The 288,358-nt window shown below is 45.0% G+C and overlaps 1 protein-coding gene across 2 annotated transcripts; it reads right to left on the reverse strand.

Annotated features, from left to right (window-relative positions):
* Window positions 1-1,873: 1,873 nt before the first annotated feature.
* GATA4 (GATA binding protein 4) lies at window positions 1,874-127,523 on the reverse strand. Of its 2 annotated transcripts, none has more exons than XM_069236156.1 (7): window positions 127,448-127,523; window positions 109,685-111,138; window positions 33,192-33,358; window positions 10,829-10,954; window positions 10,055-10,142; window positions 6,604-6,737; window positions 1,874-6,449 (listed from the first exon to the last, which is right to left on the reverse strand). In XM_069236156.1, the coding sequence occupies exons 2-7, from the start codon at window positions 110,187-110,189 to the stop codon at window positions 6,297-6,299; spliced, it is 1,173 nt and encodes a 390-aa protein (XP_069092257.1). In that variant the 5' UTR covers window positions 110,190-111,138; window positions 127,448-127,523; the 3' UTR covers window positions 1,874-6,296. The 2 variants fall into 2 exon arrangements, with proteins under 2 accessions (XP_069092257.1, XP_069092256.1); XM_069236155.1 differs by lacking the exon at window positions 127,448-127,523 and adding an exon at window positions 115,614-115,740.
* Window positions 127,524-288,358: the final 160,835 nt, after the last annotated feature.

A 288,358-nucleotide genomic window follows, 5' to 3' on the forward strand; every position in this document is an offset into this window, starting at 1 on the left:
ATGAGGAGGGAGGCAAACCTCCTTAATGTAACAGTGGTTTATTAGATGGTTGTGTATAAGTGTTCTAGAAAAGGTTATCCCAAATGTGGGTTTTCTCCCAATTCCACTGCTAAAGGTCATCAATCCTGTCCTGCAGTTACCCTCCAGTTGACTTCGGCTTTAAAGATTACTCACATCACTGCATCTTCTCTCAGACACCACAATAACTACCACAGATTAACAAGACCACGTGGCCAGGAACATATCAGCGTTAGTCGTCAAACGTATACCCTGCCAGAAGACACGCTTTCATAGCCCCGGACCAACCTCTTCGGAAGGTAAGCTATCTACTGCTACGGATGATAAAGGAATCTGTAGACTCAATACCACCCACAACACTTCCTTACACCTATGTTGTCTACCACCCCTCCCAACATGGCACCAAATAGTAATGAGAACCAATGGGTCCAACTCTTGCAGAAACGTGCATCTAGACATCTCTTCTGCGGAAACTGAAGATATCTAACTAACTAATCCAGCCTCAAGATTCAACTGGGAAGCTTGAGGTTATACTCTGTGAATTGATCACACAAAGATCCGTGGGCCCTCCCTGAATGCCGTACTAAGAGATTCGATTGCATGTTGAAGCTCACTCCAAGACATTGGGAGCTGCCAAGAAGAAGCAACCTATTTCCACCGCAGCATTGTGGTTCTTTTTACCACTACAACCACTGAAGCAATGTAACCAGCAACTCCAGTAGTGATTTATTGGAACGAGGACCGTCCATTTGCTCTGATCACCCATAGACCCCCTCAAACTGTCTGAAAGATATACCTTGAAAATCCCAGTCTAAACAATAGCTGGGTTGTTGATCAAAGCATTATCCTGTAGTAGTCTCAGGCCAGATTCACTAGGCTCCATTCCTTCTCTGCTGTTGCAAGGAGCTGAAACCCCATCTCTGTGAGCAACATCTTGTCACACACTCGAATGTTGACCTCAAAAAGCTCTGTCCCTCCCCTCGTGCTCAGTCCTCTTTGTAAGCCTTGCTTGAACGTGATTCCTCTCACCACAGTAACTACAACTCCTTTAAAACCCATAATGCACTGTACTCTTTGTAGCATACATGCATGCATACATATATACATACATGCTCAGCAAGCCTATCCTTTGGAACTAAAGTGCTGTAAGGTGCATACACACATACATGCATACGTTTCCAAATGTATACAGATTCAGTAGGCTCCTCTATTGGATCTAGATTCGGAACATCTTAGTTCTCACTTGTTTATAGCACTTTGACATTATAACTGCAAATGGAAAAAGGCTGCATTATCAACAGGTTAAAACAGGGGTTTGCTAATTATTTCTAAACCTAGTGAAGGGCTCCAAGACTGGCACATAATTTCATGGAACATCCACTGTTAAATTTGAAAGCAAGAGTCCCAAGATAAGTAGTGAATAAACAGTGAATCCCTCTGTAAATATGCCATGATGCTTCCCCTGAAACATGGCCAAGGGAGCCCCTTTACACTGACACAGAAAGAGCCCCCTCTCGAAACCTTTGCCCTGCTCTTTGGTAGCTCTTTGTTTCTGCATGCTAGCCATCTTCCCCTGAAGACCTCTGGTGGAGTAAAGGACCACAGCCAGTAGTAGCTAGTGATTTTTTTAAGTTATGATGTTTTTTTAATTGTACACCAAACCATATTGGCGTTCATAAGCAATCCCCTACTTGCTTCTTTGGCCCTGTACCTCGGAACTCTGCTTCTTCTACTCTAGCTTGCCAGCGATGCTTGAGGTGTGGGTGGCAACACAGACCTGGAGTTGGCCCATATTTGATAATTTGATATTTCCATGACACACCACTAGCCAATCAAAAGCCATGAGCCATTAGAGTTTAGGTTTGAGCATGAAGGTTTCTTTATTTTGGGAAAGTTTCCCTCTTAAAGGTTTAGTAAGGCCTTGTGGTGCAATTCAACCTTGCATTCTATACCAAGAGCTGCATGCAAGGCGTTTGTAAGCCTCCATCCATGACATCTCACGACTTAGGTGAAATACTTGCATTTATATTGTGTGTAAAGTCTTTGGAGATAATAGAAATGTTTCTAAACCATCCCACATCACGGCATGAGGCGTGGGCACATTGCAGTGTACCCCCGCACATCCCTATCACCATCCCACAGTTCAAGATATATTCCAGTCTTGACAAACCAATTGCACAGCATGTGCAATCATCACCTCTACATATCAGTATCAGTACAAGTGTCATGTCTTTCATCGAGAGGATTCATGAATACCCTTTGATAGCTTTTCCATGGACCCCATACTTTGTCAAAATTATGGGCACTGCCCTGACCCTTGTATACTGATTTGTGGGCTCCCACACACCAGTCTGTATCTTTTCTCCAGTGCAGAGCGGTTAGGGAAAGGGGAGGCCAGAGCAGACCCCGACAGCTTTTCTATGTTATGGCGGTCCAGTGCTATGCTTTCATTGCAGAACAGAAACTGGTATCTTGTTCCAATTTCTTGCCCCCAGATTCCCAAAATGCACAATTTGGTTTCCAGAGCTAACTGGAGCAATGAGACCCGCCACCCATCCCATAACCTTCCCCAATAGGCCTTAATCCCTAGGCCGCCTGAAATAGTATTTGACAGCGTGCCCATCAGACCACATCCTCTGAGGCATTTGTTAGTTTCAGCTGGTCCTATAATTCCCTTGTGTAATAGACTCAGTGCAGCACCTTAAACTGTGTAAATCTAAATCCAGCCTTGATCACTACTACTTCTGGCACCTGCAGCGATTCATTCCATCCCTCGTCTGAGAGGTCCTCTAGGTCCCGGTCCCACCTTTATCTTAGTTGATTATTTTTATTTTTTTATATATAATCGAGATTGCTTTTTGCAGAAGAGGGTTTGACAGTATTCTATTCTCTACAGGATTAATGTTCTCCACCTGCGTATCATTAGGGACATCTACCCTCAGTGCATGTGTGAGGCGCAAATAATCAAAAACCTGCTCCTGTGGCATCTCGTATTCTTCCCTGGCCATCTGAAAAGCCCCAAACGTCACAAACCTTACCGATCCCCATTATGTCCCAGCTAAAACCTTTATTTTATAAATCACATAATCTCTGTGAGTCTCTCTTGTAAAAGTTGTTGACCATCCCATCTGTTTCAATGCTTTGTCGCAAGACAGTAGAACCACTACCATATAGGACAGCCATCCTAGTCTTTGGCCCTCGTCATAAATGGCAGCGGGGTATCCTCGAGGCCCACCCAGCGTCTGTCATGCCTGATCGATGGCTCTGTTTGTAATAGGAGTGCTATCTTGTGCAATGCAAGCTAGTCATTGCAGTAGATCTGTAGCTCTGTTTACATATTAGGAGGACTTATACATTAGAAAGAAAAAATAAATTCCTTTCAATATGTATGAGCATGTGTGCGCTCGCCTGGTTTTGACTGGTTTTGGGGCCTTTGACGCATGAGAGGGTTAATGTTGTGAAATAAAGCTGCCCCCTCCCCAGAAGGTAAATATGTTCTTTCTTAAAGTGACCTTGGCTTGAAAGAGCTCTCCTGAATGTTCAAGGGATTTGGTAGGTCCCTCTGTATATTCATGGGGCGAACTTATTTTGGGGCTATTCGTGGGTCACCCAAAATTGGAGAGGGTTACACAAGAGCATTTGTAGGTCTCACTTTTGCTTCATGTCTGCTTCTGGGGGCTTCATATCTCATGTTCATGATAACTACCATTCACATGTTCCTTCATAACATCTCATTTGTGCCCAAACTGCTGAATTTTTTATCCATTGACATTGCTTTGAAGAGAATGAGCTGGTAACCATAAAAACAAATTATATTTTGCACATTCAGATGAAGAATGTTTTAAAATACCAGCACATTTTAAAGTGGTTTCATTACCTTTGAAACATCAGACAAAAAAATATAAAAAAAATCCCACCATCAGATTTTTACTTAGCAATAATAAGAAGAGAAAATCAGCATTGAATCCCTCGTTGCAATCAATTTTACTTTTCCAATTAGCGGTATTGCAATAAGTCAATCAATTGTAAAGTTAATAAAAGCTTCATTTTAATTACAGCTAATAGTGAGTACTGGAATTGCACGTTAACAAACAAGAGAACAATCACAAATGCCTTAAATCTTCAGGTGAACATGAGGGCCTGCTTCGAAATTCCCTCAAAAGTTCATATACAAACTTTTGGGATTATATCACATTTCTGGACTGGATCATTGCCCCCTCCTAGAGTGACTCAATATCCTGTGATTTTCTCTGTTGAATAACTATTTGTAGTCTTCGAGGAAATTCTGCAAATGGCTGAGAGGCTCCAACAGATATTAAAGGACTTGCCATTCTTGTGATCTGATGCCACACGACTGTGACTGTCTTTAGCTGAATATCAAAATAAAGACCCAGTAACAAAGACAAAAATGTAGCTTGAAAACATAAAGGCTAATGACACATATCAATGAAGAATCCTGACCTGCACCTTATCCAGTTATCAAGCTTGTCCCAACATGCATGGAATTAGGATTTTAATTTAACCTAGTCTAGCAGGTTTAAAGTGTGTTTGAGTGGATTTGGAAAATTTCAACTGGTCAACATGTCTGGAGATATATTAGCCTGGTCTTTATTATGCAGTCTGCATTTCTGATTCCTTATTTTTGTAGCCTTTATTTTTTAGATTTATACTTTTACAATGAACTCTGCATTTTTTTGCTGCCACGTTCACCAATATCACGCTGAATATATATTAGTGAATTTATCTTCTGGCTCTGGCTCTCCCTGCAGGTTAAAGAAGTGTTGATTAAAGTCCTTTAACACACAGCAGGAATCCGATGCCCAGTTGTCAGTGCATTGAATATAGGGCCTTTTGTACAAACACTTTTTCCCATAGACACAGAATGGGTAAAAACCTTTGCTACATCTAGCCCATAGGGTTTTAAGCTCTTGACGTGCTTCCTTTGTCTCAGTAGATACTATAGACGCCTCTTTCAAATTTTTCATTCAATTTACAAATGAATCTCTGTTAGTGGATGTCTGCAGCTTCTAGAACAAATTTGAAAAAAATGCCACCGCCTAAAATGCACTTCTTTTGTCCTGTTGAAACTTCCTCTATCATTCATTTTCTCTAGGACTTTCTCGCAGGAGTGGAATACATATTTGCTACTTACTGAGTGATATTCTAAAAGCTGCCCTTTCTTCGTGTGAAGAATTCTCAAAAAAGGCAAAAATGGTCAATAGGACTGTCTGTTCTTTCTGAAGGAGTCATTAATTATCCATCATTGATGGAGCACACAACGCCCTGTCCTGGATGCGGTCACCTGAGCAAAATGTGTCTTGTATGTACAACATCCTAGAGTTAATAATGATAGTGAACTGATGATTTTTTAGGCAACTACAGAGACCCACCAATATGAAGCAATACATTATGGATGACATACATTTAATTTATAGTCTGAACGATTTGGTGATGAAACCACCCCTGTTTATATAAAAGGATCTAGCCAAGATGTTTTAGGTGTTACAAAAGCAGACCTAGTAACAAAAGCTAGAAAACTTCTTAAAAGTACTTTATACCTCCAGTGAATTTCAAGAGTCTTTTAAAACACACCTTCCACTGTCTTGTCTTGTCTTGTCCTGTACATCAGTGTTCTTAATTTCAAGCCCAACCTTGGTTACATGTGCTCATTTGATGAAGCTGTTAAATGTATTATTAAATTAAATGGATTTTCAGATCTGCTCATAAGGGAACCATTGAACCAAAGTAGCTTTTTACTGGTGCCTCAGACATAGCTTTTTGTGTGACTGAATAAAAGGCCCGATCCTGGCTTGTCGCACTTGATTTTTTTCCAGCCATTTTCTGGAGCCGTTCCATGAGATGCAATGTTATTCCAACAAAACATAACCACTTCTGTACAGCATATATAATGACTCCAACAAATTTACTAATGAGAAGAGAATATTCCCAGCCTGTCAATAACTGGCCACTTGCACACCTTTCTTGGAAGCACCAAGTTCTTGGGTAGTGACACTGATTATGAAACCACTTTTTGGAACTTGCTTTAAATTGGAGACTTTTGTTTTGAAACTCTTTTTCCTTTCTTATACTATTATTAGAACTCAAAACTCGGCATCCATGAGAAGTCCTCATAAAAGGGTGGTTGTGTGTCTCTTTTGCAGAACTGCAGCGCACCCCTCAATAAGGCAGGATGAACAGTGGCGAGCACGGTGTGTTATCAAGGCGCAGGCAGATGAACCTGGAGTCTGAGAGGGATGGAGTACTTTACACAACTAGGTTCAGGCTAGGACCATGTTGTTCCAGGAGTCATGCTTGGAGCTGGTTTGTGGGGATGTGCTGGCAGTTGAGTGGTGCCCCTGTGGCGAGAGCTTCAGGCTTGATAGAGAAGGGTGTAGAGAACCCACATGCCCTGAGATTGAAGAAATAGAATTCTGGAAAACAAAATGCAGGACAGGCTGTTAAGCTATATGATCATGGTCACCAAACAGAATGACAAAACAAGGGATTACAAATGCCTCTATGAATAAACCTAGTTCTACACATGCACGTTCTGCTTAGTTCAGGCTACTTTGGGATCGCTTATACCTGAGTAATAGGGTGTCCGTAATGAGATGAGATTTCTGGTTCTGTCTTTATTGGGCGCAGGTCTTCTGTGGTGACGTTGGAGGTGGTGTAGCTCGTGGTGGGCGTAGATGTGAGACTTTCACTGCTGGTTGATCCTAAATGGAAATAACACCTTAATTCACCTACTAATTCAAAACTTGTTCGGCAGTGAGACAAGATCAAGGCTTGACAATTGAGATAGGATATCATACAGGAGTTATAACATATTCTCAATTATCAGTGCCTGGTCACACCGAAATACAGCAGGGTATATTTTTAGGAAGGGTGTGGGGGATGGGGAGCTGAGCCATGAATAGGGTTGTATCATTTCAACTAGGCACCTGTGCGTAAGCATTTCGTTTGCATCCTTCATGGGAAAACTAAGGTAAACATTCGAATGATTATTCTTTATTACCTTGTAAAGAACACCAAGGGCCTCATTATGATCTTGGCGGACGGGGTTACTCCATCACTAACGTGACGGATATCCCGTCTTCTGTATTATGATCCCATTATATCCTATGGAGACCGTAATACGGTGAATGGAATATCAGTCACATTTGTGATTGAGTATTCCAGCCGCCAAGATCATAATCCGACCCTAGATCTTTGAAGTTTCTACTTTTGATTTTAGCAGGTGAGCTTTGAGTAACACCCTAAATTTTGTAACAGAAAAGCTGCTTTTGCCTACAGGTCTTTTGGCAGAATGCCTTGGTCACAAGGTCTATATATAATAATATTAGTGCTTGGGGTAGTTGAAGTAGTATCAGCATGTTTTTTAAATAAAATGACCTATACATAGATTCTATGAAACCCAAAACAGAGTAACTGGAACCTAATTCTGCCCTACATTTTCCACCAATGAAGGCCCTCGGCTCTCGCAATCCAGGCCCATGTGATCTTTGAAAGTATCTCTGAGACCAACCATATGTTACAAGAGTGTTTCAAAATATGTGTTTTGAATATGTGTCACTGAATAGTAGAACCCAGGAACTTTGGGAGCTAGACAGCGGTGTGCAATGTTAATGGCCAGCATTCTAGTGTTTGTCATTCCTTGTATAATTAAAAACAGGATACCTTCAGTTGGTGGCATGCTCTAAAAGCATTATAGCCCTTCTTCTTTAGACTATAACCATTGTTAAAGTCCCTCTCACTCATTATAGACTGAGGGGGGGGGGGCGCTTTAAATGTTCTCACCCTCAACAAAGGGGTTGTACTACTCTCTTGTTCAAATATGCCCTAAAGGTCCTAGATAGGTTTTGCATGCTTGTCTCTTCTGCTTGCTGAGATGGTTGCACTGAGCCCTTCTGGAATCTTGTAATTGCCAGTACAGCACTCAATGGGGGTTCACAGTCCCAGACAGTGGGGTACCTCTTCAGACAGCTTGTAATTTAACCAATTTGTGATTTGTCAATTTTGCTTGTAAATTTAGTATCTGTTTCTCATCACCACCTCTGCCCAGTAACAATCTACACAATAGCTGGCCACAGCTTTACATACCATTGTGGTTCTTGTAGTCTTGACTCAACTACTTTCGTCAACAAGCATTGGAAATTCCAATAGGTCTTGTTTTAAAGGAATGTTGTATGATAATGTGAAGCATTAGAAGTAGCTAGCATGGAAATGAATATATATTTGGAAGCAAAGAACTGTAGGGTAATATTGGTGTAGGTTAAATGGTCAGATGACAGTTGCATAGTTAAACGACCTAAAAATCCATGCAGGTAGCGGACTGTCATCCTCCTGTCTGTGCTGCTGCCAAAGAAAAACACCTTAAATTATTTAGTTATCTAAGACACTGTAATAGCTTTTCAATAGCATGTGTGTACTGCTGAAAGTTCTAGCTCAGGCAGCTGGTTAAATAAACAAAATGATCACAGCTGTGGGGAGGGCAAGCACTTTTTGTGTGGAAGCCCACACGTTCTGCTAAATCAAAACATGTACTCCTGTCTCCCAATATGTTGGGCCAAAGCCCCTCTGTAGTGATGCTTATACATTTATCTGCCGACAGCTGCGCTGTCAAACCAGACCATAACAAGCATTGGCAAAACCAATGGGTCTCGCTTTAAAGGAATGTTGTATGGTAATGTGAAGCATTACAAATAAAAAGCATGGGAATGGATATGTATTTATGTGGAAGCAAAGAACTGTAGAATAATATTGGTGTAGGTTTTAAGGTCAGGTGACAGTTGCACTGTCAAGGTGGACCTAATCATTCATGTAGGTTAATGACTGCCTTCCTCCGTCTGTGCTGCTGGCAGAGAACAACACCATAATTTATCTAGTTATCGAAGACACTTTATTAGCATTGCACTGTCATGTGCGTGCCCCTGAAAGTTCAAGCTCAGGCTACTGGATACATAAAAAAAATCATCACATCTGTATGGACGGCAAGCACTTTTTTGTGGAAGCACACAACTTCTGCCCAATCAAAATATGTACTCCGGACTCCCAACATGTGGGCAGAGCCAAAGCCACTCTCTCAGTGATTCTCACATAATTGTCTTGCGACTGATGTGCTGTCAAGCCAGACCATAAAAACCAGAAAACACACTTTTATTGCATTGCTATTCTTGAATAAATTACCCAGTTTAATAAAACTTGAACTCTATTGTTGCAACATTTAAAAAATGTATATGTCTCAAATTTGAAAAAAAGTGATTCCCCCTTTTGGTGCGTGGCCAAGACTGAGGCCCTCATTAGGAGTCTGGCAGTGCTAGGACTGCCAGACTTGCGGTGCTGGTCGAACAGCCACATTATGACTGTGGCAAAAGCACCACGGTCCGACTGCCAGCGGTTCCTTTTTCGCTGTTCGATGGCCTGGCAGTGCTGTGGTCTTAATCCGCCAGGGCAGGGCTGCAAGCAGCTCTGACCAGGGGATTACAACTCCTGTGCCAGCTTCTGCATGGTGGTTCCACTTGGCACGGGCAGTGCAGGGGCTCCCATGGGCAGCCCCATCATGCTTTTCACTGCCTCAACTACAGGCAGAGAAAAGCGCAACAGTTGCTGTTGCACCCGATGCACCACAACATTGCTCCTGGCTCGATTACGAGCCAGCGTCAATGATGTGGGTAGTTTCCCGCTGGGCCAGGAAACTCTGTTTCCGCCCGCTGGCCCAGCGGGAAACTCATAATAGGGTCAGTGGGCGGAACACTGAACTGGCGTCTTCCGACCTAACGAGTTCGGTGGGCAGCAAGCGCCACCAGCCAAACTCGTAATGAGATGCTGATTGTCTTATTACTTGTGAGCAAACAATACAATGGAATGGAATGTGGCTGGATCAAATGCCAGTGGTTAAGATTAATTTAAGATGTCAATCCCCCAGTTTTTACCTTTCACAATAGTTTTTAAAAGTGGCAGCAAGTCTATTGTCAGGCACACCTTTTGCTTCTATTTAGTAAACTCTCACTCTTTCCTAATTAACCTCTCTTACCTGTTGATGTATTGGACTTGTTCAGATTCTTGGGTTTCCGTTTCCTGGTCTGAATTCCCTCCTTTTTCATTGCTAGTGGCCTTGGCACCTACAAGGCAAGTGCATGGCTGTCAGTGTACTGAATTCAGATGATACAAATCAAATTAAGTTGTGGACAATTTACAACTTGGACAGGTAAAACAAATTCTTCTCCCTTTTCCTCAGGAGGTCCATTTGTGCTGTTCACCAACAAAACCAATTTAGAGCAACTTTGCTCTTTCTATATCTTTTTCAAACCTGGTATCATAAAAGCATGGAAATTATTTTGCTGGTTTCTAATGCTGCTCATCCTCAGACTCTGGTCCACGTGGCTCCCCATCAGAGATGCACTGCCCGATAACCATCACTGCTATCGGCCTTGCCCTGCATTTATTAGGTTTATTGAAATCACCCCCTCAGTAGACCACCTCTGTAGTGACTTATTAGAAAAGATACACCACTCTTGGAAATTAACACTTTACCAATATTGCCTGGTGGTATTGGTGGCATTAGTGTTACATATTACTTTCTGCACCTGATCTGCCTTCTCTGTTTAAAGTTACATTAACAAATTCATAATCACGACTGATGCCTGTGCGAGCAGGAGCCCTAGGGACCTGGGTTAGGCTCTCTTTTTGTAGCTGGAAGTCTTGCAAATAGCAGAGATCAACCCGAGATGTACTGAAAAAGGGTGTACTCAGGAGATGGGAAACTATGCACTTGGTTCATGTGCATCACAAAAAGAACAGAACTTACCCCATGCAACTTCATATACAGGCCACAGGCGTTACAGACTGGCTCGCCCTCTGCGTTTCGGCGCCACAGAGTGGTGATGGTGGTATGGCAGTTGGCACAGGACAGCCCAACGCGTCGGGAGGCGGACTGCAACAAATGGACAGAAACATAAACTTGTCATTAGCTAAGAACTGATTAGGAAATCTCTCAGTAAAACTCTCACCTTAGCGCAGTGGTCTTCAAACCTGCTAATGCCGCGCCCCCCCAGTGGGAAAAAATAAATCATCAGGCCCCCCCTCAGAATTTTTCAAAACTATTCTATTAAGTTGGCAATGTTTAAATAAGTCTTGACTTATTTAACCATTGCAGTTAGGTTCTGTTACCTTTTTACAAGTGCAATAAACATGTTTCTTCTTTAAACAAAGCACTATTATCTGCATAATCGTTCTTTTGGCCAGAGCTTGGCACCCCCCTGGGATCATTTGAGGCCCCCCTAGGGGGGCCTGCCCCCCAGTTTGAAGACCCCTGCCTTAGCGTCAGTTGAGGGGCTGTTAAGAATTTATTATTGCTACCTTGAGTGCAGTAACAATTTATCTCTGCCTTCCCTGGAAATGGGGTTACCTTCGGCCGGCACCCAGATGCTCCTCTGCAGCCTGGGCAGGTGAATACATTTTTGATGCACCAGTGAATGGGGTTGTTTTTACGACTGGTAATGGGAATCTGGTGCCCTCTGCAGGTTACAGCTGCTTAGTTATACCTGGCCTTATCAACATAATATGTAGTTGTAAAGTGCACATTGACCCAGAAGGGCCTCTTGGTGCAGAATAACAGATGTTGATTGTGACCCAGCTCAATGGTACTCATTTTATTGACCTTGAAAGGATGAAAGGCTGAGTAGACCTATCGGGATTTGAAGCTGTGACCACGAGGTCAAACACAGTTCGCTGCAGTGAATGAATTAATCTACTGGAGCCCCAGACCCAGCTCACAATTCTTTTTTGTATGTCAAAACCTTTAGGTACAACTGGTTTACCTTATTGTATTTAAAAAGTACTATTTCCTCCTATCATTCAGGTTCTAGATGCTTGTCTTCGGATCCTACTCTCAAATGATGCCTTCACAAGGCTAGGCATCGCCTGTGTTGTCTTACTACTCAATAGAATTATTCACCCTGAACCCCCTCATCAAATAATTCTTAGTACAGACCTTTTCAACTATGACAGTACTCTTGGTTGCATATGTTTACAACCGAATTTACTTTTATTTTATTATTTTACACCTGCCAGCATGTCACAGAGGGAATCCTAGCAAACGTAAACCCATTTATGAGGGTGGAGTTCTATGACAGGAGTGCTGAGTTCTCTACAATCGTAAATCTAACTCTAGGGGTGGTAAATGGGCATTCTAAGACTTACTTTGACTTGGATGCTCATAACCATGTATACTTGTGGGCATTCCCAAACTTCTGTCTGACCTCTTCCCACCCTGGACATGGTTGGAGATTTGCTCCAGCATATGGCTGGAGTAGCTGCTCTTCCAGAGGAAGCAGAATAGATCACCCCCCAAATTTGGAGTGGGAGCAAGGGAAGAGTATTGCTCCATAAGGGACAATATTTTCCCTAAAAAGTGAAAACGTGCATTGTACACTGGATCCTGACTTCAGTGTGTGGCTTTCTCTGTTATGGGGAATTCCGCACAGGGAATAAGAAAGCTCTCCTGTCCTTCCCTGGAGTAGGACTGAAAACCTGTGCCATCTACTCCCGTGCAGCTTTCCAGGGGTACTCCTGGAAATATTGTTGAACAGCACAAACTAGGAAAACTAGCACAAACTAGGAAAGGCACTTCAAAGCAGAGATGGACACTCCGCCCGTAACTTTCTTAGGCCCAGCCCAGATTTAAGAGGGCTTAGCCCCACTTTAGCACCGTCTTTGCGTCATTTTTTTAATGCTATGGCGGCACTAAAATGGCCTTTTCCCCGTGCCAAATTTACAAAGTGGCGCGATGCATGCATTGCACCACTTTCTAACCCTTTGCACTACATTCTGCATGCGCCATGCATAAAGTATGCAAAGGAGGCATTCCCCCATTAAGGTTGGGGAGGGGAAGTGGCGCAAAGAAATCTAAGAGATATCTTTGCGTAATTTTTTTGCCACTTTTAACGCCTGCTCAGAGCATGAGTTAAAAGGGGGCATACCATTGGTTACAATGGGCCTCAATGTACTGTTCAGGGTTAGAACCAAAGTTTTGGTGCAGCGACACTTGTCTCAAATCTGCTGCTTACTTTTTTGTGAATCGGCCCCGGTTGTTTAATCTGCTGCACTGGCCCGGGTGAGGTACTTGACAAAAACACAGTCAGGCGCATCCACGTCATTTATTACGCAGGGGGACAGCCTAATGGGCAGATCCGACTCTGCCTTGGATCCATCCTCTCAGGCAGCTGAGATGCTTTTGGCACAAGGCAGGGTCCAGGAAGCGTTCTGTGTCTATGCGCGTGTAACAGTGTTTGTCGAACACTTAACGGGGAGCACAGGTCCCCGTAAGCACTCACCAGCCCCCTCGAGCGTCCACTTGTCTTCTGTAAACAGAGCACTCACTGCATGAACGTTTGGTGCCAAAGGGTGTATCTTAGCTATGTAAATAAGAGTGAAACATGTTTTTTGAAATATTGAATATTACAGGCTACAGAATATTAGCATTACAGACAGATGATAGTTCGTGGCCACCCAGCAGGGACTGCTGTTCGTTAGCAGTAAGTCTGTAACTTCTCAAAACTTTCTCAAGAATTAGGCCCGCCTTCTGAGCGGTAGTGACAAGCCGAATCACTGTTGCAAGTCATCCGCGCGGATTATCACTGCACTACATGATGTTCCCTAGATATACGTGCCAGGTACAACCTGGTGAAATATATCCCCCCACAGCAGCCCGGCCATCTGCGATTAATTGTGGAAATCTGTTTGAAACACAGATTTCAACTGTAATGTCTATTTCCTTAGAGGATTACTTCAAATAGTACAGTAATTTTGCATTCTGGATTTTCATAATGCTGCAATATTAAGAGGTGCAAAATTACTTATGAGTTATTACTGCAGAATTTAGAAGGACCTCGTAAGGCCTTTCTTCAGAGTGAAACAGAAATCCTGTACTGCCAGTAAAGGGAGTCACCAGCCAAGCTGGGTTTCTGCACTCTGTGCTAATACCACCAGCAGGATCAGTGCACCCACTGAGTTTCGGAGGGCACATCTGTCAGGTACATCCTAGCAGGATATGTCTTCAAACATGGCCCAAAGATTGAGAATTTCACATAGACCAGCAGACGACACTCAGGCCTGTCATTTAAGGACTACGGCGCAGTAACACAGCATGTTGTCAGTTGCGCCCTGCAAATAGCAGATCAAAGCGGCCCTTGGCTTCTGGACTTCCCCGATCTTGTCTGCCTGGGACAGTGTCATCACCAAGTCCTGCTTCATACCCTTCCTTTCTATAGGGACCTTCTTTCTAGGCAACAGTCAACAGTATCTTGAGTTGAGCCTTTCTAAATTCTTCATCTTGCCATTAAATATTGAGTTCCCAAAAGGCTCAGTTCTTGCCCAAGTTGCGTGTAATCTCTACATGGAACCTCTATGACTTCTTATGGCTGCAAAATGTGTCTCCCAACACCATCGTGCAAGGTACACATAACTCCCTCAGGATGTGGTCGGAATCTGGCATGCTGCGACCGAGACACTTCTTGGACACTAACCACTTGTGGATGTCTGTGGTCCGTCTCAAGCTAAATCCTACCATGAATGGGCTCATCTTCACCACTGGGGACAAGCATCAACAAAGACGCCACAAACCAACGCTGCCCACCATGCAATGCAACAGCTATTCCACCCGAAATTCCAACAAGTGCCAACTCCATGGGTTTCAGCTTAGAACTGTGCCTTGCAATCAAGCAGCAATTAAAAAGTCGCAGATGGCTTGGTAGAAAAAACAGTCTATGTGGGATCAAACATTCCCTTCCAGCCCACACATACCATATCACTATGCAAGCTCATACCAAAGGGACAAACTACCAGTTCTGTGAGTATGGTGGGGCATTAATGAAGGCATGCATGAAAACTATTTGGAATCAGGATTTATTGGATGTGTTTCGATTACCAAATTATCAAATTGAGATATTGTTGAATATTACCAATAATTAAATATAAAAACAATACTAACATGTGAAGCATGTATCAATATATTTAGACATTAGGCACATAATTTGCGGAACTCGCTGAAAGTGATGGTGCCCAGGGGAAATATGCAGCTTGTTTTCATGGATTCAGGTGTGTTCACGGACAGAACTCACCTCTTTGCATACGTGAAACTGATTACATGTAAAAAAAAAATAGTATTCATTTTCCATCTCAAACTAATACAAGTGTCACAAATGGATTTGTTTGTAAAGTATTTTCTTCCTCACATTTAGAAAATATCTCTAGACCATGCGCTTCATCCGCCAATACCCTCTCCACCTGAACTACCTATTTATTCATTTTATGGATTTGAGAATTGCTGGTTTGGGACAGAGAACAACGTTGTGGTGTTAAGTTTTTTTACACTGCAAAGTTGACAGTTTTGGTGATTCAAATGCGAATCCCATTCCAATATGGATGCCTTCTTTCGCATCAGCATTGCTGTCTTCCTTTACATTAACCTGCCTCTTTTGAGGAGACCAAGTGGGCATGTCAAGCAGCTTCCCGGAGGATTTACTCGGGCTTCTCTGCACTCAGACATATAATGGGCTAAGGACCTCCTGGTCCTAATAGCTGCTTTGCAGCAGAGCTGGGGCAAGTGCAGCTGAGGTCGCAATCTCTACCAGAAACATTCAACTAAAATCCCACTGCGCACACTGCTGGGAAGCCCAACTTCCAGGACCACAAGCTGGGAACATTATGGACTAGCAACTGGGGGGCAAAAGGGATTTCCTCTAAGGCAATGGCTGCCTGATGTCATATGAGGAGATATAGACACATATGGGGCACCCTCTGGCGTCTTCCTAGAACATGACAAGCTTGTGGGCACAATACATGACCTATGGGGCCTAACAGCAGATTCTGAACCTGACAATAGCTCTACTCGGACCAAGCTGCTTGCACTGGGAACTGGGCGTACAGGGCCCTACATGACGATGCTGATGGGGACCTCCCGTCACTGAAAGATAAGAGGTCCAGGGATATAGGTCGGGACATCATTGACAATGAAGGAATGTCACGGGAATGCCCCACCCAAGGCTCTAGAAATCCAAGATTCCAGCTACAATTCAACTTCGTACAGAGAGCTTATCTAGGACTAATTCACCACCATGCCATTCCAGCATGCCCTAAATGTGGCATTGACGACGGAGGCTTTCCTCAAATGGTCTGGTCCTGCCACATAGCACAGATCTTCTGGGTAGCAGCAGCATCTCACCTGAAAGAAACCACAGGTCAAACTAATTTGCTGAACCCTAAGAACTGATTCCTGGGACAATTCCCCAAGCCAAGATGGGAAAGACAGGTAACAGTATCATCAGACTCGTCCTCACTCTGGCGAAAAAGACCACATTAACCATCTGGAAATCACCCAGTGGACCTAGCCTCCCACAATGGACGGGCCTAGTGGAATATTAGGCACAGCTGGGAACACCCAAACACACACAGAGTACGCAGGCCTGCCTTATGTCCTTCCAAAGCCCCCCATACACAGATGCGGAGACTGGTCCCGGCTTGACCCAGCCGCAGTTTTGCTGAGCTCTAACAGGGGTAGTCCCAGAGTGGACCTAGACCTAGAAACTCTGTAACCTGCAACCCGGATAGGTGTACTTCTGCTACTCTCACGCCAGATGGCAAGACCCGTCTCACCACTGCACTCCACTCTACCATAGGATGGCTTGACATGGGATGAGACCAGAGCCGACTGTGCCCGCCCGCTCACTCTATCCCATCCAGGCCACCACCCAGTCTGCACCAACCTCCTTGCCCGAAGGAGAACCACATGCGACCTCTGCCGCCCTCGGTGGATCCCCACAAACTGCTCCGAGTAGGACTGAAACAACGAGTTGAATCATGTTTAATGCACGCTTTATTGTGTGCTTACAAGAATAAATACAATTAAAACACATTAAAAAATACTGCATCATTTGTGCTGAAGCATACAATCAAGCAGAAGCCATGCCCATGTGTGGACCACTCTAGCTCCCTGAAGCCTTGAGTCTTGGGATGCCCTCTGTACCTCATTCACGTCGCTTAGGAGCCTGGATAACAGACAGCAGAATCTAGTGGGAGGGTCAGAGGAGGACACAGGTACCTGGCAGTGGTCCACTTTTGGCTTTTTCTGTCGCAAGATGGAAGGTGTCATTGTGAAATCCCTCACCTGTGTTCAAATTTGCCTTAATAAACTCTGACATAACTTTTAATCACAACTTTGTTTCCAACCAATTGACTTTTACCAACCTTCCTTTCTGAGTACTGGCTCCTCCTGTCATTGAAGGGAGATGTGATCTAGTGGATAAGTTGTCCACCGTGAAGGGACCAAATTGGCATTTAAGTAAATATTGTCATCCTGGGCAACTCAATTTACATCCCTGTGCTTCGGTTCACGTACCCACAAAATCCTGGGCATAGATAGTCTAAATTACAGTATTTCCTGGTATTAAAATGCTTTCACAAAAAATCCAGTAAAAGTCACCAAGTGACACGTGTGAAGGCAGAGTTCTGTCCTGCAGTGTAGACGTGCTCCTCCTATGACTTGAAGGCACACTACTACAAGTGTTTGAACCGCGCTTAGGTCTACAGCTAAATTGAGGGTTTGGTTTGTAATGTGGGCGAGGGCTTTGATTAGGTTAATGAATCCATTTAGGATTAATGTGAACATTGCGGGTTAGACTAGAGTATTAAGGGTAGTGTTATAGTTAGGGCCAAGGTAAGCGTTTTCCCTAATTTTGATATTTGTCACTATGGTTTCTCCATGATTATCAGGGCAAAGTAAAAGACACTTTAGGTGATTATCATTCCTGGTTATTCATCATAATGTCTATTTTGCATATATTACCTCTTTGTCGTACTCATTATCTGAAACGTAAAAAATTGTTGAGACCAGGTGCAATGCTGCTACCTCCGTTTTTCTACCACTTAACACCGCTCACAAAAGCTTGAACAGTAAGTGCGTCTTCTATGTTGCTGAGCGCTGTCAATTAAATTGCAGCAGATTAGACGTGCAGAGCCTGAACCACTAGAGGGCAGCACTGCTCGCAGAACACGCCCCAGCGGTTCCGTGTCTTTCTCAAAAACAGAACGTCAAAGCAGTTTAAGAAGCGGTTAATATTAATGTGAGAAAATAAAAGGTGAAAACGAGTATCAATTTTTGTCGGCATTTCCTAGAAGGTGTAGAACCTCGCTAATAACCACCACCGCAAAAAGTCGCTTGTCTTTTTTCCCTCCAAATGCCTTATATACCAGCTTTCTTGTCCGTAAATTTTTTAAAAGAACGTAATTGTGAACTTTTTTTTCACAGCGCCTCATCTGTTCTCATTTGAAATGTTTCGCACCTTGCAATGTGAGTTCTACATAGGAGTATTTGGTGTGACATTTAAAAGCCCTGCGGAATGTTAGTTTACATTTCTTAGATGGGCCGCCTGAAGCCCCACTACAAACTTGTAGTTTGCTCACAGTTATTAACTTTTCACATAATAGTTGTGAGAAATGACTGTGTAATTTTGTTAAACCAAGACTCAATTCTTTTGCGCAAGGGGAAGGGGGTGGAGATAGTTACGTTTATAAAGGCCATAACCGTTTCTTTTTTTATTTTTCCTTATGAAAGTAGAAGAGGTTAAATAAAGGGCTGCAAAGTGAGTTGCGCTATAGAAATAGCGTTGTAAAGCACTTTATAAAATACATTTTTATCACCATCGTTATTTAGTGGATATTATAATAAAGGCTCTCTATGAGATCTGGGGGGTTATGCTTCACATTTTAGGTCTATTGGGAAAGGTTTCAGCAATTCCTTCTAGTGATGCAACGATCATTTGTAAATGGCTTGTACTGGATCCAGGTGAGACGTGTGTTTTCTGGTCATTGGTTTGTTTACATAATGAGTGGAAAAACAAAGAAAGTCTCCTGTATACGTAACAATACCATCTACAAGCAAAATATACTATGAACTAATAACTAGTGAACTGGTGAACTCTGTTCCGCTCGCGGAGTTTGCAGGGTTTTTCACACTCTGTGTGCCGCTTAGAGTGCGGAGTTCTGAAAAACTCCACATAGCAGAGCAGAGTTTTTTTCCATGTTTGCGCTCGTAAACGTTAAGTTGGTGAGCACGAGCGAGGAAAATCTTACTCCCGACCACCTCCCAGCGAGATTTCTCAACGCAGCTGCTCCCCTATCTAATTTATTCTGTTTTACAGCAAACATTATTGCATAATGCTAAGAAGAATGGTGTAAAAGTGAGATTCACTCCCTCTCCTGACATGGGCCACAAGTCTTGCTAAATCAGGCCTCGCAGCAGTGAGGGTGTTTTTATAACCAGCTGCTATAGCAGGGAAAGGGCGGTGCATGTTTTGCATAGTTCATCGGAATTTTATGCAAAATGTGAGTCTCTGTGCACACACCACATGCACAGGCCTGTGGCAAGTATTGAAATATGTCTGCTCCTGGTATGAACAGGAAAACTCACACAGCAAATGCATTTTTTAATTAAAAAAAAATCTTGAATTTATAAAGTACCTTAGCATTGTTATGTGTGTCCCGAGGGCACTTAAAAAATGTTCCCTTTTGTTGTGGTGTTTTTTGAGGTTGGATTCTTTGCCAAGGATTTACATTGCAGGATGTGGTGCTCATCACTCAGCAACATACAGGTGTATTTGGAAAAAGACTACGGGGCATTTTTATAAGAAAGTGGTGCATCATAAATGATGCACCACTTTCCTTGCACCCACCCTCCCCCACAGGCACCTAACGACACCATGGTTGTGCCGTATTTACAATACAGTGCACCGTGGTGGTCGTTAGCACAATAGTGTCAACACTTTTGATGCTATTGTGGTGCTTTGCTACACTAGCATCAACAATTTGACTCTAGAGACGCAAAGCACAGGGAGGCCCATTGAATATGATGGGTGCGTCAGTTTAACGCATGCTCTGAGCAGCCGTTAAAAATGATGGAAAAACTGGTGGAGTGAAATGTTGTAAATTTCACTGCGCCATTTTTGGGGATTCCCTGTGCCAGAACGCCCCCCCTGCATACATTATGGCTGATACAGGCATAATGTGGTGCAAGGGTTTACAAAGTAGCGCATATGGCGCTGTAGAAAAAAACAGAAAAGCCACCTTAGTGCCAACTTAGAGTAAAAAAAATGACGCTTAGGTGGCGCAAGGGACTTGTACATTTATTTTTAGAAAAGACACAAACGTTGTCTAGGGATAAATAGATTGGAGTGGTATCAGATCATAAAGTCTAGATATCATTAGATCAAACCGAAATTGGGCTTCAATAAATGGGGGCTAGGGAAATGGATGATAGGTGAAAGAAGACAAGGCAATTTGATGTAGCATGATTCTTTTTGTTTAGCTTTAGTGTATTTATTGTTGTATTTGAATAATGCTTTGTACCCCTGCCCAGGCTGAGTTTTGCTGCTGCTTGATCAGTGCGCTGTTGCAAAGGTGTCTGATGTAGCATTCCATGTCCTATTATGGGGCCTAATGTAAGCTAATGGACACTTATTTAAATAACTTGTTAAGAGCCAGCCCTTGACATGTGTTGTAGACATTTATTGATTACGCAATCACACTTCAAGCGCTGATTCAGCGTATTCAGTATGATTGTGAATGCCACTGAGAACTAGCGGTCTCTTCTCATTTGCACGGCAAGGTCCGCTCTAGAGGGAGTAGGGCTCATTGCACCAGGGATCTTCACCTCCATTTGTGGTGCCAATAGTTCAAGAAATACAAGATGCTTCAAGCTGACTGAGGAGGTCTGAATATTTAGCGTCATCATGTTGGTCTTTGTTAGGCGGATACTGGACATGGTTCTCGCGTGTCCCGGAACACACTGTATCTCCACACCTTTTGCCCCATTCCCTTGCTGGTAAAACCCCCTCTAACGCGTAATACATCAACTTATCTATTAACACACAACACCTCATAAAACTCTTTTCGGTCGCCATCGTTAATCCCCTGTATCTTCTCTTTTGCAAAGCAGCCCAAGCCTTGTATGTTTAATATATGGTTGGATGTTGGTAATCAGCGAGTGCAGTTTATCACAATGAGTGTGTTCTAAAGCCCCTAGGAAAGGCTTAGAGAAGATTAAAATCCAGAGAAAAGGAAAAATCACATAAGCTTAGGTTGTTTAGTTTGGGATTTCTAGGTTAGCCAAGACCCGCTGCTAGAGTGATCCAACTTTGTGAAACTCAGTCCAGGCATTCTCTTTGAAGAGTTTCAACATCCATATATGTTTTTAAAGGATAAAGATGAAATTCTTCACCAGGACAAACCCTTAGTTTATATCAGACTGCAAGCAATTAGAAGTTAGATGCAAGGAAGGGCTTTACGGAAGACCCTTAGAAACATAAAACATGCATCAGATCATGTTCATGAGGGCATCAGATCATCTGCGCACAGCGGTGTGAAGCGGTGAAGGATGGAGTCGGCGTATCAGTTTAGAGCCTGGGCTGCATTCACTTACTGTCCTGGCGAGTCCGCCACTAATCAACAGGAGGGAGACCCTGCTAACAATTTCAATCCTAAAACATGTACACACAATTAGTAAATGTGCAATATGATGATTTTGGTATTCTCACTAGGTATACTGTAAACATTTAGAGCATGCTGTGGCCCATGCTTATGGGCTTTTTATGCAGGGCAGTGCAGAAAGGTACTTTGCTGCGCTGCCCTACGTCAAAGGGAATAGGCAGAAATTCACCAAACCCATGCAATCAGGCGCATTCCTGTCCTTACCCACTACGCTGGTGGCATTGTTAACTCGTTTTATGTGTTTTGCAGAATGCAGCACAGATGGAAAGAGAAAAAAACCGAGGAAAAATTAAGATATTTCTTTTCATTGCGCCTCCCCTGGGGAGGCTCAAGGTTTTGGCGCATCCCCAGGTTTAACAAGGCCTTGAAAATATGAAAATCCATGGGTGTTGCATGGGAACGCCCACCGCCACGCCCATGGAACGCCTCCCTTGTGCAGTGTAAGGCAACACAGCCATTTGTGCTGGCTTGCCTTACTCCATATACTAGATGTGAGTTCAAGGTTTGGGCCGCCGTTGCATCACAAAAAGTGATGCAACAGCGTAATAAAGGGCACATTAATATGCCCCTGAATGCATACATTTATAGGTTCTTTACTGAGCTATTTTGCTGATCCATATATTTATAAAATGCTTCTTCTGCATTGCTATAACACTTTCGATTCTAAGGGGACGTACTCTGGGTGTGGTCATGTAAGAAAAAAAACGTAAAAACTCTTTAGTCAGACAATTTAAGCAGTGATGTAATACACACCAATAAGTGCCATATCTCTCGGTGTTGTTAAAGTTTTTTTTTTTTTTATCTGTGCCTCTGTTTGGCTCATTGATCCATGCTTTGGAAAAACCTTAACTGGTTTTCATAAATCAACTAATTTCAGGTTGAATGAAGATTAAGAAAAGTTATAAATTAACTGGGCCTGTCCATGTGTACGTCGTATGTTTTATGACACTGCATGTCTACATTACTGCTGTTAATAACTGATTGTGATTAGAGGAAGGCACGAGCTGGTTAAGTGAGATGCCAAAGGTCACACTTCTCTACTGGGGCGCTGTGAATGTTTTACACAGTTATGTACTGTAAAATCAATCCTAGGCAGATGAACAATTTACCACTACTACGACTTCTCTACAGACAGCCATTTATTGATAAATTAACTATTGCTGGGTTAGTGATCAGTGGTAGATAAAGGCAGAGGTTAGCGAATTTATGGTAACATTTTCCAAAAGTATCTTGTCAACTCTGGGGAGAAGGTGTGTTGGCTCTCCACCAGTTTTTATATGGTGGATAGTGGTGACTACAACCACGGGGCTGGGCTATTTCATAAATTCCAATGTCCTGTTCTAACAAAGTGTGTAAAATTTGCATGAATTTGTTTTAGCTACAATGACAACGTACCCAGGTTTTCAGTCAATTTTTACAATACGAGATGCACAACCTATAGAAAGCTATACCTGAAGCCAGCCCTAGCCAAGCCTGCTTGCTTGTTCTTTTATGATGTCATTATAATGCACCTCTACACTACTTTTCTCAACATAAAAAAGTAACAGGCTGGGTCGGGACTAGGATTATCTATTTGAAAACTGTAAGGAAAGGTTTTCCAAAAATGTGCTGTCATTGGTCGTGAAATCCAGGGTGAGGCTATCGAGAGACCGACCCCATAGCCAACTTCCTCATTGTACATTAACTATCCGGGCTCACTATGAGGCCGTGTAAAACCAACTCAGCGGAAAGAGTGGAACACTGCATACCTTGAGGCGTGTGCAAGCTCTCCACCAGTAGAACCACCAAACAATTAGAGAGCTGCAAGGAAATGCACACAAAATGGCGCTTGGCTGGGAAATCAGTAAAAAAGCTAAAAATGCAGTTCACCCGTAATTGTCCTAGTCAAATCCAACAGGAGGTAAACCGCTGCAGTGCCATGCTTTAGGTGGCATGAGACAGATGGGTGGGTGTCACCTTGTCGACGCAAGTCCTAGGGGCATGCATTCTGAAATCGCCGCTTTATTTTGTCGCAAGGGTCAAAGTGGATTTTCTTTGTTGTTCATTAATTACATGATAAATTTCTAAAGTGCATTGCATTTGTAACGTTTTAATCCAGTAATTGATGGAGGTGGGAGTAGCTTGTGAGCGGACTCCATCCTGATTCCTGAAGATTTAATTGTGGTCTGTTTGATGAGGGAATCCACTTTTAAAAGAAATTTTGGAAAACATACCATGGTTTGTGGTGTCAGACCTTTTATGCAAAACAGGATTGCTCGGCAACAAGATCCGATGCCGCTTGAATTAAAGATGTTTCGAAGATAGGTTTTGCACTCAGATAATAAAACTGGGCTGATGCATAATATATGCAGGACATCTTCTTGGAGATGTTGGCAAAGCCTGCACTAGTGTTCTCTATAGGTTGGTGGCATTTTAGAAGTGCTTTGAGTAGTGGCAGGAGCCCATATCTGGCTTGGAGCACTTTTATTTTTCTATAATTTTTAAAGGAGGCAGTCATGTATGACCACGCGGTCAATGCTTTGTATGTGTTGATGGTCATCCATGCGGATTGCACAGTCTGAATTTAGCTGTGTCTTTGCACTAGGACAGCTGCTTAATTTGTTAGTTCAATGCTGACTTGAATGACTAGTGTGGTCATCTTTTTTGCCAGAGTTGTTGCACCTTCAGATGTTTAAATGACATCACCATTTCCCCGGCCAGCAGCTTGCATTCGGGGGCATATTTGATGCAATTTCTTGCCATAGTGTGTTTGCTCTTAGTAGGTTTGGCGTTGCCTGCCTCAGTAGCGCTACATATTTAAGAAAGGACCCCTCTTGTACCAGTTCTTGGTCCTGGAGGCCAAATTCTAGTCTGGTTTGTGCCGGAGAGGTGCTTTGCGGCACTTGGAAAATCAAGCAGAAGACTTTGCTCTGTGCAATGTTCAAGAAATGTACACATTTTCCGGGAAAGATTTCCAGGGCGTATGTTAACGTTGGTAGGAATTTTGCCTTTATAACTGTAAGCAGTGGCCGCTAGGTTGGACTTTGCAATTTAGTTGCCAGGAACTGGAGTGCTGCAATTTGTGATGGCACCCTCGCTTTCAGTGTGTTCAAGTATAGTCAATGGCGCAAGCGGCCTTGGACCTATACACTTAGGTACTTGTAGTTTCCACTTCTGCCCACAGAGCTTCGCCCACAGTACTGTGTCTTTTTCTTGATTATGTTTTTGCCGAATACAACTACCTTTGTTTTCTCAAGGTTTATGGACAACTCCTTGGTCGAGCAGGATTGGTGTAGGGAGGTTAGCAGGTTTGCAAACCTGTGCCTGAAAGGTTCAATATAATAATGGCATCTGCGTATAATAATGCAGTTACTAGCTGGTGACCTAGCTTTGGGGGCTGGTAGCTAGTGGAATCCAGTTGGGGGCTCAAGTCTGCCAAATATAAGTTGAATAAGGTCCAGGCCAACACATATATTTGTCCTACAGCTCTGGCTATCTGGATACTGGATGTTAGATCCTTATTACACCCAAGTGTAACCCTGGCCCAGTCGTCCGAGTATAGAAGCTGGATTCCTTTTAGCAGGTTTCAGTTCAGTTTGGCAGGCTTAGCCTGTTCCATTCAGCCAGTTTACTCCACAGGCGGTTTCTACTGACCAAATCAAATGCTTTGATGAGGTCTACAAAGCGGGTGTATCAGGATAGTTTTCTCCTTGTATATTTTTCCATTAACATGGCCAAGGCTGTCAAATTGTCAATGGTGCTTGATGTTGGATGAAAACCTGTTTGGTTTGAAGGTATTACATTTGATTTTATTGCCTAGGATCCCAGTTCCTTGATTAACAGGCCTGCAAATAACTTTGCATCAGTATCAAGGAATGCGATCATACGGTAACTATCAGGACTCCCGCATGGCCCTGTCATGTAGATGGGTTCTATGATTGCCCCGCTCCATGAATTTGGAACCCTGTTTTCCCTTAGGCCGGTGTGGTATATTCTATCAAGTTGACTACGCCAGAATACTCAATCGTTTTTTAATGGTGCCGTGGGCAGGCCATTTGGGCCATGAGTCCCACTGCTTCTGCAGGTCTGTATTCTTGCTTTGATCTTTTGCTCTGTAAAATTTGAGTGTGGTACTCCACTGAATGTGCTTGATGCCTCCCTTTAGATTATGATATAGTTTAGAATGTGCTCTACCAACTTTTCTTTGGTCACCATGTTTCTGAGTGCTCAAGCGGGCCACCGTCCAAGTTGGTTAATAATGGACCATAGCGGCGTGCATTTTGTGCCATACAAGCCTCCACAATTCTTATTCACTCTTGGTTCATAGGCTTGCTAGGCTTCCTATACTGCCTTTTTGTACTCTTTTCTTATTTCATAGAAAGATTTGGAGTAGGCACCCGCAGTGTGTTGAGACTTCAGATTTCTGGCTGCTTTGTTAATTTGCCACTTCTTCTGCCTTAAGACCTGGGTGTACCATTTCTCTTCATGTGTCCCCTGCATGTGGATCTGCCAGGCTGTTTTTCAGTGATACGTGCATTGTGTCCCATTTAGAGTTCAAGTCTGGTTCTTCCCCTTGCTCTGTAGGAGAACTTGCCTTGTATTTCACATAATTTTTCATAGATAAATTGGTCAATTTTATTCACAGGCAGTGGCTCCCAGGAGCTTGTGCATCAAGATTTTTCATACGATCCGTGTACTTGTTGTCGTTTAATATTTTCATGATCTGGGGATTGTGGTCGCTTTCACATCTAGCCTCTAAATGAAAGCTCTAAATGTTGTGGAATATCGAGGAAGATGTGATGGTGTAGTCCAAGGTTGACTCAGAATTCCTTGACTTATGTCGCTGCCATTGGCGAGTCAGCTGGGTTCCGCCGTTGAGGGTCCTCAGCCCCACGGCCTCCAGGACTCGTAGCAGGATGTGATCACATTTGTTAAAAACAAAAATTGTGATGCCTACATTGGAATTCCCAGCCTCAGATCTATGACCCTTTCTCTCGTGCTTCTCTTGTAGTGGTCTGCCATGGTTAGCTTGAAGTCTCCAGTAATGATCCATGGTATCTCACTGTGGGTGATTTAATAATTTGTTTTCTTTAGATTTAATTAAATTGTGTTTCTGTGTAGTTTTAGGATTGATGTAGATATTTACTATTATGATTGAAGTTGCCTGTGATCCTGAATTCCAGTTTGTGATAAGTATTGCTAGCATGTGGTTGATCTTCAGATCTAATTGGCTTGCATTGAAAACTTTGCCAGTTGTTATGTTGGTTGATAAACTGCCTTTTGGGTGTCTTTTGGTCTTTCAATTCTCTGCTATATTTGAATATTCCACATATCCTGGTAGTGGATACTTGGTTTCACGCTAGGTTTCTTGGAGGTAGATGATGTTGAAATTCGCAAGAACAGTTCCAAGCTCAGGTCCTGGGCCAGTTTGCCGGCCCCTGATATATTCCACAAGATTAACTTAGTTGGATGCATAGGATCAATTATGTTTTGGGCTTTCTGAGTTTTCCCCCAATTTGGTGCTTGAAGTTCAGTCTCTGTTCTTCCGGCTTTGTCAGGAGTTTTGCTGGTGATCTTCTGCCTTGTTAGTCCTCTTGTTATGTGGATTAGAGATTCTGCAGTGTAGTGTAAACTGACCAGGGGCTACGGCAATGGTCAGGTCGTTTGGGAGCCTGGCAAAGTCCCTTAGTATGGTGCTGCACTGACCCCTTGTTTTCAGCACAGTTGTCTGTTGGAGACCCCCATTCATCCTTTTCATTTCCCCTTTTTGGGTTTAGGGAAGTTGCATACTTTCCAATCTCAATTTTCACCCGCTCGATACCCCAGTCTTCAAGCACTTTTGTCTTACTCACAAGTGACTGCACAATTTCTTGGTTGCAGAAGCACACCTCAGTGCTCTCATTTGGTTCACCATTCTTAGGTGCTAAAAAGGGCACATATTCCAGGTCCTTGCTCTTTATGTATTCTAAACTCTAAATTGAGTTGTATACCTTTACTCTGTTGCCCCTGTGGTGGCCATCCCAGGGGCCCTGCGAGGCGTATCTTTGATGGAAGATAAGACTTTGCGCTGTCTGGTCCTTTGTTGCAGTTAGTTGGGGGATCAGTTTTTTCTCCCTGATTAATATGTGCAGAATGGATGTAATCGGGGTACCTAAGAGATTCCTCCTTTCCACGCCGGTAGGCATTAGGTTGTTGGTTGCTATGTTTTCGCTCAGTGCACTCTAGGCTACTTTGCTGCAGTGTTCTGTTGTTACTGCCAGAGTTTTGGAGAGAACTAGAACTCTAGGTCCGCCTTGTGATTTCTCAGGTGGCCACCAGGGGTTTGAAACCGGAATGGTGAGATCAGGATATTCTGATGACTTGTCCCATCCTAGAGCTCCCCACCTTGGAGCCAGCCTCCAGCTTCAGTTGTCTGTGATGCTTGATCCGATGCCAGCCATTTCTCTCAGAGTAGAGATTTGACTTTTGCATTTTCTTGGTGCCCGCGGACTTGCCTGTAAACGTTTTCTTCTGTTGTTGCTGCAGATGGAGCTGCCATCTCTGGTGTGCGGTTGATGACTAATATTGAATGTTGTAGGACTTTCGCTAGCTTGCCCACCTTGTGGTTGTTGTTCGCTTGAAGTGCTCCTGCTTGGTGGAGCTTATTGAACAGTGAACCTTTGTTAGCTTGTCTCTAGCTTGCTTGTTACCCATTTTCCAGGCATTTTTTGTTCTTTCTTTATAAGACGGGTACGAATGGCCCACTTCCGTGCCGTCATGCAGATTTGAGCTTTCCATTGATGAGTGATTCTTGGTCTGGGCTCTCCTTGATGCGTGTTACTTCATCTAGTTTTTTAGCTGGTGGGTTGTCGCTATGTTTGTTGCTTTGGGGCCCATGAGTTGACTTCCTGCTATGTTTTAACTATTCTGTTTCCCGTTTTAGTTCTGCTACCATTGGAGACGTGATTCTTGGCATCTCCATGAATTTGTCCAGGATGGGGTTGCAGTAGCATGCCCGTATTTCCAACTCAGCCTCTGCCAGTGCACTCTTGATTAATTAATTCAAATTGTCCAGTTGATCTATTGCCATTGTGACAGATGCCAGTGTTTGCAAAATCGAAATTTGAATGTTAAGTTTATCCATGTTTAGATTGGTTATGGCTATTTGAGTTTTGTTTAAGGGTTCCCATCGTGTCACAGATGATGATTGTGCTGTGGTTACATGATTCATTATTTGAGTTTTGCCGGTAGTTGTTGTGGAGTTGGAGGAGTCTCATTAGATCTTTCCTCAGGTGAGTTGGATTGACCGTTTGCATTTTTCGAGGTTGTCACTTCGTCCCGGTTGAAAACTTCTTCCAAAACCTCTTGAGTGAGTGGGTCTTCCCGGCAGATCTTTTCCAGTTCTTTGGAGGGTGGCCTTGGCATTCCAGGCATTTAGTTGACTTGAGCGCCTTTGTCTGTTGTCCAGCTTGGGGACCCGTGCCTAGTTGCTTCTATAAGAATCTGTTTACAACCCTTTATAATGACAATCAGTGACAGTGGGTGGCCCACTATAGGTGAGCTTGTGTTCCCCTACATTTTACTTTTTTTTACTTGTTTGTGGTTTTTTAGGGAGAGGTCCGGCTTGCTACATTACATCTGGCATTGACTCTTCGGCGGATTGAGAGGAGGCAGTTTATCCCATACTATGCCGATGGTGTTTGCACTGTCACTGAGCGATCTCAAGTTTTGTTGTTCTCTGGGGGTATCCACTTTCTGATGTGCATTTTTCCCTAGTGGCGTGAAATAGTCTTTTATTGTCTTGCCACCCTCACCCCCCTTCCGGGATTCTCTGTGTGAGGACCTTGGCACTTCTGCTCCCTCCTGTTGACTTTGTTCTGTCTCTGGGCTTTGGAGGTGTCTCTTGCCCCTCTTCACACGCCCTACCTGTCTGTATGTGCCATGCTGCGCCGTCTCTGGCATTTGAGCTCCGCCCACAGAAAGCTTGTCCGCGGGAAGCTTGATCTCCGCTCTTCAAAAAATCTGTGAAACTTGGGGAACAGAGATCCTCTTGCCGCATGCATCTGACAGTGACAAAATAAATTGCTCACTGGGTAGGAGAACGTAAAGCTACTGAGAGGGGAGCAGACCAATGCTATATGAATAACAGTCTAAGATCTTCCACGTACCCTTGGGTATCCTGAGCTCGGCTACTTGTCCACTGATTTCACTGGTGGATGCTAGCCTATGGGGGACCGGTGTGTCATCTGTACTGTAGTCGAGATAGACTCTGTAGCCTCTGGGGTGTGCCCAAAGTGGCATAAAGTAGGGGTGGCAGAGAATCCTCACACTTTATTATAAATAAAGAGTTCTGCAGCAGGATGATAATTGTCTGTAATTTATTATTTGTGTGCAATAGGATTATTATGACCTTTAGGGAAGGAAATATAACTACTCTACCCAGAATTCCAAACCCATAAAACTGATTAAAAAAATAGCATAGCAAGATAGCATTTTGATGGATAAAAGAATCCCAGAAAACAGTGATGTACAACTCGATGGTCTACACGAGCCCAAATGATCTCTAGAACCATCAAACGAAATAAAAAAAAATGCAACTTATAAAACCTGTGGCTCAAAAAAACTCCCTCGGGCCATTACCGAGTGGAAGTTTAGGCCTTAATCCCCCAGGAGTTATCTCTTCCAGCCATTCTAGGAAACCTGGTGTTTCCAGGGCTGGGATCATGGGGTCAGAAAATACTGGACCCTGTAATCCTAGGCTGGAGACACTGGACCTGTAAATTTGTGTGGTGCTGCTGAGAACCACAGGCAGCTGCTGCTTCCAGCCACCGTCTGTGCTCCTCTCGATTCCACATCACCCACTGACACCCATAATGCAGAATGAAGCACACCTTCCTGTAGCATGGTGCAAGCAGGTGGTGGGTGCCACTGTCTTTATTGTGGGAAGATACACTGTTAGATATTCCCTTAGAATCCAAATCCCATCTTCTTTTTCAGAAGTTGGTATCCATATTGGCACACATCGAGCGCATTGCAGTCGATGAAATGTGGTGCAGAGAATCCCAGCTTCCAAACAGTCATCCTCTTCTGCTATTCCTTTGCCAGCCACATGGTCAGCCCACTCTCTTCCCACGCAGGGCTTCCCTAGGTTTGGACACATGCCACAATCTACATAACTGTGCGTGTACACTCATGATGAGGTGAGCACACAAGCCCCTCCTACCTCTTATTCCAAGAGGAAGTAAATGTAGCCCATGGGACTAATTAAAGCACCTATGGCCCTTTGGCGGATTAATACGCTATCACTCCTCTAGGAGCTCGAGTTCTCTGGGATGTAATATCAGAAAGAAGTCAAAATTTAGCAAGCAGGCTTGTGTACACATGTTCTCTGGGGGTTTTCTAGGGAGTGGTTTCATTTCGTGGTTGTGAAGTGTTGTTTTGAGCCCAGACTTGACTACATTTTGGTGATGACACTTCCCTTTGAGGCCCACAACTGGGCATTAAGTGGATATTAAGCCATGTTCAGGTAAATCATTAGTCCTAAGGTAGAAGAGGCATGAGCTATCATCCTTCATGTTTCGTTTGTCATCTTGTTTTCCAGTTCGTTATAATGGGCTGCCACCTCCTTAAGCACGACAGGTGAACTCAGTCCTTGAGATCACAGAAACTAAGTTTGTCCTATATCTTCCGTAATGCTCTTACATGGTGGCTGGTTGCACAGCATGTGAGCATCTGTCACTTACATGTTAGTGCCAGTCACAGTGTTAAACACCGGGCGAGGTTGTGATTCCCACATCCTGTCACAAGTGTGGGATCTCCATCAGCTGCTTCCAAATCCATCCTACCACAGACAACTGTGCTGTGCAGACCTCACAGTGGTGAAGTCTCACAACTGCAAGAAATAAGTGATGAGATGATCAGGGATGGCAACAACAAAACTCATGAGGAACTCTGATTTTATGGTTTAGATCAACTAAAAAAGTAAAATGAAACCGGACAGTAGAGGGGATGTATAGAAAATATGGTCATCCTGCTGGAAAGGGTCATCGTATTGTGAGGAGTTATACAACCATATGGCGCTATTAGGGGTCTTTGAGGAAGCCATAGGGTACCAATGTAGAGCTGCACAACTTGCAGTGAAGAAGGGGTTTAGGAGTCAGAAATAAAGGAGATCAGGAAGAAGTGAAGATAGGTGAAAAAGTAGTATTTGGCAGCATATGGCAGCACTCTCCAGATTGCCCATGGCAATCTAGGTGAAGAACAAGGCCAGAATAAAATGAAAATCGAACTAGACCCTGAAAACCGCATCCTCAGAGATGAGTGTCAGGGGCAATCATGCCCCTTACCTTATGTTGGAGACAATGGGTTAGGGTTCACAATAAGGAATGTCCATTGCACCCACATTCCACTAATGTTAATGGAGTGGAAACTCCCACTGCCCTACAGGCAGAGCCAGATGAACATGATTCTAGGTGAGCGTGGCAGTGGAGCAAAAAATAAATCATAGTTGTTGCTGCTGGGCAGAGAGATCATATAGGTTGAGGTACCCGGAGAGTCTAGTCAACATGGAAGAGCTGTCACTCCAATGTGCTGATGCATCCTGGGCGCATGGATCCCTAGAGAGGAAGAACAAGCCACTATGGAGTCAAGCCTGACACTTGGGCATCTACGGTGCAATTACGCTCTTTGGTTCTGGACAGGTACTTTTACCTGCTTCCATACTTATAAGTCCTATAATTGATATTCCTGAAGGGCGACCCGTTCTTGATTCCTAGACCTCTTATTACTTTCAACAACAATGAAATATAACCTTGAAGAATGCACAAGTGATACTCCTGTGTGTCTCTTTTACTGTTGTTCCAGTTAGCCAACCAACAATTTTTGCAGGCGACACCGACGTAGTGCGGATATACCGTGAGACGTAGGCAGATGAGGATAGAGGCAGAGCGGTAAAATTACAATAAACAAAAATGGAAAGAGATAGGCAGCATAGAGGAAGTGAATGAAGCGTAAACCAGAACCAGAGTTTTGTGCACCCAGGAAACAGCACAAGAACCAGGGGAGCGAAAGGAATGTGTGTCACACTGATCCAATAGATGGTTTGAGCCAGGACATGGTTTACCTCTAGGACCCGACCAAACTCCTCATCTGCCTTCGACTTAGTATTTTAAAGATGAAAGTAAGGATTCCACTTGGAAATAATTGAGGCTCCAGGGGCACTCAAAGGATTCTGCTCTCTTCTCTTTCCTGCTACCTCATCTGGTGCCTGGAATGTGTGGGTATTCCAAACTCTGCATTTCTAATTTGGGAAGCTCCCTCTAGCTTACCACTGTGATCTCACATAGCAATTGCCCTTGGTTTAACTCTCATGCACATTTATACAACTTTTATCTTCTGCCTCAATTCATTCCTCGGACCCTTCTAGAGGACATGCAGTTAGGGATTATAAAACAGGAGCATCTATGAATGCCTTACATTGCTTACTATGGAAAGGACTCCTATCTCTTTGTCATTACTACGTTCTGTCTCTCCACCTGCTATACTGATATCTGTATTAAATCAGTAAATGCAATGTTGCTATATTTTGACCTTTAAGTTGCAACTGAAGAGAGGAAACAGGAGCAGTGATTAACCCAAGAGCCCAGAGTAGTTGTGCAGCAGTTAAGTCTCACCAGCCTTCGTTGGGGCTTGATCAGTGGTCGGTTGATGCCGTTCATCTTGTGGTACAGTCCGCAGGCATTGCACAGGTAGTGGCCCGTGCCGTCTCTCCTCCATAGCGGGGTGGACATGGCACCGCAGTTGACGCATTCTCGTCCCTCTGCGAAATCATCATAAAACTCTGCAGAAAGGGAGAAAAATGAATTTACAGGAATTGAAGGCTATAGAATTTCAACATAGAAAGCATCTCTATGAGGCATGTTAAGTTGTAGTCGGTAACCTCTAAACATATTGATATTGGCAGTTATGGTGAGCTACACAACGTAACCCATGTCCAATGCAGTGCGTATAACCACAAAAATGACATCACCGATAACTTCCTTAAGGACATCAAAGGCCATGACCACCTATCAGTATATGCTGGACACAATAAAAGGCCCAGGAAATGGGTACTTGGAGCAGATGGGGTCCAGGGAATGGCCTAGGCCCAGGGACCGTTGTGCATGGCTGAAGGCCATCCTGTGTGCCCAGCGGATAAGGAGACAGCACTTGGGCACAGGTTATGGCCATACCCTGCACCCAGTACCACGGACTCATTGCCGACTGCATGTGGGGTGTTGGGTGAATGGCGTGGAGATGGCAGGTGTACTGCGCTCCACAAAGTATGTAACGGCAAAACCAAAAAACACAAAAATCCCAGGAAAGTATCTAGCTTATGAAATTTTAAGATTATGATCCAAAACATAAAAAACACTAACATTTACCTGTGATGGTGAGCCACACACCTATGGCTTCTTAACATACACATGACATCGCAAATGATATAAGAGCTGAAATAATTAGCAACATCACATAAAATGTAACCAATTGTATTGTACATAATGAATCCGATTCTTAAGATTCTCCTGTGACATACTCTTGAATTCTAACATATTCACAAGGGGAAGATGTACCACTGGTCATTACTAGGAGTCCTTGCTACAGTATTACATGTAGAACTTAGGGACATATTTACAAAGCGCAGCCAGGCCCTTTGCCATAATTGGCAGCGCCGTGCTGCGTCAGTTCTGAAACTCAGTGATGCGCCTTATTTACAAAAATACTGCACATCTGTGTGTTCCCCCCCTGCGCTAAATTAGCTGCCTAGCACCAACGCTGCCACCCTTGCGCCATGGTGCAAGGATGGCTGCGCTGTGGGGGAGATTGTTTTTGTGGAGGAAGTAATACCTTCCTGCACAAAAACAATTTTCAATGGCGTTTTGCTCTTTCTGTGTGTGCTGCAGAGTGCAGCACACAAAGAGCAAAAACCGAGGAGAAATAAAAGTGCTGCGTGTGAAGAGGTCATACTTACAAGGCAGCTTTAAGCCACAAAAAGGGGCTCAACGCCGCATTGTAAATAGGGCGCAGTACATAGCCCCACTGGAGCGTCACTAAAAGAGCAGCTCGGTGGCGCAAGGGGCATGTAAATATGCCCCCAAGTCTGCTGTATGGTTCACATTAGAGGTAATACTTCATAGTTATTACATGCTGGGAAAATGCTATCTATACCAGTATACCCATCACTCTGAATGATGAGACTGCTTGGTTAAAAGATTAAAATTTATAAAAGTTTAGTTAATTGTCTTGCACTAAGCTTATTCATGGCAATAAACGGAAGAAAAAAAACATGAAAAATTACTTTTACAATGAATAAGTATGGAATTAAAGAAAATAGTTTTAAAAATTCTTAAACGCATTTTAAAAACTCATCAGGTGTTCCAGGGTCACTGGTAAATTCAAGCCATTGCAGAAACTCAAAAATGCTAAGGAGAGTTGTCACGATTTTCACCTACCTGGGCAAAGTGTACAATTTTCAGTCATAACCTGGGACATCACTGACAACAGTTCTACAACGATAAGTGCTTTCTTTCTAATCGTTCAAACTGGCCAGATGAAAGAAGCCAGTGAGTTTTGGAGTGAGAGGGGACTACTTTTCTTACACAATTCTACTGCTTTGTATGCCTGTTTTCTTGCACAGTGGCACAAAAAGTGATTGATATTTTCCACCAGGTCCTTATTACATGTAGGTAATCCTAATTTGTCTGAACTTTGTCACCTTCAGGATCTATAGTTTTTAATGGGCAACACCGAGGGCCTCATTTTGAGTTTGGTGGGCGGCGGAGGCCCCATGCCAAACTCTTTCGGACGGAAAACCGCCACTCTGGTTTTCTGCCTGCTGGACCTATTACTAGTTTACTGCTGGGCCAGCGGGTGGAAACAGTGTTTCCGCCCACTGGCCCGGGGGAAACAGGCCACAACATTGATGCTGGCTCGTAATCGAGACGGCTGCAATGTTGCAGTGCGTCTGGTGTGACAGCACCCATCACGCTTTTCACTACCTGTAAATCAGGCAGTGAAAAGCAGGACAGGGCTGTCCATGGTGGCCCCTGCACTGCTCATGCCAAGTGCATGGGCAGTGCAGACGGCCCCGTCTCCGCCTGCCTTTGTATGGTAGTAGAACCGCCATGCAAAAGCCGGTGGAGAGGGGACTCGTAATCCCCAGGGCACCGATGCCCTGGTGGATTAAGACACCGGCACAGCCAGGCTGTCAATAGGCAGCAACCTGGCGGTGCCGGTAGTCGGACCGTGGTGGCTCTGACATGGTCATAATATGGAGGCCGGATCACTGCTTTGGCGGCGGTCCGACCGCCATCATGGGTCTGGCGGTTCCAGGACCGCCAGACTCGTAATGAGGGCCCTAATATCTAAGCTGGACCCAGGGTTCACTCTGAGCAGATACTTTTCCACCCCTGGTTCATCTGAATGGCCTACATTCAGCAATGGTTGGATGGTGCCTTGTGGTACTCACGGTTAAGGATCTACAGCCAATACTTTCTTTAAGAGCATGCACTGATTCTTTGGGCACATTACTTGGGCAGTCCCAATAGACTCACAGCCAGGTGCCCCAAGCAGTCCGCTTGTCTAAATGGAAGTCTTTGAGGGAATCTGACAAAAAGATCATACATTTTATTTTACAACTGGTCTCTTCAGAGTCCCTTAGGGGCATATTTACAAGAAATTGGCGCATCAGCATTGATGCGCCACTTTTCTAGCACCTCCTGTGCCCCCCGCCAACGACACCAAGGGTGCGCTGTATTTACAATACGGTGCACCATGGTGCACAATACCACAACAGTGTCAACAATTTTGCCATTTTGCTACACTAGCGCCAAATATTTTGACGGTAGTCCAGCAAAGCATACGGAGGCCCGTAGTAGATTATGGGTGCGTCATTTAATGCCTGCCCTGTGCCGACGTTAAAAATAACACCAAATGGTGCAGTGAATTCTGGTAAATTCCAGTGTGCCGCTTTTTTTTTTTGGGCCTCCCTGCATGGGAACACCTCCCACTCCTATCCATGTGAACATTATGCCTGATGCACGAATAACGCGGCCTTAGGGTTTACAAAGTGGTGCAATGCATCTAATGCACCACTTTGTAAATATGGCACAGGGAAATTGCCTGCTTAGCGCCACATTAGCGTAAAAAAATGGATGCTTGTGTGGCGCAAGGGGCTTGTAAATATGCCCCTTAGTTTCTTGTTCTCTGATACCCCCTTGAGGGCTCAGTGCATGGATACTTCTATTTGGGATCAGCAAGACTGCAAAATCTCCAAAGATTATTGGGGAAGAGACTGTGTTATTATTTAGGCTGTCTATTTAAATGATATCGACTACTGTTCAGTGTCGCTGAGAAACAAGCTGACTCCAGGACACTGCATGATTATCAGTCCTTTCACTCATTCCACCAGATTGGACACATGACTTAGCATTAGTTAGAAATCTTTGAAGTATTCTTGCAAGACCGAACCTCATGCCGTCCACACTTTGCCCTGTCTGTGAGATCAAAAGCTGATCTTAGGTCCAGTGCTGAATTTGTAAATAAAAACGTCCCGGTACCCAAAGCCCTCCTTTTTAACATGCGGCTGCAGCATTTAAATATTCGAGCACGGAATACCGGGGCACCGTAACCCTGAAGCCATCTCGGGCCACTTTAATCCATTTACAGCCACTCCCTGCCCCTTCACCTCACTCTTGCTGCTTTCTGCTTTCTCCCATTGTGACGCTTTTTCGTTTTCCTCTTCCTCCGTCTTTCCCATATGTGTCTTTTGCTCGCAGCAAATGCCTGAGGCAGAAGAATAAGTCCTGGCACTCAAAAATAAGTGCCGGTGCTCAGCACCGGAAACAACAAGCACAAATCAAGCACTGCTTAGGTCTATCAAGATAGGGAGTATTTGTATCCAGGCATAATCGACGCAACTTTGATTAAGCTGAAACCATCTGTTTTAAAGTAGCTGCTTCCACCATCCAGCGACCTCATCTGTAAAATGGGTTCTTCCGCTAACTTACAGAAAACTCACCAAACACACTCCAAAGAGAAACAGACATCTTTGGTTCATGGGATCCTCCTAACGAAACAGAGCTATGGCAATGTTCCTCAAAGAAGCAGAGAGTCTGCCCAGTAAACAATGTCACATTCATAACTGAACACAATGAGGGAACCCGGAATAAGATCTCCTCCTTGCGTATTATTTATTTTCTGAGATAGTATTGATAATCTATCTTCAAAGTGAACAATTCCATCTTTTTCTAGTTTGCTGGACATCAGCCCAGTGATGGCCAGTAACCTATCCTTGGCCAGACCTCATACCTCAGTTCAGTCCATGCTTCTGTTGGATTCATAGTTATACCAACGATCTGCAAAGATACCATTATCGATTTCTGCTGGCAACCCATTTACTCAAGGATACAGGTTGCAGATCTTTTTTTAACTCGTACTTGTTGCCGCTATTAAGAAATCCACAAGGTGGTTGCATAATGCGTTCTTTCCTTATATGCTACATAGTTTTTGATCTCCTATTTCACATGACTAATAGCTTCTGTTTTATACGATTCTCCTATTTGTGATATGGTTTAATCAGAGCCCTTGGGTACCTTTTTACTTAATATTCCGAATCATACCAGTGTTATGGAGTTACTGTGCAATACGCGGCAAAGATGTTGTAATTAGGATGTGATTGTAACTTTACAGTGAGACTTCAATAATTCTGTAGCATATCCTGATATGTCACCTAATGATGCTAGTATGAACACTTCTATCTCTTGAAACTTATTTTTCATTATTTTAGAAACCAGGGGAGATTGATGTTCAGAGGTCCATTTCAAGGGATGGTGACAGAAGGTTTTGGCCCCAAATCACTTACAAGTAGGAAGGCCCAACATTAATTATTAATTAGTTAATAAGACTTTACCTGCAGCTTTCTCTAAATGCAAACAGTGTTAGCTGCGCTCATAATTAGTGTGATTGACCTGGAAAACAGGCTCTTGCATTCCACCTGCAGCATCCCATAGCACCACCTCGTGGTTATGCAGGTGTGCATAGGTTAGTATGGCTGGCACATTATCTGTACAGGCTGGAATTGTTGGGATAGCTTCTAGCCGTATTTGAAGATATTTCCATCTTCACAGAATTTGAAAACATGATTTTGGTAAATAGATTATGTTTTATTAAATGCAGCAGCACACATGAGACTATTTAAAATATACACTTACCTTTCACTGCATAATAACTGAATGAGCATCCGATAATTGCTCTTGTTTACCTTTGTAAAACAACTTTGGGGCACCTAGTGGTGGTCAGATGTACTGCAGCCTTGTCTCAAAATGGCTGCAGGGACATCTAGTATTGGTCAGTGGTATAGCAGGCTTGCTTCTAAATATAATTCAACAGTGTGATAGTTCAACATTTTCACTCCACGCATTTTTTTAAAACACATCTTGCCGTTGCCATGTCAATGACTCTGTTTTGTGCAAAGACCACTAATAAAAGTCATTGTTACTACGGCCTTTTTCTCTAGGTTACCTTTGTAAAATTATATCTGCTGTCAGGAGTGAAATAACAAACTGTGCATAGGGTTATAGTTGCATAGCTAATCATAACTAGCTAATTTCTGTGGAATTTTAGATAGCAACACTAATGTCCTTTCAACTCAACTTAATTTGCTGGAATTTGTACATTGTTTGGGATCTTAGCAGAGGACCATAATATCCATTAACTGAAGTTTTGTCAGTGACAGACTTCCCTGTACTCATATCCAATTTTAGTTTTGAATATTTTAAGTGAGTTTTTGACTGATATTCACCCGGTCATTGGGGAAGATAAGGCTAAAGTGCCTGGAACAGAGTACAAATCATAATTTTACATGAAAAGTTTATTTCTGGTTTGTTCTCTTGTAAAACCCACGATGACATGTTGAAGGGCCTTGAGCACTGCGCCTCCTGTGCAGAGCCCGTCCCAGCCTTCCAGCGGGGAGCATAAACAGAGCCCAGCAGATGGAATGTGCTAGTGACAGGTCCCATTTCTCCACGCCATAACTTCATGTTGTACTAAAAATATATTCATAATAATGCCATGAATGAAGAGGCTCGGAGATATCCCCCATCTTCTGCTGGTCTCATTTGTTTCAACATTTTTGCAGCAGTCTTTGCTCATAGGTCACAGCCCTGCTTGCAAATTTCTTTGGCTAGTGTCCCCTGATATTATAAAAACATTTATTATAAAACAGTTCGTCTATCAGGAAAATGTTCTTCTCGTCGGGTAAACTTAAAGGGACAGTAACAAGAAACCTTGGACATAATCGGATGACATTCCCAGTAGCATCAGTGAAAAGCAAGCCCTCAAGGGTGAGGCAGAGAGACAGAAATGTGTAGTCGGTTGGTGGATGAAAGGGGCATGGGGTACAGAAATATACAGCCTTGGTATTCACAGCCTCCAAAGACAAACTTTGGCCCCTGCAGTAATTATTTGTTTTAATTAAGCACTGCCTCTCAGGGAATCTGGCCATTTAAGAAGAGGACAGACGGTGTAATGAAACTTGAGGGGCCACCATCCCCCCTTGTAAAGTACATGGAGAGAACCCCTCCCTCACCCAGTCAGGAGCTCTTAGGCCAGGGGCCTGTGCACAGTGCACTGTGCTGAGGGGTCCCCCTGGTGCTCACATCCCCCTTACCCCCCGCCACATACACACAACACGGGGCTATTGTTGGCCAGAGGGGAGAGACTAGACGCCTTTCTCTGCTTCACGGAGATTTATTTATTTAATGCGTTTTTATATAGCGCGGACTTTACCAGAAGGTGTCAGAGCGCTTCACAATAGGCAAAGTAAAGATACAAGAGGAGACAAATTACAAGTGAGCCTGTTACAAAAACAAGCGTTACATTACAAGAGGCAATCGTGATAATTGTGCACGTATCAAGAGCAAAAAATAAACGATGCGATTCGCTCTGCAAAAGTAAAACAATGAAAACAGTAACATTGAAATGAAATGGAAAAAAACTCCCCAAAATATCTATAGGGTCAGGAGAATATGCTGATTAAAGCCTTTGTCTATTGAACAGGACAGAAGGAGCAAAATAGCCCCTGCCAGCAGCAGCTGCAAACCTTTTCTAGAAAACGTGTTTATTATTGTTTTCTCAAAAGGTATGTGACTATTTTGTACATTCATCTATATTTGTATGTTTTGTTACTTTTTACATTTGTGCAGTGCGATGTATATGGTTGTATTCAATGTCTAAAGTTATAAAACCATTTTTTATCTTATTTCTTTTTTGGGTTTTTTATGTGTTGACCTTTGTACTATTGGTTTTAATCCCTGCCTCCATTGACTTCTATGTGGTTTCCTTGCAGAATCTGTGAGTGGCCATGTGTGGCATGTGATTTACTCCAAGACTTGGCTAAACTACTTCAAGTGACAGTGAACTAAACTAGGGATGGGCTTGTCTGGGCAGTAGGGCTACCTGAGTAGATGTGGGTTTATCTTTACTGAATTGCAAGTGACTTACCCTTTTGTGGGTGTGTTTTCATATCTGCAAGCGCACATCCCTAAATGTTCCCTTTCCTCTTCCCACTTTGTAGTAGTTATTTCCCATTTTCAAGCCACTCTTCCTTGCTACTCCCACATTTACATCCGAAAGGTAGACTTACATGTTTGTAGTTCTTTGCGCTTTTTGAACGGATCAGGATTAAAACACAATAGGAGGGTAAGTGACTATAGGATCTCCAAAAGTATATCATGATATAAACGTGATAATAGTAACAATTCAGAGGAAACGGGAAGGGATGCATTTTAAGGACTTCCTGGGAGGAAAATGATGTTGGCTTCACATCCTGTCAGTGCTGGCCCTTTCTGACAGTTCTGCCCCATTCCTTCTTTGAGAAAACAGGAATGGACGAAAACATTTGTTCAAGCAGTAACTCACTCAACAATGTTCTTCAGGAACCCAGAAGACAAAGGCCTGTGCACACTCTGGATTCCCCTAGAGGCCAACAGTTTCCTTTCCACTGATGTGAGCATGAGGCCTGATAGGCGAGAGGGTTAAGGTGGCGTGAGGCAGACTCCACCCTGCAGCCTTTGTGCTCCTCGTACGACATGTCTGCTCTGCGGATTGTTCTCCCTTTGGTTCTTCTTTCCTTACTCTCTACCTTTTGATATGTCTGAGTGCATATATTTGCATAGTGCCTGTGCCAAACTGATGACCTCTATGCACTAGCTTCCTCTGAAAATTGGGAAAACAAAAAGTACAGTTGTTAGTGTCAGATATACACAGAGAGATATTGCTGCAGCCCTTTGCATAAAATCAGGAGGGATGGAGCTTAGAGGAGACATTTTGGCCAATTTCTTTCCCTCAATTTCACGGTGGATACGGGATCACTGTTTCATAGAGTGGATAAAGCACTCAGGTGCTTCTTATGGCTTGCAATGAAAGATCAGGACCACTCCTTTGACAATCGTATAATCCTTCACCTGAAGGCTTTTCCTGGGTTCCTCTGTATGGTCACATTATTAAGATCCATTACAAGAGACTCGGCACCACTCTGCACCTTCCAGGCTTGCGCACCTGGCTCTCGGGTGGTTGTGGTGTATTGTGAGTTGGTGGTTGCGCGCACAGCCTTCAGAATTTTGGCGTGAGGAATGAAACGTGACTTAGCGGATATTAGAACAGAGTCTGACCGCTGTCCGAAGGGACAATAACTAGCCCACACAGACAAACCTAACCAGTTTCATCATTTCCAGCCAAACTTGGCTTTATGAAACGAGAGACACTTGTGAGCCCATTCTGGACTTGCCTTTTGTTAGCAAGTCACAAGCTGCCACCCTTTCACGACTGGTGTCAACTACATCTGTCAATGAACCTCTGCAATCTGAAGCTTGCAATGCTTCCCATTCAATGTGTGCGTGGACGTCAAGTCACCGAAATGCCAGCGGTAGCGGAAGTGACATCACGTGGCCTTTGACCTCCACTTTCACTCACACACGCATACACACAAATTCACACTTGCATACACTCGATCCCTCACATAAACACGCTCTCACCCACAAGCACCCACACAACATACATTTAAAAGCATTTGTAACTGCCTCAGCTGCCATGAAAGGGCAAATTCCATCCCATTGAATCCCATTTTGTTATTACACTGAATGAATACAAAATGATTATTCACTGTTAGTTTAATAGAAAAATTGACAGAATACAGAGTGAAGCCCCAACTGAGCTCCAGAATGAAGAGCTGTGACTGTGTTCCTGGCACTTAATTTGCCACCTCTGAGGCCAGGGGTCACAAAGGCAGTACCGGTGGTCGCAGCTGCGACCCCCAATTGACGTCCATGAATGTCTCTCTTTTCTACAGCAGATGGCGCATTTTGTGGCTACCGAAGCAACGAAGCAGGTTTAAGCAACAGTTCCCTGTCACTTGTGAGCAAACACCCAACAACCGGGTGAGGGGGGGGAGTGGGGCTCGAGGTCCAAGGTTACTGGGGTCAACGCCGGGGACTAGTCAGGCACAGGGGCCTGGAGGATGAAGAGATCTTCTCAAGGCAGGAGAGCGCGAGCAGTGATAACGGGTAACCCGTGAAACCTCATGAATTCTGCACCCTGTGGCAGATGTGGCCTTTTCTGGGGATGATGTCTTGATCGCACCAATCAGAACCCAGGGCTGAGCCTTGGCACGCAGGGAGTGTCCCCGACGACCTTGAGTTCCTACGGCGAATGTTTGTACTCTGATATCACACATGCCCGGGGAGCTGGGTAACCTTGACTTCTTTCTCATGTTCACAGTCTGTTCTACTTTTTGAACTGTTGCTTCCCTCGTTGATACCAGGAGAGTTTAGGCAGATTCTTAAGAGTTGTACTAAAAAAAAACTTTGAAAGGCACGTGTGTAATCAAGGTGGAACATTGAGGGGAACTGGGAGTTCATCAGTCCCCGTCGGTAATTTTCCTACATTCTTATCAGTTTATTTGCGAACAGTGTGCAAGCAGCATGCAAATAAATATTTTATTTTGAAATCTTATGAGATCTCGTTTTGAACAGTAGCATTTTGTCAACGGTGCACGCTATCGTTCTGCATTATGCAAATTAGTGTTTACGCACTCATTACCTCTTAATGGGCTTCAGTATAATGTGATGCCCTGGATGAGTGTGTGATAAATATTTTACAAAATGTTAATGTGATTTAAAACAAACACAGGGCTTGCATTAGAGAAGTCTCCTCTGTTAAAGGAAGCTGCAGAATCAAAATATTTTGGTTTCACTAATGCTGGTAATATTTCATTGGAAAAGGCTTTTATGTCAAGCCTAGTGATAGTTTAGCTGTTTCTGCAGCCTCGTGTTTTCCCAAAAACATAATAAAAATACATGCACTAAAATTATTGGGTTCCTTGCTGTGGTGATAACACTTTGCTTGTGCACTTGTGCAAAATCAGCTAAAAGTAGTGGCGTCCACCTTGACAGCAGCATTTTTACTTTTTCTCCCTTGTAACTTTTTAAAGCAAAATGTGAATAAAAAGCAATTGTAATCCGATTGGTCAGGAATTGGCTATCTCTTTTTGCCTTTGTTAGTGTTTGTGCCGTTTTACCACGGCCATTGCTGACCAGTAATGTTGGCAAACCTGCTGGGCCTTGTCAATCTGAAGAAAAAATCACAGGTGCGTGCGTGTGTGCGTGCGTTCATGCGCGCGCTTCTTTTGAATTGGCAGAATGCTGGTCACCCACACTGAAGTTGCCAATGGCTGAAGTGGGATGACCATTGCCCTTTGCTGCAGTGGGTGGAAGAAAAATGTGCATGACACAATAAGAGACCAACATTAAAATTATTAGATCTTGACAAGCTTCACATCTAAAGAAACAAATCTGTCAAGGCCAGACCTACTGGCTAAGCCAATGCTTGTTCATTTTAGCCTAACGCATTAATATACCTGGTATATGAAACATCAATGAGGAATGCAGATTGTGTATGTTACACCATGCTTACTCTGGAAAGAAAGATGATAGTGTTTTTGAGCAGGTTCATATAACCCACTTGTTTACTGAGTGACACTGAATTTCAATTCTTGAGAAGTATCTCGCAGGGGTGTAGCTTCAGGGTTTTTTTGTGGTGTTACATGGCCCTAATACATGCATTTTCTGATAAATAAATACAGGTGCTTTCACGGATATATGGTGAGGTGTCTGTTGGATTTCACCAGGATTTGTTTACACACACACACACACACACAAAGGCATACACACTCTCCATCTATCCCTATCAGCTTTTTGTAAAAAAAATAAAAATAAAAAGGTTTTTCCGAGCAACATTTCCTGCTTGAGCCGTCATGAAAATGTCACAAAATATCATAACTCTAAAATCAAAATTTGAAACTTCTCTAATGAGGAATAACTTAAATGTCGCAGAATTTGCTCCATGAAATAAACATTTTGCCTAGATGCAACCTCCGAGGATCCAGCGAAAATTGCCTGGATGCCAACTGTCAAATCACCAATAAGAAAAAGGGAAAGTAATGTTGTGCCTTCTAGCTGTTTCAGGACTGCAACATGCAAAAAATTCACTGCATGTTTTTTGTGAAGAACAAGTCAGTAGAAATAGTCTCTTACAACTTGACACATAAACGGCCTGAATTTCCAGCCCAAAAGTAGCACTAGCATTATAATTTAAAAATAATAACCTTCGAAGAGTGTGGCTTGCTGCTTTCACACTTAGGTTTCATCGAGAGAGCTGAAGTGAATAGAAGTATGAGGGTTTTACTCCACACAAGTGTGTATGAACGCATATGAAAAGTGGCAGCAATTGTGATGATGAAATATATAATTTCAGTTTTTCTATACATTCTCTGAGTTATAAAATAAAATGTGCAATCAAACTCCTTTTAAAGCCAATACATATGTTCTATTCTGTGACATTTGCTCGAGGAATATTTTTCAGCAATATCATTGCCGAATATGTCCCGGTTACCTGAAACTAGCATATATTCCGGTTCGCCATTTTGTCAAAACAACAAAAATAAAATATTATTAAAAAAGATTTTGTGATTATTTTTTTTATATAAAAAATTGTGGCCAGTTTGTGTTTTTTTAAGGCCATCATAGCATTTTCAATTTTCCTTTATATTGTAGAATTTCTGTGGTTCTTTTTGTCCCTCTTTTTGAGGTCTCCACGTGAGTGACCAGGTAGGAACCAATCTTCTGATGCATGGATGAGGAAGAGTGTTGTAGATTTTTCATGTTGTGTTTAGTGCCCAGAGAGTGTATTACAAACTTGGCTTGGCAGCTTGTAGCGGCGCTCTATGCAGAAAGTGGCAGGCTAGAGAACATGGAAGGGCTATCTTTGTCGGCAGTGTATCGTAATCACTTTCATTTGAGGATACCTGTGTTGCATTTTAGCGCATTTTAACAGCACTGCACAGGTGTGTTAATGACTTTTGGGCCAATTCACACAAAAAGTAGTATATTCACACCCGGAAGTTTATGACCTCAACTGGTATAGACTTATTTGTTTCAGGACTTCACATTTTTTTCTATTTTACTCCTAGAAATGTGCAGCTGTAGCACGTTTCCGGGCATACTACTGGCAGCCTTTTGGGAATTCAGCTTTCGCTTCTGGAGCGCAAGTGGAAATGCACCTGATAACTTTTTTCTTTTTTACCATGGAGAAAATATCCCCTCCCCCTTACAGAAACCCTTTTTCCTACACCCTCACCAGTTTCTTCCCTTCCCACCCTGGGAGGGGATTTACTCCTGCCCTTGTTAGCATCATACTTATTACCTTTTCTAGGGTGAGTTGGAGGGGAGGCATATTTGTGAATATCGATATCTGCAGGGCCGGCTTCAGAGCGGTGAGACTGATGCAGCCACACCCGGCGCAGACTTTGGTGGGGAGCAATGTGTTTAAAAATACATTTTGGTTTAAAATCTCCTATGTCCACTGATGCTTTCAAATGGCTTCCTACTGCTCTTTGGTTGGCTAAAATTAATATCTTACGTTTTTGGAGATCTAATGTTATTTCATCTCTTCAGTTTTGGCTTAATGATATGGCTAGTTTTTAGAAAATGATTAATAAATTGAACAATAATTTGGTCCAATTTAATCACATATGGGGTTCTTTCCTAAATTCATAAGGGTTATGATTAGATAATATTTTGTCGATGTTCATAGGTCCACATTAGGGATTTTAGTTTTGAATGTGTTGGACCTGGCTTTTTGACAGGGTCATCCCCAAACTTTTTGCCTTCCTCCTTCTCTTTTTCTGACCTCATTTTTGCTGGCCTTTAGACTCTGCGCACTTTACCACTGCTAACCACTGCTAAAGTGCATATGCTCTCTCCCTTTTTAAACATGTTAACTTTGGATCATACCTGATTGGACTATTTAATTTACTTATAAGTCCCTAGTAATGTGCACTATATGTGCCTAGGGCCTGTAGATTAAAGGCTACTGGTGGACCTGCAGCACTGGTTGTGCCACCCACTTAAGTAGCCCCTTAACCTTGTCTCAGGCTTGCCATTGCAAGGCCTGTGTGTGCAGTTTCACTGCCACTTCGACTTGGCATTTAAAAGTACTTGCCAAGCCTAGAACTCCCCTTTATCTACATAAGTCACCCCTAATGTTGCCCTAGGTAACCCCTAGAGCAGGGTGCTGTGTAGGTAAAAGGCAGGACATGTACCTGTGTAGTTTATATGTCCTGGTAGTGTAAAACTCCTAAATTCGTTTTTACACTACTGTGAGGCCTGCTCCCTTCATAGGCTAACATTGGGGCTGCCCTCATACATTGTTGAAGTGGCAGCTGCTGATCTGAAAGGAGCAGGAAGGTCATATTTAGTATGGCCAGAATGGTAATACAAAATCCTGCTGACTGGTGAAGTCGGATTTAATATTACTATTCTACAAATGCCACTTTTAGAAAGTGAGCATTTCTTTGCACTTAAATCTTTCTGTGCCTTACAATCCACGTCTGGCTGGGCTTGGTTGACAGCTCCTTGTGCATTCACTCAGACACACCCCAAACACAGGGTACTCAGCCTCACTTGCATACATCTACATTTTGAATGGGTCTTCCTGGGCTGGGAGGGTGGAGGGCCTGCTCTCACACAAAGGACTGCCACACCCCCTACTGGGACCCTGGCAGACAGGATTGAACTGAAAGGGGACCTGGTGCACTTCTTAGCCACTCTTTGAAGTCTCCCCCACTTCAAAGGCACATTTGGGTATAAAACAGGCCCTCCGCCCTACCTCATGAGACACTTGCTGGAGAAGAAACCTGAACCAGAAACTACATCCTGCCAAGAAGAACTGCCTGGCTGCTCAAAGGACTCACCTGTCTGCTTTCTACAAAGGACTGCTGCCTTGCTGTTGGCCTGCTGCCTTGCTGAACTCTTGTCTGGCTGTGGAAGTGCTCTCCAAGGGCTTAGATAGGGCTTGCCTCCTGTTCCCTGAAGTCTCAGGACCAAAAAGACTTCTCTTTTTCACTTGGACACTCCGTGCGCCGAAATTTTCGCGGCACAGCTTGTTCCGCGGTGAGAAAAACGCCGCACACCGACGCTGATCGACGCCACGCCTTCGGGACGACCGGAACTTCGATGCACGGCCTCGCAAGGACAACGCCGCCCGACTTCCAGAGAAGAAGTCGACGCAACGCCTGCCATGAGATCGAAACTTCGACGCGCAGCCCCTCAGAACGACGCGCAGCCGGAAAACAAGCAGGAAAATCCACGCACAGACCTGGGACATCTGGTAATCCCCGCGATCCACAGAAAGAGACTGTCCGCGTGCCGGAAAACGACGCACGACTTCCCCGCGTGAAAAATAACGACGCAAGTCCGTGTGTGCTGGGGAGAAATCGACGCACACACCATTTTTCAACGTATCTCTTCTTCTATTGCCCTCTGAGGAGGTTTTCCACTCCAAACCAGGTACTTTGTGCTTGAAAGAGACTTTGTTTGCTTTTTAAAGACTTAAGACACTTTATATCACTTTTCAGTGATATCTACAAATTTACATTGCAACTTTATTCGTTTTGACCTACAATTATCCTGATAAATATTATATATTTTTCTAAACACTGTGTGGTGTATTTTTGGGGTGCTATATGGTGGTATTATACGATTTATTGCACAAATACTTTACACATTGCCTTCTAAGTTAAGCCTGACTGCTCGTGCCAAGCTACCAGAGGGTGGGCACAGGCTAATTTTGGATTGTGTGTGACTTACCCTGACTAGAGTGAGGGTTCTTGCTTGGACAGAGGGTAACCTGACTGCCACCCAAAAACCCCATTTCTAACAGAATGTATATCTATCCCTAGTTGTCTTTCTTCATGAACATACTTTTCTTATTCTGCATTATATCATTTACTTTGCCAGTGTTTGTAACATTGATTATGGAATAAAGTCTTGGTTTTTATGGGCGAGCGCAAAGCGCTTCGTCCATAAAGTAATCTCTCTCTGGGCTTCAAACCACGCCCAGGTCACGTCAGTCTCTTTCATTGGTTCCTGGGCTTGATTTTTTAAATCTGCTTGCTTTCATTTGTGGAAGGCATGCATACGTCATGCCTTTTCCGGTGTTTGGCCCACCTACACAGCACCGGTAAACTACTAGAAACATACGAGGCTTGATGTTTTGAGCCTGGAGTCCGGACTACTTTATCTGTTAATTTTCCCCGCAGCTCAATCGCGCTGGGGTTCCCATAGCACGATCGCGCTGTGTTTTTTTAAATTTTAATTTGTGTGGCAAAAAAAGTTAGGTTAGGAGTTTACAACGCAAATAGCTCCAACTCGAGCAAATGCGAGCCCCGTTGCATTGAAAATGCTTGTTTTATTCTATGGTGCCTTATCCACACTCTTATTCGATTACATATTCTGGTTAATGATATAATGTTTCTTTAATATTGGATGGTTTGTGATAGTTTTTCATTGTTTGAATATTTTTGAAAACTTCAATAAAGAAATGTGATACAAAAGCATGTGAACTTCCTTGTGCGTACAGCGTTTTTTAGGCAACTATAAAAATGTCAAGATAACTCTGGTGATTAATGTTCCTACTGGTGAGAGATTGGAATTTTGTCTAGTGGCAGGTTTGTCTCGTCATAAAGTAGCGGGGAAGGTTAATGTGCCTGCTGCAAAGAACGTGTACCATGCAAATCACAGAACTGAGGGACTCATTTTGAGCTTGGCGGGTGGCGAGGCTGCCTACCAAACTCTTTAGGATGGAAAACCGCATTTCCGCCCGCTGGTCCAGGGGAAAACCTCACCACAACATTGGCACCGGCTCATAATCGTGCATGGGCAGTGCAGGGGCCCCAGGGGGCCCCTGGCACCCCGTCTCCACCAGCCTTTGCATGGCTGTGGGACTTTTGCATATCCACATTATTGGTCTACCATTAGCTTATTGAGTTTCCTGAGTCTATGCGTAGGTTTAGTTTTTTCATGCACCCTAGAAATATTTCCTTGTCAGTGCTACTCGGCGCTAAAAACGACATGTGTTGTTTCCTTGAAAGCTCACATTAAAACTATTTTTCTCACAACTTTAAAACTTGCAAGATTGCTTGCAAATTAATTTTTTCTCTCAACAATTCACTTTTTTCATCTGAAAAACATATGTGGAAAACTTTGCGACCTTCGGGTAGTACGGGTATTATTGGAAATAATTAGGGGAAGTTTCAATAAATAATCTTTGCAGCTTCGCACATTCCTGCATTTCCTCCTCTACATTATAACTAAAATATTCAATACAATATAAAACATATATACATATACACACACACGCATATATATATATTTATATACACACAGTTAGGGGTGGCTCCTCCTTTAGGGAGGAATAGCGTTGCCCCCCCCCCCCCCCCCATCCCCTCAGCCAGCAGCAGAAGCTGCAAAACTTTGACAACATAAACTAGGTTTATTATCCCCTCGTTGTGAAAGGGGCGGGGCATCTGGGATGAGGAGCAGTGAGGGGGAGTGCACAGCACAGTGCACTCACTGCACATGCATGTTTGGCTGGCCGTCTTCGGCTGTCACAGGGTATGTATCAACTCAAGTCTGTTCGTAAACATGTAAAATTTAAACAAGGCCTTCCCCTTGCAGCTCACTGTCTACTCTCCAAAAACCAACCACTCTTACTCTGAAGGAGCTGCATCCTTGAATCTTTGAGCGACTTTACTGTGGTATTCTCAGCTGCATTAAAACAAGATTTCACTTATTTGGTCCGTTTAACTTACATTTTCTGTATACTTTATACATTCAAGTTCAATTATATGCATATTCACTGAAAAAACAAAGTAACTATAATTTGTGTCCTAAAGTAACTATAACGCATGCCCCTGATATGCAGTGTTTGCATCAATTATGTCATTTCAGATGTCAAGGTGATGTTATGAAAGATATGATAGAAAATGCCATGAGTGATGTAATATGTGAGGTAATTAGCAGTGCTTGGCAAGGGCGTGAGATATAGTTCCTTTAGGGCAAGAGTTAGAGATGTTTGAGATTACTGTAACTGCTGAATTTCAGTGGTTTTGCTAGTTTAAAATGGTATGTTTTAACTGACATTTTCATCTAACTATAACGTTTCTTTAACCTTTGTTTTTTTCAGTGAATTACTATGGTTCTTTTTAAAATAAAGTGGGATGTCTATCTTCATAAGTGGCCTAAGGTTGGCTGCTCAACCCCATGCTGTGCACGGTCTTTGGCTGTGCGCCGCATGGTGTTGGGCGCAAGGGATGGCTAATGGCCAGACGCTGTGCCTTTGGCCATGTGCTGCGTGGGGTTGGGCCCTCAGAGCTATGTCATGGAACAACATAAACTGTCATTTTAAGTAAACAAGACCTATTGGCTTTGTTCAAAGGGTCAAACCACCAAAATATAAAAATAAAAAGCAGGGGACATACTGGCTTTATCAAGGGGCCAGAACATCAACATTTATAATGGAGACCTATTGGCTTTGTCAAAAAGTCGCACCAAACTATAAATTCACACAATGCCATGTTTAATAATAGTGATTGTCACATGCTTTTGATTTAATTAAGTGTTATTTATCTATATATATATATATATATATATATATATATATATATATATATATATATATATATATATATATATATATATCTATCTTAGTCTTTCAACATTTTTCAGGCCACAAAGTGCAGCCATAGAACCAACTACAAGGGTTCCCTGCGCTTCAGCTGAATTACACACAACTCCAGTTTAAAAAAAAAAAAGTATGGTAAGCTCTTGTGGGGGTCATGGATTCAATGACCCATGACACTTACTGTGTATTTTAACGTTGCTGAGGGGCTGCTGTACTCCCAGCAGCCCTACACAACATTAATAAAATGTTTGGGGGTGTCCCTGCCCCATCTAACGGTGCCATTACAAACCAAAAACCATCAGTAAAATGTCCTCGCAGGGCATTGTGGGCTGCTCCATGTTGGAGCAATGATTAATAAATGAGAGGCTACTGATGCTCACATATTCTTTTTCATTTTTTTTCAAAATTTTTGGGTGCCCACCCATGGCACCCACAAAATGTGTCTGAGTTGGGGAACCCCAAGGCACCCGCCTGCTCCGCAGCCACCACTGTTTTCAAGTGGGTGCCTCAGTGCCCACCTGGGACACCCACAACTTGTCTCTCTGTCAGTGGCCACAGGGGGGCTCAGTTGTAGCTACAGCCCCTGCCGTCTCCCCAGGGTCCACCGTGGCAGGAGCCGGATATTAAAAAAATATATTTTCAAGTGGGTGCCCAGGTGCTCACCTGGGGAACCTACAACATGTTGCTCTGCATTAACAAAATATTAGTAATAGGAATTTCCAACTGTGTGTGATTTATGACTCAAATAGCAGTTTTTGGAAATGTAACCACTTTTCCCCAAGCGTAACACTCTGATTTCTGCGCATACATAGTTAGATTTCTGAAAATACATACTTTTTAATGTTGGTATGCGTATAATAATTCAACCAAGCAAAAGCATATAATTTTGTCAGTTGGAGACCTACTTACAGGCAGCTGGAGAGCTCCTGTAGCTCACGGGCTACTCTTTGGAGAAGCCCGTTTTATCACTACCCAGTGGGATAAACTTGGATCTTTAGGTTAAAACTGGTATAACAGGGCTACTCTGGTAAAGACATTGTTAACAGTAAGTCAAACACGGGAAAAGGAAGTGAATGCAGAGTTTACCTCTTACCCTGTAGCAGGACCTCAGGATTTAATGGCGATGGAAAAGTTTGTGTTCATAATTTGGGATTACGGATTAGAAGCAGGTAGGGATATTGGAGGGTTGCTGGTGAACTTTACTCTAGATATGGGACATGACCATGGCATTTTTAAAACATTAGTAGCAACGAAAAATCAAAAGCATTTTTTATCGACAAATTCTAAGTCTCGAGTTCATTAACATCTGTGTACGTTGAAAAAGAGTTACATCCCGGGCTATAACTGCACACCCTCGGTGTTTTTGTCACCTGGTGAAATCGGTGCACATCACATGGTCTAATCGCACCATTCATGGCCTGAACACCTCAGATCAGGGAGATGCTCTGTGTAGCTCATTACCGGCCATGTCATGGTGCATTAAACAGAATGGGGCACACATGGCGAACCCAGTAACTATCAAACTCAGCGTTAATGGTATTGAGCAGGTGTATAATTATTGGTACTCCCAGTGACTCTCAAATCATAGGACACTCATGGGCTCAGATAGAGACCATCATATAATAAAGATTCCACAGCAATGCTGCACGGTCAATACAAATGTAATATTTTAGGCACAGTCCATAACATCTACTGGACAGTGCTCGGTCAGTATGCAGTAAAGAAACACTGAAAACAAAGAAAATGAAAAAATATCCAGAAACAATGAGTGTAGCATTAAACAACCACTGGCAAAGCCACTAGGTCTCACCTTTGCCGGCGCTATTGGCTTTGCCAATGTGTTTTACCCATGTTATACACCAGCCTACTCCTGCTCAGCATGGCTAAATGTTAGTGTCGTAGAGGAGAGTGGCGTGGAATGTTGTAGAGTGGAATGGCAAAGAGTGGAGTAGAGTGTTGTGGAGTGGAGTGTCAGAGTGTGGAGTCGCGTAGAGTGGCATACATTGGAGTGGCATAGAGGAGAGTGGATTAGTGTAGAGTGTACTGGCGTAGATTGTTACTGACTATAGAGGCACAGAGTGCAGTGGCATTACATTCAGCATCATAGAATGCAGTGGAGAATATTAGAGTGGTACATACTAGAGCGCAGTGGTACGGATTGGAGTGGCTCAGAGTAGAGTGGTGTGGAGTGATGCAGAGTGCAGTGGTGTACAGTTTAGTGATGCAGAGGGCAGTGGCACAGAGTAGAGTCAAGTGGCATAAACTGCATTGGTATAGAGTGCAGTGGCAGAGTGTTGCAGAGTAGAGTAGTATAGACTGGTGCAGAGTAGAGTATAGTCCTGTAGAGTGCAGTGGCATGGAGTGCAGTGGTGCAGAGTAGGGTTGCGTAAAGTGGAGTCGTGCAGAGCAGAATGGCATAGAGTTCAGTGGCAGACAGTGCATTGTTGCAGAGTAGGGTGCCAGAGTGCAGTGTAGAGTGACATAGAGCAGAGGTTCCCAACCGTTTGACTTCTGTGGACACCTACTTTAACAATACTGGAACCCAAGGACCCCCACTGAATCATTAGGAATCCAGGGACCCCTACTGAAAGCTGGGGACCTAATCTGTTAAAATGAGGGAATTTTCTAAACAGTCGCGGGCCCCCTGAGGAAGCTTTGCGGACCCACAGGGTTCCCCGCACCACAGGTTGGGAACCATTGGCATAGAGAGCACTGGCACAGAGTATAGTGATGCAGAAAGAGTACAGTAACATAGAGTGCAGTTGTGTAGAGTGCAGTGGTTAAGAATGGAGGAGTGGCACACAGTGGAGTGACGCAGAGTAGAATAGTGTAGAGTAGATTGTTTCAGAGTAGAGTGAAGTGGCATACAGTGGATTGGTTCAAGGTAGAGTGCAGTTGCATAGAATGGCATAGAGTAAATTGGTGTAGAGTGCAGTGGTGCAGAGTAGATTAGAGTGGTGTACAGTTGACTGGCATGAGTGCAGGGGCACAGAGTTGGGTGCTTCAGAGTAAAGGTCATTGGCGTAGAGCAGGGGTTTTCTAACTTTTTAATGCCGCGCCCCACCAGTGGGGAAAGAAAAATCTTCAAGCCCCCCTCAGAATTTTTTCACAATTATTCCTTTAAGTCAGCAATGTTTAAATATGTCGAGACTTATTTAAACATTGAAGTTATGTCCTGTTACCTTTTTAAAAATGCAATAAATGTTTTTCTGCTTAAAAAATGCAGTGTTATCTGCATAATGCCTCTTTTGGTCAGGACCTGGCGCTCCCCTGGGATCACTTGAGGCCTCCTTACGGGAGCCCGTACCCCAGTTTGAAGACCCTGACGTAGAGTGCATTGGCATAGAGTGCAGTGGCTTTAAGTGCAGTACTGCAGAGTGGTGTGGAGTGCATTGGCAAAGAGTACAGTGGTGTAGAGTAGAGTGATGAAGAGTGTATTATCATAGAGGAGAGTAGTACAGGGTAGAGTAGAGAAGTGTATCGTGAAGTGGGGTAGACTGCTTTGGTGTAGAGTGTAGTGGTGCAGAGTGCAGTGGCATGGAATGGTGTAAAGTGGAGTGGAGCAGAGTAGAGTGCAATAGTGTGGAGTGGTGCAGAGTAGAGTGGAATGGTGTAGAAGTGGACTATTCATGGTGAGGTAGCACACTGCCATTACAGACAACACATTTTTTATTGAAATCCACAGCGTGGAGGAATTTACCGCCCACCCCTATCAAACTACCCTATATGATTCAGATTCAGAGACACTTGTTTTTCCTGATCCTAACATGGATGTCATTCTGGCATTTGACCACGCCTTCTCTAGCGTCAGCCAGTGACGGTTGCATGTATCGTGAGAAGATGCAAGAGGTAGCTAGTAGCAGAAGAGCAACAACAGAAAGTGAGGGGTCGGGCAGGACCCCCCGGAGCCACTGCTGCCATGGCAGCTCTGCTGCTAGCGGACAAGACGGCCACGGCCATCCAGCTCAAAGGAGAGCTCACATGGGCCGAATTAGGCCCCGTTGTGCGGCGGCTTCAGGAGCTGCTAGACTCACTGCTGGTTGCCAGGAAGCCATCGGCTGCAGGACAGGAGGAGGTGTTGGAGTGGTGCTGATGCCTATTGGCTGGCGGAGACAGTTTTGAGGTGTTCTGCCAGAGCTTGAGAGCCCACGACAGTGCAGCGTTCTGTGGCCTGCTCTTGACTGGCAACTTTGTGGCGTTTAGCTTAAAAATTGTAGTAAATTTCGAATTTTGACTATAGAGTAAGCTCTACAAAAATGGAAACTTCAATCTCATGAGTTGGAGAGGACAGTTTTGTAGTGGACTTGTTCAAAGAGTGTATCTAATGCATGTGACCACTAGGGGCCAGTAATGGCGTCTGTGGCCGACGATGCAGGAAGCAATCTGCCTGCTGCTGCTTCAGCAGGAAATCAGACAGAAAACTCCTCCCATACCTTACCCCGCCTCCACGCCTGATGTGACCCAACATCTTTCCATAGATCTGAAGACAGACTGCCCTTTCTCTTGCCTCGTGACGCAAGCACAAGCCAACCCAATTTTGAAATAAAAACATTAGGCTTCTTCAATAAAAGTACAGAGGAGTGTCAGTGTACTGAAAAACTAACTAAAAGAGACAAATTACAACACATAACCATGATCTCCACCTGGCAGCTGAAACATCACTCTTTGGCAAATAATAACTAGAAACCAACGTTTTAAGTCTTACATGGGTGATTATCACAAGCAGACTTGCTCTTGCCAAGTTTTTGCTTGGCAGAAGGTCTCCCGTCTTCTTGAGCCATAGAGACAGTGATATCCCCTCAGACTGCGGGAAATGTCTGCTCAGAAGGATGCTGGGGCCTGTAAGACAAGCCATGAGTTGGAGCGAAAAACCAGATGTCTGAAGGAAGATTACAGCGGCTCCTGGTCCGGCTGGAAAGAGGCCAGGATAGCAGCAAGTTTCTGACATTGGCCCAGCAAAGCGAGCCTTTCCATGTGCTCACAAAGGAAGGGGCTCAGGGACTCGTGCTGTCAGCTTAACCCTCTACAGATGATATCATGCCACAGACGATTGCTTTTTCTTTACCATTATTAGTGGGAGTTTTAAATACACAAAACTGCATCTAAAAGTAGAAAACAGAAATGTGTCTGTGGCTTGTGTCAGGAAAATGGCAGTGAGAGGCTGCTGTCTCTTACTTTTAAGATATGAAAACGGATTTGTGCTACAGAAATAATTTTAAGCTCACCCTGAAGCAAAGACAGAAAGCCCATGTGGGGGTGACCTAAGGTCCTGGGACCCTGAGATATTAGAAGAGTCCTTGGCACCCCTGGGAGCAGAGAAACTGGCACTTTTGTGAACAACCCTCCAGCAGGAACCAGCACATATGAGCATGGATGTATGTGTCCTCTCCCCAGAAGGATCCAGCACCGATGGGAGCTGAGATGTGGTCACTTTTGTGAGAAGCAGACAGACCAGTACAGTAGTAGGTGCCCTCTCACTATCACAAAACAGCATCCATGGTAGCTGAGGACCCCCCTCACCCAATGGAATATGCAGCCCATCAGCATGAACCAGCACTGATCGCAGCTGGAATACTGGCACTTTTGTGAACTTCCCTGTCTGGCAGACGTAAGCACCCATAGAAGCCATCCCCCCCATCCTAAGCAGATAACGGCACACATTGAGGCACAGCCACTAGTGTTTTATCAGCCATCCTGCTTCAATATGCACTGATTCTTTTGTGAACCGTATCCCTCTCCCAGCAGGAACCAGCACCCTTGGGGGGCTGAAATACTCACTCAAGCCACTAGAAGAAATTAGCACCCATGGAAACGGAGAAATGAAACCATCGGAGACCTGAAACCCCATCAAGTAGGAAGCGCCACCTATCGGAGTGAGCTATGATCCCTCAAGTGGGAAGCAGTACCCATGTGAGTGAGCTATGATCCCTCTAGCGAGGAGCGACACCCATGGCAGTGAGCTATGATCCCTCAAGCGGAGAGCGACACCCATGGGAGTGAGCTATGATACCTCTAACGGGAAGCAGTGCCCATGCGAGTGAGCTATGACCATTCTAGCAGGAAGCTTTGCCCATGGGAGTAAGTTATTACTCCTCTAGCAGAATGTGCCCATGGGAGGGAGCTATGACCCCTCTAGCGGGAAGCAGCACCCATGGACGTGAGCTATGACCCCTCTAGCAGGAAGTGGCACCCATGGGAGTAAGCTAAAACATCTCTAGCGGGAAGCAGTACCCATGGGAGTGAGCTGTGACCCCTCTAGCAGGAAGCAGCACTCATGGGAGTGAGCTAAAACCTCTCTAGCTGGATGTGTCCACGGAAGTGAGATATTACTTCTCTAGCAGGAAGTGGCACCCACAGGAGTGAGCTATGATCCCTCTAGTAGGAAGCGGCACCCATGGGAGTGAGCTATGATACCTCTAACAGGATGTGCCTATGGGAGTGAGCTATGACCTCTCTAGCAAGAAGTGGCATTTATGGGAGTGAGGTGTGACCCCTCTAGCGAGGAGTACCCATGAGAGTAAGCTGTGACCCCCTCTCACGGGAAACATTACCCATGAAAGCTAAAATATGAATCCCTCCTCCAGCAGTAAGTAACTCCGATGGGTGCTAAGATACTGACTCTTTTGTGAACCATCCTTCTGCAGCAGGAAACGCCACCAATGTGAGCACAAACCGTGTCAGTTTTTTTAACCACCCCCTCCAACAGAAAACAGTAAGGATTTGTAAGCCAGGCTTTCTGTTGAGGTGTAACTAATACTTACACTGAGGGATTATCTCTCGTGACTCAATAGAAGATTCATTGACTATGTGCAACATGTCCGACAAATTCACAGATATGCCTAGTTGCAAGATGAATTAACCACACAAAACAAAAACAGTTATTGAGAATGTGGTAATACGAATCGCTGAGACGCATAACAATTGCTGCTGACATTAAATTAATTATCACCATCGACTAACTTGACAGGAGAGAATTCTAGAGGCTTTGTGTAAGGACAATCTGGGTTGAGGCCGGAGAGTCATAACTGCATTGGGAGAAAAAGTTTGAAAGTGTTGAGGGAGGCACAGTCTGGCACATAATGTGAGTACCAGATTAGGCCCCCCTCCACTCTTCAAACTTTTTCACTAAAACGCAAGGACACAAACCAGGAGATTGATTAGTGTGAGTACTGACTCAAAATGACTCATGGCCACAAACGCACAAGCCAAATGGTGAACTGGAAACTGACACGCAATATTCTAAAGACTGCTTTGTCAAGGTTAGGGCCACATTTGATGCAGTGACTCAAGGAATCTGATGGAGTGACTCGAGGACTGATGGAGTGACTTGAGGACTGATGCAGTAGCTCAAGAAGCCGTCCTTGCTTACTCATTACTCTGAGCGGATGTCAGTAGTAATTAGTGAAAGTGCTAGAGCATTGAGCAAAAAACTAAAGTGAAAACATCTGCTTTCTCAGCCAAGGGATCTGAATTGAACAGAGTAGGGAGATGAAAGCTACGGAAAGAAATGCAAATCTCCTGTGCTATTTTATAAAGCAGGTGCTGAATTAACCAGTGAGTACAAATGGGTGAACTGGCCTGCAGATGTGAAAACGTGATTCTATGTCAGTAAAATAGTTGTAGTGAATTCGGAGGTAAACAGTACATCTCAGAAAGTAACACAAATGATAACCAGAGCAATGTGGCCATGACTAGGAGATGCAGCAATGAAGGGAACAACAGGATACAGTCATGCGCTCTGTTCAGAACGGATATGGTATATAAAAATGGTTGAGTAGCGACTGATGAAACAGAAGGTGTGTACATGTGCGTGTGCGCGCATGTGTTTGTGTGGTGCATAAAATTGCAACCAGGGAGATCAGATTGATAGGGTCTCCAATTTAGCTAATACTGACTCAGTCATCATATCTGCTTTTGCAGCAAGCATCAGGGATATCCGATGCCCCTTACATGGGAGCTGTACATGGGGCCCATTCTACAGCAAGACAGCTTGGGTTGACCATCTTGGGTGCTGCCATCTTGGGTGCTATAGCTCCTGGAAGCATCAGCTATCAAATATGCAAGGTGAAGGGCTGGAAAATGTTACTTTGCGTAGGACACCAGACAATCCTGCTATTAACAGCAGCTAATAACAGAATCCACATAGAAAGAGGCTTCTTTAAACCTGATTCATGTAAATGGGATGGTTTTATAGAAACTGGGGTAGGGGGAATTCTGAGCTAAAGTAAAATTCAAAGGTGGGACTCAAACCAAGAACAGCATCTGAGTTTGCACAAACTTAATGAAGCTTCAAAGGGTCAGATTTACAAAGGTAAATTTATACAAGTAGTTCTACTCACTTGTAAATCAACTTTTTTGCTATTCACCATTTCTACATGGAGATTTCCAAAAGGCGTAGACATACTTGTCTCTGCCCTCTCCTCTCGGGGTAATATCCTCCTAAATAGAAATGTATGAGTGTAAAGTTACTACAAGTAACTTTTTACCTGTTTATAGGGATCTCCCTTTGGAAAAGTATAGGTAAACGTAATAACGTTTATTTGTTAAAATATTTAAATCCATATTTCAATGTATCTCATTGACATGATGAATATGGGTTTTAAAATATAAAATCATTCAAATATATATTTGTTTATAAATATGCTTTTTAAGCAATAATTTAAAGAATATTACAGATCCTTACCAACATTTTTATTTTTATTTAATTTGCAGTAAAACTAGTTACAAGTTGCAAAGTTAATTACTTTGAATGTTTCAGATTTTTTTAAATGAGATAAGTGCTTTAATTTATTGTTTGCTAAACTTAAATGAATGGTTACACTTAAAAACAAAATTAAATAATAATTATACTTTATTACACTTTTTAATTTCTAGTGGATTTTAGTTTAATTTCCTATGTCCATTGGTTTCCATGGGAGTGTATTGCAGTACGAGTGACTGGTCATGTTTGGTACTTGACTTACACCAAGGTTGGGTGGAGTAAATTTAAACCTGTATGATACCATTAGGTTTGTAATAATTTTAGAAGTGTATTTTGTGAATTTTGACAGTCTTACTATTTTGTGGGTGTTTTGGTATTGGCATATTTCTCTCAAACTACTCCCTAATGTTCCCTTACCCCACCCATTTGTTAGGAATTATGCTCCATTTTTCAACCAGTCCCCCTGCTCCCACTCATGTTTACCACAAAATAATACACCTTCATGTGTGGAGATTTCCACCAACGAGGCGGAGATGTCTGCACGGAAAAGATGAAAGAGGTGGGGACCTTCACCAGCAGGTGTGTGAACTGCATTTTGTAGTAGGTGAATGGTACTAGTGGAGTAATGCTTTATGTACTACAAAATGCAGTTTGTGTGTCTGGCCCATATGCTTCAGAAGTTTCAGCTTTGTAAAAATTGGTTATTTTCTCAAGGGGACCTCCCATCCACATCAAATTCTACAGTATAGCTCACATTAAACCAGAATTTTCGCAGAAAATTCAAATTCTAAATTAACTTATGCCATTTATTACATAGGAGTGGGCAAAAGTCACCCAAAATACATATTTTTACCCCCAAGCAGTAACTTATGAATACAAAAGTAGAACACAAATGATTACGAGCTGAAGGTAAAGCTTGGCATCAACTGGGGAACTGCATATGGGAATGAATGGATCAATTAAACGTTATAAGCGACCTGCCCCCTGGAAAAAGAAACAGCAGCAAGCGTTATCTGTAAACCACGGTTACGCAAGAAAACAAGCAAGAGTGTAGGGAAGAGCGAAAGGGACAACCAATAAAAGCATGACTCATAAATACGCATCCAGGAGTATCACTGCCTAAACCCAGATGAAATGGTCAATGGAATTTAAAAAAAACACTTGTTATTCTAACCTTGAAATAATACAGACTTGTTGATTTCTTGTTGCCATCGACTTGTCTTGTTGTACCAAGTTTCATATCCTCTATTTGAACTACTGGTCAAATGGGGGAAGGGGGTGGAGGAGGCAAACCAAGTTTATACAAATAGCCAGGGATTCAGTGGCCACCTGATACATCATCATGGCTTTATTTGGACCGGGTCCCCCTGGGTCTCAGACCCAGAAGTAATGGACATTGACGGGTCGACATGGGGCCCTATATTCATGTCCTTAACTGCAATGTCAAAAAACACTGATCTATTTTCAAGCAACAGATGTAAAAATCGTTTAGGTAATCCATGTCAGAAATTTGGTTTCAGTTTATATTTCACGTGTTTTAATTAATATTGCATTGTCAAAGAGTGCTAGTTCCATGAGGTTGTGTTTCTGTATTTTTGTTTTGTTTAGCATATTACATTTGTATAGTGCATACTTTCAACCGAGTCTCCTCCATGTATTTATTATGGGTCAGGACTGAGCGCTCTGGAGTTGAGGCTGAAGGCAGCCCGAGTTTCTCACAGTGGGCCAGAAAGGTGTTCACAACAGATGGTCATCCAGTCCTCCACCTCTCTGCAGAGTACACTGGGCAGTAGTTATGTATATCAGTTGCAATTATGAGTCTATGCAGATGTGTGTGTGAAGGAGGTACACAGTTGTCAAAATACTGTTACTCATTTATCTTAAGCAGCTGACAACCATTGACAAAGCCAGTAGTCCTGGCTGGTTTTAAGTGTATGTCAGTTGTTGCATCATGTAACTGGATGCAATAACAGAAAGTACAGCAGGGACCCAAAAGACTGGTTACCTGCTGTGCTGTAATGTAGTGTACTGGGAATCGTGGAAATGTAATTTACAAGTTCAAGACATGCCTTTAATTACATAGGGCACGCCCCTCTTAGAGAACTCCACCCAACATGTTTTTTCATCCCACTTAAAGAAAGCCCTGTGCATCATGCTTCATGGCCTTGTTCAGTGACTTAGGGCCTCATTATGAGTTTGGCGGCATCACAAACGTGACGCATATCCCGTATAACTTTTAATACGGCGGTCGAGTAATCCCCTCCTCCAAACTCATAATGAGGCCCAAAGGGTGGTGTGGCCATGTCAACTGAGATTATACTTCAGAGTCAAAGACAAGGCTCTCCTGTTTCCAATCAGATGTAAACTAAACCTAATAGCTAAAAGCATAATGCGCGTTTGAACAAAAACATGATGTAATGTCATGTTACGGGCATTTGTATAGCGTGCAGTCTATCGTTAGCATGACCTCAGTGCGCTTGTCACTGTCTGTGTAAGTTTGTTTTTGTATTTCACCACTTTCTAAATCATCATTTATTGGTGATAGGGCTGGCCTCATCTGCTCACCAATTGGTAAAGTCCAATCAAGCGTTCAGGGTATTCATAATAGATAAGTATGGGACAAATGTATGCACAATTAATTTATGGACATTAGTTGCATATTTCTTCTTGGTCATTCTGAAAACCTGACAGAATTGTACTGTTTAGTGGGTCAACAAACCCTTGTGGATGGTGCCTGCTCTTTCTGCGTGTGTGATTGTCCACGTGTTAACACAATACACTCGAAAATGACCCTCTTCCAAATATTACTACCCAGAGCTGAAACGAACTGGGTAGAGGCTGCATGGCTGCCTCCCGCATTGAAAGTTGCTACTGCTGAGTTACTACTGAGGTCTTTACACAGAGCCTACATTTGTACACAACTTATGGTATGGAATTCTATATGCATAAATATGCTGAGCCTGCTGCCTCTGGCATCGCCTCACAGCACCAGTGCGGTTCGGGACCTTCTCATCCTGGTTTCGAGGACTCCACTGCAGACAGGGGACGGGTCCTAGTGAGTTCAGTGTGAATATAGTTGATGTTTTATTGTTGATAGATATGTTGTAAGCAATGGTAGACTGGGAACTCATAGCAGATCTTGGAAATGTGTTCATACCAACCCCCTGGTTTATAAAGTGAGTCCAGAGAGTGACCCTGACTGTCTCCAGGAGGATTTAGGGAACGGGGGCAAATGATATGGTGCCCGTAAGAAAACTGTGTGTGTCCCTTCGGCATTCGTTGTCAGACTTCAGAGATGCCCCTATCTATTCACACTAAAAGGCGCCCCGTGGACCTCATCAAACTGGGTGTTTTTGTTGTGTCCCATATGATCACTCCAGCGCTGGTTGGGTGTTTGCTGGGTGTGTACTGATATCTTGCCAAGAAGCCCATATGTTATCTAGGGAATTGGCTTGTGTGGGAATCCTCTTCAGGTGTCCATTTATGGGCGATATCTGGGTGTTTTGCTTGAAGTTGTGAATTTTTCACCTTTACAGCATGGAGGACGCCAAAGGAGCCACAGAGGTGTGAGTGGAATTTCCCTTCCCTTGCAGCCTCAGTCTCCCATCACTCTTTACTTACTCAACAGCTCAACACACCCCAAGCCTTTCATGTAGCAGCGAAAGTGGTTTCCATTAAGGCACTACTGCACCTCTGTTTATAGAGACAGTGAAATATAATCTCATCAGCACAGGCTAAGCTCAAGAGTTTGAGCTCCCAGAGGCCTGGGATGCCCTCGAAGCATGGCGAAAGGCGCTACATTCTTTTCAACAGAGCTCCGGAGCAGCGCCTCTGACAGAGGAATTGCGTTTCATGACACAATTGATGATAAGGAGAGAGACGAATGTTTAGAATTCCTTGCGGAGCCCCCTCATTGGCTCATTCCATGCGCCTAGTGAGGCTCTCCCTTCACACTGTCCTGTCAGACCTTCAAGTTATCAGGCACTGAGTGCTCTCGCCTGGCCCAACTTGTGTACAAATGGAGTTTTGTTCCAACCATCGTGTGCCCCCTAAAATGGCTCATTCCACCCAGATTCGTAAAAGAGTCTAGGCAACCTTGCAATGTAAGGGGGGATCACCACTATTCAGGGGGGCCAGGCTAATTCCGACACCGCTGAACATCTACAAGGTGGTTTTGCTTAATTCTCAGTTTGCTACGTGGGCAGGAACACACAGCGGGATCTCAAGCTACTCACTATATGGAGACCAGGGTGAATCATTCATTCATTGACTTACCTAACTCAGAACTAAGAGCACCAGCGGACATCCAGAAATAACTTATTGAGCTAGAAATTCCAAATTTCCTAAATAGAAATCACTCTGCCCATCCTTAGCTAGGGCAGTGCCAAGGATGTGCAACGCAATCCCTCCAGAACTCAGACCAGCTCCTTCAAATAGTATTTAAAGAGAGCTTTTAAAGAATTCTTACCGACACCCTGATCGTGTCAATTGCTTAAGTGCGGCCTCCGACAAAGCTTCCAGACCCGTAACACAGCTCTGTGCTTGTTCTTAGGCAGCAGATATCTTCAAAATGATTACATTCTACAAACTCGAATTGCCACCTGGCCAGTTCTTTACAACCTCAACCGGTAATTTTTATGTCAAGGCTTGTTACAAAGTTGGGAACATTTGCAACATCTGGTATTTTTCTACATTTTGAACTACAAATTGGCTGTAAATACACAAAGAAATCATTCCAAGATTGTTTCAGAACTCTCTAAACTATTCCAAAATGATCGTTAAAGCAAACGCAGGCAGAATCGCCATGCTAGAAATAAATAATTAGAGCTTACACAAAGTATTATTCATGGATCAACTCCTGGCCCTGTTATAATCTGGAAATATGAATAAACTTCCTCTTAGAAGGGGGCAACCCTTTGACCAGGCTTTACATCTTAATTATATTCAGTGGAATAAGATAGCCACTCACTTTTCCCTACAGAGGCTATCTTTCAGACTACAGAAGTTTATAATGTTGTGTGACAAAGTTTTGGAATTGTAAAACTTTGCTATACCAATCTATTTAATCTCTTGACCTTGAAAAAAATGACCGTGTTTTCCAAAGTAACTGGTGCTCGTGTAAAGCGCACCAATTTCTTCGGGTCAAGTTCGCGCTATATAAAGCTTTAAAGAAAATGTATAATAGGTAAAGCGCCGTGACATCGATACCGCCATAGTCCGTGCTCTATAAACCTACAAAAATAAATATGTATATATATTTTTTAAGGCCACAACGTCCAGCCTAGGGGCTAGCTCCTCGCCACTGATCTCCTGAAATAATACAAATGCCACAACTCGCTCACACTATCTCCTCCCCGGCAGGCCGTCACTCCCTCAGCTGTCTCCGACCTGAGGCATCACAGGGACATGCGGTCCCACGGGAGGGAGGGAGGCACCGGCCTCTCTGACAACTGCCTCCGGTGGCCAGTGGAAAACTCGTCCCTGGTATAAATCTCCTCCTTATCGTGATTCAAGTGACTTTCTGGCCCCACCTCGCGCTCAGAGAACAAAGCTGAGAACCCAGTTCCAAAATTAACAGCCAGAGACACCGAGAAGGAAGAATGAATTAATTTGTGAAGAGAATGAAAAAACGCTGCATTGAAACTGCATGCCATTCGCGTGAGGCGCCACCAGGAGGCGCTATTAGAAAACCAGGAAGTGAACTTCAATATTAAGCTGTGCGCGAGATGAGATCGCAGTCTCGTTCCATCTTTACACACAAGTCTGGCGTAGCCTTGACCTACCATGAGAGTGAGTCGGTCAGGGCTGTTTTTTTTACATATGCATACCATATTTCTGTAAATAAAATACGTGCTCGAATTTGAAAACAAATTCGGAAAGAAGTCATGAAACTGGAACGGGCTACCACGTGGGGATTGTTTGAGACTTTTGACAGCACCAAACTATCAGAAATTCAGGGCCACCCATGTTGGGAGGTTAGTCCATTGTGAATCATGCAGGTGGGTAGCTGCGTATCTTCTTGCTCCACAATAAAGTGCTCTCCGAATGGAATAGTCTAGGTTAGGGGGTGGCGTGTGAGGTGCGTACTTAGGGGCATATTTAATAGCCTCTACCGCTGCCTTGTGCCGCCCTAGTATCATTTTTTTATGCTGAGGCGTTAGGGAGGCCATTCCCCGCGCTCTATTTACAAAGTGGCACAATGCACGCATTGTAACATTATGCACAAGTCATAATGTATGTAAGGGGAGGCATTCTAACAGAGGGAGGCCTGAAAAAACGGCACATTGAAATGTAGAACATTTCACTGCACCATTTTTTATGTCATTTTTAACGCCTGCTCAGAACAGGCGTTAAAATGACGCACCCATTTTAATCAATGGGCCTCCCTGTGCTTTGCTGCACTAGCGTAAAAAATGTTGACGCTTGTGCAGCAAAGCACCGCAGTAGAGTTGGTGTTGTTAGGTGGGGCAGAGGTGACGCAAGAAAAGTGAAGCATCAGGACGGATGCGCCACTTTCTTGTAACTATGCCCCTTCCTGTTTGCAAACAGCAATACAAGTTTGGTCAGTGAGAGATAACTATGCAGACTTTTTTTTTTTAGGAGACACGAGGTTTACAGATGTTTTATGCTATGGAAATAATTGCAATTGCTTTTATAGGCTATCAAGTATTTCTTCTGGTGAAGGGAACAAAACGCAAAATGCACAGAGGATGAATCAGTCTAATATTTGAGACTTGTGTGTGGAGACAAGTATGAGTGCAAATTGTGATTTCAATACAAAGGCAGAGCACAAATTATGCTTAAATCATATCATTGAATTTGGAGGGCACTCGTTGAATAAGATGACTGATTGTTAATCACTGATACCAGAACCAGAGTAGCACTCAAAAATTCTCAAAGAATGTTATAATGTTGTGAAATTTTATTGCTCGTCAATTGTATCTATAACAAAAAAATAACTGTTATTTTTCAGTTAATTCACACTAGGGCAACATTTACCCGCTTTCCTATTTCATTATTTTACATCTTCTCTCTTTTCTTTTTTATAGAAAGAATGTAATTTTTCCAACTGAAATGTATTTGTCTGTTTTTAAATTATTTTATGAGTAATGAACTATGATTACTGTTTTGTCCTACTTATATTATTACTTAAAATAAATTGAATTTACCCTGCACATGGTCCCAGGGTAGCAATGCGACAGCAAAGTTCTACTAACTAAAACCTACCAGGAGGTGACTGAGCATTGGACACTTGTATTGTACGTGCAATCCAATAATCCAATAGGGAGCCTTGGATGTTATATTGTTCATTGAGGTTACGTGATTCGCTGAGACATGAACATTCTGTGTTGGTCTGTTGCTGTGAGCTGGCGAGGGCAGAAGTCATGTACGATCTTTCTTAAATAAATACCTATATTTACTCACCTTTCGGTTCCTGGATTCCTGGATTACAACATTTTTTTTGTGAGTAAATATAGGTATTTATTTAAGAATGATCATACATGACTTCTGCCCTCACCAGCTCACAGCAACCGCCTGACTCAGAATGTATATGTCTTAGCAAATCACGTAACCTCAATGAACAATATAACATTCCAAGGCTCCCTATTGGATTATTGGATTGCACGTACATTACAACATACACATTGAGTTTTTTAAGCAACCAATGGTCTTCTATCAAGATTCATCAAACACTGACAACTTTCAATACCGCTTCTAGCCACTGCATCAGCTGCCTATACAATTGCGCCTCCACAATCCATTCCTGAAAATGGAGCTTGCATTGACCGTCAACAACAACAAACACAATATCAAGGTCGGCTCACAGCAGCAAACCTCTGAAGATGCCCTACACAATGGTTTACACCAACAGAAAGCATCCAATGCTACCCAAACACTGACTTTACAGCAAAAATATGGAACACTGAATGCAATTTTTAAAAGCTTTTATAACACATTGTAGGGGTGCACAAGAAGAAATTTGCGACAAAAAGACTGAATCAAGAATTGTTGTTCGCAGTTATCTTTTCGGATAGAGTTGACGCATTTTACTATGAAAGGATTGAAGCAAATACTGAAAGTAATGAGTTGCAGGATGCGTCTCTACTAAATAACAGGCTGATAAGAAATACAAGTGGAAACATTCACTATATTTACCAAACACGCTGTTCTTAAGATTTTGGATGATTAAATACATTAGAAATTGATGCCAGAATATAATGGAACAGAGACAGTTGTAACTAGGATGGCCATCCTCCAAGAACAATATTCTGGGACACTTGAAGAAAGTGAGGGAGGCATTAGGGGAATATTATAAAAAAAAAAAGCTCAAGTCAAATGCATTGAGAAGGAGCATTTATCTTTATCAATTGAGCTGACAAACTGTTAATAGTTATCGAAACGCATGGGATTGTTATACAAAATGCAGTATCGATGCCCTACATTCAAGACCAAGCTAGAAACCCACCCAGCAGCCCGAATGTAGAGGTGTTACTCAGCATCGGTGTCCGTAGGATAACATGGGCCACCAACAAGCCTTGGTAAATGCAAGAGGAAGGCTGCACAAAGAGTTGGAGTAGAGGAAACCAGCGAGGTCCAAGGGACTCAACCTTCACAGGTACACAGGTAGGTCAAGGCCAGCCCTCAGCAGTGAGGAGAGCCGGCAGGAAACAATGGAGACCCCAGGAGGACCCTCTGACAGAATGCACAGGGAGTTGCGAGGAGGCATCAGCAGCACAAAGAAAATGGATGCCCACATTGCAGGAAAGACATCAGCTGTGTGATGCTCGAGGCTGGTGCTTCTTGGAGGTAGGAGGTCTGTGGACGGAAGAGCCAACAAGCTTTGGTAACGACAAACAGATGTGGTGCACAGCGGTTCCATTCCAGCAGCTTCAACGAGGGACCACAGGCTCCCCTGTTGTGAAGAAGACAGGTCAGACCTCTGGAGAGCCACAGAATCACCACCTGGGTTATAGAGCCCCAAGGAGTAAATGGGCTAGCAGGATCCACAAACTGGTCATCGACGTTGAGTTGCCTGCAGCTGCAGGGCAGCAACTCCTTCACTCCAAGGGAGATTCCTTCTGAATGTCCTTAGTGCAAGCAGAATCCTTGTGACTCTAGAGGATGCATGGTCTTGGAAGTTGAAGAGTCCTTGCAATGCTCGAGGACTAAGTTGTAGTAGGAGCCCTCCTACCAGTTGCAGTCTTGTCTTGGTTCCCGGCGAAGTCCAGCACCAGGATCCAGTGCCCAGGTCGCAGAAGAGTCTTGAAGATAGATCTTGTAGATTAATCTAGGGTCCTACCCTCAGAGGAGCCCTTAAGTAACCAAGGAGGAGGTCTGGACGACTACTGCGATGACCCACCTATCGGGGGTGGGTCAGGGATGCTACTCCACTGGATTGACCAGTCAGATGCTCCCTGGGGCCTCTGCTCATCTTGTTTCCAAGATGGAAGAATCAAGTGGCCACTTGACAGAGCCCTGGGCACCTCCCTATGGGAGGAGCTGGACAAGTGGTGGTCACTCCCCTGTCCTTTGTGTGTTTCCAGCCAGAGCGGAAGCCTGTGGGCTCCTGCACTGGAAGAAACCAGTTTTGCAGTTAGGGCACCAAATGTGCCCTTGAAAGAAGTCAGGTTGCGCTTAGGGGCACCCCACCATAGCCCAGAGACACTTATTTCTAAAGGAGAGATGGTAACACCTCTCCTCTATAGGAAGTCCTTTGTTCTGCCTTCCCCTGCCAGAATTAAGCTCTGCAGCAGGATGGCAGAACAGTGTCTGGAGTCGGCAGCAGCGCTGCCTTGCACGCAGATCCTGCAAGGCTTCACAGGTAGACCTGGGGTATCCCCTAAGGAACCCCCAAAGTACATGGTATCAAGCAACTAACACTGGAACTGGTGTAGTTGCATGATTCCACCATGTTTGATACCAAATATGGCTAGGTTTGGTGAAACCATTATTTAGTTGGACATCTTGTGATGACCAGTGTCCACTACATTCCTTAAAATGGCCTCCCGCACGTACGAAGCCCAGAAAACGGACTCTAGGGTTTGCAGGGGTACCTCTACTCATGCAGGGGTACCCCCACACTCGGAACCATGCACCCTGCCCTTGGGCTGAAGGGACTACCTTAGGAGGGACTTATAGGGTCAGCAGTGCAGAGACCACAATATAAGGTAAAGCTTATATCGGGGGTGAAAGGGGCATGCACCATTTCACACAGGCTGCAATGGCAGGCCTATTGACACAGTTTGCATGGGCTCCCATGGGTGGCAAAATACATGCTGCAGCCCATGGGGGACCACTGGTGTTCCAATGCCCTGGGTACTAAAGTACCATATACCAGGGACTTACAGGGGTACACCAGTATGCCAATTGTGGGGTGTAAGAATTACTTACTAACCAAATTTAGGGGAGAGAACACTGACACTGGGGTCCTGGTTAGCAGGATCCGAGTGTACTACAGCCAAAACACACTGACACCAGGCAAAAAGTGGGGGCAATCATGTCAGAAAGGTCCTATTATTTTACACCCACCTTTTGCGGACTGAATCAGAAGGGCTGCCAACCACTCAAATCTCCGTCATCCGGTCCAAGCCATGCACAACAACCACCTCGACCATGCAAAGATGCATAATCTGCATTTTTGATGTATGCAGGTAACATACTGTCTTTGCCCAACCAAACTTCTGTCATTCATTTTCTCATATCACCAACTGTCCCTCTGAGACTGAACATGTTTTTATGTAAGGTATGTGTACCATCACGGCTTTAAGTTGAATGAAAAAAGTGGAGGGTCCCTCAAATGGGACTGGTCGATATATAATTTAGGGCGTGGCTTAAACATGTAATCTAAAATTCCCAAAGAGTATCAGAATCACAATTGCAAATGGCATGCGTGAGCACTGCTCTGTGCGCTTTACAGAGAGGCTAAGTATTGGATAAGCATGTATTCGGAACACCCTCTTTACCCCCTTACAGGCACTGAGAGAAACTTGCATTGTGTTCGGCCACAACTCAATCATGCCCCATCATAAACACCTGGATGCAACTCAGTTTAAAGTATGCACTATTCAATAGTCATATGCTCCTTTAAAAAAAAAAATAACGTAACGCAACATCCTGGAAAAAGCAGGACTCTTATGGGATGCAAGACTATGTAAAGCATGTGAAATGTAAACAGGAATGACATGGTTTACCTTACTGTTTTTTTACAATCATTTTTCTGAAATCAATCAGTGAATTTGCCCATAAAGTTGAGAACATGAATATAGGGCCCAAAAGGGACCCATTTCAATGTCTGTTTTTCTACAGGGTCTTAGTCCCAGAAGGACCTGGCCCATTTAAAGCTCTGTGTAGTACTGTCTTTAATCACTGTGGTAGGAATGATATTGAGATGTGATTAATAGGATCCAACTCATGAAGAGATGTGTGGTGCTCAGTCCTTAATTTGTAAAAAGCTGAAAGAGCCAACATTTTTACTGAGGAGCCCTGTTATGTTTTGAGACAGATTTTAGAATGTAACACACGTTGCATTCCGACGGTGCGTTCGGGACACAGCAGTTACACAGTGTCTCCGAAACGAGCCGACACGAAGGTTGTGTGCTGTCTTCTTTCTTCGATCAAAACAAACTCTTCAGCACACTCATTCGCGTCGTGTATTCAAGGATGCAACACGATCACTGCTGGCTTTGCCGAATGCCAGGGTTGCAGAATACCAATGCAGCCTAGTCTTGTTTTCACCACATGCCTCTTTCTTTGAAGACCCTTCACTTCCTCTCTCTTTATCCCAGGTTCTTTTTTTTTTTCACTTTGTCAAAGTTTCCCTATCTCTCTCTTCCTCGTTCTTTCTCTATTTTGTGACTTTCTCCCTCTTGCTGTGGGTTAAAGTCGTCTTTTAATGAGAATTAAGTCTCAACCCTCAAAATGTGTGATAATACCAACCATCTGCAGCCACAGGCACAAAGTAAGCACTTGAGATGATGATAAACATGGGGAACAGTGACGTAATGGGGGCAGCGAGGCTGAGGGGTGTACTTATAGCCACAACGCACATACATAAAAAACTATCTTTTCCAATCAAAGTTAGAAAAACAGGAAGTTTTTTCTGCAGTGCAGGTACACACCAACTGAAGAGCCAGCCGTGATTCTTCTAGAACACTCCAGGTTTGACTGAACACCTCATCCGTCAGAAGCTTTGGGGCATATTTACAAGCCCCTTGCACCGCTTTGCGTGACATTAGTGTCATTTTTTTATGCTAATGTGGTGTTAAGGAGGCATTTTAGTTGTGCTATATGTACAAAGTGGTGCAATGCAAGCACTGAGCCAATTGTAACCCCTTGGGCTACTTTATGCCTGTACTCCTTCGTTAGGAGGCCCAGAAAAGTGGCACAGTGAAATTTACGAGATTTCACTTTGCTATTTTCAGCGTCATTTTTAACACCTGCCTTAGAAAGGCGTTAAAGTGACGCTCCCATTGTAGTCAATTTGCCTCCTTTGACTTTGGTGGATTAGGACATCATTTTTGGCGCTAATCCACCAACGCACCACAATAGCTAAAAAATACTTGACACTATTGGCCTAACGCGCGCCGTGGTGCACCATATTGTAAATAGGCGCACACATGGTGTTGTTGGGGGCGCAATGAGGCGCAAGAAAAGTGGCGCATCATCAACGATGTACCACTTTATTGTATATATGCCCCTTCGTTTGAAACTATTCACTTGTGTCTCTAATTCAAAAATCCCTTGGCCGGTGTCGCGAGTTATATTTCCACCTCTTGATTGCTCTGACTGGGTGAGGCCCCGTGACGTAGCTCACATGGCGGAAGAATCTTCCGCTTTGCTGTGCTTTGATGTACTAAAGCCCGACTGTTCCAAACTCAGCCAAGAGCAATCAAGTGCTGACATCAACCACAGGGAGGCGCTACAGGACATTTTACACAACGGCTAAAAAAATGGGGCACAGATTCATTATGCTCCATTTTTGATGCAAAGAGTTGAAAAGGGTGTGTGGGCTTAACCAGGCTCCAGAAACTAACGCACCCGGGCGAACAACGGGGCAGACGGGTTGAGAATCAATTCTATTAGCTCCCGAATAACGAACCTTTGCAGCTCTTTCCAAAAAGACTGGTCTAAGGTGAAAGGAAAATGAATGTCATCCTTTTCTGCCTGGAGCAACATCTCTAGGGGATTCGGGCCAGTGGCGCAGCGAAACTTGAGGGGGGCCCCTCTGCAAAGTACCTGAAGGGGAGAGGGGGGGAGGGGAGGAGGCTACCCCCTTGACCCAGCCAGGTGTTTGCCGACTGTGCAGAGTAGTATACTGAGGGGGGGGGGGGGGGGGGGGGGGTGTCCTGGAGCTCACCCCCGCAACGCAGGGGCTGCGGGGGCCTTTGTTACTGATTCGGGTTGAAGCAATACCTGCTTGCCTCGCCCTTAGAGCGTGGTCTGCACAGTTCCTTTGGGCTGATTGCCTGGTTTGGTGAGGGGCACAGGTGGGCACGGTCACTGCGTCAGAGGACGTCTGCACTGGTGCCCAAAGAACGAGTGGATCGATTTGGCCAAATGTCTGCCTCCTGCATGATAGAAGGGAGCGAGCAGGCTTGTTTTCAGCACAGAACTATTTGCGCATTGTAGAAAAAAAGAGCCTAATGACTGTGTGACCATTTTTACGAAATGTGTAAGAAATACATTATTTGAAACGCTTATTTTAACAAAGAAATTTGAAGCCTGAGTAAAATCACCTTAAAAAACATACCGTCTCTGCTCAACTTGTTTTACATGTATGACAAAAAATGGATAAACAGATAAAACATGGATAAAATGCCTCGAACTTAATGGCATCGTTTGCATTTAAAAATAGGGAAACGTTTACTTTATTTTTTAATAATAAGTAATCGCAGCGAAACAGTGAAACCAGTTTGCCTCAAGCTTTGCCCAACTGAAAAAATTGTTTGGCTAAAATATAAGATTACAGTTACGTGTCCCTTTTCACCCAGCAGGGCGTTAACATCAAGGTATCATGAAATTAAACACAGCACATGTGTTTTATGAGATGAAAGACGGCTCTTTTCAAATGGACCAAACACATTTACACCCTTTTGTTTTAACATATTCTCACCGTGGGACATATATTGATATGTGGAAAATATACCTGTGACTTGAAATAGTAGAACAACCTTTTCTTCTTCTCGTCACATTTCCATTTATGGCAATATCTAGTTGATCGTTGTTTCTGTCTAGCGCCCAGAAAGCCAAGTGGCCGCTTCTGAGTGGTAGAAACATACGCAAACCAACGAGACAATATATCTTCATCAGAAGTGCGTGCATATGGCACTATAGTGATCGTTGCTATTAATTTCACGAGTTAAACGTGTGGCTAATACGGTGACCGTGGCCCCAGGGCTCCGGTGGCGTGAGATGCTAGTGATCACGAAAAAGCACGGTGCCGCACAGCGCCTTTCAAGATGCAGTAACCTCAAGGCGCATTACAGGTTTATGTTAACCCACAATAGGCACATTGGAGAAAGCCAAACAGGCTCAGAGACACAACACGGTTACAGACGTGCTTTGATGTCCAGGCTGCTCACACCAGCAGAGACTGTGTGTTGCAAACACACTTCACACATGAAAGGGGCGTGGGCCCGACTGGTGCAGTCACACTTGCCAGTGCAGGGAGGGCAGGGCCGCTCTAAACACCCTTTGTTTCCCCGGTAATCAGATTGTAAACTCTGTTGTGACAACGTCTTTACATTCCCGCCGCTTATCTTTGCTGAGTGGCTCGGGCAGGGGCCAGGTGATGACTTCTCCCAGTGACAACTACTGGCTGCGTCGTGATGTCAGCATGGTTTTTGGGAATCAGTGCTATTTGTTATAGTGCTTCCTGTCCCACTTCTGCACGCTGTGAATAACAGGTGACACCACGACCCAATTCAATGGCACTCAGTTTACCGAAGGATGGACGGCTGAGGTGGCCTTTCGTGGATTTTGGACTTGTGAACTGCAGTTCACCGCCTGCGTCAGCAGCGAGCGTGCTTCTGGCAATCGGGGGATTCTGCGCAGAGGTCTCTGCACCCAGGCCAGACCCTGCTAAGAGTTAGCAGGTGAGCAGGGCCACTGGAAATATGGGACAGGAAAGGCCCAGATTATGCGGCAGGGTTTGGTAAATCATGTGGCAAGAAAATATAAATTATGTGGCGTGACACCAGACATTTTATGATAATATTACTTCGTTATTTTGCGATTTTTACACTTGTTAACGCTCGGGCAGTGGTTCCACTTTATTAGTCTAATTTTAACACCCAACTATAGCAATAAGCAACAGAAAGGTGACCAGTCAACCTTTGCAACTGGCCTCCTACTGTGCGGCAACCCGGGTTGCTGCGTATTTAGTCATTTTTGAACCGATTCAGCTACAGACATTTTTGTTGTTATTAAAATCTGCAGATTACGCAGAATAGGATAAATAATGTGGCAAATCTTTATGCGAAAAATGCGTCGGAATACACAATTGTATAATTCCCGGGGCCCTGCAGGTAAATTACAGCTCATGCCTGTCTCCCGCCTTCCGTAATGCCTTTATTACTGACGCGCTGGCGTTACATACCAGAGCAGGCGTGAAGGCGATGGCCTTGGCCCAGGCATCATGCAGTCAGCCTCACACGGTGATGTGCACCGCTGCCACAGACCGGATTCTGTACACTGCTTGAAAGTGAGGGTCACATCCTAAACGTTCAGTGGGCTGTTCTGATTTAGGATATCTGAGGCCAACAAACACCCTCTTATAAAAGGAGTTTGGCAGGTGACAAATCATTCAGGGGCCCATTTGGTAAGAAGTAGTTATCACAACCAGAAGAGTTGGGTTAGAGCCCCGGCTTCCCCCACTCGACCAAATGTGTGCTCCTGGGCAAACCATCCTCTATCTCCCCGAGCCACCACTGAAATCTTTCTCTGGAAATACTGCACAGCGCCTAGAGGTGATCCAGTTTACTCTGTGCAGGAAAAGTATGTTTTCTCATAAAGTATGCAGAGCTAAGATTTGTCAGGGTTGACATAAGGTGTTTCCTGGTAGTTTTGGCGATAATGAAACAAATGGAACCACCTTTGAGCTGGATGGTGGTTATTGTGAGGGGGGATGTCCCCCTGTTCTGCCATGTAGCTAAGATGTGGTGCACTTTAGAGAAGCCATTCACTGCAGCGCTCAGATGCAACAAGAATGTAGTCATGGCTTCTGCGCTCTGGCGCGCCAATCGCTTTTTTTACCTGCACAATACGCAAAATGAGCAGAACACGCTACAGTGATATACAATGCAAGCAGAAAATATAAAATTGCTGTCTGTGTACGTTGTTAACCAAAATTGTCACTAAAGGAAATGTATTTTCCAGCCATGCCCGTGACTACAGATATATTATGAAGCACAATGCATCTAGGACTTCAGAAACACCGGTGGGCCAGTTGTAACAGCAGTGCCTCTGGCACGCTGTGACGTGACACAACCCCATACTCACTCACAGATTTTGTGCATTCTGCCTCTTAGCATCCACCTCACAAAAAGCTATAGCAGTCTATTGATACCAATGCAAAAAGAAAGCAAGTGGATTTTCAGATTGTGAGTTTGCAACAATGGCCTCAATATTGATAAGAAAATAATATTTTCTTAAATAATTCAGTTATTTACATCTTCTTGCGCTGCAGTTAACATTATACCGGTAAAAAGCAATATATTGTGCTTCACAATCGAAAGTAAGGCATTTTGTTGGCTCAGTAATAGCACATCATTTTCCGGTTCAGTCTCTGTCATATGCATGTTATTAATGACAGATGACAAAAAAACTGCCCTGGGGGTTCTAGTATGTATGAAAACACAACACTGCTGCTTTGCTTCACTTGAGTGACCATCTTGTGCAGAAGCAGCTTGTGAGATTAATTAAACGTCAGCAGCATGGGAGAATCACTCCACCTGCACGCGGAGGGGATATTTGACACTTCACTATAACTGTGCTGTGTAATGAAGCATAGCTACAAACTCAAAACATGTCTCCTACTTCACATATGCCTGAAATCCCTGACTTTACAATGTGTCAGTGATGTCCTCAATGCCATGATTCGGATCTTGTATCGAAGAAAAACCTGATTTTAAACTGATTCAGTTTAGAGACTGATCATTAGTTTCCTTTAGCAGGCAAGGCGGATCTCATGTTAAACAGCTGCTGCCAAAGCTCGCTGAAACCTGTGCCTGGGATCAACTCCCATCCTGACCAACTCAACCTTTCATCCCCAAGCCCAAACAAGGAAGTCACGGTAACACCATTATTTCCAAACAGCAAAACAGTGGTAAGAGGCGCTACATAACAAAAATGTTTAATTATTTTAAACAAACCCTTGGTTGTCTTTCACCAGTTAGTTGGTGGGGCATAAGTGGTCTTTCTAAATATTTTCAAGTATTCTGAAGCATTTTGAAACAGGACCTATAAATTCAATGTCAGATTCCTATTATCATGATTTTCACAATATGGTGGTGATCCAGGAGCAATAGGTGGAAATGCTGAGGGCCTACAATGGACCGAAGCGGCAGCAGACACCCGCCTTGCTTGACTTCATCGGAGGCATGGCCACATTAAATATTTTTTTTCTTTAAGCCATTGGCCTAATTTTTGTTTATACCGTTTATTGAACAACGAAGACGTGTGAGAATGTTACACTAACTGCATATTGTGAAAATCATGATAATAGGGATCTGACATTGAATTTATAGGTACTGATGAAGGCCAAGGACCCTCAAGGCAGTAAGGGCCAAAACATATTGACCACACAAGTGTGATATGTTGGATAATTTACACTTTTGATTCATATCACCCAATTCACTTTTTAAATCTTACCCCTGTACCTTTTTATATATAATAACTTGGACTGATCAGATACTGTAGGTGATTTTATTTTGTTTTTTTTCTCACTATACAGATCCCATCACTATCCTCCCAGATGGAGTTGGCACTCACCTAGAGAAGCGAGTATCCAGGTGCGAACCCAATGATGACGCAACCCAATAAGAAACCACGTGGCAACCACTTACACCACCAGTGGTAATTACTGGTTGAGGTTTTCCGGAGAACTCCCTAGGGACCTTACCTGTGTATATCAGTGAGGTTCACTCCCTTTTGATTATTTTTGTGATACTATAGGAAGCTGAGTGAAAACTCTTAGTGCTTCTATCTCCCTTGTTTAAAAATAAAAAATAAAGTTTAGAAGTGGCAAATGAGATATTTGCCACATTAGCACAAGATGACCATGAAACTCCTAAAAACCCGTCGGAGTTATGATACCACACCAGTTAAATTCTCCATGAAATTTGACACATAACACCCTACCCCACAAGGACTTTTCACAAATCTTTTGGACGAAGGATGCACAGATCTGGAGGTCAGGATTAAATAGTGATCTTCTCCAAGAACATTTTCTGAGTCTTCGCTAAGACAGAAATTGCAGGCTTTTTGCAAGGAATCAACATATAACAGTGGGAAGAATTAGAGAACCGGGGGCAGAGGGCCTCAATACATTTACAAACTGCCTTAAATGACCAAAAAGAAATGTTTTCCAACACTGAAGATTTTTCATTATAAAATGCATTAAAGTTATATATTCAAAGTTACAGGCAACTTATTGGAAAGTATGAGAACTCAATTTTAATATTTGAAGAGCTTGGATTTTTTTAAATTCAGTCTTTCAAAGTGTAAACTATAACAACTATTTTTGTCAGATGTTAATAAAACGTGTTGTCTTTTAATTCTGCTTAACACATTGGTTGTCTGTACGTGTTAACCTATGCGTCTGTTGAAATGGCCATGAAATAAACATGGGAGCAACTCCAATGACAAACTTTTCCTAGGCCCTTGTAGCAATCATTTACTTTCATCTCCTAGCTCTGGTTGGGTAGGCCGTGATGGAATAAGTACAACAAGATGGCCACCAGAAGAAGGACCTCAGGATGGCGAAGTGAGTTGAATGCTCACCGCCAGATATTCTGTGATCATCGGGCAATGCAATCATAGCCTCCCCTCGTTTGGGGAGTCGGTAAACCGAGTGTAATTAAATTGGGTAATAGTCATGTGTTATTTAAAGTGCTTAGAAGTGATACAAGCGCTATACTGAAAGGAAGATATTATTAGTAATAACAAAAAATACACAGAGGCCTTGCAAAACCATCAACGATGGACCCACTGCCAGGGAAGGGGGGATTGGGTAATAGTAACTTTTTATTTACAGTGCCTAAAAGTCGCAGACGTGCTGTATTATAAACCAGATAATATTATTTTTAATTACAAAGAGGTCATAGATTCCCCTTTCCCCCCAATTCAGGACGATGACGCCATTGCCAGGGAAAGGTGGGGAATCCTGGCTGAAATCCATGCACATTTCATCTTCCAGGCACTAGAAACCCAAGCACGTTTCATCCTCCAGGCAGTTACATTGCAGTCCACCTGCTTCTTGTTTAGGATTTGAACGCAGGGCCTTTCCTGGACAGTTCAAACACAAACTCTGCCAGAGGTAAGAAAACAAACCCCTCCTCATAGTCCGAGTCCAGATAGAGTATCTGAAAGGTCAGGCACTGCGTGGCGGCCACACACAACACTCTCACACACTCCAATGCAAGGCAGTGTTGAACACACGACTGGCAGAGCATCCGGGGCTCGTGCTGAATTGGTTGAACTTTTATCTAAAATGACAGGCATTAGAAGATAGGGAAAAAAAACTTCAGATAAGGCACGTTATTGGAAGGGGTGGAGGGCGAGGAGACGTTCAAACACCACCTGGGCCGCTCGGCCTGGAGGCCCAAGGCCCGCGGGCATTGTTCTGCCACAGCTCGTGAAACGTTGCACAAGTTGAGTGAACTTTGAGACCTGGGCGTTTATTCTGCGATTATTATTAACCCGCATCGATTAGCGCTCAACGGCTGTGGCAAACCCTGGCTGTCCTCTCTCCCCCTGCCCAGCGCTCTCTTTCTCACTTTAGAGGAGCGTGTGTCGAAATGCAAGACACGGGGGCCCATAACTGTGAGCACCTGGGGTAGGGCAGCTACGTAAATCTTTGTGCTGCGACGCCCTAAGCCAATGTGAAAGGACAGGATTGCACTGTATTTATGAAATACGGCGCATTTCTGTACTTCCCCCCCTGCGCTGGCGCACAATTGGCTGCCAAGCGCCAATGCAGGCACCCTTCCACCATGGTGCAACGGTGTCGTAGTTGTATGCAGGATTGTTTTTGTGAAGGAAGGAAACACCTTCCCGCACAAAAATAATTCCGAGAGGCGTTTCTGCAGCACACATGGAAAGCAGAAAAAGCGTGGAAAAATAAAAATATTTCTCTTCGTTATGCCTCCCCCAGGGAGGCGCAAGGTTTTTGTGCTTCCTCTGGTTTATGTGATTAAGTAAATCTGGGGCAACGTCAAAATCCATGGGTGCTGCATGGGAAAACCCACCATAACACGAATGGAACTCCCCCTGGTGCAGAGTAAGGCAACACAACACCCTAAGCTGCCTTGCCTTACTTCATACCTATGAGGCCATAAAAAGCCACGCAAAGTGGCTTTGCGTGGCCTCATAGATATGGTTGAGTGGCTTGCACCACCAGAGTGTAAAAAAAAGTAACATTCTGGCAGTGTAAGCCTCTTGTAAATATGCCCCTGGGGGGTTGTGGTTGGGGAAGGAGACCATTCACCTTTTTTTCAACCAGGACATCAAAAGTGTGACATGAAATATTAATCTGTGGTAAAATGACAGAACAATATTGACTCTTTAATTAGTGCAAGTTACAAACTTAATCGCTTCAAGGATAAACTGGGTGGAAAGAGGCAGCTGTGTTTCCCACAACAAACTGAGATGGGTGAAAGGCAGATATGTGCATCACGTACATTACCCAACATTGTTTCCACTCTGGACATTTACAAAAATCTCTCCTACTTACTAAGATGCATTTGTTATACCGGTATGTGAGCTGGTAATAATGTAAACCTCCCTCTAATCATTAGAGTTGTCTATAGCAGCTTTTTCCTGACAGTGACAGGCGGTGAGTGCGTCAGTTTTCCCAGAAACACAGGCCTAATTTCTCAAAACAGCAGAAGTATCTGCTGTTAACAATCTTACTATTCCCTGTATTTATCAGCAGAGTTATTGCCCAGGACAATAATATCATTACCCAACTCAATGATTCTTCCCACAACAACCTAGGACGGGTCAAAAGGCGGAGCAGCCCAGCAGGATTCAACCATGCCACTTGTATTGGAAGCAAAGAGATTTCCAGCCCCCGCTCAATTCTCACAGAAATCTTTAGATTGAACCCAAGCCTCACTGAAAATTAGAAACGAACTCCTCTATCTTTATGCCTAGGCCTCAAGTAAATTGTGATTTTTTTTTGAGTTCAGGGGGAATTCCAGGAGCACTGTTGGAAATCTGCAACAGTTGGTGTTTTACACAGGTAGGCCTGATCGTTCTTACCAAAATCCACATCTCACATTTTGCATGCCTAAATGTAACATAAGTATATTTATACATAGCAACAGTGCATTTGAACTTTAAATCCTTTTGTTCTCAAATTAGAAAATATTTTTTCATAGTGGAGAAACCTTTTTGCTTACACATCCACCAAATTGTAATTGTCATCCTTTTTATGAATTTTCATCAGACTTGACGGAAGTGAATCACCAACCTTATCCAGAATGTCAACACGCTTGCAATAAGTTTGTGGATACTAACACACTCACAAGTGTAAGTGGTCTCTGTAGCCAGCCTGCACTTCATAGTGGTCGGCCTGAACTTGTGACTTTGTCTTGGTCCAGCATGACCAGGTATTCACAGTTGGCGCTTTACACCTTTTGGCACTATTTAAATTAAAAACTTTAAAATTCAATATATCTGGTTCTACTAATTAGATTTTTGTCATTTCGACCTTGTTATATTTATTAAAACCTACTCTGTTTTTCTTACTCTGTTGTGGGCTCCTTTTATGGTGTGTCTTCACTGTGGTACTGTTTAAAGTGTTCACAAATACTTTACACATTGCCTCTACAATAAACCTGCCTCTCTGTGCCAAGCTACTACGGATTGAGCACAGGTTAATCTGGGGTATGCTGTGCCTTCCCCTGACAAGGATTGTGGTTGCTGCTTGACCAAAGCTCACACCCCAATCAACCAACAACCCAATTTCTTACAGGTTGGGAACACAAGAAGCAAAAACACAGTATCACCCCAAATACCCAATGAGAGGGTGAAACTTCTCATTTGCTGGTTACAAATTGTAAACCTCATGACCCTATCACTGTGTTTCTGGATTAAGACAGACCACCTCATATACATAAAGCAAACTAGAGCTGCATACATCCAAAAATATATAAAAAATAATGCCTTCTTATGTAGTGACTCACATGCTCAAAATACTCTACCACGCCAAAACAAAGGAACAAAAGTACTGAATATATTTGGCTACAATACAATATCAATACACAAATTAATCTTCCAAACAGTCCATTTATCTAGTGTAGTACACACCACAAACTGAATCTGCTATGACGCCAATTCTAAACGTTTGGGGGCAGAATACTCAAGCAATTTCTACAAATGGCATGATTTATATGGATAAATTCACAAAACATATGTTTCCACATGTACACTCGTAAATTGATTTACTAACACATAATATTACACCAGTATGGTGTAATGTTACCTGATAGTAAATCTGCTCTCACTGGTGAACAGTTGCTGTTTCAGGTCGGGAATCACATGCAAAGTTGGATGAACACCCAAAAACCAGAGTTGGTGAGTATTCACCACCTTTAAGGCCCATTCCAACTCTGGTTATGTACAGAGATTTACTTCTGTTAGCAGCAGGAGTAAACCTGAATCCATTTTGGGAATGGGAGACAAGTCCACGAAAGTCAATGCAGTTTAGGTAGAAGGGTTTCTACTTGGTTCATTTTTTCTATGGAGGCCAAAATGATATGTTTAAGGCAGTTTTTCTAAACATTTACCAAGCTGTGGCTATATGCCATCTGTACTTGATTATGTGGAAGAGTACCCCTGGAAACATGCCTTTCTCACAGCTTCCAGAGAGTAATCCTGGGATTTTCTGGGGATGCATAGAGGCATCTACAGACACAGAAACAAATGCAGAAGAATGCAATATTCCCAGAGGAGTTAGTAAACTGCAAGAGACACCTACAATTTCTGATTCGACCACTATGTAGTTAGTGGGAGGGGAGGGGGTTCTGAAAATTATTAGTTTAGGACCAGGGCGAATGGTTTTAGATAATTTACTATATTTTGGTTAGGAGGACATTTTCAGGAGCTAAGCAGAGGGCATTATTTAATACAATATATTCTCTCCTAACTCTCTCCAGGTAAAAAAACAAAAACAGAAAATATTCAGCGATATGAAGCAGGGATCATCATTTTAAAAGATGTTCCATAAAACTTTTCTGTGTATGTAAACAGAAAACATAAAAGCTGCCCCTACACCCCCAGAAAGCATGGAGGTACCTTCCCATCGATTTTACACGTTCACGCTTTTATTTTTTGCAGCTAAGTTTAGGAACATAAAGTGGCTGCCATTCAGTGACAATCCTCCTTGACTCCAAAGTCAACAGGTGACTCAGAAAGCCCTTTACGTAAGGCTGCCTGGCACCCTTCTCCACGAAGTGGAGGTGGTCCAGAATGTTGTAGCCTAATCATTAACCTAGGATGCAATAAAATAGCTCAAATGCACCGAAACAATTTCCAGGGCCATTTAAAAAAAGTGATTCCTCGACTGAGGGATTTTCAGTACAAAGATGATTAGGCATTCTTAGCACACACTTCACTATTTGCTGGATAATTTGCAGATTTGCCATTTGCTTCAAGCTCAAATGGATCAAATGTTATTAAAATCATAGCTCTTGGGGCACAAAGTCACGACGGATATTTTGCATAGCTAATTGATCTCTTTTCGACTATGGATCAGCTACTGATAACTGTGTTCAAAAGTTAAAAGATGTGATAATTTTGCCAAGACGCTATGAACATCCCCAAGTGGCGGACTGGGGAAGAATGTCTGTCTGCTGTAGGAAACAAATGCCTAAAGTTTTTTAATGTAATTCATTCATTATGGAAACAATGATTCCACCCTTATCATGAAAATGCTTCTTGTGTTTTTCAAATAAATGATTGCTTACATCACAGACACTGTTCTAAAAGCTGCAGCAACTTCAGGAGGGGATTCATACTTCACAAGGACCCCAAATATGCTGCATTTCATTCTAAAGTCTGATGTTTTGGATCTTAATGTGCCTCCTAGTGAGACATGTTTTTATATAACTCACAGAAGGGACTGTAATGTATCTAGGCGCTAAGCAGAAGAGTTGCTACCAGCAGCCAACTGTGGATCACACTTAGCAGAGCTGCCAGCCCTTGACAGCCTTCCAGAAGAAAAAGACTCCTTCGAATGTCTGGTTGTCATTTTTTCCCATGATTTATTCGGCCAGCCTGAGAATTATGTTTCGTTCAGGGACCTACAAGAAGAGTGCAGTTACTAGTGTGTCAGGGGCATAATGAAACTTGAAGGGAGCTGTGGTAATTAAAGATATATTCTGTGTAGATTATAGATGTAGGTTTATTCAGCTTAGTTACAGGTAACGCCCCAGCAGGAGCAGCATCCTTGCTGCCCAGCCCACTCTCACCAACTGACCATTCACACCAACCGGGCACTCATCAACATTCTGTGGCATCACACACACACTGGCTGAGCAGCAGAGAACTGGTAACTAAGGAAAGAATGCATAGCAACAATTCAAGTCACAACAGGGGCCCCATGCAAAGTATATGGAGGGCTGCCCTCCTCCCCACCCCGCCACCTACCAGTTTTCCTGAGGTGGCTCCCTGGAGCTCAGGGGGGGGGGGCTCGCACTGTTGGGGGCTGTGGGGCTTATGTTACGCCACTGTAATGTCATTAGAAGGCTAGTAGGGAGAGATCTGTAAGGCAGGAAGGTCCGGTTCAGGTAACTGCACTCTGGCTTTTACAAGGAAAACAGTTAATGGGCCTCCCAAGATGGCAGAGCAGGGGCCATATCACATAGCAAGGACCAAAAGTGCTCATTGAAGGCATAGGCTTTGTGGCCCTTTTTGGCTCTTCTAGCCTCCTTTGTGTCTTAAAAAGCTGTCTTTTGTCTGCAAATTGAACAGTAATTGTTGACATTTCACAAATAATTACAGTGAACAAAAGAGCACACCACAACAATACAATTGAAAGCAAATTAACAGCTCAATCAAAAGATGAGAGGGCACAACACAACAAAGCAGCAAAGACAAAATGCAACACAACAGCCGCAGTACAAATGAACAACAGAGTGCAGTAATGCAACACCAAAACACACCAGCACAAAAAAAACAACACAACACATCACCAGCACGTCAAAATGTAACACAATAATGTCACACATTAGTTCTCCACAAACCTGCTTTCATGATATGGTGGTAAAAGACTCCACCAAGCAGTGCCTTAATTACCGCTAAGGACATGAAATACCGCCTGTCAAAAATGTTTTCAGATACAGGCCATGGTCTCTCTTACAGGGTCCCAATATCAGGCGTATTTTATTGAGTTTTCTATATCTGCTGCAGTCTATCTTGTGTTTCCGAGAGGCCACCAAAATAAAGCGTTTTCGTGATCAAGTGCCATATGTACGAACACATTTTCCCATAGAAACAGAATGGGTAAAACCCTTTGATACATCTGGCCCCAAGTCATTTACACGATAAAAACATACATTATAATGTTCTTTAGGGCTTATGGAGAAGGGGTGCTTCCAAAGCTCTTGCTAAGCAAAGGGTAAACCCGAAACTGAAGACACGTTTTAGAACACCTGATGAGCGCAGAATAAATGAGGTTGACCTTTTATTACAAGAAGTGTATATATGCAGGTTTGTTTACTGGCAAGCGTAGAACTATACGTTTTACACACCTACTTAAAGGGGGGAACAGTGTAAATAAAGAGGTGAGTCTGCGTTTCCATGCAAAACAGATCACTATTTGTTGGTGAATATTTTTTTCTTATGAAACCGTGTACTTCTAATAGCAATTGGGCCCATGTTAAATCAATATGTGCTAAACTGTCAAATATCTACATAATAAATGCATGGAATATGCTGCATAATTTATATCTAAAGCAATAAAATGCTACAAAATTTGATTTTTATTACTGCGTAATTTAACCCATTTAGAAGCACAATGTAGTTAACCCAACCACATAGTGGCCCTCCACTTCCAGAATAGTCTAGAAGCCCTGATCATTACTTCGACTTCCGGTAATAGGATTAGTTAAGTTCACAGTGGACTTTTAAATGCTGACTTTGCCAGAACCCCAATGTACTCCCTCGTCCCTGGCGTAACAAAGGCCCCCGCCGTGCAGGTTGGGGGAGCGGTGAGCTCAGGGGGACTTGGGAGGCTCCCCACAGTACCTTGGCCACATGCGTGGTTAAGGCAGAAAAAAAGGGAGAGTGCATTGGGAGAGGACGCGGTCAGGTAAGTGGGGCTTGGCCTGGGGCAGGGTTGGGGGAGTTGGATTTTTTGTTTTAAAGGGGTGAGATGAGGGGTCGGAGTATTTATGTTTTTTATGGTGGGGGAAAAGGGGTTGGGGTAGTTATGTTTTAGGGTAGGTGGGGGTGATGGGTTAGTAGTGTTTTTAGGGCAGGTGGTGGAGGGTAGTGGTACTTGTGTTTTAAGGGCGGGTGGGGGGGCGGGGTAGTTATGTTTTTAGGGCAAGTGGGGGGGCACGGGGTAGTTAGGTTTTTAGGGCAGGTGGGGGATCGAGGTAGTAGTGTTGTTAGGGTGGGTGGTGGGGGGTCGGGATACTTGTGTTTTTAGAGCGGGTGGGGGCGCAGTAGTTATGTTTTTACGGTGGGGGTTGGGGTAGTTTTGTTGTTAGGGCAAATGGTGGGGTCGGGTAGTTATGTTTTTAGGGCGGGTGGGGGGTCGGAGTAGTAGTGTTTTTAGGACGGGTGGGGGGCAGGGTATTAGTGTTTAAAGTGGGGCTCGGGTAGTTATGTTTTTAGGTCGGGTAGTGGGGGTTGGGGTAGTTGTGTTTTTAGGGTGGGGGTGCGGGTAGTTGTGTTTTTAGGGCAGGTAGGGGGTCGGGTACTTGTGTTTTTAAGGTGGGGTTTGGGGAGGTGGGTAGTTATGTTTTTAGGGTGGGTGGGGGATCGGGTACTTGTGTTTTTTAGGGCGGGTGGGGGATGTCGGGGTACTTGTGTTTTTAGACTGGGGGGTCGGGTAGTTATGTTTTTAGGGCAGGTGGGGGGTGGCATGCTAGAACAACGCGTGTCGTTCCACACATGCCATTACTAGGCATGCTTTTACAACGAAAAATCGTTGTAAAGGCATGAGTGGATACAACGCAGTCGTTGTTCTGACCGCGTTGTCCAGGCATGCGTGGTTCTCACATTAGTTGTTCCATCATACATTCATTATAGAGCTTTGCTGCGTGCACCGAGGAAGCTGTTCCTCCAATGCTTGTTCCCTGTGCCAGGAAAAGTGTATCTGAGGAGCCAGTCTTCAGTGGAGTTTAAATGTGAATGTTTGCTTGCAAGTGCCCATGGGTGTAGCTTCCATGGCACCAGGGCACGTAGAACCCTGATTATTGCTGTATTTTATAAATCAAACAACAGGCAGGGGGCCAATTCCCTTCCTTGCACAAGGGGCCATGGCACAATGGGTACACAACTGCAAGTGCCGCTCCAGGTCCTTTCCAGTGGGTGGCTTTGTGGGTGAAGCACAGTGTCTTAAGGGCAGGGTTTCTGGCTATCACTATCAGAGGCAATGATGAACGACCAGTGTTATGTGTTCCCTTTGCTGATGGCATAGAAACAATCTTGTTGTGGTACTTTACACCCTTCACAATCTGCATAGTTGGCGAGCAGGGATCTACCACGTACAGGCTGTTTGTGTACTTAACCAGTGGAAGCACAAGAATGTCCTGTACTTTCTGTGGGTGTCCCAGGTAAGGAAGATGCACTGCAGTGTCCGCATAGCATGGAACGCACTTCATTCACATGTGGGATCAGAGATGGTTTGCGGTCCATGGTTACTCCAACCTGTCTTACCTCCCTTAATGTATTAGGTGGAACATTCAGTTCATTGGTCCGGTATGTTGTAGATTAGTAATCAAACCACTGTCCACATGCCATTATCTCTGTTTTAAAGGCTCTAAGTTTACTGTGTTTGACCATCATCCACACATCTACAGCACAGAGGTACTCGCCAAGCCTATAAATACATATCTCCTTAAGGTTTCCCAGTTTTAAGATAAGCTGCATGTCATCTGCCTGGTTGTAACAGGATGAATGAACTGATCTACTGCTCAAATGGCACCCAAGCAACACTAGCAAAACTGTAACTCATACCCTAGTCACCAGTAAGTTGGACTACAGGAACACCCTCTACACCGAGAGCACCAAGCAACTCACCAGAAGACTGAAAACCATTCAGAACTCAGACAGACAGATTTTTCCTCAAGCTCCCTCGTAGAAGTCACATCACACCACACCTCAAGGAGCTCCACAGGCTCCTGGTGCACAAACATTCTAATTTCAAACTCCTCATACACGTTTAAGTCACTACACAACCTAGGCCCCATCTACCTGAACATCCTCATCTCCTTCCTCCAACCACCCTGATACCTCCGCTCCGCAGGACTCCAACTCAAACTCATCCCGAGCATCCACAGAATCAGGAGGACAGGGGTTCTCTTACTCAATCGTAAAGCATGGAACAGAATTCTACTCCACATCAGAGCCTCTTCCTCACTTCTCAAATCCCGCAAGAAGCTGCAGACCTGCTTTTCAATCAACCAACCGACTATAGGCAAGGCTAGGCACACACACACCCTCAGCGACAGGACACCCGTGAGTGTGTTAGTGTGCTTTACAAATGCACATGAGATGATATGACATAATATTTTAACATAACTCCGATAACAGGGTAATGTAGTGGTTCAACTGGAGTGGGCAAATTAAAACTTATGTGAAACTACAACGGGGAACTTTAAGGCTTAAATGAGGTGCAGGTCCAGTTGGGCGGACCCATGCCAGATTTTCATGCTATCTGCATAAGAGATGACCCTGCATGAAATTAATTCAAATGACATTCCTTTGAGTGGTTGGAAAATCTGAAAATCTGGGATAGACCCAGACCTCTTGAACCAATTTCGGCTCCCTTGGCCTACATCAGTGGTTCCCAACCTGTGGTCCGGGGACCCCTGGGGGTCCGCGAAGCCTTCTCAGGGGGTCCGCGAGAGCCTAGAAAATTAAAAAATATTAACAAATATTGACAAATTAGGTCCCCAGCTTCCAGTAATGACTCAGGCGGGGGTCCCCGGATTCCCATGATGATTCCGTGGGGGTCCCTGGGTTCCATTAATGTTAAAGTGGGGGTCCACAGAAACCAAAAGGTTGGGAACCACTGGCCTACATGAATCAATATCAACAGCCAACAAGAACCACATAGACACGAACGGAGGCAGAAAGCTGTTTTTATGCAAGAGACTGAACTCTGTGCTACTTCTGCAATGTAACCTCAGAGGCAGGCGCTGAGCCTCTGACAGCAGCATTCCAGACAAGTCCTGGCTGAAGACTCTGTTCTTGCCAGACTGAAGGGCACAGACATTGTTACTGCTCAAAACACATTCCGCTCTTCACGTGGTTTATCAGACATTGTGGGTGCTGTTGCTGCAAAAATGTGGGCCTTGCGTTTCTGTATTTTGTGGCCTGTGGAGATGGTTACATTGTGCACCAAGCCCTCGAGGGCGCAGAAGCCATTCACTGATACCCAATTCACATTTTAAAAACTGACTGGATACTAAATAGGTGTCTTGTTTCTGCATCTGAATGCATTTAATGCTCCTACCAGGAACTGTTTATTTGTGTCTGTCGGACCCTTTTCTGCCAGGAAAAACACTTTTCACTGTTGTTTTCGATCTCTAGACACTTGGGGGCAGATTCGCCAGTGGATAAGCTTCTCTAAAATGGATTTTGGCTTGACATGGACATTTAAGGTGCACATGAGTAAAACATGCCTGATTCACAAAACAAAATGTAAGAATGATGTGTGAGCTGCATGTGCGTAAATGACAATAGAAACATGTAACTTACGCTTAAAATAAATAAAATAAAAGAATAATATTGAAAAACTACCGCTATTCCATTAGAACAGTCCATACACCCAAACTAGGGATCATCGGAAAAACTCACAGATGAAACAAGCATGGCAAAGTCAGAAGGGCTGGCTCTCATTTTGACTGATGACTAAAATATTAAAGAGAAGCCCATTGCAGTGGAAATAGACAATGCAAAAACTATTGATTTCTACAAGAAATGCATTTATAACATAAAGAATGTAATGTGCACATTGCACTTTTTTGTTTCTCGTGCCTTCTAGAGTGGGATGCTAATCAGATATTCATCCCCTTCCCTTCAGGGGTGTGACCATCAATAGTAAAGTGAGTGCAGTCGCACCGAGGCCCACTAGTATGAGCGGGCCAATGCACCCCAGTCCTGCCAGAATTTTAGTTCCAAAGGGGACTGGTGGGGGAAGAAGGGGACTGTGATCTACCCATATCAGTACAATACAGTACTCGTAACAGGTGCTTTTGTGGAGCACTCATTCAGCCTCAGGGGGGTTCTTGGCATTACTGATGGGTGTATGGTGTTACTTAATCCATCTGTACTCAGTGGCACTCCTTGTACTGATCTGGACAAGATGAAAGGCCGGATGGAATTACCAGGATTCAAATCCGTGCCCAAAGGGACAAACGTAGGTCCTTGCAATTAATATATCAGTCCACCGAGCTAGTGGGCAGCCCCACCTACTATTATGTGGCTATTAAAATCATTACAGTAATTTAAAAATAAAATGTATTAAAGCTAGTTCGATTCATAGGAGTTTCCTCATGGTCATCGTGATATTTCATCATGAAGGTTTCTTTATGTAGTAATCCACTGGTTGGGGATGGATCACTATGATCAATGGGGATGTCGCCCAAAGACCGCCCCCAATGTTTCTATAGGCCTATAGAGAGCACCAAGATAAAACACGCATAGGTCTGACCAGCCACTGTGTGTTGTCATGTATGCTACCACCTCCTTGAAATAAGGTGACGAGGGAGCCAGAGGGATGCTCATATGACACTATAAACTGTTCGTGGTCTGTTATTTCAAGTTTTCTATCTGCCCATGTGTGCCAAGATCTCCTTCCCGCTTTCAAAACAAGGAAGCAGAACAGGTGTAGGGAAAACCTAAGCTGTTCCTGCGGTGTATGGGAGTGTGTGACAAAACAATGAGGGAGGGAGACAAACTCAGAAGAATGGAAGTTTATCAAATCAGATGCTATCTATATGGTCAGTTTTTGTTTTGGTGTGGATGACTATTAATAAAATATCTAAAAAGCAGCAGTGACACTTAGCTCAAAATAATTAGTTTGACACCTATTAAGTACGTTTTCACACAAAATACATCACACCATTCTATACACAACTACACAACAACATCACCTTGGGTACTGTTTTCTCTTGTCAATATTAGAACACAAACAGCTGAACAGTCTCTTGCACCAGCTTCTGCTTTTCACGTTCCCTAGCCTTGTACAGCTGATTCGCCACCCAAACAATAACAAACGACAGGCAAACACTGACTCCACAAACTTGAAAAGGCCTGAGCACACTTAGAAACTGCGTTGGAAATAAGATCTCTAAAATGAACTGTGCAATATTAATATCTTCCCCACGCTAAGTCACATTATCTCACGGTGTTAGAAACTGCGTTGGAAATAAGATCTCTAAAATGAACTGTGCAATATTAATATCTTCCCCACGCTAAGTCACATTATCTCACGGTGTTAGAAACTGCACTGGAAAAAAGATCTCTAGAAGAAACTGTGCAATATTAATATCTGCCCCTTGCTAAGTCACATTATCTCATGGTTAATACTGTCTTTGGTAAAAACTCTTCCACAAAACTGTGCAATATCAAAATCTCCCTCTTGCTAAGTCACATTATCTCATGGTTAACACTGTCTTTGGTAAAAACTCTTCTACAAAACTGTGCAATATCAAAATCTCCCTCTTGCTAAGTCACATTATCTCATGGTTAACACTGTCTTTGGTAAAAACTCTTCTACAAAACTGTGCAATATCAAAATCTCCCTCTTGCTAAGTCATATTATCTCATCGTTAATACCGTCTTTGCTAAAGACCAATCTACGAAACTTTTCATTATCGAAACGCCTTAACGCCACAGAATTTGCAAACATTGAAAATGTACTTCCTTTTCATCACCCCAAGATCATAATAAAACATCTCTTCAGCCAATCCTCCCACATTTCTCACGCCTTATCTTCTGAGTTGAACATACAGAATTATCTCTATGATACATTTCTTAAGGCTTAGTCCTTTTTCTGTCCTATTCAGCACAATTTAATGCCAGTTCCAATCACTTCACCACAGCTAGTTAAATACAACAAGCTCCTCACTCAAGAAAACATTGTCTTTCAGAAAAATTGACTAAATATTTGCCCTTCTGAAAAACACTTTCCTTCCTTCAACCAAATGACTGAACCACCTCATGACCCAGTTTTGAGAACTTTAATTGCCATCCAATGTCATAAACACATCCCCTACAATATACTCTTTTGACAACACCAGCCAGGCTTTCATCGCTGGCTTAGAGCTGAATCCGGCAACCTCTGCAGTGTTGACAACATTCAGCATCCTAGGCCAGACGGTGTACAATCTTACCCGTACCCAGTGGCTACAGTGCAGTATTGAGCCTCCTGTAAGGTTCAAAGGAAACTGATGCTGGGACCATCTAGTCCACATCCTTCCTCTAAAACAGGCCCAGGTCAACCAATAGGAATCCTGTCTTCAAAGTATCCCTGTAGGATAGCCAGGAAATAAGATCCGCTCCCACAATACTTTGAACTGTTTCCGAATTGGCATTGAGCGAGCTGGCGAGCCTAGTGAACACAGCAGTCATTTGGGGCATTGCTCCCCCGATGGAATTCTGAAAGTCTGAAAATTCCTTCCTTCTCTCCATCCTTTTTTGTCTTTTTTCCATGCCGCTTTTCATGCAATCTGTACTTTTTTTCATATATCCATGCTCCAATCCTTATTTGTCTTTTTACATCAATCTATGGTTCTCTCCATCCCTCTTTTTACCCATCTACCCTAACTTCTCTCCATTCTTGTAATTTTCCTCCCTTCCTTTATCCATTTATCCTTCCTTTTCACCATCCATATCTACATATTTCCTTTTCTCATTCATCCATACACCCTTTCTTTCCCTTCATCCATTCTTTCCTTTTTATCATTGCTCCAGTCTTCCTTTGTTCTATGTACCCACTGTTCTGTGCATTCCTCCATCGCTTCATCATCCTTTCAATACACCAATGTCTCCATCCATCCACCTTCCATCCTTTTAACCATCAACTCCTAACTCCATCAATCCATCTATCCCTTTGGCCATCCTTCTCCCCATCTTCCCTTCCTCTCTGTCTTCCTTCAGCTGCTACAGCTGGTTCTTATGAGCTTGCGATCCGTCAAATAAGTTATAATCACCCATTTGAATGTTTTATGTTACACTGAACACCCAGACCATGCAATGTGCATTGCTCATAACTTCACTGTGACAGAATTCTGCTCTTTAACAAGGACACACCCACACACAAGCAGTTCCCTATAGTGCCAGTGTCCTCTTGTGTGCTTCTTGAGGTCTTACTCTGTTCTCCTATGCAGATGACACCCTGATCACTGTCTCCCGCTCTCCCAAGGAAGATCGCAGTTCGGATACTCCTAACACCTGTCTAATGAAAGCAGCTGTTTGTATCAATAACAATTCTCTCAAACTAAATAGAGATAAGTCTTTAAATTCTGGATGTGGGTAATCCACCTCATCTTTGTGGTCCCCACTTCTGGTCCGATGGTCTTAGCATTACCCCTCCCCCTGTTTCATTAGTTAGGAACTTAGGGTTTTGGCTGGGTGATAAACTCCTGATGAATCATCAAATCACCAAGGTAGCCTTCACATGCTTTGGCGTTCTAAAATGGTTAAGCAAAATACTTTGGCTGCTGCTGGTTTCTGTGAAAAGAACGGTAATACAATTCTTTATCTGGGGGCCTCTCAGGCCTCATTCAGGCACCTTCAGATAGTCCAGAATGTGGCTGCCAGATTGCTGTTCCATCTCTCTAAGCACTCCTCTGCATTGAATCTTCTGCAAGACCTTCATTGGCCCCGACTGAAAAGCGAGTTCATTTCAAAGCTTTGTGCTATATGCTTAAGGCTCTGTCGAACTCGGATCTACTCTAACTCAGATCGCTGATGGCACCCTACCTTCCCAGCTATTCCCTTCGATCTACAATTGCAACCTTTCTGCAGTCCTCAGAGTTATGAGAGCTTGACAGGGTGGTCAGTCTTATTCCTACCTGGGTCCCAAATTATGGAATTCATTACCTGCTGCCGTGAGATCCTGAAAGTCCTTTGGTGTTTATTGAAAACTTTTAAAGACCTGTTTTTTCTCTATCTGTTTTATCTTTAAGTTTCTGTTACTCGACCTGAATTTTCTTAGCGCTAGAACACCCTGTTAGGGAAGATCTGTGCTTTACAAAACTATATAATAATAATAATATTTTTTGAGACCAAAACATTTTTTGCACTTAGCTGAGATATTTTTATTTTGTGAGTGGCCAGCAGTACCATCTGCAAAAATGTTTTACAAAAACCATGACAAAACCAAACAAGCATTGCAAAATCCAAAAGGTTGACAGCCAGACCTATTGCATTTGCCACTGCTTTTTCCATATTTTCTTCGGTTTGGATTTTTCATTTCTCTGATTTCCTCACATGGAGATGTGTTGTGGTGTTTTGGGTTTGCTTATTTTGTTCTATTTGTCTGTCGAGTTTTTCTCCATTGTGCATTATCAGCAGCCCCACTGTTAGCATCACCATATTAGAAATCAGCAATGTGGCTAGAAAAGAAAGACGGGTGCAAACTCATTGTTGAAATACCCTAGGCCAAGGCTTTCTAAGAGAGGGCAGAGCAGACACCTGGATTTAATAAAAGTAACATTCATCAATAACAGTCAGATTCATTAAAGCATAGTTCTCCATTGGCCATATGCCCTGATTACGACAGCCAAGCAAAGGTGTTCATTATTTATCACACCAGATCAAATCCAATATCAGACCTGCCAACTCACACGGTACCACTGTGTGACACACAAAATTAGCACCAATCACACAGTCACCCAGTGAGAAGCCAATATCACACTGTGGCAAGGAAAGCAAGCTGAAAACCACTGTAAACAGCAGTTTTCACTGTGTTTTTGGAGGCTTTTAACTTGTCTAAGTCTATTAATGGGTGTGTAAACACCAAAGGACATGGCAACAGTCTCAGCAAGCTTTTGCTTTTTTTCAGAGGAGACGGTTTGGGGCCGCGATGGGGGCAAAAGTGTCTCTTAGGTGCTTCTCGGCACGAGGCCAAGCACCCTCCTCACACTGCGAGATTTATGTTGAAGTTGGCAGGTCTGCAATATCCAGAGGGTTGGAATTCATCAGTGCGATAAATAGCACCCATTCAGAGTCCCCTCCCCCCCCCATAAAGTAGAATAATGTGGATTTTGGTGCTGGCTGACAGAAAATCTGGATATCCTCTTTATTTTCTAGCCTTTTTACCCCGTTAAGCTGCGGCAACTTTGACCTGAATAAATTTAACAGGGATAATGACGGTTATGATAAAGTCTGACAACTCAGCATAGGGGTTGAAATTTTGTGGCTTAGTTGTAATCAGGGCTTTTGTGTTTTAATCAAAAGTACTACTGATATTGGGAATTGTGGTTTCAATGTTTCCATTTTAAGGACAAACCTACAAATCTCTTCCAAAACAAGCATTTGCAATGCAGTGGGTCTTGCGTTTGCTCGAGTTAGAGCAGTTAATGTTGTAATTCCTATCTGGACTTTTCTTGCCACTTACATTGAAAATGAAAAGTAAAACAGTTGATATAAATGAGTCGATTCAAAGAGCCATGGCCGCCATGAACGCGAAGGAGGGACACAAAAGGAAAAAGAAGTTTGCTTGCAGTCAAATGGCCAATATCCATGTAACATGGTTGATGTCCAAGGCGGTAACAAAACCTCCTCAAGGAGGGACAAACGTAAAGCATTTACCAGTGATAACAAAGGATTTTTGAAAGACAAGTCTAAGAATGAGTGATGATGATGGGCGTGCAGTAGGCATGGTTAAAAGCCAATAGATAGATTACAACAGGTCAGAGGGTTGCACGCTCAACCTAAAAACAAACAGGAAAGTTTGAGAATTATCCTCATTTCTTGGGCCAAATTCAGGTGTAATGGAGGCCCGCGCAGTTACAGTGGCGCATGGGGTTCACACTCTCCTTGGAGCTCCCGATAGGCCCAATGTCCTTGTAAATTTGTCTGGCACCCAACCTCGGTGAATTTTTAAAGATCCTTTCCTTTTAAGGGAACCCCATAAGTTTGTGTTTACAGCTATAACACATAGCGTGAAACTACTAGGATGAACTCTGAAAGTAAGAAAAATACATACCTCGAACACAAACGTAGGCAATTTCGACTACACGGTGGACATAGCATTATTTCCATAATTATTACACTCCTTTTAATGTTTGTCACAGTTATGTTACTGTTTATCTGATTCTTGACGCATAGTTGCCAATAGACCCTATGTCCTTAGCGCCATTTTAAGGCAGTCTTGGTTTTGGAACATGTACACCCAAACTTGCTGAGGTTGGTAAGGTGTGGCACATTTATCAGTCATACAGCAAGGCCAGGTTTATAAACACAAATGCTATATCATTTAATAAATGCAGTAAGTCCCTGGGCAAGCTCTGCAAGAATGTTAATGAGACGCTGTCCATTACCCGCTTTTAATTAAAGTGAAAACTAATCATATCACAAAACATGCGGTCACCAGGGCCCACAAACATGAGAAAAGTGGCACACCATTATGCCTCAAGGCTGTGGTGTATGAATGTTCACCTATGGGTTTAATAATGCACTTGTTGTTATTCAAAATGGAGGATGGCCATCTCGGGAAGTTGCCCAGTCCACTTGTAACTGGTACATGGGTTCTGTACTCACAAGTAGAACATCAGTCAGCCCCACCCCCATTCATCACTGCTCTTTTAACCAGTGTGTGCCTTTTCTTCACGTGCTGCAGACTAACCCCGCAGCACAACTTCAGAGTGACCACATGAAGGCTTATCCTGCGCTATGTGGCTATAATCATTATTCCCACTCGGAGACCCGCCCTGTTTTCCCCCAGCCTAGATTTACAAGTTATTAGGTCGTGGTCTAAGAATATACACGTGTAGGCAATTCTGCAAGCACTTACATAATCGTTTTACCTAAATTAACCAAACACATTATGTCCATCTTCCATGGTGCTTGTGCAGGCCCAATCCAGAGTCCACAGGGCGTCAAACATGGCAATGCTTACGCTCACTATGAGATCATTTTCGTGAGATCACTGAGTCGGGTGCCTTGTGTGGGTCGGGTAACTTTTTGTTCTGTTTTGACTTCCACTCTACTGTTCTAAGCTTAGAAAAAATCATCACAAAGGGCACACGAGTGATTTAAATAATTCTATGCATTGCTCGTATGTAAGAACAAAGTATTCTTCTATAGGAACCATTCTCTACATAGGGCATTTGCATAATAGTATTTATTTATTTAGATACTGTAGCATTTCGACAAGAAGCCTTGCCGTGCATGGTTGACATCACACTAGAGTGATGTGTTGTGGTTGGGGTTATTTACCCAAGATGTGGGGGTATCTTGACGAAGACAGGCAAACATACCCATATACATCTATAATCTAATGATACTACAAGCATACATGACATATCAAAAGCGGTTTGAGTGAGTGAGAGGAATAATGCCTTGCGTCCTTCTGGCAGCAATAAATGATATGTTAATGTAAGTCCTGGAGAGAGTGGCCTACACAGATGCCTGGTGATGGGGAGTGCCAATGTCTTGCAAGGCTAAAGGACCAAAACCTGGAAGTGACTCTAGTCTCCTGGGTGCAGGAAGGAGACTGTGGTTAGCAGATCCCATGTTCAGGGTGGGTTCCTACTGACATAGGGCATCCGAGAGATAGGAGATTTAACTAATAAAAGTAGCAATGTTTCTGAAACTGCCCCTACTATTACCACGACTGCTGCACCTTCATCTACTGCTACATCTACTATCACCTCTACCGCTACTACTGTTACTACAACTGATGCTACTACCACAACCACCATTACTGCTACGTCCCACCTGCTGCCACTTCTACCACCCTTCCTACTACCATTAGAACTGATGCCAAGGCTAATATCAGTACTACGGTCACTATTTCCATTACTATTGACACCACGATGCAACTACTACTGGTATTATAACTGCATAAGAATTACAACTATTACTGTGAATACTACCATTGTCACTGCTACTACCGCAACCAATTCCTCTACTGCTCCTGAAGCTACTATCACTACTACTGTCACTACCAAAGCTACTTTTAATACAACTGGCACTACTACTGCTACCATTAATGCTACTTCTACTCGTACTGTCACTACTACCACCATTTCTACAACTAATACTGCCACTACTACTGTTACTATTGCTATTACTTCTACCCCCACTTCTTCTAGTCACTGCTACTACTACCACTATGACCACTAAAAGTATTACCACTATTACTGTCTACTACCACATTTACTACGATTCTCACTACTACTATGACTGCAACAAATTCCACTACTGTTCCTAAAACTACTCTCACAACTACTGCTACCAGCAAAGCTACAATTATGACTGCTACTACTACAACTACCATTCCTGCTACCTCCATTTGTACTGTCACTATTACTACCACTGTTATTGCAATACTGTCACTACTATCACTACTGTAACTACTATTCCCACTATTACCACCACCAATACTACTGTTACTATAAGCACTAATAGTATTATCAATAGGACTACTACCACTTTTATTACTAATGTCACAAGTACTTGTAATAAGAATACTGAAATCTCTATGAGTACATGTACTAAAGTTAATAGTTTTACCATAACTACTACTACTAATATAACTACTAACCTTAATAATTAATAGTAGTACTAGAAGTTCTAGTATTGTTGTTACAAATGTCGTTCTTCACAGTATGACATAACAAAGTGAGGTTTGTGATTTTAATCTGTTTTTAAAATAATGCAATACTTTTATTTTGCGCACTTAGTCTTATCCTTGAACTGCTGTTTGTTTGAGCACTGTGACACTTTAAAGTTGGTGCTCGGGCATTCCCGGAGACAGGCTCTCTCTGGTGGTGCTGAGAGCCCGTTGCCTCCCAATCAGCACACGGGAGGACACTATCTTGGTTGGCGGTCCAGCTCTTTCTTCTTGTGTCCAGAACACTATTTAATGAGGCCACAGCCGTGCCAAAGGCAAGCCCTTCTGCACCCATCCGCGGCCAAAAACTCTGCCCACTTCGATGCAGATCGTTTATACTACACCTCTGAGGCTTTGCGAAGCCTTAATAAGCTGACTAAGAAAGACTGCGAAAATTCCTTGGACCCAAATACTATGCCAAGTAAGTGCTCGAACTGCAACTGGTCATCTGCTTCCATTGCTGACACAGCTACTAATGAGACCCACACCATAGAGAATGTACAAGCACCTGTAGCTTTTAAACAGCCAACCACTGGCTGACAAATATTCCTACTCAACCTACTTGGTCGCTCCCCAAGCATAGTCTTGAGCTGTTTATCTTGTTTGAGGAAAAACGCCCTGAAGTCATCTTTCTAACAGAAACTTGGTTGAATGAGGATAGCTGGCCAGCTATTGTGGCTGAGCTTCCACCTGGCTACGCAACTACAAGAAATGACCTGGTAGGGAAAAAAGCAGGCGGCGTAGCTATCATTTTCAAAGAGAACTTTGAGTGTAAATAGTCCTTCCTTGATACCGCAGATTGCGAAAGCCTGCTCCCCTCAATCAAACTTTCACATACATTCACCTTCTCTGGCCTGCTCTTATATCGTCCACCAGGGTCTGCTACAAAGTTTGTACAGGCCATGCCAGAACCTGCAGCATCACATAGCCTTCTGGCAGCCAGTTTCATGTTACTGGGGGATCTGAACATTCATATGGATGCTATCACATGTTCCCAGCTGTAAACCTTAGACAGGACTTCTTGTCAATGCAGCTTGATCAATTAGTTACACTCCCTACACATTCCTAGGTTCATATTTTCGATTCTATTTTCACAAATATCGCAGCTATGATGAAGAATGCCCCTTTGCCAGTCCCATGGGCAGATCACCCGCTGGTTCCGTTTTTTTATCCCTAAAACAGAAGGGCTCAGTCCCAAAAGAACACCAGCAAACTCCTCCAGACAGTGGTCCAAACTGGACCTTACAAACTAGGAAGCAGTCCTGGACTAGATGGCAAATTTGTTGGCTCTTATTCGACCTTCAAGAAATGGATTAACTCGACGTTAGAGATGCTAATCCCTAAGAATGCATGTAGACCTCCATGTGCTAGATCCAGTGCCAAAGGGTTCTTGCCTGAGATAAGGGAGCTGAAGAAAGAATGCAAAAGATATGGAAAAAATGTAGATTCCGGTTTGATGAGGATAGTAAGGAAACCTTTAAGAAAGCCATAAAAAAGTATCCGTACGCGATCCCCAGAGCCAGGTTAAAAGACTCTGCTGACAGGATCAGTCAGTCCTCGTATCCATCCAAAGAAATGTATGCCATTGTTAATTCCTTTCTAAAACCTAACATCACAAAGGTCGCCCCCCTTTCTTCGTGGAATGGTGTGAGCAGCTGGCCAATTACTTTTTAGAAAAGTTCAGAGTTAATTACAATCCCCTCTCAGGAACAGCAGACTCCTCTATTAAAGCAATGTAACCTGGAAGCCTGCAGTGGAACTCTCGACATTTCCAAAACTGACTAAAGAAGATATTCTAAGAACAGCTAACAGTTAAGTCAGGCTCCCTTCTGGATCCGGCTCCTATAGATATCTTACTGAAAAGAGGAGAGGCTGTTATACATAGAAACATGCGATAATTCGCCCATTGTTGAATAAACTGTCCTTGGATCTTTACAGAGTGGAACACTACAGACCCATTTCACTACTCCCTTGGAAAAATTGTTAAATGGTGTTCTCTATTGCTTTCTGGACTGTAATGGCTTACTGCACCAGACGCAGACTGGCTTTTGATTTGGCTGCAGAACATAGACAGCTCTCTCATTGGCCACTCATTCTTCTGGATCTGAGCACAGCTTTTGACACAGTATCCCACTCAATTCTTTGTCAAAGGCTGGAAGAAATTGGAATCACAGAAAGGGGTTTAAAGATGCTAACACCGTTTTTTGCTATCATGCGCTTTCAGGCCAGTGAAGGGCCTTTCTTTTTGGAAATAAATTGGCTCGACTGCGGAGTACTCCAGGGCTCTTTGCTGAGCCCCACACATTTTAATGTGTATATCTGGCCTTTATCAGACATCATTTGCCTTAGGTTTTACTATGGTGTCTAATGTGGACGACAATTAGATTTTTGTCTCCCTGACACCAAGCACTGACTCAACTTTTGAAAGACTCACTACCTGTCTGGAACAGGTAACCAGGTGTGTGGTGACAAGTTGTCTCAAGTTAAACGAGGACAAAACAGAGCTAATGGTGATTGGAAACAATCCCTCACTCTGGGATCAATTCCACTGGCCCCGTGTTTGGGAGAGCATCCCCCTACCAAACCAAAAGTAAAGAGCGTTTCAATATTTATGTACCGCCACTTACTGACATAGTCTTAGAATATGGGTTATCAATTGTCTCCTACGCTGATGACACACAATCAGTGGTGTCTCTCACCCCTGAGTTAGGTGCTCAACATCAGCTTGCCCCTTGCCCAGAGAAGGTGGCATGGTGGATGTCAAACTTTTCACTGACACTTAACAGAAGCAAAACCGAGCTGATGATTTTAGGGAACAAATCAACACATCAAACTGCACTTAGCTGGCCAAAGTGTTTAGGGTCTCCTCCAATCCCTTCACCCTCAATAAAAAATGTAGGCCTCCAGCTGGACACCTCTCTATGGAGAGTCAAGTAAAAAACTATTGACAGCCTGCTTTGCACTGTTGAGGGTACTACGTTAAATCATTGCTCTGCTACCTATGCATTCCAGGAGAATAGTGGTTCAGGTGAATTCCCTGTATCTAGGTTCACCTAAAATCATTACTAAGAGGCTCCAAGTAAACAAAATGCAGCCATTAGAACCATCTTCAAAATCCCCAAATATGTATCAGCAAAAAGCAGTATCGCAATCCTGCACTGGCTCCCAGTGGCGGAAAGAATAAAATTAAAGACATTGTGCCTTGCATATAAGGTAATCAATCAGGAAGGGCCTGTCATGATTAAGGCCCTCCTGTCTCCGTACAACCCTAATAGGACTTTGATTGTTTTCGTATCTGACCCTTAAACTATTACATTTATTACCGGCACAGTTAAGAAATGAAAACAGTGAGACCTCCTTCAGAAAGGTACTAAAAACTTGGCTATACCACATTCTCTAATCCCTGTTCTTTTGGGTCCATAGGCACGTTTATTTTTAACTAGCACGGAGAAGCCTTTGCGTAGCCCATAAGCCCATAATAATAATATACTAATAATCTTAGCTCAAACAAAAACTTGCTTAGTTTTAGGAAACAACTGAAAACCTACCTCTTCATATAAGCAGTGCATGTTCTCACTTGTTCTAGCAGCGCCGGGAAGCCCCTTTTGGGTAGCCGTGCGCTCTATAAGGACTCTTTAATAATAGTAATAATAATAATCATAATGATAATATGGGCTACGAAAACAAAAAACACGCTGTGTTTCTTGTCATTATTAGCACCGTTACTTTCATTATTTTGTTTCCCATGCTAATAAGTTACAATATAGTAAGGATACTGAAATCAAGGCACTTGATTGATCAGAGTCTGCAGTGCCAGTGTTTTCTGATTATTATGAATTTAACACAGTTGTCGCATAATGCACCCACTGCTGCACGTTTTCAGATTCCAACGAATTATTTTTCTAGTTCAGAGATATTAAAAGTTACATAAAAATACAGGCGTGGTACTGAACAGTTACAAATCCTTTGCTAAGGCTAGCTGGTCTCATTTCTGTTGTAGATTGCTGTGTTCCAGTGTGAGGCTGGTATTAACCTGGCACAATCTTTGAACAGTGTTAATAAGTGCTAAAATGACAAAACGCTGAAATAATGCTGTATAATGTGTTATATGTGGCTACATACTTCACTTTTTTGTGCTGCATAATTGATGGAACCCTGTAATATAATTTGGTTTTACATTGACCCATAATTCCAATGCTTTGTCTATAATCTGCAGATTACTATTTCAAAGAATGGATTTGAGTTTTTAAGCACTTAATTCGCCGTGAACGCCTGTTCCCCACTGTTTATGTGTGCTGGCAGAGCATAAATGGAGGTCCAGATACACTGTCAGTGAGAGTGCAAGGATTTGGATTTGTGTATCAATAATATATACTGTTCTTAAGTGCTTAGAGGGTAGTGGCCTGGCTCTATAATATGCCTTGCAAGACTCACAATAAAACCCACATTAATAATGGCAGCATTCACGAGATGAGGACATGGAATCTGCCACTCTCATCAATGGGATGGTAACTGGTCGCAGCTGAGCAGTGAGTGCAACTGTAATGTGCACGACATTAAATTATATTAAACTAGCATTGGTATATGCCTAGGTAGCTACTGAGCTCAACCATTCAGTTGTCAACCCCTACAGGACAATTGTCCTTGCTTGGGAAGGGACTATCATTTTTTTTTAGCCCTAGTAAATATGTTATTTTTTTCTGTCACTCCTGAATAACTAATAATTATAATATGTGTTTATATACATTTTCATGGTGCACGTCTACGTTGCAAATATCAAGTGTTACTATTACCCACAGTGATTGTGCGCATTTTACTGAGCTCAGTAATTTGGAAGGTGGCATCCACCTTACCGGGTGGAAAAGCTCAAGACCAGCAGATCACTGAAGACGAAAGAAGCCAGCGTTAAGTCACTCAGCCATAACGCTGGTACTTTCACCAATAAGGTTAACAAATGAAAATAACAACTCTCTTCTCTCTGGCTACTGCACTGTCTACGGGTTTCCTGTCCCAAGATAGTGGCTCGAGTACTTGTCTGAAAGAGAGACACAGACGAGTTTTTAGATGAATGGGTAGTGAGTCCGCACAGTGCATGCCAGGGAAACCGCAATGGCAGGCTACAAGAGCGTATAGGGGCCGGTTAACAAGGTATGTTATTATATCCAAGTCTTGTCCGAAAATACCACTGAGAAGGACCTTCCTGAACCAGATAATGACCACTCAAACATCATCCCAGTAAAGTACCTCTGAACTGTGTAATTATAATCTTTCTAATTTAAAGAGCCAAAACATTCGGGCCCATATTTATACTTTTTTTGCACTGCATTTGCGTCATTTTTTTATGCAAAAGCGGCGCAAACTTACAAAATACAATTATGGACCTGATTTATCCTTTTTTTAGCGCCGCATTTGTATCATTTTTTGAGCAGAAGCGGCACAAACTTACGGAATACAATTGTAAGTTTCGCCGCTTTTGTGTCAAAAAATATCGCTAATGCGGCGCTAAAAAAAGTTTAGATATGGGCCTCAGTGTCTGGCGCGCGCCGAAATAGAAAATATGATTAACTGTGATCATAATAATGACCATCTCAATTCCTTATAATGTTTTTAATATCCAACTCTTGAAGCACTGATCAAAAACTAACCAGTATATATTTACTGCGTTAGCCTCTGCCACTCTGCCCCCAAGAAAGGTGCCCTTTAAAAACACGTGTTAATATCCCCAGTCTCAACGCTGGTCCTCTCCCGCCGAGCACGCGACGCGCGACGCTTAGGTGACCTGCGGCGTATCCTGCAGCACGAACGTTCGTAGACGCACACCTCGTACGTCGCACCTCTGCCTTACGCCACAGGCACGTCTACGTCGTTCCCCGTATCCCGGAAGCACAAGGTCACCTTTCCGGTATGAGAGGTTCATTTCTGAATTGGGCTTTGTCGTCTTCCAGTACATCGTAGAGAGGTGATCCACTACACTTCTTATATTAATGTCCGTTTTCGTGCGACGTGCTCTTATTAGCTTTATTCCCCAAAAGCAGTACCCCGCGCCGTCCCCAATTAAAGCGACTTCAAATGAACGCGAGACGTTTTATTTGGAACCGTGCCATCGTCTATCTCTATGGATATTCGTATTATTATGAATGCCCATAACATTAACAATCGTCGTAATCACATCAGAATCTCAAATAATATCCAACACCTATAGTTCACACGGTACTCCTTGAAGTACAATCCAATCACAAAAATCAGACCTCATAAATAAATCACCGGCGCATGGAATCCGCTTTAACACAGTCGAGGCTCAGAATTTAGAAACGCTCCCGCGTGTAATATTACGAATAACAATTACGATATTAATTCTAATGCTACTATCATTGCAATGATGACACTACTTATTTTACGATTACCCCTACTAGGACCTCACATAGCCGTGTCCCAAAATAAGCCTAAACTAGGAGTGCTTCGGAGCAGGCTAATGGTCAGCGTGAAGGACTATTTATTTACCGGGTGGTGAACTTGCTGTAGCGCGCAGCAGGTGATGCAAAGAGCGATGCAACCCCTTTCCCCGGAGCTGTATGTTCTATACTGTAAATTGCTTGCTCTCTTGGTGTGTTTTAATGCACCCTGCACCCCTCGGGCTCGTTAGGTGGGCCAATGCAGGGCTTATGGTGTTAGTTCTCTCAGCACGATCTCGGTCCATTTATTTGTACGAAATGACTGACCTTAGAATGGCTAAAGTGCCGTGCAAGGCGCTACATAAAACGCATCATTAATATTGTTGCATGTCGCACCTCTGAAATGACAAATATTTTCCTGTACATTTTCCCCAGCCACACCACCTTTTCCAGCCATTACGGCAGGAGGTTGATTTGCTACAATACAAACTTTTGCTGCCTGCTTCCCCCCGCCGCAATCTCTCAACCTTGTACCTGATTTCTACTAGGCATCAGCCTAGGCTGAAACTCGACTCCAGTGCATGTTTGGACGCATAATTATAATATTTTTATGTAGTGCTTTTAAGGCACCGCTACCATTTCAAGGCTCTGTGAATAACTGACGGTACTATTACCCAGTGCGCTAGAACTAATAAAGGTATTTAAAACCAAACACATCATAAGATTCAATAAATGTTGCCCTGCTTAGACTGGCTGTGTGAATTCTAAAAAAATGGTGTTAGTAAGGGGCGCTTGTTCTTCACTGTGAGTTATAAATTTGCGCCTCATTTGTACGGCTTAGGAGCCGTTTCAAAATGCGGGAAGGTCCACGCTGACATCTACACACGAGTGCGTGAAAGAATCCCGCAAAGAGACCGGTTCCAGCTCCAACCTCGGGTTCTGTAAACTAAACAGTTTACAATTTATGCACATGGAAATGTTGATTTGTTGTGTTCGCGGTTTAATGTTACTACCAGGCGACCTTGCTGTATCCCATCCCAAAAAACGAATGTACACTTCGTTCCATTCATTACATACTGACACGCACACACAGAAAGACACAATACAGACACGCATACAGGTACAGAAACATTGAGTCGTCGACGCTCACAGACACACACAAATACACCCTGACACAGATACTTTTAAAGTAAGTTACTTAAACACACACCGATGCGCACTCAGAAAGACAATACAAACGCGCATACAGGTACAGAAACATTGACTTGCCCACACGTAAATACACCCTCACACAGATACATTCAAACTTAATTACTCAGACACAGACTGACGCACACACAGAAATACACAATACAAACGAGCATACAGGTAAAGAATAATAGACTCGCCAGCAAGCACAGTCACGTAAATACACCGTGACACACACAAATACATTCAAACTTAGTAAGTACTCAGACACACAGGCGCACACACAGCCACACAAAGTAAGACAGAAACAGGACATTAAGTCCTTGAATTACTGCTAAACCTAAGTTTGTAAGGGTGTGTTGATTGTAAACAGGCATGCGTGTTCATGTGCCCGATATAGACAAATAATATAAAAATGATGTGGAAAATGTATATTTCTGCAAGGTGAGTTGTTGTCTAGGGAGCTCACCATCTCTGAAGGTAAGACTACACAGACCCAATCCACAACACAATATCAGAATACACAAAGAAGGACTCACAAGCACACTTAGACACTTCTCCCTAACTAACTAATGTGCTGTTCTTTCGATCCAGCCAGTATTGTTATTATTTGCAGTAGTAGTAGTATTTAATACAATAACAAAGAATAATAGTGATGTTATTAGGAATACCAAAGCTAATAATAGTAATGATAATACAAATTATATGGATGCATTTAAATACGCTGTTTTTAGAAATGAACTGAACTAAACTGGAGAACTGTGTTATGGGTTGAAATCTTTTCTGTCAATTATACAAACGAAGTACCACGTGGCCAGGTGGCTTATCCTCCAAAATTAAGACTCCAGGCTGTTTACGCCACCTTCACTTGCTTTCAAATATCCTTTACTGCGTAAAAACAAATCACTGTAATTTGGTTGCACGCGCGGGTTGACACCCACAACGTCTACAGTGAAACGCGCTTACACCTGTGACCGGCGTATCTGCACGAGTCCGCTCGGAGGTGCGCGCGCGGCGCTGGTGGTTTCACAGTTCACACTCCGGGAATGTTCGTGGCCACGGCCTGCTCCGGCGTCAGCTGCGGGGCTCGACAGACTGCTGCCTGCAGCGTCGTTCACAGGCTGGCCGAGGCGCGAGCCAGGCCGTGAGCGTCAAGCGCGAGGCAGTGCGGTTCACGCGCAGGTTTGCGCGGTCCGCCCAGGATCTCGCGCGATGCGTCCCGCCTTCTGGAACTACTGCAGTAACAACAATAATACTAAGAGATCCTTGTCCCGCGGGGAGAATTAAGCTGTTTATTATCAGCAGTGGTATGTTACCAGTACTACTTCTACTAAGAATAATAATGGTCTTTGTGTTGCTGGGATAATTATGCTGTATATCAACACCATCATCGTGATTACTATGATGATACATATTATACGTCATTGTTAGCACTACTGCTAATAACAATACATAATTTTAATGTTACTACTACTACTAATAATAATATTAATAGCTAGCTTAATTATCCTAGCGGGACAAAGATGAGTAATTACGACAATTATAACGATGTCGTTATTATATTCGCTGTAATAATAACAAAAATACTATTATTATTAATATTATTACTATTGTTCATTAGTGGTCGTAATAGTAATTTCCATCTTCGTCCTTTCTCACCATCACTTTTGTTTCACTCGAATAATTGAGCTGTTTCTTATAATAAATGGCAGTAGCAGCAAGAACACTTTGTGGTTTATTCGTAGTACTAGTAGTAACAAAGACGAGTAATAATACTCATCGTCATCAGCGCTGTCCTGGCTGAGGCAGTGATGCTGTCTGTTGATGGCAGCAGGATAGCACTGGCAGGAGTACTGGCCCTCTTCACCCTGTCTCATTAGAGGTGTAAGTACCAACCAAGTGATGACATTACAACCTAACTTATGACGCTAGCATCACCCATATTAGAAACTTAGACTTCCAGGAGTTTTATATTATTTAAAAATAAGAGCAAGTCATTTGCAACATTAATATTATTATTAGTAATCATCACTGTGACAAAAATGTATCGTTACTAACCAAATGATAACAAGATATTGATGACATCTTGTAAACGGGTATTAATATTATTGTTGTTATTATTATTATTAAATTTTAAGCAAAATAATGAGCATAGTAATGTAATGACCCTCCTAACAATACTAATATAATACACCATACACTAGCATTTTTATGATAAATACCTACCATTTATCTTAGTGTAACACAAATATTTTATCATCCTTTATAATAGCAACATAACATATTAATAATCATCATCATAACCACAATCATTTTTCCTTACTTAGGTTGGGGTGCCGGACCCCTAGATAATAATAATAATAATAACGATGCTAATTTCCCTTACTTAGTTTGGGGTACCGGGCCCTTAAATAATAATAATAACAACAATAATAATTTGCCTTACTTAGGTTGGGGTGCCGGCTCCTGGATGATGATGATAGTAATAATAATAACAACGATTATAATAATTCTCCTTACCTAGGTTGGGGTGCCGCGCCCCGCCGGGGCCCCCCCGGCTCTGCAGGTTCTGCAGCATGGGGCTCTCGAAGGGAGACGAGGTCCAGGGGCTGCCCATGTCGGGGCTCACATAGGCCTGGTAGGGGCTGGGGTAGGCCCCGCTCAGTCCCCGGCTGAACTGGTCCCTGCCGTTGGTGGAGAGCGCCAGGGGGGTGCTGTAGCCCACCTCCCTGGACGAGGCGGCGCTCATTGGGGGGCTGGAGGCGAAGGAGAAGCGGGAGGGCGCAGAGGGGCCCGGGCTGTAGACGGGGGGCTCCGAGCCGGTCTGACCCCACACGCTGTGCCCCGAGCCGGCTTGCTGCGAGGAGCCCCCGCCCTGGAGGTAAGGCAGGCTGGGCAGAATGGATCCGACCCTCGTGGTGGGCACGTAGACCGGGGAGGCCGCCGAGGGGCTGTGCATGAAGGAGCCGGCCCCCTCGTAGGACGGGGGGCCGTGGTTAGAAGCCATGGAGAGGCCTTGATACATCCTGCAAGAGCTCCGGGCCACGCTCAGGGGTCCTTGGCTCCGGGTCCAGTCAGGGTACGCGCCCTCTCCACGCGCAGGGGTCCAGGGTTCTAGGCCACCGTCAGGGTACGGGCCCTCTTCAGAAGCAGGGGTCCCCAGTTACTCTGTCCACACACAGGGTCCTGGGAAACAGGCCACGAGTCCTCTCCAAAGTAGGGGTTCTGAGGCACGCGGCTGTGTCGGGGTACAGGCCCGCTTCACTCGCAGGTGCCCTCCGTTACTCTCCCCACCCACACAGGGGTCCTCACGGTGTAGCTACAACCTCTCAGTAAAGACTCAGTCTCCTGGCTCAGGAGGTGACCACCGGGGCCTCTATCACTCCATGGAGACCCTTCCAGGCGCAACCAGATCCTCGCAGCTCAGTCCTGGGCAGCTGGGCCCTGTTCCTCACCGTGAGGGAGAAATGTTTCCAGGCAGGCCACTTCCCTCGCCTCATCCAAGGGATGCGCACTGCGCGCCTAATCCTTTAAAGTGCAATCCAGGTGTGGGGGACCCCTGAGCGGCAGTCTAGAACCTCACAGCTCAGATGCTGCCCCGTCGGGCCCCTCTCCTTACAGCAGGGCCACAGACCTTTAGGAGCTGAGCTGTATGGCCCCAGTTCCTTGTAAACTCAGTTGGGTCACAGCAGGGCCTCTCTCCTCAAGGTGATGCTGTAAGGTGGATGAATAGCTCAGCCACTGATAAATTACCGGGACTCTCTTCACAGTCTAGCCCCCGAGTCTAGCAGCTCCATGGATCTTGCATCCGTACCACAATTTCACGGACCTCCGAGCACCGGGTGCGTGGGACCAAGATCACACAGTTGTCCAGGCGCTGTTAAAGGGCCACGCGTCTGCTCGTCTTCGCTTGCCGCTTCCAAGTTTAAAACCGCCTTGTCTCCTCCCCTCGCTGGCCTGCAGGCTCCTCGCACCTAGAAGAGAGAAGAGAAGACGCTGAGATCGGCCCTGGCTTCATGTCAGAGGAGATAACGAGGTTAGGGGCTTGTCTGGGCCCCTGGAGGCGAGAGACGCAGCACCGCCGCCGTGCCAGGGGCCTGGGTGGCCCGTCTATCTGTCTGCAGGCCCGCCGCCCCCTTTGTGATGCTAATGTCCCCCCAGAAAAGGCCCCTTTGAAGTGAAACACCAACAACCACAGGGGCAGGAGAGAAACAATACAGGTGAGGTAATCAGGGGATAATGGGGGCAAAGCCGGCTCTGATGGAATTACTGCGGAGTGGATCTGATAAACAGGCGTGATTGTGTCAACTCTCACGGGCCCACCCCAGCCACTACACAGGAGCAAACACAGCGCCCTGACGTATCTGAGAAGATTCACATAGCGCTATATATAAAACACAACATAACCAATAATAAAAACTCAAAAGCTACCCTCTGGAGGAAAACAACTCGGATTTAGATAAACGAAAACTGTTTTAAGTTTGTTGTCCTCATTTTGATTAAAGGGAGTTGTTAAAAAATGTAAAACAAAAATGTACATTTATTTGAGTAAGAACGTAATATTTCCATAGATGTTATTTTCTTACCAGCAGTAAAGTTAACTGTGGATCTGGAGGCCAATAAAAAACTATTTTTTACATTTCACGGAGAGAATGGCGTTGCAAAGTGGGCCGTGATGAAGGTGATCGGTGTGTTTTTAGGGATTTACCATTTAAATGTACTGCTAAGTGAAGAGCCTAAGTAGCTGTCAGGAAGGTAATGAAACGGAACATCACCACCCTCCCCCCACTAGCGTCACGTTAGGTGAAATACATAAAGCATGACAACGTCATGCCTGTGAAGTATGAAAAATAATTCAGTAGCACCACGTCACCTCTGTGAAATATGGGTTCTGAGACCACTATTCGTGTAATATATATGCAGAGAGTATTGTGCTGTTCATTATCACTGTGGGAGTGGAGGGGGCTAGGTCTCAGTAGAGATGCTCATGAACCCCCACCCCCCCAACCTCTTCAGACGTATAAATAGCATATTTCATGGCTGTACCAGCATAAGCAGTCTATTCTATGCCCTCTTCATGTGCATTGGTTTTACAAAATAATTCAGGTTAGACTAGGATATAAGGGGATAGATTTGTGTGGTGAGCTAATGTCACATTAAAGAGACCCCGTGACAAAACGAGGTTCCCTGTCTAAAATCCTGATAAGATGCCACATGTGTTGAAGTAAATGGTGATTTTTTGTGTCACTTTCAGCGTACAGTGGAAATAACATAACATATGGTCTTTGCACTGTAGTAATAAACGTGCGACTTTGTTTTTTTAGTTTGCTTGTGCTGAGTATTAAGTGTCCAGTATTGGGTTATAGGGTCGATTTTATTTTTTACTACAGACCACTCTACCTTTATCAGAGCTTATATGGATCATACCCTTGGAGAATCAGATCATGCTGCAAGGTTATCTAAATGTTGGTGAAAAATTGAAAATTATGTGGCATGTTCTGTGGCAGTATTATTTTCATCCATTTGAGCTCGGAACAAGATTTGTTTGTTAAATAGGCACATTATGTGGTACATGCAGTGAATTCATACCTATGCGGTGAAAACTATAGCCATAGATTTGCTTAGATCCATAGACCCTCAGGCCCATTGTTTTATTCACAACTTGCGAATGGAAGGTAAAACACCATTAAACATACCGATTCCATTCGATGGCCATTGTTAGCTACGCTTTCATGAAAGCAGCTTCTTCAAGCGAACTCTTTCAAAATAAATATGTAACGTAAAAATACATAAAGAGTCACATGTACCATCTTGGGTTCGGTAGACATTTACAAACTACTCAGCCTTCGGTCTTGTGGTGCATAATGTCGCCAAACCCCTCGATGACAATATTGGGCCATATGACAACAGTTTAAAAATCCGGGCTACGTAGAGAAACCTTATTCAGTAAAGAATTGCGTGCACTCTGGTAATCCCCCCCTCCCCAACCCCCTCTCTCTCAGACACACTCTCTCTCACACACATATATAAAACAGATATATATATATATACATATATATATATATGTGTGTGTGTATGTGTGCGTGTGTGTATATATATATATATATATATATATACCCGTATATATAAAACAAACACAAAACATACATATATTCTGTATGTGGTTACTTGTGTGTATAGACAAAACATCTACATGTGTGTCTTTGCGCGTGGGTCTGTTTCTTTTCTCTAGTAGCATAAAATACGTACAAAAATCCTTTTAATGGGTTCGAAAACCTGGACCATTTACTTTAAACCCACTTCGACTACAGCCAGGATAAGAGTCACTTCTTACTTCGAACTTATGAAATGATCACTTTATTGAGGCACCTTCAGCTAAAGCGGCAAAGTTACACTCTCGCTGCTGCTGTGTGCTGTTAGTACAATACACGGATTACCGTGAACCTCGGCATTGGAAACAGCTGCTACGTAGGCGGGCGTTGTGTATGTGTTACCTGTGTGCGGTTGTGTTGAACCCTGAGATGCCCTACCACAGTCTGAGACAACCGGAGATGCAGAACACCGTTTCAGGTTGTATTGATATGAAATTCAACACCCAGCCGTTCACCCATGCAGTCCTTTGTCCGTCCGCCCGTCTGTTCATCCGCTCCCCTGCCCGTCCGTTCATTCATTCATCCACAGAGGCGCATACACATGCTCATTCACATTCATCCATACACATGCGTACACATAAACATTCATTCATCCACAGAGGCGCAAACACATTCACATACGTACACATACACATTTATTCATCCACAGAGGCGCAAACACCCTTTCACATACGTAAACATATACATTCATCCGTAGAAGCGCAAACAGATTCACATACGTAAACATAAACATTCATTCATCCACAGAAGCGCAAACACATTCACATACGTAAACGTACACATTCATTCATCCACAGAGGCGCAAACACATACGCATTCACACACGTACATATACACATTCATTCATCCACAGAAGCGCAAACACATTCACAAACGTAAACGTACACATTCATTGATCCACAGAGGCGCAAACACATACACATACGTAAACGTACCCATTCATTCACCCACAGAAGCGCAAACACATGCAGGACAGCAAACCACCACAGATGCCCATTGAAGTCCCAAGGACGCAGAAGACGTGTCCGGGTACAACGCGCAGTGCCAGCAGCAGCTGCGAAGGCCGCCCTCGAGCAGACCCTGGGCCCCGAGGAGGCCCCGACCTCTCTGGTGTTTCAGGGGCCACCCTTGGAAGCAGGCGGGCCCCCTGTGCACCGCACCCGCAGCTGCAGCTGCGGTGTGTGACACGGGGAGCCCATACCTGCAAGCAGCGACCTCTAGCCGTGTGGCATGTTGTAATTGAATGCATAAGGACAGAGATACTGGATATTTGGCCTAAGAGGTAAATACTACTGGTTAAGGGTTGTGCGCCCAATCAGAGGCGCGTATCGTATAATTCGTTGATAATGATACGTACTACTGTGTGTGTGTGTGTGTAGGGGGAGATAAGGGGGGGGGGGGGCGTCGCTGCTCCACTGATGCCAGGGTGGGGGCGGGCTGCCGCGAGCCTGGCTCGTCAGGTACTTGTAACGGGGGCATTTGGTGGGATGGGGCGATGGAGGCATGACAGCACTTATCTGTGATTATTTCAAGCTGACAAACACTGTGCCCTGACACCCCTCCACCTCTCAGGGCGGCGAGATAAGGAGATACTCTGAGAAGGGTGAGGCGCGTCGGCGGGGGGTCTGAAGTGCAGGCACATCGGGGTGAGGCCCAGTGCAACTGTATTTTACATAGCGCCTACTACCCCTGACGAGGTGTGGAAGTGTTGCAGAGGTATGCCATGCAGCCACGCTGGGGTGAGTTGCAGTGTGGGCACTAAAGTTTTGACATGCAGGCACGCAGGGGTGAGGTGCAGTGTGGGGTAGGTATGGCACCCGGGCACCCCGGGGTGAGGTACGTTGTTAGGATTAAAGGGCTGACGTTCTGGTATGTCGGGGCGACGTGCTGTGTGGGGCAGGCGTGACATGCAGGCCACTGACACACACAGAGGGGTGAGGTGAGTCTGTGTGGGGGGCAGGGCGTGGGCAGGACGTACAGACACCCAGGGAGAAGTGCGGTGCGGTGGGGTAATTCACAGTGATGCCCCCTCTTTTCTCACGGGAATTCCTGGGTACCTTAGGAGGAGAGCAGCAAAGAACTACTGGGGGGCACATGTCACAGCGGGAGTGGGGACATCTCAACGTAAAGGCGCCCTTCCAGACCCCTAAAAATGTCAGGGAGAGGAGTAGGCCATGCCCCGCAGGTGCACACTGGTGAGATGTCTCTCTGCGGGGTCTGTCTGCACCAGCAGTGGAGCCCTCGAGCTGCAAGGCGTGGGGGGAAGGTGAGGTGCGAAGCTTCAGGGCGCTACCTACCTTGGCAGAGGCGCGAGATCACGAGGATTGGAGCCCTGGGGCTCAAGGGGCCAGTGTGTCCTTCAGGGGCAATAGAGCCACGCCGGCTCCGCCTGCCACTCTGGGTTCTGGTGCCGGCCTGTGCCTGTGCCTGGGCCTGTGTCTCATTGGCCTTTTCAGAGCCAGGCACCCCTGGCTCTGACCTGGTGCTGCTGGTCTCCGAGTGAGCCTCAGTCCTGGCTGCCGGTCCCCGGGAATATCCTGGTTCAGTCCAGTCCTGGACCTGTGCAAGTCCTCGGGAGACCTCTTGGTTCCGCCGGTTTTGAACCTGCTGCTGGTCCTCGGGAACCCCCTGGTTCCTGCAGGGACCCCCTGTTTCAGCCCGGTCCTAGCAGTCTTGATCCAGGGCCCCAGGAGACTCGTTGGTTCAGCCCTGGTCCTGCCAGTCTGGAGCCTGCTGCTGGTCCTGGAGAATCTTCTGGTTCAGTCAGGGACCGCCAGGTTCAGCCCGGCCCTGACAGTCTTGGACCTGCAGCAGGTCCCCCGCAGGATCCGTGGTTCAGCCCTGGTTGGGCGAGTCTTGAACCTGCTGCTGTTCCTGGAGGACCTCCTGGTTCATTCGGTAGCCTCCTGGTTTGGTGCGTCCTGGCAGACTCGGACCGGCTGCTGGCCCAGGAGACCCCTTGGTTCAGCCCTGGTTCTGCGAGTCTCGGACCTCGCGCTGCCCCCTGGCGCCCCCTGGTTTGGCACTGGTGTGGTCAGTCTCTGCGCCGCGCAGGAGCCCCCTTTGCCAGGGCGCAGGAGGTGTCAGTGCCCAGCACCAGTCGGCAGCTCTACCTCTTCGGGACGCTCGGCCGCGGATCCCCGGCCACCCCCGCCTCCAGGCCTGTTCCCTCTCTTCCCTCCTCCCCTCGCTGGCTGGGCTCTCCCCCCTATCACGTGGGGAGCCCTATCTGTTGCACCATCAGCCGGCGCCAGGCATCACTCCTGCTAAAAAACCCACAGCAGCCAAAGTCCAGCGAGTGCCCTGCTGGAAACTCAAATATGTATCTAAGGCTGCGCAGGGAGTCCATGCAGGTGCCCCCCACCTCTCTGCGAGGGCAAGGGACTGGGCAAGCTGGGTATGCCCTACCTCGCACGTGCCAGCATCAGGGGCAACTGACGGGATACACTGGTGCCAACTTCACGGGACGGACAAGCTAGGATGTAACCAGAGGTCGAAGTTGGAGGGATCGACAGGGAACGTCGTTCCAAAGCTTTTTTTAATTTTGCCGATTCAGTTCCCATTCTTTTATTTAGAATACATGCCATTCCTCACCCCGTGGATGTCAATCTTTGTTTGCCTAAGGCTGGAATAAAAGTATAGGGGTGGAGGGGTATGCCCCGCCAAGACAGAGAGCCAAGAAGAAGCAAGGCTTCTAGCTCTGGTGTCTCTTTTCAGCCCCCCCTCCCCTCCTCAGCCCTGCCCCCACACGCACTGAACCTGCCCCCACTGCACTCAGCCTCACAGCTCCCATCGTCTGCACTTCGACCACAGGATGTACCCTGCCCTCATACGTGCCAACATCAAGGACAAGGGGCGGGACAAGCTGGGTGCCCCCTGCCCTCACGCATTCCAACATCCGGAGACACCCAGAGGGGCGACAGCATTCTCTCATGGGAGAGAGGGATATCTTAGGAGGAATAAATAAGAATATCCTTCTGAAGACACTTGACATATGTGCACATTATTGGTATTTCAGGTTAGGGTGGGTCTGTGCTCCTCGCCTAGCGTCTGCAGTGATCTGAGGGTCAGTGTTCTAATGTCATCAAGGTCAACTCAGCCTTCCATCCTTCTGAGATCGGTAAATTCTGAATGTAACACCTGATGAATATATGAGGTGCTATACAAAAAAATCAAGTTAAGATCACCACTCCCCTGGTGCAGTTCAGTTTTAAAATGCAATTCCTCATCCTTCGGGTGCAAAAAAAGCAAGGGCCGGTGGAATTTCAGTTATGGAGGAGCAAACGGAGTTTCCGTAATTCTGCATTACTCTTTGATGAGGAATTAGTGATAATAACACCAATTGTTAGGGGAAATTCTCCAGTGGAGGCACATTTAGCTTGCTATTCGTGCTGTCCTGTATTTAGCTCTATTTCTTAGGACAAAATGCATCCTTGCGCCCATTTTTGCGCTTAGAAATAGTGTTAAAAGCAAAATTACTCTACTGATATAATTATGGAGAATCTCAACTAATTCTGAGATAATTCTGCATGATTACACTGCAAGGAATTACAGGAGTTACTCCACCTTTAAAATATCTTTTTGGGGGCTCTCAAGTCTTGGCACATATAGGTGCATGCTTTCTTCTCCAAGTGCACAGACATCTGAAACCTCACCCATTGTGCGTGAGCCTCACGCCTTCAATCACTCAATGTTGACTTCTATCATTTTTCATAGAATCTTAAACCTGGTACCCCCAGTGTTCCTGTTGAAACATGAGCTTTGCCGCCATCCCTCCAGTTTATTTCACGTGCGTCGGGTGGCCCGGGTCTCTGTGTGGCCGCCACCTACATCCCGAGAGGTCGGGTGCACCCGACACTCATTCCAAGCTCATGCTTTGGAAGTGTTTTTGGTAAATGATTTAAGGGGGTGGAAACCAGGCTCTGGGTTTTAATGTGGAACTGTAATAGTAACACCGAGCCTAGAGCGGTCAGGAGCAGTGAGGGCTCTTTCTGGGAGGATGAGGCGGGGGCTATGGAATGGGGCGGTCAGTGGGCCCACAGAGCCTATAGGTGGGTGGTGAAGACAAAGTGACGCGTATGTTGCACATTTCAGCCAACAGGTGAAGGCTGACGGGCAAGAGATGGGTTAATCAAAAATGAGAGGATGGGGGGGAGCGGTGAACTAGAGGTCAGAGGTGGGCACGAGAGGCGAGAGACGCAGCAGAGTGGGGAATGGGCAGGAGAGTGGAGATTGAACAGGAGGATGGGGTTTGAGCAGGGAAATGGTGAATGGGCAGGATAATGGTGAATGAATGGGCAGGAGAGTGTTGGGTTGGAGAGTGGTGAATAGACAGGAGAGTGGTGAATAGTGAATGGGCAGGAGAATGGTGAATGAATGGGCAGGAGAGTGTTGGGTTGGAGAGTGGTGAATAGACAGGAGAGTGGTGAATGGGCAGGAGAATGGTGAATGGGCCGGAGAGTGTTGGGCAGCAGATGTGTTAATGGTTAGGAGAGTGGTGACTGGGCAGGAGAGCGGAGAACGGGCAGGAGAGTGGTGACTGGGCAGGAGAGTAGAGAACGGGCAGGAGTGGATCAGGGGTGGGAGACTGGAGAATGGGCAGAGCTAGAGACCAGCGGATAAGTGCGCACGGCCTGTGCCGAGAGGGAAAGAGGCATCTGGGCAGAGACGGCAGCCGGCGGGAGCTGCAGGTAGGAGGGGGTGCCTGGGTGTGGAGGTCACCGGAGGGTGGGGGAGTTCGAGGAGAGGTGAGAGCGGCGGGGGGTGAGGGGAACAGGCCAGTCAGTGGGGAGGGCAGGGGGCTGCGAGAGGGGCGAATGGGGCAGAGGGCAGGCAGGAGCTGCACCCCGTGGTGACTCGCTGACCTGGCCCCCGAGGGCCAGTGCATCCAGGCCGCCCTCAGACCGGGCCTGACCTCGGTGGGGGTCACCGGGGACCCCCCAGGCACTGACTGGGGGCAGCTGTGTGTAACGGGAGAGTCCGCGGCTGTGCCAGGCACCACAGGCGCAGGGGGCGGCAGGAGAGCATCCATCACTTCTCCCAGGGCATTGTGTAAAGCGTGGCACCTCCCAGGCCTGAGCCTCTTGGCGCTGCACCTCGCATTAAGCCCCTCCGTCCTGAATGCTTACATCCGGGTCATGCGAATAAGCAACTGGACACAGCGCGGGGCGAGTCGCTGGATGAATGGATGAATGTGCGGGGAGCGGCGCAGGAGAACCGACAACGTGATGAAGGAGGCGGCGATTAATCAGTTTTCTCCCGACTGCCCGGGAACGTATCGGCGACTGACGAGTATCTTCGATATAAAGAGCGAGGACCACAGTTTTCTGGGGAGCGATGAAGTGAAGGATCTCTGGGGCGAAGAGGCTCCAGGCACAGGGTCCGGGTTTAACACACACCGGTGCGAGTGGTGCCCCTGGGTGCCCCTGTGCCCTCTCCAGCACATCCTGGGTGCCCCCTCCAGCACAGCCCTGCGCACCCCCCTCCCCAGCACAGCCCTGCTCCCTCCCCCCACCCCTCCAGCACAGCCTTGCTCCCCCCCCCCCAGCACAGCCCTGCTCCCCCCCCCCTCCAGCACAGCCCTGCTCCCCCCCCCTCCAGCACAGCCCTGCTCCACCCCCCCTCCAGCACAGCCCTGCTCCCCCCCAGCACAGCCCTGCGCACCCCCCCCCAGCACAGCCCTGCTCCCCCCCTCCAGCACAGCCCTGCTCCACCCCCCCAGCACAGCACTGCTCCCTCCCCCCCACCCCTCCAGCACAGCCCTGCCCCCCCAGCACAGCCCTGCTCCCCCCCCAGCACAGCCCTGCTCCCTCCCCCCCACCCCTCCAGCACAGCCCTGCTCCCCCCCCCCCCAGCACAGCCCTGCGCACCCCCCCCAGCACAGCCCTGCTCCCCCCCAGCACAGCCCTGCGCACCCCCCCCCAGCACAGCCCTGCTCCCCCCCCCCCTCCAGCACAGCTCTGCTCCCCCCCCCCCCCCCCCTCCAGCACAGCCCTGCTCCACCCCCCACCCCTCTCCAGCACAGCCCTGGGTATGTGGCAGTGCGAGAACATGTAAAGTGCATGTGAGGCCTCTCACACTCGCCGACGAGGCACAAACTACACCCTAGTGGATGGTTAACGCACCGCACTCTGCTCCACAGTACATTGGCAGGCACCAGCTTTTGCGGTTTTATATAGCGCTAACTCGACCCGAAGGCATTGGAGCGCTTTACACCAGCACCGGTTACATTACACAAGGACACGTTGGTTTATTTGTAGGCTGGGGGATGAAGTGATGTGCCCAGAATCACAGGATGTTGAGCCCACGCCGAGGCTACAACCTGGTCCCCCAGCTCCAAGGTCGGCAGCTCTGGCCTGTCTCCCTTTCATGTCATGAACATGGACACTTCTTAGAGAGGTGGTGCTGTCCTCATATGTACCTCATGACGCATGGGCTGGAATTGGACACGTGATGACCAGATCTTGAGAACCGAAAACCGGGATATTTCACAGAAATAGAAGAAGGACTACAATTTTATGTCAATTTAGCGGCGCGGAATGACGGCTCTCGCCAATATAGGAACACAGAAGAGTCAATATGAAAAGAAATAAAACGCAATTTTTAAAACCAGCACCCGATCTGGTAATCAAATTGCATACTTAAAACAGATGCTAACTGCACAGCTTTAGAACACCTGAAAATTGCCTTCCACTGTTTTCAGCCGACCTCTTCTAAAAACCGGGACATGAGCCAAATTTGCCGAAATCTGGACCGGTGATGCGCCGATACGTTCCCGGGCAGTCGGGAGATAACCGGTGAAAAACGGGGACTGTCCCGGCACATCCGGGACGTCTGGTCACCCTAATTGCAGGGGATGTTGTGCCCGCTGCTTGCAGGTGAGGATGCGTGTGCACGTGTATAGGTGAGGATGCTTGTGCACGTGCAGGCAAGTATGCCAACACTGCCAGTCTGTGGAAGGAAACATCTCTGCCCGCCGCACGGCCACCTTTAAAAGGCTGTGACCTCTTAGCAGTAACACCGTAATCAAAAGAAGGGCGGTACTACCACTAACATAGCGCTTCCTGCAGTCATACCGTTTCCAGGCGCTTTCAAATAATAGTCGTACCAGTCACAGTGCAAATGTAATGCCCTTTTGAAAATGTTCGTGACCCGCCCCAATGCCAGTCTACTTATTGGCACATCGCGTAACATAGATTTTGGGGTGTTCTGCGCATCTGGGATTATGAAATGTGAAAAAACTGGGGAAACCGTGTATCCTTCTGTTCAGAAATTAAAGATGGTGATGGCGTGGCTAACATGTGTGGGTCCGGTTCACCTGAGAGCACACCTGTTGGTTTAGTGTGGGTAGCGCCGTGATACGAACACGATGGGTGTAGGTCCATTAAGCCCCTATGGAAGATAAAAGCGGCGAATGGGCTTTCTGTTATCAAATCCACGACTGAAATAAAGCGTAATGGATGAGTGGATGAATGAATGAGTCGTTTCTTTTGAATTACGATGGATGGGGGCATGCTCGCCCACGCTCTCTGCGCATATCGTGTCACGACAACGCGGACGCGTGGCTTTCGACTGCAGTTCGCGGTAACGAGGCGGAGCCAGATCAAGGGGTATCAGCTGAACACGTATATTGTATTGGTAATTGTATTTATATAGCGCCTACTACCCCTGACATTGAAGCGCTTTTTTTCGTCGAGTAGCACGCTACTCCGAATGTTTCTGGGACTGACTTTGCACTTTATAAAGATATGTTTATACCAAATATTGTGCCTTAAAGCGGTTCCAAGGACAATAAACAACTCGGGCAATGGGATGAAGAAACGTATTGTTTTGTAAATTACCAGTTCAGACAGGCGCTGTGCCAAATAAACAATTTTGAGATTCTCTCAACCCATGAACCGCCTAGAAGCAGCCTGGAGGTTTCATGGCTACCACGTCACTAATGCAAGAAACACGTTATTTTATTTTGTATTTTTGTTTAATTCACAGGACTGCGAGGTCCTGTGCACTGCACGCACGTTTGACGTCCAGTCCTCCCACGGATCGGACAATGTGTTTCTAGGATCGGCCCCCATTCATCCATTTAACATTCTATAACCTACTTGGACGCGAGAGCACGCACGCGGCGGCGAGGTGCAGTGTGAGCTCTAAAGCCATAGTTGTGAAATGTCCCATACACCAGGAGCAGGACATCGTGTCTCTCCATATACTATATTGCGTTTCATACATCGGGGCTGCTTTGGGCGCCTGCCTGGAGTTTTCTTGGGTTCCACCTGACCATAGCAAGAATATTTCATATTTTAAAATGAATTTAGTTTTTTTTTAAGGAATCCACACATCTGTGAGGCTTACCCCCGGAGCATTCGAGCGCACGTGTCTCCCATCCCTCCCGCAGATCAGAGTATATATATATATATATATATATATATATATATATAGTGTCCAGACGTCCGCTTTTGTTCATTTTAAGTAAATGTCCCGGTTTTTGGGGCAAGGGTCAGGTCAACCTGTGAAAGCTATGTTAATTTTAAATAAATGTCCCGGTTTTTTGGGACAAAGGTCAGGTCAAGCGGGCAGGCAGAAGTGAAATGTGTGCTCTCCCTTCACATGCAGGTCTGGAGTCCCAAATGATTGACAAAGTAATTTATTGGTTTAAATACACACAGATGTAAAAGAGAGACTAAGGGCTTTAGTCCTACTTTTATGTCTGACCTGTCCCAGTTTTTTCTTTTCAAAATCTGGTCACTAATATATATATATATATATATATATATATATATATATATATATATATATATATAATATACCCGTCATGTGTTTAATAAACGGTTCCCTTTTATCCGTTTGACATTATATGACAAGTGGGACCCATAAGAGGGTCTTATGGGGCAGTGGAAAGGGAGACGAATGCGGTTTGGTAGGGGTACTACCTGAGACAAAACAATATATTATAAAATAACAAACATTTTGATGACTTTCAAAACAGAGAGGGGGAAATCTTGTGTGCGTTTTTGTATGTGTTTGTAGAACTCCGACAGACACCTCACCTCACTGACTGAAATCACTTGTGCCCAACTATTCACAAAAAATACATTTATTAGGGAGGTGTAACACCCGAAGCTCCCCCTCCCCCCTGAAGCTACGCTCCTGCTGGTGGTATTACTTTCGACCAGACGTGATAGACCTAAATTACAGCGGATAGGCATGCTGTCTTTGATTAATTGATCGATTCATCCATTCATCCAATTACTTTCTTTTCTATTGCCGCTCTTAAATAACATTTTGCTTTATATAGCGCTTGTTAAAGCGGTCTGCCCTATCGAATCGCTTCAAACCACAGGTGATACCATTAACCAATTTATTGTGCCTTAATACGCCCACCTTAGAAGACAAAATGCGAAGTCGACCTAGCAGAGCAAATTCTTAATCGTCAGTTTGAGAAAAGTGCTTAGAAACAATTTTACCATAAATAAAAGGACAGTCCAGTTGTAATAGTTTTTTTTCTCACAGGGCCTGCCCGAACTAGCAATTTACAAAACAATATTATGCTCCCTGTTAACAGCCCCCCACCCCCGCCCGTTCATTCCCCTTTCGCGAGTGGTTTATTGTCCTCAGAACCGCTTCAAAGCACTGTATTCTTTATAGACATAGTTGAACCAAGTACCGCAGGGTAAGTGCTAGAAACGAACGAGCTAAACTGAGGCCCCCTGTGGTGGCTCCGCCTCGTTATCGCGAGCTGCGTTGTCGTGACATGATATATGGAGAGACCATAGCGAGCAGGACCCTTAAGAACTGCGTGTTTGTGTTTGGCCTCATTACTTTTCAAACCAATCACTTCAGTACTTGGGCTCCGAACCCCCTAAAGAGGCGGTGGGGGTGGTTTGGGGGGGGGGGGGTGGGGGGGGCTCCTGGAAAAACAGGCAGCTGACACGGAGATATCGCCTGATGTACAAAGGCAATGTACAGAACATGTCACATCGCACACGGTACTGCCCCCAAGGGTAGGAACACAGCTCCCGCGTCGGCATCAGAAGGATGAAAGGCGGCCGCACTTACACCACAACATTTTGTGTTGATTGTGTCACCTGTGAATGCTAGTCTGGTGGGTTTCGAGCCTGCGGCCGCTGGGGCGTCTACTAGGGGTATCTGAGCCCAGTGGACCGCCCACGTCCCTAGGTGATGTGCACGTGAACAGATACATAAACACCCAATCGGGCGAATAAGGAGCTGTTCGTGGATGAATGATTTATAGATGAATGAGTTGATACATGACAGACCTTGGGAGGAAGAAACAAGTAGAAAGTAACGCTCTGCGTCCAGTGAACGGCGAGTGCTCGACGGCGGACTGCGGTGGAAACAGAAACATTCAAGGAACAACGTTTAGTGAATGAGAAAACCGTGAGATGCCGTCTTAAACCCCCAGAAGTACGTGAGGTGTGTGCGGGGGCCGAGGCGGAACGGAAACAACCGTGCTACGTTGTAAACACCAAGCCGGTGCGAATATGCAAAACAAAGCGTTGTGGTGCCTTACGTTTAGAGACGAAACAGGCTCATACCCGACTCCTTCCTTTGACCACTCGTGTGATCCTGGGCAGACCCACCTGTGTCTGTCTGCTGCCTCTGGGTGTGGGTAGGTACACTGGGTGAGAGGTGTGAATACGTATGGTGGTACCTCAGTTCTCGGCCTTCCGTGGGTGTCCGAGGGTTACCCTCGCCCCAGTGACCCTCAGAGGGTACCTCTGCATGTTTAGGTCGCAGGGTCAGGGCTGCTGGCCCACAGCACTTCAAGGGGCCCCTCAATACTTCGGGGAGGGGGGCTATTCGGCCCACAGAAAATCAATATTTCCGAGATGTGGAGGATTGAGGGGTCCTTTATAACATTCAGCAGGGGACCCTGTCATCTTGCGTCCCAGCACTCCGGGATTGGGGCAGCCAAGGGTGTGGTGCACACAGTCACACAGCGTGGCACAAGTGGAAGCCGGGATTGTATCGAAGCATTCGCTCCCCAGGCCCGCACTTTAGAGACTCGAGGTGAAACGTGAGGTGTTCTCACCTGCATGAATGTGCACCTACAAACTTTCACCTGCAGCCACCAGGTGCTTCCACATCGAAGTAAGCATGCGTGGACGTCTTTTAAAGACCCCCCGCACCGCCCCCAACCCTGACAAAAGTGCCATTTCATCTCTTTCTACGGCGAGTGGTTGTTGCTTCACGGCGGCGAGTATTGGCATACTGTGGAAATACAAGGAGGGCACTGCGTCCAGCCGTCCTTGCCGGTGTGTGTGTGTGTGTGGTGTGTGTGTGGGGTGTCCGTGTGTGTCTGTGAGCATCCGTGCAAGCAACACCACCGCCCTGCACTAAAGAGACAACCCTTACGCTGTCCAAACTGCACGAACCACAGCAAGGCTTCTCCCATAGCGCTTCATTCCGCACTTCTGACGTTTCTAAGCGCCACAAAGGGTGACTATTTTTAAGATTTACAAAACAGCATTGCTAGTCGGCTATTTAAACAGAGAACGTTAAAGAATAGCGTCCAAGGCGGCAGGGAAGTGTAAAATGCCTTATTGCTTTTAATTTAATTAATACAATGATTGTGTGCAGTAAATTATACCTTTATTTTAAGTTTTTAAAAAGCCTCACATTGTTTACAGAATGATACCCAGAAAGGGACGGATACATCTGCCCACCGTCCTTCTGGTGCCCAGTCACCGCCAAGAGGAACAGAGTTTCAAACTGTGCCCCCTGCATGCCCAGCAGGCCCCGGGTTAGCCTTCTGCAGGCCTCGAGGACGGTGGGCGTCCCTTCCTATCATCGACCATTCGGTGCTAGGCCGCGGTTAAACACAAAGACTAGGGAAGGGAAAGGCGATCATACGCAAAGGCGAAAATACAGGAATGGTCTCGGGAAGAAGAATTAATAAAACACGAATGGAGAAAGGCAAATATTAAAAATTAAAAAATGACAAGAATAATATAGGAAAAAACGACAGAAAGATTGTAAGGGGAAAATAAATCAGAAGGAAAATAACAAACAAAGAAAGAATTATGAAATACAAACTAGAAAGAAACAAAATTAAATACACCGAAGGGAATCAAAGGAAAAAAAACAGAGAAATTAGAAAGCTGCAAAGGAAAACATAATTGATAAGTGGAAGGAAACAACAAAAGACGAGAAGAAGAAGTCGTAGAAAACACGAGAAGAAGTCGTAGAAAACAGGAGACCAGAAAAAAATAAGAATGAAAGAAAATAGATGGGAAATAGACAAAGGAACATAGAAAACTAAGAGGCGGGAGAGAAAAGAATGAAGTAAAACAGTCAACGGGAACGGAAGGCACAAAGAAACAAACAACAAGGAAATAAAACAGCGCGAATGAAAAAAGAAGCGAAAACTGGAACAAGCGGATCAGTAAGGTGGAAACGCGAAATAAAAAAAAATGCACATTTTGAAATAAACCAAACAAGCAATTCCGCCAATTCCCGTTTCACCAGACTTACCTTCACGGTTTAAAAAATACGCCAATAAGGCCCTTTCGGCGTAGAAGAATCTATTCGGCAAGTGTGCTCAAAATATATCCTTAAAGTGAAAGCAGTCAACACCGAGCGGAATTATAAATAGCGCCTTTTCTAAGCCACAGACCCGCAGCCTTCGGGCAACAAGGCCTCGGGGTCCGCGATGCAAAATATGAATTTGTCCGTCCCATACTGCGATTGTACTGCGACTCAACGCGATCTACCACTCACATGGGGCACTTAAGCTTATGACGGGGTCCTCTGAAATTAAACTGAATATATGGGCTGTGTGAATATGTGCCAGTATTTGCAGAATATATATATGTATATATATGCGGCTGGGTGTATATTTAATTTGCTCCGGAATCAAATGCGAATGCACGATTAAGCTTTGCTGTTAAAGGTCTGACCCCAGGGCAGGATAATATGTTTTAAAAATCAAACCACAGAGTGGGCCTGGGTGTGTAAGTGAAGCTTAAAGCGCCCAACACAAACAGTGGAGCGACCCACTCAGGCTCAGGGATCAGTCGTCTCTCAAGGGTCGCTCAGTAATGTGACCCTCCACCTGCAGCGGACCCTCCCTTGCCCCCGTACAAATAAATCTAGACAGAATCAGACAGACCTGCATCAAGGATGTACCCCCGGCGTCTCCTGCCCCCGGCGCTGTCCGATCGCACACAAACTCTTCAGCGTGCAGTGGGTTCAATTAAAGTGCCAACTCGTGACGAACACGGGCGAGGCGCTGGCGAGCAGCGACCAGCAAAGGCGCAGAACCCACAACAAAACAACGACAGACACCTTCCGAAGCTGGAGCCCCACGAGGCCCTTTGCAGAAGACGAGATGCCAACCTCATTTTTTCAAAATATCCGGCCCATGCTGAAATAAACTCACTTGAAGTTACTATAAACGTGCTTTTCCGTTCACATTTTCTGTCAGTCTGAGTGGGGCGGGGGTGAGCTTTAGCAATATGTACGTACGTTTTAAAGTAACACAATACACAAATGCACTGTAAATCAGTCGCACGCACTCTGGCGCTCTCACCAAGTTCGTTTCAGTGATTTGGTGCCGCTCTGAAGCGCATCGAGCGTTTACCGACCGACTCACGGCGCTTTACATTTGTACCTGTGACTAATGCTTGAAAGAAGTAGTAACGACTGGATTACTTACCAGTAATCTTCATTAATCGCAGTGTCAGTCTTCAGCACCATAATTACTCACTAGAGGTAATGCCTCCCCCAGGAGGCAGACAGGCTTAGGCCTTATTTGTTTAAAATACAGGGATACGAAAAATATAGTGGCTTATTCACCAAAGCATTCGTGAGTAAGCAAATGAGTACCGCTGAGTACCGTTTAGATACTCTTCGGTGACTGTGAATCATCCCTGAGCTTCCAACTTCCGGTCAGTAAAAGTGCAAGGAAGGCACAGTCCTTCCTATATGCTCCATCTACCTCTGACTATTCCACCCCTCTACACATTTTCGTCCAATGCCAGGTGTTTTTGGGCCAAGTTATAAAATCGTGCACAAGTGTGTAAAACAGTACAACAGGAGTACAACTCTATTTACTCCAAAAAGTCTTTGTGACTAGCCCATGTTATTTTTTTAGCAACTCCCTTTTAACGGGTGTTGGACGCGGCACGTTCTGGTTGGCTGTGGCAAGGGTCTAGCCAGGTAGAACCTGCCCCTCCCGTCAGGGGTGGGTGATTACACTCGCTGTATAACCTGCGCTCACCCTTGGGTAGCTTGGCACAGACCAATCAGGCTTATCACAGAGGCAATGTGTAAAGCAAGGGTGGGTGCAGCACTCCCCCACCACAACCATGCTGAGCCGCACAAACGAGACTTCGCACACCGTGCCAGTATGTACAAATTGTATTCACCACAACACATAGTCAACACAGCATGAGTATTATGGAAATCTGGGCACAAATCACTTTAGCAATAGAGTTCACAATATTCAGCCCAACTGTGTGTAACAATAGCAACAATATGTACAAGTGAGAAAACAATACTATCCCTCCCGCACTCTTGTGCAGTGCCAAATGTACCCAGGACAAGACCCAGGCTAGAGTTTACCAACGTTGATGTTACACTTAAATTCAGGGTGCATCCTGGTTCCCAACGCTAGCTGCAATAAGTACACACAAGGGTTGTAACGCTTTCACATAGCACTGCAGCATAGGCCACACTAGTAAATCATAATGCCAACCTGAGGAATTCCCTAGCAGAAGATTGTGACCATTCACACCACGATGCTGCCCTCGCATTTACCTGCACACATCTCTGCATATCCACTCTGCACTGCCGGGCAGTGCCACAGGTAGCAGTCAACTCATGCACACACACACACTCTTACGCATGCTCACCCTGCACCATAATGCAGTGGATGCCACTATGTTTGCAGGCACCCTGGGTCCCTAGCCACCCTCCTCCCACCAACCAGCTTCGACTGTCCTGCCCCACCACAAACCATAGATTGAGTCAACCTTCCCACTGGATATTAGGCCGCGAGCGGCCCTATTCACAATACGCAGGATCATGGGGACAAAATGGGAGGTGAGAAGGAAAGACAACAGCCGATCAGGCAACAATTAGCAAAGACACAGTTGGGCTCCCAGTAGGAGGATCACTCAGAGGTCTGCAACACACAGGCGCTGAGTCACTGGGGCGGCTCTTCAGCCACTGTGGCGCCCAGCCCCTTCAAAGTCAAAGAGTCAGCGTTACACAATAGTTAACAATTCTGGCATCTCTGGAACAGAGGTGCACCATCATGGCATGTTGCCTTGAGTCGCCCTCAACAATTTTGGTTTTAAACAATGAGTTACTAGGTCCGCACCCCCTTTAGAAGGAGGTGCTGCATCTGGTGCATAAAGACATGAGTTGCACCAGACAGTTACACTCCATAGTGAAAAGTGCTCTGTGCTGTACCGCCACAAAAATGAGGCACAACATCAGCCCGACCATACGATCACTCCAAAGACAATTCCTAATGTGGTACCTCCTCAGGAGGCTGCACTAGTCTGGTGAGTGATGACTTGAACTGCACCATACACTTCTTATACCTACCCTGCCCAGCCACCTACCACCTGGACCGTCTTGGGCAGCATGTGTGGAACGTAAGGCTGGCTCAGGGTTAGACCCCACATAGGGGCTGCCACCCTGAGTGCAGGTGCACTAGCGTCCCCACCAGCCCATCCAATGGGGCCTATCGGGCCTAAGACATGGTTGACAGGGTCTTCTAGGGGGTGGCATCCTTGCAGGCAGGTCGCTTCCTCCTCACTACTGCTCCGGTAAGTGCTGCCATTGTTTTGGGCTTGTATGGGGTTGTTTGGGCTTGTCTGGGCTTCTTGGCTTCTCCTCTCCCGGAAGGTTTGCACTGCTGCTTCCCCGCGGCCCGCCCCCTCCCTCCTCCTCAGAGCTCTTCCCGCTCCTGAAACCTCCTGCCCCCGCCCTCCGCACTCCCATTGAAGGTTTCCCTCCCTCCTCCCAGCGGCCACTTCTTCCCACCTCCCCTCTCATGCTGGCCGCAGCGCGAGGTTTGAAGCGACCTCTGACCCTGCATCCTTGCAGGCAGGTCGCTTTCTCCTCACCACTGCTCCAGTAAGTGCTGCCATTGTTTTGGGCTTGTTTGGGCTTGTCTGGGCTTGTTTGGGCTTGTTTGGGCTTCTTGGCTTCTCCTCTCCCTGAAGGTTCGCGCCGCTGCTTCCCCGCGGGCCCGCCCCCTCCCTCCCCCTCAGAGCTCTTCCCGCTCCGGAAACCTGCTGCCCCCACCCCCCGCACTCCCACTTCCGTCAAAAGATAGAAGAAATCCACAATAGCTTCAAACCCCAGACCCACCAGCTGACTACAAACACCCAAGAACCCAACGCTCCAAGCAACACCCACCTCCTCCACACCTGGACCCCCGTTAACATAGAGGACACCGCCACCACCATGGCCTCCATCCACTCCGGATTACCATCGGACCCCTGCCCACACCATATCTTCAATAAGGCAAACATCATCATCGCCCCCCACCTCTGCAAAACCATCAACAGCTCCTTCGAGTCAGCCACCTTCCCAGAAAGATGGAAGCACACAGAAATCAACGCCATGCTGAAGAAACCAAAGGCAGACCCAGACGACCGCAGGAACTACCGGCCGATCTCCCTCCTCCCCTTCCCAGCCAAGGTCATCGAAAAAATCATGAACAGCCAACTATCCCGGTTCCTGGAAGACAGCAAGGTACTCAACACCTCCCAATTCGGATTCCGCAGAAACCACAACACTGAGACTGCACTCATTGCTGCCACAGACGACATTAGGACCATGCTCGATGAAGGAGAAACAGCAGCACTCATCCTCCTGGACCTCCCCGCAGCTTTCGACATGGTATGTCATCACACTCTCTGCACACGCCTCCACAACGCTAGAATCCGCGGCAAGGCACTCGACTGGATCTCGTCATTTCTCTCAGGCAGAACCCAGAGAGTCCGCCTCCCACCGTTCCTGTCAGAAGCCTCCAGAATCATCTGTGGCGTTCCCCTAAGATCTTCGCTCAGCCCCACGCTCTTCAACGTTGCATGCCCCCCCTCGCCAACATCGCATGAACCCACCACATCAACATAGTTTCCTACGCAGACGACACTCAGCTCATCCTCTCCCTCACGAAAGACCCTACAACTGCAAAGAACAACCTCCACAACGGACTTCACGCCATCGCCAGCTGGATGGAATCAAGCCACCTCAAGTTAAACACAGACAAGACAGAAATCCTCATCTTTGGCACCAACCCCTCAACTTGGAATGACTCCTGGTGGCCCACCTCCCTAGGAACCGCGCCCTCACCCACCACCCACACACACACGCAACCTAGGCTTCATCTTGGACTCCATACTCAGCATGACTCAGCAGGTCAATGCCATCTCCTCTTCCTTGTACAACACTCTCCGCATGCTCCGCAAAATCTTCAAATGGATTCCCGTCGAAACCAGGTAAACTGTCACCCACGCCCTGGTCAGCAGCCGATTGGACTATGGAAATGCCTTAAATGCAGGAATAACAACCAAGCTCCTAACAAAGCTGCAAAGAATTCAAAACGCATCCGCCCGCCTCATTCTGGACATCCCACGCCGCGACCACGTTTCCCCCCACCTCAGAGACCTTCACTGGCTACCAGTATCAAAGAGGATCACCTTCAAACTCCTCATCCACGCACACAAGGCCCTCCACGACACAGGCCCAGCCTACCTCAACGACAGACTCACCTTCCACACCCCCACCTGCAATCTTCGCTCCGCCAGTCTCACCCTCGCCTACATCCTCCGCATCCGCTGCACCACCGCCGGAGGAAGATCCTTCTCTCACCTAGTCGCCAAGACTTGGAACTCCCTACCGCTCCACCTTCGCCAGACCCAAGACCTCTTGACATTCAGGAAACACCTCAAGACCAGTAGCTCCCCCCCCCCAGCGCCTTGAGACCCTAACGGGTGATTAGTGCGCTCTATAAATCCTTGATTGATTGATTGGCACGCAGAGTGCAACTCTCCCCTAGTAGCCAGGGCCATGCCTGCCCTGGTTATGTGGGGGTACCTTTTTTTGCAGGGTCCTCCTGGGTACAGCACCTCAACGATGCCCATACTCGTCCCTTCCTAACTTAGGTAGGAAGGGCATGTGCAAGTTCCCCATGCATACATAGGAGAAGTACCCAGAGTCCTAAGGTCACACACAGAGAATCAGCAAAGACTGGGAAACCCCCTCCCAAAAAAGTTTTAGAAAATTCCCCAAGAAGTGTCATGCCCAACACCAGGCCATCCTCTCCATTTCTGTATTTTATGAAAGCACAGGGAGCCAGCAGGTACCAATTGTCAATCATAGGCTTGTTTGGTATTTGTTCCTATAGCAAGATGGCGGCGCCCCAGTCTGCGCTGACAGTGGTCTTTAGCAGTGGCGTTTGTTCACAAAACATTCTCTATGTGTGGAACTAATTAAAGGTCTCTTTGAGATTGGAAGACACCGTACACTCTGCAGTTCGGCCTATCCCTTTTCTAAATGATTTCTTCAGGACCACGGCGGCCCTCTAGCCACTTGCAGCGCCAAGAGGCGACTTTCGTAATGAGGGTTATACATTAGGGTTGTGAGTGCCCATAATTTAACGTGTGTAACTAATTAATACAGAGTAGAGCTGAAGCAGTGAACAGTGGTGCCAGAACACCTACAATAGGAGGGCTGCGCCCCCCTGACTCCACTCCACCAAGGACACAGGGATTGTGGAAAACCCAAGCACAAGTGATTGAGTGATTGTTCCGAATGACTCAAACCCGGCACTGGGGAGAGTGGAAGGGAGCAGTGGGCAGTTAGTGTTACTTTCTGGGGTGCGTTCTAAGTGAATACATTGTGCCCGGGCATTATCATGCATATTCAAGAGATTCTGCAGCAAAATAGCCTGTTTATGCAACAACATTACAAGAAACAACCACAGAACTGCCAACTCTGACTTGATTAGGGAAACACATACTCTTAATTAATGTTCACCACATTAATGCAGACCTGAAGAACTGTAGAGTCTGCACAGGGATTGCCCCTGTGCTCTGAGCCTCCACACCCAAGCACACTGAGTGGGTCCAACTCTCCACTGCTGATTGGTCCATGTGACTGAAAACCATAGGGTCTATCCACTTAACCCTACTAGATCTGGGTAATAATAATATCTGAAGTATTTGGTCAGATAGTAGGAACAAATACCATCATAGGTAACATTCAATGAAGCAATGAATCGATCATTGAGTACACAATTTAATTGCTCCTTTGTCAAAACCTCTTTGGAAATCCCAACAACAAAGACAACTAATCTGATCGCAACAATCTTTTATATACACAAAGAAAAGATGTACACATCCAAACCAATTAGTACACCACATACATACAATACTTAACAATAAACATGAAACATTCAACAATAGACATAAAACATCAGTGATTTCGACAAAGGAGCAATTAAATTGTGTACTCAATGATGAGCCACTTGGTGAAGTGTTTCCTGAATGACATTTCCTATCAGCAGTGCACCCTTGACACACAGGTATACTTGAAGCCGGCCTTGGAGGAAGATATTGAGCTTTTATCCCAACTCCAAGCCTCAGGAATATTCTTGAATGACTCACAAAATGTCCATAAACTCTACTCCAAGAGACCTGAATTGACTACTTTCCCCTCTGCCTCCTTTTAGTTGACGTATGACTTTGGCCCCTCCCACCCTTGGGCCTGTCTCTACCCACTCTAAATAATTCTAGCTCCCCCGTTTTTTAATTCACGAAAAACTGCATCTTTATATAAATATCAACCATTTGTCTACAAATGGCTACAAACTTACTTTACAGGAGGGTATAAAACGTACTCCCTGAAGCGAACCTCAGGACAAGAGTCTAACCCCTTAACCTGCCCAGGCTTGAGTAGCAGAACCCTCCCTCTCCAGGGCACATCTAAAGGTGGCTCCATGTGTGATCCTTGGCAACCAGCAATTTGACTCCATCACCCCAAATGTGATAGCCCAGAGCTAGCTCCCCATTGGAGCTAGATGCCTGTTGAAAGTTGCCTGTTTCGTTCATGAAGGTGTTCACCTAACAACTCTCACTGAGTAGCTCAGAAGCTAACCCTCAGTGTAAATAGCAACCCCTTTACAGCGCTGAGCTACTGCAAATCGAGAACCCTGATTTTTTAACAAGCAGTGCTAAAGCCAATAGGAATGAGTTTCATGTGATAATGCATGCAGCATTACGTTAACACATGAGAGAGAAGCAATCTGGGATGATCTTAAAAACACAGTCGACCGAAATGGAGTTGCTGCACTACTTCTCTTGGACCTATCTTCAAAAAAGATCTAAAATCATCCACTCGCCCCCCTTCTCTTCCGAACCCTACCCCACAATAGCAGGGGCCCCCCAAGGATCAATCATCTCACCGTTGCTTTTCAACATCTACATGATATCTTTACAAGAACTGATCAATGATTTCCATCTCACATGCTACAACTATGCAGATGACACACAAATACTACTTAAATTAGAATGCCCCCAAAACATTGAAAACTCACACATTCTCAGTTGCCTCAGAGCCGTTGATCCGTGGATGACCTGGAGCCATCTCAAACTAAATACCTCCAAAACAGAAATACTCATATGTGGTGACTGGAAAAATTATGACCCTCTGTGCGTCTGGCCTGACGATCTAGGACCACCTCCTCAATTATCCAAGGAAGTGAAAAACCTAGGAATCACCATGGATTCCAAGTTAACTATGAATGCCCAAGTGGACAAATCCCCTTGAAGACTTTACGATGCATCTTCCCCCACCTCAGATTTCCACACAAGGTGTAAGCTACTATCTCGCTTGTACTATCCAAAATGGATTATACCAATGGCCTCTACCATGGATCATCTCGATCTATTATGAAAAAACTACAACGTATCCAGAATTCCGCAGCCAGGCTACTATTACATGTAAAGCCGCAAGCCCACATCTCCCCTGCCTTGAGAGCACTACACTGGTTACCCGTTGCCAGAAGATGCACTTTCAAGCTGCTTTATATCACCCACAAAGCTATACATGGAACAGGACCGCTTTTTATCAGAAACAAAATAACCAAATACATCCAACAAAGAAACCCCCGCTCAAGATTGGCACCCCGCCTTACAACACCACCATACAAGAAAAAGACTATAGGTGGTACATCCTTCTCCGTTCAAGCAGCCAAACTATGGAATTCATTACCCCCAACTATACGAGCCACAGATAACTTTCTTGTCTTCAGAAAACTACTCAAGAGTTGGCTCTTTCCTTCATAACCACCATATTCAAACAACTATAGACTGCATATGCCTATGTTGATAAATATTTTTTTCAGATTAGGTGTATATTTCTAGTTATGTATAGTTTCTTTAGAAAATATGTATCGCTACTATGTCATAACAATAAAATACACACACACTCTTTAAACCTGTTTGACTAAGTATATTTTACCCATGGTTCTAATTATGTATTGTATGTGCATATGTGTGTGTATTCATGTGTGTTTGTATGTGTGTGTGTATGTATATATATGTATATATATGTATGTGTATATGTTATTTCTGTGCTTGGCATGTTCGTGGGTCATTGCATGGCTACTGGGTGGGTTGTTATATACTAGATATCTATGAATTCCTGCTCTCATCTTATCACACTTATCTACGCATCATCATATGTCATGTCTCTATCAAACTATCCTCCATTCTCACTCTGACTCATCCCAAATCCTTTCTACTACTTTCATCTCCTAAACAACTCTGCCTAAGCTCTTCCCTCTGCTTCCACATCTAACTCACCAAACCTCACTCTACTACCATGACCTCCCACACAACCCTACTAAATTCTCCCGCATTTATCTCACCCTGCTACTATGCTCCCCCTAACCCTTCCACATACTCTTCCCTCCTCCATCCCCCTTTACTCATCCCAACCCTTTGGGTTGAGTAAATTAAGGATATACTCTCAATTAACGCTTCTGGATTTCTTTCCTCCCCCCCCCTCCATTACTCCAGTCAATCTAACTAACAAACTCTCATATCCGCGGCTCAAATTAACTCATAATAATACTAAAACTGTACTCATTATTTCCCGATACTAATCCATCACTAATTCTTGTTGGGTTCCAGAGTAGCGTGCTACTCACCGAAAAGCGCTTCGACGCCTCGTGAGGGGTAGTAAGCGCTATATAAATACGATTACAGTTACAATACAATACATGGGAAGGACCAGCAGAGAGAACAGAGAGAGCTATAGGTGTAAAATAGTACCCAAGTAGTTCAATGCAAGCACTCAGCTGGGGGTGGAAGGGTACACTCAAACAGCCAATGTCATTAGGATCCAGAGACCCCAGTCTGGGCCGTGCACCCCCTAAACTAAACCCAAACGAGACACTGACATGACAAGTAACTGTTTGTGGGTGAAGGTTGTGTTTATTACAAGCATGTGAAGAACACAACATAACATATATGTTGTAAGGGTCAAGTGGGATAAATACCATACGGCTAGCATTGAAATACGCCTGTCAAAATATAGAGTAACACAGACCAAGTGAATGAGTACATGTCTTAAAATCCAAGGAAAGCATACAAATTATTTACACAAACCCTCCAACATGAACACTCCAACACCGAGGCCTTTGACAGTCCTTCATCCCCTAAGGACCACACAGGTGGTACCACATGCATCTCTGAGGAGTGGTCCCAACTCAGTGTGCTCTTGTCTGTGTCCCCAGGGTTCCGCACCTCCAATACCAGGCTGTCTGAGGAGCTACAAGTAGTGCGACCAGGAGCTACAGCCCCATGCCCTCCACTGGTCGGTGTGTGGTGCACCCCATCCTCAGTGCTGCTCTAGGAATTATGAGCTGGAGGTCTCCTCTGTAGTTTAGAAGTAAACTTGGAAGTAGGTTTCTTGCCAAAGGTCCTGCACCCTCCCCACTACAGAAAAGAGATTTAGTAAATGCCCACATAACATCTATAATCAGCTCAGTTCCATCACCAGACAAATGCACCCCATCCCGATGAAACACGTGGTCACCTCTAATCAGTTTGTGAGGGATATTCCACAGATGCCCTGGACCTGGGCACAATTTCGACATCTCAGAGTTAAACCGCCTGACGGACACATTAATTATCCTAAACGTAATGCCACTACCTCAATTGCGAAGCTTTATCATGTGGGACCAAGCAATGACCGCACCTGGAAAACCTCAACCTAGGCAAGCACACTCCCTCAAGGTGGTTTCCCTACGTTTTTTGCGATCCAGTTTGACAAAGTCATTACAGCCCATGTGCACGATGACAAGATCTGGAAACTGGAGTCCACACACCGTCTGGTCTCCTTCACCAGTTGTTGAAACAGTGAAATCTGGAGACCTCCGATTTGCCACCACCTGAAGGAAATGCTTTGTGCACTTCCGACTGTGGTCTGCGGAGCAGTTGCAACCTGTATGCTTCCCGCCACACAAATGAATGGTCAAGGACCCACACCACCTTGGAAGACATTCTACTAAAAGACAGCTGTTGGACCTGGCCCATCATAGGGAATTTCCCTGAAACCTTTCAATATGGGGGAAAGTTTACAAGTCATTCTAGCTGCAATAATGAAATGCAGTGGAGCAGCCTCATAATGTTTACTATAATTGGATTCACAATGACAAACCCTTTCCAGTGCTAAAGGGGGCTCCATCAGCATTACCTTGGAAATGCCACTTCTAGAAAGTGTGCATTTTTAGGTTCTAAAACCCATTTTGTGTGGCTTTTTAATTCAGTCTCTTTCCTCTGGAGGCTGGGGCAAAACACATCTGTGCATTCCCCAGAAACAGCTATAAAACTTGGACAACTCCATGACAGACCTCTGCCATTTGATGGCCTGGCTGGATAGATTGGAGGGAGAGGTTTTGACACTTGACCTCTCAGAGCCAGACCATGGTCCCACTAAAGATTAAGATCTGCATGCCACGTCCCCATGGCAGACAGGACTGAAACTTAGGGGAGACATCTTCAAAGGCACACTTCAGTATAACTAGGGGTACCACACTTCAGCAACTTAGAGATACACCTGCAGGAACGCAGGTCAGAGACCCTGAATTGTGTGGTGCAAACAGCCAGAGGAATCTGCTGTGCACAGGGGTATTTACTACCCTGGCAAGAGACCTTGCACCTTTCCTGCATCGTGGCTGGCCTGGGCAAACTGTTTGCTGCAGTGTGGCACTTTGAAGCATGCTCTCCAAGGGCTTCTTGGCTTGCCCCCTATTCTTTGTGGAGGTATCAGGGGCATCAAAGACCTCTTGCGCGGGACCTACACAGATGTGGATGTGCCCTCATACTCATCCACGTCGTCTGCTGGATTCCACCAGGTAGCAGCAGTGTGAACGTAGAACTAAGTATTGCGCCCAATGTGCCTGATGCGGAGCCTTCAAAGTACTGCCCACATTCAAGGAGTGTGGTCCTTCATCTTGGGGCCATGACAACCATAAGCATCTGGTTGGTAGTGAGCAGATTCACCGGTTGCGGGACCCTGCGTAACTTTCTTTTGACGAGTTTGCCGCACTTCTCTAGTACAACACCCGAATGCATGCTCATTGTGTTTGGTGTCCGTGTCACTGGTTGGGGCCCTTAGAGGTGGGATAGTACTGCATTCTACCTTGTGCTGCATTGCTGAACTTGTGTCTCTGTGTGTGTCCAGATTTGTCTGGTAAAGCTCAAGTCATCGCACACCAGACACTGTGTCTCATTCCAGGGAGATATGGGATTGGAACTAATCATGTGTTCAGAATTGTCTGGTGCAACTCAAATCATTGTACACCAGATGTTGTGCCTCATTCCAAGGAGGCACAGCATTGATAACTTTTCATGTGCGAGCAGAATTGTCTGGTGCGACTCAGGTCTTCACACACCAGACATTTGGTCAGATGTATCAAAGTATTTTGCATTCGCAAACGGTGCGAATTGCAAAATTCCACCGTTTGCGGATGCAAAATAGTCTTTCAGAAACTATGAAAGGCATTCGCAGTGCAATTTTAAGGAATCTGAAAAAATAGCGAGTCCCTACAATTGCGACTCAATTTTGTGATTCACAAATAGGTAATTGCAAAATGAATGTATGAAGCATTCACGAATTGCGAATGGTTGCAACATGGGGTTTTTACATGTGCAATTTACCACCAACTCAAATCAGGTGGTAAAGAGGTGCAGCCTATCTAAAGAGGCCCAGAGTGCATCAGCCCTTTTCAACAATGGCTGCTCTCTACATCATGGCGAGGAAGGTGAGGAGACTGGAAGGCTTGAGGAGAGGGAGGTGGAGACAGGAGCATTTTTTCAGAGTGCGCATTACTTTGTTTGACCAGAGGAGGAGATTTATGACAAGTATAGGTTGAATTCTGCCATGATATTAGACCTAATAGCAGATTTGCAACCACAACTGCAAAGACACACACACAGAACCAATGCAATACCCACTCATGTGCAGGTGTTATGCTCCCTGCACCTCTTCTCCTCAGGAAGCTATTGAGGTAATCACAGCAGCTGGAGGTGTGCCCCAAAGTGCACTCTCACACTTCTTCCATGCATTCCTGAATGCAATGTTTTCTAAAAACAATGAGCACATCAAATTCCCTAACACCCCACAGGACTTGCAGCTCACAAAATTAAAGTTCTATCAGGTAGCCCAATTCCCACACGTCATTGGCTGCATTGATGGGGCACATTTCACAATCTGTCCACCATCTGACAATGAGTATATCTACAGAAATAGGAAATGTAGCCACTCCATGAATATACAGGTCATATGCAATGCGTCACACATCATCACAGATTTAGTGGCCAGATTCCCTGGTAGCACCCTTGACTACTATATATTCAGGCATATTGGAATCTACACACAGCTACTTAGTGGAGAGTTTGGAGAAGGATATCTACTTGGTAATTTAACACAGAACAACGTAACATAGTGCCCAGGTGAGATTAACAATGACTCAATATGCACTTCTGTCATTGTAGGAGGCTATGCAGTGTGGTCCTTCATCCTCACACCATACCTCAATCCTGGTACAGCAAGTGAACGGCGTTACAATGCGGCACATAGGAGGACGCGAAGTGTCATTGAGATGACCTTTGGCCTGCTGAAGAGTATCTTCCGATTCCTGCACCACAAAAGTGGCGGGGCAATAGGAGGACGCAAAGTGTCATTGAGATGACCTTTGGCCTGCTGAAGAGTAGCTTCCAATTCCTGCACCACAAAAGTGGTGGGGCGCAACAATACAGTCCAGACACCTGCTGCAAGATTGTGGCTACATGTGCTATGTTGCACAACATCGCAACATCGAGAGGCATACCCGTGGAACCCTCAGATACAGAGTCTGATGAGAATGATGACCCATTACCACCCTGTCACCCAGCAGATGGATCAAGAGCAACAGAAGGCAGACAAAGACGTGCAGAGATTACGCACAATTATTTTTGATGTAAGTAATGAAGAGACCATGTATTGTTCCTTATTGCTACAGGTATCACATTTATTGCCTTAACTTCAGGTCAAATATGTGAGCATACAACATAGGTAATCCGAAAGCACTATTCTGCACTTGAATCAAATACTTCACCATTAACATCATATCAGTAGTGCAGTCTCACAAAATAACAAGCCCAGGAACATGTCCCCATTACTTTTTGCAGCCATGCAATCCACTGGAAAGGTCAGTCAGCTCAGCAGCATCTTTTCTTGAGGGTTCTGAGACACCACTGTGTCTGGAACTGCGACATATATAGTCCATCACAGGGGCAGTCAGACTACTGAGGCTAGAGAGCTCCTCACTATCCCCACCACCCAGGTCACTGTTCCCAGCGTTCTAGGCTGTCAGCATGTTCTCCAATACACTGGTAACCTGCACCACTGCCCGTGCAACATCTCCATTGCAATGTGCCATTTCCATTTGCATGCCCACAGCACGTCGTGACAGCAAAGCTGTTGCATTGGTAGGGCGACTGACAGATCTGGTGAACCCATCCAATCTAGCCATCAATTGGTGATGGCACCTACGGTGGGTGACATGGTCCTGCTGCATTACTGTGCAGAGTTCCTTAATAGCATTCATCATCTCCCTTAGATTGTCTACTGTTGCTTTCTGTCCTTCCAGCACTGTTGCATTCAGCTGGCACATATTGTGATTGAGAGACACCAATCTCATGTGCATTCATTTCATGTGCTTTCATTGTAGGCACTGCACCTTCAACATTGATGCCTCCAGACCTACAAATAGAGATGGGCCCTCACCTTCCTCAGAGCTTTGTCTGACATCTCCTCTATGTCTCCTGAGGGGAGTTTTTTGGTGCTGGAAAAGGGACTGACGTCTGTGGGTACGACTATCCTCAGAAGGTGGTGTATGCAAATCTTCTGGCAAGTCATCGGACTCCGAATTAAACTCAGGGAGAGGTTACTCTGCTGCCCAGCATCTGGGTTGTGCAGATTTCATGGACACAGCATTGCCGACCTCAGAACGTGGCTGGCTTTCCTCATTTCCCCCAGTTTCTGTTTCTGGTGCATGTGGTGCAGGGTCATCTGCAACATCAATGAGCAGTATTTCAGTTACACATTACTTTTGCATGTCTCAGCTCACTGTTTTATTTTGAAGTAAATAGTTCCCCTGAAATGGTGTTTCTAATTGTTATCTGTCTGTGTGGGGATGCACAATGCTACAATGTTTGTTCTAGGTTCGCAGTTGGTTTATGGACTACCACTCCCATAATGCATTGTTGGGCTGAATGGAATGTGTGACATGGACTATTTTGAACAGTAAGTGCTGACATAGTTTTTCTCTGGGGGCAATTTTGCATGCACATATGGTGAGTCAAATGATTGTTATCCTTACCTTTGCTGGTGCCTCGTGTGGCTGAGGTGTCTATGTCGGTGACCCCAACTATGGCTTCAGGCTACAGAATTGACTTCACCATGTCCTGCAAGGGGGGTGGATGGTGTCTGCGTGGATGGTCCTCCGCCAGTGCTCCTTGTCTCCTTAAACCTGGTTGCTGCCCTCTCCTTTGCACGTGTACGTAAATTGTATCAGCGTTTGTGTATCCCCTCAATGGAGCATTGCACCACACACACCATGCTGATCTTTGACTAGCTATCACTTTCCGGGACATGGAGTGAGTTTTTACGAAAGAGCTTGTCATGGATCTTCACCACCTCTTCAGTGAGCACCTCCAGTTCCTGCTCATTGAACTTGTGCTTCCTCTTCGTGCCTCCAGTATCCTTGGCATTCCCCTCAGTGGCCGTGGTGAGTTTGGGTCCTGCCCGACACTCCTGACCGGCTCCCTGATGCTGTGCTCACTGTGTCTGGCTCAATCTTCTGGAAACTGCATGCCCTGACCCACTTCCTGTTTGTGAGGTAATCAAGCTGCTCCAGAATACAAAAATCGCAAATTGTGATTACCAAATTGCGATTCGCTATTCTACCGAATAACTATTTGGTAATCGCTATTTGCAAAATTTAGGTAATCGCAGACTATTTTGCTATTACGTTGTTATATCGCATTTTGCGAATTCCAAATAGAGATATGGTAAAAATCGCTATTTCGTAATCGCATATGCGGTGCTTCATACATATGGCCCTTAGTGCCCACACCAGGAGGGCACCGAAATTGGTAACTCTTCATGGGTGATCGGAATCGTCTGGTGTGACTCAAGTCATTGTGCACCGGATCTTGTGCTCACTTTCAGGGATGTGCATATTTGGTCACTCTTTGTGTGCATCCCGGATGCCTGGAGCAGGCCAAGTCATTGCGCCTCTGTTCCTGGGAGGCACGGAATTGGTAACTGTTTGTGGATTGGAGTGTCTGGCTTGGTGCACCTGTGAACAGCGTGTGTCCCGAGGTGACCCTCGCCCCATGCTTTGCAGACCGGTTCCTGCACCAGGAGGCTGGTATAGAGACCTCTGAGTGAACTTCCCGAGTTGTCGCCAAACCTCCATTTGTCGACTGCTGCCTGATCAGCCATTCTCTCTTTCGTCCCCCTCCTTTGCCCCACGATCCTTAATAAGTGTAACCACCGGCCATGAGTGGCCTAGTATCTGGGAAAAGGTTACTACATCTTTAGTCTCTGGGGGCGAGAATTGGTTGGAGGTAGGAGGAAGGTTTGGATCCAAGGGGTGTCTGCACGCTCATTGACAAATCACCTGCTGATTGTCAGGGCACCGCATTACGGTGCTGGAAACGAGTGTGTGTGAGTGCGTGTATACTAGCCTGCCCAATATCTGTGGCCCAGCATAGTGGTGCAGAGTGTGTGTGTGGGAGTGATTGCCTGGGATTGACCACACCACATGGCGGGGGTACCGTGCTCGTTGTTTACTATTACGGTTGACATTGAAGTTTACCTGTGTGGCCTAGCTGCTGAGCTATTTTAAAAGTGCTGAGATTCTCTGCATGTACACATTGCTGCTATCGTTGGGAACTGGGATGCATCCTATAACTGTTTGGTATTGAATTGGGGGTGATCACTAGGGTGGGTATCATGCTGCCAACATGTTTGCACCGCATGAGGGTGTGGGGAGGAAAAGTATTATTATACAGTTGGGCCTGGTACTACTAGTTATATTTCTAAATATGATTGATGCCCAGGTTTACATGATGTTCATGTTGTGTTAATTAATGTGTGTGTTGTAGAAGGCTGGCCCACTATCTAGTGTGCAAAACCGAGCACACTATGCAGAGGGTCTGGGCAACCACATGTTGGCTTCCAGAGGTAAAAATTAGACCACCTAATACTCCAACGTTTATGGTAGCTGGTCAAGCAGTTAGGCTAATCCAGGGGATGTGCTAAGTATTTGCTGTATTGACAAATCCAATCATGCTCCACACTCAAAGAATAACTCAAGACCAGAATTTATAAAAATACTTCAGACTTTTATATAATTTTTAAGATTAAGATCTTTAAGATGCGTTAAGTACTTTTTGAGTTATTACTTTTTGAAGTTTTAATAAAGTTAGTCCTTCTGTGTGTAATTACGCACCATTGCAATCAATGCACAGTCACCTTTAAAAATGTATTAAAAGTCGTACAATTGGGTTGACAGTCTCCTCTCTTCCAGGGTGGCCGGAGTGGTCAGTGGGCATACTGTGCTACCTCGAAAGCCTCAGGCGGCTCACTGTTCTGGCGGGAGCAACGTTGGAAAACCTTTTGGCACAGGCACCGGGCTACCTGGAGGGGCCACTTGGAAAAGGAGCTGATTTGCAGGTTTAAAGTGGGTGCTCCGGGGTCCTCTTGGGCTGTTGAGGTTGCAAGGGGTTGGGGACCTGGGGCACACAGCAGATCCCGTGATGCAAGGCTCAGGGCGACCAGGTGCAGGGCAAGTTGGAGAGCCAGGAGCTGTGTGCAATGGAGTACTTTGGAGCTGGAGGTGAGTCTCTTTTGAGGGCTGCTTATAGGACAACTGGGGCATTCTGGTTGGAGGTCCAGGGTGTTCCTTAAGTCCCACAACTAGGGCTTCCTCCTGATCCTTTTTCAGCTCTCAGGGAGCTGGTTTTCTGGTTGTCCTACGTCAGCTGGCCAGTACCCAGTGTATTGGTGTAACTCAGCCACTGGAGGGCACAGTGCCACCAAACTTGGTAAGCTTGTAGGTCACGCCTGGGCAGTCGTCAATGTGTCATCGGGCCTAGCTGCAACTTCTGGTTGCAGCGATATTGGGCATTTAGTGAAGTGACCCTGACCAGTTTGTTAGTTTCTGCTTGGGTTTTGAGTGGTGCCTACACTCAGAAGGGAGATCTGGGGTGATTCTTGAAGCCTGGAGGTCCCCTGGGTTTCTTGGGGTCGGTCCAGTGTCCAGCTCCTCCACAGCAGCGATTTTCGGGTCCTGGGTGCAGCAGGCAGGGTTTGACGCATTTTCTTGTGCAGCAGGTCCACAGTTCTCTTTCTTTGGATCTTCTTTGGTGCTAGTCTTCTTTGTCTTTTCCAATCTGACTTCTTGGTCTAGGGGAGCCCACTAAATACTAAATTTAGTGGGCGTTTTAGGGGGAACCTGGTAGTGTCCAATGGGAAACTTAGCCTTGGGTGGCTACACCCACTACAGCAATCACTTCCTATGGGAAGGGTCACTTCCCTAAACCTTATTGGTTATTTTCCTGCCATCCAACATGGAGGAAAATGAAGTGGAAGGTCTACTTCGCCTGCAAGCCCCTAGGGGTGGTGCATTCTCATGTGAGGCCACTCCTCCTACCCTTTGTGTTGTTTTCCACCTTGGCTCCCTCCACAAGTGGGGGTTTCCAAAGGGGGAGGCCATCTGCTGCTAGCAGCAGGCCTGGGGATTGCGTTTCAAGGGTGGTAGCCCTTTGAAGCTCACTGCCAGGGACGTGCACATTCCTGAGGGGGTGGGGTGTGTTAGCTCCTCCACCCAGGAAGGGCATTGTTTTACAAACCAGAGAGACAGGGCTCTCCCCCAGGTTTGTATATTGGCTATCTGGATGTGCAGGCTTGCTGGAACTAGTCAGCAACCATGCCTGGATAGTTAGTTTTTGCATGGCACCTCTAAGGTGATCCCTGCGTACATTTTATAATAAATCCAGTACTGGTACCAGTTTGGATTTATCATTCTATACCAAACAACCCAGGGTTCAGAGTAGCCATTATGTAGCTGGGAAACTCGTATTGACCAGTGTCCAGCACATATATTAAAATGGCTGCTCTGTTCACTCACTATGTCCCAGGTTTGGCAAGGACGCAGTGGGGGAATATTGCTCATGCAATTATGTCCTCACATATAGCATGGTGCACCCTGCCTTAGGGCTAGAAGGCCTGCTAGAGGGGTGACATACCCATAACATCTGCAGAGTAGGGTGGACCGGGCACACAGGGAGTGTGCTATGTCGAGTTTGTATTTAAGTTTGCACCAGGACACTCAGCCTGCTATGGCAGTGCTGGGTGCATCTGGATGCATAGCCCTAAAGGGTGGCACAATTAGTGCTGCTGCCCTTAGGGGCCTACCCTTAGTACCCCATGCCCTGGGTACCCAAGTATCTTTTACTAGGGACTTATAGTGGGAGCTAAAGGTGTTTCCAATTACTTTTACAATGTTTTAGGGAAAGAACACTGGTATTGGAAACCTGGTTAGCAGGATCCCAGTGACTCCAGTCCAAGCTGCATTCATAAACCAGGCAGAAAGTGTGTGTGTGTGTGGGGGGGGGGGGGAGAGCTACTGCAACAAGATGCCAGTTTCTCATATGTGTTGAATACAAACTTTATTTACATACACCTCGTGTGGGCTCTTTTGTGATGCTCCAGTCCAAATTGGTAGTGTAGTTTTGTTTGGGAGGGCTGTGCCAATGCTTTACGCATTGCCCCTGTGATAAGCTTGACTGCTCTGTGCCAGCCTACCTCTGCTAAGTGTGCCTGACTCAAAGTTGTAAATAGAACCTGTGGCATGGTGTTGAAGAAGATGTTTTTGAAACTTTGCAAACATTTGAAGTGCCAGGGAAAAAGTTACAGAATCTTTTCTAGCTGTTGGGATTTAACTAATTTTCATCTCCGAATGAACAGAATAAAATACAAAGACTTGCCAAAAAAAATGACCCTCTCTGGCTACACTGTGTAGTAGTTTGATGCTCCTGGTTTACCATGAAAAAGAGTTGCTTTCCTCTGTGGAGTCCTGCTCAAATTGAACTTCTGGCCTTGTCTCACTGAAAACCTTTGCCCACCAGGAAAGTTTCTATGTCCAAAGGTAAAACCTTGATCAAGACAAATCACCATATTTTCTCCAACCTCGTTCCACCGCATTTATATACTTGAGACATTGCCTAGATTCCAATCAACCACATCCAATTAACTTGCATTGACTTTTTACCTCATACTGTTTATTATTTTGTGTTTTCAATAACTCCTTATCCCAATACCCAAATGTTTAAAATTTGGGTATCATTTTTTTATCATGAAAGTTTATACATTTTGGCTAATTTGGTTTGGGATTTCTAAATTATGTAATGTTGTTTTGATAGTTTTGCACATTTACATGTACCATTTACCTAATAGGAATTAAATTATTTTGGCTTTATGAGACCTCAACCACAGGACACACCAAGTTTCCCCCCCTCTCTCCATCTCCATAGCTTAGAAGTGTGGTTTCCTGCACATTCATTTGACAAAGTGGTTTGACTGAAAGCAAATAAATATTACTCACAGAGTGCACTGCTTTTTAAAATAAAAATCAGCTACTGGAACTGTGTATCAGTGAGTCCCGGAATATTGGATCAGCCTGTGTGAAGTTCTTGGAGCATAAGGCAAAGTTGAGCAACACGCATCCTTAATTGTCTTCATTGCGAAAAACACAGGGTTGTTATCTATCAGGTTTAGTTTTCAGGCTGCAGTAGACCCTTGCGATGAGAAGGTGAGCTGAACACAGCCTGCCACCAAACAACCTATGGAGAGCCTGCCCAACTTCCTGGTAAGTTGTGAAAAACGTACATTGGTTAATTCAACTTAGTGTATGGTATTATCAATACTTACAATCGTGCTACCGTTTATGTACTTGTAATAACATTTAGAACTTGTGATCAACTGATATGTGTTGTGTGACTGTCATTTGGCTACTGTAGTTATTTGTTTGTTGTGGTTTGTAGTTGGCAACGTGCACCAGAAGATATTTTGGCACTGAGGAAACAGAACACTTTTACGATTGCCCATTTATTGTTTTAGTACATGGATTAAGCTAAAACAAGAATGGCAATGTTTTTAGGGATTTTCTAAATTTTAGCATATGTGTTCTGAGCAGATATATATATAAGGTACGAGAGTTTCACTCAGTAAGAGCAGCCACTACAAAAAGTCCCAGCCTCCTATCATAAATCATTTAGCCCTAGGGACTTAAAGGAGAAACAGATTAGTTGATTTGAGTAAGCGGCGTGGTTTATATCAATTAAAACAAAAAGGCATGAAGGTTTGTCTTTGATTATTTAGGACTTTTTGCACAAAAGAAAGAAATTGATAAAGAACCAATTTGTTCACAGGGCACCAACGCAATAAAACTAAAGCTAGGGAAAAGTGTTTGCTTTCCAGAATTAAAATGCCAGTGGAGTTCTGTAGCATTTGAATTTTGTGCACAACATGATGTGGAAAATCTAGGTAGAGGACATTGCAATAATCAATTTGGGCTGAAACGAAAGCACATGTTTGAGGGTTCATGGCTGAAAGATACAGGAATTGATCACTGAATTAATTTGGTTAGTCATACTAATTTGTGAATCAAACCTGAAATCCAAAGTCTTTAAAAAAGATTTGGACAGCTAAATTATCACCTGAAAACTCTGACCACAACTAGTAAATGCCAGAAAGAGAATAGTCCAAGAGGCCATAAGATTTCAGTATTATCTCAGTTCAATTTAAGGGGGTTATTCTAACTTTGGAGGAGTGTTAATCCGTCCCAAAAGTGACGGTAAAGTGACGGATATACCACCAGCCGTATTAGGAGTTCCATAGGATATAATGGACTCGTAATACGGCTGGTGGTAAATCCGTCACTTTTCCGTCACTTTTGGGACGGATTAACACCTCCTCCAAAGTTAGAATAACCCCCTAAATTTGTTGAAGCACATCCAACTTTCAACCGAGTTGAGACAGTCATGTAGGTTGAAGGCACAATGGGCTAAGTTATTCGAGATTTTAAAGACAATTTGAGAGTAAGCTGCACACATGAACAAAGTAAAACCAAATGATTGAATAAGGACAACCAGTGGAATCATATAAAGAATAAAAGGTGACAGGGAAAGAAAAGAATGCTAAACAACTCCATGTGGAAGCGATCTAGTGGTGGATGTAAAAGAATTTAAGGTGACATGGTATTTCTTAAAGAAAATATTTTGTACACTTACATCAGATGTTACAATGGAATTTGTTTAATTTGCAGTACCTAATAATGTGTATCTTGTGTAAAATAAATGTCATGGACACCCTACAGTTAACAAAAGGCTCAGGCCATCTAAAATTAAGATTCAAATACTAAAAGCCAACACTTAACCAGACTAAACCAAATTATTTTCTAATGGAGGATCATAAATTAAAATCAATATGACCTAGGACACATAGAAAGAACGTGGAGCATCCAAGATCACAAATTTAACAGAAACATAGTGGTACTTATTTGGAGCTGGGTTCTAAATCGCAAGATGAAACACAATAGTGGAAAGAATATTTATATGAAAACATCTTTTAATCGAGGGCTTGGATTTACAGTCACATCTTTATCTAATAGCAGTTTCCTGCCCATTGTATATTATGATATTGTTTGATGAATCAGATAACCTTGATACATGCTCAGTAGCAGAGCTACATCATCCTAAAACAGTCTAACTTAGCGTTCTGTACTGATGATTTTTACTTAGTGAATGGAAACTCCAAGTGTAGTCAGTGTTAGAATTGTGTTTGGACCTATGCAAACAGAAACTATACTGCTCCAGGCAAGAGTGCCTCATCCTCCATATTTCTTTGAGCCCTGCCTCTTTAAACAGAGCTTGGACTTTGTGTTTTAATTTGTTTTATTTGTTGCAGTACCTAATAATGTGTATCTTGCGTAAAAAACATGTCATGGACACCCTACAGTTAACAAAAGGCTCAGGCCATCTAAAATTAAGATTCAAATACTAAAAGCCAACACTTAACCAGGCTAAACCAAATTATTTTCTAATGGAGGATCATAGATTAAAATCAATATGACCTAGGACACATAGAAATAACGTGGAGCATCCAAGATCACAAATTTAACAGAAACGTAGTGGTACTTATTTGGAGCCGGGTTCTAAATCACAAGATAAAACACAATAGTGGAAAGAATATTTATATGAAAACATCTTTTAATCGAGGGCTTGGATTTACATTCACATCTTTATCTAACAGCAGTTTCCTGCCCATTGTATATTATGATATTGTTTGATGAATCAGATAACCTTGATACATGCTCAGTAGCAGAGCTACATCATCCAAAAGCAGTCTAACTTAGCGTTCTGTACTGATGATTCTTACTTAGTGAATGGAAACTCCAAGTGTAGTCAGTGTTAGAATTTTGTATGGACCTATGCAAACAGAAACTATACTGCTTCAGGCAAGGGTGCCTCATCTCCATATTTCTTTGAGCCCTCCCTCTTTAAACAGAGCTTGGACTTTGTGTTTTACTTTCCTTGTGCGTATAGCTGAGATAATGAAATGCATATTCATTTCTGTGTTAAAATGTTTATTGAAAATGGTGTTTTGACAAAATATTGAGTTTTTTAAATCTTGGTACCACAACATTATAACAAGAATAACAGGAACATTTCTTAAAGACACAAAAAAGTTGCAACATTTTATAACATTTTATAAAATTTGCTTACTTTCATATACATACATTTTTAATAGTTACAGACATTTTGTAATACATTTTTTCTCATACATGTTTATTTTAAATATACATTAATTTGTTTTCCATGTCACATATTTGTTTATTCACATATGATTTTTTTCCCACATGTACATTGTTTACACACATTTATGTAGCATTATGCACATTTTTCATACATATTATTGTTCTATTTTTTATAAAGTATATTTTATAGTACTTTTTAATATATTTGTGACGTGTAGATTGGTTTTGGTTTATTACATTTTTTTCAATGAATACATATTTTCTACAATTTTTAACACATTTATATTTTTTATATATTTGCTTTAGCATTTACATTTATTTTAATTGGTGGCTATTTTTTTTTACTACTTTTTGTATTTTGTATATTATTTAGATCATTCGTTGTGGATGTTGCTGTTCCCTGTTGCTGCTCAAGTACTAAGGTAAGACTACTTTTAGGTTATATTTTAGGGTTTTCTGAGTGAGGGATGCAGGTATGTGTAGTTATTGTAGGAGAGTGTGTTTGTGTTGTATTCTATGATGTTATTTTTCCTGGTGCAGTGATGCTGTCTATTAGCAACTGTGTGCTTCCACTTCTGGAATCTCGCTTGTGGATTCTGAGAAGCTGACTAGGCGGACAGTTGCCGAGGATCAATGACTGACCAGGGGCAGTTGTATGTAGCTAATAAAGAACTTTAACTTGCTACATGTACCATGTCCTGTCGACTCAAGTGTGGCAACGAGGATGGGATGGTAAACAAGAGGACACTGTAAGTAAGAAGGCTGTCACCATATTGGATGAAGATGAATTAAGAAGGTCAGTTGGGTTATTATGGCGACCCCTGGTCAAGAGTTGTTCATGACAGTGATCATGACCTGCGTGAGGATTTTAGCAGGTATGGACTTAGCACATCGTTTTTTTTAAAGCTACGTATGGACCCAATGCAACTGAGAAAGGAGAATAACATGGATATGGCCTGCAGTTGGTGTGGAGAGTAGCTGATTATGCCACTAAAGCTGATGTGGAGAGTAGCTGTTTGTGAGAGTCAGACCGGAGGAGTAGGGGGCATTGATCAGGCCTCAAAGGGATTAAAAGAATACAGCTAATTGGTTTAAAAGAATTGTGTATTTTCAAAAGCAGGGAAGACGTGTTCAAGGACCATAGTGCCATGAAGAAGAAGACGTTCTGACGTGGAACTGTATATCTTCAAAAGTGGTGGAGGTGAGCTCGAGGACTGTCACGTGGTGAGGGAGGAGACGTGCCGACATCAGCTGTGAAACGTATGGTGAAGTCTGACGTGTAGCAGGTGGATAACCTAGCCAACCTTGTGCCACGTGTCATGCTGCAACGCGTTTACAGCAAGGGAGTATGACGTTGTGTCCTCAGCAACTAGGACAAAGCTATTGTGTAACGACGCGATGCGGAAACTGTGCGCCGCATCATGTCAAAGTTCATTGGGGAGCATAAGAGGAAGAAGATAATTCCATGGCAGGTGCTGGAAAAGCCACACCACATATTTCAAAATGCTTGTATCCCCTTCAAGAAAACATATCTACAGTAAAATACACGCAGGGTGTGAAAAATATCTACGCAGATTGTTTGTCAAGACTACCTTTGGAAGATGTAACTGAAAGTGAGGAGGAAGACTGAAGTGTCGGATGTATTTTGAGCAGTAAGAGAAAATGAGTGGAAGAAGGCGATGTTGGTGGATTATCTATTGGTGAAATAAATGGAAGTATTTCCACATGCCCAGAGTTGGAAAATGGTGGGAGAGTTGGAAGTGTTCATAAACATGTGGGAGGTGTAATCAATCATTGATGCAATTGTGAGAAGAAGTGAAAGGCTAGTGGTACCTGTGATCCTGCAAGAAAATTGTTGAAATTATTAAATGAGGGGCACGGAGAGATGTAGGCAATGAAAAGGAAGGCACTTGTGGACTTTTGGTGGCCGGGCATGGACAGAGAAATAGAAAAGTTTGTCTGGGAGTGTATTCCTTGCATGTGTAGCGATGAATCACATGTATTACAAGAATCTACTATATGTCCAGAAGCCTTGCCAAAACTGCCTGGAAAATGGGTGGTATAGACATTTGCGGGCCATTTGAGTGCTTGGGTGTGAGTGATAAGTGTCTGATAGTAATGATGGACTATTTTTCAAAATGGCCTGAAGAGGACTTTATGAAAGAGGTAAAAGCAAAAATGTGATTGCTTTTTGTGAGGGCATATTTCGTAGAGAAGCATGTGAGTTATTATCTGACAATGGTCTACTATACGTACCTGAAGAATTCTGTGATTTCTTGAAGAAATGGGGAATCAAACATTGTAGTACTCCGGTGTATCATCCTTGGGGAAATGGTTTAGTTGAACACTCTAACCGTGTTCTGGGGGAAAGCATACAATTGGCTTTATCGAGCAATACATGATATAGGAGTCAAGTGAGGGGCATGTTATGGAATTATAGACCCACTCATCACTCTGCAACGGGGAAAACGCCATTTTGTTTGCTGAAAGGAAGAGTACCATGTACAGTAGCAGTGCCTGCATAGGTGGCTAGGTCTGTTCAATGGAAAGTTGATTATGATAAGTTAAAAGAGAAAGTAGAAAGATACCAAACTATATAAAAGCAAAAACACAATGAGAGAATTAAGAGAAGGAACAAGGAATTTGTGGAATGAATATTAGTGAGGGTTTGTTCAGGAAATATGATGAGAAAAGGTAGCTCAGAGTTATCTGAACCAAAGAAAGTGGTGGAAGTAAAAGGGAACACACTCAAGGCCTCATTCTGAGTCTGGCGATCTAAGGACCACCAGACTCAGTGGCAGTCCGACTGCCACATTACGACCCTGGTAGTCAGACTGCCAGGGGACAGCTGTGCCCGCAAGGAACATAGTTCCCGACAGGCTGACAGTGGTTGGAGTTGTGGTCAGCCATGGCGACACTGAGTTCAGCATCGCCGTGCTGATCCTGAGTCCATTTTCTGCCAGCCTTTTCATGGTGGGTACCCATCCATGAAAAGGCTGGTGGAAATACAGTGCAGTGGGCCACAGGGGCGCTTCTGCACTGCCCATGCCGAAGGCATGGGTAGTGCAGGGGTCCCCCTGCCCAGCACCCTCGAATGCGCACTGTCTTCTTTACAGAGAGTGCGCATTCCGAGGGTGCTGGTGCGCTGTGGTATTGACCTCAGCTCCCTCACGGAAGCCAAGACCGATACCATAGCACTGTTCCCACAAGGCTGAGCGATGTGAACATCATAATACTATGTTGCCGCCGGTCAGCCCGGTGGGAACATCTTAATACAGTGGGGTGAGGCTGCCGAGTTGACGGCCTCCTCATCCTTGCAAGTTTGACGGTCAGCTCATCCGACCGCCAAACTCGTAATCAGGCCCTTAGATTGTTGGATGGCAGGTAGTGGAATACAAGGAGAACGACGTGTAGTGATGTGGAACTGAAGGAAGGGTTGTGGTCAGGCAATGATAGTAAAAATGCAGAATAGATAAACAAAGTTTACAAGGATGATGAACCTGGTGAAAGGAAAGTGAGCTCTTGAAAGAGAGTGAGACCTAAAAAACTGCAAGATAATATATGTACTTAACACAGTGTAAAAATAGTAATATATATGGGGATGTGTTGTATTCTATGATGAGATTTTCCCTGGTGCAGTGATGCTGTCTCTTAGCAACTGTGTGCTTCCACTTCTGGAACCCAGCTTGTTGGTTCTGAGAAGCCGAGTAGGGGGACAGTTGCTGAGGATCACTGACTGACAGGGGACCATTGTATGTAGCTAATAAAGTACTTTAACTTGCTACATGTACTGTGTCCTGTCGACTAAAAGTTACTTTGCAGGTTTTTTTTTGTTTAGTGTTAATGTGTTGGTTTTACGTAGTGTAATGCACTAAGTCTTACATTAGTTTGTGTAGTGTAGTTATTTATAATAATTATTGTGATTATGTTAGTAATGTTTGCGGTTCGTTGTTAAAACTTTTGTAATATTTTTGGGATGTAAGTTTTTTTTATTTAATGCTATTCAGTCACAGAAGAATATTTTTCTTCTTTTTGGATGTGTTTTTTTTAAATAGAAAAATAATTTTTATTGGGTATAGTTTAACAAGATTATTTTTAAATTTCCTTTTATTTTGTGGTTTCCTGGAGTGTTTTTTCATTTCACAATTTTCAGGTTTTTTATGGTTTCCTTGGGTTATGAATATTTCTGTTGATTTATTTTTGAAACATTCATTTTTGCAATTGTTGGAATATTATATATGGCTGTTTATGTGGATTTGTCAGCTACAAAACCGTATGTCTATTTAGGGATGGGTAATGTATTGTTGCAATAAATACATATTTATATGTAAGTAAAAATGGTATGTTTTATTTTGTTTGTATTTGATATTATAATTTGAATGCATTTTATAAGATATGATTATCTTTTACTGTGTTTTGAGGCATATAGAGTATAGGCCTTATAGTATTTTCATTTGTCAGTCTTATTGTATAATAGGTTATGTCAAATTCTTTCATAGAATGGTGGAATAAAGATATTTTATGTTCTATTTATTTAAAATGTTATTTCTGGTTTCTGATGGATTTTATTGGAAGTATTGTTTTTGCTATCATTTCAAGCTATTGTAGCCCTTTGTTATTTACAGAAAGCTGTATTTTGAATTGTAACATTTTGGACATTTCTTTAATCTGTTTAGATATTTTAGGTTTGATTTGGTTTACTGATTGTTCTACTGATAGTTGTGGGTAGCTATTGTTCTTTTTTTTGCAGGGTTTATTAGAATTGATGTGTGGTAGGCTGGCTGTGGCCTGATGTGGCTTGGAAGACAGTGTGCCATCCTTCCACTGCATTTTTGGTTTTGAATTGTTTAGCCATAGTGTTGTCATATACGCTATATGGTACACAGCGGTATTTCAAACTTGGGTTTGGGTCTTTGTTTTTGTTCATTTGTTTGGCAGCATAGGGAGTGATTTAGTATGGTGTAGTGGTTAACTACTTCTGAGATTGGTACATATGCTAGGGCTATTAATTTCTTAATTTTCAATTTTAATTGTTAATTTCAAAGGCAAACTCGCTGTTTGTTGCATTTTTTTTACAATTAGTGCAAATCTTTGTTGTGTCTTCGAGTGCTTTGATTAACATGAGAATTGTTTGTCTCATTGCCTGCTCAAAACATATACTTATTTCTTGTATATAGTAGTTGTAAGTTTGAATTTTAATCTTACTAAGAAGTTATTAATATGTTGCACTTTATGTGTTCGGCAGTACTATGTACATTAGGGACATGGTACTATTCTGATATTCTCCATGTATGGTATATATTTGTGTGAATGGTGGAGTGCACACTTTAGAGGTGACATCCATGTTGTTCATTGGGTAAGCCTGAGTACCTTGTTTTGTGCTGCAATTATGTTTATTCTGCTGTCATTATTTCTATTGTTGTGCAGGAAGAAGGTTTCTTCATTATCTATAGGGGTTAGGTGTTCTGGATGTTCATGTCATGATATTTTCTAGGAGCAGAAGGGGTTAGTGTGGTGGCTCTTCTAGTGGCTGCAATAAATCCTTTTAGATTAGAAATTGCTGACTTCTAACCTGTAATGTACTCAGGAGTTTGAGACAGTATTTTTGTAAAAATAGTTGCAGTGGGTTCCTGAGAGCTAGTGCTTGCTTCTGAGATCTTGGAGAACATGCTTTACTTCTACCTTTGTTACATTTGGAGGTTATTGTGTTTGCTAACATTAATCACAATAGCATTTTTAGTTGTGGACGCTTCATAACAAGTATTAGCATAATATGTGGTATATTTGCAGATTACATTTTCACAGAGTGTGCTGTCATTATTATATGTGTATCCCATTTGAAATTATATTTTTTTGTCTTTCTTTGAGGTGATACATGTTGCTGTTACATACATTTTATCCGAAAATGGTAGAGTTATGTATGTATTACATAGTGTTAAACATTTCATTGTAATTATTACTAATGCATAAAAGTGCATTCGGTTTTTACATTTTATACTTACATATTTGCTGTGCATTGAACACGATATTTCTTTTCTTCCAATTATGTTTATATCAATTATGATATGGACAAGTTGGTGTTTGTTTAATGTTTACTCTTTTGTTTGGGAGCTAGTTTGGAGTAAGGTTTTAATTTTATGTTTTAGGGGTCGGTGTTGATTATTCTTTTATTAGTGTTACTTACTATTAATGTGTGTTTGTTGAGGTTGACTTTTATTTGGTCGGTGTTTTTGAACTCAAGGATGGTGTTTTTCTTTGAAATGTTGAAGTGTAAGCTAAAGGTGAGAGATAGAAGCAGAAAGCTAGGTGTTAGTTTTTCAATTTCAATTAAGGTGAAAACAATGTCTTATTTTTGCAATTCTTTATTAACACTGCAAGAAAATACAGAACCAGGTAGGACCAAGGTCCCTTCATGAACAAGAAATGACACGCAATAGATCGCTTAGGAAATAAACCGAGTAAGACGCAGCAATCCACATATCAAATCGCAATAAAGGGACAATTGCAATGAAACAGAAGATAAAAGAAAAATCAGAATCTCAAAAATAATAGGAAAGAGAGAGAGGGAGCCAAAGAGGGAGAAAAGAGAAAAAAGAAGGAGGGGGAGGGAGGTAATAGGACGAGGGTGATGCATGATAGCTTGATGATGTAGTGTCAAAAATGTCTGGTTTTACTAGGATGAAACATGGGGCTGCATCTTACTATACATTCTGCTCAACCCACGTTGCCAAAATAAATTGTAGTCCATCATATCAAAGGACAGTATTTCCGATCATCAGAATATCGGAAAAACACAATGTCATGATATCAAAATTACAAAGGAGCAGGAACCCTTTGCATTGAGACATTAACACGTCATATATGATAGTTGGGGCCTAATACAATAGCTGTGACTCAGTAAAAGGCAACTATGAAGGGGTCTTATAGTGAGAGAAGTGGAGGGCCAAGGGACAATCTCCTAGACTAAGAACGTTGATAAGGCCCGTGGCGGCCTGCGCAGGCATCCCTGCGCGGCCTGCTAGCATTGATAGAAAAGGGTATCATAGGGGGGAAAAGAGAGGGCAGTGAGGATGAAAGATAAAGACAGAGAAAAAAGAAAAGAAACAGGGATGAAAAGAAAGGGAAGGAGATGGAATAAACAGGGGGAGAAGGGAGAATAGAGAAAGGAGTGGTAGTGACATTAGCAGAAGGACAGCGGGGGGTTCTGTGTGGTGGGGAAGGGGGGGGAATAAGGAAGGGGGAGGGGATGCCAACATACAGAGGGGAGGGGGTAGGGAGGGAAGGGGAGGAAAGCATGTTGAGGTGTGGTGTTTGGATGAGAAGGAGAAAGAGGGTACAGATGGCCAGAGGCTCGGTGGGGGCAAGAATATGAAATTTAAGGCTTCTGCTTTAATCATGAATATGATGTGGTGTACAGGTGTAAAGTCAAGTCAATGAGGGGCTGGTAGGGACAGAGGTGCAAGTAAGAAACAAGGGGTGGCCTGTAGCTAGTATGGGCGGAGTTATACAGCCTACGGCGGTCTGGTGGTCAGGAAGGGGGTCCACACTTGATTAAATATCTGGGCCTGATCCTGTAAGTTGTAAATGACTCTCTTGTGCGTGGCTATGTGGGTCATTGCCACAATCCATTCCTCCGGGGTCCGGGAGGTCGCCGATTGCCAATGGCGGAGGATGCAGATTTTCGCTGTTGCTAACGCGGTGTGCAACAGCCTTTTATGCGGCCTGAGTAGGGCCGAAAGAGTGGTCATTGCATGCAATAGGATGAGGGATGGGGGGAGCGGCGTAGGGAGCAGCATAGATTCGGCCAAAGTGGAGCCCACAGCTGTCGACAAAGGGTGGACCATCAGGCAATCAAGTAAAATATGTTTCAGATCGCACTGCGCTTCCGCACAACGCCAACACTGTGCATGTGGGAGGAGTCCCGTCTTATGTCGTTTCGCTGGGGACCAATACCAGTCATGCAGCACCTTAAATAGCAAGAACTTTAGTCGGGCCTCCTGAGTGCCCTTGTCCAAGACCTCCAGGATATCCACCCAGCCTTCTGTGTCAAACGTCTGCTGTAAGTGGTTTTGCCATTGTAAGCGTAGCGTGTCCAGAAGAGGTTGAGAGTATAGCTGTAGAGTGATAGTCTCATAGAGGCCTGCATGACGCCCTTGTGCTGTCCCAATGTTTTCTAGGTATGTTACCACAGGCGATGTCTGGAGACCCCACTGCATGGTGTCGGCTCTCTGTTGCAAGCAATGTTTAAGTTGCAAGTATCACCACTCTTGCCTCGAAGGAAGATTAAATTCCTCCTGCAGTCTGGCAAAGGGTTTAAGTGCTCCACCCTCCAGTACCTGAGCCAGATCAAGGATACCAGCTCTTCTCCATAACGGCCAGTTGAGCACCTCCCCGCCTATCCTTAGTCCATTGTTGTTCCACAAGGGGGCCTGGGCATGTAAGAGAGGATGGACCCCAAACAGGCAGTGGGTCCTGCGGCAGGCCGCTCGGATCTCCCTCAGGATCGGATTGGCCTTACCGGAAGATGAAAGGTCGTAATGATAAAGCCCTTCAAGTCCGCCGTTGGTGGAAAGTAATACTCTCTCCAAGGCTACCCATTGTGGCGGGTCCGACGCTCCGGGTAGTGCGTGGGCCAGTTGCGACAAATGTAGTGCCAGCTCATAGTGTTCCACCAAGGGGAGACCCATTCCCCTGCAGGAACAGCGTGCTATCAACTTAGCGGGCGGCAATCGTGTTCTCATGGAGCCCCACACAAACGCTCTAATGAGGGTGTCAATGTTCCGCAAAGTAGAGAGAGGCACCTGCAAAGGTAAAAGCTCCAGGACGTAGGTAAAGCGAGGGACTGTAACCATCCTGACCGTCTGCACCCTACCCCACATGGAGAGATCCAGGCGGGTCCATTTTTCAAAATCAAATTCATTTGCCCGACCAGGGGCTCCAGGTTGTCTGCCACCATATGCACCAGTCCCTGATTGATCAACACCCCCAAGTACTTGAGACGTCTCGGAGTCCATCAAAATGGGAAGCCGAGAAGCGTGGCTTTCGTGGTCACCCTCGAGAGAGGGAGCGCCTCACTCTTGTCCCAATTAATGCGTTAGCCAGAAAGGAGTGCAAACCTGTTGATACTCTCCAGCAAGGCCGACAAAGAACGCTCTAAGTCCATAATGGTCAACAGAACGTCGTCGGTGTACAGGTATATTTTAGAGATGTCGTTCGGCAAAGTGAGACCCTTTATCGAGGGAGAGGAGCGAATGGCAGCGGCAAGGGGTTCCATCGCCAATAGGAACAGAAGTGGCGAGAGAGGACATCCCTGTCGCGTCCCTCTGCAGATGGGGAAGGGATTTGAGAGGAAACCCCCACAGTTAACTCTCGGCGTGGGTTGGTCATACAGCAGTCATACCATGGAAATAAATTTGTCGCCCAGAACAAACCTTGCTAGCGTCGAAAACAGATAGGGCCACTCTATGTGGTCGAACGCCTTCTCGGCATCTAGAGACAAGGCCAGTGCACTTCCGGCAATTCCCTATAAGTCCATAGAGCATGGCACAGAGTACATAAGTGGTTGCGGGAGGTGCGTCCAGGTACAAACCCCACCTGAGTACGATGGATCAGGGACAGTATGACTTTACGCAGCCGATTTGCTAAGATACTGGCCAAAATTTTAATATCGCTATTCAGTAGAGAGATGGGCTGGTAGCTGCCGCAAAGCAGGGGGTCCCTCCCGGGTTTTGGTATGATTGCTATTGTGGCATTATTGGAGATGGCTCCCAAAGCCTTCGCCCTGCAGGCTTCACTCAAGGCCTCATGCAGAATGTCAATTGCCTCCTCCCCCGACCATTTATAAAATTCAGCAGGGAGTCCACCTTTCCCGGTTGATTTATGGTAGGAGAGAGCAGAGATGGCTCCCTCTATTTCCAGTTTGCCAATTTCACCATCTAGGAGGCTGCATCCATCGTCGGATAAAGAGGGCAAGTCAAGATTAGCAAGAGAAGCCTCAATCTGAGTAGAGTTAGATGTTGTCTCCGGTGTGTAAAGATGCCGGTAGAAGGACGCAAACTTATTGGCTATCGCCATGGCAGAACAGGGTGACAGAGGAAGTGGTGGTGCCAGTATAGCTGCTAGCTGCTTACCTTGCAGACATTGGCGTCGCCCAGGGGTGCAGCCCCACCCATTTGTATCGAGGCAGAGGTGGCAGCACTTGTGTTTTTTGTGCAGCGCCATCTCCTCTCCATGCTGGGCACGGATGGCCGGTATAGCGAGAGCTGCCGTCCTCTGGCGAAGTGGAGCTGCCAGCAGCCTACCGGCTTTCCCGCCTTGTTCGTAGTGTCTCCCTTGTTGATGCTGTAGAGCGTATTCAGCCTGGGAGGTGTATAACTCATTAAGGGCCATACGGGCACGTTCCAGACAACTACACACTGAGAGAGAGGGGTGGTCAGTATACTGGCGTGTGAGGCGGCATATATCAACTTCCAGTACCACTTGTCGCACTTTTCTCTCTTTATTTGCTAGCGCCTCGTCTCGCATAAGCTGCCCTCTGAGCGTTGCCTTGGCTGCGGCCCACAGAGTTCGCCTGAAGTCGTCAGTTTCCCAAGTTTTCTTGGGCAAAGGTGAGCGCGTGGGCTTTTAACTGGTTCTTGCCTTCGGGGGAACAGTAACGGTGAATGGCAAATCTCCATGGTTTGCGGCCCGGGGACATCTGGCCCACTTGAATAGCTTGAATTGGAGAGTAGTCCGAGAGACCGCTTTTGAGTATGCGGGCATCTTGGGCCTGAGCCACTAATGTGTGCAACATAAGGAAGTAATCGAGACGATATTGGGTGCTGTGGACTGGTGATAAAAAAGTATATTCCCTGTCAGCCGGATGTAGCAACCTCCAGTGGTCCACCAGGCCGTTGTCCGACAATATATCGGACTGTAAGGCTCGATCAACGTTATTGTTAATGTCCAGGGGCCCCGTTCTGTCCAATACTGCATCCCTGGCCAGATTCCAGTCACCTCCTATAACATAGCGGGTCGCGCCTGCCTCCGTCAGGCGACAGTTGATGTTCAGGAATACCATGAGCTTTGGGACGGTTGGCGCGTATACGGAACCCGCGCACAGGAATGAGTCACCCATCTGTTTAGCAAACACATAATGTCACTCAGGATCAGTCCATGGCTTAACGACTGCGAGGGGGTGGGTTTTGCATATTAGTAGTGCAACACCACATTTCCAAGGGACTCTGCCTCCTGTATCAGGTGAGGTAGAGCAACAACTGAACAATGCAGTCCCTACCCAGTCTCTGTGCAGCTTACTAGACTCCTCACTGTCCAGGTGTGTCTCCTGAAGTAAAGCTATATCAGCCCGTTTGGAGTTAAGGTAGGACAGAACTTTTTTCCATTTGGTAAAGTGGGTGAGACCATTTACATTCCACAATATGATCCGCAATGGTTCTGAGGGGAATGGGCGAGGCCCTGCCATCCTGGAGCCCAGTGATAAGGATAGAGAAGGGAGGAGGGGCAGGGAGGGAGGCTAGGAACGGAGAAGGGAAGGGAGAGAAACACAAAGGATGGACTGAGAGGGCAACAAAACCCTGGTGCTGTCCTCAGGAGCGGAGAGGATGAAAAAAGAGAGGGAGATGAGAGGAAAGGGTGGGGGAAAGGAAAGAATAGAGGGGGAGGATGAAAGAGGAAAGAGAGGAGAGAAAAGGAGTGAAGAGGAAGAAAGGGAGGGAAGGAAGGTAAGGAGAAAAGAGCGTAGAAAAAGAAAGAAGGAAAGAAAGAGAGAAAAAAGAGAAAAAAATAAGAGAGAGCGGACAGAAGTCCCGACGATCCTGAACTGTACTGTAACCGGCAGGTCTAAACCTAAGCCTCCAGAGCCCAATCGTACGACCGACAGGCCACCGGATGGGGGAGGCGACGTGCTCGGGACGCCACCACCCCGCATCCCCAATCTCCCCCGCACGCGCGCCGGTTGGGTAGCAAGAGAGCATGCAGCGGGGATCAGAGCAACATCGCATCGCATATTGGATGGGGGGGAAGAGAGGATGGTGTCTGCATGGGAGAAGGGGTGGTGCATGGCATATCGAGAAGGATATCAAGGCCGGACAACAGCAAAACCACAGCGAAGGAGACAAAATCACAAAAAAAAAAGGTGGGGGAGGGAGGGAGTGGGCGTAGGGGGGAAGGTGGGGATGTGCCAGAGAGAGATAAAGAGTAAGTCTCCATCACGCTAAACCAAGTAGCCAAGAGAACTTGAGACATCCAACAGCTGACATAAACAAGCAGGTAAACTTAGAACATCTTGTTAGCAAAAGGAATCAGAGAAGACTTGTAAGCAATGTTAATCGTACAGCAAACAAACCAAATAAAAACTAGGCAACTAAGTGCGGCTGCCATAAGCCAAGTGAGAAAACTGGCCATCTATAAGCAAGATGTCTGTGATATGGTAGAAGCAAGTGTTCATCTCTGTCGTCTCAACAGGAGGGTCGTTGCGGGTTCTCACAGGACTCCGCGTCCTTCGATGACAGTTCACCCCTGGGGTAGTACGTTTCCATGTCCTCACGTGGGGGTCAAAGTGGGTTTCAGGGGTGAGCGAGAGTTGTCGCTATCAGCTATCTGTGTGTGCATTGCCACCACCTGCAGCACTTGACCCCTATCGTCATAACTCTTTGTGAGTCTCTCCAGGTCCCTCCCCCTGGGGTGAGAGTCAGTAGCGGGCCGTCCCTTGTCTTCAGGAGCAGAAGCGGAAGAGGCGACACCCGAGAGTGTCCCCAGCGGGTCCAGAGGCCGTGTCGAGGGCTCTCTGTCCATAGACTGGATCTGGTGCTGAAGACCATCCAAAAACATTTGTAGGTCCTCGGGGTCGTAAAAGTCTTTTGACACTCCATTTTTGGTGATCCACATACTGGCTGGTTCGAATAAGCCGTATTTCATGTCCAGCTGACGGAGCCGGGGTCGAAGGTCCAAGAAGGCTCTCCTACGTTCGCTGGTTTCCTTGGAAAAGTCAGCCGCTAGTATAACCTCCAGGTCGTCTAGCCGGAATGGGCTGTGCGTTCTGGCCACCTGCAATAGTTGACAGGTCTGTACAAGGCGCAGCAGGCATGCTATGATTGGGCGAGGACAGTTGGCATTGTTTCGCCGTTTGGGACCTAGCCTGTGTACCCTTTGAAATTCCGGGGGGGGGGGGGAACAAAGATAATGCCAGTCAGCTTGGGCAGGGTCTCCCGCAGATAAGAGTGTATGTCCGTACCCTCAACATTTTCCAGGAACCCGAGGAAGCGAATATTGTCTCTACGGCTCCTGTCCTCCAAGTCAATCAGTTTGCTGCGGAGATATAGGAGTTCCTGGTCTCTGTACCCCCAGGAGGCAATGCGTGTTTCCACAGTTGCTACTCGCTGTTCTAGACCCGTAACTTGTGTCTGGAAGCCCGCTACGTCAAAACGCATGGATTTCTTCTCCGCCGTCAGCGAGGCCATAGCACTGTCCATACCTTCCAACTTGCGGCCCACTGCTGCGATCTCCTGCAGGATACGGTCCATGGTCGCCCCCAGCGTAGATCCTGCCATGCTACTGGAGGGGGTGAGGGAGTGCTCCTCCGTAGGCGGGACTCGTTGGTGGCCAATGCTTCAGAGAAAAGCAGTTGCCGGGATGGCTGTCCAGGGTGTTTCCTTGACATCCGTCCGCCAGACATCGCACGTTCCTCCGTATTGGTAAGGATCAGGAGGGTATCAGCCCTCAGTGCGGCAGACCCAGGAGGGCAGGTGGGTGATGCAGGAAAAGAAGGGGGAGAGGTGTGTCGTCTCTCAAGCGGTGATCATATCCCAGCTGTGATCAGAGAGCGTTCACCGGGGTGTCAGTGATCAATGGACCCAAATCGTAGTCAGTGGGGAGGATGCTGGGCCCCATCATTCATGGTCCGCTAGGAAGAGGAGCGGCAGGACAGAGGCCCCTCCAGTGGGCCAGTGCCGGGAAGGCCAGGAAAGTATTGTTGGCTCTCCAGCCCGTTGGTTCAGAGCGGTACGAGGATGGTGGCTATAGTTGTTCTAGGTCCTCGCCCTTCAGTAAACACCGCTGTGGTTGGTGCTTCCCGACCCCCTGCGTTGCTAACAGGGTATATGATAAGGGACATCGCACCCCTATGCGCCCCCCTCACCTCACAGTCCTCCACGTCCATGCACCCATTGCGTGGCCCACCTCTGGTGCCGTCAATCAGGGGTCGTCCCCCAGCGCACCTCTCCCTCTTGCTTGTGGTACCTCCATGGAGTGTTCATGGCAACCACTTCTTCAGGCGCCGTCCACCGCTCCAGCACGGGCTCTCCAGCAATCACCCAGGTGAGGGCGAGGGGGGGGGACAGGCGGTTATGCGGGGGGAGGCGGGCTGCCGTCCCCCTCTCCTTCGTCAGGGTCCAGTCAGCGGGTGCGCCAAAGCCGAGGCTCTACACTGCCCCGGGCGCCACCCGAGTTACAGGTGCACCGGCAGGCCCGGACGGCCAAAAAAGAGAGAGCAGGCGAAGACACACAGACGGGTGAGGGCGTGGCCGCAATCTGGGTCTCCCCTCACCCGACAAGCCCATTGCCGTAGTACACGGCCGTATTCAGGGCTTCCCAAGCCCCTGCTCATCTGCGCGCTCCCGGCCGGGCCCCCAAATCACGCAAGGCTGCGGCTTCTCGTCTGCTTGAGGACCGCCAGGCCACCGCCTCCCCCGGGTCCGCCGATGGCAGTGTCAGATGCCTCCCATGCCTGCCAAAGGGGCCCCCCCGGCACCCGCAGTCCTCAGTGTCTCTCCGAGGCGCGATGTGTGGCACCTCTGCACATATAAGCGCCGCCGCCCCCGTCCTGAGGCCCACCGCTCCACGGAGCAAGTTCCCTAGGCGGCCATCTCAGCTCGTGGCCAGACCACGCCCCGAAAACAGTGTCTTTAAGTTACATTGAGGTTTGTTAGTTTATTTTCCTTGCTTTCAGTGGTTTGTGAATTGTTGCTCTTGTTTTTTTGTGTGGAAATAGGCAGAGTTTTGTTTTTCTGCACTTGTAGTGTTTTTGCTAGCTATAAACTATAGTTGGTTTTTGTGCTCCTTTGGTAAATGATTCTTTTGGCCGTTTTACTTTATGATGAATGCTATTGTTTTTTTTTTTTTTTTTTTTTTTTTTTTAGTTTGTTCCTTATTTGGCGGACACATTAAAGTTTTATTTTAATATGTACATATGCCTTTCCTTAATAATAAATTGTTTCTATATGTTTTTAATATATCATTGTCTTTAATATTTATTCATGATGTTTTTATATTCTGATGTGTTATTGTTTCTAATTTTTTTTGTGTGATGTAATTTAATTTCACATTGTATTAGAGTTTCTGTGGATTGGTTTGTAATTTCTTTTAAATGTTTTGGCTTCCTAAAATGCTATAAATGATTTTTTTTTAGTTAGTGTTGTTATATAGTTTTCAGGGTTATTATAATTTGTTTAATATTGTAATATAACTGTGTAACTCATTTTATTCAATTATATTGTAGGCAATAATTTTGTGTTTGATGTTGTATTCATTTTCAATGTATTTAATGTTTAAACCATATTTTGACTATCAGTAATGTTGATATTGATATAGGTGGTTTTATATATATTTGTGTTTGTTGTTGAAATTTGTGTTTTTATTGCTTATGTATAGGATGATGGTATTTTGTAAACACTGTGTTCATTGAGATATATCTATATATATATATATTTATATCATATAACCATTGAAAATACCAGACAGCATGAATTGTCATTCGTATTTTTCTAACTGGAAGTTAATTATGTCAAAACAGTGACTAGTATCTGCATTTTCGCTCTTCATCCTTTGTTGTGTTTCCTTGTTGGATACTATGTTAAAAGCTGCGTTAAAAATCTATTAGACCCTTCAGTACTATCATTTTTAGGGGATGTGAAGGCCATTCCCTTTTTGCGGGTGCTTGGTTGGAGCAGCTTATGTTTAATAAACAGTGTCATGCAGCTTTCAATGTATTTAAGTGTTAAATGGGTTTCCTGGATGAAGATGAAAGCCACCCTAATAAGCCAGTTGAAAGCTCAGGGGGGTCATTATGACTTTGGTGGACAGTTTACACCGTCCGCCAAAGTCCCGACAGTCAGGTTGCCACCAGTGCGGCCAGCTTCCCACATTTCCGCCCGCTGGCCCAGCAGGTAACAGCCTACAACATTGTCACTGGCTAATGATAGCGCCGGCGGCAATGCTGTAGTGTGTAGGGTGAACCTGTACCCGTCGCAAAGTTCACTATCTGCAAAGCAGCCAGTGAACTTTGTGACAGGGCTGGTCAGGGGGACCCTACCGCCCCTGCTACCGCCATGTAAATGCTGGCAGAGAGGGGGGTTGTAATCTTCAGTGCAGCACTGTTTGCAGTGCTGCCCTGGTAGATTAGGACCCCCTGGACCTCCAGTCCCTCCTGTGGAAGAAAACTGGCGGTGCTGGTGGCCCGACTGCAGCACAATCTCCACAGTCATAATGTGGTGGTCAGACGTCCGCCAAAGTGGTCGGACCACCACTTTGGCGGCAGTTAGACCACAACCCTGGCCCTCAGTCTCTCTTTTTGTCTAACACATTTCATCCTATATTATTTCACCATGTTATTTCATTGTGTTTCTGCATTTGCAGCTGACGTGGGTGCCATATGATTTTTGCATGCCTTTTGAGAATTCTACAGCCTCTGATATTCGCAAATGTAATTGCCTAGGTTAGGGAGGCTTCTGGTCTAGATAACACATATCTTCCTTTGATATAACATCTCTACAACACAATTGCAACCACAGTGCATCCCAGTGCCCAGCTACAACTTTGTTTTAAAATGCATCAGGGATACCAACAAAAGATCTATGCTTCCCCTAATTTTACTTTAGCTAATGAGACGTTCACCATCTGTGTTAGGCATACAAGGAGACACTTGCATTTAGACATCTAGAACATGGTATTTCTATTTATAATGATGAAAGCTTACTTTTATTCAAGGTATCACACAAGATATGTTCTTGAAGGATTAACCACACTATCAAGTCTAAATATAAATAAATCTTAAGTACTTTTAGTATTACATTAGATAAATACTTGAATGTGTCAGTTGGATCAGACCTAAATATAGTTTGGTATTAATGTCATTACATTTAAACTAAACATTAGGTATTGGCTTGATACATTAGAAGTCTTGGTTAAAATATGGAAATGAATGTGCTCACAGTGTAAATAAGAATATTTACAGTACACCTTCTCCCAAAACTTATCTATAAGTTTTGTATGATTTGTAAACCTATTCCAACAACATAAATTCTTCAATCACTAGTTTGATATACATTCATAAATCATCAAAATTGGAACTACTGACATTATGTATATTTTAGGTTATAAATCTTGACGTGCCCAATTTGGAGGGCCTGTGCATTTATTACCAATTACAGTATGTCACAGAGAAGGGTCTGTAATAATAACAAATGGATTAACTATGTTAGGATTCACATGGAGTTTTGTCATAGGCGCATTCCTTTGAAAACATTGATTTTCATTTTGCAAAGCATGCAAATACCTTAGCAAAGTGCATTCTGGTGCTAAAGGAACTATGCCATAACAGGGTTAGAATAAATACATTTGAGGAGCTTACAAAATGGGAGAAGAAACTTTTCAGCACAAATGGCCAATGAAAGGGCATTCCAAACTTCTGCGGTCACCACTGAAAAAGAGTGGCTTCCTATATACGTTTTTATTAATTATATAAATTAGCAAGATACTGAGTGCTCGAGCGAAGGCAGTGTCAAGGAATACAAGAGGAGAAAAGAGAGGCCACGGAACTGTCAAAAGGCAGGCTGTACAAAGGCGTATGACAAAAGCAAAGGGCTTTGAACAGACAGTGCTGCATATGGGAAACGAGAATAGTGGATGGAGAGTGGCACTAACCTTCCTATATAGCCCTAGGATATGATGAGCTGCAGCTCTCTGAATGAGCTGAAACTTATGAAGAAAAGAGATAGGTAAGCCTAGAGGCAAGCATTTGCAATAGCCTTGGTAACTTGGAGATAAGCAATAGGCCAAGGCAAAATGTTAATTATGCTGGCATACTTGGCACTATTTTGGTAATTTTGCATAATAAAATGTATGCAAAACTATAGAGATTTCTCCATTATGCCACCTAATGTAATATTGGAGAGACATTGTAATGCAAGATATACTGTTCAGATCATTCTTGAACATTTTTTTTACCTGAGTGGACCGTTGAGGTAATTTTTTAGCAGAAAACTACTAATCCAAATGCAAGTGGCAGTGTTTTGAATGCAAGTGACAGTTCCTTTAATGTGGGAGGTTATCAAACATTTCAGGAAGATTTTGTACCCGAGTGGACTGTTTTGATAATTTTTTAGTACAAAACTACAAATCTGAATGTGAGGGGCAGAGTTTTGATCACAAGCAGCCAGAAATCATCTCAAGATTACATTTTAAGTTGAATTTTTACGTGACTAGACTGTTAACAGATGCATTTCATGTAATTATGTGTACTTTTGCTGTAATTTTCAGGAATTACGCTCGGGCAAATTACGTGGAGGAGCTGAGATGTAATGGGAAGATTACCTGATCACCTTTTAACTGAACAAGCACTTTGAAGACAGATTAGTAACATGAATCTCCAGTGTAAATTTGAGAGACATCTGTCAAAGATTTAATTATATAAGGAATGATACATCACAACCTAGTGATGATTATTTCAATATTTGTAGTATGATTAAACAGCCTATCATTCATAGGTTGAAGTTGCACAATGACAGAGATTTACCAGCTTTAAGGAACCATATTGAATGCAAAGGATTTCTGATGAATTCAAATATTTACTGATATGAATTTAAATTATAATAACATATTTATGTATTGCACTTCATACCATAATTCTGTCATTTTATGCAATATAAACAACAAGTATTGCTGACCTCACAATTGTGGGTGGCTGCAGATCACAGAAGAAGAGTTGTGAGGTCAATGGTAAAAATTCAGGTACGCGAAAGACATATTATCAACAAAAATATCACCAAACAAGAGAGGTGAAGGAGAGGAAATGAAAAGGTCCAACACATGTCCTTTCCAAGCATATTAACTGTGTACAAAACAGTGTGCTATTCCATTGATCCACCAACACTACACTGAGGTGATTGAACTTCGAAGGGTCATTGAGGGCATTCTTTCTAGGATACACTGACGCCCCCCACAGACGTGGCATACTTTATCATCGGTTCGTGTTCCTTTCTGGCTGGGCACTGCAAAACCCAGTGGGCACCACTTGGGGGCTTTTTGGAGGAGATCTTAAAGTTTCAATGTCCGGTGTTAGCCAGACAAACAGATGGTGCCCTTCTCTGAAATTTGGAGGGGATGTGGTAGCTTGCAAATATGCTTGGAGCTAAAATTGCCCATGGGCTGTCTGATGCCAAATTTATTACCAGGAGTTACTCATACCAAGGTTAACATAAAATGTGAACCAATCGGGGGAATAATGGCCCCTAGGTCTGGTGGTGGTCAACATGTTTTTGTATGTTGTGCCCAAAACAAGTCTGTGGTTATTCGTCAGGACTGAGAGTTAGTACCCTAATTTACTCAGGGTTGGATATTCGTATGTGTTGTTGTATACCCTTCAATTCAAAGGAACACATCTAATTTATAAGTAAATGGTTTCTCACAGTAGAGTCTTTTTGCTCTTTAGACACTTTTTGTAATCTAAACAGGCCACTTTAGAGTACCATGGAGCCGCTTCTTATGCAACAAAAAGTTTGGTCTAGGAGGAGTGTCGCCATAGCCTACTTGTTTCCATGCTTTCCAGATTGGAAAAAACACTCCAAGGTGAGAAACCACTTACATCCACTCTCTGATACTTTTTTGAGGCCTCAAAGAAAAGCAGGTACTTCTGCCAAAAGGAGAAAATGTGGGGAGATCATAATTTTAGTCTTAAATGTACAGTTTCTCCACTCAACCTTTACTCCACAGTGGTTCTCACCTGAAAGGATAAAGTAATACAGGAACCTAGACTTAGCTTTAAGTTTTAGAGAATTAAACATTTCACTGCAAATTGGCAGCCTGCCAGTTGGGCTGGACTCTCTTCACTGGAGCAGGGCTAAAACTGATTTGCATGTGGCTGGGTCCAAACTGAGGTGGCATGGTGTGCAAAGTAGCGAGGGACTGGGTCGCGGCTCAAGTAATTTTCAGTAGCCGAGACTAATTAAAGCATTTCATATATCACTTTTTTGAATACCTGAATTTGAAACAGGCCCATCAAGATTCAATCAGTTACATAACCATCTTGAATCATTTTGTAGTTGAGCTTGGTTGGTTTGAGGAGAAATGGTCTACCTTATTCTACTAAGATTTACGAAAATAATTAAAGCATATATTTTCAGATATTGTTAACTCCCATTTTAACTGTGCTTGCTGAGCTCATAGATTTGGTAGTACAGGTAGATAACTGCTTGAGTAAACGTCACCTCAGGAAAAAAAATATGACTGAGACTAAAGTATTAGTAGTATGTCTGAAATTGAAGGAGAACAAACATTTAGAACTCCATGAACATCTGTAATTAGGCATTATTACAGGAGCAATTTCTAAAGACCAGAAAGAAGATGTACCCAGACATGTTGTATGCACCATAGGATGTCAGGTAATTTTGTGAAAGGCTTTCAAAGTAAATTTGAAATATTCAAGGATGAAGCATTAGGAACCTCACACAATAACATTCAATTACAATAAAGTTGTCAGTTGCACAGAGGGTTGTTTCAATGAAATTAACTTGCTTAGATGGACAGGCTGTAATTATCTCAGGACTTTTGGATTTAGGAGGCTCAAGGTATTATGTGGATGTTAAGTTTGCACAACCTTTAGAGTTGTTTCTGATTTTAAAAAATGGTTCTTGTAGAGGTTAAAACTGTGGGTGGCTCTGTATTGTCTTTGTGGCTTGTGTGTTTTTATTCACATGCAATTATGTATTTTGTGGAAGTCATGAATAACTTCATTTTGTTTTGACTGATGCACCACCTACCCCATTTAAAAGTGAATTTGGGTATGTCATTTATTTTAATATCTTTGTACTAATGAAGCACTGTGTTAACAGCCACACACAATATTTGGCAACATATGCTTAGGGCAGTGGTCTTCAACCTTTTTAATGCCGCGCCCCCCAGTTGAAAAATAAAAATCATTGGGCCCCTCCTCAGAATTTTTCACAATTATTTTAGAAAGATGGCAATGTTTAAATATGTTTAAACCTATTTAAACATTGCAGCTAAGTACTGTTACCTTTTTTTAAACTGCAATAACATGCTTCTGCTTAAAACAAAGGCATGTTCTCTGTATAATATTTCTTTTGGCCAGAGTTTGGTGCCCCCCTGAAATCACTTGAGGCCCCCCTAGGGGGTCCTGCTCCCCAGTTTTAAGACCTCTGACTTAGGGTATGCCAGGGTTAACTCTGCATAATCTCATCATTGGTTGGGCAGTAGGAGCAATATCGATGATGTTTGATTATTGAATGAATTATTGTTTGATAACTGAAGAACAAGCTCACAGTCTTTCTTGGAATAATGACTCTCATTATTGGTTGTGTAATCATCTTGCCTTCTTGTTATGAGTGAATATTTCCATAATATGTTTAATAAGAAAAAAGCTACAGTAGTAAAGCTACTGGAAAGCCTGGAACCTTAGGCATTTATAGCTTGTAATTGAGTTTATTCCCAACCAGAATAGGAAACAAAATATATTTGACAGTATCTAGATGAGAATTATGCCAACATATTTATCAGAGAATCACAGTCTCCAGTCTCCTCTCTGCTATTTTTCCCAAGAAAAGGAGTGTGTGAGGAACATATATTGATTATAAATCTCGTCCCTGCAATGGTAGATGCTTTATCAACACAGAATCAACCTGAAGATTGGAGTAACAATGTTAGTGAACCTCTGGTTACTTTGCTAACTGAAACACAGAACACCATTCTATAGATTGAATTGATGTTTAAGCCTATCTGATTAAAGTGAGCACAGAGTGACAGGCTCTTGATAAAGAAGCTTGGTTCACAGAAAAAGGCAAAGGTGTTTTATATGATCAGAATATTTTGTATTCATTTTCAGTGCAACCAAGACAACTAGCTAGAAGTTGGCTTCATGGCTCTTAAGACAGCTAGGCATTGCATCCTGGAACAACTAAAACAAAGGTATCAGTTAGAGCAGAGTTCTGATGACCAACATTGTCTACAGATTTCAAGCAATATGTGCAGACTGTTGCTGTTTTTACTCAAATTAAGGCCAGGATTTATACATTTTTAGCGCCGCATTTGCGTCATTTTTGGACACAAAAGTGGCGCAAACTTACAAAATATTTTGTATGTTTGTATTTTGTAAGTTGTAAGTTTGCGCCGCTTTTGCGTCAAAAAGTGATGCAAAAGCAGCACTAAAAATGTATAAATATGGGCCTAAGAGTTCACACATGAAACCCATGGTTCTCGTAAGATAAATACTTGTTCCTCCAGACGTAGAAGAAAGTATACATGGACTTTATCATAGACATAATAAAAAGCCAAAGCTTTACTGTCATTGTTCTGGTTGTTGATCATTTGACAAAAATTGTGTTTTATTGCATTTCCTAGGTGCCCTTGTCTAATGATTTAGCACAAATGTTTGCACATAGTAACTTTCCATTATGTGGTGTATCACAAGTACTGATAACAGAGTTTCTCCGTTCATCTAAAAATGTTGGATTACAGTATGTAAAGGGTAGGATAATTAAATTAATCTGTCTACCAGTTATCATCCTCATACAGATGGGTTGATAGAAAGATGGAATCTATATTTGAGAAGTAGCTAAGGCATCACATTTCAATGCAAGAAGAGGACTAGCGTAAGACATATTTGACAGAATTTACCTCTACAAATACAGAGTATTCTATCACAGCATGGACAGAAGCATAGAATATTGATCTTACATTTACATTCTCCTGCATCAGTTCCTTCAGCGCAGGAACATAAAACTGAACTTCAGAGAACTCAAAAGTCGACACAAGTGGCTTCAGAAAAAGCCAAGGCAAGCTATGAGTTACGTGCCGACAAATAACAAATTTCAGCATTTAAGAATGCTTATGGTAAAAAAGCCTGATATATAAATTACATTTTAATGAAGCTCTGAAGCTGCAACACAAGTTTGTTGGTTCACATATCATTAAACACATTGTGAATCCTGTAGCCGTGCATTTAAATTACCTTAGCCTATGAGAATTCAACCTGTGTTTCATACATCCTTCCTGAAACCCTGTTCTGCAAAGACATTTTTTGCGTCTGTTCAGGAGCTGAAATGAATTAGCAATGCACAAGATTCTAGATATATGTATTGTTAGAAAACTATGGCAATATTTGGTGGACTGGAAATGGTACACCCTGAGGAGTGATCATAGGATTTTTGGGAAGGGCAGCTGTAATGATTGCGTGCTCACCTATTTATACTGGACAGGTGAGGAGATACACTCCTCCAAACTTCTTGGGTGTTCAGGTCATACATAGCAGAAAAGGCCAACAGCAATGGATTGAGCAGAGTGTGAATGCTGCTTTGTGTAAAAATGTGTGTGTGCAATGCTCACATTACCCAAAACACAAAGGTGGAATAAAACCAGGTTGCAAGTCCCAGGCTGCTCGGAGATGCAATTGAGACTTGTAATGGTGGTGTCCATCTTATATTCATGAAGCATATGTCCCTCATGTTATCCATTATTCTTTGCTAGGCAATCAAGATATATAGGGCCTGATTTAGACTTTGACAGATGCTGCATGGCATCACCACCACTACCCTGACCAGCTACCATCCACCAAACTTAAAGATGACCTTATCTTGAAATGACGCAGTGTCACTGCAGTTCGCTTAAGGATACAAAACGTTTGGTGGATGGCCACCATAGTTTTTTAGGCCAATTACCAAAAGTTTTATAACTTTTTTTTTTTTTTTCAGAAAAAACTCCCAAAGTGGGACTTTGTTTCTGAATAATAAAAATCCAAAGATCCTCACACCGTGGGAGCTTTCTCCCAGTGCATGGAAGGGCAGCACCATTATTCATTGTTTTCTATCCATCACCACCAGGTTTAGCTTGGTACTGGTGGACAGAAAAAAATAAGACATTACACAGTCCTCCCCAAATAGGTTGGGTGGTACAATGCCCTTCCTCTGATGGCCCCTCCGTCGGGCCATTGGAGGAAGTTTCATCAACAGAGCCAACAGGGACATTGTTGATGAAAAGCGTTTGGTCCACCCTTCTCTAAATGAGTAGGTTGGACCAAGAGCTTGGTGAACGGGGTACATTGTTGTGTTCGTGATGGGATACCCTGTCCACCAAACTCTAAATCAGGCCTTAGTTTCAGCAGCAGGATTGCCACAGTTTAGAACTTACAGTGTTATGCCTGGAGTTATCAAAGACTTGCTAGATACAAAGAAGTATTCTGGGTAGTACTTAGGATCATGGATTGAGACTTGTTATTGCACATTCTTTACTAGAGTCATCATTTCCAAGAAGAATCCTCAAGGTTTGCTCGCAAATGGTGTTAAGGTATTGAAAGCAATGGGGAAGTGGTTGCCTGTCATCAAGAGAATAGGTACACTACTAATGTGTATTAACTATGTTACAACTGAGGAATGTGTTACATTAAGAATCGTTAACAGCACACTTAATTTACAAATCACTGAAGGTAGCGACCAACATAGAAATAAGCATTGTAGTTTAGGAATTTCCTTGAATCCATCATAGCTCTATTCAGCTTTAGGAAGTTCTGTAGTTTCAACCACCTTTGCACTGTCAGAAATACAGAGACTATCACAAGGAATGACATAAGTTATATTAGGACTATTGAACTAGAATTTGAATGGCGAAACACTGTAATAGTTATTTCTTGTTTTAGATATCAACACTTCTGCTGGTCTGATTGAGCTAGCTGTGAGAACAGGCTGAGAGACACTAACGAATATCTCTCTCTTGTCTCACTCTTTTTATCCTGGGCATACTGCTGACCAGTATAGTATTATTTCCTACCTGTTTTACAAATTTTGATTAAGACTATAGGTGCATACACCTGTGGTGCAATCACCATGTGTCATCCTGCTCCTCATTTAATCATTCTCTTTGACTGTATGTTTGCCTGGGTCGAGAACTTGTGTCAGGAGTCCCCTGGCATGTGATCAGTGTGCCCTTAGTTTTCTACAACGCAAGGTTCTATGCCTGGATGGGTTTGTAGGGATACACCCAAAGTGGAACTACTTTCAGCCTGTATAACTCTCTTCTCAAGACCAGGCCACTTCATGACTTATGGTTGGTGGAGTTGGTAACTGGTGATCCTTAGTCATAGAAAGCAGTCCTGTGGCGGCTGCCGCCACGCTGCCTGATATTGGGCGTGTGGCACAGCTGACATGGCTCCCAGTGTGTGCTGCTGGGAGTCATCAGACACATTCTAGGGTTGCTGGAGGATCTGTGCATAGGCGCGCCCCCTTGTATTGGCAATCGGCTCACAGAGCAGGTAAAGGTGCAGTTGGGAGCCAGCGCCTCACGGGTAATTATAGGTATTGGCCATTACATTTTCTCTGCAAATTTGGCATTATTTTTAAGTAGATTCGCTGAAAATTCCTTTCAGCCTCCAGTTTGTTACAGTGTTCTCTGATAATATTCAATATTACCCAGTCTCCAGGTATCACTTACCTGCTAGATCTTGGGGAAGTTCTAAATTCCATCTTTTTCCCTGTTATTAGCACACTTACACTGGAACAACAAAAGAACATAAGAACAATTTACCAACAGCAAACTATTCCATAAGGATTCTGGTAGGATGTATGAGATAAATGGCTTTAAAAGGATAGTTACCGTCTTTGGACAACTTGTTGGATTTCATTGACTTTTCAAAGGCTGCCTTTTAAGTTCCCTTTTACTCTTCGGAAGGGCCCTGGAGGAAACCAACAGAAGAGAATCTAATTGTATGTATGTATATGCTCATAGACTTTGTATTATTTAGAGACTGTTAATAGAAGGACTCATTCTGAATTATTTGGAGTCCATAAGGAACTCACGTGCTAAAGAACCTAATACGTTTGTTGTTAATTTATGTCATATTCCTTATGTGAGGAGTTTATACAAGGTTTAGTGATGTAAATAAAGGAGGGAGAGCAGGAGAGTAGTTTTACACACATCTATGCATGAGAACTAATATGCTATTTTTTAACCCTTTAAGGCTTTAAAAAAAACAAAAACATTTAATGCGTGTATGTCAACGGTGGTTAAGGGAATTTTGGATAAGATTGCATACATACTAACATATGTAGTAGTAAACAGTTACCATATAATGACAATTGTGTTAAGGGAGAATAATAGTGTGTTTGAATTTCCTTCAGATTGCTGACACCATAAGAATTTACAACTTTATGAGATCCCAGGAAGTCCAGTCCAGATCAAGTTCCTTCCGCTATGTCTTTCCAACTCCCCTTTCCCCCTGAGTGCTGTTGTGACTAGAGAGAGTGATACATGTCCTCTCTTAATTATTGCAAGGTTTGAGAGGTACTAGAAGTTGGCTTCTAACGACTCATCCCACTCCTACATGATCCAAACACAACCATCTTTTGAAGATAGGCTGCATGCCAACGTGACAAGGGCTCTTTCATCTGCATCTGAAAGTAGGAAGACTGCCTACTGGCTTTTTCTTAAAACTCCTGTGTAGTCTGTTGTGAACTAAGCATGAGAGTTGTATGTGATTAGTGCTTGAACACTTGGATAAATGAGTGGTGGAGTATGCCAGTTTGAATATATGTAGCCTCAGGTCTGTAGAGTGTTTAGACAGTCTGCCCATCCCCCACTCGCCATCTCTGGATCTACCAAAGAAGCAGAAGCCCAGCAACATTTCATAATTCCCTGGACGCTGGGTGGGCTTGGTAATGCACATGACCAATGGATGCCTGAAAACTTACTTTCTTCTGTGTTTCTCTTCCTCCATATTTCAGTTTTCTGTGTTTTCCATCTCTTGCTCTCATTAAATGTTTAATGCAGAAAAATAAGTGCCAGTCCCCAAAACAAAAAATAGTCCCTGTGGCGCCGACCAGCACAAACTAAGCCCTGTCTGTACTTTAAGAGCTACTGAAGTTTGAAAAGTAGAAAACAATTTGTGCACTTTTCAAATTAAACACAGTAATTTATAACTAGTTCATATTTGCTAATTTGCTTCACATGAGGTTTGCATTTGATTTCATAAGCCATTTTTCTATTCATCACATTACTGATAACCAGAAGGAATGTGAATCTCCAATTACATAAGAATTTAATGCGCTGCAAATCCCATGCTTTTATTTCTGGAATAGTCCCTGTGATTACTTGTTATCATATTTTCTTGTGTGTATAGCACACTCTTTATCTCAATAAACCTGATAAGATTTAACACAACATATACAGTTAACAAGTAAAGCCTTCTAATGTATTCTAAACAAATGAAACAGATTAATAGGCAAGCTGAATCAAAGAGGAAAAACATCAAAGAGCACAAGATAAGGAAGCCTATTGTCTTGCCTTAAGAACACAGAGTAGCTTTTTGGCAAAACAATAATTTGTATGATCTCACAGTAGAAAAGTCTGGAGAGTCCTTGTCAGGCCCAGTTCAGTGGTCCCGGGACACATTGTGGTTATTGGGCTTCAACCAAGAAGTTTGAGTCTGTTTACTACTGATGTTCTGGGGCTTGGCCTGCTCCAGGCTCTCATTACTGGGCACCAAATTCACCCCTTTAAACACTTAACTCCCAGGAAAGTGAGGCGAGCAACACAAGGCTTGCTTAGTGAGGTGGTGTAGGGTTAGAGACTCAGAAACAACACCTCCAGTACCTCTAAATAATGCAGTGCCTAGGTAATGCTTTCACTTGACAAGAAAAGTATTTTAATATACAATTACTACATGCTATGTAAAGAAGGTGCTGATAACAGTATGCAACGTGAGTGGCTTCCTGCATGTTCAGGCACCCAAGAGCCAGTGTCACTAACGTGCTATATTGTTCTCAATTCTAGACCTTTGTAGTTCTCTGTCCCATATAAAGGCTCACATTTTGAGGAGAAGGGTTTATCTGCAGTGGATACGGTTTGGGTCGCTGTCGGAGATTCAGTTTGTGGTCAGCTCTAGCTCAGCTCTGTCTCCTCCAGGAGATGTCTGGCTTTTTGATTGGTCATTGTTGAGCAGGCGAGAAATTATGAGTGCTTCCCAGGCTCTAATCAAACCCCCATCAAACCAAGGAGCACAGCCCATCCAAGGAAGTTTGCATGGGGAGGGTCATACCTGATTCTGGAGTTTGCATGCTAGAATCCCCAGGCAGTATTGCAGGGCTCTCTGAGTCTATGAGGCACTCAGCAGCCCTACACATTGGGGTCAGTTCTTCTGAACTTGCCAATTCAGTTGTGCTTTCTTTGGCTCTACATGCTGAATGTCAGGCACACATCTATGGGCTTAATTGTAACTGCAGGATGCTATGTTGAATGGTGCAGCTCAGTGGGGCTCACAGGACTGGCTTTTGATGCTTTTTTGCTTTTTTGTTTTTTCTCTTGCAAACCACGGATCCTCCCAGGCCAAGTAGGGGGTTGAGGCATACGCTCATATGGGGGCAACCTGTGACATACTAGGGGAGGAAAGCATGCCACAGACTCCAGGCAGTGCAGCTGTCTTATTAATTGCAATGTCTCTAAAATGATTAATCATCCCATTTCATCAGCGCAGCTGTACTTCAGGCAACTGCTGCTTAGCATCTCCTTAAGGCAGATTCCTTCCTGCAGGAATAGCTTCAGTACCCTTCCCTCAACAGTCCAAGCAGAACATCCTCCAGACAGATTCACCACTCCTCCAGCAGATTGTTGCAGATTTCTCTAGGAGATGTCCCCTCATCTATGGGCAAATGGTTGTCAAAGACACCAGCTGTGGATCTAAGAATATGTCCCAACATCATCTTGGTTGTTATGTACACTGGTCACTGAAGAGTTGTGGGAGCCTGCCTTGAACCCTCTGAGGCTTGCCCTGCATCATGAGCAATGTTCCCCTGCTTGAACCCAGGACTACTAGAGTGACTCCAAGGGCTAGTTGGCTAGCCATCTGATCAGAGCCTCAGGGACAGAAAAGACTCCAATCATCTGGAACCTGCACCTGGTCCCAGCCTGAGTGAGTCATAACCCCCAAGTAGTGCCTCTCCAGTCCTGGAACTTTTGTGGTGGTGTTAAAGGTGCCCAGATAGCAAAAATCCAAAACCTGGGAGTTTTTGGCTTAACACTGCTCTGAGAAATGAGGAGATTGCTTGTGTATCCGCCCAAGGTGCATCGCTCATCGGCCTGACTTCGTGGCAGCTCCTGCTACATTCTCTCCACAGCAGCAAAACATGTTCACCAGTCTTCTGCCAAACGGCTATCCGGCCTCATGGAACTCTAGTCGGCTACATCCTCGAGCCTTGTCCTGCTGGCGATTTTCATCTTCCAGAAAACACACTAAGGTGGTCATTACAACCCTGGCGGACGGTGTTAAAGCGGCGGTAAGACCGCCAACAGGCCGGTGGTAAACATTTTGCAATTACGACCGTGGCGGAAACCGCCAACAAAGACACCCACTTTAACACTCTGACCGCCACAGCGGTACAAACAGCGCGGTGGTCACCGCCAACAAACAGACGGAAGACAATATACCGCCCACACTATTATGACAGGCCAATCCGCCACCTTTTCCGGGGCGGATTCACCGAGGATAAAACACGGCGGAAACAGGAATTTCGAAAGGAAAACGCTCACCTCTACACACCCCACAAGGAACGAGGACACCATGGACCCGGAACTCCAAATTCTACATGCAATAGTCTTCCTGCTCCTCTACCAGGAGCACGAACGCCGGCGGCGAAGACCACGGTGAGTACTGCACCTACGACACAGGGGAGGGGGGAGGGAAAAAACAGGGACATACACACGCAACACCCCCACCCCCACCCTCACCCATTACAACACACACACTAATGCATATTGATACATCACATTTACACCCCCCAACCCCCCGGAAGAATGCAAAGACAATAGAAAATGAGTGTAACCATTGTAATATATTCAAATCAAGTAGGCAAAAATATATATATACACCATTTACAAAATATATACCAAGCATAGTAGTCCAAGTAGTGCTCCAATTAAGTCCGTGGAACACTGGGCAAACACGGTATGGGCAAGGCCAACACAAGATCCCCGAACATGACGGAGAGAGCACTGCAGGGGCATCAGACAGCAACTAAACAGGCACCTCAGGGGGAGGGAAAGGGGGGACACCTCAGCCGCTTGAGTGCACAATGCCAAATCCACGAGGGGGCCACATACCCACTGTTACATACTGGAGAGTGCAAAGCCACAGTCTCTCAAGTCTCTACAGTGGGTGGGTTGCCCACTGTTCCATCCTGGGGAGTGCAAAGCCACGGTCTTTCAATTCTCTACAGTGGGTGGTCTGCCCACTGTTCCATCCTGGGGAGTGCAAAGCCACCGTCTCTCAAGTCTCTACAGTGGGTGGTCTGCCCCCTGTTCCATCCTGGGGAGTGCAAAGCCACAGTCTCTCAAGTCTCTAAAGTGGGTGGTCTGCCTACTGTTCCATCCTGGGGAGTGCAAAGCCACCGTCTCTCAAGTCTCTACAGTGGGTGGTCTGCCCATTGTTCCATCCTGGGGAGTGCAAAGCCACAGTCTCTCAAGTCTCTACAGTGGGTGGTCTGCCCACTGTTCCATCCTGGGGAGTGCAAAGCCACCGTCTCTCAAGTGGATAACAGTCTCCACTGGTTCCGGAGGGGACCTTGTGCCCAGAGTGATTAATCCTGCTAAGGACAGAGGTAGTGGATGGATATCTCCACTGGTTCTGGAGGGGGCCTTGTGCCCAGAGTGCTTCATCCTGCTAAGGACAGAGGTAGTGGATGTATCTCTCCACTGGTTCTGAAGGGGGCATGGTGCCCAGAGTGCTTCATCCTGCTAAGGACAGATGTAGTGGATGTATCTCTCCACTGGTTCTGGAGGGGGCATGGTGCCCTGAGTGCTTCATCCTGCTAAGGACCGAGGTAGTGGATGTATCTCCACTGGTTCTGAGGGGGCCTTGTGCCCAGAGTGCTTCATCCTGCTAAGGACAGAGGTAGTGGATGTATTTCTCCACTGGTTCTGGAGAGGGCCTTGTGCCCAGAGTGCTTCATCCTGCTAAGGACAGAGGTAGTGGATGGATCTCTCCACTGGTTCTGGAGGGGTCCTTGTGCCCAGAGTGCTTCATCCTGCTAAAGACAGAGGTAGTGGATGTATCTCTCCACTGGTTCTGGAGGGGGCATGGTGCCCAGAGTGCTTCATTCTGCCCGTGACGGACTCAGTAGCGTCAGTGCCCTTGGCGCTCATGGGGCAGCGGTGATTGAGGCGGCGGTGCCCTGTTCAGCGGTGCTTGAGGCAGCGGTGCCCTTTTCAGCAGGGCTTGAGACGGCGGTGCCCTGTTCAGCGGTGCTTGAGGCGGCGGTGCCCTGTTCAGCAGTGCTTGAGACGGCGGTGCCCTGTTCAGCGGTGCTTGAGTCGGCGGTGCCCTGTTCAGCGGTGCTTGAGGTGGCGGTGCCCTGTTCAGCGGTGCCCTGTTCAGCGGTGCTTGAGTTGGCGGTGCCCTGTTCAGCGGTGCTTGAGGTGGCGGTGCCCTGTTCAGCGGTGCTTGAGTCGGCGGTGCCCTGTTCAGCAGTGCTTGAGGCGGTGGTGCCCTGTTCAGCGGTGCTTGAGGCGGCGGTGCCCTGTTCAGCGGTTCTTGAGACGGCTGTCTCCATTGCAGGGACTCAGCTACTGGCGGTCCTTCATGGCCCAGCGGGGCTTGTGCTGGCGGTGGCCTCCTGGGCAGCTGGGCTGGTGCTGGCGGTGGCCTCCTGGGCAGCTGGGCTGGTGCTGGCCTCCTGGGCAGCTAGGCTTGTGCTGGCGGTGGCCCCCTGGGCAGCTGGCCTTGTGCTGGCTGTGGCCTCCTGGGCAGCTGGCCTTGTGCTGGCGGTGGCCTCCTGGGCAGCTGGGCTTGTGCTGGCAGTGGCCTCCTGGGCAGGTGGGATGGTGCTGGCGGAGGTCTCCTGGGCAGCTGGGCTGGCGGTGGAGGTTGTGGTTGTAGGAGATGTTCGTTTGCTGGCTTTGGGTGAAGGTGCATGGGCTGGAGGCTGTCGTGAGGTGGATGGCTGTTGGGTGGGTGTGTGCCTGCATTTGTGTATCTTCGGAGGGGGCATCACATACACACTGGGAGAGGACACAGGGGATGTGTGAATGGTAGTGGGGGTGGTGACTGCACGTGAGCGGGGTGTGGTGGTGGGTGACACAGTGGAGGCAGTGGATGTTGGTGTGTCTGCATGTGTGTGATGCTTGCATGAGTGCCTATGGGATGTGTGGTGCTTATGTTTGCCTGAGCTTCCCTTGTGTGTTGGCGTGTGTGCATGCTGGTCTGTAGGTGTGCTTGGGATAGGCTGGAGTACAGGGGATTGGGTCGGGTGGAGGAAGTTGGAGGGGGCAGGCTAGACACAGGGACAATGGCTGCCATCAGTGCTGAGGCCAGAGTCTGAAAAGCTCGCTGAAGGGCCGCCTGACCAGAATGAGTGCCCTCCAGGAATGCATTTGTTTGGTGCAACTGCCTTTCTACACCCTGGATGGCATTCAAAATGGTAGACTGCCCAACAGTGAGGGAGCTGAGGAGATCAATGGCCTCCTCACTGAGGGCAGCAGGGGTGACTGGTTGCAGGGCCTGAGGTGCCTGGGGCGAAGGTGATGCCCACCCTACCGGGTGAGTGGGTACGGGGCGAAGGCTGAGGGGCTGCTGGGAGGGCGGTGCTGGAAGGGGGGGTGGCGGCTGTACCTGTAGATGGGGGGGGCACAGATGTTGCCGCCACCACAAGGGAGCTCCCATCAGAAGACGAGTCCGTGTCACAGGTCTCAGCTCCTGTCCCTGCCGTGGAGCTCCCCTCGCCCTCCGTCCCACTGGTGAACTCTGAGTCTATAGTATGGCCCTCCATGGCCATGTGGGATGCAGCTCCCTCGTGCTCCGGTGCCACTGGTCCTCCGTCTGGTGATGCTAATGCACACAAGAACAGGGAGACCACAAAAAGGGGGGGGACGACAGAAGAAAGACATGTTGAGTGCATGCATTACCGCTACCGTTGGCGGACACGACAGACACAGAAGCCCCCTGCACTTCCCCGCGCTCTTGGGCTCCACTGTTCAATTCCTCGGAAATGGCCTACAAGGCAGAGGACGACATCTGCACACATAGATGACACAGGGGCATGACTAGGTGTACTTGGCACTGTACAGAGCTGGGCTGGGGTGCCACATGGCCTGCCTTACGGAGGGACCTTGCCTACGGAACTCGCCCTGGCCTAGGGAAACCCACAGGTCACCTCCCCCACCCAGACCCCTACACTGCGAGCAAAGTCAGCAGAATGCGAGTGTACTCACCCCCTTGTGTCTGCTGTGATGCCCTCAAGCACCCATCCAACTCCGGGTACACCACCGCCAGGATCCTGAACATCAGGGGGGTCATGGTGTGACGGGCACCCCTCCCACGTTGGGAGGCCATTCCCAGCTGAGCATCCGCCGTCTTCTTGCTCCAGCGGCGAATGTCCTCCCATCTTTTCCGGCAGTGGGTGCTCCGTCTGTGGTAGACCCCCAGTGTCCGGACGTCCTTGACAGCCGCCATTTCAGGGGCCCACATGGCTTCATTTTCAACTGCATCACTCATACCTAGGCCTAGACTCAACCCACATACAGGCCACTTTTTCTGTATGAATGGTGTTCTGTGTAAGCTGTGGGTACGTACCTCTGACTTGTTTGACTCTGTGCTCGCTGTTGTCCTTCATAGGTACCGTCCGCTGGGACATGTGAGTAGATGGCAGCATCCTCCGGTGTACCGACCGTTGGTGGACCTGTCGACAATGGAGGAAAGACACATGATAATCACATACAGGCTTGACCGTGCCACAATCCAGGAACTGTGTACCCAGCTGGAGCCGGACCTGATGTCAGCTATCCGCCATCCCACAGGAATCCCCCCTCAAGTGCAGGTGCTGTCAGTGGTCCATTTCCTTGCAAGTGGGTTATTTCAAACAACAGTGGCCATAGCATCAGGGATGTCCCAGCCTATGTTTTCCAACATGTTGTCAAGAGTGTTGTCTGCCCTGCTGACCTGCTACATTGTTTTCCCTCAGGTGGAGGATTTGCCTACAGTGAAAGGTGATTTCTATGCCCTGGGACATATCCCCAACATCATAGGTGCCATTGATGGGACACATGTGGCTTTGTTCCCCCCACAGGAGTGAACAGGTGTAGAGAAACCGGAAGAGTTATCATTCGATGAATGTTCAGAGGGTATGTTTGGCAGACCAGTACATCTCCCATGTGAATGCCATGTTCCCTGACTCAGTGCATGACGCTTACATCCTGCGGAATAGCAGCATCCTTTATGTGATGGGTCAACTCCAGAGGCACCGTGTGTGGCTATTAGGTGAGCACCTGGAAGCTAGCCAGTGGGAATGGTTGTCTGGGTCTGGGGATATCCCTCCAGGTTAGTGTGTGTCTAACAGATGTCCCTCGCCATTTGCAGGAGACTCTGGTTACCCCAACCTGTCATGGCTACTGACCCCAGTGAGGAATCCCAGGACAAGGGCAGAGGAACACTACAATGAGGCACATGGGCGAACTAGGAGGGTGATCGAACGCACCGTCGGCCTCCTGAAGGCGAGGTTCAGGTGCCTCCATATGACAGGTAAATCCCTATTCTACTCACCAAAGAAGGTGTGCCAGATCATCGTGGTCTGCTGTATGCTTCACAACTTGGCTTTGCGACGACAGGTGCCCTTTCTGCAGGAGGATGGTCCAGATGGTGGTGTTGTTGCAGCTGTGGAGCCTGTGGACAGTGAAGACGAGGAAGCAGAGGAAGAAGACATGGACAACAGGGACTCAGTGATCCAGCAATATTTCCAGTGAGACACAGGTAAGAATACAAACCTGCCTACTACATGTACTTAAACACTACTACCTCTCTACTGTCTGTCTCTTTCACCCAGTGTATGGTCACTGAGTTGTCACTTTCCCTTACAATTTCACAGATGTGGGTCCCACAGTGTGACATCTGCTTTGATTCCTCATGGACTAGAGCTGTGTGACATAGGTATGTTGACATTACAAATGAAAGAGCTTTTTGCCACAGTTATTGCTAATACAGTATTCCGAAATCACAGACAGACTCCAGATTGTTTTGTGCTTTAAGGGTGTTTATTTTAGTGCTCAAAATTGGAGGGGGTAGCAAAATGGTGAGGGGTGATGGCGGAGGAATGTCCATGGCAGAGTCCAGTCTATTAGTCTCACAGGTGCATTGCCCAAATGGGCATAGGAAGTGGACCTGGGGCAGTTTAAGGATGGACAGGGTGACAAAGTGGGACAGTAGGATGACAATCAGGGTGGTCTCATTTCTTGGCAGGGGTCTTGGCATCGTTCTCTGTCTTTGTCCTGGATCTCAGGGACCGTTTGCAGGGTGGTTCTCCCTCTGCAGGGGGTGGGGTGCTGGTGTGGTGGTCCTGTGGCGGTGCCTCCTGTCCACTAGCGCCGGCAGAGGTGGTGGGCAGTTCATCGTCCAGGCTAGTGTCAGGGGCCCCTTGTAGTGCCACAGTGTCCCTCCTGGTGTTAAGTACTTCCTTCAGCACCCCTATGATGGTGCCCAGGGTGGAATTTATGGTTCTGAGTTTCTCCCTGAAGCCCATATACTGTTCCTCCTGCAGGCGCTGGGTCTCCTGCAACTTGGCCAGTACCGTTGCCATCGTCTCCTGGGAGTGGTGGTATGCTCCCATGATGGAGGAGAGGGCCTCGTGGAGAGTGGGTTCCCTGGGCCTGTCCGCCCCCTGTCGCACAGCAGCCCTCCCAGTTCCCCTGTGTTCCTGTGCCCACTACCACTGCCCCAGGTCCCTGTTGTTGTTGGGGTGGTGGGTTAGCCTGGGTTCCCTGTAATGGTGGACACACTGCTGATTGACATGTCCTGGGGACGGAGGTATGGGCCCGCTGGGTGGGTGCTGTGCTGGTGTTTCCAGAGGGGGGAAGCTCTGTGGTGGCCTGTGACTGTGTCAGGGGAACAGACTGTCCCGAGGTCCCTGATGGGCCGACTGTCCCGGGGTCCCCGATGGGCTGGACTGGTCATCTAGATCCAGTTGGACAGAGGTGTTGTCATCACTGTGGGCCTCTTCTGTTGGTGGTGTGGACATGTGTGGACCCTCCTGTCCGGTGACATTGGGTAGGGGTCCTGCAGGGGTATAAAGGCATGATTATTGCATCTGTGTGTGTCAAGGTGTGCAATGGGTGGGTGACCGTGTACCCCAGTGCTAGCATTCCTGTATGGGACCTTGTGTGATGGTGGTTTAGGGGGGTGTATGGGTATGTGCAGTGGGCATGCTTTAGTGATGGGTGTCCATGCCCTGGTGTTGGGATGTGTGGTTTGTGATAGTGGGACATTTGTGAGGAGTAGGAGTGATGGGGGTAAGGGCGAGGGTGGGGGTAGGTGATAGCATGCAGGTGGGTGGGGGATGAAGTAGTTAAAGGTTTGACTTACCAGAGTCCATTCCTCCACCTACTCCTGCGAGGCCCTCAGGATGCAGAATCGCCAAGACCTGCTCCTCTCATGTTGTTAGTTGTGGGGGAGGAGGTAGGGGTCCGCCGCCAGTCCGAACCGCCAGGTGGTCTCTGGAGACCACGGAACGCACCTTCCCCCGTAGGTCGTTCCACCTCTTCCTGATGTCCTCCCGATTTCTTGGGTGCTGTCCCACTGCGTTGACCCTGTCCACTATTCTTCGCCATAGCTCCATCTTCCTAGCTATGGAGGTGTGCTGCACCTGTGATCCGAATAGCTGTGGCTCTACCCGGACGATTTCCTCCATCATGACCCTGAGCTCCTCCTCCGAGAACCTGCGGTGTCTTTGCCGTGCCATGGGGTGGTGTAGGTGATGTGTGGGGTGGTGTGTGTGGTGATAAGTGTGCTGATATGTCGTGGGGTGTTGTGTGAGGTGTGTGGAAGTTATGTGGGTGATGGTGTTGGGTGCCTGTGGATGCTAGTGTTGTTGATGGTGGTGTCTCTCTCTGGCTTTCGTATGTGATTTGTTGTCGCAAGGGTTTGTGGGTGATGTGGGTGTGTGTTTTATATTGTATTGAGTGTGTGGGAGTGGTGTGTGTATGTGTATCAGGTGTGTGTATTTGGAATTGTCCAATGTGGCAGTGTTTTGTGAGAGTGTGTGTATTTTGAGCGCGGCGGTGTGTACCGCCAATGGAATACCGCAGTTGAAAGACCGCCGCGTGGATTCGTGGGTCGTGATAGTGTGGGCGTATTTCTTTTGGCGTGACGGGTTTGTTTTCGCCAGTTTATCACTGACCTTTGGTGTGGCGGACTTGTGTGGGTGTCTGACTTTTGGCGGATTCCGAACTGTGGGTCATAATAGCTGTGGCGGAATTCCGCGGCCACGGCGGTGTGGTGGCGGTCTTCTTCACGGCGGTAAGCGGCATTTACCGCCAATGTCATAATGAGGGCCTAAGTCCGAATGTTGAAATCTTCACGTCGACTTCATCCGGCGGCTCCCTGATGACGATACCTCCTCCTCGGACACTACCTGCAGCCTTGACGCACTGAACTTTATCTTCTCAAGTCAAACTGTCTTCTAAGTGCGAAGGTAAGCGCTGATTGGTCCCAATCTACTTTTTGAGTCCGATTCATGCTCTGTCGCGGTTTGCTACATTTTTTCATTTCAATCCGGTGTCATGTGACTAGCTGTTCGAGGTTGGCTAATTGATCTTTTAGGGGCTAGTTTTAACTTGAACTTTAAAAATGCATAGCGCTGGTTCTACTGATTGGATTTTTGCTGCTTTGGTGTCCAATAATTTATTCAAATGTACCCTATTTTTCTAAATTGGTGTGGGATTTTTTGTGTGTTGTGTTTTCATTTTATTGCTGTTTGTGTTCTGCATAAATACTTAACAACTTGCCTCTAAGTTAGGCCTGACTTATTTTGTGCCAAAATACCAGAGGGTTGGGCACAGGTCAATTTAGTGACTTTTGTGGTTCATCCTAAAAGGGATTGTGGCTGCTGCTTGAGCAGGGTTTTCAATCTACTCAACCAACAACCCAGTTTCGGAGCAGTCACTAGCAGTTTCAGTCCTCTTTTTAACCCCTTTTTCAGACATGGTTTCTATGTCCAACATGTGATAACCTGGAACCATTTATTTAGAAGAAGTTCCTCGATTTTCCTCTTTCAAAGTAGACAAACTGGCTCCAGGTGATGGCAAGAGTAATGAGTGCTGGTTATCTTCACTGGAGACGGGAGGGGGAAGTGTAAGAGGGTTGTCCCATAAAAATGGTGTATGGGCACAGTGGGCAGAGCTTTTACACTTATTGCATGGTAAGTTATGCTCCCATAAATCCTATCTGCATACGTTGAACCTCAAAAAGTGTTTGTGTTTTTTTCAGAAGCTGTTTTTGTTGTACTGTATGAAGTAGCAAGGCCCTGGTCAAATGTACAGGGAGACCTCTGTGGCAGGTGTTCCCACCCTTTCTCGGCATCTGAATTCAGTTTGTGCTTATTAGCGAGAAGAGGCGGGCACTAATAACATACCCTGTCAAAAGGTTAACTCTACACTTCAGAGGAGACCACTGGCTTGGCTTAACCCAATTGGAGCACTCAAGAAAGGAACACAAGACAAGATGCAGCAAAGGTTGCTTCTTCACTTCTAATGGGAGCCCTGTCTCACTCCTCTCCACACTGCAATGTCTGAGGCTACACAGAATCTTCAGGAATCATAGTAATACATAAGGCTAGTTTTGGCAGGCCACCTCCAACCTCCATCATTGACAACAAACTTTTGGAGGCAATCTAAGATTGATTCCACTGAAATTCCACCCACAAAATGTACACATCAATACACATACTACCATACATTTGAGCTAAACACATGCTCTATGTAGCAAGGGACCTGGCTGCATTAGATTAGGCACTTTAAAGGGGCTAGGGTGGTAGGCCATTCATCCTACCAGCCTAGCCCCTCTGTACCAGGAGAGGACAACAGCTTGCTCTGCCACTATGCTACATATCTGCCAACCTCATGTGAACCATCAAGGAGACAGAAGTCCTTTTTGCTAAGTAAGGTACATATGGTGCACTGTCGAGGCTTCACCCCTGCTCTCTGTCTCATATTCTATTAAACCACAAGCTGTACACGCATGATGGTTGTGTGCACTTCAGCCAAAACGTTAAAAATAGAGCTTAGACTTGTGTTTGGTTAAATCAGGGCAAAGATGCACACTCACAATATCATACAGGACACATTACGATCCCAACAGTTGGCTAGTTAGAGTATCAAGTTATTCGCCTCAATCCTTGAGGGTACTATCTTCCTTCACACCCAGACCCTCAGAGAGAAATTGAAATGTTTTTCCTTAATAAAAGTAAGATAAAAAAAGAGGGGATAGTCGAGGCTGTTAAACAACACACCTTCCCTTGATAAGTTTGATGGAATTAATACTGCCCAAAGTTTGCACATATTTTAACTAGACAGTCTTTGTTGAGATTGAGATGGTCCTAGACCAGCATGGCTGCAAAAGAATTCCCGTGCATGCTTGTCCCGCTAGCCTACAATGTGGTCAACCTGTCCATTTGTAATTAGCATAACTCAGGTGAGGTAGAGTCCATGGAAGAAGCCCAATGTCCCTCCTAATACTAGCTAAAATTCTGGAGAAAAGGAGTACTATGTCAGCTTCAGGACCACCTAGAAACCCCCGACAGTTTGTTATTCATCCTGTGAGGATTTCTACCCAGACATGACTGAGATCAAACATTTGGGTTTGTGGACAACACGTCCAGGATGACAGCCAAAGAAGTGGCATGTTTGTTAATTATGTTGGCTCTCTCTGCAGCTTTTAACACAAAAAAATTACACAGAATGGTAGAGCAATCCAATGCCTAAAATAGTGGCTACATGATCATGTATCAATGAATAACTTGCAACCAAGCTGCTTTCCTAGGTCTGCTGCTCCAGCTTGAACACATTTGGGTCCACCCCACCATTGCCCTGCAGAAAACATTGAACATATTTATGCCAAACTTGGCATTAAAGTAAAACTTTACTCAGAAAATGTGCCTTTTGACAAGATAAGCGTTTTAAAAAGGTGCTGGTGAGTGCTAAAGGGTTAACACTTTTGTATATCTCTGACATTTAAAGTAGCAAATCAGGGAACTGCAAATCCTGTCAATCACAATTTAGTACATTGACAGATGTGTTTGGCTTATGAAGGTCTTGAAAATCACAACCCAATTACAAATCATGACTTTAGCACTGTTTTAGAAAAAGTCCACAGCAGGGTGGAAGCTCTATGCATGGTACCTGACCCTAGGATAATCTTAGAAACGTTTACATCTACCTTCCCTTGTAGGCCTATGTGGCTTTTCCATTTTACCCACCATCTTTAACAAATATATACCCCCTGTTGTTGGTGTCAGTAGAATCATTTGTGGATGACAGGCAGGTGTTTACTGAAAGAATTGAAGCCACTAATAATTTTAATAACCCTACACAAGAAGCGTTCTCAATATTAAAGAACCTTCTGCACTCTTTTGCTCTCAGTCAAAAGGTAACTCTCTCCATCAAATTATGTGAGGGCCAAGAATCTTTTTCTACAACAACATAGCAAATCTATGTATAAATTTACTAGCACATTATTTGCTTGAATCTTGAACACTATGAGGTAGTCTCTTCAGCCCCTGTGGAGCACTGAAGAGGAGTTTACCACAATTTCCATCTCTGAAACACAAGCAACCTTAACTGCCAGTAAGTCAGGTTCTCCGACTGATTTGTGCCCTCCAGTCATTTTTCCGCTGAGTACTGAAGCTATCAGCCCTGCCCTTCCTGACCAGCTAAATTCTTCTCTTTTATCAGCAACAGTGCAGATGACGTGGAAACAGACCACGTTCTTCCTTCTCTTGAAAAAGCCAAATGTTATCCCCAAAGTCCTCAGCAACTCTCTCCCCATTTCATTTCTGTCTGTACATTCTACTATAATGGAAAAAGATGTCAATATTCAACTCCCTGACAATCTCAAAACTAACAATAGATAGAATCCAATAAATTTTTTCTAGCTTACGCGTCAAGAATTTTCAATTCTATTAAGGATACGGAGGCGAGGATTATGCTTTCTCTTTCTTTACTGACTTAAAACAGCAGCAAATTACAAACAAGTTTAACAAAAAACTACACATCCCATGATGCTCTAGTCAATGTCACATGGTCCAGTCACCTATCACGACCTCTGCCCATATAACACCTGACCCTCGATGTCACTTCCTCTTTCTTTGTTCAAGGCAGATATAGTTCAAATTGAAATCGAAACTTCTTACATCAACTGTAACTCAGAGTTCGGATAGTCCTCTTTTGAACAGGTAACATGAGTTTGGAGACTCCAACTTGAAAAGGAAAATCATTCCATCGAAATGAAGGTACACGTCTTTACCAAGATCCTGGACTCAGGAGTTCTTCTGATCAGAACCTATGAAATAAAACAGGTAGGTAATATTCTCAAAGAAAAACACATTCCCATAAATAATATACATATAACTGGTAACCAGTGGGAGGGAATAATAAACAATAATCACTTCAGATAATAAATTTGTTCAATAATAACATTTTTTATGGGTGGGATAATCCTCGCCTCCGTGTCCTTAATAGAATTGAAAATTCTTGACGTGTAAGCTAGAATTTTTTTTATTCTATGTCAAGACCGGAGGCTCCGATTATGCTTGTTTAAAGCTGTCCCATTACGATAGATGCTACATCCATCACAGGCTTGTGATAAAATTTACGAAACGTATTCTCTGAAGACCAATCTGCAGCTCTCATAATGTCCTCTATACGAGAACCTAAGGCATAAGACTTGGATGCCATAGCCCCTTTAGCTGAATGAGCTCCAAATACTTTGGTATCTATGCCAGCTTCATTCATTAACCATCTCATCCATCTAGCTAAAGTAGCTGATGCCACTGGTTTAAATGGTTTTTGCAATGATATCAATAATTGACCATTAACATCTTGTCTAAAACTTTCTGTGACATTTTCATATTCTTTTAAACAATGAACAACACATAACTTAGAATTATCAGGATATATTGGATATGTTACTGACCTGTAATTTATTTTAGTCCTTCTAGATATTGTGAAAGTCACCCCATTTGGTGAGTATACTCTACCAGATAAATCTAACGCTCTGACATCTGACACTCTTTTACAGCAAACGAGACATAACAACATGGTTAATTTGGCCGATAGTTGTTTGCGAGATAAATCCTTATTAGCAGGCCAGGAATCCAGGAATCTTAGGACAACATTAACGTCCCATAATACCGAGTATTTTGCCTGAGGCGGTTTAGACAGGCGAATGCCCCTTAGTAATTTACATATTAAAGGATGCTCACCTACAGGTTTACCTTCAACCGGGATATGTCTCGCTGAAATGGCTGATCTAAAATTATTAATCGCCCGGAAAGCTAAACCGGAATTGGCTAGTTCTGCTAGAAAGTTAATGATTAACTCGATATGTGCTTCCATCGGATTGGAACCTCTTCCATCACACCAATTACTCCATCTGCGCCAGGCTGAATCGTATCTTTTATGGGTACTACCCACCCAGGCTTGTTTAATGAAGTCCTCAGCTTGTTGCGAAAGGCCTGAGGAACTCCATCTTGACCTGAAATCATCCATGCTAGCAGAACCAGCTTTCCTGACGAGTTCATTGGATGTTGATGGCCTTCCGGATTCAGAAGAAGATTCCGACGAGGAGGAATGAGAAGAGGAGAGGCACAAGCTAAATTCAGCGCTACTGGGAACCACGGTTGTGCTCTCCAGAAGGGAGTCACTAACACGATCTGAGATTTCTGTCTCTGGACTTGAGACAACACCCTGGCAATCATAAGAAATGGTGGAAACGCATAACCTCGAAACAGACCAGTCCTGAAGAAATGCATCTGTCTTCATTGCACAGGGATCTGGTCGCCAACTGAAGAATTTTGAAATCTGGCAATTGAGGCGGGAAGCAAACAGATCTATCTCGCAACTACCCCACTCTTTGATTATCTGGAAAAAAAATCATTGGGTCCAGTTTCCAGTCGCTGGAGTCTGTCAGATATCTGGAGTTCCAGTCCGCTACCATGTTCTGGTCCCCAGGAAGGTATTCCGCAATGACTACTATGCGTTGTGTCAGGCAGAAATGCCAAAACTCCTTGGCGATCTCTGCCAGGATTTTGGATTTCGTTCCCCCCAATTTGTTGACATACCGCACTGCTGAAACATTGTCCATTCGTAGAAGTATGCAACAATCTGTCTTCTGAGGGGAGAGACTCTTTATTGCAAAGGAACCTGCCAGAAGTTCTAGGCAATTGATGTGTAAGGTCTGTTCCCATTCTGACCATCTGCCTCCTGTCACTAAGGAGTTGCAACGTGCTCCCCAACCCCAACAGCTGGCATCGGATTCGATCACCACGTTCGGGTGGGACCCGAATATCGCTCTGCCGTTCCAGGCTTCCATATGTTGTAGCCACCACTGTATCTCTGATTTTACTTCCATAGTCAATGGGATCTGTTCTGAACAGCTCAGACCCTGTTGTAGGTGTCTGATCTTGAGTCTCTGAAGGGCTCTGTAATGTAAGGGAGCTGGAAATATTGCTTGAATGGAAGAAGCTAACAACCCCACTACTCTGGCTATGTTCCGTAAGGAAACCGTCGACCTGGTCAAAAGGGACCTCAATTCCCTCTTGAAGTTGCGAATCTTTTGAGAGGGAAGAAGAAGTTGACATGAGATTGAGTTTATCCGAAACCCCAGGAAATCTATTATTTGTGTCGGATTCAACAATGATTTCTGCGCATTGATTAGGAAACCTAAATCTTGCAGAATATTGATGGTCCAATTCAAATGCGATAGCAGGGTCTGGGGGGCTTGAGCCATCAAGAGAATATCGTCCAGATAAATGATCAAACGGACGCCCTTGGCTCTTAGCCATTCCATGACCGGTCTCATCAGCTTCGTGAAGCACCAAGGTGCTGATGACAGGCCGTAGGGGAGTGCAAAAATTCCAGGCACTGACCCTTCCATTGAAATTGGAGGAACCTCCTGTGTGGAGGAAAGATTGGGATTGACAGATAGGCATCTTTTAGGTCTAGACAAACCATCCAGTCCCCTTCTAATAGAAGGTCCCTTAGCATATGAATACCCTCCATTTTGAAATGTCGATATAGAATCCATTGGTTGAAGTCCTTTAAATTCAAGACTAGGCGGTGACCTCCCCCTTTTTTGTCCACCACAAAAATAGGACTGATAAAACCGTAAGGATGAGGGGTGGAATATTGTACTGCGACTTTTTCTAATAAGGCCTGGACTTCTTTGTCTATAAAAGCTTGATTTTCTAGGGAAAAACACATCTGAAGCGGAGGGTTGATCTGAGTGGGAGTACAGACAAACTCTAGGTGAAAACCCAAAACCGATTGGAGAACCCAGGGATCCCCGGTAATCTTTCTCCAATTTTTTATAAACAATGCCACTCTGCCCCCAAGAGTGACCTGAGAAAAGGGAATAATGCTCACCTGAGAAATTAGAGTCTTGAATGGCACTTTGTTGCCCTCTGCGAGGACCTCTGCGGAAACGTTGGCGTCCTCATCTGTGGCGAGTGGGGTAGAAAGTGGTGTCTTGTTCTCCATACCAACCACCTCTGCCCCTGGGGTAGTAATTCTGGGGACTGATATATGAACCTCGGCCGGCCATGCGTCCGCCATAACGACCGGCCCTGGTAAAAAGGCCTCGTTTAAAGACTTTTTTAAGTGACATTTGGGCTTTATCGAGAGATGAAAAGGTGGAGCAGAACTTGGCTAGCTCTTTAATAAAAGACAAACCAAATAGAAGGCCATCAGCTGAAGGACCCGCTTCTGAAGATGCTAGATCGGATAGTTTTGGGTCAATGCGCATCAAAATAGACTTCCTACGTTCAGAGGAGATAGCGCAGTTAGTATTCCCTAACTGACAAACAGCCCTTTGAGCCCAACCAATCAGGATGTCAGTGTCCACCGGGGTGCTTGACTCCTTGGCCACGTACGCCATTTCGAGAATCTTCGTCAAGGGGCCAGAAAGGTCCAAAAGTTTATCTTGGCAGTTCCGCCATGATCTATCTAATCCTTTCTTAGGATCTTTGGAGAATTTTTTCATAAATGTGACCATGGTTGGATCTATTTCCGGAGTCTCTGAGACTCTGCCTTCTAAATCTGGCCTGGGGCATTCTGTCTTTAGGCGAGAGCAAACTTCTTTATCAAAACCTTTTCTGATATTAGTTTGCACATACTGGGCTACCTCAGGAGGAGGGATCCAATTCGAAGCTCTGAGGTGAATGATTTCCGATGGATCGAAATCGAGTACTAATGAAGGAGGGATGACTTTTTTAGCTTTCTTACTAGGCACTGGGAACTCTGAGTCGTCTGAGTCCTCGGATGAGGAATTTTTGTCTGATGAGGAAGGAGAGAAGGTAGTATCCTTTTTTGAGCTGTAATTATGCTCTCCGCTGTGCTTTTTACGCAGCTTCTCAAAGGCATCTGCAAGAAGGTCACTAAGAATAGGGGAAGACTCTTCCAAATGTTTTGCTTTTCCTTTTGCCTTTTTTCCCTCCTGGTGTGGGGTTTGGCCTTGCACCCAACCTTGAGAGCGTGCGTAGTCAAATAATTGGCCTGAGAATGGGCCTAGAGCTTTTACCAGTGCATCGTTAAGTGATTGCTGTACCCTAGTATCAAGGGCTTCCACTAAGTCCACTTCTAATTGGCTTCCCAATTCTTCAGTGTAATATTCACCATCTTGATCATTCCACTGAGCCATTTGAGCTCAATAGATATTAAAGTAGATGTAAAGTCTGTGGGCCATATTTATACTTTTTGACGCAAAACTGCGCTAACGCAGTTTAGCGTCAAAAAATGTAGCGCCGTCTAACGCCATTCTGAAGCGCCATGCGGGCGCCGTATTTATTGAATGGCGTTAGCCGGCGCTACCAGACCGGCGCTGCCTGGTGTGCGTGGAAAAAAACCACGTACACCAGACAGCGCCGGCGTAGGGGGAAAATGGCGTATGGGCGTCATAAAATGGGGCAAGTCAGGTTGCGTCGAAAAAATCGTCTTAACCGACTTGCGCCATTTTTTAACGACGCCCATCCCCCATCAACATGACTCCTATCATTGTAAAGATAGGAGTCATGCCCCCTTGCCCAATGGCCATGCCCAGGGGACTTCTGTCCCCTGGGCATGGTCATTGGGCATAGTGGCATGTAGGGGGGCACAAATCAGGCCCCCCTATGCCACAAAAAATAAAATAAAATACTTACCTGAACTTACCTTAATGTCCATGGGATGGGTCCCTCCGTCCTTGGGTGTCCTCCTGGGGTGGGCAAGGGTGGCAGGGGGGGTCCCTGGGGGCAGGGGAGGGCACTCTGGGCTCATTTTGAGCCCACTTGTCCCTTAACGCCATGCCTGACCCAGGCGTTAAAAAGCGGCGCAAATGCGCCGTTTTTGGCCACGCCCACTCCCGGGCGTTATTTTTGCCCGGGAGTATAAATACCACGTAAAGGCCTGGGAGTCATTTTTTAAGACGGGAACGCCTCCCTTGCATATCATTAACGCAAGGAAGGGGTTCACGCTAAAAAATGACGCACACTCCGGGCACTTTGGCGCCCGAAGCGTCTAACGCCATAGTATAAATATGGCGTTAGTTGGCGTTAGTTTAGCGTCGAATTTGCGTCGAAAAAAACGACGCAAATTCGGCGCTGTGTGTCTACACTTACTTAAGTGTGGGAATCAAATAAATACTCTAAATATCAGGGGGGAGTGCAAAAACCCCAAAGCAGGCAAAGGATTCGAATGTGCCCACAATAATAGGTGGAGGGAGCTGCCTGCCGGCACTCTAGGCAGAAGCCTAATTTCAATTTTACAACCCTCGTTCCTATTTAGAGAACGGGGCGTCAGGGAGCAATAAAATTCTTTAAATAGAAGGCCACAGATGGCCGTCCACACGCGTCTTAACACGCCGAGCCGATCGTTCTAAAACACAAAGGATCGGCTCTGGAACGAGTTTAGCGCGCGCGTGTGAGCCGGCAAGATACATAGAAGAGATACTGCATGGAACACGCAGTGCGCTCCCGCTCCCACTCCCACTCCACAATCGGGCATAAACACGCCAAAAAATGCCGAAAACGGAAGCGCAAATACACAAATAGAGGCGCGCTAAATCGCGACGCCACACATTTTAATAATTAAGCAATTATCATCGAAAATAAATATTTTCATGAAGAATAAAGATAAAATGCACTTATCTGCTGCGAAGCAGCAAAGAAAGAGGAAGCGACATCGAGGGTCAGGTGTTATACGGGCAGAGGTCGTGATAGGTGATTGGACCATGTGACATTGACTAGAGCATCATGGGATGTGTAGTTTTTTGTTAAACTTGTTTGTGATTGGCTGCTGTTTTAAGTCAGTAAAAAAAGAGAAAGCATAATCGGAGCCTCCGGTCCTGACATAGAATCAGGTTTTAGGTCTCCTTACAGTACTAAAACAGCCATGTTGGTCGTTACAGAACATGACAGAGCCATTCTCGACCAAGTACAGTTATCTACCTTGATTTTATTAGGTTTATCTGCAGGGTTTTACATGGTTTTCCACTCCACTCTTGTGCACTGTCTTCACAATGTAGGTGTTTGCAAATTGTCTCTGACATGGTTAAAATATTTTCCAGATCACAAGCAAGTTCACTGGCCCCCTTTCACCTCTTCCTGTTCCCATTAACAGAGGAGTACCACTGGGATCATCATTGAGTCGCACCCTTTTTAATGTATATATGATACCACTGGCACCCCTGGCTTGTGCCTATGGCTTTAACATCATATTATAAGCAGATGATCTCCAGCTCTTTGTAGCTCTCCCAGACAGTCGTACCGCCACACAAGACAATTTACCTGCTTGTCTTTCTTCCATGGTTAAATGGGTGAATAATAATTGCCTCAAATTAAGTAACAACAAGACGGATATTATGTTGGTGGGCAACTTCTGTTTGGTCACAGCTTTGGTGGCTGGTCAGTCCCCCCAGTTCCTGACATCTGCAAGAAATTTTGGGGTTCATTTTGGGTGTAACCCCTTCCTTTGAAGGCCAAGTCTTTGCTGCCGCAACCCCCTGTTTCTCTTTGCTAAAAACCCTAAGAAAGGCTTCTATCCTCCTCCTGCCTTTAACCAGGAAAACTGTAGTACACTCTCTTATCACCTCGAAGCCAAACTACAGTAATTTGCTCTAACGCGGTCTTCCTTACTACCTGCTACATAAATTGCAGGCAGTCCAAAATTCAGCAGGCCATCTGATTCTCAAATTTCCTCTCCAGCAATCTACCTTGAAACACCCTAGAGTGTTGCAACATGTTTAAAGTGATCTGACTGGTCTTCAAAGCTTTGATAAATAAAAGTCCTACAAGTGGCAAGCAACCAATTAGCACTGCCTGGAGAGCTGTAGTATCGTCTTTAGAAACAATAAAAATAAAAGACGAGAAGCAAAGAAGTGAAAGGTAACTAAAAAAAGAACATTTAAAACAAAAGGACTGGCGAATCAGCCCTGATACTGAAGTTTACTCACAAGACACAGAAGAGACACACTTTCAAACATTACCTCGCCGAGGCTGCTGTCTACACAAAGACCATGGCCAGTATTTATACTTTTTGACGCTAAACTGCGCTAACGCAGTTTAGCGTCAAAAAGTTTAGCGCCGGCTAACGCCATTCTGAAGCGCCATGCGGGCGCCGTATTTATTGAATGGCGTTAGCCGGCGCTAGCAGACCGGCGCTGCCTGGTGTGCGTGGAAAAAAACCACGTACACCAGGCAGAGCCGGCGTTGGGGAAAATGGCGTTAGGGCGTCTTAAAAATGGTGCAAGTCAGGTTGACGCTAAAAAATCGCCTCCACCCGATTTGCGCCATTTTTTAACGACACCCAGACGCCATTTACATGACTCCTGTCTTAGTAAAGACAGGAGTCATGCCCCCTTGCCCAATGGCCATGCCCAGGGGACTTATGTCCCCTGGGCATGGTCATTGGGCATTGAGGCATGTAGAATGTCCCTGGGATGGGTCCCTCCATCCTTGGGTGTCCTCCTGGGGTGGGCAAGGGTGGCAGGGGGGGTCCCTGGGGGCATGGGAGGGCAGCTGTGGGCTCATTTTGAGCCCACAGGTCCCTTAACGCCTGCCCTGACCCAGGCGTTAAAAAGAGGCGCAAATGCGGGGTTTTTTGGCCCGCCTACTCCCGGGCGTGATTTTTGCCCGGGAGTATAAATACGACGCATTTGTGTCGCAGTCATTTTTTTGGACGGGAACGCCTACCTTGCATCTCATTAACGCAAGGAAGGCGTTCACGCAAAAAAATGACACTCTTTCCTCATACTTTGGCGCTAGACGCGTCTAACGCCAAAGTATAAATATGCCGTTAGTTTTGCGCCGAATTTGCGTCGAAAAAAACGACGCTAATTCGGCGCAAATGGAGTATAAATATGCCCCCAAGTATCTTATCTAATTGTAGAATCACAATTCTAGAGACACTTTCCCAAACAGACGTCACATCTGTTTACTCGGACAACAAGGCTTAAATAACCCAGCAGGTCAAACTACCAGGCTCCAGTTATTGGAATCTGCCAACGTTGACAAGAAGGAAAACCCCAAAACAGACGTCAATTACAATTTCACTCGTCATCCTTCAGGACTTTGAGCCGAAATGTAGGCCCGAGCTCAGTTAAACCACTACATTTTCATTTGAACTCCCTTCCCTCTGCAATAAAGTTGTTGTGATGGAGACAGTCTAGTTTCACTTCATGCATTGCTGGTAAACATCATTTTTCCTAGCAAAGTATTAATGACAGTCGCAATAAAATTAATGATGTGGTGTGATTTTAACCCCTTCGCTGCCAGGCCTTTTCCCCTTCCTGTGCCAGGCCTTTTTTTTGCCTATTTGGGGCAGTTCGCGCTTAGGCCCTCATAACTTTTTGTCCACATAAGCTAGCCAAGCCAAATTTACGTCCTTTTTTTCCAACATCCTAGGGATTCTAGACGTACTCAGACTTTGTGGGTTCCCCTGAAGGAGGCCAAGAAATTAGCCAAAATACAGTGAAAATTTAGTTTTTTTTAAAACAAATGGGAAAAAGTGGCTGCAGAAGAAGGCTTGTGGTTTTTCCCCTGAAAATGGCATCAACAAAGGGTTTGCGGTGCTAAACTCACCAGCTTCCCAGCTTTCAGGAACAGGCAGACTTGAATCAGAAAACCCAATTTTTCAACACAAATATGGCATTTTACTGGGACATACCCCATTTTTACAATTTTTTGTGCTTTCAGCCTCCTTCCAGTCAGTGACAGAAATGGGTATGAAACCAATGCTGGATCCCAGAAACCTAAACATTTCTGGAAAGTAAACAAAATTCTGAATTCAGCAAGGGGTCATTTGTGTAGATCCTACAAGGGTTTCCTACAGAAAATAACAACTGAAAAAGAAAAATATTGAAATTTAGGTTTCCCCCAAGTCTCCCGATAAAAATGATACCTCACTTGTGTGGGTAGGCCTAACGCCCGCGACAGGCAATGCCCCAAAGCACAACGTGGACACATCCCATTTTTTGACAGAAAACAGCTGTTTTTTTGCAAAGAGCTTACCTGTAGATTTTGGCCTCTAGCTCAGCCGGCACCTAGGGAAACCTACCAAACCTGTGCATTTCTGAAAACTAGAGACCTAGGGGAATCCAAGATGGGGTGACTTGTGGGGCTCTGACAAGGTTATGTTACCCAGAATCCTTTGCAAACCTCAAAATTTGGCTAAAAAAACACATGTTTCTCACATTTCTGTGGCAGAAAGTTCTGGAATCTGAGAGGAGGCACAAATTTCCTTCCACCCAGTGTTTCCCCAAGTCTCCCGATAAAAATGATACCTCACTTGTGTGGGTAGGCCTAGCGCCCGCGACAGGAAACGCCCCAAAACGCAACGTGGACACATCCCATTTTTTGACAGAAAACAGAGCTGTTTTTTGCAAAGTGCCTACCTGTAGATTTTGGCCTCTAGCTCAGCCGGCACCTAGGGAAACCTACCAAACCTGTGCATTTCTGAAAACAAGAGACCTAGGGGAATCCAAAATGGGTGACTTGTGGGGCTCTGACCAGGTTTTGTTACCCAGAAACATTTGCAAACCTCAAAATTTGGCTAAAAAAACACATTTTCCTCACATTTTGGTGACAGAAAGTTCTGGAATCGGAGAGGAGCCACAAATTTCCTTCCACCCAACGTTCCCCCAAGTCTCCCGATAAAAATGATACCTCACTTGTGTGGGTAGGCCTAGCGCCCGCGACAGGAAATGCCCCAAAACGCAACGTGGACACATCCCATTTTTTGACAGAAAACAGAGCTGTTTTTTGCAAAGTGCCTACCTGTAGATTTTGGCCTCTAGCTCAGCCGGCACCTGGGGAAACCTAGCAAACCAGCGCATGTTTGAAAACTAGAGACCTAGGGGAATCCAAGATGGGGTGACTTGTGGGGCTCTGAACAGGTTTTGTTACCCAGAATCCTTTGCAAACCTCAAAATTTGGCTAAAAAAACACATTTTCCTCACATTTTGGTGACAGAAAGTTCTGGAATCAGAGAGGAGCCACAAATTTCCTTCCATCCAGCGTTCCCCCAAGTCACCCGATAAAAATGATACCTCACTTGTGTGGGTAGGACTAGCGCCCACGAAAGAAAATGGCCCAAAACACAACTTGGATACATCACATTTTTTCATAGAAAGCAGTGCCTACCTGTGGATTTTGGCCTGTAGCTCAGCCGGCACCTGGGGAAACCTAGCAAACCAGCGCATTTTTAAAAACTAGAAACCCAGGGGAATATAAGATGGGGTAACTTGCGGGGCTCTGACCAGGTTATGTTACCCAGAATCCTTTGCAAACATCAATATTTGGCCAAAAAACACTTTTTCCTCTCATTTCGGTGACAGAAAGTTCTGGAATCTGAGAGGAGCCACAAATTTCCTTCCACCCAGCGTTCCCCTAAGTCTCTCGATAAAAATGGTACCTCACTTCTGTGGGTAGGCATAGCGCCCACGAAAGGAAATGGCCCAAAACACAACGTGGACACAACATATTTTTTCATAGAAAACAGAGGTGTTTTTTGAAAAGTGCCTACCTGTGGATTTTGGCCTCTAGCTCAGCCAGCCCCAGGGGGGGCAGAAATGGCCTAAATATAATTTGCCCCCTAGGGGAGCGACCCTTGCCTAAGGGGTCGCTCCCCACCTAAAAAAAAAAAAAAACATAACAAAAAAAAACAAAAAAAAATGATCCCTGGTGCCTAGAGGTTTCCACCCCCCCCCTGGGGGCAGATCGGCCTAATAATAGGCCGATCTGCCCCTGGGGGGGCAGAAAAGGCCTTTATGAAAAATGCCCCCCCCCCCCCGGGAGTGACCCTTGCCCAAGGGGTCGCTCCCTTTTGTAACTTTCTGGAAAAAAAAAAAAATCCTTGGTGTCTAGTGGGGTTTCAAAAGCCGGATTGCAAGCAATCCGGCTTTTGAAACCCTGGGAGAGACTTCAAAGGGAAGGAAATACATTTCCTTCCCTTTGAAGCCCCTCCGGGCCGCCCCCACGTGATTGAAAGAGAAATGCAAAGCATTTCTCTTTCAATCACGCTGGAAGCTCGCGCGCTGACGTCACAGGGGGGGCGAGGGGGGTTGGGGTGGAAGGGGAAGGTCTTCCCCTTCCATCCCCGCCTTGGGGGGTGAGGGGGTGCACAGGGGGGGCGTGCTAGCGCTCCCCCAAGTTCCCATGCTTTGGACGAGGTGACCTCGTCCAAGGCACACGGGAACTGTAGCCTTGGACGAGGTCACCTCGTCCAAGGCACAGAAACGGTTAATATGCAAAATCTTGTTTACTATTTCTGGCACCAAAAAAAGAAAACAAATAGACCTATTAGAGCTTTAGAAACAAGAGTTCTCAGGTGGCAGGGTGCTTATGAAAACCTCTGGCACTTACCCAGTGCTTAATTTGTGCTTGTTGTTTCCAGTGCAGAGCACCAGCCCTTATTTTTGAGGGCCGGCACTTATTTTTCTGCCTCAAGCATTTACCGCGAGCAACAGACACCTTTGGGACAGACGGAGGAAGAGAAAAACCAAAAAGCCTCACAAAGTGAGAAAGCAGAAAGCTGCAAAGTGAGATGAAGGGCCGGTAGTGGTTGTAAGTGGATTCAAGAGGTCCGATATGGCTTCAGAATTACGCTGCCTCAGTATTTGGTGTTGAAGAGGAGGGCTTTGGACACCAGCACGTTTTTATTTACAAATTAAGCACTGTACTTACCCATGAGAACATAGTCCCTGATTCCGAGTTAATCGGATTCAAGGTGCTATTTATCACACCTCTTAAAAAACGATTCCGCATGGTTTATTATTTATTGTATGAGACTAGTAACAGTTGTCATGGGTTTTTGGGGAATACCATGCAGATTTTGGAGTTATCTGCATCAAATTCCTCATGGTACGGTAAATACTGTATACTTTTCCACTGTTAAATTCCGGCAGGTTTGACAGCAGTTGAGATATTTAATGCATCTGATGATTACTGTGTGCTTTAAATAACACCCTAGTCGTAATTGCGACCCAGTCATAATCAAGGCCTTAGTATTTCTTCCATTACTAGGCTTCTTGACCAACAGGGCCATATTATTTTCAAGAGCTAAACGTCACACAAACACCTGTAGATAGGCTTGCTTGACTGATTTACCAAATGCGCATGTGAATTGCATGTGTGCATTCACTTAAGGCACTGAGGCTGACACCAGGCTAGGACCAATTTATTTACTTACTGTAAGTTTGTTTTTACAGCACTACACATCACTGAGTTCAGAGGGGTAGAACAGTCAAATAAAGAAAACAAGGATGAAGTCTGAATTATGAGGGGCCAGAGTCAGGCTAGATGTGTATGGGCACTAGTGCATTCCTCTTTTTAGGTTTCACCTGCAAGCTCGCGAAACCTTTTGAGGGTAAAAAAACTTAAAAGGGGCTTATAACCAGCCCCTTACCTACCTGAACTTACCATTGGCTTACTCCAACGTCACTCTGATTTATCTGCTTCGGACTGGCCAGCATGCAGTCTTCTCGTCACTTCTTTGCCAATCTTGCCATCAAGTTGCTTGTGGACCTAGTACTCCTTCCGGTCATTTCCTATTGGACACTGGCCAGTGTCCTTACCACTGGCTGAGATGCTGGAGGTACTTCTTTTTTCTTCCTGCATGCTGTCTTCTTCTCCGCTGACGTCTTCTTTCTTCAATGCCTTCCTCTCTGCTTTCTTTCTTCATTGCTGCCCAACTTCTTTTTTCTTTCTGCATACCGTCTTCTGTCTTCGCTGTCTTCTTTACTGCATGCCATCTTCTGTCTTTCCACATCTGCACTCTTCTCACGTGTTCTGTCTTCTCACACCTTCTCTCTTCTTCCATCTTCTCCCGTCTTCTCTCTTCTTCCATCTTCTCTCTTCTTCCGTCTTCCCTCTTCTTCTGTCTTCCGTATTCTGTCTTTTTTCGTCTTCTTCTGTGTTCTCTCTTCTGCCGTTTTCTGTCTTCCTCTGTGTTCTGCCGTCTTCTGTCTTCCTCTGTGTTCTGCTGTCTTCTTCCGTCTTTCCTGCATGCCAATACGTTTCGCCTTTGTCTTTTTATCTATGTAACTGGCTTACAAATATTTGAAAAATTGTATAATAATGTTTGTTTTTAATTTAATAAAACAAACATTATAACATTTTCAAATATTTGTAAGCCAGTTCTATAGAAAAAAAGACAAGGGCGAAACCTATTGGCTTTGCCGATGCTTGTTCTCTAATACATTTATGATTCTATTTCATGTCCTGATAAGGAAATCTATATCTATATCAAGGCCTCTTCAAACATTATTCAGCAGTGAGAGAGATGCAGATGCACATGTAGTCCTTGAGCCTTAGATCTCTGCACCCAGTGCATCAGGCCGCAGACCTCAGGAAAGCCGTCAATCTTCACCCTTAGGTACAATCCTTGGATGCCGAAATGCCTGATATGGCTCCAGGTTCCAGGCGTGGAGAAGACAGTGGTGCCTGTTGAGCTCAGCAAAGCAAGGACCTTCAAAGGAATTGTTAACTCAAGTTTTATACATCTGTAAATATATTAATAGTCAATATTTGCTACTGGATAAGGCATGCTCCTCTTGGTTCCCCCTCCTCTTTTAGAAGGTGGGTTAACATGGTTTCCCTGGAGACAGAGCTGCCTGCAGCACCATCACCAGGAAACCCTTATACCACTGGGAATGGCACCAGAGGAACGCCGTTTTAGTTTGGCACCTTAGGACTCTTCATTCCATTGGCATCAATTATTTTTGGGCCCATCTTCTCAGCCATGGCTGTGCCTGACAGAAAATATCCAGGACTGTCCCTACACGCAGAGAAAACTGTCACGCACGGGGGGCAGTAGGCATGTTTTTCCAAGGGAGGACACATCCTTTGGTCGTGGGAATAAAAGGTTTGTTGTGGTAGGTCCAACCTGCTGCCTTGGCATGAAGAATCTACCATCAAGTTTTTCACTGCAGGAGCAGCTCCTGTCGTGGATGCAGGAGCCAATTCGAGGGAAACATGTCCTCCAGCAGAAAATAATCATTTAGGGCCACATGTATCAAACTTTTTTGCATTCACAAATGGTGCAAATCGCAAAAATCGGCTGTTTGCGAATGCAAAAATGGGCAATACGATGTATGAAAGACATTCGCAGTGCGAAAATAAGGAATTGCTAAAATAGTGATTATTTGCGATTGTCACATGATTTTGCGTGTCGCAATCTGCGTATCACAAATAGCGACATGATTTAGTGAATCGCTATCTGCGTTATGCAATTTGCAACGTAGAATTGCGAATCGCAGATAGCGATTCGCCAAATCATGACGCTATTTGCGATACGCAAATTTTATTTCGCAATGCGATGCATCAAAAATTCACAAATAACAAATATTCGCAGAATGGTCTTTTGCACATGCAATTTACCACTAATTGAAATCAGGTGGTAACCAGGTGCAACCTATATAAAGAGGCCCGGAATGACTCAGCCTCTTTTCCACAATGGCTGCACTCTATGTGATGGCGAAGAGAATGAGGATCCTGGCAAGTTTGAGGAGAGGGAGGAGGAGACAGAAGCGCATTTTCAGAGTGCGCATAACCCTTTTTGACAAGTCAGGGGAGGAGATATATGAGAAGTACAGTTTAAGCTCAGCCACGATACTTGACCTGATAGCTGATCTACAACACATACTGCAGCGCACCACACACAGGACCAATAGTATACCCACCCATTTACCGGTATTATGCTCCCTGCACCTATTAGCTTCAGGGAGCTATCAAGGGGTCATAGCAGCAGCAGGAGGGGTCTCACAGAGTGCCCTCTCACTATTCTTCAATGCATTTCTCAATGCCATGTTGAGAGACATTCAACAGCACATAAGATTCCCCAACACCCTATAGGAATTACACCAGACAAAAATCGATTTCTACCAGATTGCCCAATTCCCACATGTCATAGGTGCCATCGATGGGACACATGTAGCTATCTGTCCACCATCGGCCACCGAGTATGCTTATCGGAACCGTAAGAACCATCATTCCATGAAAATACAAGTGATTAGCAATGCCTCCAACATCATAACTGATCTTGTGGCCAGATACCCAGGTAGCACACGTCACTCCTACATCTTTCGCCACAGTGGAATTCACACAAGACTACTAGCTGGGGAGCTTGGCGAAGGTTATCTACTGGGTAATTTGATAGTTGACAATGTATCATTAATGTAAAGGTGACGTCAGATATCACAGGTACTCATTTTACTCTCTTTTCATTCCAGGAGACAGTGCATACGCAATGCGGACCTATATACTGATGCCCTACCTGAGCCCTGCAACGCCAGCTGAGAGGAGGCACAATGCTGCACACAGGGCAACCCGCAGTGTGGTGGAGAGGACCTTTGGACTGCTGAAGAGCCACTTCAGGTGCATCCATGAGAGTGGAGGTGCACTACAGTACAGCCCAGAGACGACCTGCAAAATTGCGGCTACATGTGCCATGTTGCACAAAATTGCAACGACAAGGGGCATACCTGTGGAACCCACGGAGCCAGACTCAGATGAGGATAGTGGTCCCTTACCACCCCTTCACCCAGTAGACAGGAGCAGTGCAGCAGAGGGCAGGCTAAGATGTGCTGACATCACGCGCGACCATTTCTGATGTAAGTAATGATAACACCACTTCAATTTTATGTATTTCAGTAGTTAGCATCTTTATTACCTTGACTTCAAGTGACATATGTGTCAATAGGACATAGCTATACACTACAGGCAAACATATGCGAGTAACAGTGCCACACTATTAGCATCATAGTATAACTGTATTACTACATGTTAAGGTAGTCCCCTGTAGCCCTCAACATTACTTCCTAAGTCCACGCACTCCACTTGGGTGTTCAGTGGCCTCGCTGGAACCTCTTGTAGTGGGTTCCAAGACAGTACTGTGTCTGGTACTGTGACACCTAGGATCCATCACAGGGGCTGTAAGACTGCTGAGGCCAGAGATCTCTTCACTATCCCCACCACCAAGTTCGCTATTTGTAGCACTGCGTGCTGTCTGCATTGCATAAAGAACATTGGTTATTTGCACCAATCCCTGCGCAACGTCCCGACTGCAATGTGCCATCTCCACCTGTATGCCCACAGCACGTCATGATATCAAGGCAGTTGAGCCAGCGAGCGGATTGAGTGATCTGCAGAACCCATCAAACCTTCCCATAAATTGGTGATGGCGCCTACGGTAGCTGACACGCTCCTGCTGAATCTCAGTGCAGAGTTCCCTAATGGCGTTTGTCAACTCCTTTGCGTTTACTGCTGCTGTTTGCTGTCCCTCATTCAGAGACTCCAACTGCTTGTGCATGGATCCCATGTTTTCATTGAGTGCATCCAACTGCTTGTGCAGTACTCCCATATTGTCATTGTGCGACACCAACTGCCTGTGCATTGACCTCATGTGTTTGCATTGCAGGAGCTGCACTTTCAGCATGGAAGATTCAAGGCCGCCAAAGATTGATGGGCCCTCTCCTTCATCTGTGCACTGTCTGCCTGCATCGTGATGCCTCCCGAGGGGAGTTGACTGACGCTGGGGCAGGGACTGAAGTCTTCCTGTGGATCCAGCCTCTGGGGGTGGTGTGGGTACTTCCTCCAGCATTTCATCAGAATCCAGGATATACTCTGGCAGAGGTAACACCCTTGCCCTGCGTCTAGTTGGTGCAATACTGAAGGACTCACTGGTGTTTAAGTCGGACTGTGGCTGTGTTGCGCCATCCCCTACATTTCCACCTTCTGCTGCGTCAGGCCCCGGGACATCTACAACGACAATGTGCAGCATGTCATTTATGAATATTCCACAAAATGTTGCACAATAGTGATGACTGTACACTAACATTGTCTCACTGTGAGTTGTTTGTGTTGTTCCTCTGTGTGGCTGTACTCTAACTTGCTATATATGTGGGATTAGTACTTTAGGGGTGTGGACTACCACTCTCATAAGGCATTGTTGCATAGTATGTAAGATGTGGCATGGACTACTTATCACAATGCATTGATCTAATAGCTATTTTCTAAGGGGCATTTGTACATGCACATATGGGGATACACATCATTACTGCCCTTACCTTTTCTGGTACTGGGTGTCAATGTCAGTGACACCACTGACAGCTTAAGGAAGCAGTGTGGACTCCACCATGTCTTCCATTGGTGTGGACGGTGTCTGGGTGGGTGGTCAGTGCTCCTTGCCTCCTTTAGCCTGCTGGCTACCCTCTCTTTGGCACGGGAACGCAAGTCGTACCATTGATTCCGTATCTCCTCAACAGAGCGCTGCGCAACATCCACTATGCATATTTTGTCTAGATTTCTGTCCACAGTTTCCTCTTCTCACTTTCAGGTACCTGGAGTGAGTTCTTCCCAAAAGGTTTGTTGTGGTTCCTTACAACCTCTTCAGTGATCACCTCCAATTCCTGCTCACTGGATTTGAGCTTGCACTTCCTGTCTCCTTTCTTCTTCACATTCCCATCATTGGCCATGTTGCTGTTTGGTCCTGGCTGGCTCACACAACTGCCTCCGTGGTGCTGGGCTGTGTCTCTGCTTGCTCCTGTGGGTGTGGCTCCTGGAAACAGCATGGGCTGACTCACTTCCTGGTTGTGATGTAATTAGCCTGTTCCGGTTTGCCGTTTTCGCTATTTGTGATTTTCAAATACCGAATCGCTAATTTTTTTGCGATTTGGTATTTGCATCTCGCAAATTGCGTTTGCGAATTTTAAGAAATCGCTATTACTGACTCACTAATTTAATACATCCCATTTTGCATTTCTAAAATAGCGATTTCCCTGCCGCTGCGTCCCCTGCGGCCCCTCCCGTCTCCCCCCTCCTCCTCACCGTCCGTTTGCTGTTTCCCTTAAGGAGTCCCCTGCCTCTGCGTCCCCTGCGTCCCCACCCCCCCAGCCTTCCCATTTGTCCAGCCCTCCCTCCTCCCAGCTGCCACTCCCTCCCTCCCCCCCATTTATGGCAGCCGCGGCGCAGATGTGCTGCGCGTGCCAAAGGCAAGCCCGTCTACGCCTGGCGGCGCCAAGACCAAGCCCAGCACCAGTCCCGCTGGCCTTCTCAAACGAACCTACTCCCCCCTCACCCTCCACTCACTCAACCCAGGCCCTCGCCCCACATGCACCCTTTCCAGCCCCACACACACTCATGGCCCCTTCAGCTGCCTCACCTGTCATTCCTTCTGCTCCTCACCCCCCACACCACACACCAACCATAGCGACCCCCGACAACAAACACAACACCCCCAACACAATACATACCTACTCTGCCCCCACCCCCAACAACCAGTCCCGCCACACACCACCCCACAACCATAACACACCCCGCAACAACACCCTCATGCACCACACCAACACCACCCACCTCAACTGCCTGCTCCTCAACACCCGCTCCCTTCACAAACATGCCATAGAGCTCTGGGACCTTATCACATCACACTCACCTGACATCGCCTTCCTCACGGAAACCTGGACCAACCCCTCCTCGGAACCAGACATAGCCATCGCCAACCCCAAGGGATTCAAACACTAACGCAAAGACCGACTCAACAGGCCAGGGGGTGGCATCGCCATCCTACACAGAGACACCATCAAAGTCACCACCAGCTCCCAAGACACTATTGACAACACAGAACACATGCACTTCCTAATCCACATTAACAACAACTCCACCCTCAGAGGTACACTAATCTACAGACCACCAGGACCACGCCCGCCTTCTGTGACACCATCGCCGACACCATCAGCTCGCACGCCCTCATCTCCACAGACTACATCCTCCTCGGTGATTTCAACTTTCACTTAGAGAACCTACAAGACCACAACTCTACCTCCCTCATAGACAACCTCACCAACCTCTGACTCAAACAACTGGTCACCGCACCCACCCACTCAGCAGGACACACGCTCAACGCAATTTTCACCTCAAGCCAACACATAGCCTACACCCACACCACTGAACTCCTCTGGTCTGACCACCACTGCGTCCACTTCTCCTTTGCCAAACCCCCCACACACCACCATCAACACACCACACCCTACCGCATGTGGGACAAGATCCCCACAGAACGCCTGAACTCCCAACTGGCTCACAGCCCCCCCCACACCAACGACCCCAACACAGGAGCACAACCTCTCGAAATGGATCACTACCTGCGCAGACACACTAGCCCCCCTCAGAAAACCCATCGCCACCCGCAACATCAAGAACGCCCCATGGCTCACCTCCGAACTCCAAGACTCCAAGCGCAAATACTGCCAAGTGGAGAAAATATGGCGACAAGAACCCTCTGCAACCAACTTCTCCACTCTCAAAGCCACCATTTGCACCCATCACCAACTCATACGCACCGCCAAAAGAGACCACTACAAGACACGCCTTGACAACAACTCTCAAAACAGCAAAGAACTCTTCACCATCATTAATGAACTAGCCAAACCCAAAGCCAGCAACATAGACCCTTCACACACACAGCCCCTATGTGACGCCCTCTCCAAACACTTCCACCACAAAATCCTGGACATCCACAACAGCTTCATACCACACACACCCACCACACGCACCCCTCACTCACCCAACTCTACCCCCACTCATGATCCCCCCACCACACTCACCACCTGGGCCCCCACCACACACGAAGAAACCGAAAAAACCATGAACTCCATCCACTCCGGATCCCCCTTTGACCCCTGTCCACATCACATCTACAACAAAGCCAGCCCAACCATCACCCCCATACTCCGCGACATAATAAACTCCTCCTTCGACTCCGCCACCTACCCAGACCCTTGGAAGCAGGCGGATATCACCGCTCTCCTAAAAAAAGCCAAAGCTGACCCAGAGATCCTCTCCAACTATCGCCCCATCTCCCTCCTCCTTTTCCCCACCAAGGTCGCTGAGTCAACACCCGCCTATCCCACTACCTCGAAGAAAACAACACTCTTGACCCCTCACAATCGGGGTTCCACAAAAACCACAGCACGGAAAATGCCCTCATTGCATGCACTGACGACATTATGACAAAAGTCGACAAAGGCGAGACCATCGCACTCATCCTCCTAGACCTCTCTGCAGCCTTTGACACTGTCTGCCACCACACACTCCGCACACGCCTCCACAACATAGGAATTCGCCACAAAGCCTTAGACTGGCTCACCTCCTTCCTCACTGACCGGACCCAGAGAGTCCGCCTCCCACCTTTCCACTCCACCACCACCAAGATCATCTGCGGAGTCCCCCAAGGGTCCTCCCTCAGCCCCACACTCTTCAACATTTACATGATCCCCCTAGCCAACATCCTCTGATCACACGGAATCACTATCCTCTCCTATGCAGATGACACCCAACTCATCCTCTCCCTCACCCGCAATCCCACCACCGCCAAAACCAACCTACACGCAGCTCTCCTCGACACAGCCAACTGGATGACAACTAACCACCTCAAGCTAAACTCCAATAAAACCGAGATCATCATCTTTGGCCCCAACAAAACCTTATGGGATGACTCCTGGTGGCCCACTGCCCTAGGACCCGCACCCACCCCCGCAAACCACGCACGGAACCTCAGCATCATCCTGGACCCCTCCCTATCCTTGACACAGCAAATCAATGTTCTAACCTCCTCCTGCTTCCACACACTCTAAAAAAATCCTTCAAATGGATTCCCCCAGAGACCAGGAAGACAGTAACCCATGCACTCATCAGCAGCAGACTAGACTACGGTAACGCCCTCTACGCCGGCACCACACTCAAACTCACACGCAAACCCCAGAGAATCCAGAACACAGCCGCACGCCTCGTCCTTGGCCTCCCCCGCTACGAACAAATCTCACCACACCTCAAAACCCTTCACTGGCTCCCCATAAACAAGAGAATCACATTCAAGATCCTCATCCACGCACACAAATCCCTCCACAACACCAACCTGACATACCTCAACGAAAGAGTGAACTTGCACACTCCCACCCGCAACATCCGATCAGCCAACCTCACCCTAGCCACAGTCCCCCGCATCCAATGCACCACCACAGGAGGCAGGTCTTTCTCCTACCTCGCCCCCAAAACCTGAAACTCCCTCCCCACCAACCTCTGCAAAACCAAAGACCTCCTGCTCTTCAGAAAGAACCTCAAAACCTGGTTATTCGAACAGTGACCCTCCTGCCCCCCCCAAGCGCCTTGAGACCCTCACGGGTGAGTAGCGCGCTTTATACATTTTTTGATTGTTACGGCCTAAGATGTTACATTCATGTCACACTCTTCACTCTAACTGGAATTGGAATATTTTAATTCCACACTGTGGTAAAATAACTATATGTGTATATATAATTAAGTATGTAAGCTCGCTATGCAATAATGTAAGTATTTGTATATGGACAAACATATATATCTCTCCTTTTTGTTTACTACAAAGCAGTGAGCGTTTGAGACACTACACAAATCTACATTAACAAATGCACGTTTTTATAAGCATTCAATCATACCTCATTTGGAAACAAACAAAAAATACACAATGCAAAACTTTTTTTATGGAAGTTTCCACCGCAGGCAATTATTTTTTCTATTGGGAGCGCATCAAGTTCATATCAGTGATGATGTACCTTATCAAATTAATTTATTTTTCATAAGGTAAAGAAAATGTGCTGCGCTGGGATATCAGTGCAGTTTTATGTTCATGTGTTTCAAAGGTTTTTAGTAATGTTATGTTATTTTATTAGTGTTCTGAAGCAGTATCTTTACAGTGTCAACGCTATACAGAAACGCATATTCTCACACATCAAATTTTCAACAAAGAATTTGAAAGTAATTTCACCAATTGTCTCATATGCCCTCGCATAAGAGAACGTATAAACAAATCAAAATTACACTTTTTGAAAGTAATCTGTTGGTAATATTCGTTGGTACAATGAATTATTAATTCATTATTATTCACAGTGTACATCGGTCTTTCTGTATGTATTTTTATGGTGCTAATACTTTGGTATTAATGCACACGCGTGGGAAACGGCATCAATTGCAACCATACAGTCCTTATCTTATAGCCTCTTCTGTGAACCTATTTAACACATTCACGATTCTTTTAATATAGCAGGCCCCAGGAGAGAAGGTGGAGCGGTAGATGGACCAGTTCCCCTGACAGGAAAGCAGTCTGCAAGATATATGCAGTGTTTAATTTGTGCTTGTTCGTTCCGGTGCGGAGAACTGGCACTTATTTCTGAGGACCGGCACGTATTTTTCTGCCTCAAGCATCAGGGGCTCCATCCGCCAGCAGCGGCAGCTGCAAATTTTTTCCCAAAAAACGATAACGCTTGTTAAAGCTATTAACATTGTAAACTCCTAACCAGACTTTTCTTGCCAACTAAACTGAAAATGAAAAGGAAAACAGTTTCACATAAGCGAGCCAACAGTTGTCATGAGTGTAAAGCAGACACACAAAAGGAAACAGAAGTTCACTTGCAGTGAAACATATCAGCACAAGTGCAATTATCCATGTAACCGGCAAAAGTGCAATTATCCATGTAACAGGGTCAATGTTATGCAAATCGCTTGACTACTGCCCAGCGGGATCGTGCAGCCTATGAAATAAAGAGAAAAAGTAGTCCAGAAACCATACGGAAAACATGGAGCCTCGTATGTTTACAGTAATTGGCCAGTGCGCTCAAGGCGGGCTAAACACCGGAAAAGGCATGACGTATGCATGCCTTTCACTAATTAAATCAAGCGAATTTTAAAAGGCAAGCCCATGAACCATCCAAACTGATGGGCTTGATATGGCTGTGGTCAAAAGCCCACAGAGAGATTACACCAGGGACAGAGCGCTTTGCGCGCTTGACCATAAAATGCACCCCAAAGTGCTTTTTTTAATTGCAATAGAGCACACACATGCCCATTAGGCATAAGTGTGCTCTACTGGTGTACCCCTATTTTTGGGGGGCACCAAGGGAGGCTTTTGCTCATTGCCATCCTTGATTTTGCATTTCCTAAATAGCGATTTCCTATTTAGGCAATGCAAAATCGGCCATTGCATTGACTCAAATGCAATGGAATTTCTTAATAGCGATTTCTTAATAGCGATACCTACTTTGTAGGAATATAAAAGCACTATTTTTTTCTTTAGTTGTTTTTTTTTACTGCTTCAGGCTATTTTAATGTTTCAATCAGGACTCAGATGCGAATCACCCACTGACACATTTATAATTACCACCCCCCCCCCCACACACACACACACACACACAAGGGCACACAATCAAATTGCCTAAAGCAAAACAAGTTAGCAACCCATGTAAACACAGAGAGGAACAAATGCAATTTGCACGCACTAGGCATCTGGTCACTGATAAGGATAGTAAGAGTTGTAAGAAATTGGGTTACTGGTGGATCGGGATGACTCAAGCAGGAACCACAGTCCTTGTCAGAGTGAAGTCACACACAAACCCTAAATTAACCTGTGCTCAACCCTTGGGTAGCTTGGCAGAGAGCATTCAGGCTTAACTCAAAGGCAATGTGTAAAGTATTTCTGAAACACTTCAAACAGTAACACAGTTATTTGACCCAGTTATGCACTTCTCATCCAATAGGCATCAAAACATCCAATCAACCACGCCCAAGTTGGCTTTAAGAAGGCAACAAGAAAGCATCAGGTGGTACACTGCACAGCGCAAGTCTTGTATCAACACACTAGCTTCTCCATACTTTCTTAAGAGGCCACTTTCAGTCCTTTAAACAACTGGGCTGCTCATGCATGTGAGAGCACGTAGGTCTTATCTCTGTGCCAGATTCATAGATTTGCAGGGTTCAATACTGCCGCTTCAAACCCCAGCCCCAAGAGGTTTTATGAATCCGTTGGAACATCAGCCTCCCCAGAAAAGTCAGCACACTGAAGTCAGGAAAGAGGAAAAGACTTATGCCCTTCATTTGGAGGACATCCTTTAGTGAAGTTTCCTTTTGAAGGATCGGTTCTCTGAGGTGTCGGACCCTGCATGTGACAAACAAATTTCCACCATTTGAACTTGTAGCCCTTTTGGTTGTCCTAATAGTTAGTCTGAAGGCCTTGTGCACCATATCACCCCCCATCCAGGGGGGCAAGTTTGCCTCTAAGTAAATGTGCACTGTTTCCAGCAAGGGTATGTCTTGTGGTAGTTGAGGAAACCCAGTACATGGACATTAGCCACATTCCTGTTGTTCTGCAGCAACCCAATCTTATTCCCCAAAGGTCACAGCACATCTGCTGCCATGCCCCTGAACAGTCCGCAGTGTTTCTGCAGGTCACCTAGTCTGCCTTTCATGTTGTCCATGCCACATTGTAGCCCTAATGTCCCTGATTCCACCTTCCCCACCCTAGCCACCAACACCTCCAGTTTTGCATCCACTGTCAACGTGGATTTCACCACTTTCATCAGTTTCTTCAGTATTAAGTCCATGGCCTCCATCACGTTTTCCTGCTCCTTTGTTGCATTTCCCTCTAGACACATGGCCCTTGCTCTTTACACTTAAGAAAGGTTGAAGAAGTACATTTTTGCCTTTTACTGGACCTTCCCCGCCATTGCAGTGGAAATGTCTTTGCCTTTATCACTGAGCGAGTAGTCGCACCTCTCTCTAGGCTCTTACCCAGCCATACCCTGCCTGATCTTGTGGCACCTCCCGGTACCTTGTCGGTGGAGCAGCTTCAGACTCATCTCTCGTGCTGGGATTCCCTCATGCAGGCATTCTCTTAAGGTACTTTTCATTGGGTTGCTAGAGGACTGCGTGGGCTGTCCGGGGCTTTATGAGGGCTGCACGAGGGCTGCAGCAGGACCGCCACTAGGGCTACAGCTGAGCCGCCCATGCAACCACAAGGGTAGATGACACATGGTCGGGCGTGCTCTTGCCAGCTATCGGGGGGCTATCAGGTAGACTGTAGATGATTGGTTCTTCACAGTACCAGGAGTGCCTCCTTGGTCTCTTGGTGGTTTGTGGGTGTAAGGGTCCACTGCAGTGGTTAGATCAGTGCTTAATTTGTAAATAAATATGTGCCGGTCCTCAAAGCCTCTTTAATCCATTTACAGCCACTCCCTGTCCCTTCATATCACTCTTCCAGCTTTCTGCTTTCTCCCATTGTGACGCTTTTTCGTTTTTCTCTTCCTCCATCTTTCCCATATGTGTCTTTTGCTCGAGGTAAATGCTTGAGGCAGAAAAATAAGTGCCGGACCTCAAAAATAAGTGCTGGTGCTCCGCAACGGAAACAACAAACACAAATTAAGCACTGGGTGAGATGCTCCTTTGATGATTACAGTGATGAACATGGCAATGATGGTGTTGTTGGCATTTGACATCCTGTACTACAGGCGGTGATGAGTTGCATGTAGTGACGTGAGGAGAGTCTTTTGGTCCTCATAGCAGTTCTCCTTTTGGCATGCGTGGTTGCTAGCAGGGATGCCATCTGCATCAAGCAGTCAGTGACAGTGACTGGACAGTCTCACTTTGACGCTTGGAGCAGATACGTGATTCAAGCATGCAGACAGCTTACTTTTGGATCTCCCGCTGGGCTGTCACCAGTGACTCAGGCAGTGGTACGAGTCCTCTGTCTTGTCACCCATGTTCATTTCTCCTGCGCACCTGTGGTTGTCCGGTTCTTCAGTGTGACAGGTCTGTCACACACCTTTCTCTCCTCTCCTTTTCAATTCTTCTTCGCAATGTTGCATCGAGCCACGCTCTTCTTCTCACCAGATCTGCTCACACACACTTTTCTCTTCTCCTTCTCCAGCTCTTGCTTGCAACGTGGCATCCTGCCACGTGCCACGTGTTCTCTGTGCATGATACGAGATGGCTCCAGGCCACGTGTTGCCAGTTCTCCTGTTTGTGGGATGTTCTCCTATCGCAGACCTCTTGCAAGTCCTGTCCTCTTTGTAGGACTGTGCATCCTCTCTTGTCATGGACCTCTTGCAGGTCCTGTTCTGCCTGTAGGAAGGGTGTATCTAATTCCATCGATGACCTCTAGCAGCTGCTGTCCTGTTTGTAGGATCACGTATCTTCTCATGTCATGGGTGTGGCAACCACCCACATTCTGCCTGACCCCGCTTCAGAATCTTATTGGCGCTCCGCTCCATTGATGGCAGGTAACCTTCCATACGCCTCGGGGCTGTGCTGTCGTGGCACTTGGTCGTGCTCAGGATCATGTGTGCTTGACAGGGTTGGTCACTCCATATGACGTTCTCTTTGACGGTCCAATGGTGGCCATTCTGTACTGGGATGGCCATCTCGTATGGCCTCTTTCATTCAGCCATGCATTGTCTATGCGTCCCTTTGAGTTTGTGCGCCCAGTCTCTGCTTTGTTAGCACCTAGTGCTTTGTTAGTTAACTGCTCTCTCCGCAGTAGTGGTGGGTGGCCACTCTCTCAGTCAATCTTCGGTGTTTTTCTCTAAGGGCTTGTCTCGCGAGGCCTTATGCCAGTCTGTCAGTCTCTTTCTCCTGTGAGCAAAGTCAGGCCTGAGAGGGCAGTCTTTCTTCTATGGGCATGCAGCACTCTCAGTGCCATAGTGGACTGGCAGGCACTGTTGTTGCTGGCTCCTGACAGCATGCCCTGGCGGCAGGAGACCACTAGATGGCGTGCAATGCTCAGTGTGTGTGTCTGGCTGATTAGCAGGGCCTTGAAGTGCTTAGAAGTTCTCCTTAGGGTTTCATATGGAGCTGCCTCCCCCTTCTCTGCTGGTGGCTGGTGGAGCAGGGCCGTTGTGGGGGTTAACAGTCTCCTCTTCTGCGGGAGGCTAACAGTATATGTACCTCCAGCAACCTACAGGTGGCGCATCACAGTCATGGTAACACTGCTGGCAGCCTCGCGGATCCTGTTGCCCCGTGCTGCAGTCTTTTGTTTCTTGGGCCGGGGTGCGGTGAGACACTCAACCACTGGGTGGCACTGCAGCTGTCCCTTCGCTGTCTCTGCAACTTCTCTCTTGCTGCAGTTCTTGTGGGGCACTGGAGATGCCGGTGCAGGGGAAACACTCAGGGCAAGATTTACAAGGACCTAGTGCCTCCTTGCGCTACACTAGTGTCATTTGTTTTATGCTAATGTGGCTCAAGGAGACAATTTTTGCTGCACCATATTTACAAAGTGGCACAATGCATGCATTGCACCACTTTGAGACCTCCTGCACCACATTATTCCTCCGTCAGGCAAAATGTATGCAAGGGGGCGTTACTCCGTTAGCAGGCCCGCAAAATGGCGCAGTGAAATCTACAAGATTTCACTGTACCATTTTTGGAATGATTTTTAACACCTGCTCAAAGCAGGCATCAAAAGTGATGCACCCATTTTAATCAATGGGCCTCCTTGCACTTTGCTGCAATAGCGTCAAAATCTTTTACGCTAGTGCAGTAAACCTCCACAATACCATCAAAAATGTTGACACTATTGGCCTAATGTGCACCATGGTGCACTGTATTGTAAATATGCTGCACCCATGGTGTTTGGTGGGGCAAGGGCAATGCAAGAAAAGTGGCGCATCAGCACTGATGTACCAGTTTCTTGTACATAAGCCCCTCAGCGTTGGTGCAGACTTACAAGGGTGAGACCAGCAGCAACTGGAGGCGGGCTGAGAATGCCTGGGTGCCACCTGCTGTGCAGGCCTGAGGCTCCGATCTTGCTGGGATTGCTGCTGAGATCATCTCTTTTCCTCTGCACTATTGGCTGGCAGGTGAACGGCAGGGGGGCGTGCAGCGCTGTCTTGGCCAGCAGTCACCCAGGTCTGGTGTGATATGGCAAGGTGCCCGCTAGGTGTTGCAGCAGCTACTCTTGCCAGGCCGTGGCTGCCTCCCTGATCCTGCGGGTTCTGCCACTGTGGAGATGCAGGTTTGGGGGGTCACTCAGTTGAAGTTAAGCCTTCCAGTGGAGTGCACGTTCTCTCAGTCTGGCCTCGCTGTAGTCGGGCCACACTGTGCAGCTTGCTGGCTCCTTTGAGGTAGGGGCATGACATGGTGTGAGCCCCTGAGTCGGGCATCAGCGTCCTGTCGGCCTCTTTGCATTTACTTTATTATGCTGCCCACTGGTTCACACAGTCCCCCTCTGCAGGCAGATGGCAGCAAGTGCAGCAGAGTGTTGGAGATGAGCACACTCTCCCCTCTCCTCTTTCGAAGAGAGGAGATGGTTCCCCCTCTTCTTGGGGTGGCACGCCTGCTTCTCTGGGTGGGCTACAGCAGCAATGCTGATGCCTTCTCCTCCCGGCACAGCAGTTGAGGCAGCACAGCATGTGTGGTCAGACCCCTCGTCGCCAATGTAATGCTGTGGGCCCTAGGCCCTCATGCAGAATGAATGACCACACAGGCACAGGTATATAGTACAGTGGACTGGCCACGAGCATGTGTGCTTGGGCTTCATTTATTGACAGGCCCGCGTCTCTGGTGGATGGTTGTAAAGGCCAGCCCTCAGGGAGTGGCTGCAGAACACGTACGTACCAAGAGACACATATGTGTCAAGCAGGATACTTCAGTCTTCTCCACCTCCACCAGGGCCCCACTGTTTTATAAGCTATGCCTTCCACCGCCAGGGCCCAGAACTCAATGCAACAACCGTGGCCTCCGGTGAAAGCATTCATATTGGTTTCATCCTATTTCTGTCACCACTCAACCAGTCCTAAGCAGCTAGGAGGTTGTGCCACCGCACTTACAGGAAAATGCAACGTTTTATCAATTATAAAGGAGGCTATATATGTTCTTGTACAGAAAATCTGCAACTCTTCAAACTCTCTCCATATGTTAAATAATTAACACAAAGTAATACAAGGTAGGGGGTATGCATTTTAGGAATATGGGGATAGTAACATCAATCACTAAGTTATTCTTTTCTTTAAGGCCAAATATATAGATATTTGGGTGTATCACCAAGGGCTGGGGTTTTTAATATGTCATATTCCAAGTACTAACAAAGCAGACAGATTTGAGGAACATTGTAAAATTGCATTAAGCAAGCCACAGTTACATGCATGCCAACATCTGAGAGCAGAGAGCAGATGGGGATACTTTGTAGCAGGAAGTGGAACTTTTTTTGTTTGTCTAATCAGAGTAAAACTATTTTAGGAGGTCGAAACTGAAAGTAAGAAAAAGAAGCATCAGATGATCTTTTTAGCCAGAAAATGGTACATTGGTACTTTTGTATTTAATACGGCACTTTGGGAGCTGCCTCGCTGAATCCTTGCTGGCTGCCCTATATATTTCCTTTAATCGTCTATACTTTAAAGAATTTAAACGGAGGGGGGTGGGGAGGGAATGTAGTATATTTCCAAGGTTATTCTTTTCCATTTGAATTTCTTTGTAGACAAGAAAGGGCCCCCTCCGTGTTTCATGTGTGCCGCACTGGACTGCTGGGCACAGATCTCAAGGTCATTGCTGCCAGTAGTTCGTGTCTGGAATGTGAGCAGAGGTCACGTGCATTCATAGCCAGAGCTGCTCAGGACCAGGAGGCGGCCACAGCTGCTCTTTAGAACATGAGGCTGGCACAGTGCAAGTTTGTGCCACCCGGAATCGAATGTCAGGCGGCTTGGAGGAAGCTGTCACTGGGGGGTGATACTGCCCAGGCCTTGTAATGGATGAGGCTTTGATGCAGAAGTTGTTATTGTATGCCGGCTAATGAGCAATAAATTAATTTCTCAGCCAAGGCCAGCCACTGTTTAACTAGGTTTCCGGTTTCACAAGACAAATCCGAAATGCATCCTTTGAAACAAAGGCTCTGGGATTGTTATTTGCTGGTGAATTATCTTCATGGCTCAGTCATCTGCCTGAGATGTGGAAGACAAAAGTGGTACGTGGTAGGACTGGCCTATTGGGCAACCTGGCAGTGCCTGAAGGACTGGTCTCACTGGTTGGTGTATGGGCTAGGTTTTTTGGTTGTTTGCCGGCCTGATTTATGGTCTGATGAGCCATTTTTAGGTTGAGGGCGCAAGCGCTTTGACCTACAGAAAGCATTGTGGGCTTTTAACCACGCCCACCGAACGCCCATCACTTTCACTCGTTCGCAGGCTTCCCTTTCAAGAATCCTTTCTAATCATTGGTAAATGCTTTACGTTTGTCCCGCCTTTGAGAGGTTGTTACCGCCTTGCAGACTGCCCCTGTTACCTGGATAATTGCACGACTGCTGCTACGTTTGGTTGCAAGCAAAGTTTTTTTTCCTTTTGTGTCTCTACTTTGCACTCATGCTCATGGTGGCCATGGCACTTTGAATCAGTTCGCTTATGTCAACTGTTATATTTTTCATGTTCAATTCATGTAGCAAGAAAAGTCCACTTAGGAATTAACAATGCCAATAGCTCTAACTCGAGCAAATGCGAGACCCATTGCATTGCAAATGCTTGTTTCTATTGATTTCCCTGATATTGCAACAAAAATTTCCGCAGCAAGCACAAATGCATGCAGTCTCCTAAACATTGCAAAACACCCATACAGCTTGTCCTACAAGTTCAAAACTGCCCTCGATTAGCAAACTAGGACACTTCTTTAGCTACCTACTTAGCTTAGGGGAGCCACTTTCATTTTGGTGCCCGGGCCCATCTCCTATCCCAGTCCGACCCTGAATGTAGACTTTGAGAGAATAGTAACTGTGTAGACCAAGAGTGAGCAATGCTGCAAAACACACACTTTTGTATTACTGCCAGCAAAAAAATGACCTTTTAAGAAACATCATTCTATGGGTTCAAAAATACTATATAGCTCGCAAAGCTCAGTGGGGTGTGTATCATTCACCAAATCATAGGCGCAAATTATGGATACAATATTAGTAAAGCATTACGCCTTCATAGAAAATGGAGAAATAGAGCAATAATATTTCTTACAGTGGTTTTTGTTCGGATCTGTGTATATTAAGACACTAGTATCAGCCAATACTACTTGTACTCATACACAAAACATGCACAAAGACAAACAAGCAGTTACACAGACAACACATGCAAGCACACATACGTATACCCCACACATGTACAGTCATCCATGATCACAATCAGAAAGTAGGTACAGGTGCTATATACAGCACGTCAATGTTTAAAAGGTTTCTTGTGCCTAGAATAAAGGGTGCAAAGGTACCAAACCCTAGCGAGGCCATACTGGTGATAGTCTATACAACTATCTTAATGTAACATAAAAGATATTTTTCTAGTGCCAGTAGCACTACTGCTATCAAAGTGTCGGTACCTATCAAATTGTTGGCACCTGTGGGTCAAGCCCTAGTGCTATCACATTGTATCTGTCGATGGAATTAACGAGGGAGCATGCAACCAGACAGCTAATAGCACCAGGAGAGAGATAAATACTATACCCGGATGAGTAAAAACGTAATTGACAACTTGTCAATGGCTGAAAGAGGCTGGTTGAAGAAAACATATGATTGAAGGGATGGGCACCAAGCTCAGTTTTGGCACATTGTATACAATCAGGACCTGAGTTTGGCGGGTAGCTCCATCACAAACGTGACTGATATCCTGCCCATCATATTACGATCTCCATAGGCTATAATGGAATCGTAATACGGCGAACGGTATATCTGTCACATTTGTGACAGAGTAACCCAATCTGCCAAACCCTAAATCAGGCCCTAAGTCTGTATGACAGCTGTCCTGCCAAACCAAAAGAATAAAAAGTAGATCCACTCTGCCCAAAAAATAATGCAGCCGAAATAATTTTCTAGATAGCTCGAAAATTAGTGGTCATGTTGTGTGGGATCGAGGCTGTGAATTGAGGTGGGTAGTGTAGTGGCAGGCTCCTCCATGAGCATGCAAGTGGGCCCAGGAATGAGGACAATCTTCACATCTATCCTTTTCCAGTCTTACATTGAATGTGCTCTCTATATCCGAAAAAAAGTTGTCATTTGTTCTAACAGTTTAATTTATTCCATTATAGTATCTGTATTGAACAAAATGACTCAACAGGGCAGCACAGCAGGGCAGCAGTTCCTTCAGAGCAGCAGTCCAGTAGAGTGGTAGTTCTTTCAGCAGCACAGCAGTCCTTCTTCCTGGCAGGATATCCACAGGTCCAGACGTGTACTGAAGTGGAGGTGTCTAAGGTCCAGTACATATACCCAGTTTTGCCATTAAAGTGGGGAGAAGCTTCTCGAGGCAGGTCTTTGAAGTGCACAAATGCCCTGCTGTTGTGTCCTGTAGTTGTGTTGTTATTTATTCTGCAGCCACGCACTGCTGAATGTACATGTTGTTTGAAGGCAGCCACGCGCTGTCGAATGTCAGAGAGATTCGGAAGGCAGACCTTGGCAGTTGCAGAGTCTCCCTCCCGGTTGCACTTCCATTAAACTTCATACAACTACTCACAGCGTGCTTAGGATTATTTCACTGGCGACGAGGGTGAGATCTGTGACCGGGAGGAGAGACAGGGGTGCGGAGTGGATGCAGTCGGGGATCGCTGTTTTCCGAGGTTCCAATGTTGTGGTGCGGTTCCGGCGTGGGGCCTGCTGCCATCGTTGAATTCAGACTAGCATCGTGCTGGAATTTAATGGAGTGAGGAAAAGAAAAACGGAAAAGGAGAATTATCGCGGAAACGGAAATACTCGTTACTTTTGTGCTGGTTGCTTAGCAGCGCTGTGCACAAATAACACTACGACGGATTGAACGTCATCAAGCTTGTGGCGGTTGCTGGGCAACGGGAAGGACTTGCGAGCGTCTCAACGTCATCAATGACATTGAGAACATAAGAGCATCTGTTTATTGCCCACAAAGCAATGGTTTGTTGGAAAGGTGGAACAGAACCTTGAAGGATGGTTTGCAGTAGGCAATAGGTAATGGCGTAAATTGGCAGAAGGCAGTAAAGGATTTGATTTGGTCTTACCGCAAAACCCCCCATAGTGTAACTGGGAAATCTCCTTTTGAGGTTATGAGAGGAAGGAAACCTACGGCGTTGTTTTCTAAAGGGGTGGAGAGGAAGAAGGTAGTAGGAGGAGTGGTGCGTGGTGATTATACGGTTGGTGATATGGTCCGAGTTGTGAAGGGTGGAAAAACCGCTAAGGGTGAGCCGAAGTTTTCGGAGCCTCTGGAGGTGATGAAAGTGTATAAATATTCCTTGTTGTTGAGTGATGGCAATGTGTGGAATCGTGGGAAGATTGTGAAGGTTCCGGTTTGCGTTAGACGGGAACATTTATCTGCTGTTGACACCAAATCAGGGGTTGACGAATCATTGTCCAATAAGAGTGATTATTCTAGAGTAAGAGTGCGAGACAAGTCAATTTTGAAATTGCCCAAGAAATTTGATGACTTTGTTGTACAATAAGCATGTTTTTTTTCCTTTTCTTTCAATTGTTACATTATTATGAGAAGAGGGGATGTGTTGTGTCCTGTATTTCTGTTGTTATTTATTCTACAGCCGCGCGCTGCAGAATGTACATGTTGTTTGAAGGCAGCCACACGCTGTTGAATGTCAGAGAGATTCGGAAGGCAGACCTCGGCAGTTGCAGAGAGTCTCCCTCCCAGTCGCAATTCCATTAAACTTCATACAACTACTCACAGCGTGCTGAGGATTATTTCACCTGCCTTCCCTGCCCTGGCACCAGACTAACTACAGGGAGTATGCAACCCTTTGTGTCGAGACAGGACCTAGCCTATTTAAGTATAATTGAGGCTCAGCCCAGCTTCCCCTTCCCATCCTGCCAGTGATGGCTCATCCAGTCACACCTAAGCTCTCAATTGTGTGTGGCTGTCTCGGAAGGAATACACAAAGCCCAACTGTCACCCACACCCAGTCATTTGACCCAGAGACAGACTGCAGGCACGAAATGGCTAAGGAAAGAAAAGGCCAATTTTCTAAAAGTGGCATTTTCATAATTATAACTTAAAATCCGACTTCACCATAAATTAGGATTTTAAATTGATTCCAGAGATGCCAAACATGAACTGGTTAAATATTCCCATTTGGAAGTTACACTTATAAAATGTAATATGGTAACCTTAATGTTATACTATGTGAGGGGTAGGTCTTGCAGTAGTGAAAAACGACCTTAAGAGTTTTTCACTAACAGGACATGTAAAACTTAAAAGTACATATCCTACGTTTTAAATACATTGCACACTGCCCTAAGGGCTGTCCATGGCCTACCCTGGGGATGACATATATATTAAGAAGGAAGGTTTAGGCCTGGCAAAGTATTTACTTTGTCAGGTTGCAATGACAGTTTAAAACTGCACACACACAGGCTGCAGGGGCAGGCCTGAGACATGTTTACAGTGCTCCTTAAGTGGGTGGCACAATTAGTGCTGCATGCCCACTGGTAGTATTTAATTTACAGGCCCTGGGCACAGGTAGTGCCACTTGAATAGGGACTTACGAGTAAATTAGATATGCCAATTGGGTATACTCCAATCTAATGTTTTTAGAGAGAGCACAAGCACATTAGCGTGGTTAGCAGGGGTAAAGTGCACAGAGTCCTAAGGCCAACAAAAACAAATTAAGCAAAAATAGTAGGAGGAAGACAAAAAGCCTGGGGATGACCCTGCAGAAAGGGCAAAGCCCAAACGAATGTGAGTCCCCAGCCCCACCCTGTCTCTACATGATTCCCAGGAGCTTGTTCATCAGGTTAAGCTCTACTGGCTCATCAACCACTGTGGACAGGGTTCCCCTAATGGTACTCCAGTAAAAAATAATTACTGGGCATTCCCAAACCATATGGAGCAAAACTGCCCTTCTCTGCTTGACATCATATGCAGGCTGAGGAATGACTTCTGTGTATTGCCCATAACTTTTCAGGTGTATAATAGACTCTGTGCAAATTTTTAAATTGGATGAAGCGGAGGCAAATAAATATCACAAGCATGTGTGATGCCAACGTAGCAAGCCAAGGAAGGAACGCAACTAGGCTGACTGTAGCAGCTCTCGACCTTCAATTGCTGAGGAATTAAAATAAATGTATATTCACTGAAAAAACAAAGGTTACAGGGGTGTTATATTTAGGTTCTGAATTTATTCGCACAAAACCATAGAAATTTAGCAGTTATAGTTAGAGTTTTTTGAAGTATCGATAACTCGCACCCTAAGGTAACTATAACTTGCGCCCTCGCCATGCTTTGCTAATTACCCCTGATATTACAGCACTCATGACAACTTGTATAACATTATAAAAAATATAACTAAAAGATTAGCACTTAAATTTATGACAACAAAACTGTGCATGGGTATGATGTATAGTTACTTATAATAACTCTAACTATAACAACTGAATTTCTATGGTTTTGTGCAACTAAATTCAGAACCTAACTATAATGTCCCTGTAACCTTTGGTTTTTCAGTGAATATACAGATATTTTAATTCCTCAGCAATTGAAGGTCGAGAGCTGCTACAGTCAGCCTAGTTGCGTTCCTTCCTGCAGGAGTCGGCATTGCTCCTCAAGCAGGGATCTGCCTTTAATAGCAGCTCCCTGTTTGCAGAAGAAATGTTTTCATCTTCCTCCCCCGCATGCATATTTGCGTGCAGAGAAAACGGATGAAAACTTCACTTTCTGCAAGTTAGAGCTGTTTGACAGCTCCCACCAATCAAAAGCAAACAGCTATGTCCCGGGGGATGAGCACCCCAAGACATAGCAGGAGCCGGCCCTCAGGGTGGTGATCACCGGCTCCTCGAGGGGGGCTACACGGCCCCCCCTCCAACAACCAATGACCCAGGGAGGTGGTGGTCCCCGAGGCTGCGGGGGCCAGATGGCCCCCGCACAATTTGTGATTTTACCCGGGGATGTGGCGGTCCCCAGTGCTGCAGGGCGACCAGGAGGCCCCACCGCACTGCTTATCTTTAGTGCCCTGGGAAGGTAGTGGTCCCTGGTGCTGCAGGGGGCCACACGCCCCCCACACATTATGGGGGTCATTCCGACCCTGGCGGTCATAGACCGCCAGGGCCGGGGACCGCGGATGCACCGCCAACAGGCTGGCGGTGCATCCAGGCCAATTCTAAAAGCCGCGGTCAGAAAAGGGAAACCGCCGGTTTCCCGCCGGTTTTCCCCAGGCCTGAGGAATCCTCCATGGCGGCGCTGCAAGCAGCGCCGCCATGGGGATTCCGACCCCCTTCCCGCCAGCCTGGTTCTGGCGGTTTTGACCGCCAGAACCTGGCTGGCGGGAACGGGTGTCGTGGGGCCCCTTAACAGGGCCCCACAAAGTTTTCAGTATCTGCATAGCAGACACTGAAAATCGCGACGGGTGCAACTGCACCCGTCGCACCCTTTCCACTCCGCCGGCTCCATCCGGAGCCGGCATCCTCGTGGAAGGGGGTTTCCCGCTGGGCGGGCAGGCGGCCTTCTGGCGGTCGCCCGCCCGCCCAGCGGGAAACTCAGAATTACTGCGGCGGTCTTTTGACCGCGCAGCGGAATTCTGGCGGGGGAACTTTGGCGGGCGGCCTCTGCCGCCCGCCAAAGTCAGAATGACCCCCTATGTCTTTGAAGCCCGGGAGAGGTGGTGGTCTCCAGGGCTGCGAGGGGCCGGGAGGCCCCCCGCACAAATGATTTTTGTAGTTCCGGGTGTTTTTTGACTTTCCTATATCTTTGGCACCGTTTGATGAATCTTTCCAACAAAAAGTGCCCCAGTGATTCTTGTTGTGCACGGAAAGTTTTGGGATGATCCGTCAAGTGGGGGCCAAGAAAAAGGGGGTGGTCAAAAAAGTTGCGTTTCCCATGTTAATTCCCATAGGAACTTTAGACACAACTTCAGCCTGAACCACTGGATGGAATTACACCAAATTTGGTAGAAAGCTAGCTTTCTGAATTGCAGATTGTGCTTTCACTTATTTGATGTAAATCCATTCAGTAGTTTTTGAGAAATTGAAGGGGAAAAATATTGTATATGTCTGGCCACGAATAAATCACAAACATTCACAAATTTTTGCGAATGCGCACTCAAATAGAAGCGCTGTAATTGGATGGCCACAACCTGACTAGAAAGTTGCGGCCGTCATTTTATGTCATGGGAGAGGGTCCCTGGGGCTGAAAATAAAAATGATAAGTGGTATAAGGGGTCAGGGTGGAGGTACCCTGACCCCAAGGGAGTGATGTAGGGGTGTTGTATGGTCAAATTATGTGTTTAAATAGATTTCTCTTCACCACACGTGATATTTGCGAATATCCTAGAATATTAGAGGGTATTCGAGGATATTCTCGAAAATCCAAGGATATTTGAGAATATGCCAAAAAATCATACTCATTCATACACTAATTCGTTCACTTGTACATGCACTTAGAGAATCATGCGCCCTCCCACACACCCACTTAGCCACTCATGCATCCACTCAGGCCCACTCATAGACTCACACACCCACTTTCAGACCCACTCAGACACTCCCGCACCCACTCACAGATCCACTGAAAGAGACCGGCCTTGTGGCCAACCCCACCGCGCATGGCCAAATTCCATGTGTGGCGTGGGGTTGGGTGGTTGTAAGGGCTTGGCTCCATGCGCGGCAGTGTGTTTGGATTAACGTATAGTAATTAAAATTACTTTACAATAAAAAACCATAGAAATTCACTGAAAAAACAAAGGTTACAGGGACGTGGTTAGGTTCTGAATTTACACACCCTAAGGTAACTACAGTATAACTCAAGCCTTGGCCATGCACAGCTAATTACTCCACATATTATATCATTGATGACATCTTTGATATTATTACTGCAACATTTACAATAAAGGTATTGATAAGAAAACTGTGCATGGCAAGGTAGCGAGTTACAGTTACCTTAAGGTGCGAGTTATAGCAACTTCCGAAATCCACAGTAATCCACAAAATTCCTACCACCCAGCATTGCCCCACCTGTGCCAATTAAAACTCTGCCCCACCTGTGGTCTAGCACGAGCAACAGGAACGGATCTAACCAAGGTGAATAGGAGTCTCCATGCAATGACTTCCATTGTCCTTGGTTTGACCCATTCCTGTCGCAGCACTAGGCCCGCCACAAAAGTGTGGCAGCGTTTTTATCGGCACAGGTGGGGTAATAGTGGCTAATAGGAATGTTGTGGATTCCTGTGGGTTCCAGAAATTTCCAGCACACAATTGTAAGGAACATGCATGATTTTAGGCAAAGGTTGAGGTTTGTAGGGCGTTGTGGATAAAAAAAATGGGTCCCCACACGTCACAGTCCTGGATTCCCCTGGGTGTCTAGTTTTCAAAAGTATACAGATTGGCAAAGTTTCCCTGGGTGCTGACTGAGCTAGGGTCCAAAATCTAGCCATTTGTATCGGGGACTTTGCGAAATGCCGGGTGGAAGGAAGTTTGTGGCTCCCCACAGATTCCAGAATGTTCCATCATAGAAATGTGAGGAACATGTGTTTTTTAGTCAATGTTTGAGGTTTGCGGGGAATTCTGGGTAAACAAACGTATTGAGAGCCACACAAGTCAGCCCACCCCGGATACCCCTAGGTGTCTAGTTTTCAAAAATGTCCTGGTTGGCTAGGTTTCCCTAAGTGCCAGCTGAGCTAGAGCCCAAAATCTAAAGCTACCCACATTGGAAAAAGAGGGTCAGTTGTCAGTGGAGAAATGTGTTGCGTCCATGTCGCATTTTGGGCCGTTTCCTGTTGTGGGCACTAGGCCTATCCACACAAGGGAGTTACCATTTTTAGCGGAAAACTTGTATAGGCATAGAGCTTATAGGAGCATAGAATAGTAGAACATTTGTTATTACCAATTAGGGGCCATATTTATACTTTTTGACGCAAAACTGCGCTAATGCAGTTTTGCGTCAAAAAAATTAGCTACGGCTAACGCCATTCTGAAGCGCCATGCGGGCGCCGTATTTATTCAATGACGTTAGCCGGCGTTAGCCGCCGGCGCTGTCTGGTGTGCGTTAAAAAAAATGACGTACACCAGGCAGCGCCGGCGTAGGGGAAAATGGAGCTTGGGCGCCAAAAAATGGGGCAAGTCAGGCTGAGGCAAAATTTGCACCGCAACCCGATTTGCGGCATTTTTTTTTTACTCCCAACCCCCATTGACATGACTCCTGTCTTAGCAAACTCCGAGATCTTTGGCGCTAGACGGGTCTAACGCCAAAGTATAAATATGGAGTTAGTTTTGCGTCGGAATTGCGTCAAAAAAAACAACGCAATTCCGGCGCAAACAGAGTATAAATATGCCCCTAGATTTCTCTGCATTTATGTCTTTCAAATGTAAGCCACTGGATAAGAAAGGTGACATTTTGAAAAATACCCTTTAAATCATACGCTTGTACGGCTACCCACAAATTCAGAGATGTAGAAATGACCACTGCTCCTAAACTCTATATCTTGTACCCATTTCAGAAAGACATAAGTTTCCCTTGATATCCATTTTCCCCTCTGCCTATTTCGCTATAAGAATTGGTCTCTCTTCTGTGCATAATGAGAAACCATTGTGCTGTGTGCCTCAGTTGTTTGTTCTAGGTACCTCGGGTTCTTAGAGAACCTACAAACCCTATATATCCCGCAACCAGAAGGGTCTAGCAGATGTAATGGTATATTGCTTTTGCCAATCAGCCATTGTAACAAAAAGTTACAGACAAAAATATTGTCACAAATACCTGTTGTTTTCCTACTTATTTTCAATATTTCTTTATTACAACAGTTATTTTCCTTGGGAAAACCTTGAAGGATCTACACATATGACCTCTTTCTGAATGTGGAATATTGTCTACTTTTCAGAAATCTATAGTTTTTCTGGATCACCCATGGGTTTCACAACAGTTTCCACCACAAACAAGAAGTAGGTTGAGAGCACAAAAAATCGAGAAAATAGGCTACCTCTTAGAAAAATCCCAAAACTGTTGTTTTTATTCAGCTCTGCATGGTCCTGAAAGCTGGGAAGGTGGTGACGTTAGTACAGCAAACAATTCATGGATGCCATTTTTTGGGGTACAAACAGGCACTTTTATCTGGAGCACTTTTTCCCTGTTTTTCTCAAAAAACTCAAAATTTAGCTATATTTTGCCTATTTTCTCAGTCCACTTCAGGGGAATCCAAAAACCCTGGGCATCTTTAAAATCTCCAGGATATTGGAAAAAAAAGACACACATTTGCCATGGATAGCTTATGCTGACAAAACATTATGGAGGCCTAAGCGCAAACTACCCCAAATAGGTAAAAGAAAAAGCTAAGCACTGGGGGGAAAAGGCCTAGTAGCAAAAGGGTTAAATGTGGACATGGCAGTGTGGAAGTGGGCTCACTGTGCTGCCTATAAAGAAATTTAAAAAAAACATTACAGCACAGGAGTAGGATCCATGTGCTGCCTATATTAAAATAATTTAAAAAAAGACATGGGAGAGAGTGCTCCCTACAGGAAAAAAGACATGGTAGCATGTGAGTGGGCTCCCCACTTTGCCTACATTAAAATAAAAAAGACATGGCAGTGTGGAAGAAGGCTTCCCATGCTTCTAAAATAAAAAAGAATAAAGACACGTGGCAGTGCAGGGGCGGGTTCCCCGTGCTGCTTTAAATATAAAAAGGCCATAACAGTGAATATAGAATTAGCTGTGTGGCTAAGCCAATAGGCCTACTTTTTATATTTTTGTGTTGTGACTAGTTAACAAAGTCAGTAGGTCTGCTTTGTGCACTTAGGATCTGAAAGACCAATTGCACAGTGAGCATGCCAGAAGGCCGTGTGCTGCAGGATGTAGGGCACTTATGGGGGTTGCTCACAGGGCCTCGCCGCAAAAGAGGCCTTGCACCCAAACTCACATTGCACACAGCCAAAGGACATGTGCGGTGGGGGGAAGGGTGCTGAAAGAGGGTTGGTCGCAGGACCAAGCCACAGGTCGTGCATGGTGTGGGATTGCTTGCCTGCGAGGGGCAGGATGAAAGTAGGGCTTGGCGGGGGAGGGAGTTGGCTCCCCATTGTAGGTTGGACACGGGGCTTGGCCATGTGTTGGGGTTGCTTTTATTGATTTCAGGTTGGCTTGGATGGTATTTTACTAATTCAAAACTTTACTACTGTGCCTAGGCTGGTAAAAGGCTTTTGTTCTTTTTCAGCTTGGCATGGATGGCATTAGATAATCCTACATTTACAGACTTTGCCGTAAAATGGCAAAATACTATGTCACTTTCTAGCTGGGCATGGGTGGCATTGTGCTAATCTTATGCTTAAAAACAAGCTAAAAAAACAAACATTTGAGGTGAGCAGATTCAGAGTGTTGGTGGTGTTGTAGAGTTCTCCATATAAAGGAGCTGTTCACCTAAAACTGGGGAACTACTCAGAGTTCCCTGCTTCCGTTTTGCATAATTTATGCAGCACTCTAAGCATGGAAGGATAATGTCCTGACTTGCAATGGGTGCTCCCTTATGTCTGGACACAGCTAAACCTCTCTGAAGAGCTCTATAAAGAGCATAACACATGTCAGGGGTTGCTTTTATTGATTCCATGTTGTCTTGGATGATGTTTTACTAATCCAGAGCTGTAACACTGTGGCTTTAGTGGTAATAGTTTTTTTTGCCATTTTTCAGTTGGCTATGGCTGGCACTAGCTAATCCTATGCTTAAAGTCTTTTCTGTAAAATAGCAATAGGCTTTGTCACTTTCTAGCTTAGCGTGGATGTCCCTGTGCTAATTCTATGCTTAAAAACACTGCTTTAAAAAAAGGCATTTGAGGTCAGCAGATTCAGAGTGTCTGTGGCGTTGTAGGGTGCTCCTTATAAAGGAGGTTCTCTCAACCTAAAACGTGGGAACAACCCAGAGTTCCCTGCTTCATTTGTGCATATTTTATGCATCACTCTAAGCCTGAAAGGGTATTTTCTTGACTTATACTGGGTGTTCCCTTGTGTCTGGACAAAGCTATACCTATGGGAAGTTCTCAAATAAGAGGGAAACACATGTGTTGTGCTGCTTGTATTGATTCCAGGTTGGCTTGGTATTTAACTAAACCAAAGCTGTTATATTATGCCTGGAGTGGTAAACACTAATTTTCTTTCGACTTCTAAAGATTGTAAGTACACACAAGGTTTTGTAGAATATTTTAAATATGCGCTCTATTGTCGAAACAATGGGGAATTCTCGGCGAGCATAATCTAGTGCAAAACAAAGCTAATGCTACATTATGATACCCTTGATATTTGGGCCCACCATCTTATTTTGTAATTTTCTAGAGTACAGCCCGTGTTTTTCTTTCTTGCCTATGTAAATTGGAAAACAAGGACTCAATATGCAGACAAAACTTTACGTAGAATACGCAGCATGCACTTGAGAATAAAATAATGAACAGAAGGAGTATGAACATTGTCAAGCATTATTGTTAAGGGAAGATACTTTCATTCGCAAACAAGGAACAGTTTGTTAATCACTGTGATGCAATTCAGTCAATAGTGGTATGTGTAATTTTCAGAGATAGACAACCCCAAATACTTTTAGATTTTAGTGTATAGGTTTTCCACACACTCTCTGCAAAAACTAGCTTGCAAACTACTCGATATGATCTAAAGCCCTTTAAATAATTGAAGTATCATTTTTAAAAACAGCACACAATTATGTATGTATAGTTTAAGTTTAGACCACAAATTCAGTGGTGGATGGATACTGCAGTAGCTAGCAGCTCAACAGGTAAGGACAATAAATTGGGCTGATTGGTGTTCTTTGTGTTATGTTTCTCCTACCTTTTCTGCCTTAATTGATCATCTTGTCAACTTGATATTGAGTTTACAGATTAGCTAATAATCTCTTGAGCTGCCAGGGAAACCAGCTGTCTCTAAGATGTACAACAGACTGTGCAAGTGTAATCCCTTTCAGAACCACACTGGTATGCAGCTGAGTGTAATCTGGAAGCTGCTCACAGAGAAGAACACTGGGAAGCTTATTGAAAAGCACCTAAGCCCTCCTCAGGCTTGAAGTGCCACATCCTAGAATCTATGGACATATTTACAAGGAGTGTGCGCTGCTGGTGCGTCACGTTTTGTGACACACCAGCGGCGCATAGTGCAGACCCATATCTACAAGGCCACACAAAGCCACTTTGCGTGGCTTTTCATGGTCTTGTAAATATGGTGTAAGGCAATGTCGCTGCATTGCCTTACACTGCATCAGGGAGGCATACAATGAGCATTGCGATAGGTGTGCTCAGGCAACACCCATGGGTTTTGACACATTCCCAGATTTTAAAGAATCTGTAAACTTGGGAATGTGTCAAAACTGTACGCCTCCCCAGGGCAGGTGCCATGAGGAAAAATATCTTCATTTTTCCTTGTTGTTTCCTCTTTCACTGTGTGCTGCATTGCAGCACACAGAGAAAGAGGAAAATGCCTCTCTGGATTGTTTTTGTGCAGGAAGGAATCCCTTCCTGCACAAAAACAATCCTGCCAACAACACAGACATCCTTGCACCAAGGTGCAAGGGTGCCTGCATTGGTGCTAGGCAGCAATTTGTGTGCCAGCACAGGGGGAAAGGACAAAAATGCACCATATCTTGTAAATGCGGTGCATTTCTGCCCTTTCGAATTGGCGTAGGGCAGGGCAGCAGAAGGGCTTGTGGCACTGCCCTACACAAATTCCTTCTAAATATGCACCTACGCCTTGATGACAGAGCAAGGCAGAGTTTTATGTAATTCAGCATCAGACCAGTGCTTAATTTGAGCCATTGGCTTCCGGTGCTCGGTACCGGGACTTAATATATGATGGCACTGGCTGTATAATGTAGGGATGAACACAACAACAGTTGTTTATTAATTCTACATACATTAAAATGACTTATACCTGCCACCAAAGACATTTGTATAGCTTTGGGGGCCTGGAATAGTCTGAACTGTCACACTTGCAACAGTGCAATTGTTAGTGGTTGTCATTGTCAGCGCTGGCAGGAGCAATAGGCGGTTCAAGCTGCATTCATCCCCTAACAAGGGCCCTGGCACGTGTTGTTTTACAAATTAAGCACTGGCTCAGACTATACTCACAACTCATTCATTACTTCTGGGAGGAGCTAGAGTTGATTTATTTGGAAGAATAGAAGTTGTTCTATAAACGGTCTGCAGATACTTGTTTGTTACACCAAGAAAGGTTTATAAGTAATACATTTTCAGTTCAACATAAAACAAGATGTTCAGGCCAGTAATAAATCTGAGAAATCTCAATTAGTTTGTTCTTTATCGTTATTTCAAAATGGAGCTGGTGGTCCGATTCAGGGATGTTCTCCTTCCAGGGATACGGATAATGCTTCTGAATTTGAAGGTTGCTTGCTTGACAGTCCCAAGTGTCACACTCACTAGAAATATCTGATGTTCTTTTGGTCAGGGCAAGCGTACAGATTCATGTCTCTTCCATTCTGTATATCCTCCAATCCATCCTGCTTTACAAAGCTGACAAAATCAATGGCAATGTCAAGTTCTAGGGGCTGAGGGTGGTGGTATATTTGAACAATATTATATTTCTAGGCCTGGAAAAGGATCTCTTGCTGAAGCAGATAGATATGGCCATAGAATTAATCCAGTCTGTATACTTTATCACAAATGTAAAAAAATCGAATCTTGAACGATCAGAAAGGATGGAGTTTTGAGTTTTAAAAAAATCAGTTTTTGAGGTTGGGGTGTCAGGTGTGGCAGCTTCTCCACTGGGGAAGATGGTTCAGGAAGGAGTTATCAATGCACATAAATTGTAAGAGCTTCTTGTAGGCTCCTTTACAGTTTAGGCTAATAAAAGGCAAGGTAAGGCAAAGTTTTCAGTCCTTTTACATATGTACAATCAAACAGCAGTGAGGTACTTAAACAGGTTGGAAGGCATGAAGTCAGACTTGTACGGAATTGGCCAGGGCACTCTGGCTGTTTTGTCTCCTCCAGGGGATTTCTCTGAAAGCAGAGCATATTCTGAGGCTGCACCATTGGTTGACAGACTGGTATTCAAGGTACCGCTACAATGCCAACAACTGGTGTTCAGTCTTGCCCCTCAGGTCACCAAATAGGCACATGAATAATCTTTATGTTTTTATTACTCAACTCCTAGCAAAAGTGAGATCCTTTTTTGTTTGGAAAGCACTCCCAAATGTGGGGAGATCACTAATGGCCATAGGTCTTGGGGCCTCCTCTGCCACCCAAACCATCTATTAAAAATCTAGTTATCTGGCTAGATGATTCTCTTTCCTACGAGACTCAAGTGAGATCTCTAGCAGGCACATGTTCTGGCCTTCTGAGAGGCCTCAAGCCTATTATCAGCATCTTCCAACCCCGCATCCCACAGCTGATCATTCAATCTCTTATCAGGTCTAGCCTTGACTACTGTAACATCCTGTACCTGGGTTGCAAGAAATAAATCTTAAAGAGGTTTCAGTCTCTCCAAAGCGCAGCGGGCAGATTACTGTTCTTCCTTCCTAGGTTCTGCTTCCCCTCTGGGCTCCTTCAGACCCTTCACTGGCTGCCCATCGAGAAGCGCACTCAATTTAAAGTTCTTAGCACAAGATTATGAATGCTGCAGTAGCCCCCATTCTTTCTGAACTCATGCTACCCTATCTTCCTTCCAGAGCACTTCACTCAGCAGAACTAACTCTGTCAGTGATCCCTTGCTTCATTAGAAAGAAACTGGGAGGTCCCTCTTTCCAGGTCCTGACTCCTGCCCTTTGGAGCAGTATGCCCTCTGATTTAGGGACTACTCTGAGTCATCTCTGCTCCAGAGAAACAATTAAAAACATGGCAGTTGCTGTCTAGGCCTCTTTATGGCCTCTCTGCCCTCCAGGTATACAATGTCTGGTCTACTGAGAATAGCGCTGTTAAGCCCCGTTGCTGGGGCAGTCATGCGCTTTACAAATCCTATTAACATAACATAAAGAAAGGGAAAAAGTGGGAATTGCTTTATAGCTTGTTATTAGGAGGTTCCTTTTCTGAGAAAGACCTGCATGAAGTTAACTGCGTGAGCACTGAGCATTGAGATCAGTCTGCCGAACATAGAACTGAGTGAGTGCCGTGCGTAATGCCAGTCATTTTTCAGTACTTTCATAGTTATCGATAATCCTTTCATAGAAAAGTCTGTAAATAATTCTGGGACTCTTATTCGCTACCAAAATAGAGGAGTAAAGGATATGGGGTGCTCCTACCTGAGCTCTTGTAGGCCATCACAGCACCTTGATCTTCTTCTGGTAGAAGAGCAATGGCTGAGTTGAGTGCTTCCTCCAAGACGCAAAAGTTTGTTCGGAGCCCCTATACTCCATATCAGCGATGCGCTCCTCCGCGAATGCATCGTCACTTTAACTTTACTTTGCCTGTCAATTGCAAATCAAAACTGAGCCTCCTGTAAATGTATCTAACCAAACAGCCGACCTGTAACAATTCTGAGAGCTGACCCCCATGCACCCACTGCAGAGTGTATAACCGTAAAGTCAATGACTGAGTTTTTCTACATACAGCAATAGAGATATCTGGACCAGATTAGCAGATCGCCACGCTGATGCGGCTTCAAGGGCATTCCATCATGTCCAGGATGAGCTTATGTGATTTTGCTAAGGCCCATTACTAGAAGTAACTAGTAATCACAAAATCCATGAGAGAACAAGATGTAGAAGTGGCTCATGGAGATCTTGTTGTCATGAAACTGCTACTGCAACAGAAGATCTTGAATTCAGCTACTATAAACGGCAATGTAGCCTCAGGTCATGTGGGAGATGTTAGCTATTTACTCATTGGAACAATACCAACAAGACAGTACTTTAAGGTTATAGACATATATTCTAGACTTCCTCAAGTCATTAGTTTTCCCGGTATATCTGCAAATGTTATTGTTCAAGCCCTCAAACAGAATTTTAGCCTAACAAAGGTTATGAAATCAATTAAACATAATTGAGGGACTTGACTATTTTCATGGGATTTCATCAGGGAAAAATCACTCCTTTATGGCCTCAGGCCAGTTGAATCATAGAACGTTTCACATCAACTTTAAAGTAATGCAAGTTGCCAAACTCAAGAAAAAAACACGCCTCAGGTATGAGAAATTACAGAGACACCTTACACAGCACCAATGGGAAGTCCTGTGCAAAAATGCTCTGGAGAAGGAAAACAGAAACTCTGTTCCCTCATCTACTGAACAAGAAGGTTCTACTGAAAGATCCTCTGCAAAAAAATACAAAATTAAATATTTTGCGGACCAGAGAAGAGCCCAAGCTTCACTTCTCTATCAAGGTAATGAGGTGAGGCCAAAAGTGAATAAATCACAGAAATCGTACTTAGCTTTTAATCCGGATTAGAAACAATGACACACCATGTTATTGATTTATTATTGGAGTGGAGTATGGTCCCTTGAATGCACATTAATAAACCCTTAGATCAGTCCCGGTAATGTGGCAAAGAACAGTCAGGCTTTACTAGAGTAACATAAGATAAGCATTTCATAGTATCAACATGGACGATAAGTAACTGACACTACTCCCAAAAAATCCGACATCAATTTATGAAACCAGAGCAGATTTTTATTTAATTTTAGACACCAAAACAAAGAAAATTAGTTACATATAAAGGGAGTTATGTTATTTAGAGCTGAAATAAAATCAATGCATTTACAAGCTGTCAAATCTCACCATTGCAGTCAATCGGAAAAGTCATTAGTAACACTCAGTCACTTGCTGGGTAAGTTCAGAGGAACCCACTTGTGGCTAAGGTTTTACGGGTTCTAAGACCAAGCTGTGACAATCAGACCAATTTTACCTGGCTCATGGGGCCTGGGTGCAAAGGTGTACTGGCTGTCTTTTGTGCTGAATGAGAGAGCCGCAGATGCTGAAAAATGGTATTTGTGCCACTCGGTCACTTGCAGGTTGAGTTCATGGGAGTCCACTAGAGGTTAACCTTGTGGGGGCACCAGACCAGGATTCACCAGGCAGAACAACTCCACCTAGTATTGGCGTCTCAGGTGCAGAGGTGTGCTTGGCTATCCTTGGTGGTTCCTGGTTTTACCACTGAGATGGTGCAGGTGAGGAATCGGATGCAAAAAAATAGACAACGGAGCCACAGGGGACATTGGATGAAGGTGTTGCAGTGTGCCCTTCAGTTGCAGTGTTGAGTAAAGGTGGTGATGGCTGGACTGGCCACTAACAATCCTTGGTAGTGCTAAGGTGGAGGAGAAGCTACTTCCCCTTCTGAAGGTCCAAGAAAACGGTGGCCGGCTGTAACTTGGCAAGGATCTGGACTACATTTCCCACAATACACTGGCCCACCTGTCTTTGGGCGATCCCTGGGAGGGCCCAATGGCCAGTGCTTCTTCGGATCCGGTAAGTAATTTTTACCTGTAGTGGGCCACTAATCCAAGGGAGTCTGGTCTTGCCTTTGGCTCACAAATGGCTCCCTCATCTTGGGGGAAGCAGTCTTTGGTCTGGGACGAGCCGCAGTCACGCAGTTCCAGGAGGATGCCTCAGGTTCAAGGTATCACACCTTTTGTTTGTATAGCTTCCTGTTGTCGTCGATGTGGGTCTTCTGTTGTCCTTTCTTCACAAGTTGTTGCACATCTGAGGTTGTGGTGCCAGGGGAGCCCATTCAATCCTATATTCAGCGGCATTAGGCGTGTAGGTGCGAGTAGCCAATGGGCTACTAGCCCCAGTGGCTAATCCACCCCTGAGGTGAACACATCCAGTGGGCTGTGGCACCTTTTCTACCCAGAGCCCTCTATTTTGCCACGTTTGAAGATGGCAGAAGTCTCCCTCGGCTGTACAGACCACGCTGCCAGCCCTACAGGTGTGGCTAGCCTTCTGGGGTAGTATGCCTCCTACCTAATTGTCCTGCCTGCCAGGGTGCAAATATGCCTGGGGCATGGGGACGGCTTTGCCCTCCACTATCAGAGGCGGTCAGGGCAGGCGTTAGGGGACCTGTAGGCCTATTGCCATGGTGGAACATCATGGAATAAGCCCACAGGTGCCCTCCCCAGGCCTCAGGGACATCCCCCCATCCACACCAGAGGGACAGCGGAGGATGGGGGACCCCATCCCAGGTAAGTATAGGTAAGTACATGTAAGTATATATATATATATTTCTTTTAAAGTGCCATTGGGGGCCCTGAAATGGGCCCTCCTACATGGCACTGGGTGCAATGGCCATGCCCAGGGGACACTGGTCCCCTTTGCTGGCTGTTGGGGTGGTGGGCATGACTCCTGTCTTTTCTAAGACAGGAGTCATGTGGTATGGATGGTTTTGAGTCAGAAAAGGACGCTAGGCTGGTTAGAGTCATCTTTTTTACTCTAATCAGCCTAGCGTAATTTTTTGGTGCAAAAATCCCTTCTCCCATACTGCCAGACCCACCGGGTTAACGTCATTTTTTTAACGCTAGCTCACCCTTTGCACTGGCTTGTGCCATTCCATAAATATGGTGCCCAGCTGGTGCTCAGGAATGGCGCAAGCCTGTGCTAAACTTTTTGGTTCAAAACTGCGTTAGTACAGTTTTGCACCAAAAAGTATAAATATGCCCCTTAATATATACACTAGTACCCAACCAGGCATAGAAAAAGTTAGAAAACAGTGCAAATAGCAATAACCAATAGTGACCCTAGGGGGAGCACAAACCATATACTAAAAAAATGGAATGCGAACAAGGTACCCCCACCTAGGTAAGTAAAATGTGTAGAGAGGAGCTGGGGCTATCAGAAAACCATAAAGGTAAGTAACACAGTACCCTCCAGCAACCAGGAATGCAGGAGTAAAACACTGGATTTTCCCCAAACCACTCAAAAGGAGGAAAAGAAGAAAAAGAAGACACCCAGAGAAGACTGCAAGAAAACCAGTGGTTGATTCCTGAAGAAAGAAGACCTATGGAGAGAGGGGACCAAGAGTCACAGTGGAGTCCAGGAGGAGTAGGAGCTACTACCCACCCAGTTGTGGATGCAGGAGTTGGTCGACGGTGACGAAGAACAGATCAGCACTGCAGCCCTGGAGCCGGAGAAGACTTCCTGATAGATGCAGATGAAGCCCCACGCTGGAAGGAAGATTGCAGATGGGTGTCTGTGCAGGAATTCCACCAGCAAGCCTTGGCAAAGGCAAACTTGCGGTTAGTGGGGACCAGCAAGGCCCAGGAGGGCTCAACCCAGAAGGGGGAGTCACAAGGGACCCTCGCCATCGCAGAGAGTCCACAGGAGCAGAGGCACCACCCACAGGAGTTCCACAGGATGGGGACACAGGAGTCGCAGAAGAAGCCCATGCAGAATTACAAAAGAGGATCCCACGCTGCAGGAGATTCACGCAGGAGGCTGTGCTCTGCAGGATGGAAAGTTGGGGGCTGGAGCTACAGGTTGCCTGAAGATCCCTTGGAGGAGATGCAAACAAGCCTTGGCAGTGGCAAGAGACGTGGTGCACAGGGGTACTGTTCTGCTTGGGAAGGCAAAGGCTTACCTCCACCAAAGTTGGACAGCTGGCAGAGAGGACCAAGAGGATTACTCTGGACCACCACCTGTGATGCAGGGTCCATGCAGCTCAGTAGGAGAGGGGATCCACGCAGCCGGTCGTCGCTTGTTGTAGGTGCCTGCGGTTGCAGGGAAGTGACTCCTTCACTCCAAGGGAGATTCCTTCTTCTTCATGTGCAGGCTGAAGTGTTGCAGTTTTCTGAGGATACACAGTGAGGAAAATGTTGCAAGGCTGGCAGGAGCCCTGAAAACATTGTTGCTGAAGAGTCCTTTCTTCTTGGAAGCAGCTCGCAGGTCCTGGACGTTCCAGTTGCAGTTCCAGAGGCCAGAAGTCGAAGCAGAGGTTGCAGAGGAGTCCTGCTGGAATCTTGCAAGCGGAATCTGAGGACCCACCCAAGAGAGAGACCCTACATAGCACTGGAAGGGGGATTGTCACCTAATCAGCTAACCACCTACCAGGAGGGGGCTCTGACATCACCTGCCTGGCCTGGCCACTCAGATGCTTCCAGAGTTCCCTGCCAACCTTTGAAACAAGATGGCAGAAACCAGGGACCCTCTGGAGGAGCTCTGGGCACCACCCCTGGGGGGGAGATGGACATGGGAGTGGTCACTCCCCTTTCCATTATCCAATTTCACACCGGAGCAGGGACTAGGGGTCCCTGAACCGGTATGGACTGGTTTATGCACAGAGGGCACCAAACGTGTCCTTCAAAGCAAAACCAGTGGCTTGGGGAGGCTACCGCTCCTAAGCAAGTCCCACCTATTTCCAAAGGGAGAGGGTGTTACCTCCTTCTCCCAAAGGAAATCCTTTGTTCTGCCTTCCTGGGCTTGATCAGCTCAAGCAGCAGGAGGGCGGAAACCTGACTGAGGGGTGGAAGCAGCTGGGCTGCCCAGAAAACTCCATAAGACTGGTGGTAGCAATGCTGGGGGGCCTCTAAGGAGCCCCCAGAGTGCATGGAATCATACTTCTAATACTGGCAACTGTATTGGGGTATGATTCTGACATGTTTGATGCCAAATATGCCCAGGTTCGGAGTTACTATTATGAAGCTGGACATAGGAAGTGACCTATATCCAGTGCACACGTAAGATGGCGTCCCCGCACTCACAAAGTCCAGGAAAATGGATCTGAAGTTTGTGTGGGCCCTACTGCTAGAGCAGGGATGCCCTCGCACACAGGTACCTGCACCCTGCCCTCTGGGCTGAGAGGGCCTGTCATAGGGGTGACTTATATTGACCTAGTGTAGTGACCTGTAGTGAAAACGGGTGCATGCACCTGTTTCACGCAGGCTGCAGTGACAGGCCTGCAGAACCCTTTGCATGGGCCTCCCTATGAGTGGCAGAATAACTGCTGCAGCCCTTAGGGTTCCCCTGGAAATCCAATGTCCAGGATACCTAGGTATCATATACTAAGGACGTACATGGGGGGACCAGTATGCCAATTGTGGGAAGAAAAGGTACAATTTAGAGGAGAGAGCAAAAATAACGGGGTCCTGGTTAGCAGGAACCCACTAGACACAGTCAAACATACTGACAACAGGCCGAAAATGGGGGTAACCATGCCAAGAAAGAGGGTACTTTCCTGCAAAGAATGACTATTATCTTTGAAAGAAAGAAGAGAGCATGGGGACAGACTTTTTCTCCCAGAAAAGCCAATCTCTAAATAGTAATCTTTGAAGCAGAGGAAAGAAACAATGTGAGAAATCTGTTGAAAGCTAAAATACAAGGGTGGCAACGTTTTATTGATGATCTTTTCTTTATTTGGAGCAGCAAAGAAAATGACAGCTTTTTCATATGAATGAATTCAAAATATGATCAACTGAATTCGCATTAAGGTACATGACACACAGGCTGAATTCCTCAATGTATTGATAGCATAATAAGTGTATTTGAAAAGCACATGGACACCCTGAAGGTATCTTGGTGCTGAAATAAGAAATGTTTACCCTCACCCAACTCAGCCTTGGTAGGATGAAACACAAAGTGGGCCTGATGAAATTAGAAAATATGACCATGAGGTCAAACACAGATCACTGCACTGGCGACTGAGAAACCAGATCTGGCCTGATGTATAAGGATCATGAATAATTATTGATCCTCAGATGGAAATTCACTTCTTTACATCAGAAATGACCACAGGAAATGTTTGTTACTAAATTTTCCATGCAAGCAATGCCTTCCAGGGGATTACAGAGACATTGCAATTGAGAGTGTACCCTTGTTACACTATCCAAAAAGCAAAAATTGAGTTATCCACCAATGTAGAGATTAATTACTTAAGATTAAAGAAAAAATCAGAATGCGCTAAAATAGTTGCAGAATTCACATAAAGTCAAAGTAACAATGCTATAAAAAAATTTAATAACACAAAACTTGGAAGACCTGAATTCTCCTCTGCAGGAATTGGGTTTATGATTGAGAGGGGTGAAGGCCCAACTCAAGCAACAAGTAGTTCAGATATGCAATGTGGATTTAGGCCGGTTTTCAGATATTTTGAAGAAAAGTTCCTGAGTATGTGAAGTTCCAAGGAGGAGGTGTCATCATTGGGGAGCCACTGGACATAGTCCCAGTGAAGATTTCTAAGTTTGTACTTTGTCACTTTTTTGAAAGTCAAAAATCGGGATGAGGCTGCAGGCTGCATCCGATGAGGGCTCTACGAGGCCCGATACCTTTCTCTAGAGGTCCAGCTGAAAAGGATTTTCTGCCATGGTGAAAAATCTAGCAGGAGCTACCACAAAGTCAGGTTGACCAGCGATGTACCTTGGGCAGACTGGTGAGCAGGTAGGTCCAGTCTCCTGTTGGTTTTTAGGCAACTTTTTGGTGAAACCTTTTCCAAGTTCCATGTTTTAGGTTTTGGCTGGAGGAGCACCACATCCAAGAGTTCAGGACTGGTTAGGCACCACTTGGTGGATCAGGACTCACTCCAGGCAGAGCCCATGTGTAGGGTTCAAGGTCTCTGGAGCTTGTTATGTCCCTACAGCTCACAAAGTAGACCAGCCAACTTGCACTTTGAGTCACTTTGGTAGTTTTGGGTTCAAAAAGCAAGGCAGGCCTCAAGGAGCAGGGCTGTCCTCTGCTAGCAACAGGGCAGTCCTCTGAGGTACAAAGCAGGCCTCAAGTAACACAGCAGTCCTCTGAAGCACAGGGCAGTCCTTCTGCAGGGTCCACCACGTGTGCACTGAAGAGTTGGTCTGAGGGCACAATATTTAGACTTGGTGATGGCCTTTGAAATGGGGGAAACGTTTAGGCTACCCCCACATCTTGTTCTGGAAAAGTTCCTTCCTTCCCCTGCCAAGACTCTAAGATGTCTTGGCTGACAAAACGCTGGTGTCAAGTTCCTTTGTGAATGTGCTGAAGGCAGCCCTTTGAAATGTAAGAAGGGCAGGGAGCACCCCAACCATCCTTGCAGGATTGCCCATCCTGCCAACACTTAGGGCCTGGTTTCAGAAATGTGGTGCTGTATCCAGAGCACCGCCATTTTTCTTGCACCCCTTAGCGACGCCCTAACACCATTATGTGTGCCCCATATCTAAGATATGGCACATCATGGCAGTAGTTAGAGGAACTAGTGTCAAAATGTTGTAAATGTAAACAATGGTGTGCCTCCTTTTAACGCCTGCTCGGAGCAGGCATTAAAAGCACCGAAACAAATGACACAAATAAATCCCTTAGGTTTCTTTGCACCATTTTTTCGGCCCTCCTAATTGGGAAACCCACCCTTTGCATACATTATGCCTGGCGCAGGCATAATGTAGTGCAAAGTGTTAATGCATGCATTGAGCCACTTTGTAAATTTTGCACAGTGATTGTGGCCTGGTTGGGACACATTAGCATAAACAAATGGAGCAAATGGAGCACAAGGAGGCGCTAGGGGCTCTTAAGTCTGCCATTTAGTCTCCCTTTACCTCACTATCTGGGAGTAATATACAAAGGCCAATTGTCAGGCTCTCATCTGAATATTTTTGCAGGAGTGAAATGGAACATGAGGTGAGTTCCCAACTTCCTGTAAGCCAAAAAAGACCCAAAGCTGTCAAACTCTAGATTGACCTCAGTGGAAGAGAGGACGAAGAACCTGGAAAGGTCATTGGGCCGATACTCTGGCCTCCTGGTCTTGCTTGCATCTTTTCTCATCTGAAAAGCAAGAATAATAGAAGATCACACCACAATATTCATAAAGAGTGGATATCTTTGGTATTTGCTTAACTTTTAGCCCATATACTTGTGTCCCATCCTCTGTATATTTAGTGTGTGTGTCAAAAGATTCAGGATGCTCAATAGCGATGCATGAGGAGGAGAAAAGGAGAGAAAATTGTGCTTCTTATGTTCAATAAACCTGATTCCTTATTTTGAATATTGAGTAATAAATAACCCACCTATCATGTTTCTGAATCAAAACTGGGAAATGAACACTAGTCTAAAAGGAAACTTGCAGATATGTTATGATTTCAATCAATATATGCATCACAATTCATATTTGATACTCAATAGGGCATTCAATATATATACCTCAGTTCCCAACTAATCAACAGAATAAGGAAAATATTACAGCCAAACCTTTCAAAATAACAACTAAATATTTGCATAATGCTTTCAATCAGAAGAATATAGGTTATTTATGGAATGTCCTTTCCTCCTATATAGGTACCCAGGAACGAGTCTTCGGAACAGCAAATAATCAGGTGAGTAATGCAAACAATTATTGAGAGCAATAACGCATCACCTCAAATATACATTTACTCATGGACTGTCTTTTTCTATGATACAGATATCTGATTGCAAGACTTTGGACTCAAGAAGAGCAGGTAAGCAACATGAATATTTCTTTAAGTGAAAGGCGTGTCACTACAAACGTACCTGCCACTAATTATTATGTCCTTTTCTTTTCATATTTCTCTACTTTTAAGTCTTGAGGAAGAAAAGGCTTGAAAATCAGATATGTTGTTGTAACAATAATGATGCGCAATAGTGCATTACCCAACAATGTTCTACAGCGGTTGTTTAGCTGGTTGTCCTTTTCTCATCTTTGCAGGAATAATATGGAAGACGCTTCCTGCAGGGTACAACAGATAAAGAAACATCCCGATGCGACCCGACAGCAAGCGGACAGATGCGATGACAGGAACTCCATATCCGAAGACGCCGAGAGGACAAACACAGGTAAGCCAAAAGAGGAAGAGCTACGAAGAGCAACTTCCTATAGTGTGTCGCGCCATCATAAAGGATGCATGCTACACACGTTAAAGGGGCTGCACGCTCGACTTCTGAGTCCGTGTAATCCCAACACCAACTGCCAACTATTCACAGTCATGAAACCCTGGACACAGACTGCAAATGGTCAGGACAAATACTGCCAACTTTCTAAAAGTTGCATTTTCAGAATTGTGATATAAAATCTGACTTCAGCATTTCAGCAGATTTAAAAAAACAATTCTTCTGAGACCAAATTTGACATTTCTACCTGTTTCCAATCCACTTTTAGTGCTTATTAAATGTAATAAGATACCCAATGCTTTTCTATGGAAGAGGTAGGCCTCTCAGTAGGGAAAAACACAGATCTTAAAAACACATGTCCTATCTTTTAAATACAATGTGTCCCGGGGGCTGTTTAGGGTCTACCTCAGGGGGGGACTTACATGTATGAAAAAGGAAGGTGTAGACCTGCAAAAAGGATTTTTCTGCCAGTTTAAATTGGCAGTTTAAAACTGTAGAAAGGCTGCAATGGCAGACCTAAAACATGTTTTAAAGGGCTGCTTAAGTGGTTGGCACAATAGGTGATGTAGGCCTACTAGTAGCATTTGATTTACAGGTGCTGGGTACATGTAGTACCCAGAGCTTCCTTTAAGCCGGTGGTTGCTGGTAGGGGCCAGTGGTACTCTTTTTTGAGGACTGGCACTTACTTTTTTGCATCAGACGTTTAGCGAGACCAAGAGAGGGTAAAAAAACAAGGGGGAAGGAGAAGGAAGAGAAACATCGAGAAAAAATCATAAACGAGAAAGTAGGAACCTGCACAAGTCAAATAAAGGGATAGGGAGTGACAGGTAGTGGATTAAAGAGGCCTGAGGTGGCTTCAGTACTATGAAGCCTTGGTATTTGGCTGCTGACATTAGTAACACCGGACGTGAGCTTCTGAGCAGATCTGTGGACCACAAAACTCATTAACAAATTAAGCACTGGTAATACCACTTTACTACAGACTTTTAAGTAAATAAATCAGGTGTAGTGTTTTAAGGAGTGAGCACAAGCACTTTAGCACTGGTTAATGGTGGTAAAGTGCACATGGCTCTAAAGCCAACAAAAACAAAGTTCAGCAAACAGGAGGGGCGAAAGCACAAAGTTTGTGGGGGAGACCATACCAAAGGCTGTCACATCTAACATGGTCTGAAGCAGGAATTAGAAAAAAAACAATATTCTCTTTTAGCAACTATTGCACATTGAAGAACAATTAGAACACAAATACCATGAGAAAACTCCTAAAAGCAGTGCATTTATAGAAGAACGTGGGCTTGATCCCATCATGGGTCATACAGCTGCAGTTTGTCCAATGTATGTACATTTAGTATGAGAAACAAAACTTTTGAAAACAAAAACATTTAGAGAAAATTGGGAGACCACACAATATGCAGACATACATTTGTAATTTAGGGCATTTTATGCCCTTGTGAAAAATCGCATATTGGACAGCCTATATGAGAAGTGAGACACATTAACGGAGGTTTGTTTAGCAATAAGGACATGCAGGGAACTAATTCCTGGTTAAATATTTCAATGATATATGTTAGTTAAACCTAGAGCAGAGCAAAAAAAAACTATGTGCGCTGGCCAGATTGAAAGATTGATATAGGAGGAACAAAAATGGATAATTGATACTGATGCAATATTACAGAAATAAATGAACAGGTTGACTTAATATCACCAACCATGGTGTAACTTTACGTCATCTGATTGGTTAAGGCTAAATTTATGAGTCAGAAAATCTCACTACAAGCATTGTCAATAAACTCTAAAAGATGCTGATGAGAAATAATTAAACCGTATAATGGATGTTAAATGTACACATTTCAGTCTTTAAACGCAACAGTTCAACAGCAACTTGATACAACAGATGTCCTTACGGAATTTATATAAATAAACGTGTATAAATCTGAGAGTGAGTTACTTTGCTCATGTGAAATGGCATATAAAAATAATTTAAGTAGTCAAAGACAAAAAGGTTGGAACCTGATTGAAGTTTACCATTAATTAAAGTAGACAGTGGGCACTTTAAATGGATCTGGGGGCTGCGACTACTGTTTCCACTTCAGTGAAAGGAGTAGTGTTTAACCGTACGTCATTATGAAGACACTGATCCGTGTGAAGATCAGTGATGTCCTCACACCATCTAAACTTGTGCGTGTTGTGACACGATAAAAGGGGTGCTGAAAAGATGAGTCTCACCTTTGATGAGATAAGACCATCCAGAGGTACTGCAAGGTGTGCAGATTTTGGAACTCTGTAAACAAGAGGAACAAATTCATATTACAGTTATTTTTATATTTTGCTTCGTTTCTTAATGACTGAGACTACATAAGGAGGAAAAGAAAGGGGCCTTTTATTGGAGGTCGGAAAGATTTTAAAATGGATTTAAATTTAGTGCAACACACCATTCTTACTTACAACAGCAGAAGGAAGAATCAAATAAAGCTGGATTCAATATCAAAATTGCTGCCTGAAAACATTGATAAATAAAAATAAAGAATGGGAAAAGCCAAATTAATTTTATTTTACAATAAATTCTGTTAGGAAATAATGTATTCGCAAATCATCTACATCACACTCTTCAAGAGCAATGCTAATGCCTAAAAGTAGAATAATATATGCAAACTGATATAAGACTGTTATAACAAAATAATGATGCTTTACTGTTAGATTTGCTAGAACAATAAGTTTAATTCTTAGTTCAGCCGTGTGAGAACAATTTTTGAATTTTAAAAATCCCCAGAAATTAAGAAACAAAGAGGCCCTGAAGAAGACTTTTCATTAATCTTTTAAAACTGAAATGTGTCACTTATTTGTATATAGCGAAAAAGGAGCAGGGATTCATTGTAGAAAGTAATATTACAATGGTAGATGTAAATGAGAGGGAATGTCATTGTAAGACCAAGAGAGTATGGTTGCAATTAACAAAGTGTTTTTTAAAATATATTAATAAATGTTAGTACAGCTAAATGTCCTTGACTGGGCTTTGAGCTGTGTTTGTTTTACAGTAAGGAAACACTCTCCTTAGCTGGGTGAGCTGTCTTTATTGTATAGTAAGGTTTCACTCTCTTTATTTTTTGTATTTCAATTCTTTATTAAATTTTTATAGATACAAAATGTTCTTTAACAATATAAAATTATACAATAAGTATATTGAAAAGAATAAAAGAGAAAATAAAAGAAGAGAAAAAAAAGAAGAAAAAAAATCCAGTGTACTTCTTTTTTTAATAAAAAACAAAGAAAGGAAAACAGGTAAGTACCTTCCATAACAATTCTATATTAAATATGTTCTATATGAAACTAATAAAAGTATCAATGGACAAGAAATATATTATTACAAAATATTTAGGCAAATCGTCATTGCATTACACAATCCTATAACACATCAAAATAATGAGATAAACAGGGATCGATAATTGATTAAATGATTGTAAACAAGTATCGGGATTGAAGAAAGTGTATTTAAGAAAAACTATTTTTCCCATTGATCTTTGTATAAAATGAAAAGGAGGCGGAAGAATTCAATTATTTAAAAAAGTATTCCACATGTGTTCGAACTGTTGTAGGTTATCATTTAGTTTATATATCATTCTTTTGAATTGTGCAATCTCAAACAGTTCTTTTAACCAAGTTTGGACAGTTGGCAAAGTATTTGATTTCCAAAAACGTAGTATGTTAATTTTTGCTACACCGATCGCTGTAGAAAACCATCTAAACATCTGTGAGGAGAGTTTTCCTAGGCCATGAGTGTCATGTAGTAAGATTAAGCGAGATGACTGAGATGTAATATTAGGGACATTTTTCCTCAGATATTGTAATATTTGTAACCAAAATTGTTGTATTTCAGTACATTCCCATAAGATATGTACGATATTGCAGTTGGATTGGTCGCATCTCCAGCAATCAGAGTTATTACTGAGTTTGGCAGAGCATAATTTAGAAGGTGACCAGTGCCATTGATGTAGAATTTTTAAATAATTAAATTTCAGCCTTGTATCACGAAGGCCCTGATTGTAATTTTCCAGTACTTTAGACCATTCTTTGTCTGAGGAAGTAATATTAAGTCTTGTAGACCACCATAATTTAAAATTTTTAGATGTATCATCCGAAAAAGATTTATCAATTAATAATGAATACAAGCCAGATACCATACCTTTGAAGTTTTTCCACATGTAGATATAACGGGCAATGGATGAGTGTATCATAGAATCTGTATTTAGGTTTGTTATAGGATTAAGAATTGACGTTAATACTACATAATTATTAAATTGTGATTGTGGAAGTTTATACGTATCTTGTAGTTGTGAGAATAGTTTCAAGGGATTGTTCCGTGTGTATATGTCTGTTAGATTATTAATTTTATGACTTTTCCAGACAAACCAATTAAGCTCTTTACCTTTGTACATAATTGCTGAGTTATTCCATATTGGAGCATTTAAATGTATATTACTGTTACAGTTTATCATTTTATGTGCTTTTTGCCAAGCCACTTGGAAGGAGTAAATGATTGGATTGGAGAATTGTGAGAATTTTGGACATTTAGTGTAATAGATAGCCATGGGGGTAGTGGTTTTCAGTAAGAATTGTTCCATTTTTACCCATATGGGTGTGTTTTCATTCATGGATATCATATAAGTTGTGTGATAGTTGTTGTGCTATCCAATAGTTTTCTAAGTGTGGAAGTCTAAGGCCTCCTTTTAAGGAAGATGAATGCAATTTCGAACCACTTATACGAGGATTTTTTCCTCCCCAAATAAAGCGAGTTATCAATGATGTTGTATTTTTGAAACATTTAGAAGTGATGGGAAGTGATAACATTCCGAAGACGTAGTTACATTTTGGAATTGTATTAATTTTAATAATCTGTATTCTTCCCCATAATGATAGATTCAGTTGAGACCATCTAGTGAAATCTCTTTTAAGCCTATCTACTATGGGGTTCAAATTATCCATCATAATATTCTTTAACCCTATATTAAGTAGAATCCCAAGATATTTCAAATGTGATGATTTCCATTTAAAAGAGAAATCGTTTAATACTGATGGAGTAGTATTATTATTCATTGGCAGAGCTTCACATTTAGACCAATTAATCTTATAACCAGAAAATGTTGAGAATTGATTTAATAAATTAATCAGGTTTTTGACTGAGGAGTTCTGGTTAAATAATGTAAGTAAAATATTGTCTGCATAGTAAAAAGCCTTAACCTTGCCTGTTGAAGTAGCAATACCTTGTATGTTAGCATTTTGTCTAATTGCAATGGCTAAGAGTTCTAATGCAATAAGAAATAACAAAGGGGATAGTGGACATCCTTGTCGGGTACCTCGTGAAATTTGAAAATAAGGAGATGTAAAACCATTACATGTGATTGCGGCTGTAGGAAGATGATACATTCCCTTAATGTAATGAAGTCAGAACCAATACCCATTCTATTCATAGTTCGAAATAAATATCCCCATTCTACTCTGTCAAAAGCCTTTTCAGCATCTTCTATAATGTTGTTGCCATGATAGATGTAGAATTGTTCGAAGATGATTTGAGGAAGATTGAGATGGAACAAAACCTACTTGAGAAGGATGAATAAGTGTTGTGATGACTGAATTTAATCTTATCGCAAGTATTTTAGCCAAAATTTTAATATCAGAGTTTATTAAAGAAATAAGTCTATAACTGGAACATTCCAGTGGGTCTTTATCCGGTTTGAGAATTACTGTAATACGTGCTCGTAGAAATTCTGGGGGAAAGTGACTCTTTTTTAAAGCTTCATTAAAGAAGGATTATAACAATGGGATAATTTGGGCTTTTGTAATTTTATAAAATTCGATGGGAAAGCCGTCTTCTCCAGGGGCTTTGTTTCTAGCTAAGCAATCAATAGCTTTTGCTATTTCTTCTGTTGATATAGGTCCTTCTAGTCTTAATTTTTGTTCTTGAGTAAGTCTTGAAATCTATAGATTAGTGAAAAAACCATCCTCCTCCTTTGTATCTTCGCAGTTCAATGATGTATAAAGTGTTTCATAATAAGTTTGGAATTGTGTAATAATGTCTGTTGGTAAGGTAAATAAGTAATTTGAAGAGTTTTTAATAATAGGTATCGCTCTGGATGATAGCTGTTGTCGTAATTGATAGGCTAAAAGACGTCCCGCTTTCTCCCCTCTTTCATAGTGACGTTGTCGAATTAGGAATGAAAAATTTTCAGTTTGAGAGGTATATAGATTATTAAGTCTGAATTTAACTGATAACAGATTTTTTAGCATCTCAGATGATTCAGATTTGTTATAATCTTTTGAGAGTGCTATAACCTCTTTTTCTAGTAAATTCCTCTCATTATTCATTTTTTTCTTTAGGAGGTATGAATCTCTCATAATCATTCCTCTAATGACTGCTTTGCCTGCTCCCCATAATATACTAGCATCTGTAACTGAATCTCTAGTCTCTACTAGGAACTGGTCAACATGTTGGCAAAGATTCAATTTAGCCTGAGGTGTCTTATACATAGAAGTATTAAATCTCCAATTAGCTTTGAGGGATTGTATTAATCCGATATTAATATGTAAATTTATTAAGTCATGATCTGAGAGGCTACAAGGAACAATTCCTGCAGCTGTTATTGATTGTATCATTGTGGGTGAGGTTAAAAAATAATCTATTCTGGAACTAATTGAGTGTGCACAAGATGTAAAGGTATAATCTCTGTCATTTGGGTGTAAAAGACGCCATGTTTCTTGTAATGCAAAATCATCTATAAGATCTTTTAAGTTATATCTATCATTTGAATGATGAGTATCTGGTTTGCCAGATTTATCAATAAATGGGTCCATAGTAACATTCCAATCTCCCCCAATCAATACTTTTGTGGATCCAAAGGAAGATAATAATCTACTAATCTTTGAAATGAATATCGTTTTGGAATCATTGGGTGCATATATCGTGCCTATAATCAGAAAATAATTTCTAATACAGATTTTAACAAATGCATATCTGCCTTCATCATCTAACCATGTTTGAATAATTTTATATGGTAAATGTTTATGAAAAAGAATTGCTACTCCACGTTTCCGATTAGGTGTGTCACCGTTATTAGAATTATTTTGCGTTATACTAGCATGTATAACTTGACCAACCCAGTCTCTTTTCAATTTTTCACTTTCTGGATCATTAAGATGTGTTTCTTGTATTAAAGCCATATCTGGTTTTTGTTGTCCAAGAAAATTAACTATCTTCTTTCTCTTGATAAAATGTGTCAAACCATTAACATTCAAAGAAATAACATTTAAAGGTTTTAGCTTGTTATTAGGCATGTGAAAACTAGCAAAGTAATATCAATCCAATTTCTAATAATAAAAAGGAAGAAAGAGAAGGAATATAAGTAGATGAATAAGAAAATGAATAGCAAAGAAGAGAATTAGAGAAAGAAGAAATATAATATAAATTATAAAGTTTCAAATGTGTCAATAAGTAATTATATTATAGATTAGTTTTTAAATCAGTGTGACTTTTATATTAATTTAGTGAAAGGAAAGTATTACTTGTTAAAATTGTCAAATATCAAATAAATTGTCCAACACAAGTGATAAGACAATTTTGTACATTTAACACCTAAACTTTTCTCTGGGGATATAAGCCAAAGAGTCATGAAGAGGAGAATAGAGGAGGGAGAAAATAAAGCCATTTCAAATATACAATATGAAATATCCTACATCATAAATAAATATGATCTTGTAACGAGAAGTAAATTGAATATAGAGTAGATAGAATAATAATATTTCCACTCTATTCAAGTTTCTAAAGGAGATCTAGATTTATCTCTTGGTTGATATTTTTTCCATGCTTTAAATTTACCACCATGTGTCCATTGTCGTTGAACAGTCTCCCATTCTCCTTGATCTATGTCCTCTGGAGTGGTAGGAGATGAGAGTTCTTTAGTTGTTGAGGGTGAAGAAGTCTTATGTTCCATCTCGGAATCTTTGTCATCTAACTCATTCAAAAAGGATTCCAAGTCGTGTGGGTCTGAATATTCTTTGGTTTTCCCTTGAAAAGTCACAATCATAACAGCAGGATCCAAAATACCATATTTTATATCTCTTTTCTTTAATCTGTTGAGTAAATTTAAGAATGTTTTCCTTTTGAGATTTACACAAAAACAGATCACAGCACACAATGCGCAATAGTAGAACAGAAGAGTCATAACATTTCGTAGTATTAGATTAAGAAAAGGTAGATGAAGAAATCAGGCACATTGGTATTCAAATCTTGTCTTGTGAGTTCCTTTATTGTGGACGGAGTTGTGTTCAATAAGCAAAGAGCATCATTCCAAACACAGCCAACAAGTGTTTCCTCACACTGGTGACTTTTTCAAGGCTGTAGAGAGACATATATATATATATATACTTGATGTATACAATGGAAAATTTACAAACACCAAAACAAGTATATGTGACAAACGGATGCCATCGTGTAAAATGATTAGTGCATGTGGTGACAAAAACAAAAAAGTCAAGCAAGCAAATATAAATACCATGGACATGGCTAAGAAATTCCAGAAAGTATCACCTGTGAGTACCTAAAACACCCAAGTCTATAAAGGTGAAAATCTTGCAAGTTTTTCCCATCTGGAGTAGCATGGAAAAAATAAGAAATATCCAAGTGTAGTGACATGGAAGAGAGCTCAATTAAGGTAACCGAAAGCCAAGTGATGAAGCTAAGGAAAATAGCAAAAAGGTTTAGGCACAAGCAGAAATCAAAAAGTCAGACAATGGAGGAGACAAATGGTCTCAGAACATACCTAATCTGACGTATTGGAAACCACAAGGTAAGTTTTAAGGGTCTCAGAAGTAGTAATCCAGTCCCAAAAAAAATCTAAGTTGTCTAAAAAGATGGGGGGAAAACAAAGTGAACTAGAGTAAATCATGTTAAACACGAACAACCGTTTCAAATTAAAAATGATGGGATGCAAAAGTATCCAAATATTAGAAATACCTGTAACTATTTTATGACAGGTGTTAATGTGCCATACTGGAAAAGAGGTGTCCAAACTAGGTAGGGGATTGTCAATCAAACAGGGACCATGGTGAGTCCATGTGTAGAGTTCTAAGAAAAATATAAGAGACCATGGTTATATGAAAGTAAAAGACGAAACATTCCTAAGGGGAAGTCAAAACAAAGCGAAATGCTGCCCCTGACAACAGTTATGGAATGCGGGGTTGCAGGAGTAAAATGCCTAGTATTGCCAAAAGAATAACAAGTGACAGTAATAGTAGGGTCAGAGAAATAATCTTATATAAATACCGCTACGGCTATATAATAATGTGCTCCAAAACGACTAGTAACGCCAATGAGGTGACACGTGACATTGCTTATGAAGTTAAGACGAAGTACGGTTAATAATGGTTTCAATACCGGCGTCCATTCAGCCCACAAAGAGTTGGAAGCACAGCCTGACTTTAAACAAAGAAAGCAAAAAGAGCCCAGGAGCTCAAGTTCCAACTTGCCGAAAGAGCCAGTAATACCAGAAGTCCTCAAGGCTACACACATCTTCATGAGTATAATGCAGAACCAAAGTTGTGACTCACCAAATAGCAGTCCAAAAAGCCGTCAGCCCAGGAATAGTAACGTTTTCATTGGTATTGGGTAGAACGCTGAGGACGTGTCTATGTAGTCACCGAGAGACACGTGACTACAATCGGGCACAAAAATAAAAGTAGGACTACCGGAAAACGAAAAGCAACAAAAGGTAAAAAAACGGTGAAGAAAAGGGGGAGCCATATTTGAAGAGAAAGTTTACGAGAAACGAAAACTGAAAAATTAAGTAAACAACGAGTAGCGAAGGGTGGTTAGCATGCAAGGAAAAAAAAAATTTGGAGACAAAAGAAAAGAAATATTATAAGAAGGCATGTGTAGTAAACACGAAAAAGAAGGTAGAAGAGAAAGAGAAAAGAGAAAGAAAAGACCCGGTCCCAGTCCTGCACAGGCCTAAAGATTGCAACAAAGTCAAACATACAGAGGTAGAAAAAATAAAAATACATACACCGTAATGTACAAAATTAGCGTGCAGCCATGAGATTATATGTGTAGTTAGGTCAAGAACCAAATGTATTACAGAATAGAAAATAAGAGAAATATAACAAAGTACTACTTTGTAGAGAGTGAAATCAACAAATTCTACGATGGTCATAAGCCCACGAACCATCATACATGTGAAACAACATGTCCCATAAGAGAAGTATAGCCACAGAATTTTTATAGTAATAGGGTTTTTCTCTCAGAGTAGTTAACCACATTAATGCAAAAAGGAGTATGCCTAGTACAGACAGGGAAACCACTATTCGGGATATTGTCCTACTTTTGGCAAGACCAAGAACAGTATAGACAAAAAATATAAGTTACATAAATAGAAAAAAGACACCCCAATGGGAGGAACAATAGTACAAAAAATGACTACAATTTAGGTGACGACCGGGCTAGTTGAAGAGAACATGTAACTCCCGGTCCACGTTGAGGCCCATATCAACAGCCCTGAGTTTTAATATCCATCTGGCCTCACATTTACGCAAGTCCATAGTCCTATTGCCAAACCTAGGTGCAGTGTTAACATGTGCAATACCAAGGAATCTGATATTGAAAATGTCACTCTCTCCATGCAGTAGGTTGAAATGTGTAGCAAGAGGGTAAGTTTGATTATGGTTTCTGATAGCCCGAATATGCTCTTATATTCGTTCCTTCAACGGTCGAATCGTGCTACCCACGTATATCAGACCACACACACAAATTATGCAGTACACAGTATATTTGGTGTTACAGTTGATGAATTGTCTGATGTGATGGGTGACCCCAGTATTGTAAGAAAAGGTTGTTGTTTTATTAAGAGCCATAGAACATGAGACACAGCAATCACATTTGTAAAAGCCAATAGGTGCGCTGGGGAGCCAAGTCAGCTGGGATGTTTTAGCAAGTGGAGCCAGGAAGCTGGGACATAGAAGATTTCTCAAGGTTTTCCCCCTACTGTGTATAATTGATGGAGTTTTGTTGATCACAGTAGCCGAGTTGGCATCCAATAATAGAAGGTGCCAATGTTTTTTCAAAATCCGGTAGATTGACATGCTGGCAGGGCTAAATTTGGTAATAAATGGAATAGCCTTCTTCTTACCCCCGTCAGTCTGTCTACTATGGCCTCTAATAAGTAAAGGTTGTCGCTGTTTAACAGTAATCCGTTTACTGGCCTTCGAGATCAATTCTTCAGAGTAACCCCTAGCAAGAAAACGTTGTGTTAGGTCCCCAAGTTCTTTTGTGAAGATAGTGTTGTCACTGCAGTTTTGTCGTATCCACACCATCTCCCCATAGGGTATGGCTTGGATTTGGGACTTAGGATGTGCACTGTGTGCGTGAAGGATAGAGTTACAGGCAGAAGGTTTCCTTCCTTATAAAATACATCAATCTGGGTCAAGGTCATCAAATGATGGAAAAATAATAACTCGCAGTCCCCTGGGTACCTGTTTGAGTTCAATGTATCGCTTTAGTGTGGTAGCATCCCACCATCTGGCTAACTGCTGTTTTTTAAGCCTGACCATCATGTCCCTGGATTCTATGACACCCTCTGGTGTGAGTATGGAAGACTTACTCTCTGACTTGAACATTGAACCTAATTTAGACCTTGACAGCGGCCTGAAACCTAGATCTACATTTGTACCCACATTACCTCCTGACAATAATATTGATGTCTTTTATAAGGCTGTTAGTACTGACCTCTTCGAACTGGAGAACAAACTCAGAGCACACAGTCACAGACCCAGATACAATCTTAATCACACCGAGTTTTTGGCATTGCAGGGACTTTCTACGTGTACCGATATTGTCATTAGAGAAGCAGACAAAGGGGGCAATGTAGTGGTCATTAATAGAGGAGACTATCTGTCCGAAATTGACAGGCAACTCAGTGACACAAATGCCTACACACACTTACCTGACAGCCCCGTAAACAAAATTGTTAGGTTAATTGACAACAAATTGACATATTGGAGACATTTGTGTCTCCTTTCGGAAGCGGAATACAGATTTATGTTTAACAGTACACCTCGGGCCCCTAGTATTTATATTTTGCTAAAAGTCCACAAACCTGGGCTCTTCCCTCCGGGTCGGCCTATCATTTCTGGCATAGGCTCTCCCACAGAACAGATCTCGGAGTACATTGACTCTTACTTACAACCACTTGTACGTAACTTACACTGAGAACCTCAAACTACTCACGGATCACCTCAATACTAATGATTTCAATCTAACCTTCAATCTAACCTTTACTTACAAAAGTGACAATGTCCAGATTGAATTCCTTGATCTGTTACTATAAGTTACTGGGAGTAAAATTTCATCTCGACTATATAGGAAACCTTCTGCCTGTAACTCTATCCTTCACGCACACAGTGCACATCCTAAGTCCCAAATCCAAGCCATACCCTATGGGGAGATGGTGCGGATACGACGAAACTGCAGTGACAACACTATCTTCACAAAAGAACTTGGGGACCTAACACAACGTTTTCTTGCTAGGGATTACTCTGAAGAATTGATCTTGAAGGCCAGTAAATGGATTACTTTTAAACAGCGACAACCTTTACTTATTAGAGGCCGTAGTAGACAGACTGACGGGGGTAAGAAGAAGGCTATTCCATTTATTACCAAATTTAGCCCTGCCAGCATGTCAATCTACCGGATTTTGAAAAAAAATTGGCACCTTCTATTATTGGATGCCAACTCGGCTACTGTGATCAACAAAACTCCATCAATTATACACAGTAGGGGGAAAACCTTGAGAAATCTTCTATGTCCCAGCTTCCTGGCTCCACTTGCTAAAACATCCCAGCTGACTTGGCTCTCCAGCGCACCTATTGGCTTTTACAAATGTGGTTGCTGTGTCTCATGTTCTATGGCTCTTAAAAAAACAACAACCTTTTCTTACGATGCTGGGGTCACCCATCACATCAGACAATTCATCAACTGTAACACCAAATACACTGTGTACTGCATAATTTGTGTGTGTGGTCTGATATACGTGGGTAGCACGATTCGACCATTGAAGGAACGAATACAAGAGCATATTCGGGCTATCAGAAACCATAATCAAACTTACCCTCTTGCTACACATTTCAACCTACTGCATGGAGAGAGTGACATTTTCAATATCAGATTCCTTGGTATTGCACATGTTAACACTGCACCTGGGTTGGGCAATAGGACTATGGACTTGCGTAAATGTGAGGCCAGATGGATATTAAAACTCAGGGCTGTTGATATGGGCCTCAACGTGGACCGGGAGTTACATGTTTTCCTCAACTAGCCCGGTCGTCACCTAAATTGTAGCAATTTTTTGTACTATTGTTCCTCCCATTGGGGTGTTTTTTTCTATTTATGTAACTTATATTTTTTGTCTATACTGTTCTTGGTCTTGCCAAAAGAAGGCAATATCCCGATATAGTGGTTTCCCTGTCTGTACTAGGTATACTCCTTTTTGCATTAATGTGGTTAACTACTCTGAGAGAAAAACCCTGTTACTATAAAAATTATGTGGCTATACTTCTCTTATGGGACATGTTGTTTCACATGTATGATGGTTCGTGGGCTTATGACCATCGTAGAATTTGTTGATTTCACTCTCTACAAAGTAGTACTTTGTTATATTTCTCTTATTTTCTATTCTGTAATACATTTGGTTCTTGACCTAACTACACATATGATCTCATGGCTGCACGCTAATTTTGTACATTACAGTATATGTATTTTTATTTGTTCTACCTCTGTATGTTTGACTTTGTTGCCGAATGAATACCGATGTGCCTGATTTCTTCATCTACCTTTTCTTAATCTAATAAGACGAAATGTTATGACTCTTCTGTTCTACTATTGCGCATTGTATGCTGTGATCTGTTTTTGTGTATTAGTACTTGTGTATAGTTTTTACACAGTGTCTGTGTCCAGGGGTAGTAGGGCACTTTGATCACTTGCACCATATTTTATTCCTCAAATAGTCTACATTACTGTACATTCCCCTTTAAGTGCGGCCAATTTCACCCTTATTACCCGATATATTTCCTTTTGAGATTTATAGGTGCTGAATAATCTGGAGTGATTATTATCTGAGATGTTTCATATTCATATGGACCATGTTTTTTGGCAGCCATGATAATCTGAAGGGCTTGTTGATAGCGTAAACAGCAAGCTAAAATATGTCTAGGTCTTGTGGATTGGATTATTCCATGTGTGCTAATACGATGAGCTCTCTGAAATTCTAATGGTACTGTAAAAGTAACATTCGTCAGAGTTGGGAGAAAATTAGTCAAAAAGTCTAGGATATTGTCTTTCTCTATTTGCTCTGGAAGACCTATAATTCTAAGATTATTCCTTCTACTACGGTCCTCTAAATGGGTCATTTTTTGCTGAAGATACAAAATATCTTGACTATTATCAGGTGTCTTATCTATGCGAATTTCAATATCTGTCAATCAATTGTCCATTGATTGCATACGGGATTGAAACTTAACCACTTCGTTTCTCAAGCCTTGAACCTCCATAGTATTAGTAGACACTGTATTTTCCAAGGAAGTAATGGAAGATTTTATGGCTAATAGTTCTTTTAAAATAGTATCCATAGCAGTTGGACGTGGTTCAGTAGGGCAGCCATTATGTGTTTGGTTTCAGTGGTAACTGGTATAGATTGCAAGGCTGCACTATATGACAGTTGTCTTATAACTTTAGGATCTGATATGGGAGATTTTTGGTTTGTTTCCTTATCTTTGTTCCATTCGATTTTAGGGGAAAGTAGTCAAATTCCACTGCATTTGGCTCTGCTCTCATCTACATTATTTTTAAGTAGTTACAAAGCAATTGAATCGTTGATTATTTGTCCATTATTGTCCGGTAGATTTTTTATTTTTTTTTGTCTGCAAGTTAGCTTTTGATTCAATTACCCAGTTTCGTTCTATTTGTCTAAGAGACAGAATCGTAAAACTCCATGGTTTTTAGCTCTGTTGTTACTTTATGTCATTTCTCTAGGAGTTGTAGAGCAAATGGAACATGGATTATAAATCCAACAGCATCCGTTAGGTTTCCGATGAAGTTTCTTCTAGTTTTATGAAGGCTATGTTGTCGGAGAAGTAACTTTTGGCTTGATTCTTCAAATCTGTTACATTCAGCAATGTTGGTTTACTTACACCTCTAAAGGAGATGCAGAGCGAGTGTATTATGAATTATAGATCCAGGAACATTCATTAGGTTTCCGATGAAGTATTTTCTAGCTTTTTGAAGGCTTTACTGTCATGGAAGTAACTGTTGGTTCGATCCCCCCTCTCCGTTCCATTCAATTTTAAGGGGGCGTCTTCAAATTCCCCGGCGTTTGGCTCTACGCGCTTCTAATGGAGATGCAGAGCGGATGGGTTACAGATTGTGGCTCCAGTAGCATCCGTTAAATTTCCAATTAAGTATTTTCTAGTTTTTTAAGATTGCTGTTGTTGAAATGATTTTTGGCTTGATTCTTCATCTTTGTTTCATTCGGCTTTTAAGGGAGATTCGTCAAACTCCGTGAAGGATATGCAGAGCAAGTGTATTGCGGGTTTTAAGACCAGTCACATCCATTAGGTTTCCGATGAAGTATTGTCTAGCTTTTTGAGGACTTTGCTGCCATGGGAGTAACTTTTGGCTTGATTCCCCCTCCCCGTTCTATCCAGTTTTAAAGGAGCGTTATCAGATTCCACGGCGTTAAGCTCTACTCGCTTCTAATGGAAATACAGAGTGAAAGGATTGCAGATTCTATGTCCAGTGGCATCCATTAGGATTCCGATGAAGTAATTTCTAGTTTTTTGAGGATTTTGCTGTCGTTTAAGTAACTTTTGGCTCGATTCTTCGTCTTCGTTTCATTCGGCTTTTAAGGGAGAGTCGCCAAATTTGACTACGTTAGGTCACTTACATCGCTTCTAAAGGAGATGCAGAAAGAATGGGTTATGGACTTTAAGACCAGTAACGTCCATTAGGTTTCCGATTAAGTATTTTCTGGTTTATTAAAGACTTTGCTGTCATGAAAGTAACCTTTGGCTCGATTCCCCGTCTCCGTACCATCCAGCTTTCTAAGGGAGCGTCGTCAAATTCCACGGCATTCGCCCCACTATCCTCTACATCGTCTCTAAAGGAGTTGCAGGGTAAGTGGATCGCGAGTTATAGATTTAGAAGTATCTGTTACGTTTCCGATGGAGTATTTTCCCATTTTCGGAAGGTCTTGATGTCGGAGAAATAACTTTTGCCTCGATTCTCCCTCTCCACTCCGCTCAGCTCCAAGGAAGAGCCGCCATCTTCCACGGCGCCTGGCTCCGCCGCCCGGTTTCGCTCTCTTTAGCTGACCTTTGAGTTGTGTTTGTTGGGCAGTCTACTTAGCTGGAATTTGGGATGTATTTGTTACAGAGTAATGGCACACTCTTCTTTGCTGGGCTTTGAGTTGTGATTGTTGTACAATACAGATGCACTCTCCTCGGTTGGGCTTTGATTTGTGTTTGTTGTACAGTAAAGGTGCACTCTGCGTAGCTGGGCTTTGAGTTGTGTTTTTAGTATAAGAAGTTGCTTTCCCTGATTGTTCTTAGGGTTGTGCTTGTTATGCAGTGAGGTTGCAGTATAAGTGGTAAGGCTTCACTCTCCTTGGCTTGACTCGGAGTGCTATCATTCCTGATAGTTCCTGTTAGGTAACCTACCTGTGTCACAACTTTTAGATGAATAAACTTGCAAAAAAAAAATCCACCTTAAAAACGATGTGGTTTGCATTTGTTTTCATTAGTGAAAGAGGTGTGGGGTGGTAATTCTCGTGGTGCACTCTCGCTGTACAGTAAGGATTCACTTACCCTAGTTGAGCTTTGGCTGATTTTCATTGTACAGTGAGGACACAGTGTTCCTACCTGGGTAGGCAACTCTTGTACAGACTGGCCACGCTATCTCTGGATGGGCTGTGTGTTCACCATTCATTGTGTATATGTACAGTGTGAATGCACTTTCTCTGGCTGAGGTGAGTGGGGATTGTTCATTGCACAAAGGCACCCTAGCTGGAGGCAGGGATGCAGCTTTCATTAGTACAGCAGGTTCAGTGGCACCAGAGGCCTGAGTCTGAAGCCTGATTATTGCTGGGCTTCACAGTTCAAACTGGGGCCATGGGGGCCATTTCCTTCCTTGCACTAGGGCCCATGACACACAGGCTACGCCACCGGCTGGCTGAATGGGATGCTCAGTTCATTGCACTGTAGGCAGGCCTCTTCCAGGCCGGGCTATGAGAGTGACGGTGGGTGCTCAGCAGAGGCAGCGGGGACCAGAGACACTCTCCTGCAGCTGCGTGGGTGGTGTCCTTTACAGTCGAGAAGTCTTGGCTAGGCAGGGGGTGGTGCTTGCTGTACAGTGGATACACTCCGCAGTTATCTTGGGGAAGTGTTTGGGCTCCTCTCTGTTCCCCTTGTATAATCATTCTGATCGATGGCTACATCCTGACTGCTGCTGTCAGGCTCATATTAATGAGCTGTTTGGTGACGGAACTCAGTAAATAGAGAATATGATAGCCAGGGGGACGCCGCCGGCGCCTCTGCGCACGCAGCAGTCTCGGCTCAGACACACAGGCGCTGAGGTCAGGGCCCGAATATACTCCTGTCCCCTACGCAGCCGCTAACATAGGCCTTTCCTCTATGCATTCCTTTACGCACTCGGAAGGATCCACCACAGCGGACGGGGAGGGGGGATGAAGTCCTGTCCCGAGTGTATCACTAACTGAACAAGTTAACTTTCCTGAGCTTGTTTGTGGTAATTTGAGGACGATGGAGATAGATCGCCAAAAACGTGCAATTTCGTTCCCATTCTCCGGTCCTTATCCTTATCCAGATAATTAAAGGACGGGTGAAAGGCCTTTTTAAAACGGCGCTGGAAAAAGATGCGTTTGGTAAACGTAGGTATATGTTCCTCTTCATCTGTTCCTGACCATAGCTGCGGAAGAATCGATGGTAGAAGTATTACAGCAGCGGGTAACCCCCACCCTCTCCCTCCTAAATGGCGTAACATTAGCCACCGCAGTCCCCGTTGTGTGGTGATGGGGCGAGCTCCAGGCCCCCCCTCAGCACAGTACACTGACTGGGTCCGGGGGCTTCGTGTACTTTGCCGGGGTGGGGGGCGGTCGGGGGGGAGGTCAAGTTGTGTTACACCACTGTTCCCTCTATGTGTTCTACTCCCCGGTCGCCTTATTTGCCTGGGGAGCTCGTGCGCCCGCACAATTCCTGGAAGCGTCGCGCGCCCACAAGGCTCGGATATTGTACTGTGGTGTTGAACAGGAAGCAATATTGCTGAGCGCGCGACGCCAGAAGCTGGCCTCTTCCCCTGCAACGCACGTCGCCGCACCCTGATAAATTTCACTCTCCAAGCAACCTGGATGCGGTCCCACAAGTTCTGCAAAGAGGGTAAAATAGCTGTTTGTGACAGATGAAGTCAATAGAGGTGAACAGTTTGTAGTGTGAGCAACGCAGTGCTTTAAATGGGCAGGTCCTCGCAGGTACTGAGTACTCGCATTTCTCTGCAGCGGTGTAATAGGATGAGAATAGTAGAACAAGAAAGAGCAACAGCAGAGATTTAAGTGGGATGAACAAATTGGGGGGAGTTCTCATAGGGGCATGACCTGTACAATTAGGGGTGTGGCTTAAAAACACCTAAGCTAAAATCTGTGCTTTTTTCTGTCATTGCAACCAAATATACAACAACTAATATTACAATTTAAACAAGCCAGCGCTATTGGCTTTTTCAAAAACAATATCTGGTGATCAAATAGTTTTTCAGCTGTAGGCTGAGCCAGCACATGCAGGGAGAGGCAGGGCTGGGCCATGGGGAGGTGGGGGTAGAGGGAAGTGGAATGAGTGCACTTAAATGCGCATGTCAGTTTGTCCCACAGTCTTTGGCCGGCCAAACAGACATGCACACTTAGATTTCTGCAACCCGGCTGTGTTGCAAAGCGGGGTTGGAGAAACAGCACAGACTCCAGTGCACTGTCTGAGCACCAGACCAAGCTGCTCAGACCAATCCTGGTGCTGCTTTCATGGTAGGTATAGCATGAGAGCAGCGCAACGGTTGTGTGGGGGAGCCTGTGCCGGTGTCCCAGGGACTGCTGGGACACCATCAGGAGAGAAGAGGAGCGTGACGGCCGCTGGACAGGTACGTTAAAAAAAATATATATATATATTTTGATCCCCCCTGTTTTCCTTTGAGATTTGTGGCAGCCACCACTGGAAAACTGCTTTGCAATATCTAAATTAACTTTGTATTTGCGTTTGTTATAATCTATGTCATATACATTATCCTTATTTAACGCTAAGAAAATGGTTCTGCATCAGACATAATTTGCAGAAAACATTTAGCCCCATATCTAGTTGGATGCAGTCCTGGGCACCAATTGGGCACCTGGTAAAAAGCATAATACACACTTCAGTATTTCCCAAGTGTGCAATTTGCAGCTCATTCTGATTTATGCAACTCAGAAAGATTAAAAATGCACTAACAGCACATGTTCAGTGCTTACTTTGTGCTGGTGGTTGCCAGTGAGGGACACTGGCATTAATTTTTGGGGCCTGGCACCTTTTTCCCCTCGCTAAACATTGACATAGAGCAAGAGACGAAAAAAACACAAAAGCAAACAAAGGAGGAAGAGAAAGATGGAAAAACAATGGGAGAAAGCAGGAACCTGCAAGAGTGAGATAAAAAGACAGATTGTTTGTCACATACTACTCCATAGGTCTCCTGCTTCCAGAGATCTAGAATGGTACTAGCTGTGTCCATTCAGATGTGACATCATCTCCAGTGGTGGATTCTTCCCAGCAACCTCTGCAGTGTCATGTGTCTCAGCCCCCATACACTAATCCTAACCACTGATGCCGGACTGAGGGGTTGAGGAGCAACAGTGCATCCTTTATCTTACCAGGGAGTGTGGACCAGGAGAGAAGCAGTTCAGACATCAAACTGAAGGGAATTGACAGGAACCCTCATAGCATTACAACATCCATCACTGACAGGACATGCAATTCGGGTCAGGAATGACAATCTGGTGTTGATATGCTGTGTCAACAAACTGGGGAGACTGAGGTCTAAGCCCATGGGCTTTGTAGCACACACGATTTTTACATTGGCAAAATCTTACTTTCTTTCCCTGTCACTAATTTACATCCCGGGAAATACACAATGTTTTCCAGACACTCTAAGCAGAGTTGACAGACACAAGGATTTGCCCCAGGTTTTTGGATGCCAACAGTGGAACTTTTTGCAACCCCCTCAATTCTCAGCTTCCAGTGTTTTTTTCCAGAAGAAGGGTCACAATGCGATCCAGATAGATGTCCTGTCAGATTCTTGCCACTTTCCTGCCCTTTTCCCTTCTTTCTGAGGTTTCTTCTCAGAATCAGGGAGAGTAAGGCGCAGGTTTTCTGGGTGGTCCCAGTCTACCCAAGTAAGTCATGCTTTCCTCTTCGCAGAGAGATAATTGTGGATCATGAGTGGCTACTACCTTTACAGTCAAATCCTCTTCCTCTTTCCGCTCTGACCCGACTATGATTAACAGGCTTCCTTCTGAAAGGACATGTGTATGTAATTTTGGACTATCTCAGGAAGTTGTTTAAGCAATTCAGAAGGCCTATTGTCCTTCTACCTTACATAATATAATAAACATTAGGCCTCTTTTACACAGTGGTGTTCCTCTAAGGAGTTCAATCCTCTACCCTGTGAACCTCTTTCTTTTCTAGACGTTCTCCCTGAGGGTTGTCTTATACTTCTGGCAGCTCCTACACTAAGATGTTATTTAACTGCCATCATTGTTAACATCTTTACCTGAGTTAGCCCATTGTCTTTTGAGAAGCTTTTATTAAGCTCGACCTAAGATTCGGGTTTTCCTTGTCCTGTGGGATCTTCTTTGGGTCTAAAAGCATTTCTGCCTGCCCATACTAAACTGGTGGAAGGGGTCTCTCTTAATTTTCTCTTTACAAACATTGTTTTTGTAGTAGGCATTATCTCTACACACAGACTGGACATGATTGTGGCTCTTCTTTCTTCTGATCCTTTTGTAATTTTTTTTCCTAAAAGTCTAGTCCTATAAAATTCTCTACATGTTATACCTAAGGGTTTTTTCTGATTTTCACCTCAATCAGGAGATTCTTCTACCCTTCCTGTGTTTTCTCCTTAATCAGATGAGGAACTTTCCCTAAACCTTCAGGCTGTTGGAGGGGGGGCAAGGGAGGGATTCGAATTTACTTACAGTGCACTTTGCAGTTCCCTAAATAACATTCTCAGTTGGCACCAGCGGCTTAAACCATCTGTGTAAACTCTTAATCTCTGGGTGAGTCTTGCATTCTCTGTTACTTATAAGTTAGCCAATATGCCTGTTGTTTCATCTATGTGGGGCTGTTCCACTAGGAGAATGGCTTTTTTGGGGGTGGGTGCCTGTGGTGTTTCTATTCGTGATGTGTGCAGAGCTGCTAATTGGGCTTCCCCAGGTACCTTTATTCAGCACTGCAATTGCCAGACTCCTAATTCAGGACCTTCTTTTGGTGCTACTTTTACTTCCGTTAAGGAGTGAAGTTTTCTTTTTGATTGATTTATGAATAATGATTCATTGTGCAGGATTAACAACTTGTTATACTCTGATTTTTTCAGGAACCCTCCTTATATTGCTTTTTACATCCTTAAAAGTTAGGACGGGGAACAGGACCCGATACAAAGAGGTAATGCTCGGATAACTTGCCAGTCATTTTCATTACACTGAGTCCTACTCTGTTACGCAGTTCCTACTTTTATAATAGGACTGCGTTTATGCTGGCAGAATGGCAAAGTGTGGGAGAATGAGTCTATCCACGCGGTCAGTAACTGCCAGCCTAACTCCTGGCTAGCTCACAGAGCCTCACCAAAACCTCCAAATCTAAACGGGTAAAAAGTGATTATGGCAACCTATAAAGTGACACTCTGACTCCCCAGGGAAGCTGTGGAAGCAGATCGTGCCCCTTTTGTATTATCACTCATGCATACCAAGGTAATACAAAAGATGCATGCTGAGTTTTTGTAAGAAATTGGGTCTTTGGTTGGCAGTCAAGTTACCCCCTGTCCAAGCAAGGACCCTCACTCTAGTCAGGGTAAAGGAGAATCACCATTAGTTAACCCCCGCTCACTCCTTGGTAGCTTGGCACAAGCAGACAGGCTTAACATCAGAGTCTGGGTGTAAAGTATTTGCACCAACACACAAAGTAACTCAGTGAAAACACTATAAAATGGCACAACACAGGTTTAGAAAAATAGGGAATATTTATCTAAACAAAACAAGACCAAAACAACAAAAATCTACTATACACAAGTCAAGTTATGAATTAAAAAGCAAAAGAGTCTTAAATCCTTAGAAAACAGTGCTAACACTGTTAGCATGAAAAAGTACCTAGGCTGCGTCAAAATAACACTGCACGGGCGAGTGTGTGTCGGAAAAGGGCAGCAATGTGTCGATTTCTCACTCGCAAGCGAGACCGTGCGTCGTTCCTCCTCTGGTCGGGTTGTCAGGCATCGTTTTTCCTCTCTGCCGGAGAGTGATGCGTCGATCCAGACAGGCACCCTCGGGTCGGGGCAGGCTTTGCGTTGTTTTTCTGCGCCCAGCAATGTTGCGTCGAAAATTCGGTCGCACAGTATCACAAAACTGCGCTGCGTGGGGTTTGCGTCTTTATCAACCTCCGTTAGCGGGTGTTGAGCATCGTTTCTCCAGCCACGTTGAGTCAATCTTCCAGCCTCGATGCAGGTGGAACATAGATTTTAGCCGTGATGCCAGCGGCATGTCGTTTCTCAGCCACGTCTCAGATGGTGCGTCAAATCTTTCCCTGCACAGCGGTCTGTGTGTGGATTTTGAGTCTTTGGATGCCAGCTTCACCTTTCAAGGGCCCAGGAACTGGATAGGGCGCAACTTGGCAGGGCAGGAGTCTCAGTAGAGAGTCCAGGTGCTGGCAGGGGAAGTCTTTGATGGCCATGAGACTTTAACTACAGGAGGCAAGCTCAGGTCAAGCCCTTGGAGATTTCTTCACAAGCAGAAATGCACAACAAAGTCCAGACTTTGTCCCCTTTCACAGGCAGAAGCAACAACAGCAGGATAGCTCCACAAAGCACAGTCACAGGCAGGGCAGTACTTCTCCTCAGCTCTTCAGCTCTTCTCTTGGCAGAGGTTCCTCTTGATGTCCAGAAGTGATCAATTTTTTCAGGGGTTTGGGTGCTCTTCTTATACACATTTTGGCCTTTGAAGTAGGCCTTCTTCAAATGAAAGTCTCTCTTGTTTGTGAGATCCTGCCTTGCACAGGCCACTCCCCAGACACACACCAGGGGATTGGAGACTGCATTGTGTAAGGGCAGGCACAGCCCTTCCAGGTGTAAGTGACCACTTCTCCACCCCCTCCTAGCACAGATGGCTCATCAGGATATGCAGGCTACACCCCAGCTCCCTTTGTGTCACTGTCTAGAGAGAGGTGCAAACAGCCCAACTGTCAAACAAACCCAGACAGGGAATCCACAAACAGGCAGAGTCACAGAATGGTTTAAGCAAGAAAATGCCTACTTTCTAAAAGTGGCATTTTCAAACACACAATCTCAAAACCAACGTTACTAAAAGATGTATTTTTAAATTGTGAGTTCAGAGATCCCAAACTCCACATGTCCTTCTGCTCCCAAAGGGAATCTACACTTTAATCATATTTAAAGGTAGCCCCCATGTTAACCTATGAGAGAGATAGGCCTTGCAACAGTGAAAAACGAATTTGGCAGTATTTCACTGTCAGGACATATAAAACACATAAGTACATGTCCCACCTTTACCATACACTGCACCCTGCCCATGGGGCTACCTAGGGCCTACCTTAGGGGTGTCTTACATGTAAGAAAAAGGAAGGTTTGGGCCTGGCAAGTGGGTACACTTGCCAAGTCGAATTGGCAGTTAAAAACTACACATACATACACTGCAGTGGCAGGTCTGAGCCATGTTTACAGGGCTACTAATGTGGGTGGCACAACCAGTGCTGCAGGCCCACTAGTAGCATTTGATTTACAGGCCCTGGGTACCTCTAGTGCACTGTACTAGGGACTTACCAGTAAATCAAATATGCCAATCATGGAAATCCAATTACACATATTTTTTACATAGGAGCACTTGCACTTTAGCACTGGGTAGCAGTGGTAAAGTGCCTAGAGTAACAAAAACAGCAAAAACAGAGTCTAGCACACATCAACAACCTGGGAAATAAAGGCAAAATGTTAGGGGAGACCACGCCAAGGATGCCAAGTCTAACATGTGTCTAACATGTGTCCCTTCCAGCTGAAAGTGGGGAGCAACTACCCAACCTCATGAGAGTTCTCATCACTAAGGCATAAGAATCTGGACAGACCATCAGCATAGGCGTGTTCGGTGCCAAGGCAGTGTTCCACCGTAAAGTCGATCCCCTGTAGGGAAATGGACCACCTCAACAGTTTTGGATTCTCACCCCTCATCTGCATTAACCATCTGAGGAGCCTGTGGTCGGTCTGAACCCGGAAGTGAGTCCCAAACAGTCTTAGCTTCTTCAGCAGCCAGACCACAGCAAAAGCTTCACGCTCTATGGCACTCCACCTACGTTCCCTGGGAAGTAACCTTCGGCTAATGAAGACTACAGGTTGATCTGGGCTCTCTTCATTAAGCTGTGAAAGTACTGCTCCTATACCTATGCTCTGAGGTGTCTGTTTGCACAACAAACTCCTTGGAATAGTCATGTGCCTTCAGCATAGGTGCTGTGCACATGGCAGCCTTCAGGGCATCAAAAGCGGTCTGGCAAGCCTCTGTCCAAATCACCTTCTTTGGTTGCTTCTTGGAAGTCAACTCAGTCAAGGGGGTAAGAATGGTGCCATACCCACTGTTAGACCTGACAGCCTTAGGGTGGTCACCCCTAACTTTTTTGCCTGCCTCCCTCCACTTTTTAGACAGTGTTTTGTGCTGGTTTTAAGACTCTGCGCACTTTACCACTGCTAACCAGTGCTAAAGTGCATATGCTCTCTCCCTTTAAACATGGTAACATTGGATCACACCCAATTGGACTATTTAATTTACTTATAAGTCCCTAGTAGAGTGCACTATGTGTGCCCCTAGGGCCTTTAGATTAAATGCTACTAGTGGGCCTGCAGCACTGATTGTGCCACCCACTTCAGTAGCCCCTTCACCTTGTCTCAGGCCTGCCATTGCAAGGCCTGGGTGTGCATTTTCACTGCCAATTCTACTTGGCATTTAAAAGTACTTGCCAAGCCTAAAACTCCCCCTTTTATACATATAAGACACCCCTAAGGTATGCCCTAGGTAACCCATAGGGCAGGGTGCTGTGCAGGCAAAAGACAGGACATGTACCTGTGTAGTTTACATGTCCTGGTAGTGTAAAACTCCTAAGTTCGTTTTTACACTGCTGTGAGGCCTGCTCCCTTCATTGGGGCTGCCCTCATACATTGTTTGAGTGGTAGCTGCTGATCTGAAAGGAGTAGGAAGGTCATACTTAGTATGGCCAGAATGGTGATATACAATCATGCTGACTGGTTAAGTTGGATTTAATATTACTATTTTAGAAATGCCACTTTTAGAAAGTGAGCATTTCTCTGCACTTAAATCTTTCCGTGCCTTACAATCCACTTCTGGCTGGGTTTAGTTGACAGCTCCTTGTGCATTCACTCAGACACACACCAAACACAGGATACTCAGCCTCACTTGCATACATCTGCATTTTGACATTCGACGCACGGCCCAATGGATCGACGCATAGCTGAGCCGGAACGACGCAGCCTGACTTCCAGAGAGGAATCGACGCAGTGCCTGCCGTGCGGTAGAAAATTTGACGCAGCACCCACTGGATCGACGCAGCTCCTGTGACTTCATCCTTCCAGCGCAGGAAATCCACGCACCGTCCCCGGGGCGTCTGAAAACCCAGCAACCTGAAGAGGATCCACGACCGAGCACCGGAAATCGACTCGGAGCGGTCCCTGTGTGGAAACTAAACGCTGCATCGCCGTGTGCGGATCGAGAAATTGACGCACACCACTTTGTTTCCACGCTTCTACTCCTCTGCGGCCCTTTGCGGAGATTTTTCACGCAAACCAGATACTTTGTGCTTGAAAGTGACTTTGTTTGCTTTTAAAAGACTTAAGACACTTTATATCACTTTTCAGTGATATCTCTACATTTAATTATTGCATCTTTGATTGTTTTGACCTGCATTTATCCAGATAAATATATATTTTTCTAAACACTGTGTGGTGTATTTGTGTGGTGCTATATGGTATTATTGTATGATTTATTGCACAAATACTTTACACATTGCCTTCTAAGTTAAGCCTGACTACTCAGTGCCAAGCTACCAGAGGGTGGCCAGAGGATACTTTGGATTGTGTGTGACTACCCTGACTAGAGTGAGGGTCCTTGCTTGGACAGGGGGTAACCTGACTGCCAACCAAAGACCCCATTTTTAACATTGGTGATCAGCAGTGAGGATAGGACTTGTATTTATGCAGTAACATACAGCAGCTAAGTGTTTCACTACCTACCCACAGTTGAAGGTCAACTTTATTTGTATCTCTTTTTGCAATTTCGTTTTTCCTGTCAGTTTTTTTGACCAAAATCCTCACTCAACATGTCTTAGGCTGGGTCTCAAGCAAGTGATTTTGACCTGGCCCTGTTGGAGACATATACTGTCAAACAGCTGAAAGGGTTCTGCAGGGATAAGGGAGTACCCACCCAAGGTGCCTCCAGAAAGGAGGAATTTCAAATGGCGCTGTGGGCCTGGGCAGAAGCCCATTCAGAGGAGGATGCTGAGGAGGAGGAGCCAGAAGATGGCTCCCCAGAGGATTTTTTGCCATCAGTGGATGAACTTACCACTGCAACTGTGTCCCCTGCCAAACCAGGGATCAGTGTCTCTGATCAAGGCCTGACCGCAGAGGAGAGAGGAGAGAGAGTTTCAGTTGCAGATGGCAAGGCTAAAAATTGAGGCTCAACAGGAGGAAAGGAGAGCAGAGAGAGAAGCCAAGCAAGCTGAGGTTGAAAAAGCAGCCAAACAGATTGAAGCTGAGAGAGCTGAAACTGCAGCTGAGAGAGCCTTGGCTGAGAAAAAACTGTTGTTGGCTCATGAACTGAGTCTCAAGGAGCTGGAGATCAAGGCGAGACAGTCTGAGTCCAGCAGTGATGGTGGCAGCATACAAGCAGGACCTGTTGGGGAGAAAAAGGTTTGTATACCCAAGAATGTGGTGCCAAGTTATGTGGTGGGAGCTGACACTGACAAGTGGTTGGCTGCCTATGAAGTTGCACTAAGGGCCCATGGGACCTCTGAGGGGCAATGGGGGGTGGCCTTGTGGTTTTATGTACCAGCAGTGGGGAGGGACACACTTCTTACACTAGCTCCAGGTGATCAGAATGTCTATGCACTCATGAAAGCCAAGTTTGGGCTGACCCCTGAGAAATACCGTCAGAGGTTTCGGGACAGCACCAAACTTTCCGCACAAACTTGGGTAGATTGTTATGATTTCTCCAATAAGGCACTGAATGGATGGGTGTGGGGCAACAAAGTAGATGATTACAAAGGGTCATGTGAATTGATTCTTAGAGAGCATATGCTCAGTATTTCCTTTACAGAGTTGCATCAGCACTTAGTAGATAGCAAGCTGACTGATCCCAGGAAGTTTGCTGAGGAGGCGGACCTCTGGGTTAGCACCAGAGCGTCCAAGAAGGCATCTGGGGGGACACCCCCAAAGGTGGTCAGGGTTCCCAACAGAAGAAAGAGGGGGGAGAAAAACTTAAAGATAGAGTTCTCAAAAGGCCCCCAAAAGAATTCCCAAAGGGGGGTGGTAACCATTCCTCTTCTAGATTTGGGAAGAAACCAGGGTACTTTGATAGAACATTAGGGAAATTCCTCCCTAAATGCTTAGAGTGCTACCAGCATGGACACTCTATGGGCGACTCCCAGTGTTCCAAGAAAGCATAGTCCACCACTGGACAGACAGCTGGATTGGCTAGTGTAGCGCTCGGGGGGAGACAGTCCCAGTTAGCTTTGGGGCGCAGGCAGAGGTTTCCCTAGTGTCCCTGGGAGAGAGAGATATGGTGCCTAAAGCCTACATGCCACAAGATACTTCAAAGTATAGGCAGTGGGCCATCATTGATGGGCAAAGGGTGGAGGCTCTGCGTGACACAGGAGCCAGTATGACTACTGTCAAGAGTCAGCTGGTGTCAGCTACACCTGACTACTGTCAGGTCATAGTCGCTGACAATCGTGAGAGTCACCTACCGGTGGCTCTGGTTCCCTTTTAGTGGGGGGGGTCTCTGGTACTCTGAAAGTAGCTGTGAGTCCTGCCATACCTGTAGATTGTGTGTTAGGCAATGATCTTGAGCATACTGCCTGGAAGGACGTAGAGCTCAGATCCCACCTGGAGATGTTAGGTTTGCCTGAGTGAGTCTGCATGAGCACAAGGTCCATGGCTGCCCGGGAAGGGAGTCAAGGGCGTCTGGAGCCTGGAACAATGGCCCAGACAGCTGCAAAGAGGAAGGGCAAGAGACGCGGGAAACCCACCTCAGAAGTTCCCAGGGTGGTGGACGGGGCCCCTGAGGAGGAGAAGGCCCCTGAGCCAACTGGAGAGGACATAGCTGACCTGGGCAACCTACCTGGACTTGCTGACTGGCAAGTAGAGGGTGGGCCAACCAGGGCAGAATTCTGCAAGGCGCAGAAGGAATGCCCCACCCTTGAGGGTCTGAGGCAGCAGGCCACAGCCCAAGCAGCAGGTGACGCCTTTGGCACTCACCATATTTGGTGGGAGAATGATCACCTTTACAGTGAGCCTAAGGTTCCGGGCCCTGGGGCAGCACGTGTGCTTGTGGTCCCCCAGTGTTACTGAGCCATCCTACTGGGTCTGGCTCACGACATTCCCCTGGCGACATTCATCTGGGGCAAGACAAGACCGTTAACAGGCTTGTCACCCACTTCCATTGGCCCAGAATGAGGTTAGCCGCAGATAATTTCTGCAGAGCTTGCCCCACCTGCCAGGCTAGTGGGACGACAGGAAAAAAGCGTAAAGCTCCCCTGATCCCACTCCCTGTCGTTGGCACCCACTTTGAAAGGGTGGGCATCAACATTGTTGGTCCCTTGGACCCCAAAACTGCCTTCGATAACAGGTTTATCCTGGTTTTGGTGGACCATGCCACCTGCTATCCAGAGGCAATCCCTCTGAGAACAGTGACTGCACCGTTGGTGACCAGAGCCCTGGTGGGAATATTTACTCGTGTGGGATTCCCTAAGGAAGTTGTGTCTGACAGGGGTACAAACTTCATGTCTGCGTCCATGTGGGATCAGTGTGGGGTGACCTACCGGTTTACCACCCCTTATCATCCCCAACCCAATGGGCTTGTTGAGAGAGTCAACAAGACCCTTAAAGGCATGATTAGTGGCCTGACTGAAGCCATGAGGCGTAAGTGGGACGTCCTCTTACCAATGCCTGCTGTTTGCTTACAGGTAGGTGCCCCAGAAAGGGGTGGGGTTCAGCCCCTTTGAACTCCTCCATGGTCACCGTTTCAGGGGACCACTGAGCATAGTTAAAGAGGGCTGGGAGAAAGCTCCCAAGACACCTCCCCAGGATGTGGTCAGCTACATGCTGGTCCTCCGCAACCAAACCCAACGCTTCTGGAAGCAGGCCAAAAGTAACCTTGAGGCCAGTCAAGAGGTGATGAAGGAGTGGTACGACTGGAAGACCACTCTGGTTGAGTTCTCACCTGGAGACAAGATTTGGGTGATGGAGCCAGTAGAGCCTAGGGCTCTCCAGAACTGCTGGACTGGTCCATTTGAGATTAAGGAGCGTAAGGGAGAGGCCACTTACCTAGTGGACCTCAAGACCCTTAGGCACCCCCTAAAGGTCCTCCATCACAACAGACTCAAACCTCACTTTGAGAGGTCTGAGGTCAGTATGCTCTTGGTCACAGATAAGGGCATGGAAGAGGAGAGTGAACCTCTCCCCGACCTCCTTTCTGATTAAGAAGGCGACGGGTCAGTGGAGGGTGTCATTCTCTCTGACTCCCTGACTCTAGACCAGATAGGATACTGCTGTGAGTTGTTAGAGCAGTTCTCTTCCCTGTTTTCCCTTACTCCTGGACTTACCCATCTATGTGTCCATGATATTGACACGGGAGACAGTCCCCCTGTGAAGAATAACATTTACAGGTTGTTGGATAAGGTAAAAGCCAGCATCAAGGAGTAGGTCTCCAAGATGTTGACCGGGTTATTGAGAAATCCAGTAGTCCCTGGGCCAGCCCTGCGGTGCTGGTTCCTAAGGCTTCTGCCCCCGGTGCAAAGCCAGAACTCCGGTTCTGTGTGGACTACCGGGGTCTCAGTCACATGGACTGATGCTCACCCCATCCCCCGAGCTAAAGAGCTCGTTGACAGGCTAGGCGCTGCCAAGTTCCTGAGTACGTTGTTTGATCTTACATCAGGGTACTGGCAGATCGCCCTGACTGTGGGGGCTAAAGAGAGACGTGCATTTTCCACACCTGATGGCCATTACCAGTTCTGTGTGATGCCCTTTGGGTTGAAAAATACCCCCACTACCTTCCAACGGTTGGTTAATGGGGTCCTAGCTGGCAAGGATGCCTACTGCGCAGCCCACCTAGATGACATAGCTGTCTATAGTTCCAGCTGGGAGGAACACCTGCTCTACCTCAAGGAGGTGCTTCAGGATCTGCAACAGGAAGGCCTGACCATCAAGGGTAGTAAAGTGCCAGATCGGGCAGGGTTCCATGGTGTACTTGGGACACCTATAGATGGTGGCAAGGTGCAGCCACTCCAGGCCAAGATTGAAACTATCAAGGCCTGGCAACCACCTAGAACACAGACTGAAGTGAGAGCCTTTTTAGGCCTCACTGGATACTACCACAGATTTGTCAAGGGCTATGGTACCATTGTGTCACCTGTGACAGAACTTACTTCCAAAATGCAACCTAGGTTGGTGAATTGGACAGAGGCTTGCCAGAAAGCCTTTGATTCTCCGAAGGAAGCCATGTGCACATCCCCGTGCTCAAGGCCCCTGACTACTCCCAGGAAGTTATTGTGTAGACAGACGTTTCAGAGCATGGCATAGGGGCTATTTTAGCACAGGTAAATGAGGAGGGCTCCGACCAACCAGTAGTCTTTATTAGCAGAAGACTATTACCACGGGAACAGAGGTGGTGTGCTATTGAGAGAGTAGCATTTGCTGTGGTCTGGGCACTGAAGAAGCTAAGACCATACCTGTTTGGGACTCACTTTGGGACAGACCACAGGCCCCTCAGATGGCTCATGCAGATAAGGACTGAAAATCCTAAACTCTTGAGGTGATCCATTTCCCTACAGGGGATGGACTTTATGGTGGCGCATCGCCCGGGGACTGACTACGCCAATGCTGATTGTCTCTCCAGATACTTCTGCCTTAGTGATGAGAGCTCCTAGGAGGTCGGGTAGCTCTCCCCACTTTCAGCTGGGGGGGGGGCACATGTTAGACCTGACAGCCTTAGGGTGGTCACCCCTAACTTTTTCCCTGCCTCCCTCTACTTTTTAGATACTGTTTTTGTTGGTTTTAAGACTCTGCGTACTTTACCACTGCTAACCAGTGCTAAAGTGCATATGCGCTCCCCCTTTAAACATGGTTACATTGGATCAGACCCAATTGGACTATTTAATTTACTTATAAGTCCCTAGTAGAGTGCACTATGTGTGACCAGGTCCTGTAGATTAAATGCTACTAGTGGGCATGCAGCACTGATTGCACTGATAGCATCCACTTCAGTAGCCCCTTAACCTTGTCCCAGGCCTGCCATTGCAAGGCCTGGGTGTGCAGTTTCACTGCCAATTCAACTTGGCATTTAAAAGTACTTGCCAAGCCTAAACTCCCCTTTTTCTACATATAAGACACCCCTAAGGTATGCCCTAGGTAACCCATAGGGCAGGGTGCTGTGTAGGCAAAAGGCAGGACATGTACCTGTGTAGTTTACATGTCCTGGTAGTGTAAAACTCCTAAGTTCATTTTTACACTGCTGTGAGGCCTGCTCTCTTCATAGGCTAACATTGGGGCTGCCCTCATACATTGTTTGAGTGGTTTGAGTGGTAGCTGCTGATCTGAAAGGAGTAGGAAGGTCATATTTAGTATAGCCAGAATGGTGATATAAAACCTGCTGACTGGCAAAGTTGGATTTCATATTACTGATTTAGAAAATCCACTTTTAGAAAGTGAGCATTTCTCTGCACTTAAATCTTTCTGTGCCTTACAATCCACGTCTGGCTGGGTTTAGTTGACAGCTCCTTGTGCATTCACTCAGACACACCCTAAACACAGGATACTCAGCCTCACTTGCATACATCTGCATTTTGAATGGGTCTTCCTGGGCTGGGAGGGTGGAGGGCCTGCTCTCACACAAAGGACTGCCACACCCCCTACTGAGACCGTGGCAGACAGGATTGAACTGAAAGGGGACTTGGTGCACTTCTAAGCCACTCTTTGAAGTCTCCCACACTTCAAAGGTACAATTGGGTATATAAACAGGGCCTCTGCCCCTACCAACTTAGACGCTTCCTGGAGAAGAAACTTGTAACCAAAACCTGCATCCTGCCAAGAAGAACTGCCTGGCTGCCCAAAGGACTCACCTGACTGCTTTCTGTGAAGGACTGCTGCCTTGCTGTGGTTTGGCTGAGGTGAAGAAGTGCTCTCCAAGGGCTTGGATAGAGCTTGCCTCCTGTTCCCTGAAGTCTCAGGACCAAAAAGACTTCATCTCTTCAAGAAGGACTCCTTGTGCGGCGACGCACAGCCTGCCAGAAACGACGCACAGCCTGCACCGTGGTAAAAATTTCACTGCACGCTGAACCGGAACGACGTAGCCCTAATCTGCAATGAGAAGATCGATGCAGCGCCAGCGTAGCAACTGGAAATGCGATGCACGGCCCACTGGATCGAAGCATAGCTGAGCCGGAACGACGCAGCCCGACTTCCAGAGAGGAATCGATGCAGCACCTGCCATGCAGTAGAAAATTTGACGCAACGCCCACCGGATCGACACAGCTCCTGTGATTTCATCCTGCCAGCGCAGGAAATCCACGCACTGTCCCCAGGGCATCCGAAAATCCCGCAACCCAAAGAGGATCCATGACCGAGCGCCGGAAATCGACGCACAGCCGTCCCTGCATGGAAACTAAACGATGCATTGCCGTGTGCGGCCCGAGAAATTGACGCACACCCCTTTGTTTCTACGCTTCTCCTCCTCTGCGGCCCTTTGCGGAGATTTTTCACGCGAACCATGTACTTTGTGCTTGAAAGAGACTTTGGGGGTCATTCTGACCCTGGCGGTAAAATCCACCAGGGCAAACGACCGCGGGAGCACCACCAACAGGCTGGCGGTGCTCCCATGGGCATTCTGACCGCGGCGGTATAGCCGCGGTCAGAAACGGAAAACCGGCGGTGTACCGCCGGTTTCCCGCTGCCCTGGGGAATCCTCCATGGCGGCGCAGCTTGCTGCGCCACCATGGGGATTCCGACCCCCATACCGCCATCCTGTTCCTGGCGATTTTGGCCGTCAGGAACAGAATGGCGGTATGGGGTGTTGTGGGGCCCCTGGGGGCCCCTGCAGTGCCCATGCCAATGGCATGGGCACTGCAGGGGCCCCCGTAACAGGGCCCCACAAAGATTTTCAGTGTCTGCCATGCAGACACTGAAAATCGCAACGGGTGCAACTGCACCCGTCGCACTCCTTCCACTCCGCCGGCTCCATTCGGAGCCGGCATCCTCATGGAAGGGTGTTTCCCGCTGGGCTGGCGGGCGGCCTTCTGGCGGTCGCCCGCCAGCCCAGCGGGAAACCCAGAATACCCGCGGCGGTCTTTTGACCGCGCAGCGGTATTCTGGCGGTCCCAGCCAGGCCGGCGGCTTCCGCCGCCGGCCGGGGTCAGAATGACCCCCTTTGTTTGCTTTTAAAAGACTTAAGACACTTTATATCACTTTTCAGTGACATCTCTACATTTACTTATTGCATCTTTGATCGTTTTGACCTGCATTTATCCAAATAGATATTATATATTTTTCTAAACACTGTGTGGTGTATTTGTGTGGTGCTATATGGTATTATTGTATGATTTATTGCACAAATACTTTACACCTTGCCTTCTAAGTTAAGCCTGACTGCTCAGTGCCAAGCTACCAGAGGGTGGCCACAGGATAATTTGGATTGTGTGTGACTTACCCTGACTACAGTGAGGGTCCTTGCTTGGACAGGGGGTAACCTGACTGCCAACCAAAGACCCCATTTCTAACACCCCTTGACAAACCTCCTGTTGTAGCCAGTGAGGACTAGAAAGGCTATCACCTCAGTCTGGGTCTTTGGTGGCTCCCAAGCCAGAATGGTATCGATCTTTGGTTGTAGAGGTGCCACCTGGCCACTCCCCACCTGGTGTCCCAAATACACCACAGAACCCTGCCCTATTTGGCACTTGCTTGCCTTAATAGTGAGCCCTGCCTTTTGCAGGGCCTCCAACACTTTGCAGAGGTGTTGCAATTGTTCCTCCCATATGGAACTAAAGACAGAAGTGTCATCCAGGTAGGTGGCACTGAACTCATCCAGCCCAGCCAACAGCTGGTTGACCAACCTCTGAAAGGAGGCAGGGGCATTTTTTATTCGAAATGGCATCACTTTAAACTGAAAGTGTCCATCTGGGGTAGAAAATACAGACCTCTCCTTGGCCCCCTCAGTCAAAGCAATCTGCCAGTACCCAGACGTTAAATCAAACGTGCTAATGTATTTGGCAGCTCCCAACCGATCTATGAGCTCATCAGCTCAGGGGATGGGGGTGTGTATCCGTCTTACTGACCGCAATGAGTCCCTGGTAGTCCACCCAGAAACGGAGTTCTGGAGTGGCACTAGGTGCAACGGCCTTTGGGACCAAAACCACAGGGCTGGCCCAGGGACTGCCGGAATGCTCAATAACCCCTAGGGTTAACATCTTGGATACCTCCTCCTTGATGCTAGCCCTGACCTTGTCAGTCACCCTGTAAACCTTCTGTTTAATGGGTGTACTGTCCCCAGTGTCCACATCATTTGTGCACAAGTGTGTGACCCCTGGGATCAAGGAGAACAGTGAGGCAAAGTGTCCCAGCACATGGCGACAATCCCTCTCCTGCTCTGCAGTCAGGGAGGGGGAGAGGTTCACTCCCTCCACAGACCCATCTTTCTCTCCTGCAGACAGGAGGTCAGGAAGAGGCTCACTCTCCTCCTCCACCCCGTCATCTGTCGCTAGGCGCATGGACAATTCAGTCTGCTCAAAGTGTGGCTTGAGCCGGTTTACATGCAGGACCCTCAAAGGTTTCCTGGGAGTCTGCAAGTCCACCAGGTAGGAGGCTGCACTACCTCAAATGGCCCTGTCCACTTGTCCTAGAGCGCTCTAGGCTCCACTGGTGCCATCACCCACATTTTCTGACCAGATTGAAACTCGACCAGAGTAGCATTCTGGTCATACCAGTGTTTCATATCCTCCTGGCTTGCTTCTAGATTCTCCTGTGCGAGACCCCTGAAGCGGGCAGTCTGGTTCTCAGAGCCAGCATGTAACTGAATACATCCTGGGGGGGTTTACTAGAAGCTTTTTCCAAAGCCTCCTTCACCAGACTTAGAGGTCCCCTCACAGGGTAGCCATAGATCAGCTCAAAAGGACTAAAGCCAAGTCCCTTTTGAGGCACCTCCCTGTTAGCGAACAGAAGGCATGGCAAGAAGACGTCCCACTTCTGCCTCAAGGGCTCTGACAGGCCCATTATTATGCCCTTCAAGGTGCAGATGAATCTCTCAACCAGACCATTGCTTTGGGGGTGGTAAGGTGTGGTGAACTTATACGTTACCCCACATACCTTCCACAGAGACTTCATATAAGTAGATATGAAGTTGGTACCCCTATCAGATACCACTTCTTTGGGGAACCCCATGCGGGTAAAAAAAAACATCACTACAGGACCCACCACAGGGGAAGTAATTGACCCTAGAGGAATGGCTTCTGGCTACCAGGTGGCATGGTCCACCAAGACCAGGATGAACCTGTTGCCCATGGCTGTCTTGGGATCCAGAGGCCCAACAATGTCAATGCCAACCCTTTCAAAGGGGGCACTAACTACAGGAAAAGGTTGGAGGTGACCTTACATTTCCCCCCACTCTTGTTACTTGCCTGACAAGTTTGGCAAGACCTACAATGAGCATCTGAGTGCTTGCGCATTTGGGGCCAATAGAAGTGGGTGACAAGCCTGTCAAAGGTCTTGCACTGCCCCAAAAGTCCTGCTATTGGCACATCATGAGCCAACCCCAGTAGGAAGGCCCCAGCACACGGACTGACCCAGGCTCAGGAACCTTAGGCTCACTATACAGGATGCCGTCCTCCCAGTAGATCAGGTGAGATCCTGGCTCTTTGCCAGCCGCCTGGTCTGCAGCCTGCTGCCATAAACCCACTAGAGTAGGGCATGTCTTTCGTGCCTCACAGAATGCCTCCCTAGTGGGCCCCCCTTCATGCTGCCACTGTGACAGCTCAGGGACCTCCCCCAGTTCAGCCACCTGTTCCTCTGTAGGCTCTGGGCATCACCCTCAGGCACCGCCACCTCCTGGACCGTGGGAACCTCTGGGGTTGGTTACCCGTGCCCACTACCCTTCCTCTTTTTGCCACTCCCCTGGGCCACTGTTTCATGCTCCAGGGGTTCTTGACCACCCTGACGGGCTGCCATTGACCTGGTGGATACGCATACCCATCCAGGCAGACCTAACATTTCCAAGTGTGACCTGTGTTCCACCTCCTTCCAAGGGGAATCCTCCAGGTCATTGCCAAGCAAACAATCTACAGGCATGGTTGGACTCACAGCTACCTTCGAGGAACCTGAGACCCCCCCGATCAAAGGGAACCTGCGCCACTCTACACAGGCATTCTGAGTTGTCCACTGCAACTACTTGGTGAAGTACCCGGGGATCTATCTGCTCTTTGGACACTAGGTGACTCCTCACTGCAGTCACACTGGCTCCTGTGTCTCTCAGAGCCTTCACCCTCTGTCCATTGATGGTCACCCACTGCCTGTACTTCTTAGTGTTCTCAGGCACTAGGGTTCTTTGGACCATCTCACTGTCCTCTAGTGAGACAAGGGTCATCCCAGCTGGCTCCCACCCACTGGAACCAACTCCTCCCCAGGCGCTACACTAGCCAAACGCTGGGACTGTGCACCAGTGGGTGCCGGTGTACTCTTGGGGCATTTGGGGTCTCCCCTCACATGACCCACCTGGTCACATGCATAACCCCCTTCCACAGGTCTCCCTTTGGAGAACCATGACTTCTTTTCACTGGGGGGTTGGGAATCCTTACCCTGGGTAATAGGTTGGGGCCCTTTAGAGAACTCCCCCTGTTTACCCTTACCCCCCTTTCTTCTGAGAGGGACCCTGCCCACCCTTGGTGTGGTCTCCCCCATACCTCTTCTGAACCCTGGTGCTCTCCCAGCAGTCTGCTTCCTGCGCAAATTTCCTGGGGTCAGTCAGCTTGCTGTCAATTAGGTACTGGCGCAGCTCTGAAAAACATAAACTGTACAGGTGCTCCCAAGCAATCAATTTGTAAAGCCCCTCATACGTTGTCACCTTACTGCCCTTCACCAAACCATCCAGTGACCTGCAGAATGAAACAACACATTCCAACCATGTTTGGGATTCCTTCCTCTTATAGGGCCTGAACTTTTCCTTATACTACTCAGGGGTGTGACCGTACCTGGTGAGTAGGACTTCCTTCATGACAGAGTAGGTGAGTCTCTGAGGATCCCCTAAGGATGTCAGAGTATCCCTCCCCTCTACCTCAAAGTGCTTCCATAGACCCTCCCCCAATGAGTTTTAGGGACCAGATTCATATGGAGAGCAAACTCATATTGCTTGAACCACAAGAATATGTCATCCTCCCTTCTGTAATCCTTCACAAGATTTTTAGGAATGTGAACCCTCATCTCAGGCTGTACTGTGATATTGCTGCCACCATATCTACTAGACTGGCTCCTCTGATCTAGCTCTCCCAAGCTAAGCTCATGAGTCAGCAGTATCTTCTTTTCCTCAATGGCCATCTTTCTCTCTTCCCTCTCCCTCTCGAGCTTCTCCAGCTCAAATTGGTATTCCTTCTCTGCCTGTCTGTCCTGTAACTCTTCAGGTGTCCAGCTGTGGAGGACACACTGCTACCTGCCCTGGAGACTCTCTCCCTGGACATAACAGGCACACCCACTATACCATTGTTAATGGATTGCACCTCCTCCTCCTCCTCTGTGTGCCCCTGAGCTTATTGGGTGTTACCCAGGCCCTCAGTGCAGCTCCTCCTTCCTGGTGAAGCATTTAATGGGACAAGCACGGTTTTTGCAGAACTGCTTTAACTGGGCAACTATATAGCTCTCCAGTTTCTCTAAATCAAAAGCAGCTCCAGCTGATGCATCTCCAGACTGAGACATGATGAAGACTTAAGAATTCAAAGTTCCAAAGGCAGAAAAACAAGTTCCCAAATGAAGTTAAAAAAAAGTCAATCAGGGATCAGAAAAATATTTAAATAGAACAAAAAGAGTCCCAAAAGAGAAAAAGCAAAAATCACAAGACAAGTAATATGTGGTCACATAGTGGTCTGCACTGAAAAGAGTAGTGTACACTTAATCACTGTATGTAAAGTACAAATACAAGTCCAATCCCAACCGCTGGTCACCAATATTAGAAATGGGGTCTTTGGTTGGCAGTCAGGTTACCCCCTGTCCATCTAAGGACCCTCACTCTAGTCAGGGTAAAGGAGAATCACCCTCAGCTAACCCCCGCTCACCCCCTTGGTAGCTTGGCACAAGCAGGCAGGCTTAACTTCAGAGTCTAGGTGTAAAGTATTTGTACCAACATACACAGTAACTCAGTGAAAAAACTACAAAATGACATGACACAAGTTTAGAAAAATAGGTAATATTTATCTAAACAAAACAAGACCAAAACGACAAAAAATCCACCATACACAAGTCAAATTATGAATTAAAAAGCAAAAAGTGTCCTAAATCCTTAGAAAACAGTGCTAACACTGTTAGCGTGAAAAAGTACCTGGGTTGCATCAAAATAACACCACGCGGGCGAGTGTGCGTCGGAAAATGCCAGCGATGCGTCTCTTTCTCACTCGCAAGCGAGACCGTGCATCGTTCCTCCTCCGGTTGGGTCGGCATGCCCTGTTTTTCCTCTCCGCGGGAGAGCGATTTGTCAATCCGGACAGGCACCCTCGGGTCTGGGCAAGCATTGCGTTGTTTTTCTGTGTCCAGCGATGTTGCGTCGAAAATCGAGTTCCACTGTATCACAAAACCGTGCTGCTTGGGGTTTCCATTGTTATCCTCCTCCGTTAGCGGGTATTGTGCATCGTTTCTCCAGCTGCGTTGCGTCAATCTTCCAGCCGCGATGCAGGTGGAACGTAGATTTCAGCTGCGAAGCCGGCGGCGTGTCTTTTCTCAGCTGCATCCTAGGAAGGTGTGTCGAAAATTTCCCCGCACGGCGATCTGTGCGTGGATTTTCAGTCTTTGGCTGCCAGCTTCACCTTTCAAGGGCCCAGGAACTGGATAGGGGATCACTTGGCAGGGCAGGAGTCTCAGCAGAGAGTCCAGGTGCTGTCAGGGGAATTCTTTGATGGCTCTGAGACTTCAACAACAGGAGGCAAGCTCAGGTCAAGCCCTTTGAGATTTCTTCACAAGCAGGAATGCACAACAAAGACCAGTCTTTGTCCCATTTAGCAGGCAGAAGTAGCATTTGCAGGATAGCTCCACAAAGCACAGTCACAGGCAGGGCAGCACTTCTCCTCAGCTCTTCCGCTCTTTAGCTCTTCTCCTTCAGCTCTTCTCCTTGGCAGAGGTTCCTCTTAATGTCCATGAGTGATCTATTTTTTCAGGGGTTTGGGTGCTCTTCTTATACCCATTTTGGCCTTTGAAGCAGGCCTACTTCAAAGGAAAGACTCTCTTGTTTGTAAGATCCTGCCTTTCCCAGGCCAGGCCCCAGACACACACCAGGGGGTTGGAGACTGCATTGTGTGAGGGCAGGCACAGCCCTTTCAGGTGTAAGTGATCACTCCTCCCCTCCCTCCTAGCACAGATGGCTCATCAGGATATGCAGGGTACACCCCTGCTCCCTTTGTCTCACTCTAGAGCAGAGGTCTCCAAACTTTTTAATACCACGCCCCCCCCAGTTGAAAAATAAAAATCACGGGGCCCCCCTTCAGAATGTTTCACAAATATTTTATAAAGATGGCAATGTTTAAATATGTCTAGATATATTTAAACATTGCAGGTAAGTACTGTTGCCATTTTAAAAATGCAATA

Source organism: Pleurodeles waltl, chromosome 5 (genome assembly GCF_031143425.1).
Source record: "Pleurodeles waltl isolate 20211129_DDA chromosome 5, aPleWal1.hap1.20221129, whole genome shotgun sequence".
Lineage (NCBI taxonomy): Eukaryota > Metazoa > Chordata > Amphibia > Caudata > Salamandridae > Pleurodeles > Pleurodeles waltl.

Excerpts from the sequence above, each read along its gene's own strand:
- GATA4 (XM_069236156.1), bottom strand. The coding sequence starts at position 110,189 with ATGTATCAAGGCCTCTCCATGGCTTCTAACCACGGCCCCCCGTCCTAC. Across the intron at positions 10,143-10,828 it reads TGTATATGAAGTTGCATGGG|GTGCCAAGGCCACTAGCAAT; the intron begins GTAAGTTCTGTT and ends CTTGCCTTGTAG. Across the intron at positions 6,450-6,603 it reads ACGGACACCCTATTACTCAG|AATTCTATTTCTTCAATCTC; the intron begins GTATAAGCGATC and ends TTTGTTTTCCAG.